Below are 284,305 nucleotides of genomic sequence, written 5' to 3'. Positions count from 1 at the left end.
TCACAAATTTATGTTTACGGAATTGAAATGAAGCATGTCCATAGTTGACGCATTTGACGCTTCCTTATTAATTGCCTGTCAGCAGCTCGTCTCAAAGCTTTGACTGCTCAATTATGTGCAGCTTTTTCAGATGCAAATCGCGGCTCATTTCATATGCTCGTCATGCAGCCAACTATGTACCTGCTGCTGCTGCTGCTGCTGCTGCTGGGGCTTTCTTCAAACATGGCCTGACATCTCCCCCAACAGCTGCACGGGCTAATTACGGATCGACTTGAAGAGCTGATGCCAGTCACAGTCGCCTCATTACCAACGACCTTCAGCAAATATAGTTGAGCTACTTCAGCTACTCGAAATCCGAAACAACAAAAAACAAAACAGACACCTAAGCGGAAGTCGCAGGTAATCGACTCAAAACGAAACGAAAACAAAGAGCAACACCAAAAAAAAAAAACAACAACAACAAATTGATTCAATAAGCACAATTCTGTCCAATTCCAATAAGCAATCAATAATCGCTTTTGGCATCAACAAAATCAAATATTTTGCATATCATTTTAATAGTTATAGAATAAAGTAGAAATGTATTATGCTAAGTCTTTGTATGTAACATATGTACCCAAATACATTTACATACGTTGATCTGGGAGAGAAATAAATTAGAACTCATGCATTTGAATTGAACAATGTGCATTACGCATACGCAGCGTGGCCCGCGCGCTTTGATATGCGACACCTTGACGCCGTACATTGTAGTTAATTGTTCTCGTTTTGTTTGCATTGCTTTGCTTCGCTTCGCTGCACACTCGCTGACGTTGGTTGATGAAGATGCAACTGTTATTGCAACCAAAAGCCGAAGCGTTTAAAAATTAATGACTTGCATGCTGGCATTGGCCATGTGTGAATTTGTGTGTTACGTCTGCCGTCTCTTTGGTAATTGCACTTACCAGTGCAACAACTCAGCAGCAGGCCAAACAACTTGTTCTCACTATAAAGCGCGTGTTCATGAGAAGCTTTTCGATTTGGCAAACTGGCTAAATGGGCAACAAACCAACTGCTTGCTTGCCTGTGTGTCTGATAGTTTGCTGGGGGCCTGGGACAGGCAAATTGTTGTTTGGATGTTGGCTTCTTTAGAATCGACAACCGGTTGACCTCATAACATATGCATGTTGTTTATTGATATAAACAAAAGTATTCTTATTGGTTGTTGAGAATTTTTCGTATTTTGTATTTTGTATAGTGTATGTTTCTTGCTCAGCTTCGTGCATGTATTTCAAGTCAATAACTTGTGCTGTGGCACGGTTCAATGTCAAGTTGGCAACCACAGCCGAAAGTAAAGATTAATCGAGAATGGAATTACAGGTGTGCTAGAGAGCTCAGGCTCGAGCCAACGATACGTTTTAATCTAATTTGCCAAACCCTTGACATTGAAATCTATTTCAACTTTGCATTAAATATACATACATTACTTATTCAAAATGCCGAAAATGCGCACATCGGATTCGGATCAATTAAAAACACACCACTTTGAATTACCTCCAACTTTGCCACAGACAAATTCAATTGAGTCTAATTAATGAGTCCAATAAATAAATCGCACAGCCCAAATAACAATTGCATAAGTAACAGAAGTTATGCTAATTACGTGAAAGAGAAATTAAAAACAAAATAGTTAGACTAGCTGCGGATTAAAGTCCCCCCCAACATATGCTAAAATAATTCTGGGTGTTGCCATTGCCACGCGCTTGATCGCATATATCAAACACGTTTCTCGTCAATCGAAAATTTAATGCCAATCGTCAAGTTCAAGTCAAGTTATCTGCGATGAGACATAATATGGTAAGCAATCATCCTTAGCAGAAAGAACCCAATCGGTGTATTAGCATAGTTAAGTAACAGACAAAAACTGAATAGAAATAACAAATTATGCATAGAACTGCTTTTGCTAAGAATCTTAAAATACATATAGACGAAATCTTTTCAGATACTCGTCTATGCTGTGAAATCAAGGTTCTTTTGAATGGCAACAAGTTTTGATCAGCTAGCCACCTGAAAGCTGAAGGTTGCCATCAACCTTTTGCCAGAGGTTTTTGGCAGCAAAGTTGGGGCTTTAAAAGTTGGGGTTTTTTTGGGCTGATGCGATGGCGTTGGAAGCGATGGCCACGATGAAGATTCGACTCTGATCGGTGCCCGGCAACCAAGCACGTCACAGACCGCGACGAACCGAATGAATATAATAATAACAATAAATCTAATGAGTGCGAGAGTGTCTCTTTCTATCGGTGTGCTGAAGCAGTAAATGTGTCTAAGCTGGACACATATCTACATTCACATTCACATTCACATTCTCGTCCATTGATCGATTCGCAAAGCGCACGCAGCCAACGACACTGGCCGCATAATAAAAATCTGACTCGAACTGGGAGTGGAACGTGACTTTGGAGGGATTTCACAAGCACATACACACTTCAACTATATTCTTGATAGGTAGGAACTGATTTGAGTAGGCGGAGCATATGAATAGTGCGTGGCATCAATATTCATTTAATTTCGTACTCATCGCATTCATAATTACGAAGCGCGCGCAAAAGAAATTCAATTCAATTGAATTCGAATTCGAATCAACGCATAGAACAATGGAGAACATACATAGATAAGTATATTCGGCCATATAAAGATATGAGGCACCACCTCAACTTTGATATCAAAAGCCAGGCGCTAATCTGCATATTATATGACTTTATGCGATTCCTCGCATATCGATGTAGTCAGTTGTGCTGCTTTTTAAGGCTAGCATAATTATTTTCTTTATTATTATCTGTACGTGATCAGACATCGATTTTGTAGAGGATAGTCGATAGGAGTAATCACCGCTCCATAGTGCTCTCTGATTTTTGATTTCCTCTTTTTTGGTGATTCACAACTATTGTGGTTAGCTATTGACGTTTGCAGTTCGATCGATTGAGGCAATCGTGTTTATTTAAATTTGTTTTTTTTTTCTGTTTTATTGCTAACAATGGTTCAAAATTTACGACAGATTCTTGACGCAGCTTCGGCTCTTTTGACTTCCGCAAAATGAAATGTATGATGTGCGATCAAAGACAACCATTCAAGTGGTTACGAGTATCTCGCATATTAATAACGAACTACAATATCAACAATTCATGAAATTAATCTTTAAGGAAGTGTTGACCAACTATTTATGACTACAGATTTCATATTCTGTTGCTTCGCGTTAATCATGATTTTCAGTTTTGATAACCAAAAAAAAACTTAAATCCATTTTGTTGTTCTCACCTTAATTATTTGCTCAACTTGAGTTTAAGGATTATGGATAAACTTTATTTGCCGCACACTTGAAACTTCCTTTGTTGTTTATTTCTCAAAAGTTCTTTCGATTTTGCTGACACTTTTTTTGGAAGTCTGTCAGTTATATTTATCACTTTTCACTACACGCAAGAGTTCGTATTGCATCCGTTTAAGGATGGTCGGTTTTGAGGTTTTTTGGATTCCTTGAGTTATGATCACAGCACGGCACATCCACGATTTGCGAAGAATGCACGGCGTATGGAGATACGGAACGAGTTGCAGAGCTTTTTAAGCGGCTAAGTTTCAAAAAAATATTCGCTGAGACCCGAACGGAAACGAACTCTGAGCTGAGAGCTCGGCTTTTGTGCTCTTGATTTTGAGTCTGAGCAGTGCCTCAAATGTTTATCATCGTCGAAATTTCAAGACGATTTTCTGTGAGCCGATTCGGCAATTCCGTTGTCGGCTTTTCGCTCGCTTCGTTTGGCGATTCTTGAGCTGTGACGATGTCAGCTTGGGGTCGATTTCATACGAAACCGGAGTGATTTCACTAAAGGGGCGAGAGGTGGAGGCTAAAGCAGAGACTGAGGCTGAGGCTGAGACTGAAGCTAGGGCTGCGTTTATGTTTATTTTTCTTTCGCTTAATTTATTTATGTATTTCGTTGTTTAAATGTGTGGCGCGTGGCTGCTCTGATTTTTGTCTTTTAACCAACAAAATACTTGAAGCTTAAATGTTTCGTGAAAATTGGTAGGGGAAAAACGTTTCTTAAATTAGCATTACATGTCTAGTTGACACAACTCACGTAGGCCGGCGAATCGGCTCTCACGGAAAACTTGATCCACAGCATTTTGAATACTTATGTATTGTATGTTGCGCTTCTTATCGTCGCCTCGGTGACTTTGGCTTACTCAACAGAGGGCCGCAGCCGCAGGTCATGCAGCTTCAACTATCGGTCAAGTTGAGCATGTCTTCTGCCATTATCGAAAACTAGTTGATGGCTCTGTCTTCGGTCTTTATGAAATGAGCTCAGTTCAAGTTATGTAGTTGTGCTTAACAGTTTACTGACTATTTTCCCAAACTCAATTCGGTTCTAAACATCTCAAAGAAAAAAAGTGTCTTTTCAAGAGCAAAACTTAATTGCTGTTTAATCAGCGTCAATATTTGGGTCCAAAAGCAACATAATGTGAAGAGGCCTCAGTTCTCTAGTTAAATATGAGAGCAGTTTTTTGTCATTATCTATTGTATCAGTTGCGACTGCGCCTTTGTTCAATAATTATGTATTTGTACATCAAGTATTTCTTGTGGCTGTTTACAGTTTTTTTGTTCGTTTTTTTCGTTTTTTGGTCATATGTTTATTGTTTTTCGCACGGAGCGCAAAAGTTGAAATGAGTTGTGTCTAATTTTGTTTAGTGACGAACACTAAAATTGTTTACTATCCAGACACAGGCAGACACAGGCAGAGTGAGAGCGGGTCTCCAGTCGCTATGCAAGTGTCAAAAACCTCCGCTCTGGGCTTGCAGTATGTTTTCATTTTGCAACACACACACACACATACGCCTGAAGGTCAAACTGTGGCAGAGTTGCATCTTACGCACAGTGGAGCAAACGCAACAGTCGAACTAAGGGGGAGTGACAAAGCTTAACCGGTTTGAAATTGGGTCCGACAAACAACTACATACAATAAGCATTTATGGCGAGACAATTTACAAGTTCACGCATGTGCGAATTTAATAGTGTAATCAACGTTATAATAGCAACATTATTGTAGCACGTGCTCACGTGAATACGACACACGATAATTCAATGATAATCAAGGAACAGAGACTCGACCCGTTTTGTTTTCTGCATTTACTGAATGAGCGCGAAATACTCACGTTGCTCAACATTTTTAAACATGAATAATCAGAAGGCATAAAAAGTAATTACAGTTGATATTCAGAATATTTTATTTTATTTCGTATTTCGCACCACAGTGCATAAGTATACTTATTTTTTATGGTTTATAGTACTTATAATAAAGTAAATGGATGAGGATATTTAAACATTTAAGTGCTTTCTGTCTAGTAATTAGCAATTGATGTGAAGAATAATACTTAGCGCCATTTTTGCCCTACTGAGCATTAACATTATTTTTGTTTTTAATTTTTCCGCACAATTAAAAAATTGACACAAAGAATCATAAGTGTGCAAATAACACAATTAAACTGACAGTTTTGTGCCAAAAATAATATTTTTATATATTATATATAAATTTGTCAAATGTAGCTCTGACTCAAACAGGGAAATTCTAATAAAAAATATCCATAAAAATATTCAAGTTGTTTTCGGTGATAGTTGTTGCATTTGCATAGTTCTTGCGCCACTGTACGTAGCAATTATTATGTATACGAGTAGTGTGCAGAGTCAAGTATGTAACCCCTCACATAGTATCTTTTAGCCTTCCTGAGCAATTGAAAGGCAACAGCAGCGACAGCAGCGACAAGCAGTTAACAGCTAATGGCAGTCTTGCTGCCAAAACACATAATGACTTGCAACACTACTCGAATACGCTAACAAAAACAACAACGATAAAAGCAAGCAAAAAAAAAAAGAACTTCGAGATGCACAAAGAATTGTGTTGAAGGCAAATTCAAGAACATTTTGCAAGTTCTTGAACAAAGTCAATTACCCAAAAACAATTATGAAAAATTCGCTATCGGCTGATCTCGCACAATGCATTATTAGTTGTGCCGAAGTCGAAGAGATCACAAGTTAAATTTAATTTACCGAAACCATGTGCACAACCTTTTGGATGACACCAATTTCACTTGTTTGCTTTAGAGTTGATATGCGAGTGCTCGGGTTATGCAACGCTTGAACCATTTTAAAGTAAAGTTAATTGAAATGCGACTCGCGAGAGTTGCAAAAGTCAAACTGAAAACAACAACAAATTCATAGATCAATGAGACAAGGCCTAAAAGGCTGCGTTTTCAAGTCCAAAGTGCGTGAAAACCTAATTAAGCTGATCAACAACACAAAAATGAAAAGGCATTCAGTGCAATGATGATACAATGCGATACAATCCGAGATTGCTTTAACCAACTTATTATGTAAATGCGAAATGAGCGAAACGCAGCCACAGGAAGAACGCAATGTCACACGTCTGTCAACATGACTGCAAACTGAAAATGGCAAGTGGAAAACAAACAGCAAACAGCACTTGCTGCAACATGCTCAAGGAATCCCACTGCTAATCTCCAAGTATCAACGAACCCATAACAAAAAACACAAATTGATTGAAATCTCAATATTCTGTTGGCCAGTGTGGCAACATTTACGAGTATGTGTGTGCCATTTATCTAGCAAACGATCCGCTGTTAACACTCGCTTTTACGATCGTCAAAAGTGCTGGTGCTTGCTACAAATAAAATCCATTAGAGCTTAAAGTACCCCATGTATGTACATAGAGAAGAAGTGTTTCTCAAGAAACAAAACGAGAGGGGAATACCCAGAGCAAAGGTTATGCTAGAAGTCTCTTGTCTCATCAAAAATGTATATATTGTATTGTATTATTCATACAAAAGTTATTAAAGCATTTGTTCTGCATACTTATGGCTCGCGTATTTATGACGACAATTCATTGAGTTCTTTTTTATGAATTCAATAAAACAAAGCTGGCCAAAGTCTTGAATGCAAAATCATTGATATGCTATGAACAAAAAATGGAGTAGCTTCGCAAAAGTAAATTAACAAAATCGATCACGTGCCAATAAACTCGCCACATTTAACTTTTTTGCTTTCCATTATCTTTTTTTTTTGTGTTTTCTTCACTCTTTTTGCGTGGTTTCCGCGTTCTTTGCGCCTGCACTCCGTCTTTGGCCTGTTTACTGGGGTGCTTGCTGTATCCCAGAACTTGTTGCCAGATACTTCACTATTTTCATTAACAACATGATCATGATCAGCATCGATAAGACGAAAAAGCCGTATTCCACTTATTAGAATTCATGAGTACGTTCCAACGACGACGACAAAACCGCAAACCTGATTCGTGTTTTAAATATTCTCTGAGCCTGCGCGCCTAGTATGAGAGCGAGAAGCAAAAAAAAAAGGCATGCGGCGGTACCACTTGGTTTTTATTTTCGGGGTTTCTATTATTAAATTCTTTTATAGCTTGTTAGCTAAAATATGCATGGGACACACTCATACATACAGAACATTGGATGGGATGGATGGGTCGAGTTCAATAATAAAAAAAAAAAATAAGTTTTCAGAATCAAAAACAGAATGATTAATATGCGACAGTCCGGTTAGGGCATCGACAATTAACATCTGCAGTTCATCAGATCACACGAGATAATGTCTGGAATATTCATAAAAACGTTTTAAGCAGACAGCACATCACGGACTCAGACAGGTCTATTGTAACCATACATAACTAAGTAGGAAGAAACTCTCTTCTATTTTTCTTGAATTTTTTTTTATTTATCTATTTTTGATTAATCTCCCAACATTTCGGAATTCTTTTGATTGGAACAAGTTTTGCTAGAATTCTTAAAACCTTGACTGAAATGTTGTTTAAATTTTGAACTCTTGACTCTTTTGCTTCATGGTTTTGAACCCGTAATGTGTTGAATTATGATTCAGAATATTATAAGAAAACGATAAATTCTGACAATTTAAATAAATAAATATGCCTAAAGTCAATGGGTGCCATTGATAAAAGCGTATTTACATGCCGAGAACAAGAAATACAGCTTCTCCAAAGTTTTGTAATTAAGCGCCTGAAGAAGACATTACTTCCGCTCTGTTTGTCTTCCGCATTTGCCGATATACAAAAATGTAACTGTAAAGCATTGGAAATAGACTTGTATAAGGACAAAGTTGAAACGGCAATATCACATTGTGGATAAACAATAATTAAAATATGTAAATCGAAAACATATACATATGATAGTAGTAGTCTTCGCCGATGGGGGCCAAAGTCGCGCAAAATCGAAGTTCACCTCGACGAGTCATGCGGCGTTTTTTCTCTTCGGGGTCGGTGTTGAGGGGAGCCCCAGCGGAGGAGCGCTGTCCGATAGGCGAAGAGTGGATCAACGCGTCGCAGCAGACAATAAAGAAACATTAAAATCGAAATCATCAATTCGGTTGGCTGCTGTCTGATTAAATAGCAGGAAATATAAAATGCAAAGCAGCCAAAGCAAATTGTAACAGGGCACAATAGCAACAAAAATGTTGCCGAAAAGCAGCCCAAAAAGAAAACGAGAAAATAAAACGAGTTCCCAGGCCAAAGGCAAACGCAATAGCAAAACGGTGTTGATAAGCCAAGCCAAGCCAAGTCAAAACTCGTTCGAGTTAGACCGTTGCACGAGAAGCGCGTAAACAAAGACAGTCTGTCAGTCAGCCAATTCTACTAATAGAAAAAGAAAAACAATTTCGAATGGTTGTGTTTCGATAATTAATGCGTCGTCGTTGCTGCTGCTGCTGCTGCTGCTGTTGCTGCTGCTGCTGCTGCTGCTGATGCCGCGGTGTCTTCGACATTCGCATTTGAATTGACATTGACTTTGACCGAGAAATCGAAATTGAAATCGAAGCCAAAGCGGCGTATACTTGCTATGCATGCACACCATGAACTACAGACACACGACTACATCGCTGTAAGCGTGTCTTGCATCGCCGAAACAGCTGATTGCTGCTGGCTACCCACGAAACATGTCCATCGCAATGACAAAAAGCAATTACTTATACACTATAAGTACGAACAATGCACTTGTACCCTTTGATTGATTCACACATTTTCTACAAGTCGGAACTAGCTATTAAAATGCTAATAAATGCCAAGTTTTTTTTTCACTGTTCAAAAACTGACTGCAAATGTGTATGACGTTTTCCATGGGCCAATGGACGCAAAGTATCAAGGACTTTTTGTTCATAAACTGACCATGAGAAATTCATTCATCGTCGTGGGGTCGCACCATTAAGAAGCGGCCACCCACCGAATGTTAATATGTATATTGCCGTTGCTGCCGCACCGCAGTCATTGGGTCAAGTTTAATAAGAAAAATATTAAAAAGAAACAACAAATAAACAGCATGCTAGAAATATTACTTAAAGACTAGATCAAAAAACGACATTGACCGTCTTGCCTAGGCCAACCATGGATCAGCGCATTATGCGAATGGTAGAAGAGGTAGCTAAAAGAGTGCCGTAAACAAAAGTCACTGGGTTATTTGCACTTTTTAGCATAGCATAGGGTCGAACTTCTGCCAAATCTAATGGCTATGCTAATAATATACCTGATCATGCCAGTGCGCTACGAATGTTGCCGACGTCGACGCCGACGCCGGCGATGCGACATCGTTTATTGTTATTTTCTTCATTTCCTGGTTTGTTGGTTGCGTTGTCGGTTGAGAGTTATAATCAATAATTTGTTGCGTATCAATGGCTCAGCTAACATTGGCCTCCATATCACACATTAATGTTTTATCCACATTCTTATACAATATTTTACTAACAAATTAATTACAATTTCAAATTTAATACGCCTGCCGTGTAGTTCACCTCTTTAAGTTATAGGAAACTATAAATTGTTCAATTAATATTTATTGCTATTTAACTTAATTTGTAGGTTGTATATTTCCCCAAATAAAGATAAATTAAATCTATAACCGATTATTATAAGTTGGCTTATTTATTTCTGGAAATAATCTAAGCAATATAATGTACTACTAACAATTCAATTTGAAACTTCATAAATTAGAATAACACCCGACGAGGTCAAAATCACTGTCTAAAATGGATATTATCCATAACTTTACTTTCGCTGACGGGGCTTAAGAAATTCTTACAAATTGTATGATTAATTGTGAATAACATAGCCTAATGTATTTGTAAGTAATTCATTAAAAGAATATTATGTGTCTAATTATAACTGGAAAATGTAAGAATTTCGTAAAAATTATATTTTGAGGTATGACAAAACTGTCGATTTAAAATGCTTTCCCTTCCAGGTTGGAACATCAATAGCTAAACGTTAGGGAAATCCTAAAGACTCAATTTAATACTTAACTCGGCCATGTGAAAGGCAATTATGATTTTAAGATGGTTTGTCTATAGGAATTTTCATTTTATATCCAAAGGCCGAAAATTAATTTTACAAAGTACTTTATCTTAAGGAGAAGACTATATATATATATCAGCCATACCCCATGTGTTCCTGATGAGTCCTGAGGCTAACAAGTTCGAGCCCCAACGATTAACGACATCGTTATGTTATATTATCATTATGTTAAAAATATTTCTTGTATGCATAAAATACGTCAATATTCATAAAAATGATTGAAAATAAATAATAATTGTTTTATCCATTTTAGTTGTATATGTTTCTTTTTAAAACTTTCTGAAATGTAGCCATTTTCTTTGCGAAGCAACCTCACATAGAATTAGTGTAGCATTTAAATTCTGTTTACTTTGTCATTTTTATTTAAATCAAGTTTTAAATTAAGTGTTGTTTATTGTTTAATATTTAATGTATTACTTGTAAAGCCGTTGAAAGTGGTCCGAAAACCTGTTTGCTGAATAAGTACATAAAATTAAAAATATTAATTTAATGCCTAAAGGTGTGCTTCACTTTTTGAAACAGCGATATTTTAGTTATGGAAGGTAATTGATATTTACTGCATGCCCATTGTGCATTTATATAAATAACTAGCAAATATAAATTATAGTACGCCTGATAATAGTGAAAAAGATGAGAGTCTTCTTAATTTCATATTAATTTTGGGATATGAAAAGGAAGTTTAATGCTTAAGCTATTCAAAAAGTTGCGCCATGTCGCAAGTGTAATTTTCGTAAATGCAGTATATTTCTGGTAATAAAATAGTATATTACCAAATTTCATTTGGGGGTACGCTGACGCTAACACAAGTCGGTCACACTTTCATCTTATCTCAGAAATGTTGACAAATTTAATCATTGTTTTGTAAACCACTCATTCTTTCTATATATACGCATATATAAGTCGTACATATACTCGTTTGGTTTTTATACGCAACAGAGAGCGCGAAATATGATTGCAATTATATTTAGTGTACGAGCAGCAACAAAGCAATGACAGTGCGCGGCATAGAAGCCATCAATTTATACATGCCGACGTCAAAGGCTGATGCAGCTACAGCGATCAAAACCGACGTACGCGAGGAAACAGGACGAACAATTGAACCTGTTGTAATTGGTGGCGACATAATGACATCTGTGGAGCGATATAAGCAAGAGTGGAGCCAGTTGTTGGCTGATTTGGACGAGAATCCAGAAAAATTGCGACTTGCTGCATTCAATGGCCAGCTGAAAATGTCGAAATTTCGCAGCATCCATTGGGCACTTTTGCTGCGTGTTTTAAACGTTGATCATCGCAGCTGGCATATTCAGCGCGGCCAACAAAGAAGCAGGTAAACTACTCTAATGTTATTTATGTACTCCTCTCATAATGCAACCAATTCTTTATGCAGATATGACAAGTTTCGTCTGGATTATGTTCGCAATCCTCACGAGCTGGCTGCAAACGACGACGATGATCCATTGTCGCAGTCCACGCAAAGCGCATGGAATCAGTATTTTAGCGATCAGGAATTGTTTGCGGTCATACGCCAAGATGTCGTGCGCACCTTTCCAGGTGTCGAGTTTTTTCGCAAGGAGCTTATCCAGAATGCCATGACAAACATTTTATTCTATTATGCTCGGGAGCATCCTTATATGTGCTATCGTCAGGGCATGCACGAGATTTTGGCACCCATAATCTTTGTGCTTTACAGCGATCACCAGTCGCTGCTGCACTTCAGCGAAATTGCCAAGACTGACGATATAAACGAGACGCTACTGAATGTGCTGGATACGGCGTATTTGGAAGCGGACACCTAGTGAGTTAACTGCTATTGAGATTTTAAATACTAATAGTAACATGACTCGATTGTAGCTCCATTTTCTCGCGACTCATGGCTTCCGTGGAGTCCTATTATCGCGTCTCAAATCTGGTGTCCACATCAAGCGGCTATATTGAAACGCAAACCTTAAATGAGGTAAAATGCCCTCACTCTTTAAATGAATTCTTCCTATAATAATTACTGAATTTACAGTCTTCAGGCAACGGAGACAATGAGCCCCAATCGGAGGTTGAGGTTATCAGTCAATTGAATTTCATACGTGATCAAATTCTTGCCAAGCAGGATCAGCATCTGCATCATTATCTGCTTAAAATGGAAATTCCATTGCACATATTTGGCATGTGAGTTCTGGAAGCGTAATTAATATCTCAGCTATCATCATTGCTATTTCACTTTTTAGTCGTTGGCTGCGCCTTTTGTTTGGCCGTGAGTTTATGCTTTTGGATCTGTTGCTGCTGTGGGATGCCATCTTTGCGGACAGCGATCGCTTTGATCTGCCCAACTATATCTTGGTGGCCATGCTGGTGCACATTCGAGATAAGCGTGAGTTAAGCCCGCTTTATTGCGGCGTAGCACATCGATTAATTATCGCCATTTATACTTGCAGTGCTCTTGAGCGATTACACAACATCGTTGACTTATCTCATGCGTTACCCAAGCTATGTGGACGTCAATTTGGTACTGCGCCATGCATTACATATGCAGAATCCCAAACAATTCGAATACCCCACGAATGCCTTTAATTGTGTCTCCTTCACAAGCAACAGCAATTCAACGCCACCCGCATCTGAGTCACAAACTTTCAAATTACGACAGCGCACCAATTCAGAAACCTCAACTATTGGCAGTGGAATACAAATTGATCGCCACATCGCATTCTTGCAAGCGCAAAATGCAGCCAATTCCTCGGCATTGGCCAAGCTCTCCGATACACATGGTGCGGCAATGGATGGCTATTTAGAAGACGTAAGCAGGAGCTACAAATTGAACTATATTTGTGTTTACCTTTCGTATGATTTTTGTAGAGTCCTGAGCTACTGCGTCTGGAGCTAAAGAACGCCCAGACTGTCATTAAAATAGCGCGTAGCAAGCTGGCTAACTATCTGACTACAGTTCGTCAGCATATGGGCAAGCAGAGCAACGAGGAATTAAGTCGAACCCTTGATGGGATCGAGGAGCTCTGCAGCTTTCTAGATGTCAAATTCATATTTCCATTACACGCTCGTTCCGCTCCCATCGACAAGGCAGACGAGGCCAACGAACGGAAGCAATTGAATAGTGCCAGGAAAAGCATAAGAGCAGCCAGCACACCAAACATCACATCAAAACTTGTGGCCATTCAATCGCCAGCTGCGGTTGCTGCTGCTCCTAGTGGGTATGAGGTGCCTGAGAATGCATTCATGCACAACTCAACACGTCGATTGCTTGGCAATCGGCGTGAAATAGAATTATCAACGATCACAAGCGATGAAAGACCAGAAACTATGGTGCTGCAGAATGGTCTGCCAGCGGCTGAGCCGCAACAGCGACCGCAATGAAGCATTGCCAGCAATAATGGTGACTAAATTTAGTACACGTATCCGTATCGACTGAATAAGCTACAATTATAGGGCGTTTATTGATTAAGAGAATATTGTGAAAATGTGTGCATAATCCTAATGAAACGCTTTTTATTTAAACTTATGAGAAAAGAATAAATTTATCCATTCTTGAAAGTGCAAAAATATGTATTTAATAAGTTCAGTTATTATGCATAAATTTATATATTGGGGAAACTTAAATCTTAACCAAAAGAAAAAAAAAGATGCAATGATTTCATCAAACATTTATCGTATAAATCTTAACATTCGAAAGCGCAGTAACATTAACTTAACAATTAATAGATATACATATGTAATTTATAATGTTCAGATGTAAAGGCAATACTGCTATTGATCTTACGATTGTGATGGCTTTTGAATAGGTGTATGACGCAACGGCGGCCGATGGGCAGTAAGCGCACGTAGTTGAGCCTTCGCTTGAAGCTGAACGTTGCTCTGATTCTGGATATGGCTTTGGCCAGTGGTCTGCAGCAAACTTGTATTGCTCATTGTGGTGATAGTGAAACGTGCCGAGTTAGCTTGTTGCTGAAGTTGTTTGTTAAACTGCTGTTGATGCTGTAACTGCTTCTCGGGCGGTGATTGTTGCTGCTCTTGTGCGGTTTGTTGAGGCCTTTGGTAAGCTACGATCTTCGTGCCGACCCCATTGCTTAAATGAATCTTACGAAATACAGTTGTGCTGTTCATACCATTGGTCATCTCCGAATAGATTTTGGAACTCGAACTGCATGGCGGGGTGGCGACAGTAGGAGTACGATTCACCTGTTGCTTCTGTGGCTTACTACTCGCTGGGTTTGCACTGTTGCGAGCATTGTTCTGATTTTGATTTGACACTGGATTTTTCAGCTTGTCCATGGGCACCACGCGGACTTTGTCAAGCTGCTCTAGCTTGGATGCAACCTGCACAGTGGATGGCAATATTCGACGAATATTAACCGGCACTTCCTTCGACCGACCGTTGGAAGCAGCTGATGTTGCTGCTGCTGTGGCTGATGTTGATGAGCTGGGAGTGTTTGAATTTGGTGGACTTTGATCGAGACTCTTTCTGTTGCGTGGGGCCACCACTGTGGTCACTGTTAGCTCAGGTAAATGAGATGTTGCGTCAGTACTATTTTTTCGTTGCAGCTGCAAGTGTGCCGGGGTCTCATAGAACTGCTCGTCCAGTATTACAGAAGATGTCTCCGAATCGCCCGAGTCGGGAATGGTTTCAACTGCATCATTATACGCTACTGGCTCATCATTTAAGTTTTCGCTTGTTGCTGTCTGAGTCGTTTCCATTACCACAACGTCCGGTTGTGTGGTTGTTGTTATCGCTACTGCTGTCGATCCTACTGCCGTCGATGGTACTGCCGCCGATGCTACTGCAATCGATGCTTCTGCTGTTGATGCTGGTGACTTTGCGCGCTGCATGCAGCGCAATTCCAAATTACATACGACCTGCATGATATTCATCTTGCCCTCGGCAACGAGATCTGGAGGCAAGCTCTTCATAGTCTGTGATATGCTATCAAGGAACAAATCAATAGTATCTCGAGTCGGTGGTGCTACCGTTGTCTGTGCAACACGCTGCTGTCGCACTGGCAACACAGGCAGCGCCTCTGCCTCACGTTCTAGTGTACGCAAACGTTGCACGATATCGAAGGCCATATCAATTTGATTACGCTCGTCGTTGCGCTTTCCGACCGAGTCACGCAAGGCACGCAAAACACGTCGCATCTCAGTTGAACGTCGTGATCGCTTCGATCCCAGCTGCTCCACGGTGCTGCCTTCCGACCTAAGAGAAAAAGGACTTTATTGAATGCGTAGCAAAAAGAGTTACGGTTTCGCTATAATTTACTTAACGCTCAACGCCCCATCGCTGTCCTGATCCACTTCCATGACGGCTTCCTGCGGCGGCTCAACAGTTTCAGTCGTTGCCGCAGCAACTTGGCTGCTGGTCTTAAGCCGTTCCATATGCTCCATGTGCTTCCGCGAGCCATCATGTTGACGTAGATAGAATACTTTGATAGGCAGGCGCGCGTCACAGATTTTGCAATGACAGTGATTCTCATCGGTGGCATCCGCTTCCAACCAATTGTATTTGGCCTGCAACTCGGCCATGGCTGCCTTATGCTTTGACTCACCCGTGGCCAATGCTGCTGCAGTTGCGGTGGCCAACGATGTGCCGCTTACTGCGGCTTGTTCCGCTCGCCGTTTGCGCTCGATACGCAAGCGTACATGTCGTGTACTGCGTTGATGCTTCGAGGCAAACTTGAAGCTAGGAATGAACACAGAGATTTCGCACAACTTGCACCAGCCATAATTGGAACGCTGCTCGGCGCGTTTATAAGAGAGCCAGGGAAAGCGATCCTTCCATACCATGACTTTGCCTTGCATCGAAACAGGAACACGATTTAATGCTGCTTTTTTACTTGTCGGCTTTGTTGCAACTTGCGTTGTAGATTTTGCTTCGGCAGCGACTTTCTCCACCACAGCGAACGCAGCAGAATCACTGTTACTTTCTTCTTCGTCGTTATCCTTTTGATTGCGCTGCGTTTCCTGTTCCTTGCGACGTGTCGCTTGTCGTTCCTTAAATTTCTGCATCAGTTTCTTGTGATGAGCACTCTGATCGTGTCGCAATTTGCTCGACTCGTTTTGGAAACGTACGCGACAGTATTTGCACAGCTGGACTTTGCGATCTTTAGAGTAACGCAGCCAGGAATAATGACGCACCACATGCTTTGGCTTACGAGGCGCGTTACCCGACTCCTTGTTTCTGCAAAATTAAACTGAATCAGACAATTTCCAAACAAACAAAATATTCGTTATGCTTACTTAACAGGACTCAATTTCACTGTCGAGAGTCGATCATCTGCCACCACATAGTCTTCATCACTGGCCATGCTCTCGGTTTCGCTAGGTGCCGAAGAATGTTCAGGTGCGCTTTGCTCCACGGTATCCCCAGTCGGCAGCTCCCCAACTACAGCAACTGCAGCGACCGCTGCTGCTGCTGCTACTGCTGCCTGATGTTTCTCTGAATTCTCGTGGTTCTTCCGTTTGATTTCCGAGTGGCCGTACATGAAGCGTCGACAACAGACATGACAAAAAGCCAAGGTGGGATCGTTGGGATCGGCAACGAGCCACGGATGTTTGTCTGCGTATTTTGCCCAAACGCCGCGATCCAAGCTCAAACTACAAATAATAAATAATTGATTTAATAGAGACATAGTATCAATGTAGCGTATTCAAGTTCCATACTGTGAGTTGCGCTTTTGGTTCGTCAGATTGCTGATGTGGACCTTAGTCTTCAGATGTCGCATAAAGCTGCTTATGGCCATGCGACAATCACAGAGCGTGCAGCGACATTGCTGCGGTGTTGTGTCCGGCAACAGCTCGCACCAGTCACTGGGATCGGGAGTTTCCAAGCCAGAATCCACCAAACTTACAACAACTGTCTCCTCAGACGGCTTTTTGGCGCTATTACTGTTCCGTTCCCATTCGTTTTCCGTGGATTTGTCAACGGGGCTCGGGCTTCGTTTGCGTTTACGCGTCGAGTTGCTTTCGTGCTGTCTCCAGGCTTCGCGATGTCCCTTGCTGACTTCGTGTCGTTTGCGTAAGTAAAAAAATTCCACATTCATGCGTATATTACAACATTTACATAAACCAATTGTTCCACTCGACTGAAAACGTTCCAGCCACGAATGCCACTTAAGCCAGCGTTCCCAATTAAAATTGTTCAACGTTTCCACTTCGTCATCACGCCTTTTCTTCATGGACACGATGTACTCATTGCTGCCAATCTCGTATTTAATTTCATTGTCCCTGTGAAGCAACATATGTAAGATGTGAAAGTTAATATTTAATATGGAATATATTACTCTGGCTTACGCATTGGCTGCTTTTTGCTTCTCGCTGTTTTTAAATGCTACGTAGTTGTTCTCGCGCTCCTGATGATACAGCGACAAGTTGTGCTGTTGCACATACGACTGATGTCGGTTCACATTGATGCCAACATTGCAGTAGAGGCAAAAGGCCAGATCGCCATCCGACTCCTCGTGCAGAAGCCATGGCCAACGCCTCATCCACGATTGCCAGCGCTCGGCATCGTTGCCACTATACGATATACTGCTGCTAGTGCCATCGCCATCCCCATCACCATAGGTATCTACATCCGTCTCCTCACCATTATCGTTGTCGTCATTATTGCAATCAATACGCCGCAGCAGGCTCATTGGTCCACTATAAGAGTTAATGCTTTCCACATCGCTGATAGCTTCGGGCTTGGTGTTCGACAGGATTGACTCCTGCAGCGCATCTGCTGGCATCTCTACGTTATTGTTATTAGTGGCAGCAGCATCAAGCATTGTCTCTAGTTCACCGACTTTGGGCCCATTGTCCACATCGATGTCGTCATCGTTAAGCTCAATTGGTTCATCTATTGCGCCCTCGACTTCCATAATCTTTAGCTCATGTTCAACCCGTTTTTGCTGCCTTTTTGATGTTGAAGACGGAGACGCCATTTTGTCATTACCGGCCTCATTACTATGATTTGGGTTGAACTCATCTAAAGACTTGCGATTGCTCGTATCCATTTTTCAATGGACACTTCTTAACCTTTGTGTAATATATCCACAATTTATGAAACTCACTCTTTTTCGCATTAAAAGAAACGGCAAGCTATCTCAAAAATGTGTTTGAAATTGCACAAAGGCCTAACACAAGCATAGAGATGGGTGAACCACGTTGTATCGATATTTTGCAATTTTTGCAATAAACGATTAGTGTTGCATGCATACCGATGTTTGTTGCAGCCAATATACATTTTTAATTAATAAAAGTTTTTTTTCATATCTTAATATTTAAATGAGAACGATATTAATCCACATTCTTTAACCGACTTTGTAAAATATTAAATTTAGTAAAGGATTATCAATAAGAGTTAATGTGACCAATTCAAAAATGTATCGGTCGTCTAGGTTCTAAGGGCGACCACATACTAATTACAATTTAAATATATAAAAAGAAAAATCAATTTGAAATAAATGAGTATATAAAATATGTTTAATGTCAAGGTGTTTACTTTTGTATATAAATAAAATCCAAACACCTCTATTAAATGCAACATCCATTTATCGATAACGATATTTGAGAATGGTCACTCTGTCCCAGCGTTTGTTATTTTTCACTGAATTGTTGTGAATTTTTGGTTTTTTGTATTTGCAACGTTTTTAACAAAATGACAATATATAATCTTTATATATTTGACAAGATGGGCACGCTAATGCATTACGCCGAATGGAATCGTACAAAGAAATCAGGCATTACACGCGAGGAGGTTTGTAACTCTGCATATTTAGAATTCCAAACGTAAATAAAATAGTAATTTACACAATTCTGTATATTCCTTAGGAAGCCAAACTAACGTATGGCATGCTTTTTTCCATTAAATCGTTTGTCAGCAAGATATCTCCGCACGATCCACGTGAAGGGTTTCTCTACTACAAAACCAATCGCTACGCTCTGCATTATCTGGAAACGCCCTCAGGATTAAAGTGAGAAACATTATGACTGGATTTAATATTTCACATAATCAATTATCAATTGTCAACTCTTTCAGATTTGTGCTTAATACCGATACGGCTGCCATCAATGTGAAAGAGCTGCTACAGCAGCTCTACGCCAAAGTCTGGGTGGAGTACGTGGTTCGTGATCCACTGTGGACGCCCGGCACTGTGGTTACCTCAGAGTTGTTCCAAAACAAACTGGATGAGTTTGTCAAGCAATCCCCTATCTTTGGCATAAGAAATATTTAAACATAGCTTACAGCATAGTTAATAGATAGTGAAAAACAACCGCCCAAATGATGTGTCATAAGTGTCTCAATCGCAAATTGCAGTTGTTTTTTTTTCCAGCAGCCAGAGATCTGTGATTATGCACGTTACTTAAATACAGAAATGTTTCAATGTGTGAGTGAGTGTGAGCAGCGGAAACGGCGAAATGTCGCACGACAACAGCATTTGAAAGGTGCCGCAGTCACTTGCGCAAGGGCAAAGCATCCAAATTGCATATGTGTGTACACTTATGCAGATACGCCAACGTATAAGTGTGAGCATAAGTATACGCATACGTATACGTGTACTTATACGCTTTTTAGCGTGAAATTCGCCAACAGTCATTCGCATATGACATCAAATTACTGTTGTTGTTGCAAGTGGCGCACGCGATTTAATCTGAGCAAGACTCGCCCCCATCACCAGTTACTTTTATGCTAGCTCGCAACTCGCATCACGGCGTTTGCGCAACTCTCGTAACTATGGAAAATGATTTGCAAAATGCCACAAAGTGCGCCCAGCTAGAAAGACCTTTGAGCGAGCGGGCAGAAGATGTCAGCCCAAACAGCAACCACGTGCAGGCGAGAAAAGGACAGCATGAGTAGCTAGCTCTGCACGCTTTGGTTTCAACTTCGGCTTAGCAGTACAGTAATGCATCTATAAATGTTACACCAGCCGAGCTTACAGCTTCAGTTTAATTTTAGGGCTTAAGTTACCAAATTTAAATTTCAAGTTTAACAACATAATTAAATTTAACTTTAACTTAATATTTATCAAATTAAGATTTTGGATTCTTATATTATATTATATTTTATTTATTTGCCTTTTTCTTAAAGGCTGCCCTCAAATTTGTCATTGTTACATTGACTTTCTGGTTCCATATTATTTCTACAGTATAGCTTCTAAAGTTTTAAAAAAATTACTCGTGTATGATGAAATGAATCAAATCATTCAAATCGTTTTAACAACGTTTATTTAGGCCAGGACCCGTTTCTCTGCCGTACAAAAGCTGTTCATCACTTGACATCAGTTGAGTTTTTACTGTATTGTCAAAACCTGTCCGTGCTGTACCGTTACCAGCAATTTGGGAATGCGTGTAAGTGTGTGTGTCCACATACAAATTTATGCAAACACATGCATGTCCGCATGTCTGTATATATATGTACTCTTGTACATACATATAATATCTGCTTGTTGATTTGTTTGTTTTTTATTTTTTTTTTTTTTTTTTGTGTTTACGATGTCTCACTTATTCAAAAATCATGCAAGTCATCTGCAGTTTTTGGTCTAAATATCTTTTATCTTTTCTTTTTCGGTTTTTGTTTTTGTCATTTGTTGTCGCTTGCGACAAATTTTAAACCCGGTTTCAACAATCTGTTGCTGTTGCTGTTGCAAAAGCTGCAAACACAATGAGAATCTAAGCAGATGGCGTATTCAATTTGTTGTCTTGCGAATTTTTTAAGGCACGCGCCCAAAAATAGCAAATAATAATATATACTCGAATAAAATGTGATTTAAATTTAGAAAAAAAAGTATCATATGTTAATACATAGAAAAACCCAAAACTCCCTTTCATCATCTACATTCATAATTGCTTGCAGATGTAGGAGTAAAAAAAACTCCATATAATTTAATAGCTATTCCAATTTTGGGATATTAAATACAGGTTCAAATCAGAGTGAATGCGGTAACTTTTTCCTTGTTCGGCATTCAATTTGCTTGTTTCGGCACATTCAACGTTTGTTTTTGCCTCTGTTTATCGATGACACGATCACGATTATCAGTGCTCCCCATGCGGCAGCTTCAGCTACAGCTTCAGCCAATTAGCCAACGGGGTCGAGTCGAAGATTTTTGGAGTCCAATATTTGGACACTGGACCTATCTCGATGTTATGGTCTTGTGCATTTCGTTTTGATTGAAATTTCTGTCTTCTTGTCTCTTTTCGTAGGGGGGAGATGCAAATGTTACGCAAATTACTGTGGACAAGTCAATAATTTTCAGTCACTCGACAAGGTTATTAACAGATAGTTAAGGGGCTTCGAAACGGGGAAAAATTGAAATGAAAACATGGAAAATAGTCATCTGCAATATGCGGTACACTGAATACTCTACAATCGGGTTTTTATTCATTTTTACCTGTTAAGTTTGTTATGTAATTCGATGTTGCATAAATAAAACCAATAAAAATCAAACCAATTTAACTAATATTTTTTTGATATTTAATTTTGTCGTCAAATATAATCATCACGATCTGGAATTTATTTTGTTTATCATCAATTTAAAGTTGCAGCGTTATTAATGCGAAAACTTTTTAAAAATTAACAAAGGGTGCGACGAAAACTTTTTGTTTAATGTCTGGGAATTGATGCTTAAAACAATTGTCAACTTTCGTGAACAATTGTTGTACAGTTTTTCACTTAAAGTCAATTATAAGTGAAAGAAAAGCGACATTGTTTAACTTAAAAGCTTGGCAACAAGTTATAAATCTCAGTTGAGATACGATCTATCTTTTAAGCCCACCTACGCCGAAAGGTGAAGGGCTTTGAATAATCATTTGATTATAGCTCTTACTAAATTTCGATGCTGGGCCCACCAAATGATGTCAACTTTTGTTTATTATGCAAATGCGTCTTATACGAGTAGTTGGGCCTAAAAATAGTAGAGATATGTTAAGGAAAGTTCAAAATGTTCGACTCAAAAATAACCTGTAGTTATTCGAATATATGTATTTACCATTTAATTTGGAAGATTTTAACAAAATTACTTATTCGTATTACTGATGTATACTTAATATCCGAATAATTTGTTTTTTCCTTATATTTCATCAAAATGACAAACAAAAAATTTTAGATTTTATATCCAGCACTTGCCATTGATATAATCGTATGATTTTTAGTTCAGCTCAAAGTTTGAATGTCTGACTAACCTTATTTAGAACAAACTCCTACGTTTCGATCTTGACTTCAACATCATTTACATTTTTGATACAATAAATTTCACGTGGTTTACGTATATAGTATATTTTTGCTCAACAAGAACTCGTTTAAAGAGTTTTATCGTGTTTTATTTTTAAAGCAAAATACTACAAGAACACCCCAAAATGCTCGTCGTGAAAGTGGATTAATGTAATATCATTAATTTGTCAGCTAACCGTTAAAGAATTTGTAAGAATTTGTACAAATAAAATACTTACAGCGAGCCATGGTACAGAGTCATGATTTTTAGCACAGTTCAAATTCCAATGTTTGACTAACCTTATTTAGAAATAAGCTCCTACGCTCGACCTTAGCATTTACATATTCTACGCAAAAAAAAAGAAGATTTTTATATATTTTAAATGGTTTCTTATTCCTAACAAGAACTTGTTTTGATTGTATTTCAAGTCAAATTATGAATTGGGATTTTATGGAAAGACTAAAAGAACAGCCTTTTGCAATAAATCTACTATCTCTTTCAAGCACTGTATACTGGTATATCTACTTTCTTCTTCGTTTTGTTTTACAGTTTGTATAAAATTTTTAAAGATTCATTGTGACTACGGCGTCGACTGTTTACTTTATTAGTATATAAATCTATCTGTATTCGTTGCAAAATTAATGGGCTTGTGGCTGATTTAGGATTTGATGTATGGCATGGTGCTGATCTATAATTATTGCGGAAATAATCTATTTGATTAGATTTAAAGCCTTAAAGGAATTGCCGAAACACGTTGCGCCTGAGCCTAATAAAATTGTTATAAAATAATTTAAATGTCAAGAGTAATGTTCACGGTTTTGACATTTTACGATCATACTGGACTTTTTATTAAAGTTAACTGGGTTGTCACTAATGATGATATAGTGAACGCAGTGAAAAGTAAAGCAAGATCTGTAATAAGGTGACATTATGTGTTAATGAGACGAAGACTTGCGACAGTTTTACATTGTTTTCAGACAAAACAGTTCGTCAGACAAATATTGATATTGGCCATTGCTTATGACCTTTTTTTTTCTTTGCGCTCAGAGACCGCAAACTTTACAATCTGTAATTATTCCCAGGGGCTGGACGGGGACGTTCCGCATAAATTGTGAAAAAAAAAAATGCATAAAAATTAACGAGCCATGAGCTTGGCTGATGAATCGTGCCTCTTGTGCGGCAAGTAGGCGGTGGCAGAATCAAAGAGGCTGGTCGACTCGTCGGCTGGTCGGCTTGGTGTCTCTACACAATAGGTGCGTAAGGAATTCCCCTCGACTTGGCATCCGTGAGACAGGCACAGAACCTTTTCAAGGTTCTTTTTGCTGTGGCCTACGTGCCAACTGCACGTACACCAAGTTTTGTTGGCGATACCCAACTTCGATTAAGGAGCAATTATCTAGCTGGCTCCTTCTTTATATAGTATAGAGTACTTGCAACAACTGTACTGAGGCAAAAACAAGAATTTGTTGTTTCTCTGTACTGAGGCAAACGCAAGAGTTTGTTGTGTCCTTGGTCACGTAGGCCAATAGGCCAACTAACAAAACCAGTTAACTGGTTTATCAGTTTTGGCGCTGTTAGCCAGTAAAGCGGATGTTCCGCAACGCAATGCACTCAAAATGTGACGCATTCAATCATTAGCATTTTTCTCAGTTTAACCGAAGCAAACAATTGCGCCATATGCAGCTTTAGAGAGTAGAAAATGTCACGCGTTTTAAATAATCGTGCATTTAGTTTGAATTATATTAAGGGTCAGTGGGTGTTTATCGCTCTCAGAGTTGCACAGTGAGAGCTGCATTCACAATATTACGTATACGTAGACGTAGACGTGGTATTCAACTCTCTCAGCATGGGAACTTTTTCTAAACGATTCCATAAAGACTGAAACTTTCCTCTTGTCTGACGGCAACTAACGTGACTTTCCACATGCAAACTGTCTGTTCGAGTTATGATCTGTATAATTTCAGCGTTAAGTAATTGAAGGTACTGTGAGTAATTAGTAACTGTAGTTTTTTTTTATATAGACATATTCCTTTATATTCCCATAACTATCCAAATTAAGAGTAAATTACTTGGGAAATTTTACAATTGTTCCTTTCAGTGAGTAGATCTATCAATTCTTCGTTTCGCAATGACATCTTCATCATTTTATCGAATTTGTACTCTCAAATTCAACATTGATTTTGAATTCTCAGCTGCCAAGAAATGTTGGCAATATGGTATATTTTGTTTGCTATGGCATATTTTCTATTCCATGGTATATTTGAATTCAGTACCACATACATACATATTTAGTCAATTATTTGGTATATTATTTTTGTATATTTTAACGCAATGGTTTTACTTTTCGTCTTCCTTTCCTACTTAATTTTAACTATCCCCAAATATTCGCGAAATAAGTAAAAAGTTCATAGTTTATTTTACACTTTTTTTTGTAGTTTATTTAATTACATTCACAATTCGCTTTAATTTCAATGTGTGTTTGTGTTTAATTTGTAATTTGTAAATTGTGATAATGTGTTTGTTTTTTTCTTAAATTATTACGTACCAAACTAGAAAACCTAAACCTACACAAATGAATATATGGAGTGTATAGATATCGATATGGATGTGGGGAGAGCATATAGAAGTTATATGTGTATGTAGTTGTTGTGTGTGTGAGTGTGAGTGTGAGTATGTGGTCTTTGTTTAGTAGATAAACGAAAGAGACAAAGATAGAAGGATAGCGTGAGATAGCAAATAAGATAATATAAGAATAATAACAATTAGAATAAAAATATTAATCATTAATATATATAGTAGTATATATTTATATATATAGATATATAAAATTATTGACCATGACCCGCCCCACGCCCAAGACGCACAAGATGCGGATGCTTAGATACACACATATCCTGTATACAGACATACATATAAATATATTTATATACACATTCATATATATATATATATATATTGAGAGAACAGCCAGATGTGGCCTGCTCCTTGTATGACAAGACCACGCATTTAATATAAGACGACGAGTTAAGTGTTAGGATTAGATGTACATCAATCATGTTGTATTCTTCTTTTGTTTTTTGAGTTGCATTAGTGTTTTGTGCTTTCCGCTTCCTGCTTAGATAGCCAGCTTCTTCTTCTTCTGCCGCTCGCTTTCGTTCTCGTTCTCATCCAGCTTGGCGCTCTCAGTGCTGCTCGATTCGGCATCGTATTCCAGCTCAGGATCCGGCACCTCGGCATAATGGATGTGTCCGCACATTTGAGTGTTGGCATTCTCAGAGGCAGCTTTGCTAACGCCAACCAGCGACTTGTGGGTTCCATCGCCGTACTTCTCGAAAGTGCGACGCACCAGCTCATTGGACGGCTGCTTCATGCCCCAGGCCCAGCCCAAGCGGGAGAAGGCATCGATAACCATGGTGGTGAAGTTGACCTTGTAGTCGCCGAGCTCAGCTGCTTTGTAGTCCCAGGGGAAGACATGGTGATAGTTGTGCCAGCCCTCGCCCATGGAGATGATCGAGACATAGACGTTCTCACTGGGCATGATGCGTCTGAAAGAGATGGTGTATTATGTTAGCTACTACTTCTATATATCTTACAGAATCTTTAATGCCTTACTTGTCGTATGGCCGAGAGCCCCACAGGTGAGCTGCACTGTTCACCGACCAGGTGAAGTTCAAGCTGCACACATAGCGGAACAGACACTGCTGCATAAAGGCCTGGGACCATTCCTCGCCCCAGCAATAGACGGGTATGATGGTGGGCAGCACGAAACAGAACATGACCTTTAGCAGAATGAAGTACTTCTGATGGAACTGCACCACAGGATCGGCCACAATGTCAGTCATATCGATCTGTCTGCCCCGACGCAACACATCCGGATGCTTCAGCATCATCAGCCAGCCAACGTGCGAGAAGAAGAAGCCACGATTGGCATTGTGAGGATCGGCATCCGTTTCGGAGAACTTATGATGCACACGATGATCGCGCACCCAATCGTACAACGTGTTCTGCAACAAGTTGAATATATATAGTATATTATATATATAGATAATTGCTAGTAAATATCGGTATTTATGGTCATTAAATCTGACAAATGTAACTGTCGGATACATCCATGAAGTTGGCATCTATTGTAATTGACATTGCGCCTTTTCTCCATTTAAGTTTACGGTGTTTTTTTGGCGGCTCAAGTCGAGCAGCAGCAGCAGCAGCAACAAAGCGGCATAAAAAAGCATTAAGTTGTCGCACTTAATGATGCAATTATTGTTAATTTCATGACAACAAATTTATTTTGCAGCTCGACACAGCAAACTCAAAAAAGGGAAACGAGCTCAACACGACCTGCAGATACTCAGCATTGAAGTGTGTAAGAAATGTAGTTGAGATCTCAGTTCCTTATGTTCTACACAGAATTATAAACTATGTTAGATTGTATATACCCTTCTTGCACGTTAAATGCTTGCAGGGTATTCATAACGCAACTTGCGCCGCAGGTGACAGACATAAGTACCGAGAGAGAAACATAAATTAAATGAGTTGGCTGAAAAGCCGAAACTGTATTGCGAAATAGAGTCTGCTAAATAAATGATTGTCAAGTGGAAAACGTTGGAAAATGACAGGAAACGGTTTGAAAATGAGTTTTGGCCGGTGTACAACACAGTACTGTTTATTTCTAAGCCTCACCTGTCCAGCCACTGAGTAACTGATCATCAGTAAACTACGGAGCAGAGTGTTTGCCTTATAGCTGCGATGTGTCCAGAAACGATGTGCTCCGGCTGTGACTCCAAAGCCAGCGACGCCGCCCATAAACAGAGCTGTAAGCAAGATGAAATAAAATTATATAGACTTAAGCATACACAAATATTTGTATCGTTGTTTGACAAAACTAAACACAATCCAAAAAAAATAAAAACCCCCAACAATGTCGTGCTAATTAAATAAGAAAAAAAAAAGAAATAAAGTGTGATAGAGGTAAAAATACCGAATTACATTTTGCGGAAATAGAGCCATTTGTGTTAGAGTGCTAATTTGTTAGCCAAATGGAAGTGTTGAAGTTGAAGTTGAAGACCCAGTGTCATGAGCACAAGGCTGAAGCTATGGGAAATTTGAGTAACAGATGCGATTGGTATCTGTGAGATACTTGCAGCTAATTGCAAGCACGTCTCAATGGAAGATCGTGATGGTAAATCAAGCATAATGACTGCAATTGTACAAGTGTACAATTGCTATAGAATAGTCATTCTATTTGCATACATAACACCCACATTCCTGTCGGGATTCCCAATCGATAACTCGTTTAATTAATAAATAAGTAAATTACGCAAATCTATCGAACTGCTAAGTTCAATTAACATCAAGTTAGTACATGTGTAATTGCAAATTATTCATTAAGAGAGATAGATTAAAGATGAAGATTGAGTCTGAGTACTTTTCCGCAACAGCAGCGTCTAATGACAATGACAAAAATTGAAAATTGAAGCGGTGACAATTGCAATAGCCAGAAACAACATCGATTATAAAATAAAACAATAACTTGCAACAATGGCGCAAAGACGCAAACGAAATATTTGAATAGATTGATATTTCGTTTCACAATTTCAGTGATGAGAAATTAACGATTTCTGCCCCTTGGATTCCCCCTCTCCCAACCATCGTTGTCGTCGCTGTCTCAAAGGTGTTACACACACACACACACTCATTCCGGCCAAATGAAAGATTAACCTTCAAAAAACGTTGGTTGTTGCGACAAAAAAAAGCAAACCAGTTTCCAGACAAATAGCCAGAAATGGTCATAAAACTAATATTGCTTCAAATTGATTGCCATACCCAAAAAAAAAGAAGAAAAAACCTATCTGTGCATTTGATCGTCTATCATACACGTACCATCATCCAATATCCAATTAAAATAACGATATAGTATATTTAATTACAAGAAAAAAGGAATAGACTGTAAATTATGCAAATAGCTTTATGGCTAAACCCAACCCAGGGGTTAATTAGTACATCAAATGTTTTGAAATGAGCTTCAAGAATGGCGCAAGAACTTCCGCAATGCATTATTCAATTGCAGAGTCAAGATGTAAATCGATTGCATTTGCCAAACTCTACGAGTTCAGCGTCATCAACCTATCGAATATGTTGAATTAGTATTCCAAATGTGGGACTAACATACGATCGATGGATGGGGGTTAACAGCTCCAATCAAGGTTTTCGCCGTGGTTAATGAGATGCCATATCACATATCACATATCCCATATCACACCTTCACAATGGTCAAACTCTGCCGACCGGTATGATTTCTGAACTGTGCCCACAACACTTTTCTGCAGTTTTCATTAGCATCTTTAATACCACGCAGCGATTGCCAAATCTCTGAGGAACTACAACTAACTTAACATACTATAAGATATCTCCCCGATTTTGAGTTTTCTAGGTAGCTTCATTAGCGACGTGCGCTATTATTAAAACGTGGCTAGTGATGCGAACCAAGTTAATTAATATCATTACACTTGCCACATCGTGTTAAACACGACCACAAAAAAAATATATATATACCATATATGCTGCTAAGTAGAGCTTAAACGACTCGGAAATACCCTGCATCAAGGTCTAAAGTTCATTAACCAAGCAGCGAAGACTTATCAGACACTAAAACCATAAATGATTGCATTTTGTAATGCTCATTTATAGGGTATACAATAAAAATTAAAGACCATCGTCAAGTATGGTCATTGAGTAAACGCTGCACGTCAGACTGCAATTTGCCAAAATATTTACGAGCTCAACGCCGCCCTAAAAAGGGACTTGCAACGTCTAGAAGAGGAGCCCGTCAACGGAAGGGAACGAGCACTTGCTATATTCGAAGTAATAAATTAAAAAAAAATACAGAAAAAATTACAATACTTGAGCATTTTTTTCTTCCAACTTTATGGGGAACTTTAATTTACAATGTGGACACTGACAACGTCCTGGAAATTCCAATGATGAAAACGAAATCTGAAGATGCCCCCAGAAATCTCAATGTCAAACCTCATCGATGTGGTCGCTGTAGTCTGTTGATTTTGGTTTTTCGCATGTGTGTGGAATAGTCATAAATCGTGCGTATTGAGCCGCGACCATGGCAAAGAGTTGTGTAGGGAGCGAGGGGAGACACGATGATGATGAAGAAGAAGAAGAAGCTGGTAGCGACCGCGACTTGGTGAGCTCAAGTGGAAGACGATTTTTCTGTTTATTTTGTGTAGAGCGAGCATTGTGTATTTGTATTGGCTACGATGGAACCTTGAGTGGGTTCAGAATTTTCTAGCTACAGTCGATTCATGGGTTTTACAGCAGCCTTGGCGTACGATACGAATATAATATTTCGATTGTAGAGCCCCCAATTAAATATGTGTCAACCGAAATTTTAGTCTTTTGCTTTTGTTCGCTTCGTTTTCATAGTTCACCTGTGTCAGTCAAATTTTTATGCTGAAATTGCAAAGCCACCAAATTTTAATGAAAATACGAGTACAATAACCAACAAATTGAAAACCCACAAAACGAAAAACAACAAATACAACAAAACCCTAAAAATCCGAAGCCATATGAAATTTCAACATGGCGAAGGCAAAAGTTAACGCCAACAACAGCGACGTCGACGTCTCATGCTGATGCCGATGCCGATGTCGATGTCGTTGCCGATGACGATGACGATTCGTCGATGCTATTATCGATGCCGACGGCAAATGCAGAGCAGCACGAACGCAGTCGAATGGGAGTAAAATCATGTTAAGTAGCAATTAATTAAATTCAATAATAAGGTCGATCGGCAACGCAATGTAACTGTGAAATGTAAGCAAAATTATGAAATACTCGAAATGCCAGAAAATAAAACACCGCTCGATGCGTTGTTGTCTGTAAAACGTTTTCTTCTCTCTCTCCCTCTCTTTCTACTACGCTTTGCATGCGACCGCGTTAAATTGCAAATAATGACCGTAGGTGTAGAGTGTGTGAGTGCGAGTGAGAGGGCTAGCACAAATGGGAGATGCGAAGGTAGATAAAAGAGTCAGTCACAATGTAACATACAACCACACACACGCACCAACTCATCAGCGATTTCCGAATTGTTGTGGATGCTGTGTGGATGTTGCTGTTGTTGTTGTTGTGGCTGGTATTGATGTAACATTGTCGGCATGAAAGAAAGAAAGGGAGGGACAACACATGGGCGACTCTTTTCGTCTTTTCGACACCTTTCTCAATTCGAAATGATTTTATGTAAGCAAAGCCAACTTTATTTTTTTTGGGTTTTGATTTTTTGATTCATACTTACACCAGATAACTGTAATGGCCCTCAGTCTAGCCAGCGGATACGTCAACAAATAGAACAAGGCAACGAAGTGCAGAAGCGATATCTGAATTACTTTATCCCACTTGAGCGGCGCCTTAAACTGCCAGCCGAGGATATTGTCGCCCTTAAAGTTGCGCGTATATTTTTCCATATCGATCTTATCCTTGGGTATATATTCGATCAGATGATTTGGAATATTCCTTGGTGCTGGCGGCGCCATTATCGGCTTGCTGGCCGCATGCGAGGCGAGCAGCGTCTGTTGTTGCTTGGGACGCGGCATGGACTCGGGTGACGAGTCCTCGCTGCGGCGACCCTGCGACTCGCTGCCGCTGCTGTTGGCGCTAAGCTTGGCGCGACGTGCCACATGTGACGGACTGGAGTCGCCTGTGCTGGGCATCGGTGTCGTGTTGCACACACGCTCCGGTGCGGTAAGATGACCCATTTCTGTTTGTCTCTTTGAATTTAGGATCTGTTTGGATTCGGACTCGGTTTCGATTTCGTTTTCTTTTCACTTCATACACACACAACACTGGCGGAAGAAACAAACGTTTCGTAATTGCCACTCCGAACTTTCTTCACAGATTTACACACGACAACAACAACAAAATTTAATTGCAGCGGTGTAAGTACTTTTTACTTTTTTTCTCGGCTTTTTGTCGCCTATTTTTCGTTCGCTTTTCTTTTGCCGCTCGCACTCAACACTCAACTTGGCTCTTGGACACGGCCCTTTCGGCCCTCTGTGCTCTATATATACAGTACAACTGTACAATCTCTGATGTGTGTGTTTACTTTGCGCTTAAATGTTTTTCTTGTATTATACTTATTTTTTTGCGCTGCGACCATCTAACGAACTCTACGCGACGGCGATCCGTAGACAAATGATCGTAGCCAAAAGTAAAAATTCATACCCTATGCCGGCGTCAACGTTGCTGTTGTCGTTGCAGTCGACGTCGCTGCTGCTGCTGGGCTGACACGCCAAAAAAAAGCAAGTGACTGATTGACCGACTGACTCTGTCCCATTGTTGTTGTTGTTGCTTTTGCTGCTTGCTTTTGCTTTTGCAGTTGTAGTTGTTTTTGTTTTTGTTTTTGTTGTTTCTGCAGCGCTGTGCTGTGCTGTGCGCACTGTGGACTCGGAAAAGGTAAAGCAAAGGCAAAGACAAAGAAATACAAAACTAAGGCCAAGATTATGCCACCACACTCACACACATACACACACAACTGCACGCACTTACACAAACAGACTGTTAGGTGGCACCTGTAATAACGAGAGTCTTCGGCTTTGGCTCTCGGCTCAGCGACATCTTCGGCTTCGGCTTAGTGTTCGTTTTCACGACGTGCTGCTGCTCAGCAGCATCACATTAGCGGGTGCTTTTTCGCCAGCGTAGTTGTTGGTGTTGCTGCTGCTGATCTTTGCAGTCTTGTTGTTGCTGCTGTACAAAAACAGTCGCAAAGACAAACGTCAAGAAGTCTGCTGCTTTTGGAGCAACACGATTACTCATCGGTGTCACTGTTATCGATTTACTTGTCCAAATTTGCTTGGACGAGTTCTAGAATATGTCGCAAGAGAGAACTTATTTGGATTTTGCTAAATTGCCGTTGTTGCCAGCTGCCCGAAAGTAAACAGAATATCGAATAGTGTCAGCGAGATAAATATATAAAACACTCCACATTTACATATATGCGTTTTATGCAAATTATTGTAAAGATCAGGCCGATTTCTTTTTGAAATTGGCGCTGATGAAATACAAAAAAAAGTGCAAAAGTTTAAACATTTCATAAAAACAGCCCAGCGACTGATTCTGCCCTATTGATTGTATTTGCATAATATGTATGTAGAAATTTCTCAATCAATCTCTCCTATAAAATCTCAAAATCGCAGCAAACACACACACACAATGGGATGTGCGTGTGTGTGTGTGTATTTAAAATTGGGTTCCCCTCGCAGTAGCAGCAGCAAAAACAACAACAAATACAACAACGAGTCGCTGCTCGCTTCGTTTTGTGGCCTTCTCCAGTTTTTGGCTTTTTTGTTGACCAAAGTCAAAAACCGTTCGATGATCATGAAGTTCAACAACAACAATAACAACAGCGACTGCGTTGCTTTCTCTTTACGTAACGACAAAAGACAAAAACCAAACTTAATTAAAAGGCAACAAAGCCAAAAGCAAAAAAAAACCAAAAACAAAAACTAAAAAAACGGCGAACTAAAATAAAAAGCGAGCATTAAAAGGAATCTCCCGCCTCGTAAACGAAACACCGAAAATACTTGCGACTATTCAGAGCTCTGTCTGTCATCGTCTCAGTCTCAGTCTTTCAACTCAACTATTACATTTTCCTTCCTCCCCCCTCTTCACCTCCCACAAGCACTTTAAAGACACCCAAACATTCGGTTGGTTATGTTGCAAGCTTCACACATTAGCAAATTGTGCTCAGCATCAGCTTGAAATTGTCAAAAAAAAATCAACAAAAAAACAAAAAAAAACGAAAAACGAACACAAAATGAAATAAAATAGTGCATAAACTAAAGACAATGTACACCTTAAGTGAGTGACTGAATGGAGATTAGCATAGGAGTGTGCACTGCAAGAAAAGCTAGAGTTCATAGTGCTGCGAATGAAATTCAATTTACGTCAATTGAAATGTTAAATTCCTTAATATATTCTGTGCCTAGCGTCGCAATGCAATCGTAACTACAATTTATCGACAAAGGAGGAAGCCAAATTTTAGAATTATATTAACCAAATACCAACATGACGTATACTTACTTTTAAACTGGTGCGATGTTCATATTAAGCTGAATAATGTATATTAAGGAAGCTTTCAGTTCTTGTATTCAATATTCTATCTAATTATTCAAATGCATAATTGAATTTCATAAATTCAGTATTGTAAATCCAAATTTTGACACGCTCTTGTTTGATGTCCAAATTAAATTGAATAATGTATTAAAATAATTCTTATATTTAATATTCTTTCAAATTATTTAATTCATTAAAAAGTAAAAAGAATTCCAAGCTCCAAATTATATTATCTTATTTTTAACACTTCGAACTTAAAAATATATTATATTGTAAATTCTCTAAATTATTCGTTCTATTTAAATAGTAAATTTACTAAAAATAAAACAATTTATTTAGCTTAAAATTAAGAAAAATAGCAACCATTTCTAGCATTTAACATGCGAGCAACTATTTAATCGTAAATGGAAATTTATATAAAATAGAAAAACAAATCTAATCGCAGAACACGTCGTATATTTATTTTTAATTTACTTTCTACTCTATGAATTATATAATATGAATTCCCAAATTATTCGCTCAATTAAAAATGTAAATTTATTAAAAAAAAGGAAAAAAAAACAATCTCGGATATATATATTATAAATTAAGCTTACTAATGCATTCAAATAAGGAAAAACAACTCTCGCCTTTTGGTAAATGAATATTTTCAAAGTTAAATATAAATTTGCCTCACTTAAAAATAAACCTAAAAAAAATCCCCGAATTCTATATAAGAGTAAAATTCAAAACAATGATATTTGCATGCTTATTTTTAGATTATAACATAATAAATTAATTTATTTATATAAGCAAAAGTAGCTTCCAGCTTTGCAGTGAATATTCTAATAGTTAATGTGTGAATGATTTTACAAAATTGTTAAGGAAAAGATATAAGTAAAATTAAGAACACGTATGAATATTTATTTTGAAATGCCAATTAAATAATGCATTTAAATAAGGAGAAACTGCTTTCAACTAATTGCAAAATTAAATGAAATTATATACAAGCAAAGTTATAAATAGAAATTTATACTTTCAATTATTTATAATAAATAAATGTGAAATTTAAATAAGGAAAAACAGCATGTAGGATTTTGTATAAAATATTTAAAAAAAAATAAGAACATGACGTATACTTTATATTTTAAAAGTCACTAGCTTAGCTGCAAAATTTTCGACAAATGCTGAAATCAGTTTCTAACAAATAACCAAGTATGTATGTCACTTGCTTAAATTAGTATATTATTTTGTAGATTGTGTAAATTCTTCAAGTTCTTTAGTGGAAGAGAAGACCTTGAAAGTTTTTAAAGAGAGGGTGGCAATAAAGAATTGACAATTTATTTTATTTGCTTACACGCTGTCTCAAACAGTAGACAATTCGCTGAGTGTTGATTTGTATTCGCTGTTTAAAACACTCGTATTCGTACTTTAACACTCATACACACTCATTCTGGCACTCAAAATCAGTCAAAAGCGACTTGTGATTTATTGCGCAGCTTCACTTAGCCAACTTTACGCAGCGTCAGCGTTTATTATGAGCCCAAAAAGAATTCTTGGCGAATATGTGTATGTATGAACAATGCTGTTAACTATTATATAGTAAAATCAGTGACTAAACAAAGCAAAGGTAAGTACACTATTCGAAATACTATTCGCTAAATATCGAGAACTAATGATTTCCCGCTTTTTTGGGCCATGCCCACCACAATCAAAAGCCATTCATTGAAGCCATTCAATAAACAATTTGTCGACGATTAGTTTGCTCGGCTTTGCTTTGCTTTTGGCCAAGACTGAATGCTGCTCAGGGTTATTTATGAGTACTCACTACGAAATGCGAGCTGCGAGCATATTCGAAGCAGCATCCATTCGGTTGCGTTTCTTTTCGTTCCGGTACCAAAATGCTCTGCATTAGCCATAGGCATTACTTGTAAATAGTTAATAAACATTACACAATTTGTTGTTAAAGCAGTCAACAATAAATTGCGTATCTCTGCAACCTTCAACTGTCGCTCAGCTCAGTTCAGCTCGGCTCACTGACTGTGTCTCTCTTCTCTCTCCCTCCGAAAAAACTAAAACTAAAAAAAATAGAAAACCAAAACATACACGATACTAAAAACAGCTTACAAAAAAAAGGTAAATTAACATAACAAAACGCAAAAGCAGGCATAACGCAAGTGCAATTTGCAACAAACTCAATGCTTAAGCGAGGCGTGAACAAAAAACTATCCACAAAAACACACTCATATTATTCATTCGCATACATACCTATGTTTGTATCCATTGATGTATGGATGTGTCTTTATTTATGCCTGCCACAGACAGAGTCAGAGTCACAGTCACAATCACAGACGCAGCGCCGTTTCGGCTTTTAGCTGGCAAATTCATTAGTAATCACTTCACAGCCATTAGGATTTGGTACAAGTGCCTCACCTCAACTCAGTTCAACTCAACTCAACTCAACTCAGCAAGTGTAATACCCACAATTGTACGGATTTTATAGGTCTTTCAAATCAAATGGATGCATAGAAGTTTTAGGCTTAGGCACACACAATGTACGTTTACTCATGTGCGAAGGTGTAAAATATGAGTAGCGGCACTTTGAGTGTCCAAACTTCTTAGGCAAACATTTGAAGTTATTTTTGTATTCGATATATATACTCTAATAGATATAATTCTTATAATAACTACATATATAGAAAGTTAGTTTTAGTAATTATATAAGATATGTGCTATGAATAAATCTTGTAAAATATGAGTAGCGGCACTTTGAGTATCCAAACTTCTTAGGCAGACATTTGAAGTTATCTTTGCATTCGATATATGTACTTTAATAGATATAATTCTGATAATAACTATATAGAAAGTTGGTTTTAGTAATTATATAAGATATGTGCTATGAATACATCTTGTAAAATATGAGTAGCGGAAATTTAAGTGTTCAAACTTCTTAAGCAAACATTTGAAGTTATCTTTATATTCGATATATACTCTAATAGATATAATTCTGATAAAAACTATATAGAAAGTTGGTTTTAGTAATTTAGTTAGCTATTTGCAAAGTAGAAATCTTATAAAATTTAGAGAAGAAATCCACACCCGTAGGGAATGTATGCAACAGACAGAAGCACTCATCTCCAATCCTATAAAGTACACATATTGCAGATTATGTCCGTCTGTCCATCTGTCTGTCTGTAAGAAACACTGGATCTATAATTTTTTCGACAGCACTTGTAACTTTTGAACACAAATTGTTTCACTTCAGAACCTGCAAATCGAATGAATCGAATAGCAACCGTAATTTTGAGGCACCTAAAATAATAATTAGAGTACTTATGATTGTAGAAGATATTTACTGTCTTAGTATCTTTGACTGACAAACTTGTATATTTTGTATTCTAAATATACTATTTAGTGTGTAGTTGAACACACTCGACTATATCTTTTTTATTGGTTTTAATTCTATATATAAATTAAATAATTTATAAGTAAACAAAAGACAAAATAAAATGCTGCTGGGAAATAAATCAATATGAATAAAATAAATAAAATATGAAAGAAAACAGACAGTTTATTATGTGCTCATAGCAATATTATTTTATGCACATAAATCAAAATTATATTTCAAAGTTTGTATCTAACTAAAGAGATAATCTGCAAAATATGGTATCAATAAAACAGCGAAGAAAAAATCAAATTTCTTCAAACAAAAATTAGAAATCAATTGGGGTACAGCTGCTAAAAATATAAATGTGGAACCAATGAAATATTATTTTCGATTTAAACCAGAATAATTGTAGTTTGTTATAAATTTGTAAGCTAACCAAAGCATTGTTTTTAAACATCTAAAATAGGTTTGTAATCTTTCACTGTCAGCAACTTGGAAAAGATTCTACGTTCACTTATTAAGTTATTAAATCTGCCAAATTTTTCCATAGTTTTAAGAGCCATTCATATAGCATTATTTGACAGCAATGGATCTGGAATTGACCGCGCCCAGCTTGATTAGGCGTAACTCAAGCGCAAACTTAGCCCAAAGAGTGTTTAATTAGTCAATATTTGAGTCAACTGACTGACTGACTAACTGACTGATTGGATGGCTGGCTGCCTGCTGGGGATATATAGAATAGCGATTTTATGCTGCCTGGCTTTTAGTCGATCCTAAAGTACTTTGCTATAGTACTCGCTGGCAGCTAGGCCAAATGTGAAAAACAGGCTTCTGTGCGGGCTTCGAGTGCTCAAATATTGACGCATCAATCAAGCGCTGGACAAACATTGCGTATTAGTGATAATTTATTGAGTGCGACTCATTTAATTTGTTTAAAGTGCCTGCACAAAGCAATGACCGACCCAACCAAACATTTATCCCCAATATCAACGCAACGATCTATCTATCGACTATGCTCGACAAAAAAAAAAAAAAAAACCTGATGCGACGTCAAAGTTATCCGAATGAACCTGATACGATGGACAGAAGATAGACTTGGGAAAGCCTTTGTCGGAGTGAATCTACTCTATGCGTATTGCCAAATCGAATGGCATTTTGTGGTCGGTAATTATGTTGATTTGTGAGCGTGTTTAGGGCCAAGTTAAAGCCAGTGGAGTGTGGGTTTTAACTCGATGGTCTTTGGTTTTTGGTCTTATCGTGCGCATTGGGAAATCCATCGAGCTGCACCTTTGTTCAAGACTTGAAGCGGTTTTCTTTTAGCTACACCAATAATTAGTGTTAACTGCTTTTGCCTTTCGGCTATAAATCTGCGGTTTTATTTGTATGCTATTTTAGTTTATTTAATGCTTAAAGACATACTATGTTAGATAGCCAAAAGTGAACTTCCTCTCTCTCTCTCTCTCTACGCCTCACATGAACTTTTCACGATTGAGAAAGTGATTTTCCGGCAACTTCTCCAGCTTCACCTGCTCCTCAATGCACTCGACTATCGGCCGCTTCGTCTCCACAGCCATGACCAAACCTTTGCGCACTGCCACCGAGGAAATGGTGCGCAGATCCTTGGCCAAATTGAGGGCAGCAAACACACGAATCATTGCGGTGCCCGTTCCCTTGGCATAGTCACCAAACTCGCCGCTCTGATAGTCGTTAGGCAGCAGATAATGGAACTGTGGCCAAAACGATTTCGTAATGAAGAAAATGCTATTCGAATCGGTGGGCTTAAAGTCCTTCTGAATGCGCCAGACAAAGTGCGATGAGTTGACCAAATCGCCCACATTTAACACTATCAAACTGCGCAGCCAGAAGCCAACGAACATGGCAACGCCAAAGGTTTCGCCAAAGTATTGGAAGGGAGTATTCAGGGGCAACAGCACATTGAGCACAATGTAGAGTAGCACATAAAAGCTGTGTAGGGGATTGAAGAGATGAAGAACTTCATCAATGAATTGAGGTTATTAAGATCTCCTACCGTTTCTGGAACATCACAATCTTGTCGCTTTCAATGTCAGACATGTCGATTTCGATCAGCAATTGTTCTTGCTGACGCGAATAACGAAACAGATTGCCATGCAGCTGAGCGTGCAGAAAACCCAATTTGCTGTAATACGGATCCTCATCCTGATGGAACTTAGCGTGATGTAAGCGATGCGCCTGAACGCGACTGTAGATCGAGCCCTGCAAACGGTAATTCATAATAACCACGTTAATAACCGCTTTCGGTGGTTGTCTGCGCTAAGCGAAGGTTTCGCTGCAGCTTTTGCTCGCCGCAACGCCACATAGATGGCGCCACTAACTCACCTGACCAGCCATCGTTTGGCAGAGCATGAGGAATAAACGCAGCGGTGCCGTGGCAGTGAAAGTGCGATGTGCCCACAGTCGATGCACGCCCACAGTGACGCCCAAAATGCCCAACAATGTGGTCAGTGCAGCTGTTAAGCCAAAATCAGGAAATGTAAGGAAATTGTCTAGCTAGACTTTGAACCCGTTGAACTTACTGAATAAAATTGTGGACCATGAGGCGCCTGTCCAGGCTATATAAATGCCCGTTGTACCCAGAATGTAGACATGGATGTAGAACAAGACCAACGGCCAGACGGCATCTCTTTTCTTGAAATCGGCCTCCGAAGACAAGATATCCTTGCTGGCTTTCGCTTGACTCGTGGATCCCATGTTGAAGTACTTGCTCAACTGTTGCACACGCTGTCTTAGGCGCTACTAAAACGCGGCGTAATTCATTCCTGGTTCAAGAGTACAAGAGTACCCTAAATGTGGCCCCTTGATCTCCCCACTTGCATATGCATGATCGAATAATTTGGGGCGTCGCGCGTGTCGTTTTCATTGTCGATGTTCGTCTTTAGCGAGGTTTGATTGTAAGCGATTTAATTAAAAGCGTTTGTTTGTTAAATAGAATAGTTTAATGCCCTGGGGTAAGTAACAATGTAGCAACGACATAAGGCGAACAGTGGTGCAGAGTTGCTTGGTACGTGCGATTAAATATAGTATACTATAACTTATGAGTCTACGTAAAACACAGGCTTTTGTTTAATACAACGATTAATACTAATTCTGCATCTTGGCCAGCTCGACAATATCCTCGCATGGCAGATCGCGATCCCCAAAGCCCCAGACCTGATTCTTGTGGGCATACTCATCGCTGAGGAAACGCGAGCCATCTCCACACTTGGCAGCACGACGCTTCACCATGTCAGGCGATACCGATTTGCCTAAAGAAATAAACGGGAATTAAAGTGTGATCACATAAACAAGGTTTAACGCTAAGCTTACGTCCACTGGCCAAGCCGAGGCGTGCACACAAGTCAATGAAGCCGGTGGTAATGTTCAGCGTGTAGTTGCCGAACTCGCCGGTCTTGTAGTCCCAGGGGAACACATGATGATAGTTGTGCCAGCCCTCGCCCATGGCGAGGAACGAAACAACTGGCACTTCGACGGATGAGATGTTTCTGCAAGGAGGAAATTACACATTATAGCAAAGACAATAGGGAAATATATTTCCTCACTTACTTGTCGTATGGTTTGTTGCCGTACATATGCGCCACGCTGTTCACAAAGAAAGCCACATTCAGAGTCCAGGTGAAGCGCATAGTGAAGTTGATCCAGAAAGACATCCAGAGATCCTCCTGCCAGAAATACCAGGGCACCACCACGGGCAAGATGATGGAGCAGAGCGCAAAGAGCGGTATATAATATTTGCGTTGGAACATGACAACCGCATCGGCCTCCAGATCGGACATATCGATCACCTTGCGCTTGGCAATCACCTTGGGATGCGGCGTGAGAAAGAGCCAGCCAACGTGGGCAAAGAAGAAGCCGCGATTCACGTTGTGCGGATCGGCATCCGTCTCGGAGAATTTGTGATGTATTCTATGATCCAGGGCCCAGGTATAAGCATCGCGCTGCAAAGTACATTTGAATCATTTAGCCAAGGCAAGTAATGGGAATAAGTGGCTTGCTCACCTGTCCCGCAATGGAGAACATGAAGGCCAAGACAATGCGCAGTGGCAGCGATGCATTGTAAGACTTGTGAGACCACAGACGATGTGCTCCAGCCGTAATGCCAATTCCCGAGACAAAAATTAACACAGCAGCTGCAAGGAAGAAGGGCGAAGGGAAGAGAGAAGCATTAACAACAACATTTCGATTAATTTGCCAGCATTTAGTATAATTTTTGGGGCGATCATTCATTGTGCGAACTTTGCTTCGCGCTTCATCGACTTTGCCGAGACTGATGACATAACATACTATATACTATGCTATATTATATAACAACATATTGTATGCCCCTATATTTGTGTGTGCTTTATGCGTCAGACCTCGGCCCATTTACCTAGAGAGTTTTCGCCTCTTGCATATGGAAATTGTGTCGTGTCGATCGACGAATGATTTTTATTTTCGACTGATGAGTGCCAATTGAAGCGTTCGTTAACTTTAATTACGAGCGATCAAAGTTCACTGACCCACATGACTTCCCCACATAGATGAAAATAGAGCATTACCTATGTCAAATCTGAATCAATGATCTGAACTAATTGTATTGCAAGTACTTCTATTACTTTTAAAGAATATATTGTATTCTATTAATACTCAAATTATAGTAGATCAAATTGAACCAACATTTTCAAACATTTTAATACAATTATCATCGGAATATTAACTAGGAAAGTTATCTCTTAAGTATTTTATTCATTTTAACAAATATTTAATCTAATCTGTTAATTGATATTATACATTATCAAACTATGTTTCATATTCGCTAAGCTCAATTTATCGACTAATTTGTATAGTAGGTTGATCATTATTAAAAACAAACATTATGTGGTGTTGACTTTTCCCACATTTAAATCCTAATTCAATAGAAATATTAAATAGGGAAATCACCTTCACCTATCACCTTGTCTATCAAATGGGACAAGTTAGAACTTTTTTAATTTATACGAATGCACTAATATAACAAGTTTCCTCAAACGATAAGAAATCTTTAAACTGAAATTTATTATCATACAACTCTTTCCTTATAAGCCAATCTATATATACTCGATGGGTATAGCACTTATAGAGCTGTCTCTAGGGTTTCTATATCAGCACAATTTATGTGTACGTACATATGTGTAATATGTATATTATTTGGCGGATAACTAGTAGATTTGCAAATTCTTGATAAGAAAAGCTATATTTATTATATATGAGCCGCTTGAATTTCATGAGTCATTTATTCAAAAAACCTATGGCATTTGTGAATCATTTAACTGTAACTATGCTCAGAATTTATATTTTCTTATAACTATAGTATAGGGAATACCGCATCACTATTTACAGCCAACATAAAACCACTGAAATATATATAATGGTTCCACAACCCACATAAAATTTCAATTTTGTTTCCCACAAATTTAAACCCAAAGCGGTCTTTACTTACCCCAAAGGAATGTGTAGAACTTGGCGTAGAACAGCAGATAGGCACCATAGAGGGCGCCAACGTGCAAAAAGGTTTGTGCCCCAAGATCGGGCCATCTGATCTGCGGATGGTATTCCTCTTCCACTTCTTCTTTCTGCTGTTCAGCCTCCTTGGCGATCTGGTGAGCCTTGTCGGCGTACTCTTTGTACACTGCGTTCTCCTCTTTGTAGCCCAAATTATCATCTGTATCGGCTTGTTCTTTGGTTTTGTTTTGTTTAGCATCTGTGGCATGGCTTCTGTGTTTCAGCTGAGTATCAGTTTGATCCGTGTTGTTATTATTATTGTTGTTGTTGCTGTTGTCATTATTGTTGTTGTTGTTGGTTGCATTGCTGCACATGGCTTCGGGAGTGAGGCAACAAGTGCCGTTGCTCTGTCCACTCTTTGGGGGCGTGGGCGTTGAAAGGCACATCGTGATCGTGATCTGCTGTAAGGATAGAATTTTCAACAGATGAGTAACCCAAATCACCATCGCCGATGTGCTAATTGAACTTTAGGCCTGCCATAATATCAACTATTTATATGCGACTTTTGAGCAAACACACAACCAGGCAGCAGCAGTTAAATATTTATACCCGTATGTAATGGGTGTGAAAATATTCAATGTGCCTCACATGTCTCCCCAGGTCTACTTTGATCATCCTCAAGCATTGAACTCGACAAGTTTGCCTTTGGCATTAGCATAGATCAAACTTGTTGCTAATGTTGTACATAGCCGATTTCTCTATTCCTTTTGTCTCTTATCGCAGTTTAGTTCAGTTTAGCTCAGCTCGTTTGCAGTTACGCAACTTTCTTAACTTATCTTATTAAGCACTGCTCGTTTGTAAATAAAAACCAATTGGTTTCGACATTGTCACTATTCCACAACACGATACAGAACTAATCTAGATAGCAATCGTAAACCAAAAAAAAAAAGTACCCACACTCATCTGATAACTTGGATGAATCTCGCAATTTTCGCAGAAGAAACTTTGCTTGTAATTCTGATAAGCAAGTTTGTTCACCTCGAATTGCTTTTCCAGAGCATTCTATTTTAATATGCAGCACTGAAATCGAAAGTCTCACTTCGATTTCATTTACCTATTTCTTTTGCTAAATAAAACTTAACTATGAATAGTCGAAAAAAGAACAAATTGTGGAATGTGATTAAGAAATGGAAATCAAATTGATAACTAAAAATAAAGCATACATATTTAAAAGACTGATTTATGATATAGCCTTCAAAAATAAACATTTGCTGTGAAAGCAGTGAAAAAGGATTTGTAAGTAAATTAAAATGTGTTTACCTCGCTTCATTAAATGATAAAATTGTCATCCAATAGAAAGGCAGTAAAAAATTCACGTTTGCCTTACGTGTGGCAATTTGTAATCTCATCACTTTGATTAAGAATAAATATGTCACAATACGGTGGCAAAAAAAAAAAGAAAACAAATCGCAGTGCCAAAGGGCAAAACAATAACGCAGACGACTCAGTGCTCAAATTTTGGGTAGTGAAAGATTAAAATAGCTGACAAATGGGTTGCAAAAGCAATGTCACGTTGCGTCGATGATTTTTCGGCAATAGGTAATACTCCCGAAGGTGTTATCAGTTGCAAAAATAAAGTAAAAGAAAGTATCAGACATAAATAGTTATCTATAAAAGCCATAAATTGCAAAGCAAAAGCCCAGCTGCGTATGTGTGTTAATGAGATATGGCCTAGTGATAAGCGGCTAACACCTGGCACACTCACATTAGGCAGGCAGAAAAAAAAACAAAAAACAAAATACGATCGTCTGGTAGTCAGAAGTTCATTCAAAATTTTTGTTTGCCAACTGATAACTGATGTTTAGAGGTTTAGGTGGCCACCTGGCAGGCCATAATATTTGTGATGATTTTGATCAATAATCAGGTAATTGGGATTGTGACTCACAAACAGGTGTCGAATGAGTCAACGGCAACTCCTTGGTTATGCAATTAAGTGCTCCGATGTTTCATGTTTCGCTATCAGGCTTAACGTAGAGTAGATATTGACCCTGAGACAGAGAGTGCTCGATGTGTGTCTGTGATTGGTTTTGTTACCAGATAAGATAAGCAGAAGAGAAGAGGCGAGAAGTATCTTTCAGCTCGTAAAGCTCGGCGTATGAATAATTTATTTTGCCGGCATTCATCATACGCCCCGTGTGCGACTGCTATTGATATTAATGACCAACAACGACGTCGATGTCCCCCGCGTGGTGACATCGAGTACACGCCCCGTTTTGCATTTGTGTCTTTTAATTAGAAAAAGACCACTGAACGCACAATATGCTAAACATGCTAATTTGATACAAACAAAAGAGTAGAAAAAAGAGCAATGGGAAATTAGAAGAGTATTGTGTGTTCGAGTCCAAGCTAAGCTTTCGAAGGGCAATTAAGGGAAGTGGAACCCAGTTGCCGGTTAACCCAGTTGGGAGCGTGTCACAGGAATTGATCAACATTTTCATTGGGCCAACACACGCGAACTTAGGAGCGTGGGCGGAGTTGGTTCGGGTGCGAGCATGCATAAATTATATTTAATATACACAATTCAGCAGCACTACTCGTGTATAGCTTCTCTTTTGGCTGGGCCCAACTTGGCAACGCAGCAACAGTGACAGGGACAACGGCAACGAAATCTATTACGCTTAATAATAAATAATAATAAACAATAAAAAGAGGCCAGCGCCATCAGTTTTATTGACGTTCGTTAGAGTAGACGCTTGATTCGCTTGGCGGAATAAACGAAGGCGGCCATGAATTTGACCGCCCGCCCATTGGCCGAGTTCTCAAAACATTTGCCAATTGCTGCCTGACAACGTCGAGGCGTCCCTATCAGCATAACAATAACAATAACAACACTGAGAGTTTGAGTAAGTGAAAGAAAATAAATAAAATTGAAAACTAATCGTAGTTCCAGTTCCCCTCCATCTTCTTTTGGGCCAATTTTCAATGACAATTTGATTGGAAATTTTCCATGTCGCTTATCGAAGAACAACTAACAGAACGAAACTAAAGTATTTTACTTTCAGTTCCAAGACAGACGCGGTGGCACTTTAATTTTGCAATCAGTCGAAAATGTATTAAATTATTAACGACCTGAACTGATTAAATATGGTTAACAGGGTGTACATATGTAACGAATTTCATTAGTTAAGCTGGCACCCATATTAAGTATACGCCTTGAGTGTATATTTAATGAGCAGGCGACACAATTACAGCTTGACTCTCTCAGCTGGCGCAGTTAATAGCAAACAATTATTTAATTGCCATCTGTGGTACATTTTGTGTACTCGTAATTGAAACACGGCTAACAGCGAATTATTTTTAATTTGTTTTAAAACCTAAAGCTGAGCTTGTAATTCAACTATCTCTCAATTGTTTCAGATGGGAACAAAACTGGACAAAACTACACGCAGATATTTTGCATCAGATTCATTAAACATCGAGTGAGCTCATCGCTCGCAGAGTTTATGCGAATATGAGACACCCTGTGTACTATACGATTGTATGATCTATAAACAAAAATATTTATTTTGTCATTCGATTAATTAATTGGAATAATTTTTTCATCTGAAAATTCGCAATTTCAGCCAAGAATTTCGATCGAAATATATGTATATTTATTTTTATATACAATTTAATTTATATGAATTCGAAACTAACGAAATTGCCAAAATTTCAACCTAATAAAATATACAAATTCTATTTCGAATTCAAAGTGAAAAACTTTTAATAACTTTAGCTTTTAGCAGAATTTGGAATTTCTTTTGATAGAGCTGCATAAAATGAAATTAATTTATAGAGCTTTTTTGAGAACACATCAAGTGTGAGGGACAAAAAAGTTTTCTTTGAGGAGGCCCACTTGAATTTATTAGTGGAAATGCGTGTGTATTCATAATAAACATGAGAACATGATTGCCCCCAAATAAAATTCGAGAATTTTATTTGGAATCAAGTCGGAAAAATAAACTGCTGACAATATTGCTTCGAATTTGAACTTCAAACGTGATCAATTATGGGGAAATTATTTCCCAAGAATTCGTTTTGGAAGCAAGTTCAAAATGATCAAATGCCAACAACTTTTCGAATCTCACATGTGTGTTTTTTTGTCGGAGGTTTCTTGATTTCATTGTGTGTTTTATGCATGAATTTTTAAATAATTCATCTGCTATTTTTAGTGGCAATCTTTAAACAAATAGTCGAGAGTTATATAAACTTGTTTTAGTTGACATATTACGCATATAATATGTGCAACAAACTAATTGCAAAACTCATTATGGTTAAAGTTGTGATTTGAAAGGGTTGCACTTTTAGCCAATGAATTCCTGACTATTTATTGTTGTTTCTTATTTTTATTGCAAACCGAATGCGCGCTCATGTCGCATCTAACACAGAATCTGACAAATTTGCTGACGTCAGATATTCTTGTTAAATGATATTTGATTTGATCTCAGCTTCGCTGTGCTTTACTGAAATCTCCGTTATTTTTCGGAATTATGAGGAAATAATTGTTGTGGTAAATACTTTGTAAGATATGCGGAACGCACATTTAATTGTTGTTGTTGTTGTCGGTTTGAGGTTCCTTTCGTGGTTGTTGGCGTACTTCGGAACTACCGCAAAAAATAATCTAAATTATTAGTTTTGGTTTTTTTTTCTTGTTTGGTGCGGTGCGGTGCGGTGCAGTTGCGTTCTCGCGACGTCGCCTATCGCGTTCTGTGTACTGTTTTGCTGTGTTCTGTATTGCTGTGTTCACCAACCGAACGAACTCAAATGACTAACAGCCAATGCTCAACTGGCCGACATTTACATCCACATCCACAAGAGCTAACGCGTCGGCGGCAGCGGCGTCAGCGGCGTCGACGTCGCTTTGGAGCATGGAGCGTGGAGCGTGTAGTGTGGAGCGTGTAGCAGCAATTGGCGCTAGCAACAGCGTCGCCAACGTCGCCAGCGTCGTCGCTGCGTCGCGTTTGCCTCTATTCAATTTTTATTTCACTTTTATTTGGCTGCTTGTTTAGTTGTTTTTTTTTTGTTCCGTTTGTTCTCACTTCGGGCCGCAACTCTACTATTATCTACCCGGTTCCCACTGTGCTGCCCCGCTGCCCACTATCGTTGTCTCCACTCGCTCGTTATTTACTATTTTCTGTTGTGCTCACACATTCCGTAAACATCAGAAACCCGCTTGACAGCGCGCCTAAGAAAATTGTAGTTCAAAGTCAATGCCTGAGCAAAAGCAGCAGCCAAGGCAGCAGCAGAAGCAGTTGGGTTCTCTCATTCGCTGATTGAGTAGGCGTTGGCGTTGGCGTCGTCGACAGAAACGGTTAAGCAGTGGGTTAGCGGGTTAGCGGGTAAACGGTTAGGGGTGAGCAACAGCCGCTGTGCTGTGTGTAGCCGGCATTTCGTCATCGCAACAGACTTTAAACAAAGCTCGTTAATATCGGCAAAGCCAACATTTGCCGTCGCTGATTAATGCTTGCGTTAACCCAGTTTTGTTTTAGGCCCCCTCAAGCACGCTTGTTGCTTGTTCTCACTCTCTCGCTCACGCTCACTCTGTCTCTCTTGCGCTCACTCTCACTCTCTCCACTCACGTCAATTTCCCTCTCCACCGCTCATTTATTTGTGTTTGTTTGTTGCTTAGTCAGTGTCATTATCGCATCGCCTTAGCGTGTTCAAAATTGGCCCCGTCTGGTCGGACTATGTTGCATGTCTGGGCTTTTGGTTTCCCATATCGAAAGGCGGGAACTCTATGCGGTTCAGGCACTTGCTGAGCGCGTGGTTATCTATCTATTTTTTTGTTGTTTTGTCTTTTTTTTCTGCTCTTTACCTACATATTTGATACGCGAAAACGAAAGAATTCAAAAGCGTTATCAATTGTTGATCTTGTTTGCAACATTTTAAATTCATGATTTCACTTATTTAATTTTTTCCCTTTTTTTTATTATTGCATTTATATTTGTTATTGATATGAGAACCCCCATTGGGAAATTACCGTATAATCATATTTTATGTGGGCGCTATTTTTCTTGTTTCTTTTGATTATGTATTTGTGACGATAATTTTTAATGGAAAAACCAATCTTTCATTAGTTACTCAGGGAACTTCTGGTAAAATAATATACGTCTATATATTCCTAAGTTTATGTTTGTTCATATGAAATTTGAAAAACGAATGTAGAATAAATGTACGATATATTCATTTTTTATTTAACTAGATGATGAGCAAGTAACCTTTGAACAATCTTCAATCAAAAACGTAATTGCCAGAATTATTATTATTGCACATGTGCCATAAGGGGTTGATATCGTTAATCTTCTTAAGGTGAAGTCACTTTCTGTCGAGGTCGCTCGTTTCTCCAACAGTTTTGTTTGTTTAACATAAAGTTTTGAAATTAAAATTGTACAATAACTGAAAGTTCAGCGGAAATCTAACATATGCACAAGTATGCTTTGCTTTGCTTTCGGCGAATGCTGATAAGCTGCTAAACAAATATTAGTTTTGCCAACTATTTCTGCCTGACCAACAAGCTCCATCTCGCTTGCTCTTTAATCTTTTTTGTTTTTATGTATTTTCTTTTAGCAGTGAAAAGCTAAAAGAGCGGGAGAAAAATAAGAGTGATGATGATGATGAGCGCCTTTTTCATATTTCTAATTTTTTTTTGTTGTTTTTCAAATATGCTGTCAGATTTTTTTCTAGTGGAACCGGTTTTTGGTCTCACGTGGGATTGGGGATTGGAGATGGGGGATGAGGGCGTGGGCCAACGCGGCGAATGATGATGCAATGGCAACGCGCTGATAAATATAGAAATATATAAACGCGATACATAATACCTATAAATATGTATGTTGTATGTGTGTGTGTGAGTATCAAGATGATGATCAATGATTCGTTTTGTTTTTGTTTCTTCATGCTTATCGCACTCAGCGAATCGGAGTGTTCTGCCTTTGGTTAACGGGAATCGGAATGTGCTGCTACACTTTTTTTTGATTATGAAAACACATTCCTAACAACGGCATATAGTATACTATATGATTGTACATATACCGGCGAAGGCACGTAGAACCCCCAGTGAGGGTCCCCCGACTACTCCCCAACTACTCCCCGACTACTTCACTCGCTGTTGTTGTTGACACAGCTGTGTGACACACAGCAAGTAAACACACAAATTGAAGGGACAATCGCATGTGGGTCCCATTGATAAGATGATAAGGCTTGTAAGTATGTGCAGACACATACATACATACAAGGTGGTTGCGATATTTGCTAACATTACAGGGTACAATTCGACCAGCAAGTATGGATTATTTACAATCCAAAGTGAAGTCGAACTCTACAGAACTGACTCATTGACAATACTCGCAACTTGTCGCAACTTGTGATGACATAATTTCAGCTTTACTCAATAATTTCCCATCCATCCGCGCGCAGGCTCGAGGAAAACTCAGCACTATAAACATTTTCCGCTAAGCACATGCCAAATAAAATTAACATACAAAGTGGCTGTAAATTCACAGAGCAATATTCTGTGGGTGGGAGAGTGAATAGAATTTTAATTAGATCAGCTGGATAGCGAGACGCGATACGCGTTACGCATACGCCCTGCTGACCAAATGGAAATGCAAGAAAAAGAAAAAAAATCAAATCAAACTGTAAATCCAGTCACAAGGACACCTGATAAACTGACCAACTACACAGACAATTAGGCTGCATAAATAATATATAGTCGTAGTTCCCGCTGGATCCATTTAGATGGAATTGCCCAAGATATCAATCGTCGCATTGTAATTGTTGTTTAGGGCCACAGTAATCGAATGTGCCAGGCAGACCCAACCATCAATCAAAACGAACTGCAACAACTACAACTGCACAGAGTTGGAATTGGAAGCTATTTGGTGGAAAGCGTGGACATTGCCCTGTCTACAAGGAGACTTTTTAATTGCGTGGGTCAAGCCGTGTTCCTAGACTAGACTAGACATTGTGCGGTGAGGGTTGGAGAGTTGTAGTATATTATTGTTTGCATTGTTCGAACATTTCTCCTCTGACATTCGCTGTAATACATTTTCGAAATTGTTGTATTGCGTGATTTCAATGTTGACTCAAATCGAATATCAAAATGGCAATCAACGTGGTTTGTTGTGGTCTCAGTTTTGGGCTTTGGTAGCCAGGTTAATTGGATAAGCTAAAAGCATAATAATAATTAATATTTGTAGAGCTGCGCAATAGTGATTACAAATTAGAGTACTTAAGAATATGAGTTTGACTCATCCTTGGATTATAGACAAAATTAATCAATTATCAGCAAAAGAATCTATCAAATATTTTCAAGTACCCAAGTCATGTTAAATTGAACCATTACGTCAATTATGAATAATAACAATAAATAATAAATATAAGACGCTCTTATACTTGTCTTCTTAACATGTTGAATGGTTGAAGACCCTGCTAAATTCAATCCAAGACACAATCCAATATGTTGAAATTTAATTGTGGTGAATATCCTAAATAAGTTTTAGCGCAGACAGAAACCAAATAGTTTGTATAACAATTTTAACACAATTACAATTTATAAGAAATTTAATATAAATTATAAACGGACATAAATATTGTAATAATAAACAAATATCAATTGGCGATTGATGAAAAAATGAGATTAATAGACTTATTGAACTGCTTTAAAGAAACTTTTTACACATTGGTAATTGTAGGGGTATCTACATATATTTGAATATATGTTAAGTGCTGAAATGTAAGTTTTAAAAATTTATCTAACTTTTCCAGTCTAGTACTAGTGAGTTTTATTACAGCTCTTTTTGTTATTAAATTATCTCAACATATCTATAAGATAATTTAATATAACAATTCAAAAAGCATTGTTGATTGCCATAAAAAATTTAAGTATGAAATTTGACGTTTTAACCTATAATTTAACTGAATTACTGAATAAATACCATTTCATTGATTCCGCCGAAGATTATAAATCAAATAAATCGTACAAAGAAGTTCCTGCTTTGTTCTCATGATATACAAAATCATTAATCCTTTTTGTGACAAGCCACCAACTCCTCCCTTTTAATTACACCCCATCCTCCAAAGGCATGGCACACGTGATTATTCAAAATATTTATTACCGATTCCCATATGCGTCGTAATTACAAGCAGGACATGTAAATGAGCCGAGTCGAGTGGAAAAATACACCCGCCAGCCACAGGATTAACCCCTTTTCGCACATGTGTGGCAAGGATTTTACGCTTCGCTACCACAAATGTTTGTTCTAAGCGTTAAAGGATGGTTGGGGGTGCTTGGGAACTCACAAAAAAGTTACAAAGTGAATCCAATAAATATGCGCCACGCACTTTTTAATTAAACGCCACATCTAAACTACGCATGGAACATGTCGCCTAGGGGAACACAATGTTATTCCACACATGGCGAAGTGTAAGATACATCATCAGGGTGTTTCGATGGTCCTTTTATGGTTGCACTTAATCAAAAGAAGTGCGTGTACATCAAAGACACTTCGCAGCGTGTGTTTAACGGCGACAAGGAATTAAAAAATTATTTCTTAGCGCTAGTGAAGATTAAATTACATCTAATGCAATCGAATTTCAAAAGACGTTGTTCACATACAATTTAAACCAATAGAATTTAATTTTTAAAAATGTTTACTGTTTATTTAGTTGACGCTACGTTCTTCAGTTCATCTTAAAAGAGCCATCTTCTGTACGACAGAATCTGTTGTTGAACTGAACCAAGCACGACGACTTTTCTAGCGGAACACTCTCTAGACATTCAGGTAGTTGTCTGGGAATTCGAAGGTAACATCGCGGCCAGTGAGCTTCTTGTAGACCGATGTGAAGGTGTCAACCTACAAATAAGAATGAAATATATAATTTAGTTTGTATTTTTATATTGTAAAATAATAATTAGATTGAATAATACAGTGTCAAACTGATGAACAATTTGTTGCAACTCAATTTATTGCCGCAAGTCTAAGTTCAACATGTTTGTTTAATTTTCCGCCGATGTAGGAAGTCCCAAGGCGCCACGAACAAAAAACGGCGCTCGGGAGGCAAATAGGCGGGGGTAATTAATTAACTGTATTTACTGCATGTGTTTAGATTGTAGAATATATGTGTGTAACCAGCGGGTTAGTATTGTAGCAGCCTTGGGTATTTGATAGGCTCAACAATGTGGAGTGATAAACTGGCTTGGGGATCAATATGCGTTCTTTCTGACAATCACTGAACGGTAATGCGAATTCAGCAAATAACACAAGAACGGTAAAGGTTTTTCTATAATGTGGATATATTCAAGGATATATGTTTGTAACCAGCGGGTTAGTATTGTAGCAGCCTTGGAAAAAAGAGGCTCAACAATGTGGAGTGATAAACTGGTTTGGGAGTCACTATGCGTTCTTTCTGACGATCACTGAACGATAATGCGAATTCAGCAAATAACACAAGAACGGTAAAGGATTCTATGATGGGGATTTCAGGCTAGGAATTTAACAACTAATATTTAGAATTTAAATCTGTAGTCAGCGCGTTAGTATTGCAGCAGCCTTGGTATTTTAATAGGCTCAACAATGTGGAGTGAAAAACTGTCTTGGAAGTCACTATGCGTTCTTTCTGACGATCACTGAACGAGAATGCGAATTCAGCAAATAACACAAGAACGGTAAAGGTTTCTATGATGGGAACAACCTATATGTAGAATATATGTCTGTAGTCAGCGCGTTAGTATTGCAGCAGCCTTGGTATTGAATAGGCTCAACAATGTGGAGTGAAAAACTGTCTTGGGATTCAGTTTGCGTTCTGTATGACAATCACTGATCGAAGAAGCGAATTCAGCAAACAACACAAGAACGAGAAAGTGTTCTGTTGAGGATATTTATATGTAACCAGCGGGTAAGTATTGTAGCAGCCTTGGCAATAATAGGCTCAACAATGTGGAGTGATAAACAGGTTTGGAAGTCACTATGCGTTCTTTTTGACAATCACTGAACGATGAGACTAGTTCAGCAAATAACACAAGAACGATAAAGGTTTCTGTTTCGATAATTTATAAAGGTGTCTATAGTTGTCGTCTGCTTAGGATACATGTAACCGGCGAGTTAGTATTGCAGCAACCTTGACTAATTGATAAGCTCAACAATGTGGAGTGATAAACTAGTTTGGGAGTCACTTTAGAGTACAGTTTGACAATCACTGAGCAATCACAGTGTTTTGATATCGATGGAAATGTAGCCAATATATGGAGATGGACGCCCGCAAAAATGCGTTTGATGGCGCACAATAACGAGTTATTGGCAATTAATATGCGTCTCCTTTGACAATCACGGCGCTTAAAGAACGCGCCGCAAATAACACGGAGACGAGGCACAATCCAATGCATCACTTGCAGTTAACTTAATTATACATGATGTGGAGAGAACGACACTCACTTTGTGTTCAATGGTGGTCTGCTGGTTCTTGTCCAAGTGCACCTTGACCAGCTGAGAACCGTCCAGCTTGACGCGGACGCGCTTGCCCACAATTTCAGCGGGGAAGACCAGATCCTCAAGAATGGCATCGTACACAGCGGTCAGAGTGCGCGAGCGTGGACGCTTCTGTTTCAATGGGTTGCGGGCCTTGCGCGTTGGCTTGGGCAGAATCTTGCGCTCGCCAATAACCACAACGTGCTTGCCGGAGAATTTCTTCTCCAACTCGCGGACCAGGATGATCTGGATCTTCTGGAAAATCTTCTGCTGTGGAATGGGCACGTAGATGATGACGGCCTGCATGCAAAATATGCGATAAGAAAGTGGAAAATTAGTGCGATCTAAGAGGAAACAAAGTGTAACAACAAACCTACCTTCTTGCTGCCGAACTCAATCTCGCGTGCACGAGTGATGTGCAAATCACGGAGGTAGGGCTTCAGGTCGCTGTTGGCCTCAAGCTCAACGAGCGCCTGGGCAATCGACTTCTCGAACTCATCGGGGTCTGAGCCGCCGGGCTTGATAATCTTGGAGCCGATAGCCATCTGCAAATGGAACGCACATTGAAATAAGCAAACACACTACCAGTAACAAGTATTGCGAAAAACAAATGCACAACACAGCAACGCCGCAAATTCATTCAAAGTTCGCCTTCATCTCATAAATCTATTTGTAATCGTTTCACATCGACGTTAATGGAATATTTTCCACACCGTATTTTGTGGCATTTTTATTGGTGGTATTCAATTGAGACCTTTTGCCATTCATTTTCAGCTTTGTGTTGCTTGTTGTGGTGGTTTTTCGACTTTTTCAAAACGTTCACAGAAAATTTACACCAACCTTTGTCGACTATTTTGACAGGAAAGGAAGTCAACGCCGTGACACTGAACTGTGCAAACGTCATCGGTACACAGGGTTGCTTTGAACGCGAAGTTGGCCGCGACAGCGCAATGTGAGCGCAAGCCGTTGTTTGGCGCAATATTTTGAATTTGCTTTTTTTTGCACTATTAAAAAGCAAATATGTAATATTTATATTTATATTTTTTTTTGAATACCATAATAGCAATTAAAAGTATTGAACGTAATACAAAAGCTTAAAAAAAAAATGTGAATAACAAACAATGTATTTTCCAGGGCTGCACAACAACTCCCGATCAGCTGTTGCCTGCTATAATGTGAATGACTAAAAACAGAACTGAAATTAAGTGAAATGTGTGTATGTGAAACATCTAATTTTGTAATTTAAATAAATAAAAAAATAAATAAAATTTACTTAATTGTAAAATAATAATAACTTAAGTTATTATTAATTACCTATTTATTATTTGCTTGGGCCATAAAAAATGTATTTGACTTTTATTTATATCTGATAATTATTTTTTATTGTTTAAATTCATTATAGTAATATTCCTAAGCTAACAATATTTAATAGTATTGTTAAATAAATTTGAATTGCAATGTAAAATTATATAGGCTACACTTTATTAGATATTAAATACATGTATGAAAAGTATTCCCCCTTTATTAATTTTATCACATTTTACTTTTATTTGAGAGACTCAATTTCAAAGTACTTTTTATTTAAAAAATCCCCTAGAAGCAAATTCTGCTCTACGCTTTAGTCCGTACGAAAGATGTGAGCAAATCTTATCAGTTTCATTGAAATTCTGGCTTAGTTACGGTATATAAGACCCATAAGTGCCAGTTTAGTCATCAGACGTCCAACATCAATCAAAGCTACTACAACAGTTCTATAGTTCTCCTGGAATATTTTGACCAACATCTCATCATGAACTTCTACAAGGTCTTTATCTTCGTTGCCCTCGTTCTGGCCATCAGCATGGGACAATCTGAGGCCGGATGGTTAAAGAAGATTGGGAAGAAAATTGAACGTGTTGGCCAGCACACTCGGGATGCGACAATCCAAGGATTGGGAATTGCTCAGCAAGCAGCTAATGTGGCAGCCACAGCCAGGGGTTAAACTATAAACCAGACAACTCATAATTAAACATTTTATTTATTACACCACAAAAATACATATTATTAAAGTAAAATAAAATCGATCATTTAAAAAAATCAATGTACATATGTATATAGAATTTAAAACAACAACCCATTAAAGCTACAATAAAAAATGATTAAAGTATACCAAATTATATTTGTTTAAAAAACAACTTTTCGGCTTCGGCTTCGAGTGTGTGTGTATGTGTGATTAAGTGATGAACCACAACAGATTTATGCTAATATGGTCCTTAAATGTCCAAAGATTATTGAAGAAAATAACAACTTTTAACTGATAAAATTGTTTATTATAACTTATGCTTTCTAAGTCTAACTTAATTTTCAGTCTCGTTTTACGAATATATTCAGCAGAGTAAAAAATATTTTTAGTAGAAATTAAAGATACTCTCTGTGCCTACAGAATGTCCAAATGTGCATTGGATGTTGTAAAGCAATAAGCATTAAAAAACATATGTATTCAAATACTTTTTTTTTAATATTGTCAATTATTTAAATATCTCTTAGAACTCAGAAAAAAAATCTGTATAAATGTGGTCATTTTTTTTAAATATTTTTTATTTATGCATATAAGTTCTTTCACTAATTAAATAAATACATATATTATAATAAATTCTAATTGTGATTCTATATTACAAAATGTATAGCATTATCCTTTTACTGTGGCAACCACAGTTGCAGCTTGTTGAGCAATTCCCAGAGTCTGGATAGTGGCATCCCGAGTGTGCTGGCCAATGCGTTCCTAAAAATCGATCGAACAAATAATAGTAAATTCATGTTAATTGAAAGAAATTCCAGAAACTTACAATTCTCTTGCCGAGTTTCTTGAGCCATCCAGCCTCAGATTGTCCGACACTGATGGCCATGATGAGGGCGACAAAGACGAAGATCTTGCAGAAGTTCATGTTGTGATTAAGTTTTAACTGAAGTGAAATGTCAACGAAAGACTTGAGCTGTAGTTATGGCAACTGATGCTGATTTACTGATGATGTGTTTATCCATTCCATACCTTTTATATCTATATACACAAAGATATAAGCCAGGGGATGGGGATTTTGTTTGGCCAAAAATCACCTAATCCAAGACTAAAAACCGAATTGATGCAAACAATTTTTTTGTGAATCATATTAATATTCCTGAGGTAATTAGTTGATTAGAAATTAGAGACCAGATTTTTCTTTTGTTTGTCAGGAAGGTATTTCCCAATTACCATCATATATGGAAGCTTCTCTTAAAGGTCAGCTTAATGAAATGCAGATTAAAAGTACTAATATGAAAAATGTTCAATTCCAGTTCTCAGTAATATGGCGTTCATTTAACTTGACGCACCTCTAATCTAGTCATCAAAAGTGGTTTTCTCGGGTAACTACTAATCACGATTGTTTTATTAGAGCGAGCAAAAACAACAACTGCTGGGTGCAATATAAACACTTACTATGAATCAAATTTATGAATGAGATGTGCATGGGGTTTTCTCGTTTGTAGTAACAATAACAAATCATTGAACACAGGCAGTTAGCTCTCATTTGTCTCTTTCTCTGATAATTACAAAAGTGATGTGTAATTGATATTTAAATAGTACGTTATAGATAGTACATTAATATATGGATATGGATATGAATGAGTTTGCTCTAGCTTTAAGTTTGTGGCGATAAATATACCTATATTCTGTCTAAGATGTATACAAGAGTTGCAGAGTTCTTAAACACTTCTCTCTTTAGCCTCTTTCTCACAAAGAACTCGAATGTCTTTACATATACATCATTGTCTTGAGATATGTATTATATATCCAAATAGTCAATTCGGCTGAAATTTGTTCATGTTTTTTTACATAATAACAATATATGATCACTTTTTCAAAACATTTTTGTTAATAATTATATAAAGGTTACATGATACTCTAAAAACGTGTACTGTTTTAATTCCAAGTTTTTGGAAAAACAACAATTAGTTCCATATACAGACATAAAAATGCAATAAAAACTTTACGTTTACCATATTCATACATCTACACCTATAAAATATTCCCCCACTTTATCAATTTGACCACTTTTTTTTACTTGTATTTGAGAAACTGATATTTACAGTGCTTTTTATTTAAAAAATCCCCTCGAAGCGACCGTTTTCATCCGTACGCTTGTTCGCATCTTATCAGTTCCATTCAGATGCTGGCTCGCTTGCGGTATATAAGCCCCATAATTGTCAGTCTAGTCATCAGTCATCCAGCTTCACTAAGAGCTTCAACAGTTCCAGAATCCTTCAGCGTACAAGGAATATTTCCATTAAAAACTCAACATGAACTTCTACAAGGTCTTCATCTTCGTTGCCCTCATTCTGGCCATCAGCATGGGACAATCTGAGGCCGGTTGGTTGAAGAAGATTGGCAAGAAAATTGAACGCATTGGTCAGCACACTCGGGATGCCACAATTCAAGGATTGGGAATTGCTCAGCAAGCAGCTAATGTGGCAGCTACAGCCAGGGGTTAAATAGAAACCATACAACTCATTATCAAACGATTATTTATTACATCATCATTATTGTAAATAATATTAATGAAAATTTGAAAAAGTAGATTACAAAAAACAAATTTATACTTTATTAATAAAGAAGTAACAAGTACAAATTCAAATACTGTGTAGTATTTAATTTAAAATTCTATTGTTTCAGAATATGGCAAAAATTGTCTAATTAAAAGAAATGTTATTAAAATTTCTTATTATTCAGACTACTTGGTACTTTCTTTGTAAATAATCTGTATGGATTGAGAGATACTCAGTCTGCTGTCAGGCTGCAAAGTCAGCACAAAGATTGTCTTCTCATAGGTAAGCGGACTAGTGTAATAAAAAACCTTTTTCGAAATCTTATGTGTGTACGTCTTTAGATTGTAACATTTATTGGACGGATTATCAACAGATGTAATAACCATGATATGTTAAACTTTTATTTTGAAGAAAATTTCTTAAAATTACATAATAGTGTATAAACCACCTTGTAATAGCTTATTATTAGAGCTCCATATACATGAGAACGGCGGACATTGAACGCGACCTCAAAGTAGCTGAAATTGGCGATAAAATTCATGCGATTGCACAAAAATACACGGAGAGGCTTAGAGGTCACCCAAACAGGCGCCTAACGCCAAGTGATCGCACTACGGTCAGGAGAAGCCTGAAACGCCATCATCCTCAAGACCTGCTGGCTGGGGTCTTAACCTAATGTTTACCAACAATTAATATATATATACTTAAATTTCTCGCATATCCTTGGTTCAATTTATATAATTTGTATAAAGTTTATATTTATTATGTGCTGCTGACATTAATTTTTCTGTTTTTTATTTTGATTTGCTTAAGTTACCCACTTAGGTAACGGTGCACCTATCTTTGTTACCATTTCGTAATTATTTCAAATAAAAAGAAGAAGAAATGTAATTGGTACATTTTGAAATTAATTTATTATATTATATTTATACATATTTCAGTTAATTAAATTAAATTATAAAATTTAATTATTTTCCTATTGCATTATCCATTAACTGTGGCAACTACAGTTGCCGCTTGTTGAGCAATTCCCAGAGTCTGGATGGTGGCATCCCGAGTGTGCTGGCCAATGCGTTCCTGTAACGATTAAAAAGTTTATATTTATTTCATATTAATAACTTGAATTACAGAAACTTACAATTCTCTTGCCGAGTTTCTTCAACCATCCAGCCTCAGATTGTCCGACACTGATAGCCAAGATGAGGGCGACGAAGACGAAGATCTTGTAAAAGTTCATGTTGAGATTGAGTTTTAATTGAAGTTAATACTAAATAGAAACTTGAGTTGCTATGATTTTAACAGATGTTGATAAACTGATGATTTGCTTATCCATTCCATACTCTTTATATGTGAATCTCTTCTTGCAGAGAAAGATAAATGCTTGGATGTAGGGGATTTTGTTTGGCCAAAAATCACACAACCAAAACGGATCGACACCGACATTTTTGATATTTCAGAGTTAATTAAAAATTGTTTAAAAGTTGATTAGAAATTATAGACATTCTGGTTTATTGCCTGTTCAGAAAGGTGTTCCCCAAATACACTTCTCATATAAAAGTTTCAAATATTTTACTTAAACGTCAGCTTAATAAAATGAGCTAATATATAAAACTGTTAGGTCAAGTTCTTGGTGATTAATTAATCAGCCGTGCCTCCAATCTTGACATCCAAAGTGGTTTTGTCGGGTAACCACCAAACATGTTTGAGCTGCTCAGCAAAAAAAATGAGTGAAACATTTACTACGAAACCAATTTATGAATGAAAACTTGTTTGGGTTTTTCTAAATTATAGAAGCAATAATGTGCCACTGAACTCGGAGTGAACAAAGAGCTGTTGCTGTCTCTCTCTCATGATCATTGCGATGACGATATGACGATGAGTGATCGACAGAGCTGTGCAGCGCGGCGAGCAAACACGTCATAAACAGCACACCTCAATAGCAGGTTTTAAATGCTATTGTTGTTGTTTTGTTTTTACTGTTGAATTATATTTGTGTTGCCATCGAGCTTTATCAGCGTTTCTTCCTAGTTATCAGCTCAATTCTGCGGTGTTTGCTCTGTTCTGCTCTGCTCTGTTCTGGACCTCTATACAAGTATGTCTTGCACTGTGAATCCCGGTCAACCAGATTGCAGGCGAATATAAAAAAATTCCCCGTGACATTGCTGATTACCAAGGTTTGGGCATGCTATACATTAAAGGGTGCATATAGGAAGAACTCAAATAAAAGTGAAGTACATATGTGCATGCAAAATTAATCACAAATTCATATGACATTGGGCGTTGAGGATGTTGACATGATATGAAGTAAGTTCTTTTGTAGATATATGCGCGAAATACTACAGATTATATAATTCTAATGTAGAATAGTATTATTGGGGTATTGCATCTAAGCTAAATCCTTTCCTTATTGCATGCTAGTACTTAGAAAAATGTAACCAGAATATTATTTTTTTGTTCTTCAACCAAATAACAATCTTTTTCTTAGTGACACCCAAGATTTTACCATATATAGTTAGCGTAACCTTTTTCTTTTGTCTATTCTAAATTCCTTTTATGCTACAAAGTTTTGTCAGTCGCCTTTCTTAGACACTTCCCTGCTGTGATATGCAAAATGCTGACAAAAACCAGTTGCATTTACTGTCTTAGTTACGCAACTCTGCGCGCTCAAAGTCTTTTAGCAGAATATGCCTCATTATAAGAGAGTAAAGATACAGCAGCTGCCAGCCCAGAATTTGGAGTCGGAGTCAGAGTCGGAGATGAAGTCACAGTTTTCTGTTGGTGCCTGGAATGTGGCAGTTATGATATGCGTGTTGTAGTCCTGGGAGGCTGTTGTTCGTTGTGCCTGTCACTCAGCGGTTAATTCGAGCGATTTTATTTACATTTTACCAAAAGCCCCGCAACAAAAACAGCAACAGAACCGGAAAGCAACGCACAGCAAACTTACTTCCATAGATGCGGCTGTCAACTGCTTCGGCGGGGGATGCGAGGGTAAAGGGGATTCCTACATAGTAGAGTCTAGAGTCTAGAGTCAAGACCCAGAGCCGCAAAGCGTTTTTACTTGTTAAGGAAATTAGTGGCGTATCCTGACAGTGCGCACATCCTTCTACCAGAAATCTTGTTGTGTTTTGCTTTTGTTGATTTAATTCATTTGTTGTCTTTGCTCTACGCATGTTAAATCCCTGGTTGATGCTACTCTTGTTGCTTTTTATTTTATAGCACAAATTAAAGTCACATTTTTGGTGGTTGATAGTGTGCGTGTGCTTGAGGGTGTGAGTGCAAGTTCGAGTGCGAGTGTGTGTGTGTGTGTGTGCGTGTGTGTGCCTCCTCACCCCATGCGCGTGCCACACAAAACGTGCAACATGGGCACGAGTACAGTTGTGTTTCTCTGCACTTGATAGTAATTCACACAGTCAATGTCAATATCATTTCATAATAGCAAGAATGATAGCAGCAAATATCTTCTCCTCATTCGCAGCTGGAACAACAAAAGCTTGTGGAATTCCCCATGAATTGTCTACTATTTATTTGCTTAAGGTTCATTCATTTAGATTAGCTGTTCATAATAAGGTTATTATAAAGAAAATTTGTCGAACGAATGATATCTTCTCGGCTGTTTCTATTCTAGGCAACAGCGTGGTAAAATCTGAAGACTGTTGATAATGGTACATCAATGTTGATCTCTGTTAACATTGCTACTAGAAAGCCAATAAAACTATCACAGCAGCGGCTGCCTCTGCGCTTAAATATTTTTAAATTAAAATATGTGAATTCATATATTTACTTTGTTGTTTAATTTAAACAGAGTGAGGGGAACTTCCTTGAATTATCGGGTATTTTTCTGTGGTCTGCGAACTCTCTTCTATCAACAGCAACATAATTATTAATAAATACAACTAAAGAATAATTAATTCATCTAGATTTTTAATGCAGATTCAAATATTCAAATTATAAAACTAATCAATAAATATAACACAGAAAAATTTAATGCTAAGATCGATGGCATTTCCGTTAGAGGAATAACCGTTCATCAATTCCTTCGTTGATTAATCTGACCATCATTTATGTGTACTTCACCCTTTTTTCAATTAGGTGATCCGATCGGTGCTGTAAATTGGCATAATATAGACTTAGACTAGCAGACTTTTGTTTCAAATGAATTTTGCGATCGTTGCTTTGCCTTTCTTTCATTTGTACTTTTTGTGTCAGACAAAATCCCCGGATTCCCCAATGCCTCGCTTTGTTTCAGTGGCCGATGGCTTATCAGCATCGTTGAGCTGTCGCGTTGAACGAATTGTGCTAGTATAAAAAGCGCTTCGTCGGGTCTCACAAATCATCAGTCACACAATTCCAGCTGCAATAACAACAGCTCAAGTCTCAACTTGCAACATTCCAAGGAATATAAAAAGCACAGAACTCAACATGAACTTCTACAAGGTCTTCATCTTTGTCGCTCTCATCCTGGCCATTAGCATGGGACAATCCGAAGCTGGCTGGCTAAAGAAGATTGGCAAGAAAATCGTAAGTTCTTTTTAATTGGCAAATTAAATAAGAATTATTCCTTACGTGCTGTTTGATCTTCACAGGAACGCATTGGTCAGCATACTCGGGATGCCACAATCCAGACACTGGGAATTGCCCAGCAGGCTGCAAATGTCGCTGCAACAGCTAGAGGCTGAGGAGAGAGAAATCTTACTATATAAACTATAATATCATTAATATATTATATATATATCAATAATATATTTATTTAAATTAGGCATTTTGGCACATTAAATACAATAATCATTAAGCTTATTAGTAAGAGTTAATTAGTAAAACAAAACAAATTCTTAAAAACAAAACAAAAATAAATATTTTGTTGATTTATTTTAAACAATCTAAATTTTCCTTTATTTTTATTATGTTGTTCAAATTTGACATTTTTTATTGTTGAATTAGTATTATCGTAAACAAGTAAGAGTGTGCATGACTGTGAAATACCCGATAAATTAATATACCGCAAAAATACTGAAATGTACCAATGTATTGTACAATGTATTTGGTATATTTATATAGTGTCATTCAAAATAAACTATAGAGTGCAAAATATTCCAGACTGTCAGCCAAAGCAACTCAGTCCCCTAGTAAGAAGGCGTTTCTCTGTACAAAAGTATTTCTTTAATAACTTCGACAATTTTTATTTAATCGAAACCAAATTTTCAGGAATTGTAAACACTATAGTTGTTATTGTATGTTCCAAAAATCGTTGTTATTCAATTTTGTCAATTTACGGTGACAAAAATTTGAAACGAACTTGATCTGCATGCAAACATAACAAGTGTTATATCTCTGTCTCTTAAATCAAGGTGTTTATGCAAACAGACGGACGTGGCTATATAGTCTCGGTTGTTGACGCTGATTAAGAATATATATGGGCAATTCTCAAAAAATGGTAAACCACGACCGAAAAAAAAATCTTCACATTCATCGTATTTTTTTGTATAATGTCATAAAGAAATATCCAAATTTTCATAATACAATGGATCCGTAGCATATCTCCGTTGTTTTTATAAAAAAATTTGCCTGCAAACTGAAAAAATGTAATTTTTCACTTCTAGCTCCTTTTGTATGCATTTTTATATTTTATTATTTCACAAAGAAAACATATGATATGTTTGCTCTTTTTCTACCAAATCTCTTAATAGCAATCCAATAATAAGATAAAAAATGCAAAGTGAGCGAAAAAATGTTCAATTAACTGTTTATTTTTATTTTGCTTCTTAACTATGTTCAAATCGTACGTTCGCGACCGGAACTTAATTAAATTAAAAATAAATAAATGGAGATATTTTCTTGGGAGTAGACTTTATAGAAAGCTACATGATTCTACTTTAAAAGTTAAGTTATTTCTTTAAAATATTCCGTCTCAATTCGCAGAGTTTTGCATTTTACTGTATTAAGCCAAAGTCGACTTCCATTTTGCGTACGTTCGCGACCGCATGTTTTTTGACAATATTATGAAAATTAAAAATCGATAAGCCCCATAATTTACACTAACCAAAGAGCTAAACAAATGCTATCGAAGAGTAAAAAAAAGTTTCAGGAAACGTTTGTTTTCGATTTTATTTTTCTAATTTATCTCGTACGAACGTACGTTCGCGACTTTGAGAAATGCCCATATACATTATAGGGTCGCAGATGCCGCTTTCTGCCTGTTACATAAATTTCATGGAGGCATAAAGTTATAATACCCTTCTACCTTATGGATAGCGAGTATAAAAATCTTATGGCCTTGAGTCAAGACAATTCAGTTTTGACACAGTTTCGACTAAAGACAGCACGTGTTTTTAATAAATTTAAAAATTTGCATATTTAGAATTTTTGAATAAGCGGAATGTATTCCAAACCTATAAACTATAATATTTAACCAGATGCATATGTCATCATGTGGATCAGCATTAATTGTGTAATCTTCAAAAGAATACTAGACTTAGAGTCCCAACATTTAAAATTGCTTTTATTAATTACATAACACTTTTATGCAAATTCTCAATCATTATCATCAGTCTGATCGTTTTATTTTGCAATTTTCTATTGTGTATTATTATACTTAGAAAATGCACCGCAAAGAAAAGTTAATTTTTTTAATAAAAATTAAAATATGTATATTTTGAAATATTATTTATGAATTAATTTGGCATACTTCAGCCGTAGTTCTTGTTTTTGCTTTAAAGAGAAAATATTTCTGGTCACAGGGTATTGTCAAGCTGTATCAGCAATAAGAACGATACACAATTAGAGGCAAGATATGCTGATATACAAATTATTTAAGTACAAACGTACTTGACTCTAAAATTTTTTACTAGTTTTGTTGTTTCGCGATACTCATTGGGTATTATAGGGTATTACAATTTAGAACAAGCCGAAAATGTATGAGACAGTATAAGTTTAGAATTCTCCTCAGCGTAAACAAAGCCAGTATTTTTGTTTGTATCTTATTTTTTTTTGCAATTGATATTATATATTATATTATTAACTAAATTTACTGCGATGTTAATACGGCAACATTTTTCGTAATCCAATAATTGAGTACTGGGTATCTGAGAGACGGTCAATCGACTGCACAGCTCTTACTTGTTTCAAACACAAACTGACGTACAAATATATAAGTAGTACATACTATAGACTGTTAATACTTATCGAGAATGGGGTGGAGATGATATCATCTGCAAGCACTCTAGATACTTTGAGTATCGAATTTTTTGGGTAACTTAATTGCGTGTCTTCTTATGACGTAAACAAATTAATATCTTTTTATTGTTAGGAGTAAACTTGTTTTACTATCTCTTTTTTTTATGGAGAAATACTTTCTAATTTTGCTGTCCATCCAATCAGATTTTAATGTCAGTTAAACGTCATTCTCGCTAATGAATGTGACGTATTAAATGGTTGTTGAGTCATATCTTTCTTTCTGATTTAAATATTTGCAATACTTAGTTGCCATTCTATTAAAAGTTGCTAATTTACTTTTATGAAACCTATCCTACTCACCTGGAAGGAAATTCCAATTATTCTCAATATCCCAACACAAGGTACATTTTATACCTATGTGATAGATAAAATCCCCTTAAATTTAAAATAATGCTTGGCGATGTTTGATATAAAAGCACCTTTACTTCAAAGTTCTACCAACAGTCTCGTGTTTACAGTCGAATCGGTTTCAAACAACATTATGAATTTCAATAAAATTTTTCTGTTTGTTGCACTGATATTGGCAATTAGTATGGTTCAAGCCAGGCCTGACATTTGGAAGGACCTCGTAAGTTGAATCACGACTTTAACAATTAATTACTTAAACAATAAATTTCTCTTTAAGGAACGCGTTGGTCAGCACATTAGGGATGCTACTTTACAGGTTTTAGATATTGGTCAAAAGGCAGCTAATGTGGTCGACACTTTTCGCGGCAAAGAAGAAAGAACCGAATGATATGTAAAAATAAAGATCCATAAATCATTAACACAGTTGAGCATCGTTTTTAGATAAATTTATCGTATATTAACTTGTAGAGCGCAGAGTCCAAAGAATGTTTGATTACAGTGCGTAGAAAGAAAGCTGAGAGAGAGGGAGAGAGAGAGAGACAAAAGCACTGAGAATCTTCTCTCTATATCGGCTACAAGTTTATGTGGTATATACAAATACTGTGTATTTGTTGCTTGTTTTCGTTTTTTACTTTTTTGATAGTTAAGAAGTGTATTGCACATTATAACGAGCTTGTTCCTCTTCATTTCTCTTTTTACGTCTGAAAAAGTCAACTATAGCTGTGAAAAAACGTCCGATTGCTTTGAAAAGATCACCAAGCCATTTCTGTGAAGAAGATAATTATTAATTTTAAATTAATTAATACCTAATGTATTACTTACTCCTCCGCCCTTGCCACTGTGCGATGAGGAGTGATGATGATAATGACCATGTGAGCCATGTGAGCGAGCATCAGTTACAGCTGCGCAAATTGCCAAAACGAGGATAAGTAACAAGAAAATCTTAAAGAAATTTATGTTAAAATTGCCGATTCGCATGTTTGAAAATTGAATATTTGTTCGCTGTTTGATCGTGAGTATATACCGCTGTTCTAAAAATGAAACGACTGAACTGGTTGAGGAGAGGCAATGGCCTATTTATACAAATTTCAAATTTTCATAAAAAAAAGCTACACTCGATTGACGTCTGACTGCGAAATACCCGCTAACATTTTTCTCAGAATACAAAAAGCTTTCGCTGAGTAATTTGAGTTGAGAAATTATAACCAAATATTAACAATTCGCCATTTATACGGTAGCACTAAGAAGCAATACCCTTTTATCTTACGAATAGCGGGTATAGAAATCAATGCCAAAAACATTTATTTAAAATGAAATTCTGATAAAAAACATACAAAAAAATGGCTACAGTGAAAGCTGCCTTTAGTACACAAACACATTGTTTTAAATAAATATTTATTTTTCATGGACTTAAGGAAGCTTTTTCACTGGTACTTTAGAATCAACAAGCATGCAAATTTTTATCAATAATTGAACTACCCGAAAAAGCTAAATGAAAACGCCATATTAGCACCAATTGAAACAATTCAATAAATTGGCAATGTTTTGAGCAAAGTTTTTCGGTTTGAGAAGCTTAGCTGAACTATGTATATGATATGGGTACATACATATGTACATAGATTCAATTAATTCCTCTCTCAAGAGAATGCTATAAGAGTGTTAAAGATATTATGCGTCGTGAATTCTATGTTGAAGACGAGTGTATTAATAATTTAATTTTACATGACATATTCTCTTTGCAAATATACATATATAAAAAAGTGTGTTTACTCGTAACATAATTGTAATTACAAATTGATATACGATTCTCATGTCGAAGAGGATATCAATCTAGTAGTCTGCTTCCATGTTGTTGTTGTTGTTCATGTTTCTGCGATTGTTTCTGCGAGCAATAAGTGAAGAAGCTACGACACCCGAAGTCTTGATTGTCTGGCCCAATAGTTTGCCCATGAGATCCTATTGAAGTAAATTAACAATATTCGTCAGGAATGATTTGTCGTCAATATTTTAAGTTTAGGTATACTCACATATTTTTTGTATCCCTTGTATTTCTTATACTTCTTAAATTTTTTGGCATCGGTCAGATCCATGCCAATGGCAAGTACAACGACAAAAAAGAAGAAAATCTTAAGGAAATTCATATTGAGCTCACTAGAAATCTAGACTTGTGCTGTTTGGTTTGGAACTATTTAACTGAATTTCAAATCACAAAGCCACTGCTTTTATTGCAATTATTGCAGTATTGAATCAAAGGAAACTGCGCATTCTACGTAATTTGATTTCTTGGAAACATAAATATTAATTAAAGATTAATAAATATTAATAATAATAAATACTACTATAATATTACGTGATGCGGGATGATTATCTTTACATGTACAGTGAAAACTGCTGTTAAAGTCTAACTACAATTATACTTTTGATGGTTGCACTAATATCCTTTTAAATACATGTAAATGAAAAACAAATTAAAATAATTTTAATATGATTTATTGATTTTTTAAAAATTAAATTAAATTTTATTAGAGCATATGATACACTGTATACACCATAGTTTCCACAAAACAAAATGGTTTCGAGGTTACTGTAGGACAGTGCTATGATTAAACAAGTAGAAAGCTATAGTCGAGTGTGCTCGACTATGAGATACGCTAACAAGTAATACAGTGCGGTATATTTCAAAATATATACTAAATTAATGTACCTAAAAAACACCAATACATACCGATGAATAAATTTATATACTATTAAATTCAAAATATTACATACGCGACAGCATTAGTCTTTTTCGCCATGCCTTTTTTGTCATCTATAGCGCCTCTGCTGTTGACGCTGATAAAGAATATACATACATATGGGGTCGAAGCTGCCTTCTTCTGTCTGTTACATATATGCATATACATATATATATTTATTATTGATTTCCTTAAAAATAATTATAGAAACAATTGATATTTTATAATGGGCTGCAGTCTATTTAATAGTTAAATGGAATTCATTATCATATCAGTATTACAGAGAAAGTCATTGGCACTGAAATATGTATGTACGTACATATGTACGTACAGTTGGTGTATGTTTTGTTCCCAGGGTTGTTGTCCAACATAGCATAGTTCTCACAGTTCATGTTAACCTTCCACCCATTGCACAAGTGTAAGAGCTCCCTTGGCAATAGACCCTTTGCCATTTGGCCCCTGGCCTGTGCCCAAAACACCAGCAGCAACTGTTGCTGGTCATTTTGGGTACAAAACGCGCTAAAATGTCAAAACACTTGTGTGAACCTCTGGGGTTCAGAGCTAGAGCTATATAAGGGTCTCATGTGTGTGTGTAATTTGCTTTGATTTACTTACTCGAGAGGACGACGACACGTGACCACAAAGTTTACATTAAATTATCATGTGAAAATATATAGTATATAGTTTACAGCAGGAATTTGAAGTGAGGGATAGAGGGAAGGGTAGTTCTTCTTTTCGGATTACTTTTTCGTGTTAAAAAGCGAGCAATCGAATTGAATTTGAATACGATTGGAATACAGACGCCTAATTACATGGCATCTCCATCGGCTTAGTGCAATTCGCCTGGGAAATCGACATCTTGAATGACAATCCGCATCCGCGCATCCTTGCGAGACTTTCTTTTTTTAATGTTCTAGCCGTCGGCAGAATCCGCGGCACATGGTCTGAATTATTGACAGCTTATGCCGCACAAGTGGCAGTCAATCATTATCATTTGAGCGCCGCAAATGCCCTGATTAGAGCGCCACTGTCAATGCATTTGAATAACAATAAAGATCAGGTTCCATCTGGCTCGTAATTCGTAATTTATGCATTGATTTCGTCCTGCTTCCCTCTGCGCGCTCTTCGCTTAAGTAATAATCATTTTTAAATTACAAAAAATAAATGAAAGAAAGCTGAAAAATGTAATTTAACAACTTCCTGACGCCCGCCCGCTGCGAGGATTGTAAAATTTCATAAAGCCGCCTTGCAAATCCAGTTGAATCATCAATAAGCTGTCCATGGGGCCATCAAACAACAAGCAACACTTGAAAATATGTTGAATATTGTGAATATGCGTCGCAGCATCTAAATAGATACGAGTATATGCGAATGTGCCTCAGTGTGTGGCACCCCATCAGGCAGCCCCCAAGCCAAGTTGCCTCTTCAACACGCATTTACAATCCATTGAGAAGCCGCCGATGTATCAATAATATTTGCCTGAAAAGGTGGTGAAAGTAATTTTAAAGTCTGCAGCAGAGGGGTGAAGCAGAGAGAGAGAGCGAAGTTCAGCTAAAAATAATGTTTTGACTTAATTTCTTTTATGGCTCAATATAACCATTATTTGCACTACTTGAGTCCGACCCAAGTGCTCGGAACGCCGAGATAATCAGCAAATTTAAATTCAATTCGCAACGATTTTAAAATGTTGTGCTCCATTAAAGGGCGTGGCGGTGTGTCAGAACCACTGCCAGCGAAACGTGCTGAAAATTTACGGACTTTCGCTGATGGGAAAATTCTGACACGCACTTTGATTGCGTAAGGTTAAAATTGTTTGGCATGCACATTTAACTGCATAATTTATCATATTTAAGAATCTATAATCCTTGTGCGATTATAATCCGTGATTTCCAAACTTTATGTTGCCTAGCTTTAATTCGAAGAGCTCTCAGAACATCAAGTCACCATTGTCCTAGTCTAAACGCGTTATAAATCACATAGGAAAACCTTTTATTCTATTATTTCAAATACATTTTCTTTTTTGGAGAAAATAGGAATAAAATGCGCTGGGCAACGACAAGAAAACAATGCAAAATAATTCAATTTATGAAATATTTTTGCTTTTCTTTCAACACCCTATAAAAAAGGTGAAAGAGGGTTGATATAAATGAAAAGTAAATCAACTGGGGACTGGAATTTCGTATAGAGAATAAAATCTGCGCCATGTACCAAGCATAGTGTTTAAGGGATATCTTCAAGTCGAGCATTATTACTTAAACAGAAACTTGTAGTTTTTTTATGATATCATTGAATGAATGGTTGACTGGGTGAATGAATGCAGGCGAGCATGAAAAATGCGACGGCGACGTCCTGCCTGAGGGCAAAGGACACGGCACGGGGACAGAGGAGATGCCGAGTACGTGTACATTTCATACGCAATTCAATTGCTCTCTGGGTTGTATGGAATTTTTGGTTGAGGTACTCACATGTCGCCTGCTCGTTTTGCCAGATTTATGGCCAGCTTGATGATGGCGCATTACATTGTCCAAATTAATAAAGGTGGCCCGACCCCTTGGCCTGGATGCCTCCGGATCCGGTCACGACCAGTAGATATGTCTGCTTGCTCCGGACTCGACCTCTCTCACCCCTTTCGAGCCGCGACATAACAATTTAATAAACACAACAACAACAACAACGACGACGACGACGACAACGAGAGGAAGACCAACAACAATGAGAATGACAAGAGGCGAGCTCTTTTGGGTGCATTTCAAGCACAAATGAAATTGTTTTGCCTGTGCGTTGTTTTGTGTATCTGTGAGATAGAAAACGTTTTATATCACAATACTCTACTACTACTATTCAGCCAAGGCATTGTGTTTAGGCATTGAACTGCGTGTTGGCCTTGCGACGTTTAATAAAAGGACATTTTTGAAATTCTGCCAATTTCCACACGAATGCCTCACAATGACAAGCCTTTTTTTTTTGGCGGATCTGATCAGATCGTGTGATGCAGATAAGCCCACGTTATGAATTGCTTAACATAAACAACTCAATCGGAAATATGCGCAATACAAACTCATAAAGCTAAAGTTATATTTCCATTGCTGAAAATTACAAACTTGAAGAACTTTGCAAAGTTGTTGCAGTAAAAGAAAAGCAACCGAACTTTATTAAACTTATTCACATATGTATATGCTAAAATTATACTTTATTTAAAAAAGTACTAATTTGTTATTGAACGATCAACCCTCGTACAATATTTTGACTGATTTTAAACTCAGAGAATTTTTGATGCTAGAATTTCATCAGAGCAATATAAAATGGAAAATGGATTACTCTTATAATCAGTCGAAGTGCATAATTATAAAAACAACAGCAGCAGTAATCAAGAGTTTAGTACAATTTCTGTATTTGCCGTGAAAGCATCATGAATCAGATTATATTATTTGTCATTTTGTTATGGCAAGTCATGTCAACAAACTGTCGGCAATGCACTTCGTCTGAATCGTGTGTATTATTATTGGATTGTCCGGAACTCATGTTAGGCACTAAAGCAATGCGAGAAAGCAGCGAATGCAATGAGCCTTTCAAATATTGCTGTCCAACCTTTGTGAAGACGCGGATAACAGAGTCAGCTGAGGAAGAAGACAAATTTCCAAAAGATTGTGGATCAACGCCTTGGTACGAATCCGACCGAGTAGTTGGTGGTCGAGTGATCGAGCCCGATGAATTTAGCTGGTTAGTTAGTTTGGAGTATGCTGATTATGAAGCCCCCGCTGGAGTCTGTGCTGGATCCATTGTCAACTCGCTTTACGTGGTGACGGCAGCGCATTGTGTGTCTGACAGAATGGTCGACTATTTTGGGGGTCTGTAAGTATATTTTATAAACAAGTGACTTTTATTTGCATTAACAATAAACTCACTTGTGTACAGGAAAGCAGTGCGTGTGGGCAACTTTACTAATGGGTTAAAATGTGATTTTGGTACTCCAGGTTGTCAGCAATATCAACGCATTGAAGTCGACGAGATTATTGTGCATCCGGATTACATCGTGAATAGCAGAGCAAGAATGCTGAATGACATTGCCTTGGTGCGACTGCAGAGAAAAATCGAGTTTACCAGCATGCTGAAGCCCATTTGTCTGCCATTTGGCAATAACCCCAACATACCTGAACCAAGTTCCACCAATCAATTAATGGTCAGCGGCTGGGGTCACACATCGTCCCGCCGCGACGACTTGGCAAAGCGTGCTGTCTCTGTGCCATTATGGACTAGAGAAAACTGTCTCCAAGATGTGCGTAGGGATGAGTCACAGATCTGCACAGGTGTCACCGGGAAGGGTGCATGCCATGGCGACTCTGGAGGTCCAGTCATGTATCAGTTTGAAAGCAGACGCTTTGTCCTCGAGGGCATCGTTTCGTATGGCGGTCGTGAATGCGCCACTCCAACGTTTCCCAGTGTTGCCACTCGAGTGCGCAGCTTCGGCAATTGGATTGAGAATAGAATGAGAATGAGTTAGACTTTATATACTATTATCTCATTACTATATCTATGACGTATTCTAATTAAATACTACTATTCTTAATTTCGTATTTTTCTTTTGTAATAATTCTTATTATTATAAATTTCATTATATATTATATTTTTACTTCATTCATTGCGTTTTAAGATTAACATGCTGTTCACGCGTTACGTTTATAATTGATAATCTTGTGACCCGCTGTATTTCATTGTATTTCCTGTGGAATTTATTGCAATAAAAACTTATTAATCCTATGTTAATGCATTTCCTGAAATTAATAAGAGAGGGATTATCAGTATTATTGTTGACGTTGCTTGATTTAAAAATAAGAAATAACGGATGTTGTCATAATTTTGGTAATTTGCTTGGATATGAACTAAACTAACTAAACGATAAAAATAACAATTGTATATGTATACAGAAAAAAACGTGCTACACTCTAGAATAAATTCTTGAACTACAATTATATGATGTCAAAATAAAACCCAGAAGGTAAATTCTTGAATCAAGATTAAAATTCTGCACATAATTATAGATTTACCATTCCTAAATTCGAAAAATATACTTTTATTGAAAGAATGCAAAAATTTTAAAAATCATAAATCAAGATTAAATTTTTTAAATTAAAATTGCTTAAAACAGAACCAAAAATAATTGATGTTTTCTGAATATTTTTTTGTGTTGCTTTTATGAACTTTTTAAAAACTTGGACACAATTCAAGAACTTAAGAGCATTTCAATCTTTAAAAAAGAACTTTTAATCTTAAGTCGAAGTTTGATGAACTAAATCAGTTTTTTAGGAAATATTCATCTGGAAATCATATTTTAAAAATTTTCTTTAAAAAAATCGGAGAGCAATCGCGCAACAATCAATATAAAAATTTTATTTTCTATTAATCTCATTCGTTAAAAAACTTCACTAATAATAATTTCAATAAGAAAAACATTTGTGTAAAAATTGATTGTTGAAGATTACAAATTATTTTGTTTGCTCTTTTAGATAAATCAATCTTTTTATAGATATACTGGCAATCCAATTAAAAGTTGCACCACGCACTTTTGACTTTCAATTAATAACAATTTAACGCTCCGTTGCCAGTTTGCGAGTTTTTCCGATTACGAAGATAAAAGAAAATGCGGCGGCCTATGACAGGCACACGTCAGTTTTTGGCCAGACGCAGATTAATCTCGATTCTTGGTTTGGCGTGGTCCAAAAAATAATTATTAATGAGGCGCATGTGTGAGTTGTGAGTGAGAAAAGTCTTAATCAGGGAAAAGTAAAAAAGAAATTCATCGAAAACAGCAACTTCAGCAAGAAGCGAGCGACCCTCATTAAGGGGAAATTAGTTTTGCCGAAGTGTTTGGTCTGATTTATCCAACTGGTGTCAAAACGAGACGAACAAAAGGCATTTTTTTGGGGGGTGATTAAAAGCGGAAATGAAGGGCCAGCGAGCAGTTTCCTTTTTCGCTTTTGTGACGTTGACACTTCTGCGATTAGCGCAAATCAAATCCAGTCAGAGAGGTGTCCAAATTGCAGAGGATTAACTCAACGTTGGGCAAAACTGGGCCAGTTACGAGTGCTCAGATTCCCCTGTCGCATTGTCATTTGGTTTTCCCAGGCATTTCGTATTATTTTTTTCTCGTTTTCGTTTTCCATGCGCATTTCATTTGAATTAATTTGCGGCACTCAAGTGGCACACATAAATCCTATGGTCCGTTGCATTGTCTCCTTAAGTCCTCTGTCTTGTCCCCTGCAGAACTGAAGTGGACGTTGCCTTTGAGTGCACTTAATTATGCGGAAATTGGAGTGTCAATGTATGCGTGCGTATGCGTGCGTGTGTGTGCGTGTTTGCGACCTCCTTTTGCCTCAATTTCTCAATAATTTTACACAAAAAGTGCGGCAATTATTTTCCATTTTGCGCCGTCTGTCGCTGATGAGCGTCATCTGCAGCCGGATGAAAACCTTTTCGGCTTGAAAGCCAAGTTGAAGCTCCGCACTTTGGTGTACAGTTGTGCACCTGGAACACGTACAATATTTTAGTCTAAAATTTCAATTACAAATCAAACAGTGAGTCAGTCAGGCAACCAGCATGTCTGCCTGTCAGTTGGTATTATTATTCTGCCTATGAACCGTGTTGTTTGTTCTTTGGTTTATTGATATGCTCGCAGCTCCCTCGGGAATATTGGGTACTCCAAGCTGCTTGTCATTTTGCGTTTGTTTTGTGCGGTGTTCTTGTTGTTCTTGATTGTTGTTGTTGCTCTCCATTGATGCCATGCCAATAATTTGTTTAATGGCAGCGTAAAAAATTAGACCATATTGAATGTCAATTGTTTGATTTTTTGATTAAGGGCCACAAGCCCCGAATCTGATGCCTGTTGCCCAGCTCTATTGTTGTTGTTGTTGCTGTTGTTGTTGGCTCTATCGTCTGATTAAATATTGTGAGAGTAAAGAGTATTGTAATATGAAGCCCAGTCGACCGCAGACTAGATCCTTTTTTTCTTTTTTTGTGTACACGTACGTGTAAGTGGAGAGCTTTTCATTCCACTGGCAAGCATGAACCTTTTTCATCATAATTTTTGGCTTATTTCAATTTGACTAATAAGTTACTGCAGCTGTTACGCTTTTTAGCATATTTATGATTTTTCTATTTTACGTTTTTTGTCCATCATTAATCAAAACTCTTTTTGGCAACAGGATATTAGCATAACGAGCTGTAGATGCCTCGTATCCTTGTATCCAGTTGCCAGCAAAAAGCAAAGCTATGTCAATTTACGCGTCAAAGAGTCAAAGAAGTCGAAAGAAAAAACCCTATTTTTTTTGCTAATCTTAAAAATTGGAAACGGATATAAAAAGTCAGTCAGGCAGTCAGTTGGAGACAGAGAGTGACACATGTGCGTCAGTTCCCAGGTTTTTCCAAGTTTTCGCGCTTTTCACAATGGCGACAACTATTTGCAAGCAAAACATCATTAATTTTGCGTAGTAAAAAACCGAAGGGTGGAGAGGAGGTTGGCAGGCGTGGCAACACGGATGTTGATGATGATGCTGTTGGCATTTCACTTTGAGAGCGACAACGCCCAAGTCGTCAGAACACTTTCACTTACCACCGTCACAGTCAACATCACCGTCAACGACATTCTCGTTGTTGCTGCTTTGCAATTTTTATAAATTTTGCAAAAGTTAACTGAAACATATGTCGTTGTCGTTATGTGCTCTTGCGTTACTTTTGACGTTCCACTGATTGGCGTCAGTCTCAAGGGGGGAAAACTGCGATTGACTCGCAAAGAGGTTGTGTGGGTGACGCCAGCTTCAGTTTGCTAAATGAATGCAAATTTCTATTTAAACATTACTGTAATGGCATTGAGCTGTCAATATGTTTGTCTCTTTATTGTTGAACCCAACAACAGCCGGCGAATGTCCTGATATCTTTAACATACAACATGGAGGTGGCTAGACATGTGGGCCTGTGTTTGTGTGATTGTTTCGTGAGTGTTGTTGACAGCTTGAAAAATGGCAAATGAGATATGAACTTGATGTTCTCGCAAGTGATTAAATTTGAATGAGCTATGCAATGCAGAAAGAATCATTCAACTGTTATAAAATTGTATATGAATTGTTAATCAACTGCCATCAAATTTTATTACGAACTGTTAATTAAATGATTGAAGAAACAATTATAAAATTAAAATCATCAGAATTTAATGAAATGAAATTAAATTAAATTAAATAATAAATACAATATAAATTAAATTGTACAACATTGTACAAAAATCATAAAATCATCATAATTTGACAAACAGATTTTTTATTTGTCATTGAAAGTCTGATAATAAAAATTAATTTCGAATTATTGTAGCAATGGATGCGCTTTAAAAATGGTACAATATTTTTGCAGGAGGTATTTTAAATAATATGTCGAACTGATTTTTTAATATCCATTGCAATTACGAGATTTAATATGAAATTAAAAATGTTCAGACAATAACAATTATCATTGTGTTTATAGAACTTAAAATCTTACAATCAACACAACTTTTCAAGCGCATTTAAATGCTTGAACTTTTCTTTTCGTGCTTAGAAGTAACCTATGATTTATTTAAGAATTCTCTAATATTTTTGTAGTATGTATTTGAATTTTACTATGTACTTTACAATTTATTATTGAAGCAAAGTATTTCACAATAACATACTTTTTTCAAGATTAGAAACACTTTTCATATTGAATGCGGCTGAGACATCCATAAAAATTATTAATGATCAAAATTCACTTACAAATAAATGAATAATTCCAGGCAATATCGTATTACGACAATTCGATTAAAAAGGAACTGAAACAGTTGTGGTTTTTGGATAGCGTGTGGGTCACAAATAAAAAAATAAGAAGAGTGAAATCATTTATCATCGAACTGTTGCAATTTCAATGGCTGTGGCTAAAATTAATTTTGTAGAAAAGTACAAAACGCCCCAGGCGACTTGGTTAACTTGGGAAGGGGAGCAGCAGAGTAGCAGCAACAGCCTCGGGGACCAAAACAACATTAAAAACTACTAAAAAGGCGCCACAGTCTCTGGCGTAGACAGAACGCATAGAAGGAGTCTGTGGCATGGAGAGAGAGAGAAGAGGGAGAGTGAGAGTAAAGGGAGGCACTGAGCCCTGTGTCTGACACATGCGGCGCTTCATTTTTTACGAGTACAGAAAAAAACTTTCACACATTGTTGTAAGGATGTGTAGCGAAAGCGCCGCGGGATATTTGTGACACAGCCAAAGACATCCCCTCCTTAACTTGGATTGCGGCGTGAAAACGCACACATTACGCTTCAACTTGAAATTTGGCAAGGACAATGAAGGGAGGGGGAGAAAGGGAACGAGAACTGCCACGACGATTGTTGTGTATTGTAAATAACGATTTGCGACGATTTGTGTCATGGGTGATGACGTCGCCGACACGGCATCATGCCATCGTCGATATCATTGATACTTTGTCAAACGTGTAAATTACATGGCGCATTCCGCTTTTTGCACTCCTCATTCCGAACTTCTCACTTACATTCCATTTTCACATGCAAATTTTGCTCAAAAGGCAAAAACCCGTCAAGCGACTGGCGTCGGGCGACATCATCATCATTATTCAAAGAGCTGGCAAATCCCAAAGGGTTCACTGCTGACGCGTGTTAGCGAATCCGCGAATCCTCCAGTCTCGGGTAGCGGCAAAACTACTTTAAAATTTCAACCAATTTCAAATGACTTCTTGTCACACATGTGGTGGATAAAATAGAGAGGACAAGGGCGAGAGAGAGGGCGAGGGCGGGAGAAGGTTGGCGTTGACTGAGGCGTTGCATCGTTAGTGCAAATCGCATCAACGGGCTTGTGCGTTTTTGATTGATGTCAGACGCTTGTAAGTCGCATCCCAATCCTCAACCTCATCCTCATCCTCATCCCCATGCCGAATTTCAACTCACTCCCCTGCGGTTTGACTGTAAGCATGCATTCATTACATTACCCCTTTTCCCAGGCGGCACTCGTCAACACGAACAGTTTTCCCGTGCGTTCATATTTCGTAATATTTCATAAGAATCTTACACATTTTTTGGCGTGATTTATGAAGGGTGAGCGCGCTTCGCTCCGACAGCTGTGACTTGTTTATAAGGGTTAAGCTGTTTCAATTTCACTTCAGTTATTAGGTTAGATAAAGATGATAATGATAAGGTTGTGACATCTTGGGGCGGGGTGCTTTCAATCTTATTTTCCGCCCCACAGTTTTGCAAATATGTATGTATGCAAGTGTGTGACTGTCAAACTGTACCACTGCGACACGTGTGCAACTGTCGAACTTGTGTGCAATGACGAGTGAACTCTGCTGCCACACCCCAAATACTTTCAAGTATGAATTTCTGTCCAGTGAGGCGCAACAATTGCCTAAACTTTACCAGTCACAGTCCAGCTATTTGTCAAATTTGACAGCTCGATGGTCAGTTAAAAAATACCAGCAGCTGCTCAACCTGTTTCAAGCTTGACAAATGTTTAGTTGAAAAGAAACAAATGCAGGTTATTTCCGCTCAATGACTTTCAATTAGTGCAGCAACAAACCTTTCTTCCCTTAGGTCAAGTTGCCATGTTGTTGCTGCTATGTTAATTGGCTAACACCCAAGGGTTAAGCACGTCCACTGCCAACTGACAACTGCCAACTGTCCATTGTCCACCCCAAGCAAATGTAAAAGCGTTGCTCATCATCCAATTGCCATCATGATGCTGCAAACTTCAAAACACATTTTCTGCTCGTTAAATTTTCAAATTTCGACAATCTCCAATGTCTAGACTAAAGCCAATTACATAATATTTATTTGCTGGTCATTTTGGGAATTTTCAGCTAATCAAGCATCGAAAGCATCGAACTATCAATCGGTAAGCGCGTATTCACTGTGAAAATAAATAAGATCACATTGGCTTTATTTCATTCACGCTTATATTTAGGAATCCTCGATATATTCCATATAAAAATGATAAGTAGCTTGTAACCTTCCATCGAATTTCATCTCGATAAGAAAGCAATAATCGCCAGTTGGCACAGGGAGTGGTATAGAGCTCGGTTTGAGATATAAGTCTTTCACCAAAATTGGTCCCTGTGAATATAATGATATTCTCATTCACAAATTAATTCCAAACCACATTTTGATGTTGCTTTCTTACCATGTAAGGACATGTGTGATTGATGTTCGAATTAGATCTAAAAATGCCGTAGACCATCTTTATGAATGGATGGTTATTTTTCCTTAAAAATGAGCATACATCAAAAGTAATGTCTATTAGCCATGGCTTATAACCATTTGCCTTTTTAAATAACTGGGTATGGATTTCTATATTATTCACTGGATGAAGAATAGTTGAATTGTAGTTAAAATCCACTCTTTTTCTATTTATTGCTTTCAATCGGCAATTGTGTACCAAAACCCATGAAAGGTTTTTCGAAACACACTTCACATTTGTAAATTTAATACTGATGGCATCCTAAATAAATTCGAATTATTAATTTAATATTATTATTATTATTATCATATACATATGCTAAAAATCACACTTACATTATAATCGATTTCATTAAATGTTATTTGGAAAAGAAGAGCAACAATTAAAATGTTCCACATATTGTTGATGGTCAGTGAAAACTGAACCAATTCATTTTATTTGCTATATGCCATGTGAAATTATAAATATCGATTACATCATTAATAGAGATGTTAAAAATAAATAATGGTTAGCTCATCCGGTTCATAGAACCTACTAATTGGAAATTTTACGAGTATTTAAACGAATTATATTATATATTGCAAATCAAATGAAGCAATAATTTTTCGACCATGGAAAACATAGATAATATTGCCTTTATTTTATTCATACAAATATTTAGTTATCCTCGATATATTCCATACAATATTTCGTAATAATTTGTATCCTTCTATCAAATTTCCATTCTAAAAGAAGGCAATAATCACCAGTTGGAAAAGGAAGTGGTATGGAATTCGGTGTAAGATATAAGTCTTTCACTATAATTGGGCCCTGTAAATATATAACATATATTATATATTTACGCATTGATTCCAAAAAGCAATTAATTTAGCTTTTTGCTTACCACGTAAGGACATGTGTGATTAATGTTTGACTTCGTTCTAAAAAGATCGTAGATCATCTTTACGACTGGATGGTTATTTTTTCGTAAAAATGCGCATCCATCAACTGTGTAATCTATTAGCCACGGCTTATAACCATTTTCCTTTTTTAGCACCTGACCATGGACATGCAAGATGTTCACTGGATGAAGAATAGTCGAATTAAAGTTAACATCCACTCGATTCCTATTTACTGCTTTCAGTCGACAAGTGTGTATAATAATCCATGATTGATTTTTTGACTCACATTCCAGGTTTGAAAATTTAATACTTATAGCATCCTAAATTATTTACAATTATTCACATAATTTAGTAGAATATGGTTCATGTAAAGATCATACTCACATTGTAATTTAATACACTAAAAGTTATTTGGAAAATAAAAGTAATACTTAATATGCTCCGCATAGTGTTGATAGTTAGAGAAAACTGAAAAAATGTATTTCGTTTGCTATTCACGAACTAGAACTCTAAAAATCAATCATTAATCACAAATAATTGGTTGCTCATCCGATTGATAAACGCAATTATAATTATTTCAATTGGTATGTTAACAATTTTAATATTACAAAAGAAATTAACTTAAATTGGTACAAACAAACAAGTAATAAACAAGTAAGAAAGTTACAGTCGAGTGTGCTCGACTGTGAGATACCCGCTACCCATTTTTAATAAAGGCAAAATATTGCGGTATCATTTTGAAAATATACCGAAAATACTTAAAAAATACTAAAAATATACCAAATGGTATGTTTGGCATATCAATATAGTACCGCATTCAAAATATACCATAGACGGCTCAATATACCAGATTGTCAGCCAAAGTAACTAATAAGTAGGCGTTTTTGCCCATACAAAAGTATTTCTTTTATAGCTTCGACAATTTTTATCTGATCGCAACCAAATTTTCAGGAATCATAACTACTATAGTTGTTATTATATGTACCAAAATTTGCAACTCTAGCTTTAAAATTACGCTTGTTATTCGATTTTTTGATTTGCGGGGGCGGAAGTGGGCGTGGCAAAAATTTGAAACAAACTTGATCTGCGTGCAAACATAACAAATGCTGTCGAAAAAAAATTATAGCTCTATCTCTCGTAGTCTCTGAGATCTAGGTGTTCATACGGACAGACGGACGGACACACAGACACACAGACACACAGACGGACAGACGGACATGGCTAGATCGTCTCGGCTGTTGACGCTGATCAAGAATATATATACTTTATAGGGTCGGAGATGCCTCCTTTTACCTGTTACATACATTTCCTGTCGGCACAAAGTTATAATACCCTTCTACCCTATGGGTAGCGGGTATAAAAAAAGTTGGGCGTGTTTGTGAATATGAGATTTCCTCTACCGAGTGTCAGTGAAGACAAGTAAAAACAAGTAAGAAAGCTACAGTCGAGTGTGCTCGACTGTGAGATACCCGCTACCCATTTTAAATAAAAGCAATATATTTTGCGGTATTATTCTCAAAATATACCAAATATACCGCAAAAATACTAAAAATATACCAAATGGTATATATGGTATATCGATATAGTACCGCATTCAAAATATACCATAGACGGCACAATATACCAGATTGTCAGCCAAAGCAACTAAGACCCCTAGTAAGTAGGCGTTTTTGCCCATACAAAAGTATTTCTTAAATAGCTTCCACAATTTTTTTCTGATCGCAACCAAATTTTCAGGGATCATAACTATTATAGTTATTACTGTATATACCAAAATTCGTAACTCTAGCTTTAAAATTACGCTTGTTATTCGATTTTTTTGATTTGCGGGGGCGGAAGTGGGCGTGGCAAAAATTTGAAACAAACTTGATCTGCGTGCAAACATAACAAATGCTGTCGAAAAAAAATTATAGCTCTATCTCTTATAGTCTCTGAGATCTAGGTGTTCATACGGACAGACGGACAGACGGACAGACGGACGGACGGACAGACGGACATGGCTATATCGTCTCGGCTGTTGACGCTGATCAAGAATATATATACTTTATAGGGTCGGAGATGCCTCCTTCTACCTGTTACATACATTTCCTGCCGGCACAAAGTTATAATACCCTTCTACCCTATGGGTAGCGGGTATAAAAAGGCGATCAAGTATTGTTGCCTTCAATTGAAATTTAACACATTTACATATATAAGAAAATCGTATACGTAATTAAATTTTTATTCTCATATGAGTCTAAAACAAGTAAGAAAGCTACAGTCGAGTGTACTCGACTGTGAGATACCCGCTACCCATTTTGAATGAAAGCAATATATTTTGCGGTATTATTCTCAAAATATACCAAATATACTGCAAAAATACTAAAAATATACCAAATGGTATATTTGGTATATTGATATAGTACCGCATTGAAAATATACCATAGACGGCACAATATACCAGATTGTCATCTAAAGCAACTAAGACCCCTAGTAAGTAGGCGTGTTTGCCCATACAAAAGTATTTCTTTAATAACTTCGACAATTTTTATCTGATCGCAACCAAATTTTCAGGAATTATAACTACTATAGTTATTATTATATATGCTAAAATTCGCAACTCTAGCTTTAAAACTACGCTTGTTATTCGATTTTTTTGATTTGCGGGGGCGGAAGTGGGCGTGGCAAAAATTTGAAACAAACTTGATCTGCGTGCAAACATAACAAATGCTGTCGAAAAAAAATTATAGCTCTATCTCTTATAGTCTCTGAGATCTAGGTGTTCATACGGACAGACGGACGGACACACAGACGGACAGACGGACAGACACACAGACGGACAGACGGACATGGCTAGATCGTCTCGGCTGTTGACGCTGATCAAGAATATATATACTTTATAGGGTCGGAGATGCCTCCTTCTGCCTGTTACATACATTTCCTGCCGGCACAAAGTTATAATACCCTTCTACCCTATGGGTAGCGGGTATAAATACTTTTTACTTATTCAAAACCACATTACTAAGATTGTATCTCAAAATATGAAAATGTGTGGTAAGTTATTTTTCATTAATATCTTCTAGACTCTTCAAAACTTTCACGAATAAAACTAAAGCAATTAAGCTGACTGTGACTGTATTTAATTCACGAATACTCGTACAATTATCGATCCTCGATATATTCTACAAAATATTTATTAGTTGCTTGTTTCCCTCTATCGAATTTCCATAATAATCGCCAGTTGGCATAGGGAGTGGTATAGAACTCGGCTTCAGATATAAGTCTTTCACCAAAATTGGTTCCTGTCAATATATTTTCATTATCATTCACAGATTAATTCGAAACCACATTTTGATGTTGCTTTCTGTTTACCATATAAGGACATGTGCGATTGATGTTTGAGTTAGATCCAAAAATTCCGTAAGCGATCTTTATGAGTAGACGGTTATTTTTCCTCAAAAGTGAACATACATCAAAAGTAACATCTATTTGCTACGGCTTCTAACCAATTGGCTTTTCAAATAACTGGATATGGATCTCTAAATTGTCCACTAGATGAAGAATAGTTGAATTGTAGTTAAAATCCACTCTTTTTCTATTTATTGCTTCCAATCGGCAATTGTGCACCAAAACCCATGAAAGGTTTTTCGAAACACATTTCACATTTGTAAATTTAATACTGATGGCATCGAAAATTAATTCGAATTATTAATTTAGTGAATGTAAAAATCACACTTACATTGTAATCGATTGCATTAAATGTTATTTGGAAAAGAAGAGCAACAATTAAAGTGTTCCACATATTGTTGATGGTCAGTCAAAACTGAACCAATTCATTTCATTTGCTATACGCCATGTGAATTTATAAATATCGATTACATCATTAATAGAGATGTTAAACAGTAATAATGGTTAGCTCATCCAGGTCATAGAACCAATTCTACTAAATGGAAATAGTATTCAAACAAATAATATATTGCAAATCAAATAAAGCAGTAATTTTTCGACCATGGAAAACATAGATGATATTGCCTTTATTTTATTCATACAAATATTTAGTTATCCTCGATATATTCCATACAATATTTCGTAATAATTTGTATCCTTCTATCAAATTTCCATTCTAAAAGAAGGCAATAATCACCAGTTGGAAAAGGAAGTGGTATGGAATTCGGTGTAAGATATAAGTCTTTCACTATAATTGGGCCCTGTAAATATATAACATATATTATATATTTACGCATTGATTCCAAAAAGCAATTGATTTAGCTCTTTGCTTACCACGTAAGGACATGTGTGATTAATGTTTGACTTTGATTTAAAAAGATCGTAGACTATCTTTACAAATGGATGGTTATTTTTTCGTAAAAATGCGCATCCATCAACTGTGTAATCTATTAGCCACGGCTTATAACCATTTGCCTTTTTTAGCACCTGACAATGGACATGCAAGATGTTCACTGGATGAAGAATAGTCGAATTAAAGTTAACATCAACTCGTTTCCTATTGATTGCTTTCAGTCGACAAGTGTGTACAATAATCCATGATTGATTTTTGGACTCACATTCCAGGTTTGAAAATTTAACACTTATAGCATCCTAAATTATTCACAATTATTCACATAATTTAGTAGAATATGGTTCATGTAAAGATCATACTCACATTGTAATTTAATACACTAAAAGTTATTTGTAAAATAAACGTAATACTTAATATGTTCCGCATAGTGTTAATAGTTAGAGAAAACTGTAAAAATTTATTTCATTGGCTATTAAACAAGTGGAATTCTAAAAACGATCGTTAAACATAAATAATAGGTTGCCTATCCGGTTGATAAACGCAATTATAATTATTTTAATTGGTATGACAACAATTTAAATATTACAAAAGAAATTAACTTAAATTCGAATTTATAAATCTAATTTTACCTTAAAGAAAGATACCAAAAAACCCATCTCAGAAAAACAAGTAATAAAAACAAAACAGTCTAGTGTGTTTACGATTATGAGTTGCCTCTATCTAGTGTCAGTGAAGACAAATATCAAAAAGGCGCTGAAGAATTTGTGCCTTTAATTGAAACATAAGACATATATGTATATAGGAAAATCGTATACGTAATTCAATTTTTATTCTCATATGTGGCTACAAATACTTTTTATTTAGTAATGTAATCCCCAAGGATCAAAGTGTGTTGTCAGTTATTTTCTTGAATAAATTTTAGACTCTTCTACACTTTCGGGTATAAAACTATGTTAAAACAATTCAGCTGACTGTGACTGTATTTAATTCACGCATACAATTATTGATCCTCGATATATTCCACAAAAAATTTATTAGTTGCTTGTATCCTTCTATCGAATTTCCATTCTACAAGAAGGTAATACTCGCCAGTGGGCGCAGGAAGTGGTATAGAACTCGATGTAAGATATAAATCTTTCACTATAATTGGGTCCTGTGAATATATTGGAATTATCTTTTACGCATTGATTACACACAAGAATTGATTTTGCTTTTTGCTTACCACATAAGGACATGTGTAATTAATGTTTGACTTTGGTTTAAAAATATTCTAGATTATCTTTAGGACTGGATGGTTATTTTTTCTTAGGAAGACGCACACATCATAGTTAAGATCTATTAGCAACGGTTATATCCATTTGCCTTTTTAAATATCTGAATATGGACTTCTAAATTGCGCACTGGATAAAGAATAGTTGAATTCAAGTTAAAATCCCCTATTTTTCTATTTATTGCTTTAATTTAGTAATATATTACGAATGTAAAAATTAGACTTACATTGAAATCGATTTCATTAAATCTTATTTGGAAAAGAAGAACAATAATTATAATGTTCCACATATTGTTGATGGTTAGTGAAAACTGATTCAATTCATTTCATTTCCTATACGCCATGTGAAATTATATATATCGATTACATCATTAATAGAGATGTTAAAAATAAATAATGGTTTGCTCATCCGGTTCATAGAATCTACTAATTGGAAATATTACGAGTCTTTAAACGAATTATATATTGCAAAACAAATGAAGCAATAATTTTTCGACCATGGAAAACATAAATGATATTGCCTTTATTTTATTCATAAAAATATTTAGTTATCCTCGATATATTCCATACAATATTTCGTAATAATTTGTATCTTTCTATCAAATTTCCATTCTAAAAGAAGGCAATAATCACTAGTTGGAAAAGGAAGTGGTATGTAATTCGGTGTAAGATATAAGTCTTTCACTATAATTGGGCCCTGTAAATATATACATTATATATTTACGAATTGATTCCAAAAAGGAATTGATGTAGCTTTTTGCTTACCACGTAAGGACATGTGTGATTAATGTTTGACTTTGATCTAAACAGATCGTAGATCATCTTTACGACTGGATGGTTATTTTTTCGTAAAAATGCGCATCCATCAACAGTGTAATCTATGAGCCACGGCTTATAACCATTTGCCTTTTTTAGCACCTGACCATGGACATGCAAGATGTTCACTGGATGAAGAATAGTCGAATTAAAGTTAACATCCACTCGATTCCTATTTACTGCTTTCAGTCGACAAGTGTGTATAATAATCCATGATTGATTTTTGGACTCACATTCCAGGTTTGAAAATTTAATACTTATAGCATCCTAAGTCATCCACAATTATTCACATAATTTAGTAGAATATGGTTCATTTAAAGATCATACTCACATTGTAATTTAATACACTACAAGTTATTTGAAAAATAAACGTAATTCTTAATATGCTCCGCATAGTGTTGATAGTTAGCGATAACTGAAAAAATTTATTTCGTTTGCTATTCACGAACTAGAACTCTAAAAATCAATCATTAATCACAAATAATTGGTTGCTCATCCGATTGATAAACGCAATTATAATTATTTCAATTGGTATGTCAGCAATTTTAATATTACAAAAGAAATTAACTTAAATTGGAACAATCAAACAAGTAATAAAAAAAATCGAGTGTGTTTGTGAATATGAGATTTCCTCTACCGAGTGTCGTAAAAATAACATGTAAGAAAAGGCGTTCAAGTATTGTTGCCTTCAATTGAAACTTAACACATTTAACATATATAAGAAAATCGTATACGTAATACAATTTTTATTCTCATATGAGTCTAAAAATAATTTTTACTTATTCAAAACCCATGGATCTGCAGATTAAAACATTACAAAGATTGTATTTAACTGTATTTAATTCACGAATACTCGTACAATTATCGATCCTCGATATATTCCACAAAATATTTCGTAATAGCTTGTATCCTATTATCGATTTTCCATTCAACAAGAAGGTGATAATCGCCAGTGGGCGCAGGAAGTGGTATCTTTATGACTGGATGGTTATTTTTTCTTAGGAAGGCACACACATCCAAGTTAAGATCTATTAGCCACGGTTTCCATCCATTTGCCTTTTTAAATATCTGAAAATGGACTTCTAAATTGTGCACTGGATAAAGAATAGTTGAATTAAAGTTAAAATCCACTCTTTTTCTATTTATTGCTTTTAATCGGCAATTATGGATAACAACCCATGATAGGTTCTTCGATTCACACTCCACATTTGTAAATTTGATACTCATGGCAGCCTAAATCATTCTCATTATTATTTTAGTAGAATAATATGAATGTAAAAATCACACTTACATTACAAATGATATCATTAAATGTTATTTGAAAAATAAGAGCAACAATCAAAATGTTCCACATATTGTTGAGACTGAGTAAAAACTAAACAAATTCATTTCATTTGCTCTACGCCATGTGGAATTATAAATATTGATTGCATCATTAATAGAGATAATGGTTGGCTCATCCGGTTCATTAAAGCAATTGTCACAATTGGAAATAGTATTTGAATTATTTAAATATTACGAGGCTATCAACCTACTCAGGTAACATTTAAGTAGTGGGCGAACCAAGAAAAATGAAAATGAAAAATCTACTTAAAAAAGAGAAAAACAAAATTATTATCGAATTTAAACCATATCCGTCGACACTAATAGCAATTATTTGTTTGCTGTTCACTTTTGTCATTCTCAGCTAATTAATTAACAAAAACTGTCAACAGATTTATGTTACATGTTCACTGTGAAAATAAATAAATTAAATAAGATTGACTTTAGGCATCCTCGACATATTCGAAGTAAAATTTATTTATAGCTTGTATCTTTCTGTCAAATTTCCACTCTATAAGAAGACAATAATAACCAGTTGGCAGAGGAAGTGGTATAGAAGTCGGTTTGAGGTATAAGTCATTCACTAAAATTGGACCCTGAGAATATAAATAAAATTACACATTAATCTAATACTCAAATTTGCTTCCAGCTTACCATATAAGGACACGTGTGATTGATATTCGAACTGGATCTAAAAATGCTGTAAACCATCTTGATAAATGCATGATTGTTTCTTTTTAAAAATGCGCATACATCAACACTGACATCTATTAGCCAGGGCTTATAACCATTTGCCTTTTTTAGTAACTTTGTATGAACACCCAAATTGTACACTGGATAGAGAATAGTTGAGTTAAAGTTAAAATCCACTCTTTTTCTATTTTTCGCCTTCAGTCGGCAATTGTGTATTAGCACCCATGATAGGTTTTTTGATTCGCACTCCACATTCGTAAATTTAATACTGATGGCATCCTAAATCAATCACATTATTTATTTATTTATATGTCTACATTTCGAGGAAAATCATACTTACATTATAAATGAATTCATCAAAAGTTATTTGGAAAATAAGAGCAATAATTAATAAGTTCCACATTCTTTTGATACTCTGTGAAAACTAGACTCCATTTCATTTGCGATTCACTATAAGCTATTATAAATTTCGATCGTTAAGCACAAATAATGGATAGCTCATCCGGTTGATAAAAGCAATTATAACAATTCGAACTGTCATTTGAACAACTTAAATATTACAGGTTACATTAAGTAAAGGCAAAATAAACACAACTATTTTTTGAGTTTCGACAATTGGTGTCTGGACAATTACCAATTAGATAGATCATATTTATTTGAGGGCATTTGGGAAATTTCTGGCTAATCAAGCAACAAAATCATTAATTTCTCAATAGGTTAACTTTTCGTGATCATTATAAGAATAGAAAACATGTGTAAATTAAAAGCCAGAGAACATTGTCATATTTAGGAATCTTCGAGATATTCAAAGAAGAATTTATTTATGGCTTGTATCTTTTTATCAAATTTCCATTTTACAATAAAGCAATATTCTCCAGATGGCATGGGAAGTGGTATCGAATTCGGTTTCAGATACAAATCCTTCATAATAATTGGGCCCTGTGAAAAAGCTTATAATGTACACAATCATTTCATATCAGAATTGAATTCTGCATACCACGTAAGGACATGTGTGATTGATATTCGAGCTGGGTCTAAAAATGTCGTAAACTATCTTTACAAATGGATGGTTATTTTTCTTTAAAAATGAGCATACATCGAAGTGGACGTCTATTAGCCACGGCTTATAACCATTTGCTTTCTTTAGCAACTGGGCATGAACTTCCATATTGTATACAGGATAAAGAATAGTTGAATATGCGTTCAAATCTACTCTTTTCCTATTTATTGCTTTCAAGCGACAACTGTGTATTATAACCCACGATAGATTTGTCGATTGACACTCCACATTTTTAAATTTAATACTGATGGCATCCTACAATATTCGAATTATTAATTGATGACGAATACTGTTTAAGTCATGAAAATACTTACACTATGAATGTATTTATTAAAAGGTATTTGAAGAATGAGCGTAACAATTAAAATGTTCCACATATTGTTGTTACTCGATGTGAACTGAATGAATTCATTTTGTTTGGTATTGTCCATTTTAAATTATGAATAGCGATTTAATGATTATTATAAATACAATCAAAGCATATTCGTACGATAAAAGCCATTCTGACGATTGAATGGTTATATCTGTTATCTGTTCATGTGAAATGGACGTGACATAATATACATATATAACATATAATTGGAATAGTAATTAGATCATTTAAAAAATGATATGACATGTTAAATACGAATTTATAGTCTACTTCACGCAGTCTCTATTTAAATAGTGAATAAGGTAAACAAACCGGACGAGTTATTATAGTTCTTTCATAAAAATGTAAAACGATTTCAGTAGTTTTAACATAGTATATACAAACTTCAATTTATATTCATCATTACATATTTTTATACCCGCTACCCATAGGGTAGAAGGGTATTATAACTTTGTGCCGGCAGGAAATGTATGTAACAGGTATAAGGAGGCATCTCCGACCCTATAAAGTATATATATTCTTGATCAGCGTCAACAGCCGAGACGATATAGCCATGTCCGTCTGTCCGTCCGTCCGTCTGTCCGTCTGTCCGGATGAACACCTAGATCTCAAAGACTATAAGATATAGAGCAAACAGCATTTGTTATGTTTGCACGCAGATCAAGTTTGTTTCAAATTTTTGCCACGCCCCCTTCCGCCTCCGCAAATAAAAAAAATGGAATAACAAGCGTAATTTTAAAGCTAGAGTTACGAATTATATATGGTATATACAATAATAACTATAGTAGTTATGATTCTGGAAAATTTGATTGCGATCAGATAAAAATTGTGGAAGTTATTAAAGAAATACTTTTGTATTCGCCTACTTACTAGGGCTCTTAGTTGCTTTGGCCGATAATTTGGTCCATTGTGCCGTCTATGGTATATTTTGAATGGTGTACTAAATTGATATACCAAACATACCATTTGGTATATTTTTAGTATTTATTAGTGTTTTCGGTATATTTTGAAAATAATACCGCAATATTTTGCCTTTATTAAAAATGGGTAGCGGGTATCTCACAGTCAAGCACACTCGACTGAAACTTTCTTACTTGTTATATATTGATATTTGAAAATCTATATCTATAAAAGAAAGTCTTGTTAATTACACTATTTATAACTCAAGAACGGCTTTACCGATTTGGCTGAAAATTGGTGAGGAGGTAGCTTAGAGCCAAGAGAAGGACATAGACTACCTCTTAAGTAGATATATTATTAAAACAGGGGTGCTCAAAATCGTCTTACGACAGAGCCCTTACTAACACAAATACAAGAAAGGGTGCACATATTCAGTGACGTTTTTGTGTTGGTTTGCAGCTGTGCACTGAGAGAAAGCAAAACTTTTTTTGCTAACGAATTCATAACACATTTTACTGATATATGTAACAAGCTGAAAAAACTGCTGCTGTCGGGTAATATCATAGATATACACATGTATATACCAAATATATTATTCTATACTTATTTTTGTTCGATATATTAAATCGGAATACTTTTTAGAATAATTTAGAATAAAAACTAAATATTTTTTATGTAACATATATTGCTGATTAGCACAACATACAAATAGATAAAATAGAATATATAGAACAAGTTTTTACAGTACAGTTAAAAATTAATAATAAATACAGAATATAATCGAAATAACAGTTTTTTTTTTTTTTTAATTATTAAAGATCTTCAATAAATTCAACATGGTAGTTTGTATACACTTTGGCTACCTTATTTATGGTCCAATTAACTATGATCGAATACTCGCCTGTTGGCATCGGTAGTGGCAGCCGCTCAGTTGTCAGATACGAATCTTTAATTATAATGGGACCCTAGTGAATAAAACTTTTATTAAAACGACAATCTTGCATATATTTTCTGCCTTACACTTACCATAAAAGGACATGTATAGTTAATATTGGAACGATCTTTAAACAAATTGTAAAACATTTTTATAACTGGATTGTTGTTCCTTTTGAAAAACTGACAGACATCAGTTTTTACATCGATTAACCAGGGCTTAAAACCATTGGCCTTCTTCTGCATTTGAACTCTTAATTTGACCTCGTTAGCAGGCCGAAGTAAACTCCCATTGAAGTTCAATACAGTTATATACCTCTTGATTGCCTTCAAACGACATTCATGAAGCACAAATATTTTATTGTCCGTCTCGCATATAGCATTTGTCCAACGGATAATAGTTGCTTCCTGAAAACACATCTTTCAGTAACACTTTTGAACTTACATAAATTTTGATAATTACACTGTTGAAAGGGGTAACAACTAAAAATATTGAAATTATGCGCGTGATATCCATATTGCAATAGAGTAAACAATAAACTTGATTTCGTGTAGCTTTTTCCTATTTGTAATACGAAAAATACTATTGTACATTCTATTAAATTGTAATTATAATGATTTTATAATTGATTTTAAAGTTGTTTATGATTTTGTAATTGTGTAGTAATCAATGAGCCAACAAAGTAATAACAATCCAATTTTGCATAATCAATTACATGAACAGTACTTTGTATTTCAAGGCTGAAAATACAATAGACTTTTAGAAAGCTGATACACAAAGTAAATATGCATCGGATAGTTTGCTCTACAGAATACAAATCATTCATTATTTTTATGGTATATTAATTTTGTATAATTCAAAATTAATACCGCACTATTTCGCTTTTATTCAAAATGGTGTGTATCTCATAAGGTGTGTAGTACCTCATAGTAAAGCACACTCGACTGTAACTTTCTTACTTGTTTAATGAAGTATTATATTATTATTAATGAATTAATTGATAATCTCTTTCATGTCGACTGCTATCACAAACCTATTAATGATAATTCGCTAAAACATTATTTTTATAAATAAACCACAAGTCTATTTATATAAATATTTTTGTATAAATAGAAATAAAAATAAAGTTAATGCATTTACAGTTTAAGCTGAGCACACATAAATAGTATTTATTTACAAAATTTTCAAAATATAGACATGAAAAAAAGTAGTGCAAATAATTAAAGAACTCACTTAGCCACTCTTTATTATAGATCCTCAATAAACTCAATATAAAAGTTTGTATACACTTTCGATATCTGATTAAAAGTCCAGTTTATGGCGATAGAATATTCACCTGTTGGCATCGGCAGCGGTATCCGCTCAGTTGTCAAATATAAGTCTTTAACTATTATTGGACCCTTGTAAATACAACCTTATTTGTAAGAGTTTTGGAATCTATTTATTTTATTTACTTACCACAAAGGGACATGTATGGTTAATATTTGAATGATCCTTGAACACATTATATATTAATTTAATAACGGGATTGTTATTCTTTTTAAGAAAAAGGCAGACGTCAGCTCTTATATCATATAGCCAAGGCTTAAACCCATTCTCTTTTTTTTTTAGTTGATATCTTATTTTCATATCGTTAACAGGATGAAGTAATGTGCCATTGAAGTTCATTACAGTTATGTATCTCTTTATTGCCTTCAAGCGACATTCATGCAGCACAAATATTTTATTGTCCGTCTCGCATATCACATTTGTAAATCGAATAATAGCTGCTTCCTGAAAACACATCTGTCAGTATCCATTTTAAACCTTAATTATTAAATTTACATTATAAAAAGCAAAGTGGAATGCACCAAACACTATATATATAACAAGTATTTGTGTGATATTCATCTTGTTATATAGTCAATACTAGAATTGATTGATTGCTGTTCTTTCGTTTTAAAATAGTTAAAATAAGTATAGTTTATTAAAATGCGAGACCACACTGTCAGCTGGTTTGTGCGGTCACATCTGCTACATCTGCCATCAACAGTAATAATAATGATTTTTTAATTGTTGTTAAAGTAATTTATAATTTTATGATTGGGTAAGCACACAAAAATACACAAAACACAATTTATATTATTTATACAGTACTTTGTATTTAAAGGTTAACAAATAAGAGCTAATAAATTGAACAACAGATGATAATTGGATTTTCTGTATACTTACAAATAAAATCGTGTGGTCTTTCATTGAAAAATTAATGGATATTAATTTTAATTCTTGATTTTATACCATATACATTAGTAGTAATGAATTTTTATACCCATAGGGTAGAAGGGTATTATAACTTTGTGCCGACAGGAAATGTATGTAACAGGTAGAAGGAGGCATCTCCGACCCAATAAAGTATATATATTCTTGATCGGCGTCAACAGCCGAGATGATCTAGCCATGTCCGTCTGTCCGTATGAACACCTAGATCTCAGAGACTATAAGAGATATAGCTATAATTTTTTTCCAACAGCATTTTGTTTGCACGCAGATCAAGTTTGTTTTAAATTTTTGCCACGCCCACTTTTGCCCCCGCCAAACAAAAAAATCGAATAACAAGCGTAATTTTAAAGCTAGAGTTGCGAATAGTAGTTATGATTCCTGAAAATTTGGTTGCGATCAGATAAAAATTGTCGAAGTTATTAAAGAAATACTTTTGTATGGGGAAAAACGCCCACTTATTAGGTGTCTTAGTTACTTTGGCTGACAATCTGGTATATTGTGCCATCTATGGTATATTTTGAATGCGGTACTATATCGATATACCAAATATACCATATTTGTAGTATTATTTAGTATTTTCGGTATATTTTGAAAATAATACCGCAATATTTTGCCTTTATTAAAAATGGGTAGCGGGTATCTCACAGTCGAGCACACTCGACTGTAACTTTCTTACTTGTTAATTATAGACAGATAGACAGACCAACATACTTTGTTTCGACTGTTGACGTTGATGAAGAATGAACACATATTATGGGGTCAAAATTAACTTTTGAAGTATTTATTGATCCTCTTTGTATTCGAAATATAAATTCAAATATGACGTCATTTTATTATCAAAGTTCCAAGTGGAGAGTAAGCCATATTCTCCTGTTGGCATCGGCACAGGAATTGATTGTGGCTTAAGATATAAGCCAGTTACAATAATAGACCCCTGTAGAATATTTTAATTAATCAAAATATTACGATTTAACGTGAGTTATACTTACCCGATAAGGACAACTATGATTAAGATTCGAAAAGTCTTTAAAAATGTTAAAAACTATTTTAATTATTGGATTATTGCGTTTTCTTTGAAATTCGCATGCATCAACAGTAACATTGTATAGCCATGGTTTGTAGCCATTGGCCTTTTTGACTATTTGAACATTGACTTTCACATCACATAGTTCGTATAGTATAGTAGCATCATAGTTGAAGATATACTTGTTCCTTTTCATTGCACGCAAACGACATATATTAACCACATATCTGCTTACATTACTTGATTTACAAAATACATTTGTAAACCTTACGGCAGCAGATTCCTGAAAAATATTGTAATCATTTTTTATTTCTTTTTTTTTTAATTATTTAACTTACTGTGCTAAAATATTCATTAGAAATGACCAGCAAAATAGCAACAAATAGAACAGTAAAGTGCATGTTGCTTATTCACAGCTTTAGTCGTATTTACCGCAGCATTTTTGTCAATATTATAAAAATAATTAATATAGTTTTATTTAATAGTTTCAAATAATATTTTTTTAATGATTTTAAAATTGTGGTTTGATTTAAGGAAATGGGATTTTGGATTTTTATTTACCTTTTGTATTCAAAATTCATGGTGTACAAATGTGATTTTAATTACATTTACAAATCGATTATAATGTGATCATTCAGACAATGGTATACACAGTTTGATTGTATGGACGTCAAATATTATACTCGCACAAAATATTGGCAATGGCCGAAAAGTGTGTTATGTTTCTTACTCCCGCTAAACATGGAGTACAACTTATTACTTTATGCCCACAGTAAATGTAAGTAACAGACAGAAGGAGGCACATTCGACCCTATAAAGTACATATATATATTCTTGATCAGCGTCGAGACAATATTGTCACGTCCATCTGTCAGCATGGCTGTCTGTCTGTGAGTTTTAGATATCAAAGACTATTATAAAGCTATATTTTTTACTTATTTAGGTTGCGCGCAGATCAAATATGTTATAGATATTTGCCACTTCGCACAGTGGGCGATTTGGTCTCGCTAGCGGCATTTAATTAATAACTTCTATACTAAAATAGATGTCTTCAGAAGGTTTTTTTTCACTAATCTGAGAAAAGTCATAGATTTTTTAAGTTAAAAATAAATTTTTTTTACATAATTTTTTTATTTTTTTTTTAATTTAAAAAAAAATTTGTTAAATATAAAATTTTGTTTTACTTTTATTTTTTTTAAACTTCTATTAACAAATTTCGTATATAAACTTTTTCTAAAAAATGATGGGATGATGGAAAAAAATGGGATAACTTCTGAGTGCAATATATAAAAAAGATCCCTTTTTGGTACTAACACTGTTCCTAAAAAGTACCATAGTTTGAAGGCTAGCAGATAATAGCAGTTCATATTACACATTTTGGACGCCACTGATTCACACTTTCGGCTAATAAAAGAGTTAGACTGAATCCACTTGAATCCAGTAAGTTCGACTTCACGAAAGACAGGTGTACGCTAATCCGGACTCGTTGTTAATACACTGAATTACCACTATGTTTTATGAGCTACACATTTATAGACCGGTCACAAACATTGATTTTTATTGTAATACATACCTTGAAGATAATAAAAAGCCAAACTTTTAAAAAATTCAATAAAAATTGTAAATTTCCGAGGAACTCAATATCAATAGAATTTTCTAGAGCTCTTTGCAAAATCATATGGTGAGTTTGACCGTTCACAGCTGATGATCAGTTGATCGTAGAGCTTTTAAAACGCTTTGATAAATCTAATCAAAGCATCTGTTGTCGACTTGTGAAAAAATATCAACGCTTTTTAAATTTCAAAATTTGAATTAAATGCCGCTAGCGAGACCAAATCTCCCACTGTGCTTCGCCCCCACATGAATCAGAAAAAAAAATATATATTGTAATTGTAAAGCTAGAGTTTTGATTTCTGAAAATTTGATTGCGATTAGATAAAAATGGTTGGAGTTATTTAAGTTGTAATTTATGTATGTACCAAAATACGCCGATGCTGTCGAGGTATAGTTACTTAGGCTGAAAAAGCTAGTTATATTCGAGCAATGAAGCTCACTTAGTTGTTTTAAACTCATTTGCAATATTATTATTTTCGTAAAATATTTTTTGTAATACAGATTTCCATAATAATTTAAATTGCATCTTCTTTGAATTCGAAATATAAATTCACAGTCGAAATAGTTTTGTTATCAAAATTCCATGTTGTAAGTAACCCATACTCGCCGGTGGGCAACGGAATGGGAATTAATTGTGGCTTAAGATATAAGCCATATAAATGTACAGAATCCTGTAGAATATTTAGAATTAATGATAGAATAACGATTGGATTTGAGTTATACTTACCCTATATGGGCAAGGGTGATTAAGGTTCGAATAGTTTTTAAAAATGTTAAATACCATTTTAATCATTGGATTGTTGCGTCGTCTTTGAAATTCGCAGGCGTCAACAGTAATATTGTATAGCCACGGTTTATAGCCATTTGCCCGTTTGACCATTTGAACATTAACCTTCACATTATATAATTCATACAGCAAAGTAGCATCATAGTTGAAGACGTACATATTCCTTTTTACTGCACGTATACGGCAAACATTAACCACAAATCTGCTCAGATTACTAGATTTACAATAAACATTTGTAAACCTTACGGCAACTGATTCCTAGAACACAATGTATTCATTTCATAATATATATTTTTAATAATTTTTGAACTTACTATGCCAATATATTGATTAAAAAATATCAGTATAATAGCAAATAATATCACACTAAAGTGCATGTTGTTTATTCACAGCTTTAAACGTATTAAACATGAACACAATTTCATTTCAAAAAGTCACTTTTTAAGTTTAATTGCGATGCCGTTAATGAAAATTGTTTTGTACTGTGTTTGCGTTTTATATATCTTCATAAGTAGTTTTAAATTTGCAATGTCAGTTTATAGTATAAATGTGATTTTAATTGCACTTGTAAATAGAAAATTAAATAGTTAACAGTTTGTTTTTTACGGACTTGAGATTCGATATTCGCATAAAATGGATAAAAATAGTAAGTTCTTGTTTACTTTTTGGGAGTGCTATGTACATATTTAAAAAAACTTATGAAAAATTCTTCATTCTCATAAATACCTGATAATTTTGATTGCAAAACTAAATCTTGTGATTCTGGTACAGTTGTGTGCATAAAAAACACATCTTTAATATATCCTTAATGGCATCAGAGATTGACATAGAGCATGCAAATGGCGTGCGTTTTTCTTTCATCCTATACGTTTCTTTTTTGCAGCCATCCATTGAAAGCAATTGAAGTAGAAATGCCTCAAATCATGTTCCACATGACAAACAGGACTAATGTGGTGGCCATCAGGATGCTATCGCTTGATATTCTGCTCCTATATGTGCTGCGTAGACTTGTGTGCTTGGCAAACTTCACGACATTTTTTCGCCAAGCAAATAAGCCCCAACCCCAACCCCGACTCCAACCCTTTAATGAAACACCAAACGGTTGACACGACAACCAACAGTGGCTGCAAAAAAATCTGCAAACTTTAAAGCAAACAACAGGCAGACACAACGCTACCCCCGGGGGCGACAATTCTCAAAATGCGTTTGACAAAATGACATCCACCCGACCCGTTGTGGCCCCTTGGTCACCCCCCGCTCCTAAGCCGAGCCCATTGATTGCCTGTTAGACGGGCAAAGAAAAGTTCTGGTTATGGTTAGCCTGCTGCTGGTGAATGGTGCCCTCAATCCTCTGTGTCCTCCGTCCTCTATTCTCTGCCCTCTACCCTCTGCCCTCTGTCGTGGTGCCTGATGTTTGGCGGTCGTCTGCGTGCTTCACGGTTTATTGGTTCCATTTCGCATGTGTGTTTCTCCGTCCACCATCAAGCTAATTTGCAAATAATATCAGTGTGTGCGAGTGTGTGTGTGTGTGCGTTGCTGGCATGTAAATTTCCCCTAGAAAGGGTTCCATCTCAGCCAGCCCTCTATTGACGTCGATGACGCAGCTCGGCTGTTTGTTCGGTTTGGCGGTTTGCTTTCAAATATTCTGAAATTAGATTTTAAAATCCTTTTTGCGTGCAGCTTTTTGTCCGTTTTATTTACTTTTGCAAATTAAGGTCACAATTGTGCGTTGGCTTTTAAGGCAATTGTTTGCCCCCAAATGGCCTTACCTTTGCTTTGCTTTGAAGATCTTCCTCGATGATGTCTTTCAGCTCACGTGTCTCAACTTGAGTCGCAGTGCAAATATGTAACAAATTTGCCGATGTTTTTGTTCGCAAATCTTTTGATTTTTCAAGCGGTTTAAGTTGGCATACTACGATGGACTATATATGAACTGTTACTATCTGCCTTTGATTGCTGCCACTCGTAGAACTTGCCACATGCCACGCACAGATACACAGATACGAAAGTAGAACGTTTTATGCAAATGACGCGCTGCCTTGTTGATAAGAAACGTTGCAGGTAAGAGAACAATTGATTATGATTATGATTGAGTGGCGCGCAAAAGTCAATAACAATAACAATAACATAATGTAGACACTGATACTACAGCTGCCAACAAAAGCCAAAGCCAACAATGGACTCAAGGGGAATGGGCAACGCAATCCCAGCTTCAATTCCGTGGCGGAAACTCAGCACAGCACTTAAAATTAATGGAAAAGTATAGCCAACAACAAACACACACAGCACAGCAGAGCATACACAACAAAATGAAACTTAAATAATAAATAAAAAGCATTGAAGCTCAAGTGAAACTCACAATGCTTAACTTGCTGCCCAGTCAAACTCAGACTTTCTCTCTTCGGCTTCGAGTTCCTTTTGCTCCTTCCGCGTCTCTGTCGAAGCGTAAAATATTATGTCATTATCAAGGCAACGCAATAAATTTCACTGGACGCGCTTTAGTCAAATTTCAATACAATAAAAAAAAACTGTTTGAATTTACAATTAGCTGGGGAATGAGACAGAAGTTTGAGTGGCGTTGTTGCTATGGAGTGTGTGAGTGTGTCAATTGATAAAGTGAATATTGCAGTGTCCTGTCGCGTTTCGCTTCTCTCATTTCTTTTTTTTCAGTTCACAGGGCACTGACGAGTGCCACTCAAGGCAAAAAAGGACCACCGCGGTGTTATTATCTTGGATTTGGCATGCGTTGCGCCTGGCATCTAATTACATTGACAGGACTTACCACACCGGAGCAGGAGCAGTGCAGGATATTCAAATGCGCGACGCTGTGAGTGACACCCGTTGCCTTGGCCCCACAAAACTGATGACGAAATGGCCCTGGAAACAGTTGCCATTTGGCGAGCTGCGGACGAGTGTTACAAGTCATTAAGCTGCTGTAATTGCCGGCCAGATAACTTCTATCTATCTGGCAGAAAACTGTCCCAATAACCATAAATATGAAGTTGGATTCAGCCGCACCCCCCGATGTTTTTATTGCTCTGGTGGGCTGCACCGACTTTCACTTGATTTGCCATTTCTTGGACACTCAATTCACATATGAATTGTTTATAGACTTCATCTACCATTCAAGTATGCCTTTCTCCTCTCCTACGCATATCCGACTTTCATAAAGGAAATGACATTTCTTTACGGCACTTTTCGCAACATTTCGCCGACTGACATACATATATCACCTTTTCCTTGACGCTTAACGTTCCACATTTCCGCTTTTGGTTTTTCCCCTTCACTGCTCCTTCAACTATGTTGTTTGGCTTGTGGTATAAGTCGATTATATGCGGAAATGAAAACCCATAAAAATCCTTTCCTACGGTGATTAGTTAACATATTTTTCGTCGCACTTTCGTCCCAAAAAAAAAAAAAAATGCTGTGTGTGGGGTTCCATATTTTGGGTTTCTGGACAAGGGAAACAATTATTTATGAGAAATATTATTTATTATTTATTATTGTTGGACTTTTGGGTATTCGTTTGTGCATGAACTTGAGACCAAAATTGTTGTAGCGTGTGGTTGAGGCCCATTAAACTTGTGAGTGGTCTGTCATTTATGAGTTATGCATATTAAAAGAGGGATGCTACGTAGACTCGTATGAATTACTTATTTGTTTACTTGTTAACTCTACAATTGACATTTAAAATTGGTATTTGAGGCGGTCAAAAAAAAAAAAAAATATTGAAGATAAACGATTTAAAATGAGCAAGCAATTGTGACTTAGTTCTCCAACTACAATTTGGCAAAACGGAAGAAACACTTTAATCAACAGTAAACAAGGAAGAAAGCTACAGTTGAGTGTGCTCGACTGTGATATACCCGCTACCCATTTTGAATAAAAGAAAAATATTGCGGTATCATTTTTAAAATATATTAATAATACTACAAAATATCGATATAGTACCACTTTCAAAATATACCATAGCCTGTACAATATACCAGTGTTTCATACGGACAGACAGACAGACAGACATGGCTAAATCGTCTCGGCTGTTGATGCTGATCAAGAATATATAGACTTTATAGAGCCGGAGAAGCCTCCTTCTATATGTTACATACATTACCTGCCGCCACAAAGTTATAATACCCTTCTACCCTATGTGTAGCGCGTATAAAAATGCTGCATGCGCCGTCAAAACGAATTCGCAGCGACAGCGGTGCGAATAAATCGCGGGGCGAATAAATCGCGATTGTGGTATCCAAAAAGTACTACAAATTATACCACATGGTATAGTATATCTATAAAGTACCACATTCATAATATACCATAGACGCCATAATGTACCAGATTGTCGGCCAAAGCAACTCAGACCTCTAGTAAGTTGGCGTTTTTGCACATACAGCAGAATTTCTTTAATAACTTCCACTTTTTATCTGATCGCAACCCAATTCAGGAATTATAAATACTATTGTTGTAGCTTTAAAATACACTTGTATTCGATTTTTTTTGATTTGTTTGGGAGTGGGCGCGGCAAAAATTTGAAACAAACTTGATCTGCGTGCAAACATAACAAATTATAGCTCTATCTCTTATAGTCTCTGAGATCCAGTGTTTCATACTGACGGACGGACAGATACACAGACAGACAGACGGACATCGTCTCGGCTATTGATGCTGATCAAGAATATATATACTTTATAGGGTTATGTTACATATTATACATAAGTTACATACATTTCCTGCCGGCACAAAGTTATAATACTCTTCTTCTTCTAGCGGGTATAAAAATACCATATATGTTACATTTAACCATTTTATAAAGAAGGTGCTAATAATTGTGGCTTATACTTAATCCAATTATATATTTGCTAGCATAGATAGAAAACCATAAAAAATTGTAAAATACTTATATAAATATATAAGCTCAATTTATATACCATTAAAATTAAGATCTTTTTTGTTTAGGCCTTCCATAATAATTTAAGATTTGCTAAAAAGTTAATGTATCAATAACTGAAATGTAAATACAGAGTATACAAAAATTAAAAATGTAAGAACTATTTTTATTTAAGCCTTCAATTTCAAATTTAAATTTACCTTAAATTTAATGAGCCGCAAGCTGTAACGACAACTCAATTTTGTATGGAATATTTTTCATTTTAACAATATCAATTACGTGTACCGACATATTTTGCATATTACGGCAACAAATTGTTTTATAATTTAGGTCAGATTCAGTGAGTTCATCCGTGAAACAAGCAAGTACCAAGCACAGTTGCAGCCGGCAAAGACAGCGTTGACAAATAATTGAAATCAATCAAATTGCTTAAGGACATCCCCTCAGCTTGAGGCTGGGAAAAAAGGTTGCCAACCAACTAATCAAAATTCAATTTGTGTCGCCAACGTAGCATAGATGACAACACGGCCGCTAAAATCATTAAAAATCAAAATTCGCAAATGATGCGCATAATGGACTCGGCAGCCGCTCAACATGAGTTTCCCATGCAATCAAGCGTCCAGGATCAGCTGCCTGAGCAGAAAGCGATGTTGTGTGCCACTTTTCGGTTGATGGGTTCATTCGGTGAAAATTGAAATATCGCTGGGCATTTGTTGCTGCCAGAAATGTTTGCAAACATGTAACCCGCGCTCACAGTTGTTATTGTGGCAACGAAGCGTATCAATAAATCCATTTAAAATTGCGTGCTGGCCGCGTGTGCTGCGAGTTGAGTCGAGTTGAGTCGAGTGTTTGTCATTTCAGGCCGCACACATAATGCAATGGGAATTATGGCTGCTTAGTAGTGAGTGCGCCGACAAAAATTGCAAATAAATTGGCAACGACAGCGAAACAATAGCGCCAAAAAGACATCAGCAACTGACATCGATATCGCGATATACTCCCGTCTACCTCCTGTGACAACCCTCGTCGGGGCTCATAGGTAAGTAAGCAAGTAAACTACTAATACCATTTGCCGCTGGCTGACTGAAACAGTCACAATATTTGTCAGCCAATAATCCGCAGCCAACAACCCTCCAGCAGCTCAATTTAAAATGCAAAATCAAAGTAAATCAATTTCATTTGCAAAAACACAGAGCTGAGCACGTACTGCATGATAAGACGTCCAATAAATCACATTTGCGAAATTTTTACTTTGATTTTCTTTTTTCTTGCCAGCCAAAAATTATGCGCATATGCGACAGGACACTAAGCGAAGGCGACAGACAGGAGGACACATGCGATGTCGCCTTGGATATTGTAATTTGTGCGAAATCCTCAAAAATCCAACGCATTTATCACAAATATGCGCCCATAAATCAGCATACATCCAGACCAAAGGCAAATACTATATCTTCTGGTGGGTGAATATGGAGAATTTCCTTTGAGGGTTGGGGAAACTTGCCACTTAAGTTGGCACAGTTTCCATCCAGCGTATCTTTGTTCATGGCCATAAAACGCGCATCGTCGCAACGGGCGCGTCTAATTTGCACATTTTCACTATTTTAATGTTTTGCCGCCGATTTTTTAATGTCGTTATTTATGCGGTCTGTTTATGATTTTATGCGCTTTCTATGCAAATCACACACGCACACTCAGTAGATCGTAAACTAAAGGTGACGTCATTTATCACACTCCAAATTTATGCAAAAGTTGCCACTTAAAGTTGGAGTATTTTTTAACAATGTATCTAATAGATACAGTAGCATGCGATTGTTCTTTGATGATGATATATGGTTTATTGCAATTAAAATTACTATTTAAATGATACAACAACTATTTATTTATTGCTAGGAATAAATTACACAATACAAAACATGCATAGTTTTAAAGTGTTTTCCTTTAGGGAATTAATGCTGTTATCTTCATCGACAGATTAAATAACTTAAATTATTTAAAGAAGTGAGTATGGAAACAATAAGTACACCTCAATTTTCTACTTTAACGATTTAATAATGGAACTAAAGAAAAACAATATTCATCATGTAAGAATTATTTAATAAATACAACAATGCAATGTAATTAATAATTAATATTTTATTTGAGCAAACGAATTTCTTTTAAAAATGCGAAATTAATTTTAATGCTCAATAAAGAGTACAATCCAATTACGAAACATATTACAAATAAAGCGAAGTAAGTAAATATAAAGATTTTTAATGCGTCATTATAATATTGAACTAAGAAACGAACTAGTTTTTAAATCCGTGAGCTTGTCTCAACTTGATACTTTAACTGAACTCATAGAATTGATTTTATAAATCGATTTGACATATTTCTAACTTAAGTTAAGATATTTAAGTATTATTTTCATTCATTTAATGGAAAAATTAACTTCAATATTCTTAATTCTGAATAATGTAATGTAGTATATAACAATGCACTTTTCTAAAAAACAACGAAATTGCACTTTACTGTCGTATAAATTCTTATAATAAATCCATCTCTAGAGAGCACACAATTTTGAGTAACTTTCAGCAAATGCTCTTTAAGTAGCTGTCAACGATTCACAGGGGACACGAAGGCGACAGTTCAATGGCCACTTTTGCATTCAACCCGTTTTTAGTGTCGTTAAGCAAATGCTTTTTAATAATTTAAGCGAGAGGGCATGCAAAGAGAGAGCCCAACTATCTACATATCGATGAGTATTTGTATTTACGACTCCCCCGTCATGTTGTCAATAACAATTTCGCAATGGCGACAACCCCTTCGCCAAGCACCAGCGACCAAAGACCAAAACCAAATCCAAATCCAAGTCCAAGTTCAGAACCAACTGTAGACGACGCAACAAATCGCTGCAAATTACATTCATAAAATTTTATCACCCAATATCGGAAATGGATTCGTTGTTGTTGCTGCTGCTGCTGTCGCTCTGACCCCAGACTAATGGACAACGTATGACCGCGCAACAGTCAACAAAGAGCTTGCCACATCTTGAGGCAGCTGTGTGCATGTCATTTGCAGTCATTCAAGCAGACCATCAAAGTAGTTGCAACAATTGCGAGTGAAATCACAAAAAATAATAATAATAATAGTAATAAAAATAAAAGGGTTGCAGCTTTAAGGCCATAAGCAGTCATAATTTCATTATCATGAAGTGTCAAATGCGTCCTGCAAAACGGATTCCATTATGGAAATGGCCTCTCAAATGGGCACTTTGTGTGCGCATTCTTTTTTTCGGGGGAATAAATTCGGATTAGGGATCATTGCGAACCCCACGGCAAAGTGACGTCAAGTCAAACGCGTTTAATTACTTTGAATTATTTGACTAATTTGGCTGCAATATTGCGTTGCCAGGGCGATGATTCATTTTGGGCCAGTTGGCCAAAAGCGCGGAGAACCAGTCAATCATGCCAACTGTTGCCATCAGTCAAGTTCAAATTCAATCCGTTTGTCGTCACCAAGCCAACCATCAGCAAACAGGACATCAGCAAATGGAAGGGTGCATTGGATTATATAGAAACCCTTGAGGGGGTGTAGAACAACGTCTCAAGTTGACGCAAAGTCTTGCTTACTTGGTCAGCGCCCAAAGGCAGTTGCGGTCAGTGAAGGGATAAGCAGCATTCTAACCGAAGCCCAATTGGACTTTGTGTAACCACAAAACGGCTTTTAGTCTTCGAGTGTGTTTATTTCCGCCCTGAAGGAAGAGATTTTCGATTAATCAGCCACTGAATTCAAATAAATGCTTACTGCATGTGGCACAACTCGACGATGGACACTCTGTGGATTTTCCATTTAATTGCAACACTCGAAGGGCTTCAACAAAATTACGACTTTCAATCAAAGCAATTTAAGTAACAAGAGAAAAAATATAAAAATACAAATCATAAAGACCATCAAAAGCATAACCAGCAAACACTTGAAGCACTTAACTGACCCCTCTGTATTTGCCACAACTTTTCCAACAATAAATTATCAAAATTTGTGGCATAAATCACATACGACCGTCGACGACTTTTCACTTTTCAATATTTGTTCAATGGGGGGGAAAACTCTCTGTGTGTGTGTGTTTGATTTGTTTGGCATATTGAAGTGGTCAAGCGTGCATCGAAGGCATCGAGGAGGCGGTTGTGACAAGCGTGCCATGTAAGTGGGCGTAACCCTGCCATCTTGTGGGCGTAAAGTTAATTGATTAACGACACGCAGAAGCAGTGCTTGAAAAGTGTGCCAACCCAAGCTGAAGGAAACCCCAAGAATGTGCGATTGTCAGCCGAAGTAACAAATTGAAGACGCACAATGTTTAGGCCTTGATTTAGCGACCATTGTCCAGACTTGGGTTCTAAATGATGACCATAACCGGGCTCTTTTGTTGTGAATTGATTGGAATTTTATGAGCGTTTACCTGCTGTGGCTTCCCTCACACTCCACTCTCTCTTCATTCCCTCTCTCTTGGGCAGCATGTGGAGCGAACTTTATGAGCACTTTGGCTGTGATATTTATGCGTTTAATAAGCAACATGACAGGCTGAAAATGTCATGAGTCGCCTGTCATTCAACAGTGTAACAACTGCCAGCCGCAGGATACTCGTATGATGAGCCGCCCTTCGCACAGGATGCGCTTGATTACTTGACATTTTGCATGGTGGATATGCCAGCGTATTAATGAACGAAATAAATTTAATTTTGGCAATTAATGTACTGAGCAAAGACGTCAGCAAGTTTCTGGCAACCTCCCCCGCAATCTGTAGCTTTATGTTTATCATTATTGACTCATGAGTACTCTCTGCACACACTCACACTCACTCACACTCACATTCACTTGTCGCTCATAATGAGGGGAGGCGGAAGTGTGGGTGTGTCCGGGGAGGAGGCGTGGTCCGGCTGCTGGCATTTCGTAATCAAATATCAAGGCAGCGCTTTCACTTTTACTTTCGCTTTTCGCAAATTGCAATAAAACGGACAACCAGAAAGACCAACTAGGCGCCCCCTTCAAAGTATCCTTATTTTGGGGGGTGAAAGCTACGTTCGACATTCGACATTCGACAGTTGCCAGATTCAGTTGCTTAGTCATCATCGAGGCGTCATTGTTTTGTGCCTCGAGGCGACTTATTGAGTGCTACTTGTACGCTCTTTATAAGAAAGTTTTATATCTTGTCCGAGTTGTTACTTTGTACTCGTTTCACACCTGAGCACAAAGAGCTGGGCACTTCAAAGCCACTCGACGCAATTAGCGAAATCAAAGCAACTACTCGCTAATAACTTGATTAAAGATTAAAACCGCTGTCTGTTAGGTAACGTGACTTAATTAAATGTAACCCACAAAAAATCGTGTGTGGAAGCCACACAAGAAGTCGCAGTTCATTTTCCCATCAACGTGTTTCGCGGTTTAGCCGCATTTTCGTTTCCCGGTTGCCTCAGTTAATCGTCGCTTTTCCATAGATACACATAAGTAGGGGGAAAGGATAATAGTACACGACAATGTCCTGACATATCACATGTATCCATTACACTCGACTGCCGCTGACCGAGGCGAGGGGTGAAGCCAAACTCCGAGCACGATTAGTGCAGTCAGCCGCGACCATGTCCATGTCGATGTCCATGTCCTTGTCCAGTCGTGCAGTCGCTCAGTCGTTCAGTCCATCAACGGCACATCAAACTGTCCGAGCAATGGGCTATACAATGGAACCATTCAATCAGCGAGCATAAAAACATAAAGAGATTTTAATTTTTTGATTATGTTGCCTTCCCCTAGACCAACGCACACATGAGACTCTCTCATGTGCGTGTCATGCTCCCGAGGGAACTTTTCCTTTTGGCCTTAGCTACAGCTTTAACTACAACTACTGCTGCTCCTTGCTACTGCGTCTTTTGTTGAATCGTTAATCAATGAAGTTCGTGTCTCTCCCTCCTCTTCCTTCTTCGATTATTGGACACGACCCTGGTCAGTTGTCCGACCCCTCGCTCAATTGCAAAGGGCAGCTCATTTGTGCGTTTAGCATAATAAAAAAATCAACGAGCAGTTGATTAAATTTCAATGTTAGTCGCTTGCATGTGGGAAAAGTCCGAGAAAACTTTGTGCTAATGCGTCGTAATTTCGATTTAAGTCATTTCCCGTAGTCCATTGCGGATAATTGCAGTTGATCAGGCGAACCGAAAACCAAGAGAGAAGCAAGTAAAATAGTTCCAACCAGCACCTGAGGTTTTTCCCATCCCCAAATCCCACTTTCCTCGTTCTGCTTTCGGCTTCCGCTCAATTAAACAATTGAATGCAATTTAAAGTCTCCGTCGCGGAACACAACAAAAGACAAATCATAGCTATTAATTCCGCACTCGTGGAATGTTTCATTACACGGCACCAGGAACCAGGAACTGCTGCTGCCTCTTTATCCTTTTGTACTACATGAGAATACATATGTGTGTGCTGCAAAGGATGCTGCCAGCTACCAGCTACCAGCTCACTTTTAATTTCCTTGCGACGCCTTATTACGTTCATTCATATGCAAATCGTTGGACTGGAACACACAAAAGACCCAAGTAAAAACCTGAAGTCAAGAAAAATGCGAACGAAAAAGAAAAACCATCTCGACATATAAAAGGTTTTCCTTCTTCTCTTTTTTGGCATTTGGCTTTGAGCGATTAAAAAATAGCAACTGCCTCGTTGGAGGGCATATGCTTAGCATATGAATGCGATAGCGATTCCCGTTGCCATCTTAAAGTGCCGTGTCGAGTCGAGTCGAGTTGAGTCGAGTGTGCCGCACAGGATTTTCACCTCATAACCCAGAATGCGGCGTCATGGTGGTGTTTCTGTCTTTTAACTACCCGCGAATGGACCGTCAAATGCTTTATGGGGTTGTTGTTGCTATTATCCTCGAGTTGTTGCCATCCAACATTTTGGGACTGTACTTTTCTACAACAGTATTATTATATTCGTTTTAAGCATCCCATATCAAATTTAAATGAATCGTTTTTCCTACTCTCCTTTCTCCAGGGACTTCATGTGGCGTTCGCCGTTTATAACATATCGTATAGTTCTATAGATTTAGGGTTACATTCCGAGCGGCTTATAATTTACATGAACATGACTACTGACTGCGATACGATTTGTGAATTGTATCATTTTGGTGAATAACAACAGTTCACATTTTCAATTTCCGCTGCGATTTTCCCTTATTATTGTTGTTTTCCCGTTGCCTTTGTTTGCCAAAACAATTAATGTTATTTGCATAGGAGTTGGGTTTGCCAGGGCACCGCACACAAAACGCAGCAAGTAGACCTGGACACATGTGGTCCTATTTGCTTAAAATAACCTGGTTACTGACTAGAAGTTACCCTATACACTAAGAGCATAAAATGAACTCTAAAGTATCAAGTGTAACTTCATTGGCATAATAGCTTAGAAGAAAAAGTACAGATAAAATAGAAACAATGTTTATACAAGTTAAATAAACATTTTCAAATTCAAAAAATATTTTATTCAACTGAAATTATGTATATTTTTAAATCAAGATTCTAAATGGTTCTATAATGGAAATTCTTAAAATGAAATTGTCCTCTTTTAATCCTTATTCAATAAAAACGCAAAGTGAACTTAAGATTATACTTCTAATAATTTTGTATAGGTTATTCTTAAAAAGATTGTATTCGTATTTCTTAAAGTAATTGTTTTAAGATCGAAAAGCTTTTAAACTCAAAAAGTACTTCATTTTCTTCGCTTCCAACTTTAGCTAAAAAAAAAATGTTTCTTTAGCTATCATTCCCAACTTCCTTCAGTTACCATTTACAGGGCATATACAATCTCTTGTTTGTAGTTGAGTTCAGCCCAAGGCGAGAAGGCGTTGGCTTTAGCATTCATCGCTTGTGTCTCAGCTTGCCATTAAATTGTATTTGACTTTGAAAATATTTCGGCAAATTCGTGTGGCAATTGGTCTGCATGAGGTGATTGTGTGTGAGTGTGTGTGGTAAGCATGTATCTTGCTGACAGCTGACAGCTTCGAGTGGTATAGTTTGGCGCATTATCAGGAGCACTTGAAGCAACTTCCGCTGCACATGCTCAAGTGTTGTTGTCGCTCTGCTAATGTGCAAAAAATGTTGCCGAACTTCGCTCCAGTGAAACATAGAGAAAGAGGCGACAAAATTGCAGACACTTGCCGCGAGTGCCACTTGAGTTTTTGGGAAAATATGCCAAAAGACGCAAGTGTTGCTTCACATACTCCAATGCGGGTTGCTTTAAGTTTTTCTGTCTGCTTATTTATTTATTTGTGTGACACGAATTTGTCATCTTGTTGTACAGTTTACGTTGCACCCCGCTGTTTAAAACATATATAACATACAATATACATATGTCGTTGTTTGCATAGCCACACCCACCTTATAACGCCCTACGCACAGCCTGCGGCATCATATTGTTTGCACAGCAGTTCCAAAAATTTCAATTAGTCCAAAAAGAGGACACCAAAAAAGGTGTGAGTTAAAGAAAATATTACAAAATGTTTATAATTAGTTTTTCATATGCAAATTTGTTGGTTTTCTTTTTTTCTTTGTGGCACTCCAAATTGAAATTAAATATTCTTTTATATACTCTTTATTATTAAGAGCAGCCTTTGCCCTGCGGCTTTGACCCACTGCCACAGAAGGCACAATTCACCTTCAGACAGTTCACCTACACTTTAACTTGAAGAGTCTATTTGCAAGCGATTTAAAATTAAATGAAAATTAACATTTCGATTTTCCCACACTCCATAATTATAACGTAAATAAAAAATTGCATAATTTGCGCAATTTTTATTTGCACCCTTCGGAGAAGCGCAAATGAGATAAACGGAAGGAAACTGTCGACGACTCGCGACGTGATGCCAACAGAGATTGAAAACTGCTTAACAACCACCGAACCATCAGCGAAATGTTTTCTATTCATTTGAACAACAGCTTGTTGCTAATTTTTAATAAATATTGAACAACTCTCGAGTGTTGAAAGTAAACGCTTCCCTATGCAATATGCAAATTTTCCTTTCGCACAATTTTCGCACAAAACTGAAAGTCATAATTTCTGGCATCACGTGCGCGATTATTGATGATTATTATCAACAAGGTTTCTTCCGCTTTCCCATTATGCTCATGTTGATTAAAAATCTAATGTCTATTGCTGTTTATATTTACTTCAGCAGATTTTGTTTACTTTGTGTTATTGCCACGTGCCGCCGCAGAGAGTTCAGTAAAGTCCACACAAAGAGCAAAGTAATCTTTGTACAAAATATAAATACAGATATTTTTGTGTTTCGAATGGATGTGAATATATTTTAAATATATGCATAAATTGACATTTTTAAAGAACACCAAAAATCTTTTTACTCAATTAAATCAAAGCACTATGAAAGTCAAATGATTATTCAATATCACTTAACATTCATTAATTGTAGAAAGTTTTTATTGCATACTTTTTGGCGCCCATTTATATTTATTCGCCTTGCGTTGATTTTTAATGTAGTATTTCCTTCGCTGCAGTCGCTTCTTTCGACTTTGTCGGTTTTTTTCTTTATCACTATTGTGCTACGTTTTGTTGTCACATTGTTTATGTTATTTACAGGTTTGCGAGGAAACAATCTTCGGCGACCAAAAAATGTATTTGCACCCAATACAAGCGCGCTAGGTGTATTCTGCGATATCTAAAAGCGACCTAGGTATATCACTATATCAATATGAAATTATGAATCATTAACTTACCTGTATATCTTCGATGCTCTGCTCACAATTGATGATCAGAAACGAGAGGCACAAGAGTAACAAGCACAGGCAGCTGCCACCCATCATGGTAAAGTACTTTTCGATGCGTCCACTTTGTACAACTTTCTCACACTGAATGATAATTCCTTTATTGTTTTGAACTGCCTGCAGTATGTCCCAGTTGATTGAGTGTCTTCAGAGATAATGTTACATATGTTGCTATGAACAATATTCTTGCAGTCCAGATATTCATGATACCCTTCACATTGACAATGGCTTGCTCCTACTTATTTGTTCCATATAGTCTACAAACTTTTAATTAGTAGTGTATTCATGTTTGTGTTGGGTTCATCCGGATGTCTCGTATCTTTGCAGCTACTACTTGAGCTTGTAGATTCAGATTATCGTTCATTCATGAAGTGCTTTAGAGCTATTCATTCAATAAAGTAAACTTTCTGCAAAGACTTTGAAGTGGCTGTTAATCACAAACTTATTTATTTGAGAATGACATATAAGTATTTTATTGATCTTTATTTTGGTTTTTGCTTTTTAGTAAATATACTTCACAAAACAAAAAATCAATTTCAAGCTGTAAACCCTTTTAAAATAAAGTGTTCTTGTAAATAATTATATAAACAACTCATGTTAACTATCTATAACATACTTAAATAAATATTTTACAGCACTTTTTAACTGTAACCAACATTATTTTCAAATACATCTTTTGCCTTAAGAAAAAATAATTTTTCCTGTTTACTGTTCACTTCTTCTGTTCGCACTTGATATTAATTCTGTTTTATTTACCCTCTAATTCAATTGCGATTCCATTAACTAATGAAAACGATTCACATTTATATATTGTGTGTGCTTTCCCCATGGCACGTTTTACTTTTTCGCATTCTAATTTCATTGAATTTCTACAACAATTTATCCCAAATGTGTTTGTTACCCTTGCCATTGGCTGTGGGAGGGTGCAAAGGACATTTTTGATGGCTATATCCTGTGTCGTCTTGCTTGTATCGTGACGCTGTGCAAATGGCATTTAATGGCATGTCAATGTCAACGTCTATCGTCGCATTTATTGATATGAGACGAACAATATTAACAACAACAACTCGATAAACTTTTATCGTTTTGCATTTGGGCTCAGCTGCAAATAAATAGCAAAGCAATTGCCAAGCGCACAAAACTCGTAAAAGTCCAAGTAAAAGAAATGAATTGAGAAAAACAATAACAAAAGCAAACTCGAACTCGAATTTAGTGGCGCAACTGTTCTGCACCTGTAGAACTCTTACATATCTGACATATGGCCAATTTCATAGTCCACATTCTAATTTTCCCATTTGGCCAAAGTTTGTTTTGTTGTTGTTGTGTTGCAACGAAAGCACAAAAGTCGCAACAACAAAACGTTACGAAACTCAATTATTAGCGAAAAGGGAGGTTGCTCGCTTCCCTAAACTGATTAGACGACCTTTTGTTGTGCTCAAATCGACTTTACAAAATTGCCTCTATAATTGCCATGCTGTGCTTCGCTGCGTGGGCGTGGCAGCTGCACTTTAAAATATCAGAGTAATCGCATTAGTTGTGGGCGCTTCATTCAAAAATATGAACATATTCAGCCTTTGAATGCATGCGAATATATGAGAGATTTTCATCGACCTCAATTTTAAATCTTACCCCACTTAACAAATTCTAGGCATAAAAATTCTATTTTTACATAATTTTAAATTTATCTGGAATTCGCTAATGCCAAGGTTGATTGAATTCTGGCGAAAACCACATTTATTTCTATATGATACATATATGTGCATTTAATTAATGCACAATAACTTTACTTTGCAACACAATTTAAAACAAGGCAAAAATAATAAGCGTTCATATTTAAGAAAAAATAACTATTTAATGTTTTAAAAGCTTAAATATAATGCCTTTGAAATTAAGGGAATGAAAGTGGAAAGCATAACTCAAAGCCTCAATTTACAATCTATAATCTTTCTCCCTTAAATTAAATTTACATTTTTCGCATGTATGTTAGTATATCTACATGGAAAAACTACATTTCATTATAGGCACATAGAAAACTCGGCCGCTGGTCAAATTAGTTACAGCTGCAAGCAACTTCTTTTGTTAGAGCGAGAAGTCTAATAAAGGCGAAGGATATTCTAGTTTAGGTAGAGCGTGAAATCTATAAAGGAGAAATCGTAATAAACAACTGCTTCTGCTAGAGTTCTGTTAAACCTTGGTTCTAGCAACTGCTTGCGCTAGACTTTGCTTTAGTGGAAAGAGTTGCTAGCAAATGCTTCCATAAGTCTTCACTAGTGTCAGAGCGAGAAGTCAATATAGGAGAAGAAGTAATAAGCAGCATTCCGTTACTCTGTTTATGTATGTCCTTTTACTAGCAACTTCTTCCGTTAGAGAAACTAGCAACTACTTCCACTAGACTTAGTCATAAAAGTGTTAGAGCGAGAAATCTATATAGGAAGAGTAACAAGCAGCAGTTTCTGTTGCTCTTTCTGTTACAGCTTTTTCCGTTAGAGTAACTAGCATCTGATTCTAGACTTTGTTAAGTGGAAAGAGTTGCTAGCAAATGCTTCCGCTAGACTTTGCTAAATTTGTGTTAGAGCGAGAAATCTATATATGTAGAAGAAGGAGTAACATGCAGCTGTTTCTCTTACTCCGCTAATTTTATCCTTCTACTAGCAACTTCCTCCGCTAGAGTAACTAGCAACTGTGTCCGTTAGACTTTGCTAAGTGGAAAGAGTTGCTAGCAAATATAGTACTTCTCACTGGTGTCAGAGCGAGAAGTCTAGGAGAAGGAGTAATAAGCAGCATTTCGTTACTCTGTTAATGTATGTCCTTTTACTAGCAACTTCTTCCGTTAGAGAAACTAGCAACTACTTCCACTAGACTTACATCGTGTAGAGCGAGAACTATATAGGCAGACTAACAAGCAGCAGTTTCCTTGCTCTTTTGCTTACAGCTTTCTCCGTTAGAGTAACTAGCATCTGATTCTAGACTTTGTTAAGTGAAAAGAGTTGCTAGCAAATGCTTCCGCTAGACTTTGCTAAAGTTGTGTTAGAGTGAGAAGCCTATATATGTAGAAGAAGGAGTAACATGCAGCTGTTTCTCTTACTCCGCTAATTTTATCCTTCTACTAGCAACTTCCTCCGCTAGAGTAACTAGCAACTGTGTCCGTTAGACTTTGCTAAGTGGAAAGAGTTGCTAGCATCTACTTCTGTGTAGAGCGAGAACGGCAATATATGTTAGGAGAAGGAGTAATAAGGAAGAAGGAATAACTTCTTCCTAGAGCAACTGCTTCTGGTAGTCATAAAAGTGTTAGAGCGAGCTATATAAGTAACAAAAGAGTTACTAAGCAACTGTGTTAAGTGAAAAGAGTTGCTAGCAAACTTTACTAAAGTTGTGTCAGAGCGAGAAGTCAATATATGAGGAGAAGGAGCACACTGCTTTCTCTTACTCCGCTAATTTTCTCCTTCTACTAGCAACTTCTTCCGTTATTAGAACTAATTAGCAACTGCTAAGTCCCTTAGACTTTGATTAAGTAGCTAAAAAGTTGATAGAAACGGTAAAATCCTGCTTCTGTTCTGCTTCTGTTATCTTTTGCTGAAGTGACAAGAAGTTACTAGTAACAAGAAGCTGTTTCGGTTACTCAGCTTATTTTGTCCTTCTACTAAAAGCTTACTAACAACGCTTTCCGTCAGACCTTACTTAAGTGGAAAGAGTTGCTAGCATCTACTTCTGTTATAGCGAACGGCAATAAGGGAGAAGGAATAACTAGCAACTGCTTCTGGTAGACTTAGCTTAAGTGATAAGAGTTGCTAACAACTGTGTATACTTTACTAAAGTAGTGTCAGAGCGAGAAGTCAATATATGAGGAGTAATACGCACACTGTTAATGTAGTCCTTCTACTAGCAACTTCTTCCGTTAGAGTAATTAGCAACTGCTTCCGTTAGACTTTGATTAAGTAGAAAAAGTTGATAGAAACGGCAAAATCCTTTGTTTCTGCTTCTGTGATCTTTTGCTGAAGTGAAAAGAGGTACTAGTAACTTTTTCTGTTAAGGCGACAAGTGCAATTTATTAACTAGCTTTTACTACTGTTAGATTTTGCTAATATGGAAACAGTAAAAGTAAGTAAGTAAGTAAGGCCCTTGAAATCTTAAGCGGAATATCAAAAATGTAAATCTAATATAAATGGATAATCATATCAATTTGTAAATTCATTATTATCTTATTAGTAATGTTTTTTATTTTAAATAAACTCTTGAACAAAGTTGTCTTATATTTGTATTGTATTTCTCTAATAACTTCCACAGCTGTAGCTTGAAAATTACGCTTGTTATTCGTTGTGCCGTCGGCACAAAGTTATTATACCCTTCTTCCCTATGGGTAGCGGGTATAAAAATAGAAAATTTCAAGACTTTATTTTATGAAAATGTCTATACAATTTTTCAAAAATAATAATTTTTATTATATTTAATAAATGCATACTTCTTTTAATTAAACAAATGAAATTATTAAATTTTTTTTATTTTACATATACTTGATTAATCAGAAATTTTAGATTACTTATTTGGAAACTATAGAATCTGTAGTACATATACATATCAAATTACTCACTGTATATGTTGACTAAACTATAAAGCGTGAAGTACTTATTAATGTACACAACAATCTCTTAGCTTTAAAGTACATTTATCGCAAAATTTGCTTCACAATTTGCAAGCATATTTCAATGTCAAAAATGTTTGCCAATTCGCCAACATTAATCATACGTTATATATGTATATATACACACGCATATCGATGTAGTTCAAGGTTAACGAAAAAATCGCCAAAGCTTCATAATGAGCAGAGCAAACAGGGCGATAATAACAACAATAGTAATAGCTGCAGCCAAAGCGTTGAAGCGCCAAGCTGTCTTCTGCCTGATAAACTTCATCATGAATATTAATGTGGCATATATCATAGGTGTATGTGTTTCTGTGTATACACATACTCACATATGAGCCATAACATTAACATTAACATTAACGCCAACATCAGCATCCAGATGAGCGCGTCAAAGAGTCAAGTTCACTTTCACTGCGCTGACGCACAGCTTGTCTTCGTCATGATGACAACGATGATAATGACAATCATGATCATCATTCAGCCAATTGGTCAGGCCAATTTTGGTCAGTGGCACAGTGTGAAGAACGATGGCCCAAAGCGCGGGTGAGTGGGGGAGTGTTGGAAAAGGGGGCCAAGCCAACTGGCAGCTAACTGTGCATACAAATGTTGTGCTTTGTTTTGCTGCTATTTTTGGCTATAAACCGCCTGCCTGCCTGATGGATGAATGACATCGATTTGAATTTTGGGCAGCAGTTGACTTCGACTGCGAGTTCGGCTGCGTCTTCGTCTTCGTTTTCGTCGTGGTCTTCGTCTTGTCCACCACTTCGCTGCTGACTCGTTGGCTGCATTGCATCATTGTCGCTTAAATTGGCCGAGTCGAAATGAGTCGCGACTGAGAGTCGAGCCGTGTCAGGTCTGGAGCTGATGATGTTCGACTGCTGCACGCGAATGGGCAGTGAAAGCAAAGTGTGGCAATCAATGACGACATCAAAAAACTGCAATATCAAGTTTAACCAGCTGCTGGAAAAGTAGTGAAACAGCTGACGGCTGACAACGACTGACGACTGACGACTGTCTCCCTGTTGGCCATTTTCTTTCAACTCTCGTCGATCACTCAAGGGCAATACTGTATATACTAAAACGTTTTGTTGTAATTTCGTTTTCCAACATGAATCATCATCATCAACAGCGACTTGGTCAACAGAAATCCATCTCCAGTTAGCAGCCATAAATCCAACTATCAAATCGCCAAGGCCGGTGCTGAAGATGGAGTCTCGAAACATTTCTGGCATTTGATTAATTGAAACCACAAGTGTGTGTAAATATTTTAATAGATTATTTAAATAGAAACATGTTTTTCAGACTTTTGTTAACACACACATACATACATATACATATACGTAGTCACTCACACTTACATACGCACAGCACACACACTATTTGTAAGGTGAAAAAAGTTAGATAATTAGCAAAATATGTACAAATATTTAGAGACACAAACAGTACAATGCCCTCGCTCCCTCCCCACCCACGTCAATCAGCCCCTCGTTCGCCTAGGCGCCCCTAATTGTTAAACGTTCTTTGAATAGCAAAACAAAAAACAAAAAGCACAAAAATAAAACAGCCCAAAGTCTAAATCTGACGTCAATCTTGACGTGCCAACATTCCATAAATTCGAAATTCTTAACTCTGCGCCTTTATGATGCTCTCGATCCAGCTCATGTAGCTCAAGACGGACGTATAAACTCCGGGTCCCGAGCCGCATTGTGTGAACCCGTAACTAACGATGCCATAGGCCACCCAGCGAGAGTGTGGACGATCAAAGTACATCAAAGGACCTCCACTATCGCCAGCACACGTGTCCTTTGACTTTTCACCTCCGGCGCAGAGTTGCTTCGGTCCCAAGCGAACGCCATATAAATCGAGAATCTTGCTGCAGTTCTCGTTGGAGACGTAGGGAATACGCAGCTTCAGCTTGATGGGACTGTGCGTGTTAATAAAGTAATTATTGACTAGAAAATAAAAATAAAAGTAATTAATATTTAACCATCATTGTTCATATGCTTTGCTTCTTACAGAGATCGGTGCGTCCCCAGCCGGAGACCGAGAACATTTGGCCCTCGACGAGCGGCGTCTGTGCGCTTTTGTTTGGCAGGCAAATGGGCATAATGAAGTGAGTGAATGAAACCGGATGCTTCAGTCGTATAATGGCAATATCGTTGTACTTGTAGTTCGAGTACTCCTTGTACTCCGGATGCACATGAATGTGCTCATAGGCAATATCCAGTGCAGCATCCGCACAACTCAAATAGTTCGGCTCCTCTATGCAGTCTGGCTCCGTCTTCACGTTAAATTCACCCAGACGCACGTGTTTGCTATTAACCACAAAAAAACACTATGTTAATAGACGAAGTATAATACAGAAGAACTTATTACTTACAGTCCACGTCGCTCTCGCACGCCTTCGCCTTGTACACAGTGGGCGGCTGTTAGTATATGACGATCATCGATCAGAGCTCCACTGCAGCCATAGTCATCTGTAGAAAAAAACATCGATTAGTTTTGATTTTTATTAGTTCGTTTAACGGCCACAAGTTGGAGTTATTAAAAAGGTCGTTCAACGAGATGAATTAGTTGAAGGTATAGATTTTTATTATGTTTTCTTTTTAAGATTAATTATTATTATTGTGTGGCGCCAAAGTGTGAAAATAGGGCCACTAAGTGAGTATTAATAGAAGACATTAACACGTTATTACAAAGTTATTATTTTTATATTTTTTGTCACTGAAACCTATCATTTTCTTTATTTCTTTTATTATTTTAGTGTGTTCGCTAAGCGAGGCAAATATGCCGCTAAGTGAGTTTTCAGTTTAGTGTGGCCTTTAAATGAAAACCCACTATAACTATTTTCTGTACTTTATTGGTTTCTTTTTTGTACGTAACTGCCAAGAGGAAACTGTATGTCGCAAAGTAAACTTTACTGATAGTTTGGCCACTAAATGAAAATTGGTTAACCCAAATAATAAATGGCTGTTATATTAACTTTTCTATTTTTTCTATATATAAAATATTCTATTCTATAAAATATTCCTTTAAGTTAATTCTTTATAATAGTCTGGCTATTAAACAAGAAAAAAGATAAACGTAGCGATTTTCGACTGCAACCCAACTCACTTGAATGATAGACCAACAGTGCCAGCCAGGGATACTCGTCCAGCTCGGCAATTTCGCCGCCATAGATGCGATTTGTCACCTGCTTGCCGCATTCGTTCAACAAATTGAAGCCCGTGCTCGGCTCCACCGTTTGTATGCGCCGCTTGAGCTTTTTGCGCTTGAATCGCGCCGTTACATCCAAAAAGCGACGATACTCGAACTTGGAGAACTGTATGACCGGATAGAGATAGTCCTGGCCATTGGCCGGACAGCAAACAAGTGGCTTGTAATCGGCATCACTTTTTTCTGCCTCTGTAGTGTCGCACTGAACCTTCTTCAGAAAATTGACGCGTTCCGAGCTCAAATTGGTCACATTGCGCACCTGTAAATAGGCGGCACATTCGTTCACCTGCACACAGATGCCGCGTTTCGTTTCGTTGGGTATATCGCAGTCGGGGGGCGGGACAAGTGGATCAACGGACTGCAGCGTGCAGGTGGCAAAGCCAAGGGCGAGCAATGCGCTGGTCGCCCACAATGCGCCGTTGTTGGGGTACAGGTACATCAGCAATTGATCGTGACACGAAGAGAGAAGACGCCAAAGTCGCGAAAGAAGAAGAAAACGTGGCACGAAGCAGCGTGATGCGACACGAATGACACGAGACGAGAGTGCAACGTAATGTGTAAACACTGCAGTGGGCAGACGCGGCGTATACGCAATCGCAAGCAAAGGCGACAAAAAGCAAAACGTAAATTCGATCGATACGGCAAAATCGTAATGCCCAACGCACACACAATGTGAATCCGCTCGCGTGAACGCTCCGCCGTGTATTGAAATTCAATTTGAATGCTGCAGACGCGCGAGACAGAGACTCCGACGGCAGAGACTCAACAACCGCTCAGAGACGTTCGCAGTCGCAGCAGCAACACAACAACAACAACAACAAGAGCAGCAGACGGCAACCAAAACCAAAACCGAAACCGAAACCTCAGTTTCGGAGTCGGAAGAGCCGAAGCTGAAAGTGCCAAAAATGAAATAAAAATAAACGATAACTCCCCCCCCTCTGCGTCTGCGTCTTCGTCTCCACACTAACAGCTGCTGCCGTGCCAAGCGCTTGTGACACCAAAACGAGCTCACACAAAACTGCAGTCGACGTCTACGAAACGGGAGCAACGGTCAAGCTTTTTCGTTGCGCCTCCACCCGCCCCGTCGCCCGCTAACCGGTCCCTGGGTCCGGTTATGCAATCAGACGCACGTCGCTCAACATTGAAACTTTTTCATTTATTTTTATTTTCAGTTTCGGTTTCACTTTCATTCGCTTCTCCAAAGATCATGCATTGCCTACTTTTCGGGCGAGCTTTTAAATCGTACTCCAAAGCTTTACTCACAGCTTTTAACGATAGTTGACATTAGTTCATTATTATTGTTATTATAATATAGTTGGTGGTAATCACTTTCAAATGTGAATGAGAAAACTAGAGCAACAGCGGTGCTCCCAAAGTTTTGCTTGCAATATTTTAACTATAAAATAATAATTGCTCAAAATCGAAGCACTGTGAATTTAGTTTGCTTTGATTTTGAAGCGGTTGTGATTTCTTTATAAAATTCTTTCATCTTATAAATTTCAGAAAGTTATAAAATTAAAGAACCTAAATTGCATTTAAAAAACTACTAGCATATCTAATGTCATAAAAATTGTATCTAATTTTCGATTTATCGTATATCACAATGAAAATGTTTTTCCACAACAATATTGACACGCACATTTTATTGTTTTGAAAAATATGTTACCCAAGGCAGGTGAAGCACATTTGGGAACTCCAAACTATTTTAACAATAGTATTACTCAACATGAAGTGTTACCAACATTTTAGGAATACGAAATTTCTTATTTCGGAACAATCAAGCAGATCCATTTATTGAATATTTTTCGCTCTGGGCTCGCAATGACGAATTAGCCTATTTACGATGCGTTTGCCGTTGATTCAATGATAATTCGATATTCAATGTTACGGGTTTGATGGACAATATTTTACAAAAGGATAAACAGCGATATCTACACCGAACAAAAACGTCCACACTGTCGTGTACTTATTTTAATTCATATCAGTAAAGAAAATTATTTGAAAGTGGTAAAATACACTACCATACTAATTTATCCAAAGAACAACTGCTCTTGAATCCCAAGTTATTCTCAACTTCAATGATTGCAATGCTTAGTAAGTTGCACAAGAAAAACCATTAAAACAACAAAAAACTAAAGGTTACCATCCCAATTAAATTGTTGCTCACTTTTACATATGGGTAATTCCATAGCGAAATTTGTCCCGTGCGAGACTCTTTACATTGAAAATAACATAAACTGAAACAAATTTGAAAATAAAAAAAGTTTATTTTTATAGCTCTAGATAAGTACTTAGAGCTAAGAATGGTTTTGGAATTTTCGTTCTGTTTTGTTTTCTGTTGTGATAATTGCAAAAATTAACCAATTCGTACACACAACCAAAAAATGAACGAATTTATATATTTTATCGTAAAACAGATGAAGTTCCTAAAATAAATCTTAGCTCTAAATATAGTGCTTATCTAAGGCTTTAAGAATAACATTCAATTATTTTTAAAATTGTAAAAGATATTCAAAATAGTTCTAACACATTATTTAAATTACCATAAATGATATATAAATTATATAAATTACTATTGTTTGTCATTTATAGAAAGGTTAAAAAAAAAATTCAAAAATAATTGTCAAAGATTATTCTGATTCACTTATTGTAAAATTTCCCCAAGGGAGACAGAACCAAAGTATGTTAAATGTTTCGCAACACAGCGTGTGAGTAATTGAAATAGTTTCAAATTCGCTGTCTCATTCAAAAGCAATGCACCATTTAAATTTGTAAATTATCGACATTCCTCACAGGCTAATCAATTTAATTATGAACAACTTAGCACCAACTGTTTAATTTTTGTAACCATGAAGTGGTCTATGAAAAGGTAAAAAGAAACTCTAGGCAGAAGATAGCAATTTCCATGCTGATATGTCTTAAATAAAACTCAAACGTAGTCGGCAATAAAACGCAACCGACGCCGTGGTTGGCCAAAGTCCAAGCAGCTGTTGACCGGAAGTTTTCTTGTGGTTTATGCTTATTGGCGGTGGCCAATTAAAGCGCGGTTGCAATGTCAATGGCTAGCGATTGTTTCGGCTGGAAAACCCAAACATTTTTTTCCCCCACTTTAGAAGCACACAGTTCATTCACATGTCTATTGGTTAATTGTTATTTTTTTTTTTTATTTATTTACTAAATACACGAGTAGCTAACACTTATGAATAAATATTTAATTGTGTGTTAAATGAATACATGAATAATTTGTGCGAATATGAGCGGCAAGATCACAATACGAGCTTTCGACTAAAACTAAAACTACTTAGTACTTAGCAACAACAAAAAGAAAAGACTCTCTCGCTTAGGCTCTGATATTCTGCTTAATCCAGATGTCGTAGGCAGCAACGCTTGTGTAGACACCCGGCCAATCCTTAAGACCACACTTGTAGCCAAAGGAAACGATGCCCTCCAGCACCCACGAGTTGTCGCGGAATCGCATCAGCGGACCACCAGAGTCACCATCGCAGCTGTCCTGCGAGAATTCGCCACCCGCACAGAGCTGAGTGGGCATAATGCTAATCTTGCGCTCAGCAAACTTGTTGCGGCACTGTGCCGGCTCCACGTAGCCAACGACCAGCTTCTGCTTGATGGGACTGCGTGCGGTCTTGAGAGTACGGCCAAAGCCAACTACGGTGTATTGCTGTCCGGCACGCTTCGTTTCCGGCGCCACCACAGAGGGCAGGCAGACAGGTTGAATGCTGTTCGAGTAGCGAACATCGCGTTCCAAACGCACCAGGCCAATGTCGTGCATTTGATTGGGGGTCGTCTCCTTGTACAACTCATGGACGCGCATCTCCTCGATGCCCAGACGTTGGGCAGCCGGTGAACAGGCGCCGCCACCGGGCGGACAATCGACAGCGGTGCGCGTATCGTGCTCGCCAAGACGCGCCGAGACACTGTGGGGAAGTGGATGTGGAAGTGTTTGTGTTAGTGTTAAAGGTGCTCATTAAGCAGGAAATCAGATATAGCTAATTGAATTTTAAAAGTGCGAACGTGCCAGCCAACCAGACTGGCAGTCAGGCACCCAAGCGAACCGGACCGGTCAAGTAAGTTAAGAGCGTAACGAATTGTTATCCACTTTGAACCCGTTACCCCCCGCCACCCTTCTCAGGTTGAGCAATGATTCATGCTAACAAGCAGCGCAAGCGTTTAAAATCTGGTTTCAGCGTTTAGCCAGCTAATTAATAATTCTTGAATTTAGAAAACAAAACAACAATAAATGAGCCAAAACAATATCCAATACTGTTTTTGTTTTGCTTTTGAAGGGGAGTGTTACATTTGGGAGCTCTGCACGCGTTGCGGGGATTCCTATTAAGCTAAATTGCCTTTGCTTGGAAAGCGTTGCTCAGTTCGAAGAACTCACTCACTCACAGCACAAGTGGCTCTCTAAATTATGATTAAGCATTTGGCTAGACTTTCGTTACGGATGTTAGAAATGCAAAACCAGTTCGCACCTTAAAGAATCCCCTTTTTATTTTTTTAATACTTACAGTGGTCCAATTTCGCGTACTATGCGTCCTGTGAGACAATGTGCTGCAGTCACAATATAACGTTGATTGATCAACGTTCCCGCACAGCTGGTAGAGAGTCCGTTGCCATTGAGGCGTCTGTATTCCAGCAGCACTGTCCAGGGAAACTCATTGAGATCGGCATCCTCGCCACCGTAAATTTTGTTGTCGATGGTCACGCCACCACAGGTTGGAGGTTGGGGCAACAAACTGGAGCCGTCGCCTTGTTGTTGTTGCTGCACCTGTGGCTGTTGCGTTTGAGAGCGACCAAAATCTCTATCGTTGCTCTGTTCGTTGCCAAAGCTCCAGGGACGCGTCTCCTGTCTGGGAAATAGCACAGTGCGTTGATCACTGGATGGCGCCTGATTCCAGCCATAGTCGAAGCTATTAAAGTTGTTATTAAAGCTCTCTCCAAAGTCGCCGTAGTCGGGAAAATTCGGCGTTATACGGCGACTGCGAGTGTAGCCTGTGTCCGCAGTGCAGCAGACAAAGGGACGATTATCGCTGCCCCGACCACAACCGGACTCTCGAACAAACTGTTTTTCATTGGGCGACAGATTCGGTTGCTGCAACACCGAATACAAGGTCTGGCACTCACTGATCTGCACACAGAGACCAGCTCGCTGATTGGGATTTATGCAGCGAGCATCTGCAAGAGAAGACAAACGATCAACAATCTGGTTCTTGGGGAATCACGCGGCTGCACACGCGACTTGGGACATTCTTGCGGTTGTCACTACAAAAAAATCAACAGTGTGTGGTTTGCTAGTTAGGAAAATTACCAAAAAATATTGACAAAATTTCAATTGATTCATAAATTGGTAATACCCCAAAGTACATTTGACACACGCGATGCAACTCTTTAAAATATCAATTGATTCATATATTGGTAATATCCCAAAGTGCATTTGACACACTCGATGCATCACTTTAAAGTTGCGCTTCCCCAAAGGGATTACGGGTTTTTTTCTCTTTTAATTTATAAGCCTAAGCACTGTTTGCACATTAAAATCACATTAATTGCTGTGGTCAACACTTACATCGACCATTTGTTAACTCCACTCCCCAAATGCACAGCAAAAATATAAACACTTTCATGATTGTGAACTTGTTAACACTCGAGTTTGGCATGCGATTTGTTTAAGCTCTGATTAAGCTCTGATTCCGTGTCCGAGACTAGAACTGCGACTGTGAACTGATGCAAGTGGACCGAGACCTTTTATAGCCGACAGCATGAGAGACAAGAACACAACCCGAGAGTCTCAGCTTGAGAGTTCGTATTATGAATACGACAACGAGAGTGTGTGAATATGGAGAACCGGTACTAAGAAGTCGCTCGCTCGTGCGCAAAGTTAATCAGCGGGTTGTGATCAACATCAATGAGACGCTTTTGTCTTGACCGAAAGGGGCTTAACTTGTGGTCAAGACAATTTCTAGCATTTAAAAGTTCCATCTTAGATAGCCGATATGCATGTCACTAGGTGACACTAAATAACCTCCGAAAACTATACTGACTTCGGGAAAAATCTGGTCATCAAGTGAAGAGTGCGTTGTGGGTGCAATGAACTGAGCCAAAGTCACAAAAAGTCGAAAAATCAAAAACCTCAAATCAATGACGTCTGCTCAGAATCCGTGTTCCGCTGCGTAACTTATTAGGTATGACGAAGTTTTTCATTCAATCGATTCTATATTGCGTATTCCTTGGAACGAGTTGGGTTACTCATCTCTTCACAGTTAATTGTGCTCTACCACAATTTCACATGTTAAGCTAATTCATTTGGCGTCAATTTGTCGTGCTGCCAACCAGGTTCAAAGAGTCAAATGTTCGCAATTATCTAATGTGCGAATTTTATGTGATTTACACAGAAAACGAGCTGGAGAAAGATTTGTCAATATATTGAATAATAAACCCGCATCCCGGGACTAACCTACCGCAGACCGTTAACTAGTTCTTAATGGTAAATGTTGACTTAATGGCTTCACATGTCATAAAATTTCCATAAACTGCGGCCGATCGCTGAGCTGAATCAACTGCATTGTACTATGTAACATATGAACTTCAAATATGATATATTAATGACTAACAGAATCCCAATGAACTAGGAATACGTCTAAACTAGTTATTAATCCGTATTCTATCTAAGTTAAGTTCACCACAACTTGATTAAACATTTAAATGAAGATGTTACCCATTCAAGTTGTTTACAATTTTTCCCATTATCAGCATGATTAATAAATATTACGTTTCAGATTAGATTAGCTTTTTGTACCAGGTGTTAGGTATTTTACACCTTATAATTTCGTCGCCTTTATTCCCTTTATTTATTAAGATAAGTTAATTTTGTATTATAATTAAGACACTTATAATACTGCCGTTTTACATCTTATTATTAAATTAACTTATCAAGTTGGCAGCTAAATAAATACAGAATACGAATCTTTTTTGTTTATCACGTCTAATTAAATTTAAACGCAGACAGGCTTTAATTTTTAAGCAAATTATATCGCAACCAAGCGACATCTTAGCTGAAGACTTGTTAACTAACACGACGTGATCTTGAAGCTGTGCTAGGCAGAATATAAACACCTGCACAACGTAGTCATTAGATTCATTAAATACATTTTTATATAGAAATCAGTCGAGTAGACATAAAGTGACACACATTTCATAGAAAACATTCTCGGATCTAAATATGGAACACTTTTAATGATTAACATGTTTATATTCTAGCAATTAGATCCTGATGTACTTTATGTACGTCAAGAAATAATCTGCGTCACGGGAAATCCGTTGCACAGTCATTCAAAATTCACTTTCAACTTTACTCCAAATAGTAGTGTAGGTAGCACATTTACATTTTGAATAATTAGAGCACAGAAGTTTGCGTTTCTTTGCTTAAGAATATCTTTGCCATTCGCTTACCTAATTATTATATTTGAGTGAAGTAGGTTATTCTGCAGTTACCACAGCGGTTGACTCATTCATTGTGTATTTCAAAGTTCGCCCCGCAGCGAGGACAGTTTCTAGTTGGATGTTGAAACCGCGAAATCCTTTAATTTCCTGTCATTTCCCTTTCATTTCGTTCTCAAATTGGACGGCCACTGCGGGTTACCAACAAGATCAACATGTTACCGCTAAAAGGAAAGTGTTCAAATAAATTCAAGTAAGGCCCACGCTGGAAATGTCAACGCCAGATAAACGTCTGTACCGGAAAATGGGCGTGCAGATGGTCCAATTAAGCGTAGAGAAGTCGCGGCTGCATGCAATAAAAGCACTTGCAACCACCAAAAATAAAAAAAATAAAGGTTAATTCCTCTCTGACAGCGGTGGGATTCGAACCCACGCCCTTTCGGACTGGTGCCTAAAACCAGCGCCTTAGACCGCTCGGCCACGCTGCCGTATGGCGCCGATTTGTTTCAAGACCCACAACTTACATGGGGCATTCTGATAGAACCGTTCTATTAGTAGAACTCATTATCCGTATTGTGTCTAATGCACGTGTAATGAATCATTGAACTTAAACATTAGTACAAAGTATTTGCTAAAATATGAAAGTGAAAGTCATTCACACAGGTTTTAAGATCTCCAGTCATTTGGCTCGCACTTATACGAGTATAACGAATTTAAACGAAATTCAATTAAAACGTAATTTATGTGATTTTTGATTTAATGGTTTCCCAATGCCAATAACCCATATTACATTTGTATGTTTTCAGTGTAAAAATATAAATTTCAACAAAAAAAAAATGTGATTCAAAAAACCATCTTGACAGCGGTGGGATTCGAACCCACGCCCTTTCGGACTGGTGCCTAAAACCAGCGCCTTAGACCGCTCGGCCACGCTGCCTTTGCTGCTCTCGTGTCAAATGCACATTTTGAAGCAACAGCAGTGCGAGCCTCATAATGTGAAAATTCTGGCCTAACTTTGGGGATGATTTACAAAAGTGTTGCCTAACTGCTTTTACAAAAAGTAGCAAAATGAAATAGTAGTAGACTTTTATTGTCAATACCAATTTGAATCGTAGTATGTGAATATTCTTCTCAAGGTTTTCATTACACGTTTTTGATATAAAAATAAATAAATAAAACAATAAATAAATAAATAATATATATTAAAAAAATAATAATAAACAAAAAATTAAAAAAATATATACAAATAAATGTAAATAAATAAAAAATCAAAGCTATTCTTTACAAATCTTAATTTTAATAAAAAGTAAAATATACAAAATCATTAAATACAAAATACTAATTATCAAAAACTATAATAGTATATATTAAATGAATATTACAATTTATTCAAGTTGTCTATCTGACAAAAGTCGAAGTCAGTTATCGAACAACAAACTTGCATATAATATTTCAACTCAACTGATACCCATAAACTATGTTTAGCTTTATTCAAAATATGTATATGTAAGCAATACCAAGAAAGCGATAGTAAAAAATCAACAATAGTGTCTTTAGCAATAACAATGTCAAATGCTTTACGAGTCATTGCCATCTGGGCGATTCTAATTCATTGGCAAACACATTTTGATTTTGCGATAATGAGCGGGACACAAAAGACTTCAGCGAAGCGGGAACTCAACGCAGAAGGGGGAAAGGGCAAGATGTAAACGCTTACACCTTTGGGTGCCTTTGCCCTTGTAGGTCGAGGAAGTCTTTTTTGCACACACCCCGTAGATTTTTTTACGATTTGTGCATTTCGCAAATTCGCAGTCGGCATAAAAAAGCATTTCCCTTTTACTTCAGACGGTAGCATATTTTATAGCATTTTTATAGCGGTATAGTTTAGTTTTCGTTTTTGTTTTCGGTGTTTTTTTGCGTTGCATTTTACGATCATTTTATAACTTGTTTACATTAGGCCAAAGTGTAACGGGTAACCCTGGGAAGCATTTTATGCAAAAATCTATTAAAACACTGGCGAGCTGCATAAAAATCACAATAAATGTTCATACGATTGAAATTGCGATTACGATTGCGGCGGTAAAGCCGCCACGGGATACGCGACCCTAACATTGACTCTGCCACACAAAACATTTAACACATTTCAGTGCTTGAAATTGAGTTTGAAGCGTCAAAGAGCGTTTCCAATGGGCCATGAAAGGCTTTGGAACACTCCACAATGAATCCCTTTGCACAGACAGCGTGCGATCATCCAGATGACAGAATGTCAACTTTGACATCGTCTAGCATTCTCTTAATTGTATTTATAATATTCAGTGTAGTTTATTCTTATAACTTGAATCGTTTTGAGAACGCTATGAATAATATGGCCAAAAGAATGAGAGAACATAGACAAATCACTCCCGAGGAAAGCAATCACATATTAGATGAATCAGTAAGTAACTATATATATTAAACATTTTAAAAGAAAGTTAGTAAATTAATCAATTCTAGATTCAATTTGGTAAACAAATTGCGAGGATGGCAAAAAAGAATGCAAATACAAAAGGGTTAAGCGGACCTGAAGGTACAACTTGGGGCATATACTTTGATTTTACACCAAATAAAAAACGAAGTCGGACATCGAATAACAAATTTCATTCATATCAATTTAACAACTGAAAAAAGGTAAATTTAAAATATAACTTTTCTAGTATAGAGCTACTTATTTTGAATTGTACTAAAGCAAAGAAAATTCAAATTTACTGCAACAAATCAATTTTCTAAATAAAGCTCCATTGTAAATATATCTGGAATGAAACTAGTGCAAACTGAAGTAGAATGTTTCAAATTGTACAGCTGATTATACTGCTGCTTAGTGTGGTATACGAGCTAAAAGCTCTCTCTCTTCACCATATGGAGAAGAAGATGGTAAGTCATTTTTTTGTTCTCTAAAATTAAAGCTAATGTAATATCGTATTTAACAGCTCCATTTGGAAAAAAAGTTTGTAAGTGGTTCATAAATTTTCTTAAAAATGATAGCGAATATAAAAACATATTCAACAGCTCAACTTTGAAGATATGTTCAAGGATAACCAAAGTAAAAATCAATTCAAAATAAGCGCAGCAGATAATGCCATTGTGCGTTTAAATTTTCTGAAGGCCAAAAACAATAATCGTGCCAATATATACAGCCATAATGGTAAAAACCAAATTCAATATTTCTTAAACTTTGATTTTAAGAATTACCGAAACCCTAAAGAACAGTTAATAACTAGTGACAAAGTTAAGCAAAGTCCAAGTCCCTTTAATGTTTTTCCTCTTAAAGGCGAAGATGTTTTTCCTTAAAAGTTGAAATGTGTGAAACAAATAATTATATTCATATTAATATGAGCGATTTCAAAAAAAGTGATTAAGTGATTCGAAAATATAAATTTACAACAAATTAGAATTTTAAGAATTTATTTTTATACAGGAGTTTTTTAGTTGAAAAGGTTGGCAATATTGTTGGCTGCGTTATCAGCTGCCTGGGCAACATTCCTTCCGAAGGCGGCGCCATCGTTGTAGATGGACTCTCCAGCGCTGGCTGCTTCCTGGGCGATTTTCTCGGCTGCCTGGGCAACGGTTTCGGCATCACTGTCCACGGATGCGGCCATGGCCAATTGGCAGACGACGGCCAAAACGAGGAATAGGTAGACTAGGAACTTCATGTTGTTACTTCTTGCGACTGATGATGGCTCTAAGAATTCGACTCGTATTTATATGGAAAGCCAATTACGATATAACTGTCAACATGATGGATCAGTTCTCCACGCGTAAGATATATATAGGTTAACAATAATCCACTTTGAGATATTACCGGACGTTGACAAAAAAAAATAATAATAAAAAAAAATTAAGGGTATTGCTTTAACACATTTATATCTGAAATGTGTCTGGCGATTGGGCAACCAGACGTAACAAAATAAACACGCATTAAAAAACTAATTTTGTTTACTGTACTTGAAGTTCGCAAAAAGAAAAAAGCACAATCAATATTTGCGGCACTCGAAAGTGGACTTTGCCCAATTGATTCATTATAATAAAGCTAGGGTAAATGGTGGTATATCAATTCTACATTATAAGTGCTAAAGTATTAAAATAATAAAGAAAAAATGAGTGTACTCTATTTAATATGAAAACTTAATTAAAATTAAATTTATACAGTTCTGTCTAAGACGATAATTATAGCTATCATTATTATTTAATTGCAGCGAACAGAACACGCAAAGCAATACATGGTATAAATTTCATATTCAAGTACATGAAGCAGATCGTTCATTCACATTCGTTCATTCATAATTTCACCGATAACTTTAGCAGCTTTGCCTGCGAAAGATAAGTGCGAAAATAATGTAATTTATCAATTGCTGTTGATGAGTTCAAAACAATCGATAGTACACGAACACGAGCCAAGGTTTGGCATTAAGGTATTAATCGATAAACAAATCTAAAAGTTACAGAACCAATTGCTGATAACGTTTTCTAAGTTTTTATTTTTGTTTTCTGTAATCTAAATTTATTAAGCAATTAAACAAGCAACATAACAACACATTGTAGGAAACGTATTGAACATCAATCTATTAATATAAGAATATAAATAACGTTCTTAAAGTTATTTCAACAATACAATTTCTTAAAAGAAAATAACAGATCCTATATAAATTTTATATTTTAAAATATATCATTAGGAAATTTCCTATTTGAATTTGACTAGGAACTTCATGTTGTTACTTCTTGCGACTGATGATGGCTCTAAGAATTCGACTCGTATTTATATGGAAAGCCAATTACGATATAACTGTCAACATGATGGATCAGTTCTCCACGCGTAAGATATATATAGGTTAACAATAATCCACTTTGAGATATTACCGGACGTTGACAAAAAAAATAATAATAATAAAAAAATTAAGGGTATTGCTCCAACACATTTATATCTGAAATGTGTCTGGCGATTGGGCAACCAGACGTAACAAAATAAACACGCATTAAAAAACTAATTTTGTTTACTGTACTTGAAGTTCGCAAAAAGAAAAAAGCACAATCAATGATTTGCGGCACTCGAAAGTGGACTTTGCCCAATTGATTCATTATAATAAAGCTAGGGTAAATGGTGGTATATCAATTCTACATTATAAGTGCTAAAGTATTAAAATAATAAAGAAAAAATGAGTGTACTCTATTTAATATGAAAACTTAATTAAAATTAAATTTATACAGTTCTGTCTAAGACGATAATTATAGCTATCATTATTATTTAATTGCAGCGAACAGAACACGCAAAGCAATACATGGTATAAATTTCATATTCAAGTACATGAAGCAGATCGTTCATTCACATTCGTTCATTCATAATTTCACCGATAACTTTAGCAGCTTTGCCTGCGAAAGATAAGTGCGAAAATAATGTAATTTATCAATTGCTGTTGATGAGTTCAAAACAATCGATAGTACACGAACACGAGCCAAGGTTTGGCATTAAGGTATTAATCGATAAACAAATCTAAAAGTTACAGAACCAATTGCTGATAACGTTTTCTAAGTTTTTATTTTTGTTTTCTGTAATCTAAATTTATTAAGCAATTAAACAAGCAACATAACAACACATTGTAGGAAACGTATTGAACATCAATCTATTAATATAAGAATATAAATAACGTTCTTAAAGTTATTTCAACAATACAATTTCTTAAAAGAAAATAACAGATCCTATATAAATTTTATATTTTAAAATATATCATTAGGAAATTTCCTATTTGAATTTTCCAATAAATCTTTGAAGTTGAATTTCACAAAAGTCGATAACAATAAATGGCAACCCCAATACCAAAAAATTTGCGCTCTTAGTAAACACAAACAGTCGTCATTAAATTATTTGTAAAAAAAAAAAAAAACCGAATCTGAAAGCGATTATAAGTGTTTCAGAGGTATTTGTGATGACGCACAAATTAACCAGCACAGACAGAGAGACAATTCCAATTGAGTCTGAAGATAAGCACGTTCCAGCTATTTTAAGAATATTAAGCTACTGGTAAGCAGCAATCGGGGGGAAGTTTTAAATGTAAATTTCACGGTATTAATAATGCTTATTTGATTATATTCTATAAAGTAAATAAAGTAGATATCGATATGACTTTCAAAAAACCCAGGGAAATAAAGTCGTCATAATCGATCGTTGTTATTTCCATAATATTTACAGTTCGCTCTATTTCGTGGTTTTATTTTTTTTACAGTACACAAATTTATTATGCTTAGAGCTCGAATTTTATAATCGCATTTTAAAGAGATTTGAATCTTTTAATAGGAATACTATTTAGATAGTGAGGGGGAAATAAAACAAATGTTGCCTATCATAAAGGCGCTGAATTTTAGAATTTATAAATTTTGGTTTTACTGCTTTTCACTAGTTGTAGATTATTAATCACTTAGACAAATGATAAATCTTCTAATGAAGTAGAAAGGTTTTGAGGTAGTACAAATCATATTTCTATTTAAAATTATATTACTTTTACAATATTTATTTGTTTCTGTAATAATTATTATTCAAATGTCAATCTCAATTATAAACTAAATATAAAGTTAATAATTTCTTAGAAACAGTTTTTTGATTACGTTTATGGAGAAAGATACGTTTTTTAATATTCATACTTTTTTAATTGAAAATTGTTCAAATATGGAGTGCTTGCAATTTGATTCAAATCAAAACAATTCGATTTGTATACAATTACAAAAGTATATCAATCGAAATTCTACAACATGGAAACAATTACGATAGGTAATTGAAATTGGGTATATTTTATGCGTAATTGTATAGACGACAATACGTCTTGCTATAGATAAACCTTAGATATACTTAAGCACTACCCGAAAATTCCCTAGATAGCTGGCGCTACATAAAATTGTTAATGATAACAATATCGTAATTTATCGAATGCTACTTCACTATAAATGCGGGTGCGAATCGCGAAAATTGTCAGTTAAAATTATAATTTGTATAAAGAAAGTTTCAACATGAAATTTATTGCCAGCCTTGTGTTGGCTTTGGCCCTTGTGGCACATAATGCAAGTGCACGAAGCTTGTTGGGAGAGCTCGGTCAAGATTTTGTATGTGATTGTGATCTATAAATACTCAAAGATATATATTCTTCATAAAGTGTATTTGTAGGGCAACTTTGGCAATCAAATTGGACAGGCGGCTTCACAATTTGGCAATGATATCGGACAAGCAGCCAACAGCCTTGGCAATGAACTTTCCAACGATGGTGTAAGTTTTATTCTTAAATATTTAAACCGAACTACTTTTAATGGAAAATATATTTCAGGATGACATTGGATCAGCTGCCGCTGATGCTGGAGAGAGTGTTGCCTCCGATGCCACCAAAGCTGCAGACACCATAGCTTCAAATGCCACTAAAGTTTACCACGATGTGGGTTCAGCTGCCACCAAGGCTGGACAAAGTATCGCTTCGTCTGCTGTGAGTGCTGCCAACAATGTTGCTTCGTCTGCTGTGAGTGCAGCCAACAATGTTGCTTCCGATGCCACCAATGTGTATCACGATGTGGGCTCAGCTGCCACCAAGGCTGGCGAGAGTGTTGCCTCATCTGCCGTCAGTGCTGCCGATAACGTTGCCTCATCTGCCGTGAATGTGTATCACGATGTTGCCTCATCTGCCACCAAGGATGCGGATACCATTGCAGCAAATGCCACCAAAGTGTACCACGATGTTGCCTCGGCTGCCACCAGTGCTGGCGAGAGCATTGCTTCGTCTGCTGTGAGTGCTGCCAATAATATCGCCAATGCTGCCACCAACATTTGGAACTCGATAGCCAACGATGCTACCAATGCTGCTGATAATGTTGCTTCGGATGCTACCAATGTTTACAACAATGTTGCCTCGGCTGCCGTGAGTGCTGCGGATACAATTGCTGCAAATGCCACCAAAGTTTACAACAATGTTGCTTCCGCTGCCACCAATGCTGGTGAAACAGTCGCCTCTGATGCCACCAATGCTGCCGATAACATCGCCTCTGCTGCTGTTAGTGATGCAGATAAGATTGCATCAGATGCTACCAATGTTTACCACGCTGTGGGTTCGGCTGCCACCAATGCTGGTGAGAGTATTGCCTCATCTGCCGTCAGTGCTGCCGATAATGTTGCCTCGGCTTCTGTGAGTGCTGCCGATAATGTTGCCTCAGCAGCCGTCAGTGATGCCAACAACGTGGCTTCATCGGCCGTCAGTGCTGCCGACAACGTTGCCTCTTCCTCCGTCAGTGCTGCCGATAAGGTTGCTTCTGCCTCCGTCAGTGCTGCCGATAAGGTTGCTTCTGCCTCCGTCAGTGCTGCCGATAAGGTTGCCTCCTCTGCCGTCAGTGCTGCCGATAAGGTTGCTTCTGCCTCCGTCAGTGCTGCCAATAAAGTTGCATCGTCCGCTGTGAGTGCTGCCAACAATGTTGCCTCTTCTGCCGTCAGTGCTGCCAACAACGTTGCTTCAGCTGCGGCTTCTGATGCCTCCTCCGATGCTTCGAGTGTTGCCAGCAGTGTTGACTCGGCTGCCGCCAATGTTGCCAGCAGCGTTGACTCTGCTGCCTCCAGTGTGGACAAAGCAGTTGCTTCGGATGCCTCCAGTGTGGCTAGCACTGTGGCCAAGGATGCAACAACTGCAGCTGGCGGTATTGTCGTCGATGCTGGACACATTGCCACCGATGCAGCTGGTGCTGCCATTGGCATTGCTGGTGCTGCAACAAATGTTGCTGCTGGCGTTGTTGGTGGTGCACTCAATATTACCAGCAACATACTTGGTGGCATTGCCAACCTACTTTAAAGTTAAAAATATATACAAAACTATATATGTACATAACACTATCGAAAACAAAAAAAGATAATAACATACACACTTTATATAAACATAATCAGTCTAACGATTAAATGATTATTATTGCATTGCAACTTTTTGTGGTTATTTTAAGAATCGTTCGATAGGATTTCCCAGGGGGCACTTTCTTAGATTATATAATTGCGTAGTAATTGTTATTCGTATCGAAAAACTGGGGAAATCTTCAATCAGTTAACCAGCTGTACAGTCTAGCCGACTCCGCGATAAGAAAATCATACATCAATCAGTGCATAGCGCCGACAGCCAACCAATGACTTATTGGCCACTTGAGAAGCGCAAGAAGCGCGATTTTAGGGCATTCAATTACGTTTTTATTGCGATCTAAAACTAATGGCACAAAGTATATAAATCAAGTTGGTAAGTAACGAACTCAAACAGTTCAGTTCCAAACACTCAACATGCAAGTTAAAATTTTTACTCTATTGGCCATCGTTTTGGTGGCTCAACAATGTGAATCTGCCAGCATTTCATTTGGCGATCTGATGGGAGATATTTCCAAGATTGCTGTCGCCGGTGAAAAGCTAAGACACCAAATAGAAAACCAGCTAGGATCAGCTGCTCAAAGCGCACAAATTGATACTGTCAAGCCTGAGCCTTACAATATTCTTGGCGATGCTTTGGGAGCAATGGGCAATGCTCTTGGTGACTTGGCTGTAAGTTAAAGCAGTTTCATAGCTAAATGATATCTAAAGAAGATATTCTTTCTAGAACACCATTACTAGCCTAAGTGTTGAGGTTAAGATGGAGCCTGAAGCTCGCAGTGTATCCGTAAGTTTCCAACATTTATCTAGCTTATAAAATACTAAGTAAATTTCAATGCTCCTTTAGACTTCAGGTGCTGCCATCATCGGTGAACTTGGCGTAAGTATAAATATCTCAATATAATTCAAATGATTAAGTAATTCAATTTACAGGCCGTTAGCGCCAAGACAATTGCCGCTGCCGCCGATGCTGCTGCTCCCTATATCAAGAAACTGAATGAAGCCTTGGGAGATCTCGCTGTAAGTTGAACAAGTTTATAACTAAATGTAGTCTAAGAAAATCCTTTATTCTAGAACACCATTACTAGCCTTCGTGTGCAAGACACTGTTCAACCCGAGTCCTATAATTTGCTTGGCGATGCTTTGGGATCAATGGGCACAGCTCTGGGTGATTTGGCTGTAAGTTAAGCGAGATTTCTAACTTAATGTAAACTAAGAAAATTGCTCTTTCTAGAACACCATTACTAGCCTAAGTGTTGAGGTCAAGATGGAGCCAGAAGCTCGCAGTGTCTCGGTAAGTTTCCCTAAAAATGTTGCTTAAAATATTAAATTAAATTAATTGTATATTGTTCTTTAGACTTCAGGTGCTGCCATCATCGGTGAACTTGGTGTAAGTAGAAATATTTCAATTTTTAAATAAAATTCGTATTATCAACTAATGTATTTCCAATTTACAGTCCGTTAGCGCCAAGACAATTGCCGCTGCCGCTGATGCTGCTTCTCCTTATGTGAGCAAACTTAATGATGCCCTTGGAGATCTGGCTGTAAGTTAAGCAATTTTCTAACTAAATCCAAACTAATAAAATCCTTTTTTTAGAACACCATTACTAGCCTGAATATGCAGGTAGATACTGTCGAACCTGAGTCATATAATCTGCTTGGCGATGCTCTGGGATCAATGGGCACAGCTCTAGGTGATTTGGCTGTAAGTTAAGAAGGATTTCTAACTTAATGTAAACTAAGAAGATTCTATTTTCTAGAACACCATTACTAGCCTAAGTGTGCAGACTAAGATGCAGCCAGAAGCTCGCAGTGTTTCAGTAAGTTTTGAAAATAAATTATAATACCAAAATTATTAAATTTAATTATATTTCCCCTTAGACTTCTGGTGCCATATAAATAAAATTTCATTTATTAACTAATTTTTCCACAATTTGCAGTCCGTCAGCGCCAAGGATATTGCCGCTGCCGCCGATGCCGCTTCTCCCTATGTGAACAAGCTGAATGATGCCCTCGGAGATCTGGCTGTAAGTTGCATGCAAGAATAATCTTTCAAATGCTTTGCTAATTGAGTGATTCTATTACAGAACACCATCACCAATCTGTCGGTGAACTAATGAAATGTTTTCATAAATAAATGCATATACTTCAATTCGCATTCGTATTTTATCAATCAGTTTATAAGCTAAGCACTGAGGGCTGCTTCTTTATTCGTTTTTATTTCCATTTTTTTTTTTGTTCATTTTCAATTAAGTGAGTTTATCAACAAGTTTAACATCAATTAGTGGAACGGACCTTGTGCTTGTGCTCTTGTTTTGAAACCCAAGAACTGTAAACAAGGTCACTCGAGGGAGATGCGTGTACGCTCAAGTTCCAAGTTAAAATTTCATACAGCTGGCATTTGCCTGTTCTCAGTTCCTGTTCTCTGTTCTCAGTTCTCTGTTCAGCAGGTCTTCATCTTCATGTTGTGTTGATCTAAAAACTAGCAATGAAATGGGGTCAAATGATACGTGAATCAAAATCGAAACACGTGATTCCCTACAATATTAGGGGATCAAATTACCCGAACAATAAACAACCCAGCCCCATCATCAGCCACCAGCATACAAAATCTCTGCTGCACATTTTCAAGTGTATACACTATCGAAGAGTATTTGAGAAATCAATTATAATTCTAAAACACATATTAGCTATTTTATTTATCCCAGCGAAGAGACTAAAAGTATTAAGAAATAATCAAAATCTTAAAGTAAAATAAAATTAAATATTTTATTTGTTAAATTAAGCAGATTGAAAATAGGTAAATTGGAATATGATATATACATTCGTACATATATATATACATATATACATTCATACATTCGTGAGAAAAACTTAAGGTTATAAAAAAGGCATTTCCCTGAAATTGTACATTTTCTAATAAAAAATAAATAACAAAACTGTTTTAAATATTGAGAAACCATTCTTTAAATGAACGACTAATAAATTGAAGTTTAACTATACAAAGATTATTATATATTCACTATTGAAACTATATCAGAATATTAGTTCACAATTAAAACTTATACAGAGTAACAGGTTATTGTCATAAAGAGTGTGAAGTCGTTAAATTGTATTATTTACAGATTATCAGTTCATTATAATATAGTGTATGCATTTTTCGACTTTCCTTTATAAACAGCTGTTTATTTCTTCTTTTTTTAATATTTTTCTTACTACAAGTAGTTGCTGAGGCTTTTGCTTTTGACAGTTGCTCAGTTGTCGGTTCTTTCAGATGCTTTCGTGCATCTGAAACTGGGTCATATCGAGGGGTGAGTCCATCGCCACTGCCGTCGTCGTCATAAGAATCTAGACGACAAGCGGAAGACAAACCATTCCATCCATTCCATACTCATACCATGCATACTCACATGCATATGTCGGTGCTGTTTATACCCGCTACCCATAGGGTAGAAGGGTATTATAACTTTGTGCCGGCAGGAAATGTATGTAACAGGTAGAAGGAGGCATCTCCGACCCTATAAAGTATATATATTCTTGATCAGCGTCAACAGCCGAGACGATATAGCCATGTCCGTCTGTCCGTCTGTCCGTCCGTCCGTCCGTCCGTATGAACACCTAGATCTCAGAGACTATAAGAGATAGAGCTATAATTTTTTTTCGACAGCATTTGTTATGTTTGCACGCAGATCAAGTTTGTTTCAAATTTTTGCCACGCCTACTTCCGCCCCCGCAAATCAAAAAAATTGAATAACAAGTGTAATTTTAAAGCTAGAGCTACAAATTTTGGTACATACAAAAATTACTGTAGTAGTTATGATTCCTGAAAATTTGGTTGCGATCAGATAAAAATTGTGGAAGTTATTAAAGAAATACTTTTGTATGGGCAAAAACGCCTACTTACTAGGGGTCTGAGTTGCTTTGGCCGACAATCTGGTACATTGTGCCGTCTATGGCATATTTTGAATGGTGAACTATATCGATATACCAAATATACCATTTGGTATATTTTTAGTATTTTTTAAGTATTTTCGGTATATTTTGAAAATGATACCGCAATATTTTGCCTTTATTAAAAATGGGTAGCGGGTATCTCACAGTCGAGCACACTCGACTGTAACTTTCTTACTTGTTTTATTGCTGAAGTTCTTTTTTGTTGGCGTTGTTGTTGTTGTTGTTTTTGTTATTATTGCCTGCTATTAAGTCGCTTTATTGAGCGGCAAATTTCGATTGTTTGGCAACAGGAAAACCTACAACTTATACGCACGACTTTCCACAAATCGTGCAGGCCATAAAACCGAACTGAGCTGTAATTATGAACCCGAAACAAAAAATTTACAAGCATTTTGTTAATTAATTTCGGCACCCAAGAAAAACGATATAAGGGAACCCTTTCAGTGCAGCACGCCCCCTCAAGTCAAAGTCGAATATATTTATGCATTCAAATATACGCATATTATTTTATATCAATTAAAATTCAAAAGCCATAGGCAAACGAACACCTAAGCACGACTCGCAGTGCGTGTAACTGAAAAATTATGACAAGTTTTTTGGTTCATAAAAGGTGAGGGAAGGCGAGAGTAGGATGGAAGATACCCTGTAATCGGATGTGATTTACCACATGAATTGTTATTATTTTGCGCAAAAATTCATTACTCTCATTTTTGTATTAAACATCTTTACTGACTGCCTTTTAAAGGTCTTACAGTTCAAGTATTCAACTGCTAAGAAGTGGCAATAAATATAACTATGAATGAATCTTCGGGTTCTGAATGATCAATTGGGTATTTTAATATATTCCACAATAAATAAACTTAACAGAAATTTCACTAAATATGGCATGTTTATAGTTCAGAATTATCAAATTGGAATAATAATCTATAACACAAATTCCCAAATAACTAAATGCAAATAAATTCGCTAAGCATTAATGTTTTAAAATTTCGATCTTAGTTCATTTTTCATACAGCTAATTCTATTAAAAATATTTGCTGCTGACATTTACAGGGTATACAATTCAAGTATGCCACTCTGTCAGCAACAAGTCAACCCGTCGCATCGCGTCGGCGTGTTAAAGGCCCATTTATTGGTCCGGTTGACAGCTCAAGACCTCAAAACGGAATTAGCTTTGAATGTATACAAAAATACGAAACCCGTTTGCGGGTGTAATTTAATAATTAAATTACCTTCTGGCTGTTCGACTCGGTCAACTATTTGCCTTCAAAAGGATAGTGTATTTGTGTATAAAAAAAGCAGAATAAAATAATGGCAACAAGCGTTGGGAGTTGGCATCGGAATTGAGAGTTGAGAACCGGTTCGCAGACGTTTCTATGTTAGTGGTCAAGGTCTAAGGAGCAGCAGACAATGGGACACCCGGACAAGCGGACAGCGGACAGTGGACAACGGACAAACAGAACGCAGTCAAAAGCAGAATAAACAATAACATCATCGCAAACAGAGAGAGAGAGAAAGAGAGAGCAGCTGAAGCAATTCAGAAAAAATACTCGCAAATGCAAAAAGTAGAATCAAAAAAGAAGCGACGAGAATTGCATAAACATTGAAGTTGTTCTCTGTATTATATACACTTTGTATATATATATGTATATGTATTATACCCATACATACATACTACATATGCAGGCATATAAGAATGTACATAAGTAGAATGTACAAAGCTTGCGAATGCTGAGCTAAAAATAGACCGACAACCAAATTAGGGTGATTCACTGCAGCAATTGCAATTTACTTGACTGAAGCTCAACTTGAAAGTGAAATTGGGTGTGACGCTTAAGAATTTAGCGCTTATTGACGATATTTCGCTTTTGAAAATATATATTTCAAGAGAAATTTCACTAAATAAAAACATTTCAAATATGAAACATTTTACCTGGTTTCGAATTATAAAACTGACATGGTAATCTTATGAATTCTAAATACTAAAATAAGTAAGCTTTTTTTATTTGATTTATTTATTAAGTAATTAAACATTTTGACAACACATTTTGTAAAAACTTATTCAAGTTAAATCTCATACTCATATATTTAGAACGTAAAATTAATTAACCAAAATTATATTTGTTTTCTCAATTATATTTGTTTTAAATTTTAGAGTATAGAATTCTAATTTGTAATCTCATACTCATATATTGAGTACCTATTGGATTCGAGAATAAATATATTTTTATAAAGTTTAGTCTATAATCATTTTAAATTATAAGACCATTTCAAGAAGAATACTTTTTTAAAATAGATTTGTGAGTTATTTTTAAAATTGTGAAAGTTAAAAAAAAAATTATGGTATTAATTCGTAATGATAAAAGATAATTGTTAACTTTAAATGTACTCAATATTTAAAAACACGCCACCCTCCTAGCGACTGCACTTCTTTCTTTTTTTTTTTTTTTTTTTTGAGTAACCCTAATGCGCGCATGCATCATGCAACAGCAACGTGATTGCACTGCCGCCGAAAGTTGCATGCAATGGTGAGAGTATGTGTAAGTGTGTTTAAGGGACAATTTGACTGTGTTTGTGTGCCAAAAGGGTTGCCAAACCACTTGCCTTATATACAAAATGGCATATACACACACACAGACATACATACAATGCATGCCCAAAAAAAAAAAAAAAACGAAAACAACAACAAAAGCGGGCTGAAAAATCCCTATAATGAAATTTTTAGCAATGCGAATACATACTACAACAAAAAATGCGCCTGCTGCTCACAAAGTTGGAAGTGAAAACTGGTTTTTATTGATTCGTCGTCGTCGTCGTTGTTGTTGTTGTTGCACTCCCCTTAAGGGCCCTAAAGCAGATGCCAAAGGTTGCCTTATCTTATCGACCACGACCACGATGTGGCCAACTTCTTGGAACGGACACTTGACCAAAACTCAACAAAAAAAAAAAGGCAGACAAAGAGTAAAAAGCAAGCCAGGCGAATCTTTCATTCAAATCGAAAATAAACTGCAGTGCCAAGTATTAATCGTCACAATTTTCAGCTGTCAACTGTCAACTCAAAATGGGTCTGCAATAAAACTTTCGTGTGTCTAAGCGACACTTCACACGCAACAACTATAACAACAACAACAACAAGCTTCAACATGCCGGCGACAAGGACCATAGTGGCGACGATAGGTGTCAAAGGGGGTCGTCATCATTAGGCGCATATCAGTTCGGCTCAAAGGTTTCCATTTTTTTTCTTCTTTTTTGTTGGGCAACCGAAAAAATATTCACAAATTAAATTAAATGAAGTGAGTGTGAAAATGTGCGGGGTGTGAGTTGAACAACAACGAAAAGCCGCACAACAAACATTAAACATTAAACAGCCAAAACAGTCAGACGGGGCTGGGCCGAAAAGGAAATACGCTCAAGTGATTTTCATACCAAGTCGTGTCGCCTGTCAACTTGTTGTTGTGTTGTTGTTGTTGGTGTTTGGTCTGTGTTGATGTAAAAATCAAGATAAGCAAATTGTTGCCGAAAAATGTTGGCAGCACAAAGGAAGCGATTTGGACGTTTTAATGATGATAGAGCATGACACAGAATAAATGAAAAATACAAAATCCATTTAAATTGTAGTATATCAAAGTACGTATAAATTCTAAAAAGGGGGAGAAGAAAAAAACAAAGTGTGTTTTTCCCAACAAAACAAGCATTTGAATACCTTTGTGTTGAAGTGTCGATTGCACTATTTGTCAAAGAAATTTGATGACAAATCTTTCAAAAAAGAATAAAGAAAATTGAATTGCTTGGAAGATATAAAATGATCAATTTGAAGGTTAGAGAACTCGAACGATAAACGAAAACATTTGTTTTCATATCGAAAATCTTAAATTATATAACATAATGTTAAAATTATTCAAAGAAATATAAATATATTTTTACGACTATTACAAAGAAACAATTTTCTATAAAATATCTACTATAAGAAAAATATCGCATAAAATATTTCCGGCATTTGTAGAATGTGTAAATATTAAAACAAAATTTCAGTTTTAAAATAAAACGTCACAAAAAGAAAAATACCTTTTGATCCATTATATCGCATGAATATAATTTTATTTCAAATAGCATATTACCCTATAAAAAATAATATATGAAAGTCCATATAAAAAAGGAAAAAAAACTAAAAATTTGCAAATACGAAATACAATTTTCTTTATCTTTGACATATTAAAGATATAAATATTGCTGACTTGTTCATAATATTCAAAATATCACATACATACCACAATTTATTTTAAAATATGAGTCGAAGGCCCCATCAGCCAGTACAATCTTCTCTATTAAATACTATAAATATTTAATATAATAAAATAAAATAAAAATTTAAAATATTACGCAATAAAGCTTAAATTTGTTTTTTTACCACTGTAAAAGGGAAATTAAAAAAAAAAACTAATAAGTTGCCAAATACGAAATAAAGTTTCCCTTTTCGTTAAAAGTTTGTCCTTGAATTTGAACATGCTATAAATGGAATACACACATACTTGCTACATTACCAAACCGAATATATGTATTTGCGGATGAATATGTATAAATAAACATATGCCCAATTTGAAGTAGTAGCAGGCTGAATGCAGCACATGCCACTGATGATGTTTGCCTGACATTAACAAAAGTTTCGATAATTATAATAATACATTTTTCATGCGCGGTTTGTCTGTCGCCATTGCCTGTCAAATTGTCGTTGTCATAAAAATGAAATGACCAAAAAAAACATGCACAACAACAACGTCAAGTGTGTGCAAATGATGATGTGTGTGTGTATGAGTATCTGTATCTGCATCTGTGTTTGTAGCCTTAGCTATAGCTCTTAGCGCAACCTGTTTCACATGTGCAGCAGAGCAACTCCTGCCCCTACCCAAAAAAATAAAAAGACACATATATAAAAAAAAAAAAGAGCAGCAACTGAAGGCGACAGCCAGTTGATTATTATAATTTTGGTGGCTTTTAGCGTTTTGTGCTCCTTTTTCGGGTCTCTTGGGCAAGGTGTGAGCGTGTCTGTGTGTCCTTTTTGCGCAACAAGTGCAAAACTTTTGGCCCAGACATCAGATCTGTGTTTTGATTTCATTTGAATGGCAGTGATTGGGAACCGGTCCTCAAAACTGGTTACTCAAAAAAAATTGAGAAAAAACAACACAAAAATTTCAAGTTCAAAAGTGAAATAAGTGAAACAAGTTGCTCCATTTAAATCGAGACCGAGAAACTACCCGCAATATTTTTTGGGGGAGCAGACAACTACTTAAATGCTGGACACCCCTATGAAGGTCTTGCTGTCAACTGATAAAGAGATAATGCGGCTGCAAAAATTAAACAATAGTACGACAAGACAAGACAAAAGACACGTCGAAGATTTGATACTCTCAGAGAAGTGAAGTTTATTCCATAACAATCCATATAATGTTTTATAGAGAAAGAAGGTTTTATGTGTTTTATTTTACAACTTTCCGAATTGAACGATTAGTTGTAAGACTTCAAGCATTGCATATATACATATACATGCATATATATAGTTTATGGGATCGTGACTAAATTAAAATACCCTTTGCAAAGGGTATTAAAAAGGCCCAGACTGCTGTCTGTCCGTCCGTTTGTCGGGCTAGCTGTGCAGTCAGCCCGCACATATAAGGCATTGGCAATGATATCATCACCACAGACAAACTCACAGATACACACGCAAAAAGAGTAAAAGAGAGAGAGAGAGAGAGAGAGGGAGACTGAAACCGCAGATACTTAAGTATCTGGCGAGGCAGAGGCATTATTTTTGTATTTCACTCTTTCCACTGCAAATGTTGATAATTTGAAGCATGAAATGCAGAAATACCGCACACACAAACACACACACACACATACAAGTTCAAGTTTGACATACAGGATCCCATTCAAGGCCCCAACAACAGCAACACAGCAATAAAAACACAAAACGAGAGAGGCAAAAATCGCAAACAAGTTTCGCTTTTATTTAGTGCCTCGAGCAGCGCCAAGTTGCAGATTCCACATGCAGTTGTATGTGTGTGGAGGTATAACCATGCCCATATACATATACATATATATTATGTTATATACATACATCAGCGTCCCATCGACGTCGTCGTCGTTACGTGCCACAGCATAAAAATGGAACAACTTATGTACGTGTGGACCGCGAGTCCAAAACGATAGCAAAACGGGCCTGCGACTTCGTCTCCGTCTCTGTCTCCATCTCCGTCTGTGTCTCTGTCGCTGTCTCTGGAGTAGACGGCGCACTTAATGCTCCACTGATTGCACAACGATCGGCGCTGCTGCGCAAACGCAAACAGCAAACACAAACAGCACCATAAAAGGGCGCTGAAGCATACGCAGCCACAGAATTGCAGCGCTCAGATACAATTGTATCTGCACGTTAAAGGGAGGCGGAGTATGAAGAGAAAGAGAGAGACTCCTCTCAGTGGCAGGGCCAGTCGGTGTCAGTAGGTAGACTCCACATGCATCTATCTATGTGTGTCAGGCCAAGGAGTTGGGAATTAAAGTAAGGCAGGAGGTTTCTTGTGCCAACCATATGTTTTAGGTCGCATGTTGTATCTGCCAGATACAGCGTTTTGTTTGCTGCTGCTCTTTTGTCGCTAGCTTAGCGCACCGCGCACACACAATGGCCATTTAATTATTTGTTGTACTGCCACAGAAGTTGTCAGCGAGAACTGGGCATGGCCCTCTGTCCTCTCTCTATCTCTCACTCTTCCATGACAAGACTGGAATTGCAACATTGTTGCACTGGGCCAAGCAGGGGGCACACGTTGATTAAAACCGATTTCCCAAGCAACAGCAAACCAGAAGGATGTATCGCTCTCAGTTGTTGCACTGCGCTTGATTAATCGCAAATCGTGCGCACACTATCGTCCAGCGATCACGTTTCCACTGCCCAGGCTCTTTAAAAATAGTCGGCACGCTCGATTGCCCTGTCTCAGATACACTCAGATATCGCTCACAGCTCACAGCTTACACAGCTTACACAGCCCTGTGGTAAGCTCGGCAACATATTCATCATCAAGGGAAATGGCTTCCCGAGTCGAACTAATCACTGGAATTCAGCTCATCTTATTTACTATTTATTAATTTTCTAAAAATTGCTAGAATGAATTACCGCCTCTTGCAATATTTTTAAAGTAAGAGAAAGCACCTTTTTAATTGAATTAAATTATCTTTGCAATGAAGATTCAATATGTTGCAACATCGAAAAATTTTTTTGAATTATTGCCATATTTTTCAGGTGAATATTTTAAGTCTTCAAACATCATGAATGCATTCTGCACATTTTTATAACCGCTACTTATAGGGTAGAAGAGAAATAAAACTTTTTGACTCGAGGAAAAGTATGTAACAGGCAAAAAGAGGCATCTATAATATATAATTCTTTTCGACAGCATTTAAATCAATATCAATATAGAATACTATCTCAATATAGCAAATATAGTCTTTAGCATATTTCTGTGTTTTTTTTTTGGTACATTAATGAATGAAATTATATATTGGAATTGAACATTTTAAGTGTTCCGACATCATCAATGTGCTATGTCCACAAATAAAAAAAGAAAAGAAAAAATCGTTTTTAAATATTTGATCTTAATGAAATACGCACATTTTCGATTAGGAGAAAACAACTTTTTTGATAAACTTAATGTAAAAATATATTATTTAAAAAAAAAATCTTTTTAATAAGAGTGTTTTATTATTTTGGAATTATCGTTTGAAGTGCTTCAACATTATCAATTTATTTTGCACATTTTTAATAACATGTATACTATATATTTGAGCAAGTATTCCAAAGTCATCAATGCAATATACACACTTTAAAATAAATGAAAAGTAAATTTAACTTTTAGTGTTTCAACATAAGCAATGCATAATACAGATTAAAAAAAAAATAACAATTTTTATAAATAATAATAGTGCTGTATTCCTGAATTGAATACGAAGTTCTCAATCGTTAATGCATATTTGATATTTTAAAATAAATGAAAAATATTTTTTTAAAAAATGCATATAGTATATCTGAATTGAAAATTTTAAGTGCTCCAATATCTCTCAACTTATTGTTCATCAATGCATTAATTTCAGATATCAATAACTCAAAAGCCACAAAAATGTTATCAATTTAATTGTTATACGCACTTTAGATCACAAAAGATATTTACATTGGAGACACATTTCCAATGAACTCAAAATTCCTTTAATGCGAACTAGTTACAGACACATGATTTATTACTGATACGCAATATCTCAACCCTATCTCATTCCATTTGGAATGTGATGCTAGATGACTCCAAGAAAGAATTCTAAGCAACAGCATATGTTTTATATTTCAACAGCAGTGGAAATTTTGGAAGTTTTGGAGTCCAATTTCGAATGTCATGTTCATGTTGATGTTGTTTTGGTTATCAGCGAGTTTTGCGGTTCATTTGGCAAGCGCCATAAATTACAGAATAATTTTCAAAATACACATATTTAAACGCGTAATTGTAAGCAAATAAAGAAGACAGACAAGACAAGATTTTTGCTGAATGAAACGAAGTGTTTGTTTAGCAGCTGAATCATGTGTGCGTGTGCACATGACCATAAAAGGCTCAATTCAGCATGCTAATTGCGTCTTAGGGCAGCACTGATAACAAAAGATCGAGGATGGAGCGACAGAAGTCAGCGACAGCCTGAAGTCAAGGTTCGTTCCGTCATAAATCAAAACATATAAGTAATTATAAATCCAAACTAATGGCATCGCCCCGCTGACAGCGTCAACCTTTTAACCCTTTTGCCACCAGAACTCGGCAACATTTTCTGTTGACTTTCTAATTATTCGACAAAGAAAACTCTGTGCGCACTGGAAAAATACGAAATAAATTATCAGAAAAAAATTGAGAAGCCCGCGAACTGCGGCGTGATGTACGACGCCCTGGGGAACGTTTTGTAACCCCATCCAGAAGGTGGACAAATTGCTTACAGCATAAAATGCAAATCAAAATGACAAAAGCAATTAAATTTAACCCATTTCCAATACGACAAAAAAATTTATATATATTTTTTGCGTAAAAATTTCACTTTTTGTGGTTATTTCATGTGGAAAATGTACTGCATCATGTCGCAAAGGGTCAAACGGTTGCCAACAGTTGCAGCGCAACAACAACTTACAAGTAAGCAGGGGAGAGATGAGTGTAGTCGACTGAGAAGATACTCATTACTTATACAATAAAAAATTTACATCTTTCAGCTTTATTTTAATATGTGAATTAAGGAAATTCTTAAACTTAATTCTAGAAAAAAATGTTATTAAGACTAAAGCTTTAAGGATAAAGGAAGCAGGTGACAAATGAGTGTATTCGACTAGCAAGATACCTATTAAAATACAACTTTATTTCGAATATCTTTTAAGATTAATTTAATACATAAACTATGAACATTTTGATATTTATATCTAATCAAAAAGTATTTAAAATATAGGTATAATGTATTAATCTATGAATAACTTAAAAATATGATATAATTTTGATATAATTTTTCTTTACCCAGCGTATGTACAAAAAAGAGATACATATTTAATGCATTTATTCTTTATTTTTGCAAAATTGTTGAAATTTTAATTATAAATGCAGAAAACAATAATAAAATGTTTAAATAATTATCTTAAATACAGAAATATTTAATTACAATCATTTACATTTAATACATTTTTTATATAAAAATATATTATATATTTTAAAATAATATTATACATAATTATAAATTATTGATAAAGAAAAATATCTATTTCTTTGGGGTAAAATGTTTAAATGTTAATCTTAAGTACAAAACATTTTTTCAATATTTTTTTTTAGTTTCGTTAAATTTTTTCAATTTTTCAACAGACTTCAAAATAAAACATCGACAATAAAAATAAAAATGTTAAAATATTAAAATTGAAAAAAGAAAACTATAGATACAGTATTTTAATAATCATTGTAAATCATATAAGCACATGCAACTCTGCTTATCCCACTTTACAGGGTATACGAAAAGGATAAGGGGCGCTTTTAATTATTGGCGCTTGCATGTGTCTCAATTTAAATTAGCTGCCAGTGTCTGGGCCAACCAAACACAAAATTAAAATTCAATTTAAAAATGCCACGAAAAATAGCAAAAAAAAAAAAAAGTGGAAGACAACAAAAATAGAATACAAAGCGCCAGGCCAGCCTACAAACAAAAAATCGTACAACAAAAGTCGACTAATTTACTTTGGGCCCCGAGGGTGGCAAAAAAAAAAAACAAAACACTTCAAAGGGTTGCCCACTGTTGCCAGTTACGGAAATTAGTTTTAGAATTTATTATATGCGAGCAGAAAAATGTACAAAAAATAGGAATAAATAATAAAAATAAAGCCAGCGACGTCGCATTTAACGCGCTTTTCAATTGCCATAAATATGATTTATGATCATCGCATTTAATAAGCATAATTATTTGAGTTTCTTTCAGACTACAGTTCTTTTGACAATTTGCTACTAGACACAGCATCTGCAACTGCTTTTGCTGCTGCTGCTGCTTGCATCTGTCGCTTCACAATTAACACATGATGCTGCCCATGGTTGTTGCATGCAACACCCCAGAAGAAGTTTTTGGAGTCGGTCGCGATCCTCAGTGACATTGAAATGTGCAATTGGCATGCCGAGAACGAGAGCGAGAACGAGACTAAGATCGAGAACGAAAGCTGACGTCTGCCCCCGCTTGTTGAAACCTTGAAACGTTTGCTGACTGACTGAATGACTGACTGCAAAACACAGAGAAGAGAAGCGAGTGGGGGCAAGTTGACTGTCCCGGTCGCGGGATCAACATAAAAGCGGCAAAAGTAAACAGCAGAACGAGCTGAAGATGGAAGAGAATTGGAGATGTGAAGATGTGGAAATGTGGAGTTGGGGCTGCAGTTGGGATGGATGTTGGATGGATGTTGCTAGCCAGAACAAACATTGTTAGTGCTAAATGCGCCTCAACAACGTTTTCGTTTCGTTTTCTGCCATGCCACGGCCATGGCCACAAAGCCTGAAACAATATTTACACGTCGTGCACGAAGTTGCAACTTGAATGTGGCAATGCCTTTTGGCTTTCGCTGTTGCCGTTGTGCTGTTGCCGTTTTGCTGTCTTGCCATTTGGTGTCGACAGATATGCGAAGGCATTAAAGTATAAAAATAAGAAGCATGCCCCAGCCGTGAGAGAGCTGCAACAACCGGCACAACCGCAAACACTCGTTGTGTTGCACTTGCCTGGCCTTGAAACTCCCTCATGCCACATCGCACAGCGCACGTTGTGGGAATGAGCCAACTTTGGGCATTAACTGCCCAACATTTTTGGCAACACACACACAAACACACACACAGACTGCATTTCATTAGATTTTGTGCTGGCCACAAAACGAGTCTCAGACTTTGGCCATTATTTATTAATGTTTATGCCACAGCGAGACAATGCAACAGCATTCGAACTTGCGTTGCCATGTCAAGTTCAAGGGTTCAGACAATGGGTTGCAAGAGAACCTGCCAAAGATTGTTGGCAACATTTGATTTACCACTCGCTGCGGCAAGCATGAAAAGCAGAGAAAAAGAGAGGAGGAGAGGAAGAGAACTGTAGCTTAGTTTAGTTTTCGTAATCTCCATTGTCGGCTTTACATTGCTCGCTGATACGTGTGACCTTAATCTGTATTGACATGTCTCAGAAATTAGATAATAAAGTTGTTGTCCAACTACTAAACCGAAAATCACAAAAAACTGAACCCAACCCAAGCCAGGCCCGCGCAATTGATGGGCTTGCCTTACATATTATTTTTTTTGTTTTTTTTTTTACAAGCGGGACACTCTGAAGCTGCTGCTGCTTTAGCTGCTCCTATGACAACAATAACAAGAGAGCCGAGCACATCTCATAGATAACTCGTTTACATTGAAACAAGCCAGCCAAGCATAATTTAATCCAATTAACCTATAGATTTATGAACCAGTACTCAACTCGTCTCACAACTGATACTGATGCCTCTCAGCTCTCATCTCTCATCTGCCATAAACCCTTTTTATGGCCAGTGCGTGCAGCGACTGTAATATGGGAAACTACTCGAAGAATTCTCTTCTTTTTTGTTTTTTTTCTTTTAATCATCAAATTTACGGCAAATAATCAACAGCTTAAAGCTGACAGTAACAGCAACTGCAACTGCAAGTTGCAGAAAATGCATTTCAAGTGCACTTCACTTGATGACAAATGTCATGAAGGTAAAGCAGAAACAAAACGAAGCGAAATGCAATGAAAAGAAATGAAAGATAAACCACAAACGACACAAGTTATTACATAGTATAAAATGTGTGTACACACACCCGTATAATAATACCACACAGACACATCCAGGCAGATACTTATAATGTACATACAATATATTCATATCTATATACGAGTGCAAATAGGCGCAGCAAGAGCCTAACCAAGAGACCGAATGAGTTGACCAGGTTCATGCGTGTACACATAACAAGATATTGCAAATAAAAAGACTGATTAAATGTAGTGGTAACATATACATATATACATGTTTGTCCATTTTTAAAGATCGAAAAAAATGCGGGAGTTTAATTACGTTTGATATATCATAGAAATATAGGACAAGAGTACTTTGGACTGCAATGGTATAAAAAAAAATGGAAGATGAGTATATGCAGATACAAAATTAGGAATTATTTAAGTAAATGACATAAATTTTGAAATTTTCATAAAAAATTGTTCCCAAAGAATGTGGATTATATTTAAGAATATGACAAATAAATTGAAATTTTCATTCAAATGAATGTGGAATACAAATACATAATACACTTTTATGATATCGAAATAACTAATTTGTGATTACAATGCAATATTTTAATAATTAAGAAAAATAAAAAATACAAAGTATGTAATATGCGTGAGTTAAGATCCGTAATGTGGAAATGTTAAAATACCCAGCCTTATTGCACCATAAAATAACGTAAACTATTTAAGCTTGCAAACTTTTATCGTTCCGATTTGACGTTGAAACTTCAAGCAATAAATACTAAATCAAACAATTAAAACTAAAACAATTATAGATTTGGAATAAATAATAAATCAGACAATTGAAACCATCAAATGTACTTATAGATTTTTATAATATATATGTAAAATACAATTGAATTATATATTTCTATTGCAAAGATATATGTTTTGAAAAAGCCAATTGCATATTTTGAAGAATAATATTTGAACAAATAAAACAAAGTACGTAAAAATATTAGAGACAAGTAATTGTAGTATTTTCTGGAGTCTTTATTTAAATTATATTTATCAATTGAAATTGTTGCCTAAATTATAGATACAATATGTTGTCCAACCCAATTTGGGAAAAATAACTAAGAGTTTTGTAGGCTCTATTCAATTATTTACAGAACTAATCGAAATCAAATCTTTCTTAATGTAGAAACGTAATCGTAACTAAATTTGATGTAATGCATCCTTGTGTCTTATCGCCATTCGTGCACGCATAAACGTTGCACACACACAGACATAGAGTGTTGCACATGTATGCATAATTAGCAAGAACGGCACAGAATTGATAGCTTTGCGGGTTGCGGGCTGAACGCAGACTGTGGGGCGGCTGCACAATTTAACGAGCTGCGACTGCAACAGCAATAGCAACAACGACAGCGGCTGCAACAGCGGCGACGCTCATGTCAAAGGCTTTCAACGCAACATGCCCCCATGCAGCCCCGAGGAAGAGGAGGCACTAAGAAGAAGAAGAGTCGAGCAGCAGCAGGGCAAAGCAGGCAAACAGCCAACAGCCCAGAAACCCCACACACGCATTTGAAGAATTATGAGGCGTCGGCAACGCACATTTCACTGAAGGAGCTGCCGCTGACGACTTCGACTGCGACTGCAACTTCGACGATGACTGCGGCACCTCAACGGCCTCTTCGGCCTCCTCGGACCGAGTGAAGGCCCCCGCTTGGACTCTTAAGCAGACGCAGCGCATGCAACGTAGCGTTTCAATTTATGCGAAGTGATTCGTCATGCGGTTAACTTTAGAATCTGCACACAAGCACACACACATCTACTTATATGTATGTATGTGTTGGTGCCACGTTTCAGTCTGTTGCAGCTGTGTGGCAGCATTTGCATTTGCATATAACGCCTAGCGGGCGCAAGAACTGGTGAGGAGGGGGGAAAAAGCATTGAAACCTAGACAACGTCGTCGTCGACAACTTCACAGTCAGAGTCAAGTCCAAGGCGATGTGCTTGGGCCTTTGGGGCCTGCCATTGAATGAGGCAGACGAGCAGCGAACAGAGAACTGAGAACTGAGAACTGAGTAAAGAGTAAAGAGTTTCCTCAATTGACAAGCAACGTTGAGAGTTGACACAGCCATTTCTTTGAACACGATGTTGGGCTTGGCTCTCGCTTTTTTGTTGCAACAATTGCAGCAATTACAAAAGCCAACCAGCGCTTGGCCATGAAAAAGTTTAAACACCTAATGCCAACCGGGCTGGGCAATGTGTGTGACTGATTGATTAGGCCAGGCCTAAACAGACAAAGGGACAGTCCGGCAGACAGACAGACAGACAAGGGATGGATAGACAGGTTTCAGGCGTTGACATACGCACAATTTGTCAAACTGCCTTTGGCTAGATAAATTGTTGTTGCCACTTGCGCATTGCAGTCCGGCTTTTAGCCTGGCCTAATGAAGTAGTCATACTCATTGTTTTGGCTGTTTTCAATTAGCGATTATGGCCAATTCCATCGGGAGCTGCTTGTTATCAAATTCATAGCAGCATTTTAGGAGGATGTTGATTATGAGTGTTTCACAATTATTCTGGGAATTATGAGTTCATGTTTTCGCTTGCTAATTCTATAAATAAATAGCAACAAAAATAATGCAGAATTATTGGAAATTGATTAATTTACCTAAAGTATAGCACAATAATAAACTTGGTTGTGGAACATTCAAGTTATGACTCTAAAAATAATCTGCAAATGAATTAAATGCAAAAAGTTTTAGAGCAAAAATAATCTGGCTTCTAGAACAATTGAGTGTTGAGCTTAAAATAAATGGCTTCAAGAAAACAATTCTTATTTTTATTATTAGATAACCTTTCTTAAAAAAAAGAATTTTAAATAAAACAATTATTGAAAAAAAGGCAAACACTTAGAGCAAAAATAATGTGGTTCTAGAACAATTCAGTTTTGAGTTTAAGATAACATTTCTTAAATCAAAAGAAGTTGAAATAAATCAAAACCTTTAGAACAAATTATAAAAACAACCCAAAAAAAAACTTCACATTAATTGCAAACCCATATCGCAGCAAAAACAATCTAGAACAATGGGGTTTTGTGTGCTGAGTCTAAAAATAACCAAGAAAAACTGAGAATGGATCAATTTGAAACAATTTTTAAAGCAAAAATAATATTGGTTCTAGAAAATTTCTAAAGCAACAAAAATAAAATTAAAAACTTCAGCACTTTGGTTCTAGAACATTTGAATTTTTAATTGAAAATAATAATAATTATTATTAGATAAACCTTTTTTTCAAAATGTTAAAAACGAAAAATAACTCAACACGTTGACTATCGAAATTAACAATTTCATTGCAATACCAAATTCAATTTCATTCATTAAATTTACACACGTGGCTGAGCAACTGTTTTCGTTACAAAGTTTCTCATAAAAATATTAATTCCTTTTAATGCTTACAAAACGTTGATCGTTAAAAACGTGAAATTGTCATAATCTGAGGATTAGTCATACACGAAAACCAGTAAAGTTTTGTGGTCCAGATTTATTACTTAATAATTCGTTACATTTTTACTTTCACAATAATAACTACAGCTGACTTAAGCAGAGCAGATGGCGAGCTGTTCCTCAAAATAATAGTTCAAAGTAAAAAAAGGTCGATCACGCAAAAAAAGATCAAGCTACGCACAAATTGATATTTGTTGGCGGCACTTTGATTCTTCTCTTTTATTTTTTTTTTTTTTTGTAAGCTTCACAAAATCTACGACTATAAAAAATTAATAAATTCACATAAAATGCCCACAAAATAGGCTCAGCACATAAGATTTCCGATAGAGATGATGATGGGAGAGAGACGAAGATGCAGAAGATGAAGAAGAAGTGATCTCAGTCGGAGGCTTGACTCCCAAAGCGGTCCGTTTTAATTTGTTAATTTACCACAATGTATGCCCCGTTGATTCGCCTAGTTTTTAATAGGCAGGCAGCTGGGCAGCTGAGCAGCAAAAGCAGCAGCAAAAGTCTCAGCGCCTTCTGCTCTCCATCTCTTCAGCTTCAATAAAAAAGCAGAATTTTCTCATGCTTAATGCCCCCAGCAAAAAGTGTATACGACGCTTGTGACGCTTTCTTCGGCGGATTTTGATTTCGATTGTGTTTTATTGTTATTTCCAAGCACACTTCAAGCAGCGGGTATATGCGTTTAAATAAGTGTAATGTAATGAAAATATATGGGTAATTCCAAAACGGAATTTGTCCCGTGCGAGACTCTTTGCATTGAAAATAACATAAACTGAAACAATTTGGAAAATAAGAAAAGTTTATTTTTATAGCTCTAGATAAGTACTTTAATTAGAGCTAAGAATGGTTTTGGAATCTTCTTTCTGTTTTGTTTCCTGTTTTGATAATTGCAAAAATTAACCAATTCGTACGCAAAACCAAAAAATGAACGAAACTATATATTTTATCGGAAAACAGATCAAGTTCCTAAAATCAATCTTAGCTCTAAATATAGTGCTTATCTAGAGCTTTAAGAATAACATTCACTTATTTTAAAAATTGTTTCAGTTTATGTTATTTTCACTGCAGTGCACTGTAAAAGTCTCGCACGGGACAAAATTTCGCCATGGAATTACCCATATGCAAATAAATGAAAATATAACAATAAATGTCCATAATTTAAATTTATATTCAAATTAAATGTAAATCATTTTAATATAAATCACTTAAGTGTAAATAGTTTTAATATAAATACATTTAGAATAATATATTATATTATTTTATATTAAAAAGTTATATTTAATTATAATGATCGCTGCTATATTGATTTAAGATACAATTTAACTTTTACACAAGACTATGAAATACAAAAGAAATATACATGCATATTGGTTTATTTTATGTACATACATTTTGTATATATTATATATTAGTAGAGATATATTATAATGTAGTATATATATTATTTGTAGTGATATATATTTAAAGTATTGATTTATAAATGTATTCTATAAAGCTAGGAAATGAAAAATATCTACAGTAGATGCTGGCAATGTAAAGGTTAATGTTGTTTTAAGTTTAAAAAAAATTAAAATATCTAGAAATAAAAGAAAATTGTCTTAAAAAATAAGAATTTTTTGAAGTATTTATTTTCAAAAGAAAAGCAATCTATATCAAGTAAACTACGGCATTATATGTAACTTACATTTTTCAACCATATTTTTTTATTATTTTATTTGTAATGTATTTCTTTTTATTTATCTTTCAATATAATTTTCACTCCATTTACTTCAACTTAATTTATTTTTCAACATAGAGATTGATTGGAGTTAAAAACTTGATTTCTAATTTGTAGAAGAGACAAATTTTTAAACTTTTACTGAAAATTCATTTCAAAGAAATAATATTGATAAATTCTTTATGTGAATAATATAATGCAGAGTATAACTGAGTCATGATTGTACTATTAAATGTTAGCTATTGCAGCTTCATGTGCCGTTTAGCATGTGGAATGATTTATGCCCAAATATTCGTTTCGTTTGTTTTGTGTTGCTCGTACTTCAAAATGAATGCCAAATGCGTAGTTACGCATATATTGAGCGATGATCCACACACGCACACACACTTCACACACACACACACACACATGTGAATACCCTGTAGCGCCTGTCAATACAAAGATTCAATCGTAGACTGCCATTGGTTGTTGGTTTTGGTGGGAGACACAGTCAGCGAGATGCCTCGAAAGACGAGCGACAACAGCTTTTTATTTATTTTTAATGAATAACAATGTTGTTTCGACTCCACTCTAATGAAATAGACAGAGAGCTGGCTCTTGTTGTTGTTGTTGCTACTGGGCGGTTCCTGGAATTTGAGCGGATGTGTTGATTTATGTTTATTTGTGGGTCACACGAGGAGGCGGAGAAGGCAGAGATGATCGGCGTAGGATGGGCAAGATGTGCCCATTGCGTAAGAATCTGCCGTCACATTGTGCGCTTATTGTTATGAAATCCAGAATTAAAGCAAATTAATCTAATTGGTTCGCCAAAAACACGCAAGAGAAAAAGGGGTAAAAATTGCACAATCCTGTGGGAAACTTACAGTCCCATGACAGGTCTCACTTATTGTACTTGTCTAGAAGAGTGTGCTAGCTTAGTGGCGAAGTAATGCAAAATCTGTCTGTCCGCCAGTTTAAACATCAATATCTCAGCATAAATTATAGTTTGAGCTACCAAACTTGATAACAAAATTCATCACTAGTTTATGCAACCTATGTTTGCAGTTTAGAATGATCACATAATTAGCATAGATAGTAAAGTCAAGTATGACTATCTGTCTGACCGCAAGTTTAGGCATTATTATCTCAGCTATTATAATAATAAGAGCTACCAAATTTGATGACAACACTCTAAGCAAGTATTCGAAGGGAATGTTTAATGTATGGAATTATCATAGTTAATAAAACTAAATCTGTCTGTCTGTCTGTCCGCCAGTTTAAACATCAATATCTCAGCAACTATTATAGTTTGAGCTACCAAACTTGATAACAAAACTTTTCACTAATCTATGCAACCTATGTTTGCAGTTTAGAATGATCACATAATTAATAAAATATTAAAGTCAAGTCTGACTATCTGTTTGATTGCAAGTTTAGGCATTATTATCTCAGCTATTATAATAAAAGGAGCTACCAAATTTGATGACAACACTCTATGCAAGTATTCGAAGGAAATGTTTAAGGTATGCAATTATTATAGTTAATAAAACTAAATCTGCCTGTCCGTCCGCCTGTTTAGCCATCAATATCTTAGTTAATAGAAAAGTGAGATCTAAGAAAATTTTAGACAACTTTCTTAACAAGTATACGAGTCTTGTGTTTAGAGTTCAGGATTGTCACAAGCAATAAAGCCATCTTATGATTAGAGCTTAGAATTATCACTTGCAATAAAGCCTTATCCGTCTGTCCGTCTGAACGTCAGTTGAAAGAAGAATACCTCAGCTACTATAATAATTGGAGCTACGAAATTTGAGCAGAACACGCTTAGCAGGTAAACGCAGCTAATTCTTGAAATTTAGAACTTTCAAGAAATGAACACATGCGATAAAAGCAAATCCGTCTGTCTGTCTGACCGACGTAAATATCTTAGCTTCGATAATATTTAGTGCCTCCACTAAGCACCTTTGTTTCTTTTATAGAAATTGTGCCACTCCTCCACAGTATTTAGATGTCGAGCTCGCTCCGCTGTCGCTTTCCAATTTGCCTCCACCTCTTTTATTTTCTTGCACAGTGGCACCTAGCAGTCATGGTCTAATTGCAGTTGGCCCTGCGCATGCAACAAGGGTTAAATGGACATGGAAAATTTGATGAGCAGCCGCTGCCCCACGGCAACATCGCGACGTCTTCTGCAAAACTCGGCCAATGGGCAATGGGAAGTGTTCAGAGTTGGGAAGTGTCCAGAGTTGGGGAGTTGAAGCTGAAGCCAACGAGGCGCATTAATCCAATTCCAGCGGATGTAACGGTCCATGGTTGACAAACAATTGCAATGTTGCATGTAGTTGTAGTCGATTTTTGTTGTTCTTTTCTTTTTTTTTTTTGTGGCAAGCAGTCGCACAAAAATTGCATGACAATGTGAACAGTTTTTTGTTTCGTTTTTTTTTTGCATGCCAATTGGAAGATCGGGAATTGGGAACAACGCAGTGTATAAATTCAGGGAGAAAGAGTGAAAAAGTTATATCAAGTTGGAAATTGTGGTCGAGAGCCAGGCAATTAATCTGTTAAGCCGCTGTGACGCCGCATAGTCCGATATATTGTATATTGTATAGTGAATGCGAATTCCCATTAATATCTACATAATAATGGCGTACAGCATTTTCAATTGAAATGAAAATTGGCAAAGAATAAACGACCGCAGATGCGATGTGGACATGTGGCTGCCTCACACGATGGGTGGAGCTCCCAAAAATTGTATATATATAGTCGTTATTATATAGTGTATATCATCCGGTGTCTATGTGGGGGTTGCCACAATATCGTACATAAGAGGCGCTTGTGTGCGAAGCACTTTCCTTTTCATTTGCCGCAAAAACAAAGGAATTGCGAACGAAAAGCGACTGACGTGACACAAAGTAGATTAGATAAAACACAGACATAGATAGAGAGAGAGACAAGGAAACATGAAGAACAAAGTGAGTTACTTATTTACAGCTATTCGATATGTGGCATGATATTATTTTACAAAGCATTAGATACTTGCTTTAATGTGCGGGCAATAAATTGAATAAATAAACACTTGAAGTTATCAATAATATTAAAAAGATACAGATTATAACTGAAATCAGTAAACATTCAGTTAAAAATTAAAAATTTTTAGATACTCTATACTACGAAAATAAGCAAATTAAACTTCTCTGAACTCTAGATGTGTATTACTTATTACAAATATTATTATTAAATAAATTCATCAAATTAAAAAAAACAATATAAGGAATATATGAATATTATTTACATGAAAATATTATAAATAAAAACATTATAAATTAATTTTTAAAAATATGAATGAATTAATATTATATCTTGAGCTTATGGCAGTATTTCATGCAAGTGTTAATGATAAATAGTAAATATACTACGATTAAAGGAAACTTAATAAAAATGAACTAACACAAAAGAAACATTCACAAAATAATATTAATAAAGAAATAATTTATTGTCTTTATATGTTTATCATCTTACGAAGCTTCTTCATTTCAGATACTATTGATTATTGATTTCATTTCAAACAAGAAAATTACAGTCGAGTGTCCTCGACTTTGAGATATCCGCTACATATTTTCAAAGAAAACATAATCCACAAACATATCAAAAATATACCTTAAATATAAAAAAAATATGCCAAAGGCTATATTTGGTATATCGATATTGCACTACATTCAAAATATACCACATAGCACAAAATATACCAGATTATCAGCCAAAGCAATTAATACCCGATTGCAGTAGGTATAAACAAATATGCATTTAATGCATTCAAAGTAAAACTGAAATAATTGTTAAATAGCAAATAAACTATAAATAAATGTAGATAATAATTATATGGAAGCTATATATATTTAAAGATATATAAAGAAGAACTATTCAAAATGATATTTGTGTACCTAAACTTGTCTCAAAAATGTAAGTCATGGCAGCAAACCACATACGCAGTGTATTTAGTTCATTCGTCATATTCGTAAAGTCGTGCCCAAAAAGTAATACTCATTATAGGAAACCACATACGCAGTTCCAAACTGAATTCGTTCCACATATAATTGAAATAATTGCAGTCCATTGTTGCACATTATTGAGCCCTTTAAACGTTCGATTCTCCATCTCCATCTCACCCCCGCCACTCTTGTCTACCAAGCAATGAATCATCTGCATTATTCCGATTCCGATGCGGTGGCCACAACTAGATTAAGACGACTCAGCGAGCGACCGCAAAATAACCAATTTTATTTCTATTGACCAAGCCAATAAAACTGGCAAAGAACTTTGCAAGAAACTTTGATGACTCAACCGAAGGCGGCCGCAAAATAAATAGATGTAGATACAAAATGTATCTACGCATAGAAGATTCTATACTAAGCTTTTCTTTTTGCGCAGTAAGAACAAATAGCAGGCAGAATCACAATTGCGAATGTAATTTCGTTTTTCCTTTTGGCACGGAAAAGCGAAAACCCGATATGGCTATAGGAAAAACCGCACAGGGCCATTAACAACATGAAACACCTTGTCCCACACATAAAACACACACAACGAGATATGGCAACGCGACCTCGGCCAAAGTCTTGGCCAGAAGAAGTTGCGGGGGGAGAGAGAAGAGAAGAGAGGCGTAACTCCGCGACGAAGCCAAATAACTGGCAGGAAATCCAAAGCAGCGGAAAATAACAACGAACGAGAGAGGCAGGCCAAAAGAACTGCCAAAGAAAAACGACAGCAAAATGTTTTTCCATGCCAACACAAACACACACACACACACATACACAGTGGAGTATCTGCTGCTTTGTATCTGTATCTATAGCCAGGCAGTTTGCAGAGTGAAGTGACATTAAAACTCCGCCGCAGTGGAGACGAGTTTCCCTTTTACTTTGACTTTGTGGCACTGACGTAATGCGGCAACTCCAACTGCCAACGTGCCCCTTTCCCCCCTTCCCACCCACTTTCGCCCCTCTGTTACTCCCTTTATTATGCTGTGTTTCGTTTCGGTTTGTTTTTTCTCTTTTTGCTGTTCAAGGTTTCAAGGCCCAGTAGCATAGAAAATTCACGATCAAGAACGTTGGAAAGTTCTTGTTGTTGGTGTTGCAGCATGTGGCAAGCACAACTGCAGCCCCCAAGCAATATTCGGTCGAGAGAGCGACACGCGTATTGCGAATTTTGTGTGTGGCACACACAGCGAGGGGCATGCAACGTGTGCAGGCGGTGACCATGGTCGAGTCGAGGCGGAGTTGTCAGTCAGAGTCAGCAGCATTTTGGTGGTGGATTCCACCAAAAAAACAGCAAAACATAAAAAGAAATACAACAGCACACATTAAATAAAAGAGCCACTGCGTCGGCGCTGTGAGAGAAGCGAGCAGCGAGCACCTCCCGCTTGTTGCCACAAAAGGGGGCAGGCTGGCAGCCCTTTGTGTGGCAAGTAGTAGAGTAGAGTATGTTTTATGTTTTATGCGCACAACGTTCTCGATTGTCGGTTGGCTTTGGGTTTGGGCTTGGGTTTTTGGGCTTAACTCTGACTCTGACTTTAGGTTTGAGTTTGAGTTTGAAGTTGGGTTCTGGTTTGGGGTTTGGAGTTGGTTGAAGTTCCTGTTTAACTTTTTGTTGTGTTGCTGCTGCTGCCGCTTCTCTTCTTCTCGGCTGCTGTGTGGGCTGAGTTTGTGTGAGGTGTAGACCGAGAGACCGGGTGTTTGTTGCCTGGCCACTGCGACCGTTTTGCCGATTGAGGTTTATTTATGGCCCACGGCTTTTTGGGTACAAATTTTCGATACCACGTGTTTACTGGCAACTGCCTGCGTATTTGGTATCTGGCATTTTTGGGAGCTGCGGAAACCATTGGCATAGATAATGCCATAAAACAGGATCGAGGAGTTTGGGGTGATGCTACCAAACAAAAGCATCAACAAAACAACAATTGAATTGTAAATAAAACCATTTGGTGGAGTCTGCTTAAAAAAGAAGAAAACTTGCCAAGTTTTAACATTTTGGGGAGCTTGAAGCAGCACAAAGCTTAATATGCATATTATTTTTATGGAATCTACATAGATTTTGGATTTTTGTAGATCTTATAAGCAATGCGTCTATCCTTATGAGATGATAAGAAGCTTGGTGCGTTAAATTACAAAATATTTCATATGTATTGTTAACAAACTAAACAAAAGTCATAAGTTTAATCGTTTTAGGAATCCCTTATTAATAAAAATAAATAAAATTACTATAATTTCCTCGACTTGGTACAATCTTAAATGTTAAAAAAATATTCTATTGAAATATAATAATAATAATTTAAAAAAAATATTATGTTTCCTCTATAATCATATAATCATATAAATATATAATTATACAAATCTATTATGAAATGCTAAAACTAGAAAATTACTAATTGTATTTACATACATAGATACTATAAAAAGAAAATACATTGTTATATATGTACATACATACATTGTTATATGATATTGAAATACTTTTTATTGATCTAAATAAAATACAAAAATTATAAGGTTAAATTAAATAAGGTAATTATTGTATATGAAAATATATTTTTTATTGCATTATGATAAAGTCAAAAGTCAATACGAAAACATTTAAAAGATATAAAATTTCAAAGATACATTTATTACCCGAAAATATACAAATGATAATTTCAGTCATTGAATGTTTGTGGATGTTGGTAGATAGCGAAAATAATAAAAAATGAAATTTGGTTTCATTCAATTTCTGTATCCGTTCGTACATAGAAATGTGTTGTCACAAAGCCCGAAGCTCAGAACACGTTTTTGGCATTACATAAGAAGCAGAAGCAGAAACAGAAGAAGGCACGGGACAGGATTATGGGTCGAAAACAGGAAAGCAGACAAAACAAAAACCGGAAGAACAGGAAAAAGTGGGCGAAATGTCAAAAACGTGGACAGAAGAGCGAAGAGAGCGAGTCTAAAAGGTAAAAGAAGAGGCAGCATTAGCAGCACAGCCAGTTCTACGACGCCGCTGCCCACTCAATAACAACAGCAGCAACAAAAAAAAGGAGAGAAAAAAAGAACAGCAGCATTATTCGTTTTCCTTCTCCATACATCACACACACAGACACTGCCTCCCTCACTCACTCACTCGCTGCAGAGCCATAGAAATGGCAATAAAACAGAAAATGTGCAAACTAATACAAATGCAGCGCCATCGTAATAGAGAGTGCAAGTATGCAAGTGTATGCGAGTGAGTGTCTGTGTTTATACATATATACAGTGGTGGTAGTGAGAGTATATACAACATGCGAAAACGAACAGCACACGAAGTGGCTTTCAAGGTCTGGAGAGCAGCAGCAGCCAGCAGGTTCTGGAAGGCAGCAGCAGCAGCGACGTCGCTGTCGACGTCAAACGACACAACGCCAACGCAGCAGCGTCGCTGCCGCTGCTGTCGTCGCATTCCATTCCTGTTGCAGTTGCCCTTGGACTTGCACTTGAAAAACGTCTGACGCCGACAACAGCGGCAGCGCAGCTAACAGCGAAGTTGGTTGGAGTTGGAATTATGTTGCATGCCAAGTCCTAACATTTGCAATGCGCGCGCGCATGCCTCAAACCCAACTGCAGCACTCACACACACACAAACACAACCACAACAGTGAAGCAGCGACGCAGCAGAAGCGCTGCGCTCAAACTTCGTTCAATTTTCAGCATGCTGCAAATTTCGTTTTCATGCAGCAATTTCAATTTCATGTTATAAAATCGCAAACACACACACACACGCCTACTGATTACATATGTATGTGTGTGTGAAGCAGACATACAACAATATGTTTGTGTGTGTGTGTGTGTGTATGTGTTCTTATGTACTTTTAGCTGTTGCCACACTTCTTTTTTTCGGCGTTTGCCTCTTTTCCGCTTTGCTTCGCTTTTGGCTCTAACCCTGACGGCAAAATTATGTTGAAGGTCAGCATGTTAGTGAAAATTGCATTATTATTACACACATATAAAGCATGTAAGTATGTACATATGTACATGTTACATAATACCTATATGTAAGTATTACTCATCCACTCTCACTCTCTCTCCTTTACTTTATCCACTTTTGGCTGCTGTGACACGATAAAAGCGTTTATGCTTATCCCTTTTCATTCAGTTGACAATAACATAATGCTGCCTTGATATTGAAAATCCCTTGTGAATATCATATTTTATTTCTATTCCCAACGTTGCCAATAGTCCAACAATGCTCAGTAATTTAAAGATATATTTTCCTATAGAAATATTATATCAACTTAAGTGTATATATACATATGTATATATATTTAATAAGAAAATATCTTAATTTTTAAAATAAACGCCTGCACAGTCTTGAAATTTTGAGATTTTTAAAATACAGAGTTCTCTAAATAATATATTAACAAATCTATAATACATTATTATGTAGATTATTCCAATTCACCTTGATTCTTTCTGAAAGAATTTTCATTCTATATACAGTGGATCACAGCTTATTTCAACCACCACCAACCGACAACTTTGAGTTAGTATACTGGCCAAACTAAAAGAGGTATTAACTTTATTTAAACGCAGGATTGTAGTTTAATGTCTTCACATAAAAGATATTTTTTCATTTATCCTCTAATTTTTTGTTTACTATATAAAATTATTAAAAAACAAAAAAAATGCCAAAAAAAAGTACCACAGCTTATTTCAACCAGCTAAAAATAACTAAATATAAATATGTTAAACTGTGTATTTAGAATTTCGTATGACCTCCTTCTTGGTTAATAGCTCCTTCCAGACAGTTTGGAATAGATTCCACCAATTTTTATGTGATATAGGGGCTAATTTTGTCCCATTCTTCCACTAAAGCTGTTTTAAGGTTATATTTGTTGGAAATTGGCCTTTTTCCGATGTTCTGGTCCAAAATGGCCCAAAAATTTTTTACAACATTTATGTCAGGTTACTGAGCTGATGGTTTCATGACATGACGACAGTTGCACATTAGCCAATCTTGCCCAATTCCTGCCTTAAGCCTAGGGTCATTGTCTTGGTAGAAGCGGAAATCATCCTTAATGCCCAGTTTATCTGCACTTTGGATCAAATTGACATTCAGTACCTCTAGGTATTGAGTCTAGTCAATGGTCGCGTCAATAAAATTGAGTTTTCCGACTACGGCTGTGGACATACAGGCCCAAACCACGACGCTACCACCGTAATGCGTGACTGTAGGCTTTAAATTTATGTTTTGAAGCCCGGAATTTGGATTCTGACCGACATATGGAGCTCCAACCAAGCCAAAAATGTTGATTTTGGACTCGTCCACAAATATGATTAAGCTCCAAAAGTTTTTATCCTTTCCCACATGCTCCTTGACAAATTTCAAAGGAGCCTTTTGATTCGCGCGCCTTATAAACGGTTTCTTGCGCCTTATACTGTCATTAAAGTTACTTTCCCGCAGTACTCTCGAATTGATTCTGGGTGGCACGCCTTACTCAATTCCTCCTCTATAACACTGGCCAATTTTGGTGGCGAAAATTTTGGATTTTCCCGATTTTCCGGACAATATAACACACGTCGGTCTCATTAAAAAATGCATTGGGTACATTTTTGCCCTTCTCATGCACTATACATTCCCGAAAAAAACGATGAAATGATTATTTGCACAGTCGAAACACTCAGATGCAGCAATTCATAAATTTTTGGACGGGAAAATCCATTCTTTAAAGGAGTTATGACGTCATTTTCCTTCTCAATTGTGGTTAACGGACCCATTTTGTAAAATACGCGTGTATTTCGAGATCTAAAGCTTAAAATGTCGAAAATCGAACTTCTATGTATTGAAAATACTATACACAAAGCAATAGATCCATAAAGACCAGTTATTTTCCTAGGAAACTGATCTTCGCACAGCTGCAAAGTTGCTGGTTGAAATAAGCTGTGGTACTTTTTTTTGACATTTTTTTGTTTTTCAATAATTGTATATATTAAACAAAAAATTAGAGGATAAATGAAATAGTATCTTGTATGTTAAAACATTAAACTACAATCCTGCATTTAAATAAAGTTAATACCTCTTTTAGTTTGGCCAGTATACTAACTCAAAGTTGTCGGTTGGTGGTGGTTGAAATAAGCTGTGATCCACTGTACATTTTCTTTACTTTCAATAATCGTTTATCAAATATGAATGCTAAACAATTAAGCAAATTGAGTCGCCTACTTGGCAGAGAAATAAAAAAAAAGTGGAAAGAAAAAACTCTATAATTATAGATTAATTATTCAGTCAACGACTCTAGCAATGTGTTTCTACCGACAAAAATGTCTCTAATTGATTGAAATATGCATATTCATCCAAATCGATAAGCATATCTACGATATCAACATATAATAACACACAATCTACAAACATATTTAAACTGAAATGGTTTTACCAATGATAAAACTATTCAGTACAATATAATTTATAGGTTTTAACATATTATAGATAATAAAATAATATTGACAGCTATAATGAGTAGACAACTTTTTAAATAAAAATGTTCATAGATGATGTACATATGATATTGTAACGCCATTTTCTTTTGGATCAATGGAAAATCTTTACCTGATGATTTGCTGTATCTGATTTTCGTCTCGTTTGCTACCTGCGTCCACTGTCCAAGTCCAGCAAGACATGTGGGCGGGGTTATTTATAAAGATATGGTATGATATATTCGATTCTATAATTTCTAATTTAGACTTATTTATTTGTCTTTTGGGACACCCTGTTTATTGTATGTATGCCTAACCTTGTGTAAATATGTATATATGTACATATTTTCATGGCAATAAAAAAAATACCCCCGAAAAAGTGCGTGCGCCTCGAAATCTTTGTGCTCGCCTTCGCCTGCATCTCATTCTACGTTTGTTTGACTCTCGCTCTCGCTCTCTTTCCCTCAACTCGATGTCGATGGAGGCGCAAAGGACAAATGAAATTTCAGCTCAAAGTTTGCCATCTCTTTCACTTTCACTTTGTCCTATTCACATGCCCTGAGTACATACTCGTTTATTCATTTATGTACTTACAAAGCAAGGAATAGAAATACATATAATACGTTTAGATGGGAATGTTTATAGATACAGTCATCTTCCGTTTTAGTAAAGAAATATGACAGGTTGTTATTGAACTTTTTCCAATTAGTTCAACAAAAATAACATACAAAAAGTAATACAACAACAAGTAAAACTGACCTTCAATAAATTGGTAATCAGGAGACTGTAAAAATAAAAAATTGCAAATCATACAACAAAATCAATGGAATTTTTTCCACAATTAAATATGCAATACTCTCTAATCACATATAGTTCAAAGTACAAGACCCACAATTAAAAAGTTTATAAAGTTCTTTTTCTTAATCTGAGAAGCTATAAATAACAGCATTTCGTTTAGAAAAAATTCAGTTTATATATTTTTATCAAGCCAACAGCAAAGAAAAAGAATTTCTAAAATGGAGCTCAGCAATGAAAGAAAAGAAGAAAAAGTTGTAGAATTTTTGGGATCTCAATTAGCTTACAAGTATGTGGAATTCGGATTAGCAATAATGGGACTTCGACCGCTGCCGGATCAAAATCCAAACTATCGAATGTTATTCGATCTTTGGAGCTTCACGGTGCTGACAGTTCTAGAAGTCTATCTACCGATTGCATTCGTTGTGGCCTTTTTGAAGAACATCGATAACATAACGCCCGATGAACTTCTCGCAACTCTCGCAATATTTTTCAATCTTCCCACATGTGGAATAAAAGTTATAATACTTTTAATGAATCGATGGCGTTTCGATAAAGCCAAGGATATGCTCGAGATAATGTATAAACGATGCACAAAATACGAAGAGCGTGTGCAGATAAATAAATTGGTTCAACGCTGTGATACTTTTACTATTTTATATACTGTGGCGTATCTAATGACGCCGACATTGTTGTTAATTAGCTCGGTATTATCAGGTCGAGCTCCATTTAATATTTACATTCCGAATCTGGATTGGCGAGAGAGTAAACGAAATTTATGGATCGCTTCCTTTATTGAGTTTGTCCTTCTCTCAATTGCTATATCCTGTTGTATTTTGGTTGATTGTTTGCCCTCGATATTTGGTTTAACTGTGCGAGGACATATGAAATTGTTGATTGAGCGAGTTGAAACTCTAAGAAACGATCCGACAAGCAACGATGACGATAACTATGAGGCGCTTGTGCTCTGCATTATTGATCACCGCCTAATCATCGAGTAAGTATAAAACAAGTAAGAAAGCTACAGTCGAGTGTGCTCGACTGTGAGATACCCGCTACTAATTTTGAATAAAAGCAAAATATTACGGTATTAATCTCAAAATATACCACAAAATACTATAAAAAAAATATAGCAAATGGTCTATTTAGTATTTTAATATGGTACTGTGTACTAGATTGTCAGCCAAAGCAACTAAGAATCCTAGTAAGTATGCATTTATGTCTATACAAAGTATTTCTTTAATAACTTCGGCAAATTTTATCTGATTGCAAATTTTCAGGAATCAATTTGTGGGGGCGGGCGTGGCAAGAATTTGAAACAAACTTGATATGCCTGCAAGCATAAGAAATCCTGCCCATCAAAATGTATACATACACTTATAGTCTCTGAGATGTTCATTCGAACGGACGGACAGACAGACAGGCGGACATGGGAAGATCGTCTCGGCTGTTGACGCTGATCAAGAATATATATACTTTATAGGGTCGGAGATTCCTCGTTCTACCTGTTACATACATTTCCTGCTGGCACAAAGTTATAATTTCCTTCTACTCTATGGGTAGCGGATATAAAAAACTATTAAATAATTAGGATAATACTAATTTCTTTTAGATACTGCGCCAACATGCGACCAATTATTTCCCGTTCGCTCTTTGTGCAATTCACTGCAATGGGATTGGTTTTGGCCTGCACTTTAATTCAAATTCTATTCTTTGCCAACTTTCTGACGGCACTTTCGGCCATATGGTACTTGGCCGCTGCTGCTCTGCAATCCTTTCCCATTTGCTTCACCTGCGATCATATTCTGGCGGATTGCCAAAAACTCTCGATGGCCATATTCCATTCAAATTGGATCGGTGCCGATCATCGATATACTTCGGCCCTCAGGCATTTCATGCACAATGCTCAGCAACCAATTCGTTTTATGGGCGGCGGAGTTTTGCCCATCTGCCTAGCGACCTACAGCCAAGTGAGTTGAGTCTTTAATCCTGGAAGATTACATTAATTAATTAAATTATCTTTTTTTAGATGGTGAAAATGGCGTTCTCTCTTATCACTTTTATAAACCAAATGAATATATTTGATTTAGATTGAACATACAAATATTTTATTTAAAATCACACAATTTAAAATATATTTAGGCACCAAGCACTTAAGATTTTGAGAAATACAAATTTCAATAAAATTAAAATATTAATTTAATCAAAAAAAATACAAATATTAAAAAAAAAAATTTTATGTTTTTGAATCATATTAAAATATTTTAAAACAAGTAAGAAAGCTACAGTCGAGTGTACTCGACAGTGAGATACCCGCTACCCATTTTGAATAAAAGAAATATACTTTGCGGTATTTTTCTCAAAATATACTAAATATACTGATAAAATACTAAAAATATACCAAATGGTATGTTTGGTATATCGATATAGTACCGCATTCAAAATATACCATAGACGGCACAATATACCAGATTGTCAGCCAAGGCAAATAAGACCCCTAGTAAGTAGGCGTTTTTGCCCATACAAAAGTATTTCATTAATAACGACAATTTTTATCTGATCGCAACCAAATTTTCAGGAATCATAACTACTATAGTAATTATTGTATATACCAAAATTCGTAACTCTAGCTTTAAAATTACGCTTGTTATTCGATTTTTTTTTATTTTCAGGGGCGGAAGTGGGCGTGGCAAAAATTTGAAACAAACTTGATCTGCGTGCAAACATAACAAATGCTGTCGAAAACAAATTATAGCTCTATCTCTCGTAGTCTCTGAGATCTAGGTGTTCATACGGACAGACGGACATGGCTATATCGTCTCGGCTGTTGATGCTGATCAAGAATATATATACTTTATAGGGTCGAAGATGCCTCCTTCTACCTGTTACATACATTTCCTGTTGGCACAAAGTTATAATACCCTTCTACCCTATGGGTAGCGGGTATAAAAAATAATACAAGTAAGATATAGAAAATGAAAAAATATATTAGGAAAAACTTTATAACTGACCTTCAATAAACTGACATGTTGCAATCCCGAGACTGTAAAAAGAATAAATTGCAAATCATACAACAAAATCAATGGAATTTTTTCCACAATGAAATATGCAATACTCTCTAATCACATATAGTTCAAAGAACAAGACCTACAATTAAAAAGTTTATAAAGTTCTTTTTCTTAATCTGAGAAGCTATAAATAACAGCATTTCGTTTAGAAAAAATTCAGTTTATATATTTTTATCAAACCAACAGCAAAAAAAAAAGAATTTCTAAAATGGAGCTCAGCAATGAAAGAAAAGAAGAAAAAGTTGTAGAATTTTTGGGATCTCAATTAGCTTACAAGTATGTGGAATTCGGATTAGCAATAATGGGACTTCGACCGCTGCCGGATCAAAATCCAAACTATCGAATGTTATTCGATCTTTGGAGCTTCACGGTGCTGACAGTTCTAGAAGTCTATCTACCGATTGCATTCGTTGTGGCCTTTTTGAAGAACATCGATAACATAACGCCCGATGAACTTCTCGCAACTCTCGCAATATTTTTCAATCTTCCCACATGTGGAATAAAAGTTATAATACTTTTAATGAATCGATGGCGTTTCGATAAAGCCAAGGATATGCTCGAGATAATGTATAAACGATGCACAAAATACGAAGAGCGTGTGCAGATAAATAAATTGGTTCAACGCTGTGATACTTTTACTATTTTATATACTGTGGCGTATCTAATGACGCCGACATTGTTGTTAATTAGCTCGGTATTATCAGGTCGAGCTCCATTTAATATTTACATTCCGAATCTGGATTGGCGAGAGAGTAAACGAAATTTATGGATCGCTTCCTTTATTGAGTTTGTCCTCCTCTCAATTGGTATATCCTGTTGTATTTTGGTCGATTGTTTGCCCTCGATATTTGGTTTAACTGTGCGAGGACATATGAAATTGTTGATTGAACGAGTCGAAACTCTGAGAAACGATCCGACAAGCAACGAGGACGACAACTATGAGGAGCTTGTGCTCTGCATTATTGACCACCGTTTAATTATCGAGTAAGTATAAAAAAAGTAAGAAAATCGAGTGTGCTGACTATGAGATACCCGCTACCCATTTTGAGTAACAGCAAAATATTGAGGTATTATTCTCAAAATATACCAAAATAATATACCACAAAAATACTAAAAACAAGTAAGAAAGCTACAGTATGCTCGACTGTAAGGTACCCGCTACCCATTTTGAATAAAAGCAAATATTGTAGAATTATTCTCAAAATATACTAAAATAATATACCACAAAAATACTAAAGACAAGTAAGAAAGCTACAGTGGAGTATGCTAGACTGTGAGACACCCGCAACACATTTTAAAGAAAAGCTAAATATTGCGGAATTTTTCTCAAAATATACTAAAATAATATAATAAAAAATAATAAAAACAAGTAAGAAAGTTACAGTCGAGCGTGCCTTAACTAAGTAGGCGTTTTTGCCCATACAAAAGTATTTCTTGAAGAACTTCGACAATTTTTATCTGATCGCAACCAAATCATGGGACATGGCTAGATCGTCTCGACTGATGATCAAGAATATATATACTTTATAGGGTCGGAGATGCCTCCTTATGCCAGTTACATATATTTCCTGCTAGTACAAAGTTACAATACCCTTCTTTAAAAAAGTCTTAAATAATTTGGAGAATATTAATTTCTTTTAGATACTGCGCCAACATGCGACCAATTATTTCCCGTTCGCTCTTTGTGCAATTCACTGCAATGGGATTTGTTTTGGCCTGCACTTTAATTCACATTCTATTCTTTGCCAACTTTCTGACGGCTCTTTCGGCCATATGGTACTTAGCCACTTGTGTCCTGCAATCCTTTCCCATTTGCTTCACCTGCGATCATATTCTGGCGGATTGCCAATAGCTTTCGATGGCCATATTCCATTCAAATTGGATCGGTGCCGATCATCGATATACTTCAGCCCTCAGGCATTTTATGCACAATGCTCAGCAACCAATTCGATTTATGGGCGGCGGAGTTTTGCCCATTTGTCAAGCGACCTACAGCCAAGTGAGTTGAGTCTTTAATCCTGGAAGATTACATTTATTAATTAAATTCTCTTTTTTTAGATGGTGAAAATGGCGTTCTCTCTTATCACTTTCATAAATCAAATGAATATATTTGATTTAGATTAAATATACAAATATTTTATTTTAAATCACACAATTTAAAATATATTTAGCACCAAGCACTTAAGTAGAAAATGAAATATTTAATAAAAATATAAAGATTTTGAGAAATACAAATTTCAGTAAAATTAAAATATTAATTTAATCAAGAAAAATACAATTATTTAAAAAAATTTTTTATGTATTTGAATCATATTAAAATATTTTAAAATCACCTTATCTTAATCAAGAAAAAATTAATCTTATATAATATTTTTGGATAAGCGTTTTGCCCCATTTATCTCAGAATAAAATATTTTAGAATTTTGTGTTTAAAATTTTAAAAAGAATACATTTTATTTTTGTACTAAAAAATTGCTATATTAAATGGAAATTCGACTGTAAAATAAATGTTTTAGAATTGATATCAAATAGATTGTATGTATAAAATAGTGATAGAATACTTAATGATTGAATGATACATTTTAAAGCCAAGTCTTTGACTAGTTCTCGTCTGGAATGTGACGCATGCAAATAGGAATTCGATTATACACTGCGGATCTACTCCATATGTTAGTATATAGGCCATAAACTCAATGCGAGTGCTGACTTCATTTCACTTATGTACATATATAAAATACTCGAATTCGTTAGACTGACATTGAGAGATAGCGAAAACAGACGCTATTGTTGCCATTGGTGGGATGAGAGGGGGACAGGACAAAAGGTCCCCAAACCAAAAACATCAAATAAAACCCTAGAACTCATCCATATTCCATTTGGTCAAAATGAAGTTTGAGTTGAAGTTATATATTTGGCAACGAAATTACGACACCCTTGGGTCTCTCAGCTGTGCCACAAAGACCCGCATACACACGCTTATGTAAGAATATACAAGTATTATCCCTATATATAAAGAACATACATATATATATGCTATATAAATGACAGTATGGGAACCGTTATATGGCAGTGGTTGTCATGCCAGCATGAAAATTTCAAACCCTATTTTGGGTTTCAAAGTTGCTTCCGATTGGATAAACGTAGGAGTATGGGTAATTACAAATAATACCCCGACTCTCGCTCTCTGGGATGCGTGGTGAATTCCACATCGAATTTTTCGACAGGGGTAGGGAAGGGTATGAGCAAGAGGTGGCATCGCATCTGTTGTTAGTGAGTGTGTACCACTGACACACCCTCAGGAGCTGAGCAAAAGCTTTTGCTAGGCATATTTCGCTGCAGTGACTCAATTTCTCTAAGCCCAAAAAAGTTATACAGTATAATGTCGATAATTGCACACACACAGCTTTTGCACGAAAAATGATGCCATTATCTGCAAACTACGATGTGTATGGATTTCAAGGTACATATCATACATATATTTTAAATTGAACTGAACTTGTTTCACATAAAAAACTGATGGGTTTAAAACTATGCACTTAACCAAAATATGCTACTATGTGCAATGCACTTAAATTAAAAGATTTAGAGCAAATTATTATTAAAAATTTTGAATAAACTAGAATATTTTTAATAAAAATAAATTAATCTGATGATTTCAAAATGATGTAGTAATCCGAAATATACATTTATATCTTAAAAAATGATGCAATTATCTGCAATGTATAAATAAAATGTTAATTTAAAATCAAAAAAAATATATACTTCATAAATTATATTATTATGCGGAATATGCATTTACTTTAAAAGATATAGTGTAAATAACTATTTCAAAATTACGTTTAAAAATGTTAAATGCTTAAAAAATGATGCAGTAATTTGAAATGTGCACTTAAATGTACACATTTCAGTTTTAAAAAATGAGCAAAAATGTATATTAACTAGTAATTTTCTTTGACAAATCAAATATTCTAATGCTTTAAAAATATAAATAATTTTATGCATAAGTAAATATCATTTAGTAAGTCAATTTATCGACATCATACTGTACTCAAATTTTAAATGTTCCTTATGTTTGCCAAACTTAGAATATCTGTCTTTGGAGATCTTTGCGATTTCCTTAAGGTGCAGGACAAAAAGATAAACACATTTAGTGGCCACGCTTTCGCACGCAAAACAGGAAGTCTTCGGGGTTTTTGGTTTTTGGGTGCCACATGCCCCATGACGTGTCAAACTGACTGTTTGTGGCACATGTTTTTCTTTTTTTTTTTTTTGTTTTACTTTTAGTCCAGTCCACAAAATCTCGACGTTTATTTATGGCAAGCAACTCTCCCCGTTGCCACCGCGGGCCATCTACAGCCTTTGCTTGCCATTAATTATGAAAATTAAAGTTGATGCGTGTCGTCGTCGTCGCTAAAATATGGCAACATGCCCCAGGGCCGCAAAACGTTGCGTCTTCCCCTTTTGCGACTTCAGCAACCATTTTTTTCATACTTATTTCTTTCTTCTTGCACTGCTTCTTCTTCAATTTCTTTGGTCATTAAAATTAGGTCAGTGCAAAGCACACAATGCAAGCAGAAAAAAAAACTAAGTAAAAGAAGAAGAGTTCCCTCTGCAAACTAGTCGCAATTCCTTTTCTTCTCATCCCGCTGACGCTTCTTTGTTCGCTCTTTCTTTCATTGCGATCCTTTCAACTAGCAAAACAACAAAACACATACACATGCAAAGACAGCAAGCACACGCTCACTGACACATTTACACGGATGTCGAGAGAACCTATTACGCAATGGCTGAACGATCTGCCTACCTGACTTAATTATTATATCAGAACACAGCGTCTTCCTTCACCTTCCCCTCGACTGCTTTCGATCGCAGGTAGAACAACAACAAAAGGTGGCCACAAACTACGCAGTTTGACTTTGCCAGTTGGACCTTGACTTTCTGCCGAGTCCTTCGCCATGGAGTCCTATAAGAAATACACACACACATACAAACATGCTTACCTGTGTTAAGAATGTGAAGTAACAAAAACAACGAAATCACACAATGCGCCTTATACATTGGGCTTCTTTCTTTTCGCACTCTCGTTTGTGCCACACGCATTTTATATACAAAATGTATACATATGTATGTATGTAATATATGCATAACAATTGAACTTAATATTTATCAGCCACTATTATTCTATTCAAATAATATATGTATTTAAATAAAGCTAAAGCCAGAGCGAATTTAGCGAAAACACCGCAGAGTAAACACAACGATATCCATTCGCATGCTTTTCGCCCACATTAGCACTATCGATATTTGCAAAGTCGCATTGTAATAATCGATATGTTTTTAACTGCAAAAACGTCACTATGCATACATATGTACATATGTATTTGTGTAAGTGCAAAAACGTATTGCATGTGTACATTTATATTTTTACATACATATGTATGTATGTATATATGTATGTACAAATATGTTTATATGCATGTGATTGCATACATAAAAATTACAATAGACACATACATATGTATGTATGTACATGTTAACGCCATCCAACACGTGCCCTTATTTTGGCATTTTCTGTTTGCATTTGCATGTTCATTGTTTTTTTTTGCAACACGATTTTAATACAGAACTCTCCCATCAGAGAAACAGCATCAACACACTTGCTTACATATGAACATACATACATACATATGGTTGTATGTATGTATGTGCATACGGGTGTCACATACATAGAAGCACATGTACATAGATACATATATATGTATGTATATTTGAAAATAAAAATATATGTATGTACATATGTACATATGTACATACGTACATACATAAACGCATAAGAACAGTCGATGATGCGAAGAGTAGAACAGAGAGAACAACGATAACAATAACAACACCAAAAGCAGTGCTAACTTGTCCTTTTTGAAAACAGATCTGTTTTTAGCTGCTATTAGAAAAATAAAAGTAATATTAGCAAAGAAAATCTGATAATAATATTTTCATTGGTAATTATCATTATACATATGTATTTATTAAGGCAATCATCAGCACTTAAAAAAAATACTGAAAGAAAACAAGAAAACTCGTATTAAAATTCGATTAATTTTTTGTGCGCATATTTTTTCAATGTATCAATATCTCAATGTCTCAGTTGTTTGCGTCTTTTTTGCAGTTCGTGTGCCATTGTGTTTGACTGCCTGCATACATACACATACATATGTATGTACGTAAGATATGTATGTGTGCACACCTACACAAATATGAATGTAGACATGTACATACATATGTATGTATGTAGATCTATCGATACACCATTTTCAAGTGCACAAGTATTTGTGAAGAAGCAGTAAACGAGATGTCGATTATCAAACAGAAAAATTGGAATAAATAACTTTATATACATATGTATTTATGTACATACCAGAAATTGTATGTGTATTTGCCTAACACAAAAATGTAGTGCATCTTTAGTGTATGTACATATGTATTGTGTGTTATGTATTGGTTACTGTTGTTTTGTACGACTCGACAACCCTGCTTAGCGTGCTCTGTTGATTGTTTTGCCGGCTTTTTTGCCGCACACATGCACACCAGAGGCACACACAAACAACCCGCTCACACTCGTTGTCATGCAAGTTGTCTACGAAGCGCTGTCGAACTTCTCTGTGCCCAAACGCAGCACAACATGTTGGAGGGGAAATGACATCGACTGCGTTTTGTGTTTGAACCGCATCGAAAGTGAATTTGCTAGAATATTTGCTGTCGCTTGCTATTGCCGCTGCTTCGTTCTCTCTCCTTCTCACACATTTTCTTTTAGCTGTGGTGTCTGCTCCACCAAACCAACCCCCAAACCAAACACCATTTTCACCCTTCTTCCTGACGCAAAGGAGTTTTTAGCGCCAAAAACCCAACCAACGAATTTTCCTCAAATGAAAAACAAGCATTTTCCGTCGTGTACTGCTGGTGGTGGTGGTGGAAAGTGAAATCCAGCCAACCAAACCACCCCAACACCCACCCACCCTTAATAATGCGCAACAACAACAAAGAAAAATCCAAACGAAAAACTTCCAACTTCGCTGTCGGCAGCAAAGTTTTTGCTTCGCTGTCAAACGCGGCTCGACAGCGAACATCTGCCGACAGCAGTAGCAGAGGGCAGCACAACATGATTCCATCCACCCACAACAACAACAACAACAACTGTATGACTGTATGTTCGCTCTGCCGGCGGCAGCGTGTGTGCATGTATGCGCGTGTGTATGTGTGTGTGTTTTGAGTTTCAGTTTCAGTTGGCGTTCTGTTCGTCGTCGTGTGTACCGTTTGTTCGTTCGTCCATTCGCTCATTCGCTCGTAGCGTTTAGTTGGAATTTCGCTTTTGATCTGGTTGGTTGTGTTTTTGCATCGCTCTTCGCCCGATTGCAAAGCGAACGAAACATGCAAAAGAAGCGCAGAACATAGAAAAAAAAAACGCAATCGCCGCTAAACGTTTTACATACAATTCAGCAAATACAAACAAAAAAAACAAAAATATTCCTGCTCAACAAAAATACAAAACCAAACAAATTTTTCGCTCATTTACGAGTGTGTGTGAGTGACAGTGTCTGTGTGTGTCAAGATGTAAAAAAATTAACTTGATGACAATTTTTTTTATTGATACTAGAAACGTGCGTTGTAAACTCAGCTCAGGTACTAAAATTTAGTAATATCAAATCAAAAAAAAAAAAAACAAAAAAAAGAACAATCAATATACAAACAGATAAATAAATAGACTGCAATTTTATACAACAATTTTATACAAACGCAAAATGCAAGTCACGTGTGTGTGAGTGAGATAGCAACAACAAAAAATACACTGCTAGGAAAAAAGCGCACGTGCAACAAAAAATAAAAACATATTTTTTATGGCGCCGCGTCGCAATCCGCAGCAGCAACAAAAATCAGACTTTACATCAGCGGTAACTGGAAGTGCAACAAACATGGCGCCCATGCAACAAATGTTGAACGTGGGCGTGCAACTCACACGCTGCTGTTATCCCAACGGTGAATGTGGCAAATTGGATGCGCTGATCGCACTGGACGAACAAGGGCTTTCGGAATGTGTCCGCGTGCTGTGCAACAATGAGAATTGCAACGTGGGGCAGTATATGCATCGGGATTGCTTCGATTTGTGGGAGGCGGGCGTGTTGCAACAACTGAAGAGCAGCGGCAGAGCGCGCAGCTGGTCGGAGCGTCAACGCGTGCAACAGCTGTGGACAAAGAAGGGCTACGAGTTGGTCGCTAAGAGTTGCAACTGCAAGTGTGGCAGGGGGCAGCTGCGCAAGGATCTCGACTGGCTGCCACACGGTGGCAACAACAACAACAACAGTGGCAACAGTGGCTGCTTCATCAGCGAGGACGATGACAAGAAAAAGGCCAAAAAGAAGCGCAATCGCAACAGCAACAACAACAACAATAGTGGCAACAACAACAACACCAATGGAGGCAGTGGCAAGTCTGTTGTGGCATCTGTGGTTGGTGGCAACTTGACGCCCAATCCCAATGTGGGCGTCATTGGCTCCGGCTTGCCCCACAACAACAACAACAACAACTCTAATAATAATATCGGTGGCAACAACAACAACAACATTTTGCAGCCCAGCGTCGTGGCCACTTTGAGCAACATTCTCATGAGCAGCAACAACTGCAACACCAACAACAACAACATCAACAATCACAACAATGTTTTGGGCCTCGATTTGAGGAATCGCGCTGGAAGTTTGTCTTCCAGCGGTTCCAGCTCCCCATCGGCCTCGCAATCCAGCGCTGACATTTCGCTGTCGCCCGTGCAACAGCAGCAGCAACAACAGCAGCATCAGCAGCAACAGTTGCACTTGCAACAACAGCAATTGCAGCTGCCTGCAACCATCAATAACAACAACAGCTTTCCCAGCTTGTTGCTTCAACACAACGGCTTGAACCTGGCCAAGAGCATCTTGCCACAACAACAGCAACAGCAGCAACAACAACCGCAACAGTTGCCACAGCTGCCCGCTTTGGCCAACATCAGCAACTTTAAGCCTCTGGCCAGCTACGATCAACAGCAGCTTCTACAGCAGCAGAAGAACAAAGAAGTCGAACTCTATTCGGAGCGTGTTCGGTAAGTTGAAGTCTCCATTATATTTCGACTTTAAAAAGTGTTTACTAAGTTCCTCAGACTGTTCACTTTGATACGAAAGTGAAAAAAGTGCCTAAATTAATATTATATGTATATATTAAAGTATACAAGTAAATTATTTAATAGTAAACTAGAGTTATGACATAAAACTTAATATCAATTTACAAGTAAAATTATTCTTGATTATTTATTATCTTAAGTGGGGAAACGAAAATAATGATGCCTCACTCTCTCCATTATATTTTCGACCCTTTACTTCAAAAAGGGTTTACTAAGTTCCTCAGACTGTTCACACTGATATGAAAGTGAAAAAGCGTCTAAATTAAAAAAGGCAACCTATATGAAATTTACAAGTAATAATAGTAAACTATAGTTATTACATAAAACTTAAAATCAATTTACAAGAAAAATTATTCTTGATTATTTATGATCTTAACTCTCTCCATTATATTTTCGACCCTTTACTTCAAAAAGGGTTTGCAAAGTTCCTCAGACTGTTTACTTTGAAACAAATATAAAAAAACGCGTGTTTTAGATTAAATTACTTACAACCTATAATAAATTTACAAGTGAGTTTACAGTACTATATATTATAGTTCACTATAACCTTAAACTTAATATAAATTTACAAAAATCACTTGAATTTGTGACAGCAAATATATTTGATTATTTATCATCTTAAGCGGGAATCAAAAATATTGATTACTTTATTTTATTTATTTTTTATTGTAAGTCACGCACTTCAAATGTAGATTCTATATATACTTTTTTTTTTAATTACAATCTAACTGTTTATAATGAATATCAAAAGATTCTATATAATTTCATACGTTCTCCCGCAATGAGAATGAATTTGTTTCATTGTTGAAAAAAACTATTGAAAATCAAAATCAAAATATGATAATTACTTTGTAATTTTTATAATACATAAATTTTGATTAATAAATGATTAAAGTCCTTAGTTTCAAGTTTTATCTAGATATTATACATTAAAAATTTCTCCGCTGAAAAAAGAGCGTTCAAATTGGATTCCTTTTGGTTTCACACTTTAAATAATCTCTATCGCTCTCTATCAATATATCTCTCTCAATCAGCGTGTTGAATATATGTCGTTTTTAGATTTGTCTGTCGGAGGCTGTCTGTGAAATTTCCCAACATCTGGCCAAAGTCAATAATTCAATATTTGCACATTTATTAAAAAAAAAAACGACACTTTCGTTTACACTATACAACAAATATTAGCAATATCTACAAAAAAAGAAACAAATTGTTTTCTTTTGGGAAATTCAAATCGAAACTAACGAGTAAAAAAAAAAAAAATTGTTAGCTAAAATTTAAATTCATTTCAAGAAAATTAAATCCATGAATTGTAATTTATATTCCAATAACTGATTTTTATATCTTACACAAATTGTTATTTGTTCTTTATTTAAAAAAAAGAATGCTTATATATATATATATATTGTATTTTCTCCTTTGTTGATCATTGAAAATTTAAATAGATGAATCAAATACATTTCAATTAAAATTCCAACATTTTTTCATTTCATTATCTGATTTGATTGTCAAAAATTCCAAATGATGTTTTATATTTTCGTATTTGTTTGTTTTTCTTATGTTCTCATTTTTTTTTGTTGCTTAGTGTTACTTAAACAATTGTTTGTTGTTGACTTTACGCCATCTCACTTCGCTTATATAACCTTGATATTTCCTTTATGCCCAAAAAATAAACGACAACACGATTCTTTCCATCTCGCTTGCTCTTTCTCCGGCTGAACAGCTGCAAAAATTAAATACTGATAAATTAATTCAATATTTGCGAGTGTATTATTCACATTTCGCTTGTAAATAATATATATGTGTGCATACATGTGTGTTTATTTTTAGTATGTATTAATACAAATTAAGATTTTTGTTTTGCGGGTGTTTAAATTTATATTTTAAGGAAGTTCAATTGCATTATGCAAATGAACCAGACGAGCTGACTCCAAGCACAACGCGTGCTTTCTCGTTCTTGCTGTCGCTCATTCGCTCTCTCGCTCGCTCTTGCTCGTTCGCTATCTTTTGGCGATCTTTCGATGCAGCGACTTCCAACGTTGACGCTGACGTCGCTGCCGCATTCATTCTGCTCGCGTTTATTTTTTTGCCATTCTGCTTGTTATTTCCTTTTTGGTCGCACATTTATTATTTAGTACATGTGTGTGTGTGTTTGTACTTGTATTACGAGTTTCACTTTTATCGAATTCAGTTTTTTTTTCATTACTTTTTGCTCTCTTTCGTTTTGCTTGCTTAATCTGCTGTTGTGTGTTTTTATCCACGACTTTGGGTCAAGGTTCCTCTGCTCCTTCTCCTGTCCTCCGCCCCGTTGCAATTTTGCAGGCGAAGATTGAAGATTTGCTCTGACACATGGGCAGCTTTCTTTCTCTTTTTCATTACGCTGACGCATAAGAAGTGATCAACACATGTACAGCAAGTACATGAATGTATACGAATATATTTTTTTTGTTATGCCCAATTTTAATATTTCCGTTTCCAAAGCAAACGCGCGTCGTCGAGCACATTAAAATTTATTCCAGCTCGATAAAAACACACACACACACACTCACACATACTTACAATCGACAAGCAACGAGATGTGGAAGAAGAAGCAGCGGCAATAACAGCAAAGCAACAAAAAGCAGAGAAGCAAAAAAAAAAAAGAAGGAAAAAAACAACAACAGAATTAGATCGTGTTTGTATTTTTGGTTGTGGCCCGCTTTGCTTTTATTTCTTGTTGATTTCTATTGCTTCTCCCATTTGCTTTTTTGCAAGATCTGCCGGGTTTGCCTCTTTTTCCCCTCTCCTCTTTTGAACTTGAGCCTGTGCCGAATATTTAGCCGAGATTACGTTTTCCTTTCTTTTCATTCCTGCTGCTTTCAAGTGTTTTTTTTTTTTTTTGTACGCGCAGCAACCCTCGATAAATATGAAGAACAAGAAGAACAACAGCAAACTTCTAATTCCTTCTAAGACTGCTTCGGCTTCTCTTTTTGCGTGTGTGTTTTGTGCTTTTGCTTTTGTCCAGTTTTTCAAGGCCGTGATATTTGTTTTTATTTTGTGCTCGCATTTGTTGTTGTTCAGCTTTGGTGCGTTTCTTCTCTCTGCTCTTCTTTCTCACATCTGATTTGATCTGTGAGCAAACAATTTGCTTGTACTCTCGCTCTCTCTCTCTCTCTCTACCTTGCATATTCGCTTATTGTGCATTCTCTTATCATAAATAAAAAAAAAAAAGAATAAACCGGCTGATTTGTGTTTTATTTTCGTGTTACGTTTTTAATTCATAAACGAAATTTTTATCTCGTTTTATGTGCGTTGTTTGTTGTTATTTTTATTTTTTGCTTTGCTATTTTTAGCGCCACACGCGGCCGAAATTCTTGTTTTGTGCTTTTGCTTTTACTTTTTCTTTTCTTGTTTTGTTTTGATGATAAACAAACGTTATTTTCTTTTGTTTGTTTTTAAAGCATTTCTCCAATCTCACTTTCAATTTAATATTTATTAAATTCGGTGCAAAATGCCTAAGCGCCTCACACCACACACACACGCACGCACATTCAATATCCCCTTCTCTCTTGCACACACATGTAACATGTTTGCCGGCATTTTCTTTATGTATTCATCGTTCAATGTCAAGGTTAAGACTCATTTTGTGTATGTGTGTGTGTATTTATTTTTGTTGGGCATTGTTTGGGCGTTTGTTTTTATGATTTTTATTTTACGCTGCTCTTTCGCTGCTGCTGCTGCCTAAAGCAAAACTTTTTTGCAGAAAGCTCTTCCTGTTTGGAGTACATCAGAAACCAAAACAACAACAGTGCGGCGTTAAGATTTCTCTCTCTCGTGCTGTTTTTGTTTTGTCTGCAAATGATTTATGCCCCCCACTGTCGTGATTAGTCATGCTCTGTGTGTTCGTTGTCCCCTCTCCCTCTAACATCCCTTTGGCGTAACAAATCACTCCAAAACGAATGAAATGCAAATGACAGTCCATCTTGCTCACACCCACGTGTTTTGCCGCCATCTTCTAACCCGTTATCGCGCTCTCTCTGTCTTTCGTTCTATCTTCTATCCTGGCCAAAGCGAAAAATATTCGATGGCGCATTTCATTTGCGAACTTTGGCGATTGCTAAAAGGAAGCAATAACAAAAATAATCAAAATAAAAGGAAGACGCGCACAACTGCAAATAAATTGTGTAAGGCACGCAGTCGAGAATAGCTGCATTTTTAGCAAGCAACAATAACAACAACAACACAATTAAAAGTAGCAACAAAATGCGAATTAGAAAAAACAATTACGATGTGTCTACGGTTTTGTTTTTATCGTTGCCTTTGGTGTGAAAATCGAGACCGAGCGCAAGTGTGTGAACACTGGCTAGTAAAGATGGCGCGACTGCAATATACCACGTGTTATCGATAGTTCGATAGATGCATAAATCTTAACATATGAATCGTGCTGTTTTGAAGATTGATTTTAATTTGTATTTCTTTTCTTAAATTTCCAAATTTTAATACGATAAATGTTGATGATTTTGTTTGTTATTGTTTTTTCTATTTAAGAGTTTCTTTTAAGAATTTTATATTTAATACTGAACTTAAGCAGAATATACCCTTTAGCCTAAACTTGTTTACTGGCAATTTCGCACAATTTTACAGCACTCGCACGACTTTTGTTGTTGTGCTGTCGAGTTGTTGTTATATGTTATGGAGGCTGCTGAGGCGTGCTGTCGACATATTAGACTCGCCAAATCCAGCCATGAACGCCACAAGTTTGTAGAATTCATTTAGTATTAATAATGTGTAGTAAAAATTATGAAATATTGCCGCGAGTCGTCGCATCACATCGCACATCGCGTCATTCGCAAAACAAAAACACCAGATGTCATTCGAAATTTCTTGGGGGTGTTATTCAAATACAAATGGACTCGTATATTCACATAGCATTCACTAATTGAGCACGTACCAATAGTGTCGCCTCGTCTAGACGTCAAGCATAAAATCTGCAATGTATGTACGTTAAATGTATAATTTTTTATTAGGGCGGAAGCAAATTGCCATTACATCAGTTGCTTTGGCTTTTTTATTATTATTAATAATATTTCTATGCTGGTGGGAGTTATTTTAAGTGTGAAGAATTGAAATCGGTTCTATGTTGAATGTGTCATAAATATTTTATGTAAGGTTAGAGTTTTCCATGAAAAAAAAACAATAAAAATATGTATGCGAGTCCAAAAGGGGCCAAAAGATCAGCGAAGCATGAACAACAAAAAAACCGGGTAAACACACATCTAGGGGCGGTCAAAAGGTTATATAGGGGATCGAGGTTCAAGTAATGTGATTAACAAACCTTGCATCTAAATTGAGGAAACATTAAACACAAAAATTTGTATGTATTTAGTCAAGTGGGCTTCTCTTTCTCTTCAGCATTTCATCCTCTGGATAAAGTGTTAACCTTCTAATACTCACGAGCCATTTGCAAATTATACCATGAACTCATGCACACACACTTATGAGTACTCCTTGAGTGGTGCAGATTCAAAAATGAAGAAGAATGAAAGAAGAAGTTGCAACTGCATGTCTGCGAAGTGGGGAAGTGGGAGAGTCTTTTGTTCTATAGCGGAATCAAGTATGCATTGCATTGAGGTGCAGGGCTTGCTCTTCTTCTTCTTGCACCCTCCTGCCCACACCTGACCGCAAAAGCTATTAATGAAATCTTTGCCAAAAACACACGCACAACAAACACATGCAAATGCAGTGAAGCCCACACACTCGTGTGTGCAAATACATTTACTCTTATGGATAACATAAAGTACCCAATCGGAATGGTCCAAGCAAAAGTTATTAGAGTAAAACAGTTATATAAAAATAGCAATAAAAAAATTGTAGTACAGTTATAGAAGCAAACTTTTCGAAAAATTTAAATGTATATTTTTGTCGTACACATTTAATTTATTTTATAAATTAAAAAACAATCTTTTCCCATATTAATTTTAAAAATTTTGCTGAATTTGTTGTTTAAAATTGAAATGTAATTTGAAAAAAAACATTAAATATTTTTAATATTGCATTTAAATGTAAACATCATATATGAATAAATGCACCTACATGGAAGAAATTTTCATGAGAACAGTTTTATAAAAATATGAATAACAAAATTAAAATCCAAGTAAACAATTTTCTAGATAATATATTTATATTTTTGTAGTACACACTTAATTAACTTTATAAAATGTTGCCAGAAAACATTCTTTTCCGACTGCAAATATGTTTAAATTCTACAGAATTTGTTTTTGTTATAAATTTAAATTTAATTTTGTACGGACAGACGGACAGACGGACAGACACACAGACACACAGACACACAGACGGACAAAAAAATTGTAACTAATTGATTTTATAAAAAAAAAAACATTTAATTTTCTTAATATTGCATTGAAATGTAAACATCATACATTCATAAATGCACCCACATGGAAAATATCACTGCCTATGGAAAGGAACCTTTCATGTGCTACACGTTTGCAGAACTCCTGCTGGGTGCTTATCAGCATATCTCTATCTGACTGTCTGCGTGTTAACTTTGCCTGCGCCTACGTCACACTCACATATGCACACGCTACATACATACATCAGTGCAGAGCCTATCGAACGGCGCATGTCTGACGTCGTCGTCGACGTCAGTTGCCTGCTGCCCCAACTACAGCTCGCTTCATCTCCCTCACTCTCAACGTGCACTAGTCGCATTTTCATTGCCAACAGACAATGCCAGGGCAAACTTCAATACACACACACACACACAAACACACGTGACACCTACACCCACCAGCAGCTGCATCAACATACACCACACACACATACACACATATGTGTGTGTATGTGTGAATGCAGGCTTTGGCAACTTGAAAGGCTTCACTTGGCTCAGCATTTTGTGCTTCCTGCCTGCCCCAGCATGATGTTGTGTGTTGGCCATAAGCCAGCGCGTCTCCTTTGCTCTGTGGTGGGTGTGTGTGAGTGTGTGTTGTATGTTTATCTGTCTGCTCATTGTGTGAGCATGTGTGTGTGTGTGTGTGCTTTTAGGCTTTTGTGCGAGCCAAACGAGGCGAGGCCCCAGACCCAGACTCGAACCCGGGACAGAATCAGGCTCGCAGTCGACCTCTGTTGTCGCAGTCGTCGCCGCTGCTGCAAGCTGAAATTGCAATCAATATTGCGGCCCCATTGTTGTTGTTGTTGTTGTTGTCGAGCAGCTGCCAGACACAAAAACGCAACGTGAAATAAAAAAAAAAAAGTACAGAAAAAAAACCTGGCAACAGTAAAAACCAGGCTCGTAAATGAAAGCAACGTTGGCTCCGAGAAAGAATGAAAAATGCCATATATACTACTCCACATGTATTGCCACTCACATATATGCACATATGTATGTGTGTATTCGTATGCATCGCATTCGCTTTTTTGTGCAGAGAGAATAAACTCATGGCTGCAACATTGCCCCTTGCGGCCACCCAACAATATCACAATGCAACGTTGCTGCCTCCTCTCTGAATACATCATGCCAAAAATCCCTCACTTTTAGTTTGCGTTGTGTTTGTTTGTGCCCTATTTGATATCCATTAAAACGATTCAGTTTGCCACTTTCCCAGCCTGCAACTGCAATGCAATCTCAATGCATATGCCACATATGTGTGTGTGTATGTGTGTGTATCTGTGTCTATTGCTGTGCATTTGATTTGCAATTTGTGTCGCTTTTTGTCCTTTTTTTCCAAGCATCATTCTATGTGCGTCCATTCCTCGTATTTGTTTATTAGTTTGGCCACAGTTGCAATTTTCATTTACCAAATGCCAAAATATGTGCAGTGTGAGTTGGGGAAATCCTTTCAGTATTGGAAGCTTAAGTACACTACACACTCATAAATCAGTTGAATGGCTAACTGGCATTTTGGCTAATTAAGATCAACCGAGCCGAACTAAAAGTGGTAATCGCAATCAATGGGTTGCAAATTCCTAAGCTGCAAGTTTCAAATGCTTTAAATTCTTTAGTAAGATTGTAGCAGAATAAGTTTTATTATAGTTTTTAAAATATATGAATATATAGAGCTGTAAAACTTACTGACTGATCTATTTACTGAACTATTAAAGAACAATACAAATGCTAAAAGTTAAAAGGCTGCAAATTTATAAAATCTTATGACTTCAAAATTTGAAATCTCTAAAGAACTAGTTATTATTAAATATTAATGCAAGATTACCATTCAATACAAGAAAAATAGTAAGAGTAGGGACGTTTTACTTTATCATGCAATAAGGATGGGTTTTTTTGTAATATAAAGTCTCTTAAGGAACTATTTGTCATTAAATATTAATTTGTAAAGCAAGATTACAATACAGTACAATTGGAATGAGTGAGGACGCTTTAATTTTATCAGATCATAAGTCTGAATTTTCAAAATTTCGTCTTTAATCGACTTTAAGAGTGAGTAACTGTAAAAACAAAATAGAAATGGAAATTATAAGACTGAAAATTTAAAAGATTTTGACTAGAAATCCAATAATTCAATTTCTGAACAACATTTCTATTATAAATATGAAAAGTAGATTTCCTAAGTTTTAATAAAGATGAACAAGAAAACATATTTTGAATATCCCTCAAACAGCAGTGAACTTTTCGCTGTAAGATCAACAGGAAAGCAAATTGGCAAATTTGTGGAGAAAAGGGATTGCAATTGTTTAATTAGCTTTTCTTATTTGCACACAGACAGCACATTTCACTCGTCGGCACATTTGCTTAATAATACCGCAATTGATGTGCAGTTGTAATTGTTGTAATTCTTGGATGCAGTCGTAAAAACATAAACATGCTTTATTTTTTCGTACGCTTTCAGGCGATTAACAAATTTGGTAGCCTTTCGCCTTTCCCCTTGGCCGTCATCATCATTATCATTCGTTGGATGATCAACGGCAAACACAAACACACACACAACTGACTGACTGTCTGACACGCCCTTTGCCGCCGTTTTTAGGGGGCAGACATTAAAATGCGTTTGGCGTTGCAACAACAGAAACGCAACTGCAACGGAAACATGAATGTATTTATTTATTTTGCTGCTTCATCGTAAAAATAATTTGCTTTTATTGCCATAAAAACTGAGCTCTCCTCGTTCAAGCTGCAGTCATTGTTATGCCTGCTAATGTTGCATGCAACCAAAAAAAAAAAAAATGGACAAAAAAAGTACAGATGAAACGAAAACAACTTCAACTGAAACTGGGCAATCGCAATGCATTTTATGTCGTCGTCATGCTGTTTTTGGGGTCTGACTTTAATTTAGGGTCCGCAGCAAATTCGCAAATCAACGCGCCACATGCTCGATTTTCGGATTCCCAACGCCAAAAAAACCAAAAAAAAAAACGCGACTCGACGCGCCAAACTCATTAACCAAAAGAAATGAAAATTGGCGCTGCAACACGCCTGAAGTCACAGAGTCACAAGCTCCTTTCTTTTAGCAAATGTGCAATGCCATTGACATTTACTTTCCTCTCTCTGTTTTTGGCTTTTTTTTGTGTTTGGTTTGCGCGCTTGGCACTTATTCAATTAAACAAGAGAAGCATATGTCCCTCTGTCTACTCGATCAAAATCATGAAGCGTCAAATTGTTATGAGCAGCAAAGAAAGAAGAAGTGGAATGTGGCAAGATACAAATGGCAACGGTTATCGCACAAGAAGCGCAATCAGTCGTGACAACAGCAAACAACGAACAAGAGACAAACAAGCAGCAAACAGCAATCTAAGCACTTGCTGACTGCAACTAAATAGATATTATATAAGCATAAAGAATATGTTTGCCGCCAGCTACAAAAGCAGAGAGAAGACAGACTGAGAGAGAGAACTAAACAAGCTAATAATCATAAAACCAAATGACTTTGAACGCGTCGAAACTGTTTGTTGTCTGTCCGTTTGTGCCACAAGCAACAGGACACGCGCAATGTGGCATCCTTCAAGCAATGGGCGACAAAAAAATCATCAACATTATCATCATCATCATCATCTTGGTGTCGAGAGTGTCGATTAAAATTTAAGCTTCATTTGCTCTTTGTTGTGGGCGTGTGATTCGTGCTTGGCTTTTGTGGGTGTGGCAGTAGTATGCTTCATTGACTGAATGGCTGACTGAGTGAGTGAAGCAACTCGCTCAAGCGGCGCAGCAGCTCTCTGATTGAGTAGGTGTCAATAATCGTAGGGGTTTCACTGTCACAAACAAAAGAAATGAGATTGTTATGAAGTGTTAAGGGCAATAAAAGTAGCAAATGTTGAACTTATCATTTATTTTATTTGATAATCATTTTTTATTTTGTTGTTTATACATATAACAATAGGGTAACTTTGTGTATATATAAATTCTTGATCTGCGTCAATGGGCAAGAATATATATCCATGTGCGTGTATCAGTTTGAATACCTAGATCTCAGAGACTTCAAATTTGTCACGCCTTCGGCTGCTGAAGTCGGTTGTTAGTTGCTTTGATTGGCAGTTTGGTATATTTTGTACGCTATGGTATATTTTTAATATAATAATATATACCACATAAAAACATTCGGTATATTTTTGTTAGTTGTTAGCTGATTTAATTATCAATTTGGTATATTTTGTTAATAGTATTGTTTATAGTATATACCATAAATTTTGTTGTTAGTTCTTAGTTGCTTTGATCGACAGTTTAGTATATTTTAAACTCAATGGTAGATTTTAAACATATTAGTATATACCATATGAAGCATACGGTATATTTTTGGTGGTTGTTAGTTGCTTTGATTGCCAGTTTGGTATATTTTGAATATGCTAGTATATACCAGATGCAGTATTTGGTATATTTTTATATTTTCGGTATACTAATTTGGTATATTTTAATAATAATACCACACTTTTTTGCTTTTATTGAAAATAGGTGCGGGTATCTCAAAAGTTTTACTTGCTACTAAATTTTTCCAACTTACGATAAACTCTTATCGTTTGCTTATCAATTAAACTTCTAATTCAACTAATTTTGTTTACTTTTCTTTAATGATAAACATTTAAATGATATTGAACTGTTTGTTATCAATATCGTAACTAAAACTAAGTTGTGCCCTTTGTTGAACCCTTTTGAAACAGCAAGTTCAAGTCTCAATTAAGTGCAAAGAGTGCTCAATCAACTCCTACAAAAAAAAGCAAACTGAGAGGAAAAAAGCGACTTTCTCACGCCATAATTTGCTACATAGTAGTTGCTACAACCCAATCACCGATATAATTAATAATAATAACAACAACTACAATAAAAGTCAGGCCAATGAGCTCTGGCAATGATCGTTTGCTTTTGCTGCTTCGTTGGCTTCGATGTTGTTGAATGCCTGGCGGCGTTGTTGAAAGGCGGCGTTGAAATAAAATTGCAACGTATCTATTGCAACTGCAACAACAACAACAATAACAACAATTGCAACTGCAAACAGTAACAGTTGCAAGATAGCTGTTACAAAAACAAATAACGCTTCGCCAAGTTTATTGAACTTGTGTGTGAGGCAGGCGCCAGCAACAATTAAAAATAAATGTAAAATGCTTAAAAAATTTGAACGCCGCGAGAAGCGCAACAGCTTCAGAGTTGGCCCCTCACTAAATTGTCAGTTGATTCAATTAAAAAAAAAAAACTGAAAAAAAAAACTATCACACAGCCCAGCGACGACAAAGTTAATGAAAGATATGAGCAGATTTTTAGTCGATCGGGGCAACCCCCCAACCCCATATAAGACACGTACATATGTTTCTGTTTTCTGTTTTTGAAAAGGCAACTTTCACTTTCGGGCTTTCGAGTCGTCGTCGTCATCGTTGCTTCTTGTTGCCTCCTTGCCCCATCGAACCGATGACAACAGGCACCTCAAAAACTAAACAGACAAAAAAAAAAAAAACAGCGTACAAAAAATGATAATAAAAATGCAACATTTATTGCGATCGTTCAGCTTCGCTTCGACTTGGAGTTGAGCTACACTTTCGTTTTTGGAACGTCGATAAAGTTTTATTTTATTTAACAGCAGCCGGAGCAAGCGAGGAGCGAAAAAAAGGCGCATAAAAATTGCATTTGCCTGAGATTTAAATCAATGGAACATAAATTGAGAAATGGCTAAAGTGAAAGAAAGTCCCAATAAAATCAACTTTTAACAAAATCAGAATGCTCTAGGCGAACACTGAACGACTTTGCGATACTCTAAAATGTGTGTTCAAAAGCAGTAATTAAGATTTTCACTTTGTCAAAAAAGATGTTGACTGACTGATAAATATTTATGTTTTATTTATAGCACAATTTCAGTGACCTGAAATTGAGGCAGCCGCCAGTTGTAATTGTTGTTTGCCTGTAATAATTGCTGTGCCAATGAGAATGACGACAAAAATTGCTTTGCATAAATGTTGAAAAGCGGCCGCGTAAATAAATAAAAAGTTTTGCCTTTTGGCCATTTTGGCAAATGTCCTGCAATAATTTTTACAGCCGCTGACAGCAGCAGCAACAACAATAACAACAACAAGAATGACATTCAGCGAGTTGAACAAAAAAACGAAACGAAACGAAATGATGTTGCACATGGCCATGTTGCATGACTTTGTAAACTTGAAAGTCAGTTCGAAGTTCGGTGCAAGTCGTTTTTTTGTTTCTGTCCGCTCGTCCGCATCTTGTTTATGCACGCGATAAAATTGCTGTTAACAAAAAGAAAAATTCACTCTGTAAAAATAACAACAACAACAACAACGAGAAAAAAAGCCTTGAAAAGCCGTTGCCACGTTTGCGGTCGCCGTTGTTGGCATTGTAACTGGGCCTTAATCTTAAGGTAGCATCTGCTGACGGCTGACGCTATTTTTTCCCCTTTGCTCCCATGTCACTGTTGCTGCTGCTGCTGTTGCTGTCCAGCAGCTTCTTCAATGGCATCTCATTGTGCATCGTCTTGGCCCTGCCCCAAAACGGGGGCGGGGGATGCAGAGTCTTATCAGCTTATAAGTAGCAAAAGGCCTAGGCCATAAATATTGCAAGCAAAAGAATAAGCAGCAAGTATTATGAATGATATAGGGACAACATTTATAAAAATTACTCCAACCAACAGCAGATTATAATGCTGGGCAGCCAAAAGAATTAAAAGACAAAGGCTGAAGAGAAAAGAAAAGTTGAACAAATGTTTATTCTTTATGTGTAAAGTTAAATGACCAAAGATTGGAATAAATTTTGGGGAATAAAATTGAAGTCTCAACGGCTAAGTTCGACTTCAAATTATAATAATAAATAATTTTAATTGCAATTCATTGAACTTAAACTCAACTCTAGTCTAAATAAGCTAAAGTATTATAAATGATATAAGTAAATAAAAAGTTGAAGAGGTCTTTACTATTTATTGTTTATCATTAGAATTGTTCATTATGAATTAAATAAAAAATGCTAAAAAAATCGAAATGAAATAATGAAACGACAAACTAAGTTAAAAATTATTCAGATTTATGCATGAATTATATTGAAGAAATTACCTTGAACTGTGTTATTATAATTGAACTTAAACAGGTCTAAATATATAAAAGTATTCTGTATTAAATAGGCACATCATTTATATAATTAACTAAAAAGGAAAGTGAATAAAATGTTCATTCTTTCGATGTAAAATTAAATGACTAATGGAATTTAAAATTATTTATATTCAAGACATTTTAGATAAATATAAAAATTAGTCTTTATTTGTAGCCTAAGCTTTATTTTATTGCAATTAATTGAACCTAACCTAAGCTGTACCCGCATAAAGTCGAGCAAACATATTTATCTTAGGAAAAGCGCAGCTACTTTTACAAATCCATCTAAATATATTTTCTCACCTTTCTTCTCATTGCAGGTAAGTCAAGTGGCTGCTAAAGCGTCTCAAGTGCGATGAGGGAGGCAATAAATCGCAGCAAATGGCGTTGGAAACTTTTGCTTTATGTGTGTGAGTCTTAGTGAGAAAATAGAGGGGAGAATTGTGGGCGGGGGGGGGGGAATGACTGAAGATGATCTCAGTACGATTTGTTGACGCTTTAAGTTAAACGCTCCCCGCGGCATCATAAAGCAGGCAGCTAGCTAGCTGGCTGGCTGGCTAGCAAGGAGGAGCACTGAACATTTAAGCGCAATTTAATGGTTCAATGACATAATGAATATGCAACATGCTGCTGCAACAAGCACACCAGACAAAGAGGAAAGACAGAAGAGAGAGAGAGAGTGAGTTGCTGCTAATTAGCTGCATTCATAATTTTTGTGCACATTATTTACATGCTAAGTAGAGGCAGCTGTAAGGACACTGCGAGCACGCAGACATTGAGAGAATGGGGCAGGAAAACCGCAAAAAAGACGGAGAACACGACAACGTTGCTTCTACTTCTGCTTCAGCTCCTCAATTTTTGTATTGTCGTTGTCATGGCATTGGCTCCTTTTGCAACAAAAGGCTGAGCCGCGTCTCGCGGCAACCTTATTTACAGTTATGCGCCGCATTTGCAAGCTGTAAGTTGGAACTCTTACAAGTTGCCACAAAAAAAAAGAAAAAGAAAACACAACGGGGGAAGACAAAAAGTGCAACACAAAAGAGTTGAGAAACAAATGCAAAGTCGACTTTGCGAATACACTTCTTCCAACTAAATTAACACTATTTTGAAACTAAGCAAAAGTACCGAAAAGTTAGTGTATTCAGCAGCAGAAGAAAAAGTCAAAGTCTCGAGGCAATGCAAGTGAAAAGTTTTTAATTGAAAAATTTAAAGTTTATTTTTAGTTTTTTGTTATTGAACAGCGGCAGCAAATGGAGCAAGTTGCAGTGGCAGCAACAAAGTTGCCACCAAGTTTTTTTTGGCATCTTTAAGCTTGAGGTTAGGTTAAGTGGCGACCCCGAAAAAGTTGAACGAGAGCTTAAAAATTGCTACAGAAATTATGCGACGCGACGCGACGGCAGCGCAGCGGGTTGCAGCTCGTTTGTTGCAACAACTAGCCTCCGCTCTGTTGCTGCCACTTTACTTAAGCGGCTTAGCATGCGCCAAAAGATTGTGAAGCTCTGGCAGGCAGGCAGGCTCGTAAATAATGAAGCGTTGGCTTCCACTCCTTGAAGAAGAAACACTTTGAAACTATGTGTAAGTCTTTACCTGGTTAAGTTTTCGCTGTGACTTACAATGATGTTCTTTGCACAGAGGGCTTAAAGCGGGGACGCAGTCGAGTAATAAAATTCGCACATTAAATCGATAAAATATTTAAACGTTGCTCCGCCGCGGCGCTATCAATTTTCATTTTCATGTTTGTTATCCTGGCGCCAGACAGACGAGAACCGAACTGAGTATTGAGTGGCCCCTAGACATCATACTGTTTGTGATTTATAGATAGACGACTCCCTCCAAAACAGCTGATGACTGCCTTGGGGGAGGCTTGTTCTTTGGGGTCAGACGCGCTAATTACGCGATCAACTCTCCGCCTTCAAACATGACAATGACTAGACATTTTCATTCATTCAGCATTTCATTCAACTTTATGGCTGTCTGGCTATAATATGTTACTTTTATTTTTCAATTCCTCAACTCGTTTGCGTCCTTCATCCTTTTTGCTCTATCTCATCGTCTAGTTATTTCTCTCTCTTCGTTTTTTATGGTTTGTTTTGTCAACTTTTAGCTCGCATTGTTTGGCCAACGTCTGACCGAGCTCTGACATAATCCAGACTGTAGGGAGAGGGGAAAAGAGAAACTCGCTTTTTACGAATATTTCAAAGTTTTTCCTTTTTTCATTTTTGTGTGTTGTTGTGTCCGTGTCCGTGTCCTGCAGCGAGGAGCAAGCTGCCTTTGCAATTAAGCATCCTAACTGCAATTTGCATAATTGCTCAAGCTGCAGCTTGCAACTAATTTTTAGAGTCTGGTCTGTGTGGGGAATGCTTTATGTGGAATGCTTTTTATGAGCAAGCACATTTTTTATTAATCTACAAAATTGTATCTTTAATCAATACATTTTAAAGGTATTAAATAGTAGTTGGAAGATTATTATAGTAGTAAAGAGAGAATGAGAGAAATGGGAAGAACAAAGTGTAAGAATAATTCGAGTGTGACCATCTTTCAGTAGGTAATTGTTGCCAAATAAGAATCTCAATAATAATGAATATTGAATAGGATAACTATTTGCTAATCTTTATGACTATTATTCTATAAAGTTTATTATGAGCGTCTATTTCATCTTGTTACCAATATCATAAGAACGAAAGAGAGAAAATTAATGTGTGACCATCTTTCAGTTGGTAATTGTTGCCACATAAGAATCTTACTAATACTGATTATGATAACTATTTGCTTTAATAGCTAATCTTTATGATTATTATTCTTAAAGATTTTTATGCGCGTATATTTCATCTTGTTGCGAATACAATAAGAAAGAGGTAGAAAATTAAAGTGTGACCATCTTTTAGTTGGTAATTGTTGCCAAATAAGAATCTTACTAATACTGATTATGATAACTTTTTACTTTATTTTATAAATATTATTATACGCACCTATTTCATCTAGTTGCGGCGATGAAAAGCAAGAGAGAGATAATTTAAGTGTGACCATCTTTCAGTTTGTAATTGTTCCCAAAATAGGTATCTTAATAATAATAATGAATCGGATAACTATTTGCTTTAATAGCTTATATTTCTGATTATTATTTTAAAGCGTGGCATCAGGTTTGTCATGCGATATTGTCAAAATCGATTATTGACAGGCTTTGGCAAAATGTGTCTCATTGTTTATTGTTTAATAATAATATTCAAAATGAAGTTTTGTTAGTCACAATGCGCGACAGTCGCCAACGAAAATATGAGACATACGCAAACACACGCACATATATATTATATATATATATATTTACAGCGCATTTGATTGTGGCCATAAAAAGCATTGTTTGCCAGTTGTCAATTGCCATTTTGCCAAATGGTTTTTCTCTCGCATTTATTTTTTTTTAAATTTGATTCATTTTTTGTTCGTATTTTGATTTTAACTGCCGTTCATTATGTTGTCTGTGCGCTGTCTCACTGTCAAATTAACTTTTGAGTTGAAGTTACCAAATTTGTAAATGCGCCGCGAGACAAGCTTTTAGAGGGACTTTAGCTGCATGTGCCACACCATGAGATGGCAAATTTAATTTGAGTTTTGAATATGATACTTTTATTTTTCCTTAATAGAGGTTTATGTGAGTTTAATTGCCGTGCACAAAAAGGTTTTTATTATATTTTAATTGCCTGTCAGCACACGCCCGCTGCACACACAAAACGGGAGCAGCTTTAAGTAAATAATATATGATTATAGTTTATCAAACTGGTTGTGCAATTTTTCTATTCTATATATTACTCATACGCCTCATTCTCCGAACTCAACTCTCAACTTGGTCAAAAAACGAGACAAGTCGCTTAACAATTTTTCTGTGTGCGGCGGCTGCTGCAACAAACTATTGCACAAAAAAACGTGCCACGCATGGCAGTCACAACAACACAGCACACAGACAGAGCCGCAGACATTCGAACGCCCATTTGATTATACACGCCACACGTCGTCGTTTGTTGCACTTTAAGGTAAATGCACTTTGCGTTGCATTCGCATTCGAATTGCGTTATGTCTTTTGCCTCAGCTTCAGACGCTGCCAAACAGTTGGGCAAACAAATTGTTAGCCCCAGCTGCCGGGCAAAAGTTTTATTTGAAATATTTTCGCATTATGCGACTAAATTTATGACTTTTAATTAACCATCCAAGCACAACTTTCAATTTTGTGTTAATATTTGCATATTGATTAAAGTTATGATTGTGAATCAATAGCAAAAGCAACATCAAAAGAGTCGGCAAAAATACTCTGCAATTATAGAAAAAAAAAATAATTGCAGACAGTCAGTGGTCTATTCAACTGTCAATTTCTAGCTGGCTGAAAAAAATTTAAAAAAATATTTGAAAAATAAATAATAGATAAGAAAAAGCAAAGGCTACAAAAGCAAAAAAAAAAAAAAAAATTAAATGAGACACACACGGATGGAAAAAGCGAAGCCTTGAAGTGCACACAGAACGTGCCTGGCATTTCATGGGCCGCATGAATGAAAACAAAGCATTGATGTATATAGCTCCCTTCCTCCATCTCTCTCACTCCCTTTATGACACCCCCTACCTACCTATGGCATATGGCAAATATTTAAAAATTAAAAACCAAATGCAGACACGAACGCAAAGTGGAGCTTTTGCCCCTGACAATCAGACAGCCAGTTGGTTTCTTCTCTGTCCCTCTGTCTGTCTGACAGCTTGTCTATCTGTCTGTGTGTTGGCATTTCCTAGAGTTCTTAAGCCCCCCTCGCTTACCGTTGTTGTTGCTGTTGTTGGTGTAACCTTGTGCTTTGTTTCAGCGGCCATTAAACCACACATACATATAATAGTACTTGTGTGTTTGCTGAACATATAAAGCTGCCCTCCCCAATGCTTCTACGATTTCACTGTCAATATTGCGCATACGCCATGTATTCAGTTGTATTTTTGTTTTATTATATTTATATTTATATTATTTTTGTAAGCAGCCGTTGGCGTTGATTTTCGCAGCCACATGCAACGCAATGCAGCTCTCAGTTACAGATACTGAATAAACGCATAGAACGAGGGTGGTTCAAGGAGTAGAGTGAAGAGTTGAAATGTGGTTTGAAAAGTAGACTCATAATATAGTTGATGTATAGAAATGACAACTGTTATTTAAGACAAAAGTATTACGAATTTATATTAAAGATTCTATTTTGTGTTTGCTGAAATAGTAAAATAATTTCCAACTCTTCTTCTACATACGTTAATATAAATTGGTTTTTGACTATTGAATAAGTTCCTAAGTAAAATCTTCAAATCTGTAAATAAACTATGAAATTGTTGGGTTACTAAATTGACAGTTCTATGTATTTGATTAATATATTTGTTAAATTTTTTTTAGAACTTATAACTTTACAATGTTTAAGAACTGTGAAAGAGTTATATATATATTTTTTTTTATATTTATTTCGAATATAATGATTTAATTTCTTCTACAAACTCTATGAGCAACATTCGCTGAGTGCATCTAAACTCACAAGCCTATTCATACTCGTACTCATACTCAAACACAAACTCAGTCTAGTCGCACACACAGTTGTGTGGCACTATTCAATGAATCTGTCCTTGGCAAAGTGCATTGTCGGCGCGTCGTTCATTCGCCTGCTGACGTCGAAGTCGCAGTCGCAGTCGAAGTCGACAGTTGTTGCCTTAGTAGTATATAGTAGTTGCTGGCAAGCTTTTAGTTGAAGTTTTATTTTTAAGTTTTCGTTGTTTTTTTCCCTCGGTTTTTTGCGTAATTTATTGACTTGGAGCGGTTATTTATTGACTGGGCGGCTGTTTAACTAAAAAAAAAAAAACTTCAATTGCACACGCACTTTCTAAAAAAACAACAGACGCAACAAGAAAAAAAAGTTCAGCACAAATTAAAAAAAAAAAAAAATACGAATAAATATGAAGTAAGAAAAAAAAAAACGTTTAGCAAATATTGACGAAACACAAATTTAAACAAAGCAGCGCGAAACAAGACACATGCATTGTGTTGTTCCAGGGCTGTGAAAACGAAAGTGTTGTTGTTGTTATTGCTGTGGCTGATACGCAAACACGCGCCAAGTGGGTCACTTGAGAAGATCAGCTGTCAGAGCGTTGCATATATACAATATATATGTATACATATTCATCTGTCTCTGTTGTTGAGAAGCACTGCAAATTTCAGGCTCAAGGCTTTCCATGATTTAAACGCCTTCAATTTTTCATATTTCCTTCTTTCGTTTTTTATCAGCAAACATGCAGCTGCAATTGTGAACATGGGAAGTGGGGGAAGAATAGCACTTGAGTAAATAAAAAAAAAAAAAAAGAGTCACATTCGTGTCTTATCACAAGTCTCAACTTTGCCTCACTCATTTACATGGGTTTTGAAAAGAAAGACGCGCCTTTCATTCGCTCGCTTGGCCCCCTGACATATGCGTAGTTATTGTTCTCTGTAAATCGTAATCGCCACTTATAGTAATATGGACAATCTATCAATGACATTATGCGATTTGAGTTCGGTATCAATGCCTTTGCTTTGTTGTTAACAAATTACGAGAGAGGCCTTCGCCAATTGACATTTGCAAATTGAATGAATGTAATTTGAAATCGCATATCTTATTCGAATACGATACTAAGTGCCTCAGAGAGACTAGACTAAATAATGTTGTGACTAGTTGATCGCGGTCTAACTTAAACAAGTTTTGCTTCTTTTGCAATTTCCAATTTAATCTTATCGCCAACTAAAGTGATAATTGTTTCAGTTGTGTACAAATCGTTTTGTAAATTTCATTTGCTTTCAAGTGTTGATAAATTTCTTTTAAAGCCATTTTTCCACGTAATCTTATCTGCCAGAGAATGATATTACGATATTAATAGCACTTAAAACATTAAACTACTTTTGTTTTTAAGCTAAATGACTTTTTTGGCGCCAAGCTGTAACTTGCTAAGCTTTAATGAGCTTTTCTTTTGCATATTGAAGTGACATATTTGAATTTTATTTCATTTGTTACACTCAATCTTATATGAAAGCGAATATGAGTATGAGGTCGATTTGCTTTTGAATTGATTTTTTATTCGCCACACTTTAACCAACAACTTTCTAAGCTTTAATGAGCTTTTGCAGCTTTTAGTTTGCATATTCATCTCGTTTGCAAATATTAACTAAATTGAAGTGACATTTTTAGCTTAAGTTATATGCACATTTAATTAGTTACGTTTAGCTGAGCTTAGTGAATGCCAAATCGTTTTTTTTTATATTTTGGCGCTTAATCTGCAAAAAGGTTTTCGCAATAAGCTTGGAAAAGATTAGATCGCCGCACCTGCTGCTGTCTGCTTTTTGCTTGCAATTTGAATGACGTTTATTTATATATTTAATTTTTCTGCTGATAACTTTTGCTGCCACGCCCAGCTATGTTTAACCTTTAGTGGCCACCCACTGGCCACAACTAAGAAAAAAGAAAAACAACAACAAAGCGCCAAATTTCACATGATTTATAAAAAAGGGAAAAAAATGAGCAAACATTTTTTAATTATTATTCTCACGGCGCAAGTTTTTTGTTTTGTTTTTTTTTGTGCTGCTTTTGTGCATTTGTTTTTGCAATTTCAGTTTCGTTTTCGATTGCAATTTGTTTGGTTTCCTACTTTGGGCGACGTTTTTTTGTTCGTTTCATTCGTCTTTATATTATTTTGTTTGCTTTTTGTTGTTTATTGTTTTGCCGTCGTCCGACGATTTTTGTCAGTTGATCTTTGACACATTTTGGGGTGCGGCACACGTTCGTCTCTCCCTGCCCCAAAATGTTGCTGTGTGCTACAGTAGGTGACTTTTTAGCTGTCGCTTCACAGTTGTTGCTGTCGCTTTTGATCGCTTATCGCCAACACAAACACTGAGACACAGAGACAGTGCGACAGAGACTCAGACACATTTTGCCTTCTGCTGCGACATGTGCACGTAGAGCGAAAATGTTGCTTGATATTGACGGCATGTTCCTTGTTGTGCCCGATTAATTGCATATTAATTTTCGGTACCGATCTTGGCACGTTTCTTACGCCAATTGGGTGAAACGTTAACCAAAAAAAAAAACAGCAGAGAAGAAAAAAAAAAAAACAAACAGCAAGAAAAAAACTTAAACCTCAAATAATCATAACAATAAAGCGTATTTAAAATTGTGTGCGCGTGTTTCGCCTTTGACGTGGCTGTTTTTTATAATCATTTGCCTACATACACACACACGCATACATTTATATATTTCTCTATATATATATCTATGTTAATCGCACCATATTGTAGCGTGAGAACAAACTTCGCCTCGGGGCGCACTTGCAATGTGCAAAGTGGATAGTTTTTTTTTCTTCTTCTCTTGTTGTTTTTTCAATTTTTATTTATTTTTTTAATTAATCTCTAAAGCACCTGGCAGCAACAAATTGCTCAACTGTTTGAAAAGGAAAGCGACGTTGCGATCCAAGCGATGCGTCGCTTTCAGTTTCAAATGTGTGCAACACGCTCTAAAGGCTGCACGTTTTCGTGCCACGCCCACTGGCACAACGACAACGACCGCTTCAAAAGGAGGCAGCAGCCAAATGGTTTGTGCAACATCATCTTCATTAGCCGCGCGCTTCCCTTTCTCCCTCTTTCTCTCGCGCACTCATTGTTGCCACCGTCGTGATCGTCGTCGTCGTCAGCAACATGTTGCTGCTGGCTGCTGGCTGTGGCGCCCCATTTCGCCTTGCCGCATTTTGTTGCCAACGGCGGCAGCCGTCGCACGTCTTAACAAATTTTCAACGTTGCAAATAAATTTATTTTTGCTACTGTTACAAGTTACTTAAACACTTGTTGTTGTTGCTGTTGCTTTTGCACAATTTGCGTTTGTTGAACCTTTTGTTGTTGCAGAAATTAACTTGTAATGTATTGTAGAAAGCGCACTGAACCACTGAACAAGTGGGCAAGTGGGCGTGTCGCGCCTCCAACTTTTGCTACATTTTCTGTTAAAGTTGCCGTTGCTGAATTGTTTTTGTTGTTGTTGTTGCTGCTGATGTTGCTACTTTTCTTGAGTTCAATTTGTGTAATTATATTCAAATTTAAAACTATGTAAATTTCTTACAAAATTATTTGCATTTAAATTGCGCTAGTTACAACAAAAGAGACAGCAACAACAACAATAACAATTATTGTAGATTACTTGGCAGAAAAATTTAGCTTGAGCTTTTTGTTGTTCTGTTGTTGTTGCTGTGGGGGAGGGCGCTTGAAAAAGCTTGAAATGAAATGAAATTGAACTTGTTGCCCACACTCGACACCCCAACACCCACACACACATACACATTTATTCACACACACACTCAGATGGCAATCGAAAGCGCCAGGCAAAGTGGAATTGGAATTGTTGACATCATACATTTATTGTTGTTTATGGCTTGGCAATGCATTTAGCATTTAGCTAGAATTTCAATGCACTTTTAAGTCAACTTGTTAACAGTAAAAAGCCACAACGACAACAAACTACAATTAAATAAGCTTGTATTTGCATTTGTTTAGCACATTTGTCTCTTAAATTGTTTGCTTTGACTGATGATTCATTTACAATTTCATTTCGTTTTTCTTGTAACTTAAATATCAATAAAGAAATTAATGAATTTATATATTGATCACTAGTTTTTCAATCGTCTGAGCTGCACCTAGATACATGTAAATTTCAAGCATTTTAATATATTTATGATACATTTGCATAATGGAATTGCAAAAGATTATTATTAACTTTATAATAATGCATTAGCGTTGATCGATGATGTAGATCTGACGATTTGTATAGAGGAAATGCCAGCGATTCTCAACGGAATAGAAATAAATATAAACGATTTTTTATTATACTTTTTGTGTTATCAACTTCCGCTTCTATATATTATTTACATACTTTGATTGTTTACTTTTTCGTTCAAGAATTAGTCATGTTAACACTCAATGTGTTGCTTTTCTAACTTTTATACTATTATTTCTATTTCAATCGCACAACATTTATTTTCTTGTTTCTACAAACGCGCCCTTGTTGTTGGAGTCTCTCGACTCTATAATATTTTATCTTATTTCAGTTAGCTTTGCTTTCCAACAACGACAACAGCAATGACTGCTGCCTTATCGTTCGATACATTTTTGTTCTACATAATATATTTTTTTATAAAAGCGTACAAATCTTAATTAAATGCGCCTTGTTGTACAGCAACACAGAGCGAGAGAGAAAGAGACAGAGAGAGAGAGAGAGAAAGCAAGTCAGCAGCGATTCGTCGAGTTCTTTTCTTATGTCATGATGACGACAATTCCGATACCGATTCCGATTTCGAGCTTCAAGACTTGTTGAGTGCACATTATTGAACTCTGCCATAAATACAGCTGAACCTAGTTAAGAAGAGAAAGGTTTTCTACAGAGAAAAAGCATGTTTAATGCGGTTCGTCGTAGTCAGTTTTTACTGTGCTGCTGGCGTAATTAGTACTTAGTTCATATCTCGAGAAATGACCATAAGAAATTTTCGCTTGAATATGAGGGGCAGCTGTTTTCACTCAATTTTCGTTGTTTGCGGATTTTTTAAGTGCTGCGACTACAAGTTACTTGTAAAACAAGAAGATTTTAACACTTGAATACCCTGGAAATTTAGGAGTGAGGGGTATAATAGAAGTAGTGAAGTGTGACCGATTTCAAAACAAATTAAAACAACTTTATTTAACAAAAATAAAACTATATAACACAAATATAAATACAATGCTACAATGCTTAGAATAACATTTTAAAAAATGTATTATACATATAAATATAAATAATTATGAAAAGTCACAAAAATAAATATAATGAAAATAACAAACAGCAATGTTTTTAATGAAGAAATTTGTATAATGCAAAAATAATTATGCTCATAATTCTGAAAAGCAAAAATATAAATATAATGATCAAAATATAATCCTAATTAAATGACTAATTTGATAATATAAATATAAATCTCTTAGTAAAACATTTAGCTAAGGTCGTCCAATAGTTAAAAAATATAAGTAATCTATTCTACATGCTAGCAAAATTCTAAAAAGCAAAACTATATTTAAAATACTAATAATAACAAATTTAAAATTATGTTGTCTTACAAAAGTAATTCTGAAAAGCAGAAGTTTGAAAATAATGCGTATCTCATTTACATAATGGGTATTCTTTAGTCTAGTCTTTACATTTATTTTAATTTAGCCCTTTCCTGTTTCTAGTTGTTTTTTTTTCTATGAGGGTCTGGAATTAATTGTGCCGCTTATCTGCGTTGCTGTTGCCACATGAAAAATGCCCTTTACTGTCATAATTTTAACAACAATTACCTGCAACTGAAGCAACAACTTGAGCTTGGCTAACTGGCCAACTGGCTTCTGGCTGGCTGGCTACCTGCGGCGTTGTATCTTTTCGTCGGTATCTTAATAAGAAATCTCTCGGTAGCATATAAATATCGCTTAACATGTTGTTTGCCACTAGGGCTAGGGCTGGGGTTAGGGAATAGGGCTAGGGCTTTGTCCCAATCCCAGCACTTGCCACATTTTCATATGAATTTAATTTATTTTTTTTCTCTCGACTTCTACTTGATTGTTGTTGCCTATCTCATTTGCATGTTTTTCACTTAACAAACGCGCGTTTTCACTCCAATTCACAAGCAGCAAACCGCAACTGCGGGTGGCCCCAAAATGTGTGGCGCCCAATCTGAGTTTCAGTTTTATATTTTTTGTCGACCAGTCTTTTTCGCCTGGCCCTGGCATTTGATATGACCAAAAAAAAAAGTGTTGGCGGCGCTTGACATTTGATGTGTTTTTGTTGCTGCTGCTGCTGAGGGTGCAACTACAACAAACTGGCGACAACTTCAGTTGGTCTTGCGTGGGCAAAAGAGTCAACCAGCTAGTCAGAGCCAGCATATGTTTGTGTTGTGTTGTGTTGTGCTTTGAGCTGGTTTTGGTCTAATTATGCTGACGTGCTGCTGGTCAGACGGTTGCTCGATTGAATGACTTGTTGTATTTCGTAGTCGTCGTCGTCGGCCTAATGAATATGAATTGCCACCTGAGAGAGCAACGCACACAGATCGCCTTTGCCTTATCAAAATGCATATGTTTTGTCGGCCATGCTAATTTATGGAATTCTTGCAAACGTTGCTCTCTTCTTGCACTGCTCAGTCAGCGTTCACTAATTTCCCCCCCCCCATCCCATCTCTCTAAAGAATTTTCACGCCAACGCCCCATTATAGCCATTGACAGTGTTGTGAGTCAGCCAAAAAACGTTTCGGGGTGTTTGCTTTTGTGGCTTGACTTTTGTTTTATTGTCTAATTTGCAGCTCAACTGTGCGTTGACTGACTGACTGACTGAAAATTACACAATTATTATTGGGCAAGGCGAGGCAGCAACAGCAGCTTCGACAATTGCGCTAACTGCTGCTCGAAGTTCGACGAGCGTGCCATAAAAGCCTTGAATTAATTAAAAATCTAAGCCTATGCCGACGGTCATAAATAACTAGACAGCAGCAAAAGCAACAGCAGCAGTACCTAAAAATAATATTATTAAATTAAAGAAAACAAATCAAAATAATAAGCGTGTCAAATTGACACACGCAATACCCTATAAAAGACGAGAAGAAAAAACTTGAAAATTAAATTAAATATAACAATCTAACAGTCATTTAAATTTATTAAATATAGCTATATTTTGATATATATTTGAATTATATTCCAACATTAAAATGTATTTAATATAACTTGCTATTCAAAAAAATGTATTAAATACTTCATTGAATTTCGTACTGCAGTTGACTTTTAATTTATTAAAATTTAATTTTATTGTAACACTCAAATTGAATTTAATATATGAACTTGTCTTTCAAATAAATATATTAAATTTGTACTGCAATTGACTTTTGCCTAATTCAATTTTAATTTATTTCTCCATTTATTAAATATAGAGTTAAATTTTTACTGCAGGTGACTTTGAACCAATTTAACTTTAAATTTATTTCCTCATTAAAATCAATTTAATATTAAGTCAAATATTTACTGCAGTTGACTTTTGGCTAATTCAATTTTAATTTCATTTCCGAAATGATTTAAATTTATTTAATATTGAGTCAATTTTTTACTGCACTTGACTTTTAAGTAATTCAGTCTTAGTTTTAATTCCCTACTAATTTAAATTCATTCTTTACTACAGTTGACTTTTAAGTAATTTCATTTTAACTTTATGCCATTATGAAATATGGTTTGTGCTGCACTTTCGACCTTCTGCTAATTAAATTTCAATTCAAAATGCATTCAATATACCCCACATAAAAGTATTTCATTGCTGGGTGCGCTTGTAATGAACACAACTAGACATGTTTTGTGTGCGCTGAAATGATTGCAATTAAAATTTCAGTTTGCTATATCTATTTATCTATCTATCAATGTATCTATGTATCTTTTGGCGCTGTGTAGTCCAATGACACGTCTTGAAAGATATTTGGTTGCTTGGTTGGAGGCAAATGAAAAATGTTTCATCGAGTTCTTGCTCTATGTTGTTGTTGTTGCTATTTGCTCTGCAGTTTGCTCTGTTGTGGCGGCGGTGGCGGCAAGTTTAATTGAATATATAAATCACGCGTGTTCTGTGCTGTGCTGTGTGTGTGTGTGCATTCATAGACAGATCACAGACAGTTTTGCCGAAGTTACCCCAGCAGAGCGAGTTGCCGATAGATTTCTGCGGCATGCTTCGAAAACTTTTTTTTGGGCCTGTCATGTCATGTGTCAGTTGTTAGTTGGGGGCGACTAAAATGCGAGAGAGAAGAGAGAGAGAGCGCGGTGAGCGCCTTTGTTTAGCATCTCAAATAAATTGCTACAAAAATATTGGCAATTGGAATTAATGGCCAAGAAAAAACTGTACTCAAGTTTTGTTGCCTAATTATCATCTCGGTTTGCTTTTTTTGGGCCAACGCCCAGCCAGCGGCAAATCTGTATTGAGTTGAGTTTACTTGTTTCTTGGTCAAAAAGAAAAAGAGTGCCGCACACTGACAGCTCAATTTGTTATGTCATAATAGATACAGATACAAAGATACAATTGCGCATCTTTGACTTGACTCTTTGCCTTCAAAATGTTTTTGCTTTTCGCTGTTTGCTCACACAGATCGTGCAAGATCTTTTTGGTTAAAGATGCTGCTGCCTGGTTTACGCATGAGAGTTGCGTTCATGTCGGGTTAGACTAAGTACTTAATTTGTGAGTTGTTGGCCTGTTTAAATATTTAACGGCAATTCGACGAAATGCTTTTGAACTTCGCCTAAACAGGCTGAAGAGAGAGAGAGAGAGTGAGTGGAGAAGGAATAAACTAATTAAATGTGAGCTCAGCTTTGGCAACATGTTTGGCATTAATTAAATCAAAATCAAACGATTAGATGTCTGTCTGTGTGTCTGGGCCTCGACTAACACGTGTAAATGAGCGTCTGTCTGGCCATCGATATGTGTGTGTGCTTGGGTTCGGAGTTTGTGTTGTGCCAACAAACAAAACTGGCGGCAAACACAAGCCAGACAAACAAAACACAACAAAACAGAAACAGGCAAAAGTCGTTAAGCTCTTTGCACTGCAATCGCAAATATTTGCGCAAATCTTTGCAGCTCCCACAGGGACACAAAACGAGCTATCAATAATTTAACGCACACACACACACATGTAAGGCAGTAAAAATATTAATTAAAAAAATATGTAAAACTGCAGCATTTTAATTGCAGTGCGTGTGGCATGAGAAATGAAGAAAAAGGGATCAAGTCGCCAAAGTTGTGGCAATAGACAAGTCTGTTTGGCATATGTCTCTCGTTTCTTCGTATCTATGACGCTGTCTCATTTCTGTTATGCCTGAACTTGCAACCGCAACACGCGAGCTGCGGTTTTTGTGGCAACTTTGGCAGTCGCTGCGTTGTGTTGTGTCTATAACAACATAACACTACTAACATCAAATTGCATATTTGTCCAAACTAATGAGACTTTTCACAGCTTGGCGCGCCAGTTTCTTCGCCACTCTGTCTGTGTGTCTTCTGTCTGCTTTCGGGGGGCAACACAGCGTGAAGTTGTCCACAGACACCGAGAGTTGCATACACGAGTCTAGTAGAATGCATTATGGGAATTTTGTGGCATTTTCATTAACAAGTTTTTGTGTGTGTGTGTGCTCCACACTGTTGTGTCTCAGTTTTTGTTTTTATTTTTTTTTTTTGCGGCAATTTTAATTTGTTTGCGATTAACACGCAAAGCGTACTAAATTTCAAGGCATATGTCTCACACATGACTCACACAGATCTCTGACGATGAGAGTTCGTTTGTGTGTTGCTACTATTATTATGTGGCAACTTATCGCGCGATTGTATCATATTACTTGAGTTAGTTAAATAGCTGCTAATCTCTTTGGTTTTTTATGACAATTACTTGCGTTTAAAGTGCGCGCCAATTACGATCGATCCAAATGGGAAAGCGATCGAATTGAGTTGACATTGACATTATAATTGAAAGTTAAAAATAATGTGCGAACAGCTTGGGGTAGAGATAAGCAAAATGGGGTTTGGTTCGGAGTAAAGATAGAGATATGGTATAACGATTGCTGATAAGTAATATGAAGATATAAATATAGAACTGCATAAAAAGTTATTTAACACATTTTTCTAATTATAAATTAATGTGATTTTAATCTTATATATAAATATACCATATATAATATAAGTATTTAGTGCAAAGAATTAAAATATTAGAAATAGATTGTATTAAAAAAAAAAAAAACAAGTATGAAATCGAATGAGCTCGATAACCGATACATATTTTTAATAAAATTCATCTGCAAAGTTAAAATATACCAAAATAAAATTCCAAAATATACCAAATTCTGTATTTTTTATATCGATGTACTATTATTTATGTATGGAGTACAAAATATACCAGATAATTCTCTTCAAATAATTGAATATTAGATAAAGTAATATGATTTTAAAGCAATAAAAATACACAAAATTTAATATGAGAAAATATTCATATATGAATTAGCCTCGGAACTTAATTTAATATCAAATAAACTTCAACAATTATAAACTATGATAAATTTAACTAATTTAATAATAGAGAATATTAGAATTGATGACAAAAAGTAGCTAAAGAGCTAATAAAGTTTAATATACAGCTGACTAGACAATGTTATAGATACGCACACAATATTATTGCAGACTTTAGCCTTTTTTGCATCTCTTCGGCAAGTTTTTGTGTGCACTTTTTTGTGTTTTCTTGGGAATGTCTATGGCTAGCAGCTGACGCAGAAATTTATTTTATCGCTTCAGTCATGGGCGAAGCGAAGAATAAAGTAAATCCAAATGAATTTGTTGGTATTAAATACAATGCGCTGAGAGTGCCCCGCCTGGGTGCTTTGCAATTAATTAACGGCAATGAGAGATGTGTTTGTGTTTGTGCTGTGTCCATTGCTTTGCTTTTGTAGCTAGCCTTTATGGCACAACTAATGTGAGTGTTGCTTTTGTTTCTTTATGTTGCAGCTGAGCAGCAGTAGAAGCAGCCGCTGCTGTCTCGACTGGCCAATGTCTGGGCTAATTTTCTATTTATTTGACCACACAAAACACAGAACGTGTGTGTGTGGATGCGTCTTGGGCTCAGCTCGCGTCTGACACAATCGCCTTAATTTATGAGTTTCTTGCACTTTTTGCAGCAACACTGAAACTGAAAATGAAATTGAGCGCAAACTGAAGCCAGACTCTGACTCTTTAAACGTAAGTTAAAGTTTGAATTCGTGTGTTGCAAACCGCACCCAGAACTAGTTTAAATTGACTTCGCTCATCAACTTGGAATTGACTCTAATGACATTCACGTTTCTGTTTCTGTTGCACATTTCGAATGCCAATTGCCTGAGGCACACGCCTCAGTTTAGCTACTGGGCTTAAGCGAAAAAAGAAACAAAAAAGAACTCCTTGAATGCATTATTTATGGGCAACTTCTTGTGCGTGTTTTAACAACAACTACAAAGAGCTGTTGAACTGATCTCATCTGGTGGCTTGTGCCCTGGCCTTTTGTGTAATGACTATTTTGCTATGATTTATGTGTCTCTATTGTGCTGCAAGTGCAAGTCTATTACTTTGTGTTGTTTACTCGATTGAATTTTACTTTAAATACACTCATTTGATTGTGGGTCGCAGTGCAGTCATTGTTGTTGGCTGTCAGCGCATTTTAATTAGCTCGTGCTCCATAAAAAAATGCACTATTATTATTATTGCTATTATCATATGTTAATACTAATTAATCAATCTGGCTTTGTACTTGAAGCAAGACACGATTGCGGCAAGGTTTAAGACTTATTTTCATATCTATCTATCTATTTTCCGCCACATTTCTCTGGTTTTACAAAACCAGACACTTCTACGTAAATCACAGACTGTGTTGGCACAATTTACACAATTTGCGCAATTAATTGCGCTTAAATTATGAAATGACCACAAATTTTCGTTGGCTTAGCTTAGTTGCAATGCAATTTGATATCAGCTGAAGATTGCACCGCTCAGATATGGCTAAAACCTGGTTGCCGTTTGTTGTCTTGTCTATATTGGGGCACGGCAACAAACTACAGCAACAACCATTAATAAGCGTAGATCAGCAGCAGCACATTTTGGTTTCACATTACAACTAACAACTTGTTGTTGTTGGTGCGCTGCCGGGTGAAAATTGTTTAAAACATTTAATGCCATTAATCAATTTGCAGTCGACAAACGCGACGCGCAACGTTTTCGTGCTCGATGCGCTGAACTCAACTGAGCTGAGCTGCGATGCCATTTTTGCGGTCAGTTTGTGGGAGCAACACTCGGCCAAAAAAGTGGTTGACCAAGCCAGTAAAGACTCGCTAAAGTGAACTGCATGAAATGACAAGAATATAATGTAAGAGAAATGTGTAAAAATTCTATGAACACTTTACAAATCAATGTGAATTCATTATATAGTACATGCAAATTATACTTTAAATTTAAATAGAAATAAAATATAATTAAATTTTAGGGAAACTTTATTCTACAATATTATTTTTGTCAATTCCCTATATTATTATTTATTATTAAGTTCAAATTATACTCCAAGCAATCGAATCATAATTATCATAGTATTCATTTGGTTTCTATGCAAGAATTTGATGTAAATGAATGCTTAAATCCATCCGTTGAACTTACTATTAATTGCGTAACTTTAACAAGTCATCACTGTACTTGCCTATGCAATAAATCTCATCAATTTTATTTGCCACAGCTGTTGTCTCTGAAATGCAATAGTTGAATGTGAGGGAAATTTATAAATATTTATTATATTTTGCTATTTATTTCTGTATATTATTTCACAAATTTATTTACTTTATTTCGAACTATTCTGTTTTCAATTTTCACATTATTTTCATTTGCTCTCTCTCTAAAATGCAAGAATTTAATGTATGGGAAATGTATCAACATTCTCTTTCGAATTTTATATTTATTTCATTCATTCTCAATATTTTTACTTCGTTTTAAAGTGTCTTTAGCAACAAGTCATCACTGTACTATGCATATATCACATTTCCCATCAATTTTATTTGCCTGAAATGTTGTCTCTAAAATAAAAGAACTGAATGTGATGGAAATTTATAAATATATATTATATTTTGCTATTTATTTGTGTATTTCATTTCACAAATTTATTTACTTTATTTCAAACTGTTTTGTTTTCACTTTTCACATTATTTAAATGCAATAATTTAATGTATGGGAAATTCATCAACATTCTTTTGTCAAGCTTACATTTATTTCCTTATTTATTCACAACATTTTTACTTCGTTTAAAAGTATCCTCATCAACAAGTCTTCACTGTGCTTTGGCTGTGCAATCGAATTACATTTCCATCATTTTTATTTGCCCAAGCATTTGCGCTCTAAAAGCCGCTCCCCTCAACTCAACAGCGACGATAGACGACGACAAAACACAAATTCGATTTAGTTGTAATAAATAAACTACACTTGAAATTCGTAACTTGCTGCGCTCATAAATAAATTACTCACAATTTGAATATCATTTCCTCAACCTCAACAACGCCCCCTTCCTCCCGTCTTTGCAAACTGAAATGAAAGTGAAAAGTAAAGTAGTAGTTTTTTATTTGTTATGAAGGGAAATGCATAATATTTGGTGTTTGTGGCTTCAACTTTGGCATTTGCGAGTGCGCAATTGTGAATACTCCTTTCCCTCCACTTTGTTGTTTCCTTGTCGTCGTCTACTGTTTTCAAATTTGCAATGATTCATATTTGTTTGTGTGTGTGTTGTGTTGGTTTATCTAGCGGCACTTGAGGCAACTTGGCAACTTGCAATTGGCAGGTAGCCGTGGCCTGTGTTCGTTTGGGTTTATAGGCCGACGTCGTCGTTGTTGTCCTACTGTGTGTTGTGTATATCATTTGAAAAGTTCACGCCCGAGGCTTTGACTCTGCTTAAGAGGGGGGCGTGGCGACGGCTGTCTGGTGGTAGCCCAAGTGCCAAATTTAATCAATAACTAGCAATGGAAATGGAATTGCAATTGCAAACAACAGTCATCTAACAATCGCAGCGTCGTCTCTTTTTCATTTTTTTCTATTTTTTTGGTGCTCGTAAACAATTGAAAATTGAAAATTGCTGCTGCTGCTGCTGCTGCGACCACCAGACACACAAAATTGATGTGAAAAACGTGAGGTGCACAGAGTAAAGCACACTCTGAGAGAGCACGAAAATTGTGTACGTCTATTTTGGTATTTCGATATTTATTTTATATGTATTTCAAATTTATTGCAAGGTGTGGTCAACCATAGCAAAAACAACAACAACGAAACTCGACTGCAACAACGATTGCAATTAAATTATCAAAAATTCAAATCTTATGGCCAATTTTGAAGCACTGAGCGTTGCAAATATAAATCAGCAAATGGCATTTGTCGCCTTTAGTTATTATCCGTATTCGCATATCATTTGACATTTAATGGAACTCGAATTGGACAAATCATTAATTGCTGTGATCTATTGGCCCACGGAAGAGGCATACAAATTGTGCGAAAAACAAAAAAAAAACAGAAACTCAGCATAGAAACGCAATTTAAATCACGATTTGTGTGTGGTGGCGCTCTTGGCAACAACAAATGTGGAATAAATATGCACAAAAGTTTATTTTTAAATATGCTTATGTTAATGCAAAACTTGTTTCGTCAGCTGACAACGGCTTGACTTTGACTTGACGACGATTGAAATTGAGTCCAAAAAGATCCATAAAATGCGGAATCAAAGTTCGTTCGCATTTTTAGCTACAATTTAAAGCTTTTTATTTTATTTTCGATTCACATATTAATAAACATATTTTAACTCGTTTTGTCGCACGTTTGTTGCATAAATTGATGTGTTATTGATCACAAGGGAAACAAAAAGACACATTTTGTCAACACATTTCATACGCCCCGTTGTACGAGTCTTTTCTGCAGCTGTGCAGCAGCTGCTTCTTTTTCAATTTTTTGCTTGCATTGTGTTGTGTTGTAATCGCAGTGCTTGCACCAAATTGAAGCATTTCACATTTTTAATTTGTACGTGATAGGGCAAATACGCTTGCACTAGTTGCTGCCAACTCGATTTCATCGTCTGGGGGTCGAGTTCCATTTTCGCTTCATCGTCGTCGTTGCTTTGTTTGTGCACACAGAAATTATGCTGCAGCAATTGCCATTGCTTGTTTTTGTGCTGTTGTGCTGTGTGCCCCTTCATGTTGCATGCTAACGTTGGCAGACAAATCGTCTCTATTTTCTGTCTGTCTGTCTGTCTGCCAGCACTTAGCACGTGATTGAAAATTGCATCGGAATGAAGTGATTTGCAGCCGAAGCAGCAGCAAACCAATGGATAAAACATCGCAGCAACAGCAACTGCTCTTGTTCTTATTCTTCTGCAATTCATTTGGCATTATTTTTAGCTCAGCTTTGCATTTAATTTGATTGAGAGAGTTGCCTGCCAACACAAAAACAAAAACGAGAAAAAAAATCCCAGTTATTTTGTAGCAGTTACTCTTTGTCTTTGGCATTAAAAGCAAATTTACAAATTAGTGTGAAATTATGGCCAAAAGTACACACAATAAGAAACAACAGCAATTTGGGCAACAAGCAAACTCACTGGAAATAAAAGCCGCTAAAAAATAATATGCAAAGACAACACAGAGATGCGCGAAACAACGACTTTAAATTACACTTGAAAGAATTTAGAAACCGACTTTTGCTATTGCTCATAATCAAGTGACTTTTCCCAAAGACATTGCCGGCGAAACAAATAGACAACAAGCCAAAAATAAGAACTGAAAACTATAATGAAAAGAAGTTGAGATAAGTTTAATATTTAGTAAATTAAATTGAGGCTCACCAAGACCTACAGATGAAACGCACAGTTGATAGAAACAATAATCGCATTTGATAATCCAAACTATAATATAAATCGCGGCAAAAATAATGTGCAACAAGTTTGTGATCAGATAGAAAAGTAAAAGATTTGTTATTTTCTGCAAAGAGAATTCTTACTGATTATTTCGTGATTGAAGATATCTTTTCAAGCTTACAAAAATGTTGCCAACGAGCAGCATTACGCTGCCAATGAGATGCAGCATGAAGCCTAGTCTTAAGAGCAACCAACACCAATTTGTGGGACTTGCTGCAAAGTTGTATATTGCTTATGGATCAAGAATATATATCGAAGCTCAACTTTACCTTGTCCCAAGCACATTCCAAGAAAGGTAAATAAGATTTCAACTATGAAAATGAAAACACAGGCGAGACGCAGCGGAATAAAGCAGCAGCAATGTGTAACAAATCGGTTGATGAACAACATCTTGTTGTGTGTATCGATTCGAAAACTAATGCAAAACTCATAGCCAAGTTGTGATGCCTCGAGCTCGAAAAAGCTAGAGTGTATGTGTTAAGTACACACAGACTCAAACCCAAACACACATAGGCACAACAAATTGTTGTGGCAAACGCAAGGTCAAAGTCAGCTGCTCGGAACCGTCAAAACCAAACAAAACAGAAAAAAAAGGCCAGAAAAGCCTTGTATATTGTGTGTTATATGTTTAATATTCTAATTCAGCTTTTGTTCTCAGAAGTTGTGTGTGAGCACAGCAGACTAGGTAGAGTGAGGGAGGGGGAGGCAGGAGGGGAAGTAGGCAACTCCAATTTGACAAGACGAAGAGTTACCGCCTATAAATTACATACGAGCTCAGCTGGAGCTAACTCACTGCTTTTTGCGGGTGCTTGGCATTTAAATGGAGTAGACCGGAGTATGAGTATTGTGAGTCTTCTCCATATCTCTTGAATAAAATAACCATTCAAACAGCTTTTAATTAGCAGTCGCACAGCCAGCCAGCCCGCACAGAGTCGTCGAGTAAATGAGAATCGACAGACGACAACTCAGTAGTCGTTGGCAATCGGCAACGCACGTGTTTTGGAAGGTCCCCAAAAAATATATATAATCTGAGAAAAGACATTAAAATTCATTAGCCGTATTCTGCATATAATTCTCATTTCATTAATAATCAATAATAAACATTATCGAACACATACAATTTTACTTATTAGACCAGCTGCAAATAAACAAGACTATAAAACAATTATTTTCAAATATCAAAAAGTCATAAAACCTTTGCTACAGTTTCACACGCTCTCCACACAAAAATAAAAAAATGAGGCGTGTTTTGTCCTATTGACCCGGCCAACAAATAAGGGCATTAAAGATCAGTTTGCTTTGGGCCAAGTTTTGTTCTCAAATGCCAAACTGAAATCAGTTTATATTGTTCAATTTGTTGACCTTAAAGAACATCTCTCGGCATTACTTAATTGTGAAATTGCTTAATAATAAATATAAATTTGCCTGATAACTGAAATCGTATGACTAATGTGAAGGGAGGGAGATAGGCAGAAAGAAAGAGAGAGCAAAAGGGGTGAAGGTGGTGGCAGGCACGTAGACATACGGTCTGCTGTTTATTTCATACTTGCTATATATTTTTGCACGCTTTTGTTTTTGTTATATAATCGGGGTAAATAAAAATGCAATACATATTATAACATTTTGAGTCACTCGCACAAAAGAGTCAACAAAAGTTGCAAATATTTGTTTGGGAAAGCTGCTAGACTTGCAGTTACCCTGCTTGGAAAACTTAAAAAAATTCTAAGTAAATGGAAAAGAATGTTTCTTAGAAATCATAGAATTTTTCATATACTTTATCAGCAAATCGATAAAGATTGTATAGCAAGTGATTCTTTAACACTAAAGTAGTGAAGTTACAATATAGCATATCATATGTAATACTTTTTGGTATATTTTGAAAGTAATAGTATAAACATATTTTGTACTTTGTTGGTATATTTTGAATATACTAATAGTATTCACATATTTTATACTTGTTTGGTATATTTTTAACGTAACAGTATACATATATTTTATTCTTTTATGTATATTTTAAATGTGATAGTATATGAATATACCAAAAATAACATTCGGTATAATTTTCTTTCTTTTTTGCTATTCTAAGAATAATACCTCACTACTTTGTTTTGATCTTGTTAATATTTAAAGGTTGTCTAATGTCAAGCTAAACTAACTTTCGCTGACTAAGAAAGTGATCAGAAGTTTATGGATATTTCTATTATTGTTAGCAGCACTTAAAGTTCAGTTGGCTGTTTAAAAATAGGCGCTGCTTTTAGTGTGGTGTACTTAAATTTGGTGTTATTGCGCTAATTTATTCGATAAGCGGTCAGTGGGAGGCGTAGCATGCCACTTGAAGTCTTTCTCTCTCTTTCACTCTTTCACTTTCGAAGCTCAGCTTGTGGCAAACTGAAGAGATAACACATGTAGTTGTTGCTGTTTAAACAATTAAAGCAAGCGAAAAAAAGCAATAACTTTTAATCTATTCAATGTCAAGGTCAGATGAGACACCAACAAAAAAATAAAAGCAAAAAAATGAATAAAATAAAATGCCAACAAAAAATTCGTTTGTTTTGCTGTCGACGTTTCTTTTTCTTTCTTATTTTTTTTTTGTTGTTACTGTTCCTCTCTCTTTTCTTCACGCTCTGCGTTGTATTTGTTTTATATTGAGAATTGTTGATAACTTTATTTGCTTTGGCATTATATACAGCAAAAAAAAAAAATGACAACAACGAAATTCTTCAACAGCCCGTGACAAAGCACAAAGACAGAGACAGAGAAAAAAAACCAGCTTTAAGTATTATATTTTTGCTTTTATTTGTTTTAATTTTACATTTATGTTACCCCCACTTTTAGCGCGGTTTTGTTTGTTTTTATTTTGCTTGAGATTATTTAATTTCTTTCTTTTGGGGTAAATATAAAAGTAAAACATTCCAAATGACGTCAGTGGAACATTGCTTAAGCGTTGGTAATCTAGTGTGAAATTCTGATAAGTATTTCCCTTGGATTAGGTCATTATTTCGCTCTCCCACTCTCTCTCTCTCTTTCTCTCAAACCTTAAGTCAAATGTCACGTAATATTGACAGCAATTGCAGAGTATATATTCGATGATAAGTATATACGAGCAGTGCCATTGGTTTTAGTCAACTACGTGTGCTTTTGTGGCAAAAAAGGAAATCTTTATCTGGCCGAGACGTCACTTTGTGTGTGTGTGCAACATTCAACGTTCAACGCTGGCAACAACGTGCAATGCAATTTCCGCTCAGCTGTCAGTCGATATGAAAAATTCTATGGCAGGAAAAATGCTGTCATAATAAATGCAATACATATTTATTTATACTGTATCAGAAGCATATTTTGCATACACTCACACAGGACGTGATGTTTGGCTATGAATTTCTATTGATAGTGAATATTAAAGTGAAGAGAGTCTGTCAGTCAATCTCGAAGCGTCAGAGAGGATATTATATGCACACAAAATAATCAGCTTTTTATACATTTTTGCAACTATTTTTCACATTTTTCAAATTGCCATTTCTTCTTATCTACTTACAGCTCGACATCTGGTTGCAATGGCATCTTCTCACGTCGCCTGGATTTCTCATCATTCAATTTGCTGCCAAAGACGCGTTTGAATTCTTATCAAGTTAAGGTGAGTTATGTGACTTTCAAATTACATTTATCATACGTCGACGTCTCTTGTAATTGAGTAGAAGTAGTTAACTTTATGAGGGCTATTTTCATTAATCAGCAAAACAACACAGAAAACGAATGCTGACTTTTGCTATTTTATAGTACAACAATCTGCTGCTCATTCATTTGCTATTCATTTTTAATACTCGTACTCATACTCGTATCCGTGAGTGCAGCATTCATTCACAAAATGAGTTCTCGGTAAACTCGGCGAAAGAAAAAGAAACTGCCTGCCTAGGCAACTTGGCAATTGGATACGCTCTTGGGGCAGGGCATGTACTCTTGACTTGTCTATTACAAGAGGAGGGAGGGGGGGGGAAATAAGAAGTAGAGGAAATTGTTGATGTTGTTTTTCTAGCAGCATTGTTTGCATAGCGCAACAGTTCAGATTATTTCCAGCTGTTGTTGTTGGTGCCCAAGAAAATGGCAATATTCCTAGAAAAAAACAACTTAGAAACAACCTATGCAAGAAAATTGTTAGCAACGCTAGCAAAAAAATTATTATTTATAATTTGTGTACTGCTTAGGTGACAACTTTTTATGGATGGTGGGGGGAAGTACAAACGGTTTTATAGACTCGTTTGTGAAGGGGATTTTCGTAAACAATAAAAGTAAAGTTCAGTTTCGAGAGTATTTGAAGTTCGTTGCGGTTTCTCGCTCGATGTCTTGAATTACTGTTTATGTGACTTATGCAAATGTCAACAATTTTCGTAAAGCTGCGCATTTGTTTTCTGATACTTGTGCTGCTATTGAACTGTACTGATCTCTCAGATATATATAAAGAGAGACCACACACAAGTTTGCACAAGTGGCAATTAGCTGAGAGAGAGAAAACATAAATGACAAAAAGACAAAACTCATGCATGCAGATAGAATACAGAAGAAGCCCTTGGAGTTTACTTTGAATATTTCATGTGGCACAACAATAACAGCAATTGCATTTCAGATAAAGCCGACAGATGAAGATGGAGTAGGGAGGAGGGGGAAATAGGGAGCTTCGCATAACAATAGCAAAATATTTGTGGCTACCTGTCGCACTGAACTGAACTGAACTGTATCTGTATCTTGCAGTTGTATCTGCATCTTTTGGCTGGCTTTCGAATCCCTGGCCAACTTATGTGTTGTCTGCACGCATCTCTCAGCTCTCAGCTTGAAGCTCCCAGCTGCTTTTGTCTGGATGCTTTTAAAAACTTTACAATTCAATTTTTGTTTCGTTCTCTCTCGATTTTGGCAGTCTGCCCTGCTGCTGCTGCTTGCTGCTCTTGGCATGCATTTCGAATTGCATTTTGTATTGAATTTATAAATATTTAATGCCATTCAAAATGCCATGCAATCGCCCAGACCAGACCGAACTCAACCGAAGCGTTGGCGTATTAAATTTGTAATGACTAACTGTCTAGGATTTAACCCAAAAGAATAAGCACTAAAGGCGTTGGCTTGGCAACAACAACTTACTAAAGCGAGCGTACCATGTTTAGTTTTCTTTTCATCTGCAATTTCAAGGGCTTTAAAAGTTTCCTTTTTTGCTGCAGAGCACACCCAATCCAAAGTTTTTGGCCCAAACTTAAGCTAGACGACAAGTTGGTTTAGAGCAGGAAAAATACCCATTCAACTTTTATGAAAAACTTTTGAAATAACACAAAAAATGAGCAAAAAGCAAATTGATTGCACTGATTGCAATAGCATATCCTTAGCCCTTAGCCTTAACCCTTGTTTGCCCAAAGGATTAGCCATAATCAAACCGGTTCGACTGGCTCCGACTCATAATAATAATTAACACAAGTCAACTTGTTAATCATTGAACGATTCCCAAAAGGGTTGCTCTTCCGTTAAGCCGCATCACTGATTTTTTTAATCAGACCATATCATTGACTGTCTCGACAGTTGAGGAAAAACCCCTCTCAGCTTTTCCATCAGCTGTCAACATTTCATTCAGTATTTTTTTTTTAGAACCCAACTGCTGCGCGAGTTTTAATCAGCTATAATTATAATTAACAAAGCGTTAGCAATTGCCCACAGGAACAGAAAATTCTTGTTTCTGTACATTTTCGGGTAGTTTTTCTGTGTGTTTTCATTGCGACTTAAGTCAACTTGTTTCATCATTTATTACGCGTCGCCTTTTGATGCCACATCTGCTAATTGTTAACGGACTGCGAAATACTTTATTATTATTTCCCCCTTTTTATTCGGGGTGTTGTCCTGAGTAAAGATGATTCAGTTTGTAAATTCGTTTAGCCAGTTAATAATAAAATTGTGTGCTCAACGATATTTATTAATAATTAGCATACGATTAAAACAGTTTTTCAAATACATTTTCTTTACTAGATCTGTTTTATATAGCATTTTATAGTCGCAAACTGTTTGTTCTGACTCATTTCGCAAATTGTGCTCAGTATGCCAATCAATCTTTGTCTTTTGCAAAAGAAAAAAACGAGAACTTTAAATAAGAAAATAAGTTTTATAAATGATTGATGAGCAGAGCGTTCATCTGACTGTGGCGCACATGTGTCGTGAATTGGAGCTAAAATTTCGCATATATAACATGAATATATATCAGATACACGATTCACAAACATTTCCACAAACATTCGCTGGTCATTTAATCAATTATTATTTCCCATTTTCCACACAATATATATTTTTTTTCGAAATTTATTTGTTTTGCTTTAAAAATAACTTTTTAAAAAGACTTTCGAAAAAAGTTTTTGGCCTTGTGCAGATGTTGCAATTCCTGAGCAGATTTCCGGCAACTCAGCAGACATCAGAGAATGGGCGTGGCTGTGGAAAAGGGGCTGAACAGTTATTTTTTTTTGTTCGGATGATCTTTTGGACAGTGGGCGACGTTGTCAGTGTATTTTGCACACGTTAGTTGACACTCTCTCTCTTGGAGTGCTGACACTTTAGAGATTGATTGTGCCCAAATGTCAGCGGCAGCAAAATGTGGCAAGTCGAGTATATACCGAGTGTGTGTGTGTGTGGCACACACACATGAAATGCGTCTCGTAGGCGCCAGTCCGAGAATAATTTATGCAATTTTGAGTCTCGAAAAGGCAACGAAAAATTGCAGAGCCAAAGATATTTATGCATGCTCTTGCATATGTGATAGATGTGGCAATGTGTGTGTGTGTGTGTTTTGATATAAGTGTGTGTGTGTGTGCGTGCTTGGTGTGTGTGATACTTCAGCTGCAGTTTTGCAGTTGCACGTTATTCTTTATGACCATATCATTCATTTGCAACTTTTTGGGCTGACATTTGGCTACGCTTCGCTGATTTGAATGTTGTGCCGTGCCGCATGTCAAATATTCGGCGACTTGTCGCTGCCACATGTTGTGAGGTGTCAACGGTGCCTTTTTTTCGTGGCAGCCTTAAAGTCGGTCTTTGTAAAAGGGTTTTATTATAATTTAGTTTGCATTTAAAATGGGCGTATTCAACAAATTGTGTGAGCTAAACATGGCATTAAACATTCTTTTTAAATGACATTAAAATTGTTGAATTTGGTTTTTAATTTGTTTTGAAATTACAATAATAGATTACATTTTAACTAAAGACTTTTTATAGAAAGATTATAAAAGGAGTTAAGTATGGGAGCAAATTGGGCTAAAATTGGAAGGAGAAACTATTCGACTGAATCCCTGAGATTTTCTAAAATAGTTTTCATTTGATGTTAAATGTATTTGTGGTACAGAAATCTTATTTGATTTGATACTGAAAGTTCAAATGTATAAATACGTTCAAATTGTATAAATAATCTATAATATATTGTATGTAATAATATTGTACTTTCAATATTTTTTCTTGCTTACTTTAACACTATTTAAAGGAAAATAAAGTTAAATTCATTCCTAAATCGTGCTGAAATTCAGATGACAAATTATGTGACAATATGTTCAATGGTTTCTCATTTTATTTCATCAGCTTCAATTACAATAATGTGGTTGAAATGTAACATAAAAATCTGAGCTTATCAAAGACAATTTTCCTGCCAGCAAGGTAATAAAATCATTACAAAAATAAAGCCAGATTTCATCGCCAAATCAGGCTGAAATACGAATGTGAAACCCGCATTAATTATGGCAATAGCTTAAACCGAATTTAAAGTGCAATAGTTTATGCAAAAGTTCTAGAGACGCCCACGCAGCAGACAGACTTGGAGACAGGCAGACAGACAGACTGAGTGATAGCCAGATAGGTTGGTAGACAGGTAAATGGCTGTGGGCCATGTTTGCCAGTTAGTGTTGAGTCTGTTGAGTGGCATCTGGAGTCTAGAGAGATGGAGAGAGTGGAGTAAAAAGACAGAGTCTCTGTGCTCTGCTTTTGGTCTGGCAGCTGGAAATGATGTGCGTCTGGTTGGCTCGACTGCCTTTAACATGACATTTATTGTAACTGTCGTTTTTGCGTCTCCGCGCGTTTCCCCTTCGATTGCCCCACACACAAAAGCAGCAACATTGTCACACGTTGAATGTTGTATAGTAGCTTCAGTTGTTGTTGTTGCTGTTTGCTGTTGTCATTTAAGCATTTGATGTGCATTGTGGTAGACATGCCCTGCAGCAGACGGGCGCCGCCATCAGCATTGATATAGAACTTGCTTGCAGTCATTGTCATGGCAACATGTTGCCAACATCATTTGCCGACAGCAGACAGACAGACACAACAAACATACACACTCAGCTCAGCTCTTTCTTGCTCTCTTATCATTGTCATTTATTTCAATTTTTGCATCTTTCGCCTTTCCGGGCGCAAATTGCTGGCAATCATACAAGCCAGAAATTTGCTCAAGTGCGCTTGCAAAATGAATAATTATGCGTGTGTTTGTAAAGTTAACTCACCCACACCCACACGTCTCTCCCTCCCCTGGCAGCTCAGACTTTGAATCTTGTTTCTTGCGCGCTTAATTAAAATTAGCCCAAAGCGAAACACACACTCAAAGCATTTGTTTGTTGGGTCAATGCACGGCTTATGTCCTTTTGGGGCAAGCCAACAATTTTGAATGGCATTTTGAGGCAAAAATTTCATTTCAATCTTTGGCCCTCGCTCGCATCACAAAATGTTTTCCCATCGTTAGGCGCTTGGGATAATGTCAGAAATTTCATGATGATAACACGAGAGTGAGAGTGTAGGACTTTGAGATTAGATGCGAAACGAGCGACATTGAAATGTTGTTGAACTCGTCCGCTTCGCATCCTCTCACAAAATGTTAAATTATTAGCCACAGGCTGCTGCCTGCATTTCATATGGGATATTGACAGTCGAAGTTGCGAGTTTTTGCATCGCTAATTGTAACCACAAATGCGCTTTGCTCTCTTGTGTTGTGTTGTGCGCATTAAACAAATTAAAAATGCATTGACTTTTAATGTTAACGAGTACTCAATACACTCATTCGCACACACTCGCACTCACACACACACAACGGGTACTTGTTTAACCTAAAAAACAAGCAAGCGAAATAAAATAAATCGAAACAATAACAAGAATAAATACACTTGAAAGTCAACCCACACACTAAGCGTGAAGCGCAATTTGCATTGCCAGCATCAACAATTAAGCATTTGTTTACAATCCTCAACAGTAAAAACAACAACGAAAACGAAACCGAAACCGAGCAATAAAATCAACGCGAATTTATTGTTTTTATTATATTTTTTTTTTTTTTTACATTTTTTTTTAATACCTTGCAATTTCTAATCAATTTAAAAGGGGTGACATAATAAATGCAGTTAATACATGTTATAATTTTTTTTGTTATAATTAATCTTTAATTTTTTTTAGATTTATTTATTAAATTTTTTTTTTAATTAAAATTTGTATTGCTTTATTTTATTATTTAAATTTGTTTTATTTTATTTTATTTAAATTTATTTTTTTTTTTATGTTATTTAAATTTATTTTATTTTTTTTATTTTTATGTTATTTAAATTTTTTTTTTGTTTAATAAATTTTTTTTTTAATTTTATTTAAATTTTTCTTAAGCACATTTTTTTTACTGTACATTTACTGCATTTTACTGCATATTATTTTTTATTATGCCTTATTTAATATTTTATATTACTTTATTTTATTTTCGTAATACTTTGCACATTAAAATAAATAATAAATAAAATAAGTAGCATACTCATAGAATTTACACATTTATTTTTTAATTTTAATATGCAGTTCACAGGAATAAAATGCTTTACAGGGTGTTTGCGTAGTCGTGCATAACTGTTTTGTACTTTATTTAATTGCCGTTGTTGCTGTTGTGTGCCTTCTCAATGGCAACTGATCTGTCTAGAGCTGGGCACGTAAACTCGTCGAATCCACACCCACAAACAATACATAAATTTAAAGCCTCGTCTGGCAATTTTTATGATTTAATTTCAATTTAATGTCTACAAGTGCGAGAGCTAGCTGAGCACAATATGTGTTCCCTCAATATGTGTGGTAATAATGCTCGCCTAAAAAACAAACGCGAGGCTTTGTTAAACTTTGCTGATTTCGTCTAAAAATAAAATGTATAAAAAAATGCAATAAAGATTAAAAGCAATTGCCATTTGAAGATTGTTCTTATAAAAGAAATTACTTGTTGCTTGTAATTAAACAAAACTGAAAGTAAAACAATTTAAAAGTATTTGCAAAAAGAAAGGGCTATAATGTTTATTTTTATTAAAATCGTTGCATTGTGCGAATATTTCTTCCAATTTTATAAATTTCACTGTTCGCAAAAGTTAATTGAAAAATGTTTAAGGTTCGGCCTGACAGACATATTTATGTTGCATTGTTGTTGCTGTTGTGGCATGCAACGGCAGCTGCTGCTTGCTTGTTTTGTTGTGCATCGCAGTGAACCGCAACGGTTTGCAATTTTTCAAGTTAACGCTTCATTTGGTTGCAAGTGAAATTGCCTTCGCTGTTGTTCGCTGCGTGACGCACTGAGAGAGTGAGTGAGTAGCAAAAGGGTGAAAATGATGGAACTTATTTTCGCAATTGTTTAACACATTTTTAACATATATAATACATAAATTTTTAAAATAAATATTCCATTTATTTGCTGGCAACTCAAGCGACGACAAGTCAACAAACTTTTGTGCAACAAACAATTGTTTTACTCGGCTGCTGCAATTGAAGCTCATCTCAGACTCAGACTCAGACTGAGTCTGAGACTCAGTTTTGTATGACAGCTGACTGACATAATGTTCGCTCATGTTGAGGATGCCCCGCTTCAAGTGTCAACTGTTTGACAGCGCTCCCCAGTGCTCAAGACGATGATGATGATGACGATGATGATGATCAGCTTGTCAGTTGTTGTGCTGCTAATGACCCAGAGTTTGTAGTTGTAGATTCTTTATTTGAGAGTTTCGTTTGCATTATTTATTGAATATTATAAGTTTAATTGTTTGCCATAATTCTGTAATGACAGCTTTGAGATTTATGTGTGATTGCAACTTGAGTTTGTCGAACATTTTAATTAAAACATTTGCCGCTGACGACGACAACGATGACGATGACATAATCTCTGTGCAGTCATTAGCCACCCTCAAAAACTCGACTCAAGAGACACCTAAAGACAACAACATTGTTGTTGTTGTTGCTCGCCATTGTCTCGCCCCCAGAGAAACTACTCTTGAGATACGCACACACACATATACACACATGTATCTCATAGATACTGTATCTATGTGTAGTAGTCGTCGAGTAAGTATTTAGGCTGGCGCTGCGGACAATAAATCTGATTAATGCGCAAATAATTTTCGATTCAAGGCAAGTTTCATTCGCTGTGGCACATTTAAGTAGCACATTCTAGTTTTATGTTGCTGCTGTTGCTGTTCACTTGACTTTGATTTATTTCCAGCTTGCAACATTTTCTTTTTCTTTAGTTTTTATTTTTAATTATATGTATGTACTTTGCGCGTACATATGTTGACAACATCTGGCCATCGATTGTAAATTTTCATATTTTATTATCATACATTTTTTCGCATATTCTTATGTTGTTTATTGTTTGACTCGGAGACACGCTCGAAATCATTTCTTAATGAAAATTAATTGCTTAATTTGTAGAGTTTACATAAAATTGTAAGAGTCTATACATTATTTTTGGTGAACTCTTTTATAATAAGGCCACTTTGTGTGCATAAACAAAACTATGAAAATATTTTTTAGAGCGTGTTGTGTGAGTGCAACATAGACTCGTAAAAATGGCAGACTACATTGCGAGTCCTTAGCGACGGCAGCTGTGTGTAACGGCAATGAATATCGTATACTATATATATACGATATATGTAGGTACAACGCAATTTTCCAATTTATTTTTTGTAGTTTTCTTTTGGAGCTCATTTCCAGCTGCCACTGCTGCTGTTGCTGTTTTGTGGTTGTTGCCACAGGAAGTCCAAGTTGTTGTCCGCCAGTCATCCACTCAGTCAGAGGCACTCGGCAAAGTCATTCAGCCGGCAGGAAGAAGTCTTCCAGGCACTGCCTGCCAGTCATTGAAAACTGCGCCAAACGCCTGCTGCACATTATTAACTTTGCTCAGTTTCTGTTTCTGTTGTTGTTGCTGTTGCTGTTAGCTCTGAGGTCATTGAGCTGCAGACAGCCAAAGCAGCAGCAGGACTCTGTATGTTATATGGCCAAAAAGCCGCAGAATGAGCCACTTTAATTACGGCCAATCATTTATCATAAAAGCGAAAATGCCATTTGCAAAATGTGAGAGTCATAAATATGCAGCAAGGATGTGAGAGACAGCTTGCAAAAACACTGCTGCAAGAACGAAATTCAAAGTCAAGTGCTTACTTCAAAGATGCTAAAGACTGCAGTTGGTCTTAGTTGAAAATATATTTAATACATACTGAAAGTCAAAGTACAAAGTTGATAACATATTTAACAGAAATTCCTAGTCGAATCCTTTAATGATTTTTAGCTGGGAAAATATATAAGAAGAATTCTAAGTCAAGTATTTACTTTGATAAAAAGATTCTTCACTAAAATTATATTTAATTGAAAATCCAAGTCAAGTGTTAACTTAACTGCAAAAAATCTAAAAACTATTTGTATAGAAATGCAAACAAATGAAAATTCAAATCATGCGATAATTTTACTGCAAACATTATATAGACTGGAGTTGCTCTTAGCTTAAAATATATAAAATAATTCAGTCAAGTATTTACTTTGCTGCATGTTCAACACTGCAGTTTCTCTTAGCTGAAAATAAGTCTTAACAACATTCAAAGTCAAGTATTTACTCTATAACATAAAAATATATTCAATAGAAATTCAAAGTTCGACTTTCCATGCTTTGCTCAAGTTTCCCTTTCAAGCTCTTGAGCTCAATACTCTTTATGTATTTGTTAGAAATTAAAAGTCAAGCATATTGAAAGCTGCTCGTTATCCTGCTTCCAGTCTGTTTCACTAATTTTATATGTTGCTGCCACTCAAGTCTAGCATATGGATGGAAAGAGGGGAAAACGCATGCTGATTTAATGGCAAAAGGTAGCCATAAAAATCAATAGTTATTTGATGTGTCTGTCGACACGTCTGACTATTAAGTTTGGCTTGTAATAAGCTCATATTGTTAACGTTATTTTAATGCTACACAAGTAACTCGCTGTCGAGGCAAAACTCAACTTGTTTATTCAAGTGCATTCTCTTCTCTCTAGCAGCAAACACACACAATGTGCATCTAATGGACTGTAGCAGAGCTTCTAATCAACACGAGCCATCATCATCATCCCGATCAACTTTTGGCTTCGTGTCTTCCTTATGTGTCGCATAATCCAACGATAATAGAAAACTGCTTTGATCCAATGCAATGTCTTTTATGGACAATTTGTATGCGTCGTCCTCTTGGCCCGCTTCTCTTGTTCTCGTCTCTCATTTCTTTTTCTCGTCCTGTCTGGCATCGATGCACGAAATTACCAATTTCTGGCCATAAAATGAAAGAGCGAACAAGTTGGGCGCCATTATCCTCGAGAAAACTCTAACGCTTTAAGCTTATTTTATTAGCAACATTATGAGGTTTGAGCTTAAGCTGCTGAAACTACTTCTTGCTGCTCCTTACTGTTTGCATACTTGATTCAGTTTTCAATTTTCAATTTAGTGAAAAATGTTGCGTGTATTTTCGCTGCCTTTTTGACCGTCTACAAAGTTGCCAATTAGGCGCAAAAGTTTTGCATAAATGTTTAACGATTCCAACTTCTTTTTGACCACTTTGGTCAGCCAGTGACCTCTGTAAACAAATCGATTTAGATGCTGCTGCTGCTACTGCACCTGCCACAAAATGAAAACAAAAGTAAATGTACATACAAAACAAAAAAAGAAAGCCAATCAATTTGATGACAAAAGTCAAAAAGAAGCAAAAAAAGGGCCACATTGAAATTCTGTTTAGAGAAATTTAAATAAAAAATTGTCGGAGGAAAAACAAATATTGTTTGGGAGCAGCAAATGAAACGTGCGACTTTTATTGCAGGCGGCAGGCAGGCAGCTATTTTATTGTTGTTGCAGCAAGTTCAGACACCTTTATATTAAATTGTGTCTGTGCAAACGAAATGCCATAAAATGGCAATTTAAAGCTCAACGACGATGTCAGCACCCAAAAAAACGAAAACGAACGCAGAGCCCAAGGATTCCCAAACGCTTTTTTCCCACGCTTAAGCGAAGAAGAAGAAACGTTTGTCCTTCGTTTAAATAATATATAAATGCGTCAGACTTGGGGCCAAAGTCTGCGTGCCGCACATTTGCCAAATGCCTCCCGGCGGAGAGACACCAACCGAGGGGCAGAGTCAGAGAGAGAGCGAGGTGGCAAGGTCAAAGCACCCGACAAATACTCGAGCAAAGACGAATAGGCTGCTTCAGCTTCCCCAGTTTATTAACATTTTACGCAACCCAAAAAATGTCCCAACGCAGCAGCAACAGCAAACATAAACATAAAAGAGGAGTCAAAGTCAATGCCAAGCGACGAGCATCGTCGTTTCATATCGTTTCCCAGGGCCTACGCAAAAGGCCAAGTGCAAGGACAGCGGCGGCGCCTACTCGATGAGTGGATGATGAGGATGTGGGTGTGGGTGTGGATGAGGAGGAGTCTCTCTAGTGTCTCGTGTGTTGTGGCCATGGCCGTGACAATGAGCAGAGACATGGCCATGGCCATGGCCATGAGAAAGCCGGCTGGCAAAAAGAGCTTTTTCTGCGCCTATCTATCCCTACAGCCAGCGCCTGCGCAGAGTCCTTGCTCTCTCTCTCTCTCGGTGTGGTCGGCTCGGGTTTAATGTCCTTTGCAGCCGCAACGTGTTATAGATACATTTTTGCTGCATTGAAGTTTTCGCTTTTTCCACGTGCTTCGCTTCGCCTTGCTTCGGTATCGAGAAAGTTGTCGACATCAAAATTTCTGCTCCTACTCTTCGCATGACTAATGTGGCAGGCTAATGACGTGCCACTGCCACTGCCGCTTGCCGCCTTCGTCGCTTCCCCTTGAGTCTGTCTGCCTGTCTCTGTGTCTTGATCCTGTCTATTTCTGTAAACTTTTGCCTTTTATATAGCATACTTTATGGCGCTTAACATGTGTTTACGCTACGTTCAAAAGAGTGAGTGTTGTTGATGTGTGTGTGTGTGTGGAGGAAATACCCATGCGTTGGCTCTGACTGTGGGACTTTTGGCTGACGCTGTTTGCTGCTTTGCTTTGCCTGTTAATTTACATGGGGGTCATTATCTAGCATTTGTCTTGCCGCATTGTGTTGCAACAACGCTTTGCGCTGCATCAGCAGCGAACAAATGGCGAGCACACTTTTTACACACACACGCCGCCCACTCTTCCGACCACGCCTCCCACCTCTGTTTTTTTTACCGCGCTTCATTCGTGGCTTTGTCTGCGCTTGTAATGATTAATGTCAAGTCTTTTTCTGTTTTTTGTTGTTGTTCCTCTGCTCTGCTAGTTTTTTGCTGCTGCAGTTTTTTCTTTCGCTTTTGCGCGTCGCGTCATCAGCATTTTAATTTTGTTTAATGAAAAATTGCGAGCTGCGTTTTTCCTTTTATTTACATATATGTGCGCATATTTTTTATCGTCTTTTGCATCGAAATTAAAAGCGAGCTTTACTCGACCCCGAGAGTCATTTAATTGCCATAAGGAAAGTGAGAGTTTATGCTGCTGATGATGATGATGGAGTTGGGGATGCAGTTGCATAGATACCCTACCATTTCTCCCTTCCATTTCCTTCATTTGCAAAATGATTAATGATTCAGTGACGTCATGTGGAATACGCTTGTGGCATGTAAAAGCGAAAAAAGAAAAAACTTTTGTGTTTTGTCGCGCTTTTCCACGAAAAATTAATGAACAAACAACAACTGACGGCAGTCCAATTTTATTTACCATTTCCATTAGCATTTTATGCATTTAAAAATTTGCCAAAAAAAAATGAGAGAAAGATAAAAGAAATTTTGTTATAAATTGACTCATTTTCATTATTAATAACATAAAAGCAAACGAAAAAAATGTATTTTAATGCGCATTGTTAGCGCTTTGTTCGAAATGTTAATGATGTTGTTAATAATTTTGATGGTGACTTTTATGGTCATTAATTCAAATGAAGCCAGCGTCGCCGCCTGCAACAGGTCAACGCAGGGGGGCAGCTGTAAATATCAGCTGTGGACGACGTCAATTAATCATTTGGTCAGTTTATATGCGATTTACATGCATTTTCTTCTTCAGCTTTTGCCTGATGTGTCTTTAATGATAGATGGTTTGCTTGTGTTGTTGAGTGAAGGAAGGAAGGAAGAAAGAGAGAGGGGGGAAAAAGCTGCGTCAAACGCTTTATTTACGCTTCAGCACTTCCTCAGCTGCGGCATCCGGATCCTCAACTTGACAGTGTCTTCCACTTGAGCGACGTCGTCGTCAGCGTCGTCGTCTGGGATGCTTTGATGCATTAATTTCTTACCTTGTCTGCTTGTTGCAAACGCATTCATCATGAATGAAAAGCAACCGAAAAGGCGTCAGACTGTAAACTATGAAATGCAGTCGAACCAGCTAAGCACAGCACAGATACAGCAAACAGTTAGCTGGCAAACACAACAATGCCACAATGTTGTTGCCTGACAGTGAGTGCAAATTATTTGCCCGCAAAGTATTTGGCTGCCCTTTGGCAGTTGTGTATATTTTTTTATCCTTGATGTGCTAGCACAACAACACTCGACAGTCACTTAAATTGCCATTTCAACAGCTCATTTCGCATGCCAAATGCTTGAAAGTATTGTTGTTGTTGTCTGCCTGCTTGCCACACCCACCGCCCACAGCTCATCAAAGCTTTCACTGAGTTTGCCTTGCGGGTTCGTTGTCTGCTTACAAGCTTCTTGTGTGTGTGTGTGTATATTCCGCACGTGCAAATCCAAAAGGTAGTTCAACTGCCATTTATCATACGCACCGTTGTACCGAAGTGTGTGAGCCAACACAAAAAAAATTTGAGTTGAAGCGTTTGCTGCACATGTTAAATGCGACTGATCAAAATGCACAACAGGCCACACATTCAACGCTTCTGCTTCGTCGGCCAATGACGTCAAAAGTAGAATGAGGGGCAAGTATAGAGAGAGAGGGAAAAGAGACTGAAGAGTTGCGACCACATGCTGTCTGTGTGTTGTTGTTGTTGTTGCTGCCTGCCACTCTTATCTGCAACAATTTAGTGGCACTTCCTTGCGCCATGTCGCCGGTCAGCAAAACGTCAAGAGCGGCAAAGAACAACTTGCAACAGCAACTCGCAACTCGCAACTGCTGCTCGTTGTAGGTTCATTGCTCGTTAAGTTATTGTCACCTTTATGGCCGTTGAGACCGGAGTCCAAAAGTGTCTGCACAGGACATGGCAGTAGACTTTGGCTTCTAAGTGGTTTCTTTATGGTCCTTGCTTGCCAACTTGTTAGTTTTCTTCTTTCCTTTTTTTTTTGCGCTCTCACACAAAATTTGCACCTCACTCACTAAATTGTCCAAGACAAGGCTTCTATTGTATATCTTCTTTTTTTTTGTTGGGGGCGTCTCGACATCTCTTGAGTTGTGTGTTTGCTGTGCTTCGTGTTGCAGATGTCGCGACGTTGATAACAATTGCTTCGATTTGCGGCAGCAACAAAAAAAAAAAGAGTATAAGAAGAGTTTCGTTTGTTGTCACTTCCGCTCAATGATTTATTTAGAGAAAATACAAAATATAAACGAGCACTTAACTTGCTGGCTTAATAAAGCATTAAATCAGTCGCTGCTTAAACAAAACTTAACTCAATTTTGTGGCAAGTTTAGAGGACGCAACTTTGTCTAATTAACTTATTTACTTTGTCTAATTAAAGTTTGCTTAAGTTGCACCCGATTTTCCACTGCTTTTTTCTGTCTCTAAAATATTTTCAGCTTATTCTCTTCCTCTCTAAGATAAGTTCTGCTTTTTATTCACTTTTCTCTCTTTAGTATATTTGCTGCTTTACTTTTGCTATTTATTATGCTGCTGCTCAACCGTAGAATCAATTTCAATACATCGATTTATGTGTGCACTAATAATTTGTTGCATTTGCAACGCACGGCGCGGCACGTACCACAAGTGCTTCAATAATAAATGGTTCTCTCTGTCTCGCTGGCTTTGTTCGGATTACCATTTGAGGCATGCCACTTGAGCTGATCCTGCTGCTGCTTAATAAATTGCACCTGTGCATGTCGTGATGCATGATGAAGTGGCAGCAGCAACTTCAGCGTTGTCGTCAAATTAATTAAAGTAGTAGTTGCACTTTAAGGATGCCCTCAGCTTTCGCTTTTTTCGTCTTTTTTTTTTTGCTTACTCCTTTGAACTTGTTAAGGCGCCTGTCTGCCTTGCTTGCCACTTGGGGGCAGGAAGCTGGCTGGCTGGCGTCGTGCCACACACACACATTCACACACAACATTTCCGATTGCCAGACATGCATTTTTATGCGCCGTTTGCGCCCGAAGCTTTGCTTCTCATACACATGTCTATGGCATTTTTTATGTTGAACTTTTTATTTGCACCTCATAAAACGCGCAAATGCGATGCGCCGCCGCGTTGTATGCAGCACTAAACACAATGTCTGACGGGGCATGTGTGTCTGCCACAAATGTGATATTTATGACGCCGGTGGCTCGGACAAAAGAACTGTGTATCCGTGTTCTGTAATGGAAAAATGCTGCTCTTCTCATTTATATATTTTTTTTGCTCGATTTTCGCTTGACTTTCACTGCAGCTGCTCCAATTTATGTGCAGCTGACCTGAGACTTGAGTGTAATTAAAATTTAATTTCTATATACAATTTAATTGAAATTAATTTCATGGATTTCATTCTTTCGTTGCAGGTATGTTTTGACAATGCCACATAAATCTACGTTTACCTTTGGGTCTGGGTGAGTTGCAAAGAGCGCAAAACTTTAACGATAAACTGACTGAGAGAAACTAAAACTAAAAAACTTTATAGACACCGGTGCACTAAACACAAGTTTGGTGGCAAAAGTTTTTCCTGCTTTTGCTGGCCACACATAAACATCTTCTGATTAAAAGTTTTAAATTAATTACTTGGAAGGATTATTTCAACAAAAAATATTATGAATTTATAAATAATAAATGCAGTTTGGCAGAGTTGGCTATAAGAAATAAATTTAATAAAATTAGCAGACAAAAGGATCATAAATTTAGGAGACTAATTTGGCATTTTGGCTATGTAAAAGGATTTTAGCTCGATTTAATGTCTCTGGAATGACTTGATTTCCTTAGGGAGTTATTTTTTAGCTGCACTTCTTGTGGCACGTCGTGAACATTGAAATATTTTATAGACCAAATTGTGTCACTGCTGCGGGCATTTTATTTACAACGCATAAATGCGCTTAATAAACGCGCGTTGCGCGTTGCACGTTGCAAGTTGTGCGTTGCACGTTGTGTTGCACCTTCCATGGAGTTGTAAAAAGTCGAAATAGTTTCGGCCAAAGTTCCGCTGCATTAAACAGCTGCCCCAAAGCAACAGCGAACAGCAACTTTATTAGTTTGCGACCTTAACGAATTTCTCAGCACATTGCACATACGACGCGTTGGCTGCAACAACACCAAGCGTCGAGTTGAGTTGAGTTCAGTTCGTTCGTGTGCTCGTCACAGTTTATGGCCACACATTTTATTAGGAAAGCAACACCAACAGTAAAAACAACAAAAATGGCTAAATTTGTATTTTTTTGTTTTTTTATTGCACATATTTTTTATTGCCGCTTTTATGCGCACTCTCAATTGAGTTGCCGCTTGAGGTGGCAGCTTCAAAACTTCCCTCTTCTGAAGCGCACACTGCCAAAGGTGAACAAACTGCGATTCTCTTGCGCTGATTGTGATCAATTGACGGCTCCGTGTCGACATCTATTTTGCGTCTCTATTTGATGGAATTGAGTTCTTTCTTGTGTTCTTCGTTCGCTCTATTGTTCGACTTATCTGCGGTTGTCTCGCAGCACGACTTTTTCTCGAGTCCTTTATTCAAATGTCACATCACATCTGCGCAAAATGATCCTTGAAGGAGCTACTGCGCATTTCCCAATTTCGTATTACGCCGCAGTTGGCAACTGCGCAGGGTTCCATCGCTTGATTGCCCAATCATCCAACCTTTAAGGCTTGGCAATTAATTGCCACATGGCATCGTCGCCATTCGGCAAGTCAACGCAAAAGTCACGTCAAAACGGCTGTCAACAGACAAAAGCGGAGCACAATCAAAATGCAAAACGAAGTCCTTTCCATTTGCTTAACCCCTTTGTGTCCAGGGACAGGCCCGGGAATGTTGTTGTCAAGCAGGATTCGAGTTCTAAAACTTGTTGAAATTTTATGAGCAACACGAGCGCGCCTCAAGTGACGCAACAGTGACAAGACTGCGGGCTAAAGATATTATAAAAACAAACAGGGAAATGTTGACGAAAAAACTAGTTCGAAATATTGTAAGAACTCTAAACAATAGATGAAATCTTGGCGAAGACCTAATCGTAAAAGAAAATTATATCAAAGTGAAGCGCACTGATGAAAACTTGGTAGAGACTTGATCTTAAAAGAAAAATTATCAAATAAAGTGAAGCGCATTGCTTTTCCAGTCTAGAGAATTTCAATGCAAAAATTCCGCTTAGACATTCCGATTTATTTGTATTAAATTGGTGTCGATTAAAGTTGTTCAAAAGGCTTCACTTGTATTATATTAATTTCATTACTTTGTTCAACTTCTTTTTATTAAATTTAATATTACTGCTAGAGAAATGCACAAAAATAACTCAATTTATTGTTTGATTTCCTTATTTTTATCTCTTTTTAAATTAACATTCAATTCCTTGCTGCCAGAGAAATATGCTCAAAATATGTCGAATTTATTTTTCTTGTTTTCATCTCTTTGTTTCAGTTATTTTCACATTTTTTTTTAATTTAAAATGCAATTTTTTCATTGCTGCCATGCACAAAAATCCCAAAAAAAAAAAAAACAAATATGCCGAATTTATTTGTGTTATTTTCATGTTGCATGTTGCACAGAGCTTAAGGGTTGTGCAAGTGGCTGCTGCCAAGGATGTCTGCGAGTCACGTGCAACCCTTGATGCGGCTGTGGATGCTGCTGTTGATGTTGCTGATGTGGCAAGTGCAAGTTGCAGTTGGTTGCACGCGCTATGTGTGTGTGTGTCTGCTAATTTATGCAACACATTTTAATTGCCTCTCAATGCAGAATGTGCAGCACGCCGTTGCATAATTGCATACGCTATTATTTTGTTTTCTGTTTTCTCTGTTGTTTTCTTTTTTTCTGGCGCATGTCCTTGCAACTAAATTGGAAATACATTCATACTATATAAGTCTATGCAATTACTTGCATAATCCGCATTTTTAGTTACAGACGTTGCAGCGTCGCTCTGGGATTAGACACTGTGTTGCATGCTCCCTTTTTGTGCCTGACTACACACACGCACAGTCTGGACTTGGCAATTTAAATAAATTCAACGACAGTTTACGAAAATTATGAATTGAAACGAAAATGTCTTGGAAAATGTTTTCATTTTCCACACAAAAATTTCTCGACAGCTCTCTTTGTTGTGTCCCTTGACAGAAGTTACTTTCTCTGCCACAAAAATGACCTTTTGGCTCCTGAAGAGTCCTTCAGATGCCGCTGATAAAGTGCATTTGGTGCTTTTGATGCAAATGACTCGAGTCTCTGGAATGTGGCCAAAAAGAAGAGAAGAAGCTTTAAAATATGTTCAGCTCAAAGGGCTGACGGTGACTTACGCGTAATTGCTCGACGCTAAAAAATACAATTAAAAACATATTACACACATTGCAGGACACTCGTTTGTTGCCTCTTTTTATGTGTCCTGCATATTAAGTGGTGCTTCAGCTTAACGCTGCAGACATTCTGTGACTTTAATTATGCACAAATTATTTTGGCTTAAAGCATACCAAAACAAACGAGAGAGAGTTACAGACGGGTGTGCTCGACTATGTGATACTTGTTAATAATAAATAAAACTCAATAGAACTTTGTCCTAAATGTATTCCAAGTAAATGTATAGCAAAAATACTAAAACATACCGAATGGTATGTATGGTATTTTAGTTCTATCTCTTGCAGTGTTTTATACAAGTGAGAGAGTTACAAACGGGTGTGCTCGACTATGGGATACCAAATATATGTATACCAAAAATACTAAAATATACCGAATAGTATATATGGTATTTTAGCTCTATCTCTTGCAGTGTTTCATACGAACACACAGAGTTTATAGGGTCGAAGATGCTTCCTTCTGCCGCAAACTTATAATACCATTTTAACCTACTTGTAGCGGGTATCAAAATTTGCGTCAATTATGCATTTAATATGCAGCGAACGCATTTGCTTTTGCCATCTATAAAAGCGATTTATGCGCCAAAAAGGATACAATTTCAATTAATTTTAAGCTCTCCCACCTTCAAGTTATTTTTCCTTTCTTTCAGTCTGTGCGTCTGCTGGAAATTTGATTTCATTTGGCACGCGCAGCTCCAAAAAAAAGGGTTGCGACTGAGATATGGCGCCATTAAGGCTCATAACTTGTGTTTATGCCCGCTTTAAACTGTATTGTGTGGGCCATATAAATCGGATTAAGTCCATTAGGTGGTTTGGGGGCAAAGCAACTGAAGTCACAGCTGAGACTCTGTGAAAGTCCACTTCAGAAATTGGTCGCGCAGAAAGTCACTTGAGAACTCACTCAATTGAGTGAAGACTAAAAGAAAAAGTATTGAGAAACAAATGCGAAGTGCAAGTTGATGTTATTAAGATATTATTTTTGCAGTGAAGTAGTCGTAAAGCTGTTTAAGAGATTATATTTTTTAAAATTTCGGATAAGAGGATAACGTTTAAATTATTTGATTACTCTTACGTTTTTCTTTTTTTTATAATTTAAGTTCTCATTAGGAACATCAATTGTCTTGAGAATGTACAAAAATCAATCAAGTTTTTCCCTTTTTTTTTAAATTTCTCCAATTTCGAATGAGAATAATGCTAAAAATAATTTTGTCTTTCTTAATTTTGTGTTTTTCTTCAAGATAAATCTGATTATATACTTCTTTTATATAAATGCTTTCCTCTAAGCGATCCTTAAGAAAATAGAATTGTCTCGATATTAAGATATTAATGAGATGCAATTTATTTTCTTTAAAAAAAAAAACGCATACCATTTAAAATATTTGTTTATGCCTAAACAATTTTTAGTTTATTTCTTATCAAAAATTGCATTAAAAGCTCGTATTATATAAATGATATTCTTGAGCTCACTCATTTGTCCTGAGAATTTACAAAGTTCCCTTAATAATTTTACCTCGATGAGACGCTATTTAAATTCCTTAAAATATCAAAAGAGCCTATGAGGATGCTTAAGATTTAAAAGTTAATCAATAATTCTGTGTTTTTCATTTGAAATTAGAAGTTCATGTTATATAATTCTGTCACCCTCATTAGTAAAATAAATAGTCTCAAAGTTTGACTAATATTTTCCCTTTAATGAGACACGATCTTAATCTTGGGGAATGTCAGATGCCAATCGCATATCAATTTAATTAATAATCATTAAGAATTTGTGCCTTATATACTATACAACATTTAATTACAGCAGTGCTTCAATCTTTTCTGTCTTTTACCTGCTCAGCGTCTTAAGTTTCCAGTGCGAGGAGCAGCTTCTGAGATTTCAGTTCAGTTCAGTTGCTGCTTCTTCCTTCTTGTTCTTGCTGCTTATTATTTTTTGTATTTTTGAGAAATTCTTTTCAATGAAACCTAACAAAAGCGAAAAACCTTATCGCTACCGAATTATAAAAATTATTTCTGGCTGCCTGAAAAAGAGACAACACAAAAAAGAATTGCCGCATCGCAAGTTTTTTTTTTTTTTTTTTTGACTGAGCTACCTGAAAGGGCGAAATTAGAACCTGAAAAAATATATGGAAAAGAAGAAGAAGAAAACCAGAATATTCAGAACGTTCATTGTTAAGGCTTGAGGATCGATCCTGGCTGCCAGGCACTTTGAAGAGGGTCGACTCTCTGTGTGCGTGTGTGTGTGTGTGTGTGTGTGTGTGTTGCAGTGGCACGTTGACGTTGCGGCTGCGCATTGTCGTTGTCTCAGCTTACTGAACAACCACGAAACAACAACAACCAGAGCATTGACAATGACAATAAGAGGCGACCGCAGTTCGCTTATCAGATTACATAATGTGACATAATTAATTTCGAAACGCGTCGCCTGCGGCTTTCTCCCAGACTCCTCTCCACAACAACAATAAAAAAATGTTAAAATAACTCTGTCTATGTTTTTTAAGGGCTTAAAAGGGCCATGTTCGCAGCTAGTTCATCAAATTTGGGTCATCATTCACCTCACCACGCGTGTTCAACGCGTTTTCCAGCTAAAAACAAATCTCTTGAGCCACCTTTAAGCCACGTCTATTTAAATGTTTTCTGTTTGTGTGTGGCTATCGCAACGCTGGAAATCGAAATCAAGAGAAAAAAGGGCTTCTCGCTAAATACGTTGAAATCCAATTTTCAACAAACATATATTTTATATGCGTACGCAAAGAATTTGTGTAAATATACAATATATTTTTTTCGGTTGTTGTTTTTCTTTTTTTTTTTTTTTGGTATCAGTCCGCACATAAATCAAGCAATTGCCTGCATAAATATTTCGTCTCTTTCTCACAGAGTCTGTTCACAATATGTTCTTTTTGGCTTGTTGTAATAATTTTATTTATCACAGAAATTGTATCGTCTGCTCAGTTTTCTGTTTTCTCTGTTTTTGTTGTCGCGCTGTCACGCATAAGACAATGAGACATTAACCCAAAAACAAGAATTCGGGCAGTGTAATTTGTTAAAATGTTTCAAGAGAGACACAATGTAAGAATGCGCTAGTTGAGCGGAGAGACTATTATCGATACCCTGTAAAAACATGATATCATCAAGGGAATAAATAAAAATTATATCTTCCCCTCCATAAATGGTTAACAAACCCAATTTGGTCAGATCAAGCGATGATAAAGCAATTGCTTCAACTTACACAACTTAATTACACCTTGCTACTAGCCGGTTACAGGGTATGCATTAAAACAAACTGCGCTATTTGCAAAAATGTGGCATGCGAGCGACGCATTAGGGAAATGCATACTGCGAAGTTGTTGTTGCTTTTGTTTCAGTAGAAATTTACATGCAAATTTGTAGAGCGCTTTTGTTGTTATTTTTTATTGTTTTTACGATTGGACGACGGCATCCGTTGCAAAAAATACAAATTATATACACACAAGTATATCAGCGGCGATTTGCATAAAATTATTGAATAAAAATAAATGACATTACGTCATAACTTTGCAACAACAACAACAACTAACAAAATTCGCATTTATAGTATTTCTTTCCCTTTTGTTTATAATCAATTTCACAATTGCTGCTTTTTATATCAACTCAATTAAAAAATGAAAATTGCAAAATGTTGCCCCTTTGGGAGGGTGGGAATCGCTGATAAAACACACACACTCACAGATAGCATTACAAATACAAACACAAACATGAGCAATCAGAGCCATTGTTTCAAGGATTTCGACACCATAAAAAGCCATACAATATTTAAGTCATAAAAATGCGAAAAAATCGTTATTTTTTAAGCGCAAGTTAATCAGCTGAGGCAGAGTGGGAAGGAGAGAGAGAGAGAGGGGGAGCAGAGCACGATAAGAGCATTTGTGTACATTAGACACACAATATTTATTACTGACAGAGGCAAATGCCATGTAATGCCTTCCTCCATATATCGTATAAACAAATATATATACACATATAGTAAGTAAATCGTATGTAAAGCGAAAATTGTTGTTGCCTCATAGTCTCATTTCTATGCTACAGGACGTGACTTATGCGATATATATTTATTTCTTTAGTGGACGAGACGTCGTAGTTGGTCGTCAGGTTTTCAGTTCAGAAAACAAGTCCATAAACCTTGTCTGGGTCGCATATATTTCCCCCCTCCCCCCACACATATGAATGAAAACTGAAACCGTAATAAACATTTAGTTTCGCATTTTATGCATTTTTCATGCGCATTTTTTCAGTTGCTTTTAATACTTGACACGCAAATAGTTGAGAAAGAGTCGAGTAATGTGACGATAAAATTTCGAGAATTTTTATTTATTATATTTATATGAATTTTTAACTAATATTTATGTATTACACATTTCAAAAGCTCATAAATTTAGTCAGAAATAAGTAACAAAGTTTAGAGCAATTTTATTTATTATTTTTATAATAATTTGTCACTAATCCTCAGATCTAAGAAACCTTAAGAGCTGCAGTTATTAAATTTGGTGACAACATTCTTCTCGAATTTTCGCGTTATATGGTGTTCCATAGTTGAGTATTTTACTCTTTTTTTACGAAGTATTATTACAAAACATATGAGTGACAGACTGCTGCCACATACTGCGTCGCCACTAGTTGCCACAAACTTTTGTTAATTGAATCGTAAAAATGCTCAGCATAATTATTGTCGCTTCCATTGTAAAAAGTTATTGTTATTGTTTAACGGCCGTCGTAACATCCACTTAAATAATTGCATTCCTCTAATATTATTATTATTATTATATATTCCGATATGCGTTGGCATTTCCATTTTCTCCTCCCAAGCAAATCCCAAGTAAACAAAAGCCAAAATGCAAACAACCGAGCGAAGCCGCCTCCAGCTCCTCCTCCTCCCCAAAGTCAAGAGGGCAAATGTGTGTGGAGGAGGTGGAAGGCCGCTTGAGTTCATCGCTCCAAATCAATGCTACCTATCTAGGTAATACCTATGTCAGTGGCCATTGGCCATATGCCACCACAGCAACAACAACAGCAACAACAACAACTGCAGCAGCAGCAACCGTTGCACGCATCTTGTCAACAATTTTTGCGCAATTTTGGACGCAATGCAAATTGTAAAATGCTAAATAAAATTGTGCACACGAGGGCGGTATGAGAAAAATTGTTACGACCACCGACTAAAAATAAACTCGCATATAACGCTAATTGGACGTAAAAAATAAAGATTAAAGACACTGCAGCAGCATGAATGATGGCCACCAATTTAACACTATAATAACTTGTTATTGGGCACTTAATTTTGGTTTATGTTTTGTGGACATAAAGTGTACAAAGTGGGGGGAGCAATAAAGCAACGAGTAGTCAAGGTAAAAGCGAGTGTTATTAAATGGTAATGATATGTGTCATATAGAAAGTATAAAATAAATTCAAATAAAAATATGTTTCAATTTGTTGAATTATTAAATATGATTTAAATAATAAAAGCAAAAATAAAAGGAGAAATTTATATTTATCAAAGTAACTTTTTTTAAGATTTATTAAATTAAATTTAGAAATTATAAAGCAACATTATAATATATATAAAAATATAATTTTTTTCTGTTTCTCAATTTCCATAAATAAGAATGGTTTTCTCAACTATTTTAGGGTTTGCTTTTTGTCAAACTCAATTTTATTATCAGCACTCTCTGTTGCAAACTGTTTGAGCTACCCTCGTTGCCTGCTGCTGTTAGTTTGTTTGGCATGCAGCTGATGATGATGAGGAGGGCAGCAGCAGCTATTGACACTTGGCCGTATTGCCATGAAGCGCATTCCGAGTGCATTCACTCCGCTGTGTGTTGTACGCACTGATCTTTGCCATTCACACGACGACGCGCGACGTCATCATTTGCACAACAGTGCTGTCCCTTTACATAGGGCAACCTTGTTTGTGTTTGTGTATCATCGCAGTACTACTAGCCATGATTTACTTAATTGAATACGTGTCAATCACACATTATTACAAATCAAGCAAATGTGATTAATGATTGACAATAAATATTCCAATTTTTGTTGCCCCTCTCTCTGTATTTGCATCATCTGTGTGCCGGCTTAAATGAATGACTTTGATCATTTGAATGGCATTGTTAATGCTAAGAGCATCATCGATCCATATGCAAAACAGGTTTTGGCACAAAAACAAATCATTGCATTAATTATGTCAGTTTAATGTGCAAACTCGTTTACGCGCGCTGTGATGCGATAATGAGAGACACACACACACACAGGTCATTAATTAGTCTAAATACAGTTCATTAACATAAGCTGTTGGATAATCTATAGAATAACTATTACACTATGATACTTAGGCAACTGCATTGAAGTAAATAAAATAATACACGACTGATGTATTAATTTGTATACGTTTTCAATTAGAAAATATGACTATCATTATTTATTTAAATAACAATTCAATGAATTTCTGCTACTAGTGAATTAAATATCATTATATTTCTAAATACCGTTCTAAATGTTTCTAATCTTGTGGACTCGAGTGCATTGCTTTCTTTCTCATTTCCAATACTGCAGCTGGGTGCTGTCTCTATCTGTGTGTAAGTGTGTGTGTGTGTGTGCGTGTGCCAGATTCTCGATTCGCAATCTTTTCAATCACACTCTCGAAAACGATGCCAAACATCCGCCGTGTTAAGCAAAAATAAATGCGTTTAACTTTTTTCTTTCTTTTCCGTTTTTTATTTATGCTTGTTTGGCTTTTGTTGTTCTTAGTGTGCTGTACATTATTTAAGCAAATTAAAACAATGTAAATTAATGTCAACATGCGACATTTAACATTAGAAGTCAAGCAGCTGCATGTTGCACATCACATTGCAACAAAAAACATAAACAGCAATAGGCAACAAGTGCAACTATCAGCTAAAAACATCAAAAGCATTGCACATGCAACAAAAAAAGAGACTTGTTGCAATTAGTCAAATTTGCCTGCAAGCAACAAAAGCAACAGCAACAGCAATACAGGAGCAATAGCAACAACAACAACAACGAATGATGAATTTCATTATGTGATTTGCTAATGTGACGCTGCAGCCGCTGCTGTAACGGCCAAGAGCGCAGCGGCAACGCTCTGCCAACGTCGTTTAAATGAGGGCCGCCCACGTTAGCGACGTCGACGTCGAACATTGAGCAACGCGAGTGCAATGCACGACGTCGCTGTCGCTGCTGCTGCTACTGCTGCTGCCAACAACTAAAAACTGCAAACAAAATGTGCAGTGCAATGCAAGAGACAGACAAAAAAAAAAAGAAACAACAAATGTGTGCGCTGGCAATTGTAGTTTTTGTAAAACAAAATGAAATTGTTACGCGCATTACATGACTGCGCTGTCGACGTTGTTGCTGTCGCGACTTTGCTGTTTGATAATAGCAAAAAACAACAAAAAGCCGGCGACGTCGCTGTCGCTGTCGACGTTGTCGTTGTCGCTGTCGAACAACGCCACGGCCCAATGACAAAAAGTGTGCGATAGGTCGGTGTTGTACTTTTTTTCTGTTTTTCGTTTTGTACTTTTTGTTTTGTGTCGTTTTGTTTTCGTCTACGTTTTAGCATAAAAGAGTAATGTAAAAGGCTTTTGGGTAAACTGTCGATAAACATATGATATCGATGAGGTAAAGCTGCTATGTACAAGGCGATAAATTTGTAAGCGATATCGATAAAGTAGAATTTCTATGCACAATGCGAAAAATTTGTAATCGCAATTGAGCTTTTATCGATACTCAGTTCTTATTTGCATAGAGTATTTACAGTTTCGTTGTCGTTTGCTTTGTTTCAACTGCTGCTAATTGTTTTGCTGTTGCAGTTGCAGTTGCAGCTTGCAATTTGCATGTGTCGCGAGTTTATTGACCGCGGCGTGGGCAGCAGCAAAACTATTTATAGATAAGAAAATGTGGCAAGAGTGCCAAGAAACGTTGCGCAAGCGGCGAGCGCGTGACGGATGGAATACTCAAATTGCCAAACAGAGATGGCAACGAAAAGAAAGAGAAAGAGTGAAACGTAACTATCAAGATGGCATTTCTTTAATACTACAATATTGTTGTTGACCGGCAACAAGTTGTGGCAGATGCTTGTTGCTATGCCAAAGCCGCCACCGGATGTTGCGCTTGCCCCTTGCTTGCAATCATAGCGCAAATGAAGCAAACATTTTTGCTGTTAACAACTTAATGCGCTCCGCTCGATGGCGTCGTCGTCGTTGCCCCGCTGATTATGCGCCTCAATCAACAGCAGAAACATAGCAAAGGCAACAACACCAGCAACAACACCAACAACAACGTCGTCGACTGCACTTCATAATTTTTGCTATCTGAGCTGCTGTCGCGCTCGCTTTTTATTTCACTTTTAATGCAATTAACTTGGCACTTGTCTGACAATCTATCTAACTGCTTGACTCTCTGTCTGACTGTCTGCCTGTCCCTCTCTCTCCTTCTCTGTCTGCATCAGTGTGGCTCTCGCCAGACATTGCCGTCTTTGTCATTGTCGCCGTTGGCTCGTTTTTAACCTGTAAAGAGCGTTGTGGGTTTTGTTTGCTTTATGGCCAGCTAATGCTGTTTTTATCTGTTTTTCTTGGCCAAGATTTATTTTATTGTTATTGGAAAAGCCGCACAGCAAATACACACTCGGAAAGTTTCAATAAAAGTTGCCAGTAAAACTTACATATGACTGTCTATTGTTGTCTCTCTCTTTCTCTCCATCTCTGTTTCTCCCTCTCGCTCTCGTCTCTGCTCTTATTAATACACCATTAAAGCGTGATTAATGTTGTTTATTTCGCTTGAAGTTATTAGCTAAATGTGTTAATTATGAGTGGCCGATTAGTTGGCTGCCAAAGATGAGAAAGAAAAGAAGCTAAACTCGTTGTTGAAGAATGAATTAAGTGCTCTATAATTGAGCCACGTTTACTGATTGAATTAGATTCTAAAGAGCACTATAATTGTGCTTCTACAATGTTATTTATTACAACTTGCAAGCAATTGAGTCACTCCTCCACTATTAATGCATAAAATACACACAGTGTCCTTCAATTTTTTTGTTGTTATTTGCATAAATATTGCAAATTGTTTTAACGATTTTCCAAGCGATATTTCACACCAAACATTAAGCAAAAAAAAACAAAAAAAACGCTAAAATCAATTAAAAATGTGTTTGCCAATAGTCTGAAGTGGGCGGGAGGAGTGGCACACTGTGACTCGGTGGGAGTGCGAAGGGTAAAGTGCTGGATTGGCTCATGGTAATGACCGCGCCAGCTACGTAGCCTGGTGTCCATGACAAAAATGCATAAATAACATAAACGACAAAAAGCACAAACAAGTCGACGGCGAGACGACTTCAAACAAACAAAACGACTTTGAGCAAACAAACGAGCGAACGACGAGCGCCCAAAAAACGTGTCAAAAAATCATTTAAAATAACTAATTTTATATGCAAAAATAAACAGCAAAAAAAGTAGATGCAACAATGCGAAAACTGAAAACTATAATTGAAAAACTTTTATGTTTGCGCTTTAAATATGCATTTTTGATATTAGAAATTGTTTATTTATTTATGATTTGCTAATGCACACAAAAGTTGAAAGGTATTTTGCTAATCAAATTAATTTGAGCTGTTCATTAGCCTACGGTCATACTATAAATATTTTAAAAATTCAAATTCAAACAATACTTTGTATTGTTTTAAATGTTAAAAATATGGTTTAGCAAATTGATATTTTTAAAGTTCAAATGAAAAGTATTGTTTTAAATTTAAAAAAATGCTATTTTATTAACTAAGTTTAACAAATGTTTAGTTTAATGGCAACTGGAAAAGATAATTATGAGATCTTAGGTAGTTTTAGAATAGAAATTTTGAGAAACACAAGAAACCAGAGCATATTTCTTATAGTAGCTTGTGTAAAAAGTGCAGCCTTCTAGGTCTTACCGTTTTAGGCTGTAAGTTGATAGTTACGTCTAAGATCGATCTGAGACGGTTATTTACTTTTAAGAAAAGCAAAACAAAAGTACGCTTAAATTCAACGTTGTTTAAAACTTGCAGCCTCCTAGCTCTTACCGCTTGAATTATGCATTGATAGTTCCGTCAATATGTAAGTATCTAAGACAATCAGGACATTAGTATTCAGAAATATATCCCAAAATAAAAATTGCAGCCTCCTAGCTCTTACCGCATTAATAGTTCCTTTATTAACTTTCTATACTTAACTCAATCAGGACACACACTTTAGTATGCAGAAATATATCCCAAAATAAAAATTGCAGCCTCCTAGCTCTTACCGCATTAATAGTTCCTTTGTTAACTTCCTATACTTAACTCAATCAGGACACACACTTTAGTATGCAGAAATATATCCCAGACTAAAAATTGCAGCCCTCTAGCTCTTATCGCATTGATAGTTCCTTTATCAATCAGGAATAAAAATTGCAGCCTCCTAGCTCTTACCATTTGCCAAGTCAGTCAGACAGTTTTCTATACATCTCATTCTGATTTGCTTTTTTTTTATTTCACTCGCATTTAATTGCTTTAAAGTGAAAGTTGAATTTTCTTGCAGTGTAACGTTTAGAGTGGAAAGCGAAACTATTAAATTGTATTTGAATGGAATTGCATAGCTAACAAATTCCAAGTGATATCACGACTATCTGAACAACATGTGTGTGTGACAACACCTAGAAGTTCAAGTCAACGTCATGAGCCAGGGCAAGTAACGATTGCCTTCGGCGTGCTGTTCTTGAAAACTTGCAAATGTCAGGTTGAAAATAATTGCTTAACTATTTGCTCGATATGTGAAGGGGTAGAGAAGAAGGGGGCGGTTAGGGGGAATTGTGGCAACATCTATTAGTGCTGCATAATTACAGGCGCTGTGCAAAATGACGACGATGACAAATGACAAACAACGTCAAGTTTTCGGTTCGTAATTCGACCTTAATGAGGCGCCTTTAATTTAATTTAATTACCACCTGTCTAGCTGTGTTTCTCCTTCTATCTGTATTCAATTAACACCTCTCTGACAGTGTGTGTGTGTGCAGGTAAATAAATGCAAGCTTCGGCTGCTGTCGAGTCTCATTTTGCTGTGTTTTATGTCTTTTGTTGTGTTGTGCATAATTTGTTTGCCACTCGCGTCACGCACATAAATTAGTAACTGCTCAGTTGACCCTCGCACCCACAACAACAGCTCTGAAGAGAGTGAGAAGCAGTGGGTCAATGTCGACAAATGTCGCTCATCGCTGATTTAGACATTCCGCCATTTATGTGATGCCAATAAACGTGTTTCACTCTGTTGCAACTTTATTAGCCAAGCAGCCACAAGTTGTTGGTGTTGTTGTTGTTGCTGTTGCCCCCAGACTAGAACACACAATTGGCCCCATAGCTTAACTCAATCTATTAGCCAGATCACAACCAGTCGAACTTCAGGCCAGCTGCTGGCGAACTGTCTTTGCAGTTTTGTGGCTATCTTCTGCACCATCGAGCATCGCATCGAGTAACGACCGTTTTGGCCATGTTGCGATGTGTGTTGTGTTGTGTGTGCTGTGGCCAATATAAGCTTTAAGCATTTGTCAAATTGATTGCGAAATAAATTGTTGTTTCATTCGCCTGTGACTGTTGCAATTGCGCCTCGTTGGCCAAATTAAAGACGTCGCCCCATTGTGTTGCATTCATTGTCTGTCCGTCCAGAAAGATGATGCATGCACCTTCCGTCTTGCGCTCGCGCTTATCTGCATATAATTTAATACTAAATTATAGACTCTACTCCCATGAAAGGAGAGTTTCTCCATTTGCATTTGTGTGTGTTGTACGTGGCACAGGCGATAGGCATCTCTATGTCATTATAAATAATCGCTTAATTTGTTGCAAGCGATTTACGCGGTATTTTCGTTGTGTATCTTTAACTTTTATTCGCTTAATTTGAGGCTTTTCATTTGAAGTTTAATGTATACAAATTTAAGCATTAAATCTTAATGCTTATTATTATTGGTTTTAGATGGGAATTCAAATGAAGATAGATTGATATATCGTTATAATAAAGTTAATAATAGAAAAAACTTAATGGGGAAATGTAATATACGATTTTGTAGAGAAACAGAAATATATTAACTTGTAATTAAGTTAATATTGGAGCCGAATTTTATAGAATAAAGATTAGATTCTTATAGAAAAGATAGTGTAGTATAAGTATATACAACCATATTTCATTTTACTTAAGTGAATATTCATCAAGCAAGAATTTGAATGATTAATACATTTCACAATGAAGATTAGATAGAGAAAGATAGTTTTTTTAGGTACTTCAGTTCAAGTCAATGCTCACATTTAATGCGCTTAATTGAGCTTTCACTCGAGCAATAAATCAATTAACTAATCGGAATTGTGTCTACCTTTTATTTTTATTGCAGGTATGTAGACCCTGTACAGTTTCCTCGTACTCACTCCATAGTTGAGCTTGTGAATGACTCATTAACCGCAAACGAATGGCAATCGTGAGTACTCGACGCGCACAAAACCGCAAATGCTATCAAAACTTTAATATATGTGCGACTATATGTATATGTATATATCTATCTCTACATATATGTATTACCTTGATATATTCATAGCTCGTTGCTGTTTCTGTTGTTGTTGTTACCCCCACATTGACTTTTGTCTTGTGTCTGGCATCGCATCGCATCTGTGGCAATTTGCATAATAAGCGCACAGCTGTTAATTAATAACGGTAACGGGTCAGCTGGCCAATAATAAACAGCAGCAAAACAGAGACAACAAAACAACAACAACAACAATCGAACTACACCTTCGGCACAAGATCAAAAGCTGCTGAATATAAACGAGCAATAATTCGAACATATCAAGATGCCAAAAAGCGTATCACAAATTTAAGGCTTACAACTACTTTTATTTTTTATGATAGCTACGAAGCGATATATATTGGGGAACCTAGGTAGGTGGAGCGTTGCACGTATGAGTATGTATGTGTGTGTGTGTGTGAATGATCAATTTGTTGAACGATCTTTTTGAAGTAGGCGTTTGCTTTACATACATTTGTAAGTGTATTAGCTGAGCCGAGAGCATTTCCGCTATTCTGTTTGCAGCATTTTACATAACATTGGGATCACTCGCTACCCCAAAAGGGTCGAAGAGTTTTATGGCAGACCAAGTGTACTATAAATCTGTCCGTCCAGCCAAAGAAATCTGTGTAAGTCAAAGACTAAGCAAGCTAGAGCTATGAAGTTTTGGAAATGTATTCAGTTACCTTTATTTTGGTAGAAGAGTTTTATAGCTAAGCGCTATAAACTTTTCCGGATTTCTGTCTGTCCTCTCAAATAAAACGCTGTAACTCAGAGGTTAAACAAGTTAGAGCTATATAATTTATTGTCAATATTCAGCTAGTGATACTCAGACTTTGGTTATTGTGGCGCCACCCTAAAAAGTGCAAAATCAATTAAAAATCGTTTATAGCACCTTTTATTTTTGTTCGTCATATAATCGATGCAGTATTTAACTGTCGAGCACTCTCACTAAACATTTGTAGCTTGCTTGCCTGAAGGCACTGTTAAATCAATTAAGAAATCATAGACACGGTCACGCCCCTCGCCCCCGCCGCCTAGCTGCGTCAATTGACGACGCCGACGTTGCAATTTTCGAGTTTGCGGCGCCACCAACGCTCAGCCGGAGAGCGAGTTGCAACCGAAAAAAAAAAAAATACAAAAACAACTTTGTATTTTGCAATTGCACGCTGCACTTACAGACAATACAAGCAACAATACATGCAACATTTGGTTGCAACTTGCACTCGTATCTCTCGTATTGTTGTGTTGTGTGTTGTAAGTATGTATAAAGTAGTCTGCAGCTCGCAATGCGATGGGGAGTGCCAGCTGTTGTTGTTATTGTTGTTGCAGCAGCAGCTTTAGCTGGTAAAATTGATTTGTTGTGGCAATAAAAGCGAACGTTCAATCAAGCATGCCACAATCTGTCTAACAGATCTACAAGCTGCACACACTCTCTCTCTCTCTCTCTTTCTCGCTCTCTTTCACTGGCTGCCAGTCAAACGAGATGCTGCACGTAGATAAGAAAAGCAGGCAGCAAAAATCTGTTGCCCAACATTGTTGCAACAGGATTTTGCACTTAAAATTCTACATAAACAAATTTTTTGCCCAAAAAGCTAATAAATAGTTAAAGAAAATTTTTCGCTGTTGCTGGCTGCCACATAACATATTTATGCTTGTGCATTAATGCGAGAAAAAAGTGCATCCAAATTGAAGGCGTGTGTCATAGCTGGTAGCCATCTCGCTCGCTCTTTAGTACGTGCCAAACGGCACAGCAAACGTCGCCAACTAAATGAGCGCCATTTGCTGCCTCTGCTGCAGTTGCAGTCGCAGTCAGCGTCGTGGTCGCAGTCGCAGTTGACGTCGGCTGTTGTCGTTTGGCCGCCATCGCAATCTAATGTCAGATAGTTTTGCGGTCGCTAACCCGCCGCGCTGCTGCGTCTATTTCATGTGTGTGCGTGTGTGAATGTGTGTAGAAAATGTGAAAAATAGAAATAGCACAACGCAACACACTCACACACACACATGCACAAACATTTTGCAATTAGTTTGTGCGCTGTTGATGAATGCAAATTAAGAAAACGAAATGAAAGAAAGATCGAGAAGAGCAGCGAGTAACGAATTGCAAATGCACTTCAGGCATTTAAGCAATTGCATTTCAAGGAAAAGTAAAACAAATTATTGAATTCAAGAAAAGTAATAAACTTTTAATTAAATTCAGAATTAACGGAATTATAAAACTGATTACTTTAAATAGCCAAGCGACTTTTGCTGGTAGAGAATAGATAAGCTTTCAGTAAAGCATAAAAAAAGAAGCCGCGTAATCTAGCATTTTCCGCCAAGTCGCAACCTGAAGATTGTGGCAAGAATGTTGCCCATGTAAGTGCGAGTGTATGTGTGTGTGTGTGTGTGTGTGTGGATCGTAAAACGCCAACAATTGTTGACATCTGCCACACGCTGTCCAGCTGCTGCTACTTTTGTAGCTGCTGTTGCTGTTGTTTCCTCTGCTTTGACTGTCAATCAAACTTCAGCGTCGTCGTCCACAATTATCCATTCTAATGACAACGCAATGTGCAATGTTTGTTTATAAGCAGCAACAGCAACAACAACAACGAAAAGATGGCTGCCACATGTTTTAGTTTGACAGAATGCCAACAAAATTGCGTGGCAACCAACAACAACATATGTATGTCTGTATGCAGAAGTCTCCAAAGACAGGCTAAAGCACTTAAATACATACTGCATACTAAAAATGTGATTCCAAAAAAAATAAGACGAAAAATACTAGAAAAAAAAATACAACAGCCCAAAAAGATGTCAGGCCACAAATTTTGTGATTGCCTAATGTGCTTGGGCTAGTTGCTGTTGTTATCGTTGTTGTTGTTGTTGTTGTTGTTGTTACTTGGTAATTATTACGACTGCGGGCGAGTTGGCATTCTACAAAAGCTCTGCATATGTGTGTCTGTGCTAGTGTGTGTGTGGGCTACAATGTTGCTGTGAAAATACTTAAAATGCCAACAGAGCGCCATAAAAATGGCAACAGCAAAAACAGTGCACAACAAAAGCAACCAAAGCAACAACAACAACAACGAGCAGAACAACTGTTGTTGCTTGAAACACTTTCAGTTTCTCAGCAGCTCTAAATTTTTATTACTTTCGTTGTTGTTGTCGTCGTCGTGCTGCGTTGAATTCTCTCTCTGCCTACACTAACCTATGACAATAATTAGCAAAGCAAACAGCAAAACAGCAACAACAATCCAAAGCAAGCAAAACGAAAACAACTAAGAAAGTTGCAGTCGACTATGAAATACCCGCTAACAAACTATAGGGAGAGCAGATAAAGATTCTTAAAAGTAGTATTTAACTGGTTTTTAACAAATTAGAAATATTTAAGCATATCAAATATTAATTTATGTTGATACTTAACTTAATTAAATGAAAGTGTAGTTAGAAAAAGTATTCAACATATTAAATTTGTATTAAAATAATAACAAACTTAATAGACTCTTTTTCACTTTATTTTTAAGTGTATTTTATGAATTCGAATTTATAATTTCGATGGATTTTTATTGACATTTGCCGCAAGATTTATTGAATAATGCAAATTTAGTATTTAGTTTCTATAAATTTAAGCATTTTTAAAAAGCATTTGCAAATAAAATATGACAAAAAGTATGAAATAAAAAAAGAAATTACATAGAAATTGAAATACAATACAATACGAGGACTTTTGGCCGCTCTTTGGTATTTAGTCAAGTTTACTTGGCATACATGGTACGCAGTAAAGCAAAGAATTTGTAGGACAATTGCAGCAGCTGTAAAAGCTCTTTATAATAACTATACACAGTTCAGTAAAAACTTAGAACTTACCTCAGTCATTGTGCCCCTGGTAATCTGCATGAAAACAGTTGCTTTGAGAAAAGCTGGTTTTTGGGAGCGAGCAATGATAAAGACCAAAGTCTTGCGATATCTGACATCAGCGAAGCTCCAATCTTGTTTATAGGCAGCCAAAGCAATGCCAGAACTCTAAAAGAATTCAAATGGAATAAACAAAGTATATTAATAATAGCTTTTAAACTTACTGCATCGGCAATCAGTTGTCCGTGATGGCAAATCAAATACACTTGACACAGCGAGGAGACCAAGAACAAGAGCAATTTGATCATTAGATCGGGCGGCACTCCGATTGTCATTTGAAAGCCCACAAAGCAGATGACAAACGACGAGATGAGAAAGTTGAGCAAGAGCGGCACACCAAAGATTTCATTTAGTTCCGCTGACAAGCTCAAAAGACGCTCATGATATTGTACAACTTGTGCCAAGAAACGCGAATCCTGCGACCAATCTCCAGTGAGCTGCTTAAACTCTATAATCCTGCCCAGATAATCGTAGTGCATGATGATCAAAGTGGCCACAGCACAGAGCAAGAGATCCGTTGAAACTTGTCCCGCTGCCGAAGTATAGCCAGCAAAGTTCTGCGAGAACAGCAGCAGATAATAGGACCAATTTCCTTCCCAGTGCCAAGGGATATACATCATATAGGGAAGAGTGAGTCCGACGATGCGTGTCTTAAGCCACAATTCGTAGACCAAGTATTGCGCAATGTTGAACAGATTGTAGGTCCAGATGAGCACAGAGTAGAGCAGCGAGAAGGTCAAACTCAGGCGAGAGCAACTCTCCAGATATCTATCCAATTGATACTCTGACTGAGTCTCCTTCGTACGTGGAAAGAGTTCCTCCAGTTGATGCATGATGCCACTCAGCGATTCTTTCTTCCACCAGACAAATGCCATTTTGTTCATCCCGACGAGCACGAAGCCAATGTAGGACATCACCATGATGGCCTCCACGATGTGTTCGCCAGTGGCAAAGGAAATCAGCACATAGACAGTCTCACCCAGAAGAACCAAACTTAGATTTATAATGTTGGACCAAAACACAAAACTAATCCATATGCTAGGCGCACTTTTGCGTGAAACTCTTGTATAAGGTTCAATTCCAACTGCCGTGTAGAAGAAGTTGGCGTACTTTAGGAAACTATCCATTTTGGCCATCGGCATTGCGCGTCCTTTGTTTTGTTAATACTTTTTGAAGTTCAAACGCGCTTTACACGCACTTTATATAGCCACACACGATTTTGGTCGCAAATTTAAATGCAGAGTTGACTGCTTACACAATCGTTTAATAACTGTTTTTAGTCTAATTATTGGTTCTTACTGATAATTATTGTTTACATTGTGGTTGCGTTCATTTTAAATTGATTTAAAAGGTCAATCAATAATAACACGTAGGCTGAAAAATCCCGGGCCTTACACATAGGTGGCGCTAGTTTTATTGCAGTCACCTCTTTTTCAGTTAATACAATCCTTCAGAAGACAGCTGCTAAAATTTCATGATATTCTATTCATTAGTTTGTAAGTTATTGAGCTAAGAGTGACACTACTTTTGATATTTTCAAAACAATGGATCAAAAGCAATTTCGTGTTCTAATCTTACACTGCTTCTTGATGGGGAAAAATACCGCTTTGGCTTGAAAAGTGTTATGGGGACTCCTCTCCATCAAAAACAACAATTAAACGTTGGTTTGCTGACTTCAAACGTGGTCGTAGAGACACCGATGATGCAGACCCCAGTGGACGTCCAAATAGGGAGGTCACACCAGAAAACATCAAAAAAATCCACAAAATCGTTTTGAATGATCGAAAATTAAATTTGCGTGAGTTAACTAACATCGTAAAGATATCAAAAGAACATGTTGGCTTAATATTCCATGAACATTTGACTATGAGAAAGCTCTCTTCAAAGTGGCTGCCGCGTTTGCTCACTTTTGACCAACAACAAGAATGTGTTCACGATTCAATGACAGTGACAAAACTACATGAATTTAACTTTGAATTGCTCCCACATCCACCGTATTCGCCAGATTAGGCTCTCAGCGACTTCTGTAGGTTCGGAGTCCTGAAAAAATATTCGCCGGTAAAAAATTTCGTACGAATGAAGAGGTTATCACTGAAATTGAAGCCTATTTTGAAAATATAAAATATATATAAATCGTTCTAAAAAATTTATATTGAAATGTTACAGCGGCTCTTGAGTGATTGCGATGCTGTTGATAAAGATTAAATTGATGAACAACGCCAATTTTGATCCAAAAAAAGTGTGTTTTTTTGTTAGTCCCGGGACTTTTCAGCCCATGTGTTAAGTCTCTTTTTTTATTTAGTAAATTTTCCATTTGTAACACCCTTTTAAGCTTTGTCTACCGGGTATGAAATTTGTTATCTGCTGTTGCTGTTGTTGCTAACGAATCGAATGCGACGCAATTAGCGCAAAGCCTTTGCACCTCTCCCTCTCTTACATTAGTTTTACCTCTCTCTTTCTATCTCTTTGTCCCTCTTTCTCACTCTCGCTTTCGTTTGAACGTATTTCAAGGGCAGCCAAAAAGTAGACAATACTTTTGCCAACATTTCACAAATTACATTGAAATTAATTAGGCATAATTTGCATTTTTGTATTAAGTATCTCAATTAAGTGATTTAACTGACCTAAAAACAATTTTATTGTAGACCCTTCACTATACAAAAAATTAAAGAAGTCTATTCAGTTTTGGATTTAAACTATTGATTTCTCCTAAGAACATTTTGTTATTTCATGTTTTTACACAATTTTGTGATTTCATTGAACCATTCACCGTTAAAAAACATTTTGTAAAAGAATTTATTACATTGGTTTATTATGTTCGAATATTTAAATTTCTTATATTACATAGTTTCAAAATTTGTACATTAATTGATTTAATGTTTAATTTTCATTCTTTGATAATTTTGCAATTTGAATTTATTCGATTATTCCACATCATATATGTATATATTCAATTATTAAATGTTATATTTGAGATAATTTTGTGAATTCATTTAATTTGCATTTGTATTAAATTTTTTATTATTGAATTTCATTTTAGATAATTTTGTGATTTCGTTTAATTTCAATCAAAAATGGTTTAATTTAAAATATGAGATTTTAAAGTAAATTAAATTGACTATCAAAATTGTTGCACTTTTTATGCGCCTAACCAAAAATTAATGCGATTGTTAAGCTAAATGTGAATGGCATTTATTGAATTGCCCAAAGTGTGTTAGTGTTCATTGACTTGTTAGCCAAGCCAAAGCTGCCAGTTGGCAACATTTGCACGTTGGCTGTGTAAACGGTTTGTTTGACTTAACAATGCAGAGGCAAATTTGCTCACACTCACACACACACAGCTAACAGCTTACTTTTATAGCTGCCAATTGGCTAGACAATTTCTATTAAAGGCAGTCGATCAAATTGTTGCCCCCTGCCACCAGAGTTTGGTGGTGCAGCTATCTTCGTCACGGGTTGTGCAACTGGCCCCCGGGGGGTCAACACCAGCCAATTGTGGCAAGTAAAATGCTGCATAACACCCACAACACATATTATGGCCAATAACTTTGCGGTTCACTTTTAAGGCTGTTAACGTTTCGTATGCGTAATATTTTCAGTTTTTTTTTTTTGTGTTCGTTTTGGAGCCCACATGTTGCGCCAATTAATAATTGTGCAGCTATCAGATAAGCGAGCGAGCGCGCTTATTGCAGCTGCTTATCGCGCGTGCCACTGTGCCGCATTCTGTTGCACGCCCCAAACAAACGTGGCATTAACAATGCGGCTACAACTCAATTAAATGCTGCAACTCCAAATGCAACTGCAACTGCAACTGTTGCTGCTGGTCATGATCGTGTTTTTATCGATTGCTGCCAATCGTCGCCCATTTCCTTGACTCTCGAAAAGTTGCCAACAAATTTGTCACGCTTCCTCAGACTTTGCTTCCCCCTCTCTCTTTCCCTTTGGGGCATCGCCCACCACGCGACTCCATTGATGGCGATGTGGCATGCCACAAACTGCAGTTTGCAAATTTCGTTTTCATTATTTTTCTCTGGCTCTGGCTGCTGTTTTTGCTGTTGCTGCCTGTTTCACTTGGCTCATAAAAAAGTGCCTAAAAATAACATTCGCACAACTTGGCAAGACAGCAGCGAGGCAACAACAGAAAAACCCGCGCAGTCTGCTGCAAAACTTCCACTTCAACCGTCTTGTGATTGAGAGTGTGAGGAGTGAGTGCCCAGTGATTGAGTGAGCTGAGTGTGTGTGAGTATGTTCGTGTTCATGTTTGCTGCCTTTGATTCATTCATAAGCGAATGTCGCCATACCCAGCACATTGGCATACCCAAAAATGGGGTATGATTAGTCAGTTGTTGAGTGCAATAAAATCAATTAATAGTAGCATAAAGTTAATAAGTTCAATCTATTTATATATATATAAATATTTTAGCAATATTTTAAATGCATTAAGTATTTACAAAATTTAATTTTATTACCATTCATATTAGAGTTTTTTAATGGTAAGCATTAATTTGAAGTATTTTATAAAAATTTACATTAAGTTGTAAAATAAAAGCACATGGGAAGCTTTTTTGAGCTTCCTTTTTTCATTTAGCAAAATAATATCTATAGCTGAAAATGCTTATTGATACCTCATAAATTTTTGTTTGAATACAATTGTCATAAATGTGTTTTTATTAAGGGGTTTACCTCTTCAGATTCGTTAGCTATAAAATATGCTTTTTTATGAAGTTGCAAAATAAAAGCACATTAATCAAAAGCTCTACTTTTATTTCGAAAACCAAACGATTCTCTAAAAAACTTATGAAATGGGTAAATGTATCATACTTAATATATTTGAAAATAAAATCTTAATGAGTATATCTCACGCACATCATGCTCTCCCTAGCTCCTTTAGATGCTGCTGCTGTTGATGATGACGTTGGCTGGGGGCAAAAGGGGCTTCGACTTCGTTGCGCCAACTGACGGACGAAGCTCATTTCTGGCAACGATTATGCTGATATTTGAAGTGCCTTTGATGCGCATTTCGCTTTTTGGCCATTACAAAAATGTATTTTAAAACTGAGAACCCCGAACTCGAACTGCCATCGTCCGACGCCCGCCTATTGATTTTTACGAGGCAAAGGTAAAGTTCGTTGAACTCGCAGCCAAAAAAAAACTGCAGAGAGAACCCTTGGACAACTTACCTGACAGGCAGAGGCAAAGGCAAAAAAGGCAGTGCAAATTTGTGTGACCATTAATTTTGGGCAGAAACGACAGCTTCAAGTTAACACCAATTAGTCGCATCCTCTTGACTGTTTTATGCGAGCAAACACACAAACATTTGCATTTCATGACTGCCATTTATTTGATTTGCCTGCGTTTTTTTTTTTTCACTTTTCTTTCGTTTGGAAATCAATGCAACTAACTTGCAAAAGGCAACGACGAGCAAAGTCATTGACCAGCAAATGAAATTAAAGCTTGACCTGTGTCTTGTCAATTGTGTGTGTGTATTGACGTTTTCCTAGCTGCTTAACTTATTTGACATGGGTCAATTGTGCCACAACTCAGCTGAGTCGAAAGAAATGGAAATGGAAAACAATTTCTCCCAACTTCGTGTCTGGCATGTCTTCTTTTGCTGTTTTGCTGTTGTCCTGGGGGCCAGTCCATTATGCTGGCTTTTTTGTTTTAATATTCGCTGCTCGTCAGCTAGTTTTTGGCCACGTTCTTTGCATATCCCTCGCGGCTGGCTGCGAGAGCGAGCTTATCGTTAACAGCACATTAAAGGATTTCAGCTTGTAGCCGACGGCTCTTTCGAGCATTTGGCTTATTGACTTTTGTTGTTATAGTTGCCATTGTCATTGTCATTGTCATTTGACGCCTTATCGTGCCCATTGTCGTCTACACAGCTTTGCTTTAAGACTGGTTAGCCAGGCGTACACGAAAACCCATTCAAATGACAGTATATTTATATACTGTATATACACTTGGTATACGCATATTTCCTGCTCTGTCTGTGTCACTTAGTCACGTGCATTTTCACGGCCTTTTCACACTTCCTGCCACAAATTTCATGTGTTGTCTGTTGCTGTCTCAAGGCCAACAAAATCGATGATGAGAGACTTGACTTTAATGTGTCTTGTTTGTCTGTTGTCTGTTTCGTTTTTTGGGCAATATTTTCTATGTCTGCCTGTTTGATTAAACCAATCCATCAACTTGACAGTCGCCTTCGCAATTCAATCAAAATTTGCCAAGGCATGCACAAAAACAATTGAGGCAAGAGCGATGCTACCTTTTGCCACTTGAGTGCAGCAGCATCTCCACTCACTTCACACGCTGTCGGTCTGTCCTGGACACGCCCCAATTGTGTTTTTGGCATTGTCTAACGCATTGTCGCTGACAGCATCAGCATCTCAACGGTGCCAGGACGTTGTCGATGTCGATGTCGACGTCGACACTTGTCTCGTCCTAGAATATTTTAATGTGCTCCTCGAGCGAGCGTCGTTTGTGTTAATGTCACTTGGTAAACTTGGCAAACTTTCGTCGTTGCTGCAGCGCCATCCTTGAATATCCTTGCCTGCCTGCCTGCCTTGCCAGTCGTTGTCCTGCTCGTTATCTAGCGACGGCAAACGGCAACGACAGGCGGCGGCAGCATTGATTTAATGACGTTGACGCGACTCCTTTGACTCCTCTTCTCTCTTTCGCTCTTGCTTTATGCTTTATTTATTGATTTAAGTTTGCAATTTCTTTGCCATATCCCTTCGCTTTTTTCTCTCTGCACTTAACATTTTGCTGCGTCGCATCGCTTTCTCTGTTTTATTTGTGCAGCGCTTGCAAAATTTATGCGCTGCCTTTGCTATCAGCCTCTGACTCTTCTCCATCTCTGCGGCTTTGTCTAAGCATCTTTTAAATAAATAACCAAAAAGGAACAAAAAAAAAAAAAAAAAGAAATACAAAGGGGAAAAAATCAAATAAAGCGCCTCGCGAATGGTGCAATGAACCTGACAAAACATCTTCAACTCCCTCGTTGCATTTTTTTTCGGTCATGCGTTACTTTTATTGTATTGCTTTTTATTGGTTTTTGATTTGTTTCTTTTTCTCATTTTTACCTTTTTATACTCTAGCAGCGGATATGTTAATGTAGTCATTAAATTTGTAACGAGACGACGCTGCTCATCAAGTATTTATGACGAATTGTCCGCATAAATCCAACTGCAATGCAAATTAAGTTATCCAAGTTGAATGATACAAATATTAAGTATACGTTTTTAAATTTCGATTGCAGATTTATCAGATTTTTATTATGGGTTTGATAGTCCAGAAAATCTAAATAACTTTCTCTTTATTGAAAATGTAAATTTGATTTTATTTAATTATTTACTGCTTAGAGTATTGAGACTTCGTCTTGTTGTCGAGTTTCTTTCTTTGCTTTTTTCTGCTGCTTTTTTCCTTTTGTTGATGTCTTCTACATTACCAATAAGGCGCTTAGGTTGAAATGTAATGCGAGCGCAGATCCTTGATGGCAAAATTAATTATCGACGAGTGTCTCGCTTTCCCTTCCCTCTACACTCCCTCTCGTTCTCTCTCTCTCTCTCGCATTCAACTTTAGCCATCTGAACATTTTCTTGTGTGTTGTTGGCAAAAGTTCAGCAAAATCGCAGTCATGTTACGCCCTTTGCTTGTTGCTCGTTGTCTGCTGCTTGCTTTGAAGTTTTCGCATTTTATTTGTTTCTTACGGCTGCATTCTACGTGTGTGTGTGCGTGCGTGTGTATAATGAAATTATCTACAATGATAACTCAGGCAGAGCAATAAGCAACATGCAGGTTTTGCGCTTTGCTTTCGCTTCGCTTTCCACAGCCACACTTGAGAAGGTTCAAAATTCGTCCTTCAACAGTTTGTGGCTGAGCAGCCACAAGTTGTCTGTCTGTGTGTGTGTGTGTGGTACCCACGAACTGCAATTTAATTACTCCTGTGGCTGCCTCTTTCGGTATGTTTGTGTATGTGAAAGTGCTTACCTAACCCACAACAACAACCAGCGACAACAAGAACAACAATCAAATTTGGCCATTTACCCAGAACAAGCTGCATTACAATTCGCCAGGGCAAACAAAATACCTGTGTGTACAGTGCAGCTTCACTAAACGAAACTATAAATACTCACAGATATTTTCAGCTGTTTAATGTCAGTTTTCAAATGCAGAGTTAAATCATATTTTTCTTATTTATTTGTTTTTATTTAATGTATATTTTTTACTTTTTTAAATGTATCATTCATTATTTTTGTATTATATTTCAAGTAATTAAAAATGTATTAATCAGAGTCTTCACTGTAGTCCTTTGTGCATATGTGTAGCATTCCAAGTCTGGTCTGGTCATGCTGACCTTTCAGACGCCGCCTTGTCTACATATAACATGTAATATTCATTAGTTTGATTACCTTTCACTTACTCTTCCTCTCTCTCTTTCTCTCCACTCGAACTTTACCTAAGTGAAATGATGAATTTCAATTTTATTACTGTTTTTTTTTTGGGTTTCACTTAAAGTGCTGTTTGTTGAACTTTAAACTGCATAAAAGAAAACAAGAGGCAAACTTTACTTGACCAGATAAAACAACGGAGCGAAAAAGTTGTCAACAAAAGAACCAAGCTGAACTCAACGGAGGTCCTGGGGCGCTGGCCTCGAGCGTTTCCATGTGCTTTAAATCATTTTCATTTTTAGCAGCAGCAGCTGTTATCCTTGGTCATTGTCCTGGCGCGCTGATTGCGCTGGCTGGACACTTATCGCACCTTGTTTAGTCAGTTAAACTGTCAGCTCACTGCGAACTTTCTACTTGCCTCAACCCAACGGAGACTTGATTAATTGCAATTTGTATGGCAGTTGCTGAAAGTTGCAAGAGTGTCGCTAATTATTAATGTAAATGTTTTCACTTTAAATGGACCTTCACGCGGCGGTGGGCGTGGCTGTCTGGACACGCTTTTGAATAGTCGCTAAACATGCGGTTAATAAGAAACAGCAAAACACAAACAGAAAAGAAAAAAAAGCTGAATAAATATCCTACATACAAGAGAAGGGAGGCGTGGTTGTCTGGCAACTGTCATTATACGGCGACTCATATGAAATCCTTAATTAGAAATGCTAATAAGGACTGGCACACGGCAAAGCTACTTAACCACATTGCGTATACGCCACCGCGAGCGTCTGACACCTTTAAGCTGCAGCAGAGCATTGTGCGATTAGTGGCCTCGATGAGTGCTTCTCACATGTGAAGAGCTCGCTTTCTTGGTATGTGTATGTGTATGTGTTTGTGTATGTGCTTATAGCTAGTTAGCTGAGAGCAGCGCTGCTTTGACTTTTATTGGCCTTTAAAATGTCTTGGAGTGCACTGGCTTCGCTTTTTGTGTGTTTGCCTTTGCCAGGGGAGAGCTTTTTTAATGTCGTGTTTATTTTGACATTTTCATTATGTGCGTTCTTCTGTTGTCTGTATCTGTGTCTGTGTCTGCGTCTAGATTTGCCCGCATCTTTTGCACCCATTGTTCTATGCTTTTAATTATACATTTTTCACCCCTTCGCTCAAAATGATATTGTGGCTTGTGTGCAAAAAGTTAGCATACTGCCGAAAATTGTTTAAATGCAATTCGCATTCACAATTTCCAGGCAAAAGTTGAACTTGCTGCTTGAACTTTTCTTCTGCGTTCTCTCTGCTTTCCCTTCTGAAAGTTGGCTTTCCTTAATCAAAGTTTTGCCATGAAGTTGCAAGTTTGCTTGCTCAAGTGCAACTCTCAATGCCCATTTCGGAATGGACTATTGTTATGCTTCGAGGTTAGAATTTTCACAGCATTTTCCCTTTTTTTTTTTGAGTGTTCTGTTGTGGCACTGTAATTAAAATGCAGACAGCCATTTGCCGTTTTGCCATTTTGAGTTTTGCTTTGCTTTCCGCTTGGCTTTTTGCAATTATAAAGATATGCTCAAACTGAGTCCTGAGTCGTCGAGCTGATAACGCCAAAGTATGAGAGCGTGGAAGCAGGAAAAAAATGTAATTTGGTTCAACTGCTGAGGACCCAAGGGACTGGCCGACGGGCAAAGCGCAACGCGAGACCAATTAGTTTGACTTGAAAGAAAGCAAAACGAAGTGCAACATTTGCAGTTGCACTCGAATGCCTTTGGCTGCCCTTATCGCAACAGGCTTGGAAAAGCGCGAGTGATAAAAGCAAATAAAGAGTGCAGCGCCTATTACTGACTGTGTTTTATCAGCTGCTTATTAGTTGGTGTGTGGTGTAAAGTTCATTGATCCGCAACGGCGATAAGCGACCAGAGCAGAGCAGAGCACAGGCCCCTATATAAAAATAGACTAGTTTATCACGCATACGCACCGTTCGCCCATTCGCAGCTGATAAGCGAGCAAGCAGCAGGCAGCAAGAACAATAATACTTCGTTGTCTCAATATGCTATGCGAGTGCATATGTACACATATGTATGTCCAATAGCTAAATCGACTGGGGTCTTAACTTAAGTGGACGAAATTACACACAAGGCGAAGTTTGCACTGCCTTGTCTCTCTGTCTGTCTATCAGCCAAATGGCTTACAGTTCGTTTATGCCAGGGCTTAAGCTCCAATCAAGGCAATGTACTGTGACTTCATAAAATGCATGCCACACGCTTTCGTGCGGAATGCGAAAAGAGCATGAAAATAAAAATGGTAAAAATCGTTGCCAAAATGTCGCTCGACAAATAGAAAAATAATTAAACAATTAACTTTTATAGTCGCCAAGCAATTTGCACCGCTTTTTCTCTGTCTCAGCTGCTGCAGCATGGCGAAATTGGCCATAATAAAACTATTAGTGCCGCCAAATGCATTTAAATTGCTTGCTTAACTCAGGGGGCGTGGCACACACACACACGCTCTCTTTTTTCGAGCATGTATTTTGCATCTGCTTTTTTTTTTGGTAGAATAATAATTGCCAAAGGGAATATAAGTTGGGTTTTTTTAAAAATACAAAATGGTTGCCCGTTGGGGCATCGTGCAGTTCAATAAACTTAAAGCACATTTTCGTAGCATACTTACGGGCGCAAGCGAAAAATATATTTCCAGAGAAAGATTGCATTTGTTGTATTTGGCTGTTGGCGGCGGCAGCGGCAGCGGCTTTTAGCCATTGCCAATAAAAGGCCATTATGCTATAGAACATTGAACGCAACGATAAATAAGCAGACTGTCCCAGCTCCTCTACATCTTGAAAGGGCAAATACAATTTATTTGCAAATTGATATTTAAGGGTCAGGCGAAAGCAAAGTCAAAGCCAAAGGCAAGCAGCAAGCAGCTTAGCTAATGGCAAATGCAAAAATGCCATTGAAAATTGAATGAAGAGAGTATCTAGCAACAACAACAACAAGAAAAAGCGAATTAAAATTGACTCGACTGAAAGTGAAGGTTTTTGTGGATGCCAAAGCCAATGCCAATGCCAGACATGGCCAGAAAAGGACACTTCAAAAAAAGGGAAGAGAGATCAATGTTCAATTCTACATTTAACTGGCCAAACATCTTTCAAGCGATGTTTGTTAACTGAAGCATGTAATAATATTTCGTGCATAGAATTTGCCGCAAGTTCAGTGAACGATGTCGTAGCACGTGGCAACACAGAATTCGCTAATGAAGTTATAACGAACGCGTATCGCAGACGTAAAAAATGGAAAATATGCACGAATTTGTGTGTTGGCTGATTTTCATTTTTCGCATATTTTATTTCGTTCTCTTCTGTTGTCGTGTTTAGTTTAGTTTTCCTTTGGCAATTGTGTCGCGCATTTGAATTAAGTGCAAATGACACGAGATTGCCAAAATGCAGGTGGGGCACAACATGCTAGAACAAAACGACAAAACGACACGCTTTTAAGCCACTTTCGAGTAGCGCTTAACCTTCTTCCTCTCCTCCCCTTTCTCTCTATCTCTTGTCTTTAGAGAGCTCTGTCTGTCTGTCTGTTCGTCTGTCTGGCATTGGTCTGGTATCTGTTTTGGCTCGTTGGTTCGTTGGTTGCTTTTGGCTTGGCACTCCTTTTGCGTGTTTTTCATTGTCTGGCTGCTGGTTTTTTTGAATTTATTGAAATGTTTGTTTGTCTGCAGCGCTATTGCATTGTTGTTTAGCTCCACACCGTCGTCACAGCTGCGTCCTCTGTGTGTATGCAGCCCTTTTCTCTTGCCCCTCTCCGCGCTTCCTTTGTATCATTCTATTGTACTTACTGCTGGCAAAAGCAGCGCTCCTGCTGCGTTTGTTGTCGCAAAATATTATTACTCCATTTCATTTATAAGAGTGCGCTCCGCCCACACGCCCCACGCCCATATTGAAGAGTCTCACTCCCCCTCAAAGTGCTCAGCTCCATGTTATTTGTACAAGCTACCGACTATGCTTCATTCCGCTTTAATACTCAGCACATAACATTTGTCCAATGTGAGTATATTACTTTTGAGCTACTGTGTGAAAGTCTTACTAATAGAAATATTATGGGAAATCGAGTTATCAAATATTTCACGTTTTTCTTAATATAAAATCATATTTATGTTGTACTTTCAATTTAAGTTGCATTTCCTATTCATGTCGTATACAAAATTTATTTTATTTTCGATACTTTTTATCGTGGATAATTACGTTTAATTTATACTTCTTCGGGAATGTTTTCTGAAGTATGTTTGAATGCAAATTATATTATTTACCAAGATCCTATTTATTTTGTATGCACATTCTTTGTTTTTGACACATATTTTCTCACAGATATTATACTTCATTTCTTCTTATTATTACTTTTAAAAATGTCTTCCGGGGAAAGTTTTGTTAAATTTTTTGTGGTTCAGTAAACTGTAAAGTACTTTAAAATTTTTGAAAGATTTTTCACACAGAATTTATATTTCGTTACTTTCAAGGAAATCGAAGCTCTGAAGTTGTACTGTTCTTTTAATTTATTTGGTGCTTTATATTAGTTCACATTTTCAATTTACATAATTACCATTTCTAAATTCGTTGCTTCTTTATTTTATTTTACATTTTATAGTTAGCTAGAACCTTTCATTTTTTTCTTCATATCTTTGTTTTAAATGAGGAATTTCATACCCATTTTCTACAGGGTGTTTATCGATTGAGTATTTACACAGTTGAGTTCTTAGTTATGCTCTTGTATTTCATTTTAACTGTTGGCTTTAGTTCTAACTCCTCAACTCCTCCTCTGGCTGTTGTTGTTTTGCGGGCTTAGGTTGATTTTAAAGCTTATTGTTGTGCTGCAGTTAGCGCTGTCCCAGGCTTGAGGGGATTCTCCAGTGCAGTCACAACCAGCAGCAGCAGCCAGAGCAGAAGTGGACGCTAAGGCGTCGCCTTGGCTGGACTGAAGTTGTGGCTATGCTGTGCTGTGTTGGCATGTTTGCAATGCCATTTCATTGTCAGTGTCATATGCCGCCGTCCGCTTGTTCTTGCGCTTGTCATTGGCTTTGGATGCTGCCAGTTAATCTGCCTCTGCCACTGCCACACGGAGACAGTGGCACGTCTTGGATGCCACCGCGCACAGCTGGCTAAAAGTTGTTGGCAAACTCTTGCTTCGCTGCACGTTATGCTCAACTGCCGCCTGGTTGTGCCACAGCATTAAAAGTCATTTGATGTGGCTCTCGCTGCCACCACACACTTGGGCGAATTAAGCAGCCAGGCCACGCCCCCAAAAACTACGACAACATAATAAGCAGCAAAGCAAGCCCACCTCGAGTGGCAGTTTGTAATTCATTTTGTTGCAAACTTTCTTCTTTATTGTCTTTATTGTCACCCACTCAAAACTCCTTTGCAGCTCCGCCTCCTACTCAGTTTTTGTTTTTGTTTTTCGTTTTTTTCTGCTGCCAGTTGGCAATAAAATTTTTCAATTTCCACAAATGACAATCGTCAATTGAGGCTGATAGTTTTAGTTTTTCCGGGTTTCACATTGAAGGAGGAGGCGACTTTTGGCAGGCTTAATAAAATCGTTTGACATCAAATGGCTTCAAAGCGAAAAGCGATCGCAAAAGACGCCCACAGTGAAAAGTCGCTAAAAAGAAATAACGTGAAAAACATCGCCGTAGGCTTCAACTTCCATTTCAATTGTGGATTAATGAGGCGTTACAACAACAACAACAGTCAGTCGCATAAATTATGGCACACAGCACAACTTAAATATTTAATAACAGCTAGTGAAATGTTGTACACCTAACATCAAGCAAGCAAGCTGAAAGGGAGTCTCGCATGTTTGTTCACTGTCTGCACAAACACAAATAAAACACGCACACACACGCAGATACTTGGATATATGTATCTGATGGATAAGCATGAGTGTGTGTGTGTGTACGCAAAGTTCAGAGTCGTTTCTTTTGAGCTGACGCAAATAAGTTAAAAAGCACAAAAAACACGACTTATTGCTTTTTAATAATACGCAAAGAAAGTCAAGGAAAAGGATAGAAAAAGACAATGAAATTAAATAACAAAAGCTAATTAAATACGAATATTGCAAATCGATTTAAAACCCGAATTCATCCGTCATAATTACAGAGAATGTAATAAACTAAAAGTAAAAACCAACTTATAATACAAATAAAATTTAAATTAAAATTTCATAAAATGCAACAAAGTCTCAAAGTAAAATATTTTAACTCAAAATTCATAAAAATATAATTCATAAACTAATTAGTAGATTCGAAATTTCGTAAATAAATAAAAGAAATTTAATTTCAAAACTGTTGCACATATCAAAAATCCAATTAATTTTGTAAATGCTTTTGAGTTTCAATTTGATGCAGCGCATTATTAATTACGCTAAACACACATTGAACAACTGCCTAAAAATTCAAATAAATTTCTATGAGCAAATATAAATATTCATCATGAGTGCTATTCACATAGAGAACGAATCTATTCACATTTAGTCTGAATTGAGGCGGCGCCAGCGAGGAAATGCTCGACTTGAGTTCAAGAATATTTATGGCCATCAAATGGTCACAACAGCAACAGTTTTAATGGATTCACGCAACTTTTGAGACACTTCCTCCTCCCTTTCCTTTGAGGCGTCTCCCCCTCTCCGATTCCATGCCATTGAAATGCAATTTAATTTAATGTGTTTATGAAAATCGTAGCACTTGGAATCGAATTGAATTGCTTCTCAATCGTCCATTGTCTTGCTTATAGTGAGAGGGATGCTTACAGCTAAGCACAACTAGCTGATACTCTAAGCTCATTTTCATAGTATTGTGCTACCCTTTAATAACACTTGCTAACTACAGGGTATATGGTCATGCCTCGCCTTTGATTTGTGCCCGGATTACGAGTGGTTTTTGACTTTTTCTGCTTCTTGTGGCCAACAACTCCCTGGCTTTACCACACTGAGACTCTTAATAGCGTGTTGATATTTATGGTCAAAGGGAAATGCTGACAATGCTGATTTATGCGCTCAATGCTGCTTTGGGCCAAGGAAATGACAACTGAATGGCTTCATTAGCGCCAGTTGTTGTTGCCGAATAACTTTTTCGAGTTAATGCAAGAGTTTATTGCACTTCGACTTTTGACTTTTTGCCAGCGCTGAAAACAAAAAGTTTCTTGCACTTGACACAAACACAGCGCATTGAAAGCCAAAGTCAAAAATTCCACAAGCTGTTTTTCGTCAAAACAACAAGCGACATTCATAAATTATGTTGTGGCATTTGCTTGTGGCAGGTTATGTTGCAAGCAAAGCGATGCCGCGTGCGGTGGCACGTTCAATGACCGTTGGTCAGGCAAATTAGCAAATTGTCACGTAGCAAAACAAAAAAAGGCTAAAGAAATGTATAATTATTTTTTTTTATTGTTGTCCCCGTTGTCAGTTGTCAGCTGCCACCAGTTGTTGCATGCCCCAGTGCTGGTAACCCGAGACACGCTTAGGCAACACAATCAACTCGATTGCCACTAAAACGCTTTCGTTTCTCTTTCTTTTGTTTAATGAGAATGAGAAGAATATCGTTTACTTACCAAGCACTTTTCTCTCTCGCCCCTCTGCTAAAGCAAACATTGATTAATCGAGTTTAATGGCAACTCGACACAGTTGATTTTATTGTTGCCAAAAGATTTATGAGACAACCAACCTATGTAGCCATCGAGAGGTGGAATTTTCGGGGGTTGAGAGTTTGCTGTTACCCCATAGCAAATATTAATTTGTTGATTGTTTTGTTTGGCCAAAAGTTCTGGGCAAATGTTTGCACAGCATTAGAACAATAAGATTTTCGGCACATTATGCAAAATGTAGCAAAACTCTTGAGTTGAGAGACTCTTCTGCTTGGCCTAAGGGTGCTCTAACATCTCAACTGCTTAGCGACTTATTAAAAGTGCATTAAACTCTGTCTCAAGCAGACAGAGCTGAAAGCGTTTTGTCATGTTGAAGTCCCATTGCAGCAATTGATTACAACTACGTGTCCTTTCGCATTTCTCGTTATCATTATTACTAAATAATGCAGCATGTCTGTGTCGTTATTTGTTCTTATCCATCTTCCCATCGAAGTACTCTCTCTCTCTTTCTTTTTCACTGTGCGGTCAGCAGGGCAAACGGCAATTACCTGTGCAAGCTTTGATTAGTGTCTGCTTGCCATATTTTGTGCATCCTTCAACACCTTTTGGCAGCTTTTTGGCTATTGACTTTGAGACCACACAGCTCTTGACGGCTTTATTAGAAGCCGCGGCTCGCCATATTGATTATCGATTGGGGAATTCTAGCAACGTTTCTCACTCATCTCTCTCTCTCTTTTCGCTCGTTGTGGCTTTCAATTTGGCCAACGCTGTTGGCCATTTGGCTTGCCAATCGAGCACAACTCAAACACAGCGTCTGGTTGACTGGCTGCTCTGGCTCTGAGCACGTTTGGATTTTATGGTTCATTTGTTGGCGCTTAGACGCCGTCCTGCCACACACACTGCTCACTTACCTTGCCACATGCAACATATTGAATATTTAGCCCTCCCAGCTCTGGGCCATTGTTATAGTTTCAGCTTAGAGACAGACACACACACACACACGAAATTTGATTATATTTTAGCTTTAAACAGCAAGCATATGTATCTAATTTTCTTTTATTTTGCTATTCCTTTGCAGATTGAGGACGAGGGCAATCATGGCAACGACGAAACACGCCTCTTCATACTCTCCTCGCTGGCCCAGTCGCAGATGAGTCGCGTTGCATGCATTTTGTGCGAGGAGCCGTTGCTTGTATTCGATCGCTATCCGCTGGTCGATGGCTCCTTCTTTCTCAGTCCCAAGCAGCATTCCAGCGGCTGCATTGAGGTAAGTCTCTCTCTTCACTCACTCGTAGTTCATCATTAATAAACGTCAACTGACACCCACGTGCAACAGGCAACGAGGCAACAAGACAGCGGCTGCTTTCACTCCGCCCACTCAGAACTTTCGAGCCTGCAATTAGCCAAGATGTTGGCCCCAAAAAAAGAAGAGTGCAACGGGCGAAAGAGAGCCAAAGAGAGAGAGAGAGGCATAAGTCACAGTTTGCACAAATTATGGCAACAGTTGTGGTGGCATGTCAAGGCGCACCTCTAAGTCGCCTTTGTAGCATTTGCAATTTATGACCCATTTAAGTCAGCATAATTACGGCAGCGCCTAATAAACTGCCACAGAGCCCCAAAGGTGCAACAGCAGTTGCAGCAATGCGCTCTGCCTCTGCCACAAAGACCCACGTGCAATGCAGCAACCTACGCTTCAACCAAGAGTCAGCCAGCTGGCATTTCCATTCCCTGTTGTGTGTAAGCCTGTCATGCCTGGTCGAGTCGACTCGACTCGAGTTGCTCTCTGTCCTGGGCTCTGGCTCTGATGTGGTCTGGCGCCTTCTCTCGCCCCTTTCGCTTGTTTGCGCTTTAATTTAAACCTGGATTTATAATTCATTGCCAACTGCAAATGCTGCTGCTGTGTGTCTGGAACTTGGGTCTCTCTCCCTTTCCCTCTCTCTCTGTCATGGGCCATGGCCATTGCCATTGCCACTGTCTCGTGGGCGTTTGCTATGCATTTTGCATTTTATTTGAAATTATTATGTCGCGTCGCAAAGCCCTTTTTATGCCAAAAGAACGACAGAGAGGAGTTCAGTTCGAATGCAGAGAAAGAGGAAAGCAACAGCAGCAGGCAAAACGATATGCGAATGCGAGTAGAAAGTTGCTTCAAATCATTTTTCATTGTTGTGACAATGAATTATGTGACTGCCCTGCCTGGTTTACCAACTGACTGCCTGAATGCCTTCCTCCCATATTTCCTCTTTATACATACATATATTTAATGCAAGTCTCGCTCTCCACCATTTTGTTACTCCATTGCAGGTCAAATACGAGGGACGCATGCTCTACTTGACCTGTGTGTGCATGAGTTGCCTCGACGGCACCTCCAGCAGTCGTGTCATCAGCTGCCGGTAAGTGTCTTCCTCTTCCACACACCAGAAGCACTCTTTTCATGGCTTCCACGTCGTCATCCCTTGGCAATATTTTAACAATTTTGCATTTGCTCTCTCACACACAGATTCTGCAGCGAGCCCTGGGATGGCTCCAGCCTGGTGCTGGGCACCATGTACGCCTATGACATCTTTGCAGCCATGCCCTGCTGTGCCGATCGTTTCAAGGTGAGTGTCATTTAAAGAGAGCTTTAAAGCACATTAAAAGCATTGCATATAAAATGGAAAAAATCATGGGTATTGAAATTATTTCCAACATTCAACCACAATGCTTAGCTTAATCACCTAATCATGTAATTTATACATGAAAACTTAACAAGAGTTAACAATTATTGAAGAGCTTTTAAGCACATTAAAAGCGTTACTATATGCCAACAATGTCACGTAGGTGTATTAAAGTAGTGTGCAGAAACCATTCAATAATAAAATTTAGTTCGCAAGTATCTAATAATTAAAAAGCTTTTAAAGCACATTAAAGGCTGCATAGCAAATACAAGGCTTCAGATGCACAGTAAAGCTCAGCAAAATAAAAAAGAAAAGGCAGATTTCAATAGTTATCTAAATCTTAAACTTGTTGAAAGCTTATTTCAAAATATTTACTATGTGATTAAATTAACAATTGTCAAGTGAATAGAAACACATTTAGTTAATATTTGTTTGGTATGTAAAAATAATACTAAATACAAGACTTAAAGAATTAATATTGCTTTGCCTAGTTCACCTCGTTACAGCTGTAACTTATATATTTCTTTTGGTTCTCGTTGCAGTGCAATAACTGCTTCAAGATGCTGATGCATCCACAGAAGCGTCTGAGCTTCTACAGCGATTACTCGCACGGCGTCACCTGCCCCTATTGCAACACACAGGACACACACTTTGTGAAGCCGCTGAACTTCTGCTACACCAAGAGCAATGCGACGCGGTTGCAGGCGATCGCATAACATGAGGCCCCGTTGGAGTCTCCAACGGTGCAAGGCGCAACAGCAACCACAGCAAATGCCGCCAGTGCCAATGGTGCTTCAACGGACCCCAAGCAGCCGCTCTACAATGCGGCCATCGATTATTCGGCCCCGCTACAGCAGCAAATCAATCCCGATCTTATTGGCGCCCATCCACATGCCCAGCAACATCAGCAGGTAAGGCAGCAGCAGCAGCCACCACAACAGCCGCAGCAGCAACAGCAACCAACAACACAGCAACAACCAGCTATTGCTGCTGTCAATCAACCAGCAACAGCAGCAGCCACAGTTGCAGCAACCACGCAACGTGCAAATGAGGCTGCTTATTTGGTGTCAGCAGCAGCTGCACGTGCTGCCAGCTACCAGCAACAACAGCAGCAGCAACAACAACAACAGAAGCTGACCTTCACAAACAGCCTAATGGCCATGGCGGATGTAATGAGCAAGTTTCAACAGCAACAGCAGCATCACCAACAACAACAGCAGCAACAACAGCAGCAACAGCAACAGCCACACAAACCATTGGGCCACTTGAATCTTGGCCATGATGCCAACGGCCTTTTATTGACCAACATGAACGGCAACAACAACAACAGCAACAACGGTGTTAGCAGCAGTATTAGTAACTTATTAATTAGCAATAATTCACACAACAACAGCAAAGTGAGCAACGCCTGGTCACAGCCCATGGCCCAGGCGGAGGCCATCTCGGCCTTGTGGGGCTGTGCCAGCAATGCCTCGACAACCGGCTCGACCAGCGGCTGTTCATCGGGCAGCGGCTCGCAGCCATCGCTGAGTCCGACGAGCAGCCACAGCAAGGAGTTGCTCTGGGCCCAGACGTCGCCCAATTGCGCCCAACTCAGGGAGAATTTCTATGCGGCCAAAGAGCTGTTGCCGCATGCTGCATCGCCCACCGCATCGTTGACCAGCTCATCGGGCGCCTCCTCCACAGGCGGTTGGGGCACCTCCTCGAATGTTGCTGTTAATGCCCATTATGCCAAGCTGAGTGCTGCCCAAAATATATGGGAGTTGCCGCCAGCCAACAGCAACCACAACAGTCACAATGCAGCTCAACTCGCACCCGATATGTTCAGCGATCTCTTGTGCAATCTGCACATCGGCCAGGATGGCAATCAGCACAGCAACAACATCAACAACATTAGCAGCAACAACATCAACAACATGAAAGCTGATGCTAACTCTGATGTTAGCTCCAACTCATCCTCCTCGGCTGGCGAGCTGGAGGTGGCCAACATTTGGCGCCACAGCGCAGCACACAATGTGCGCCAAGTATTGTTCGAGGAGCCAACTGGAGTTGCGCCCTGCATGCAGCTCTTTAATGATTATCTAAACATGAACTAAGCGAAACACACACACACACAAAAACACAACAGATGAAAACAAAAAGCGAATGTTACTCTAGCAAAATTTAACAGAGAATAGTAACAACTTACCGTAACAGTAGCAGTAACATTAACACTAGCAGTAACAGTAACAGTAATAGAAGCTGTTAAATTAACAGGTAGAAGCAACCGCCAGCAGGCACAGGCGTCTTGCTGAATTTCCAACTATGTACTTTTAGAAATTTACACAAAAAACAAAACGAGAGACGAGAAAAATGAAAAGCTCGCCTGTGTGTGTATTTTTATTTAATACAATGAAAAAGCGATTTTACACAAACGAGGTAAAAGCAAAATGATACAAACACTTCATCTAAAAACAATTTTCTTGTTACTTTTGTTGAGTTTAATCATTTTTACATTTACATATTACACTAAAAATCATATTAAAAAACAAAAAAATCAAACAAAAAAAGAAAAAAACCCTAAATGAAAGCAATTTTTTAGTTTTATTTTATAAATGCAAATTTTTATATAAGGACCAACCAAAAAAGAAAAAAAGGAAAAACAAAACCAACACAGGAAAAAAAAATGCGATTCACATCACGCGCATTAATCTTCGCATAGTTTTTGAGGGGTTTCTTTTTTAAATATTATATAATTTAGCAAAGAGAAAAACTAATTGCAAGCAAAGCATTTTATGTTCGTTGAATGAAATGAAAATTGCTGTGCTGCTCAATAACAACTACAACAACAACCACAAAAAATATTAATAATAATGATATAGAAATATACGCATGAATACACGTGCGTATACTTAAACGATATACGAGTATAATAATCGAATGAACGGGAAGAAAATGAAAAACAAAATTTTGCTACATTTTATAAAACATAAATTTACATACGAAATTAATCGATAAGTTTGCACATCTTTACCTAAACAATTGGTAATTATTTCTAGTTTTTAGTAAGCGAATTGGAAAAACAAAACACGCCCCCACTCCCCCAACTCCCCCTAAGAAAAACATCAACAACAACGACAACAACAAAATCACTTTCTCAAAGCCCTTTCCAAAGTAAAAACAAAACGAGTTCGATATAAAATTTCATACATATTCAGAACGATAACAATTATCGATGACAATTAGCGGTACATGCAAAAAAATATATAATATGTAACAGTTCCCAGCGTCCACCCGTCAGCCATTGCAAAGGTATTTTAAAATACATCCATTGCCCGCCCATCCTATGATATAAGTTTTAACCAAACAACAAACAGCTTCAGCAACAACAACAACAACAAAAATTTTCGGCGCAGCGTGATCATTAATTAGTAAGTTTTTTAAGTAAGATAGTGAACCCAAATTATAGGAGTGTTCTAGTTCGTAGGCATTTCATTTTCTATTGGCTAGGTTATTGAATCATTTCCCTTGTACTATGTACGAGTAATATTTAGGTCTCCCTCTATCCCCACACCCCATCTCCCCCTACCCCTACCCCTATCTCTGTCTATGTGTATCTATCTTTAAACTAACTATGTGTCTATATATCTATTGTAGTATTGTAGTAAGGCAAGGCAACTTAGCAGAACAGCCGTATGTGATGGATCTCTGTAAAGTGTTTTGATTTGTGTGCTTTGCACTCACTCACTCACGACGCTATCGATAGGTTTAATAGGATTAAGCAAGTTTTCTAAATTTTATATACGAGTATTTACGAGGTATGCAAACATCCCACGATTTAAAGAGCGGTTCAATGTTTCCTGTTTTGTCTTTATTTTTTGTGCATCAAAAAAGTCACCAATTTCCCTCCCCCATTTTCCCTGCCCCCCAAACACATCATTATTATGTATAAGTTTTATTATCCCTCCCATTGATTCACTTTGTTCTCAACTCAAAATTGTGTAAAATTACTTAAAGATTAAAATCTTTACTTTTAATGCAATTAAAAGAAAAACCAAATTTGATATATGACCCAACTGTGACAGAAAGTTTTCACCGACCAAAACTTGTAAAACTATGGAGCAGCAGACACTGTGTTTAATTTCTCTGTGCATAACGTTCGCAACGAACAGATCTTGAGATCAACTATCTGTGAACTTCGGAACAGTGAAAACTGTCCCTACTTTCTGTGCATAGCGTTTGAAACAAACAGATCTTAAGATCATCTAACTATCTGTGAAATTCGGTACAACAGAAACTGTGTTTAAGATTTTATGTCTGTGCATAACGTTCGCAACGAACAGATCTTGAGATCAACCATCTGTGAATTTCGAAACAGCAGAAACTGTGTTTAAGCTCATATGTCTGTGCATAGCGTTCGCAACGAACCGATCCTAAGATCAACTATTTCCATAAGTTTCGTCAAACTGTCTGTGAAATGCGACGCTTTCCTACGATTCCATTTGAGAATCCCCAAAGTAGGCTGAAGCGTTGCACTCCCCTAAAATTTCAACTGTGAGTGTTTAACATAAACAAAAATTTTTCAAAAATTTAAAAATCAATCCCCTCTCTCGACCCTGTGTTAAACATTTTGAGAAAATGTCTAAACTGACCCCCAAAAATCCCTCAAACCAAAATTGCCTCGATAAAAACAGCCAAAACTGTGAAAAACTAAAATCCCCTTGATAAAAATATGTGTTAAACATTTCAAATGCATTGTCAATTTGTGAGTTGCCGTTCGTCAGGAACGAAATTTTTCTAAAAAATTCAAAACCCAACCTACAAATAACTGTGAATGCGTTTAGGATAAGTAAGTTTTCCGTTTGTTCATTTCGAATATCCTTTTTTTCTGTAATGTGATACAATTTTGATATTTCTCCCCCAACTTGTGAAACCTACGCAGCGTAAATAATTTTGAAAAAATTACAAAACATTTAAGAGCAGTGTGATAAAGTTGATATTATATATAAAGTACCCCGTTGAATAATCCCCCCTATCCCCCTCCCCATTGGTGACTTTTGGCATGGTTGATCTTGAAATACCTTTAAAGTTGATTCAGCTGGCGTCTGGGATTAGGCTACTAATAAATTACATTGCATGTGCCGCGTTTTCCAATACTTGAAATATAGGCATCTAGATTTGCCGCCATTTAACATACCAAATAATACAAGTAATTATACGATGAAGCGTACATTTTCAGAAAAGTAGAAAGCAGAATGATGATGATGATGTAAGTCGGAATGGGAAAATCGAAGTGATAGTAACTTTTATATTCACGATTTCAACGAGAGAAGCTCGTTTGCATACTTACCTATATAGAATTATGCTTAAGTTACAAGTAAAACAAAAACAAAACATACAATCTATACCCTAAACCTATTTCTAAAGAAAAAAACCCAAACCCCATCAACAAAACTTTTTGGCATTTAATTGAGAGAGTCGTATATGAGGCAAAACTCTGCTTTTGTATATGATTTTCGTCTAAATTTAAGATTTCAATTACGTATATAGTTCATACAAGAAAAACACAATTATATCTAGAAATTAATGAAGATTATTTATAGGCAAACAACAACACACATACATACACCTACACACCAACACACACACATATACCTATAACTACTACATACATAGTTGTTTCGATATTTAATTGGCATTATAGAACGATGCAACAACCCTATATGCAAGGTCGAAGGCAGCAGCGCACCACCAACTACCGTTTAAGTCAGCCCGTGTTTTTAGTTTAGACGCCCAATTTTTATTTAGTTTTGAATTTTATTTTTGTTTTAGTTAAATGTGCAAGTAAAAGTAAAAGTGTTAAACTATATAACTCTTAACTCTAATTGACATCTTGTTAAACGTATGCATTGAGTGCAAAAGTTGAAACAGTTGGACAGTTGAAACAAACATACATACATCAAACTAATGCCCACCTCAGCCACCAAGAAAACGTAAATTAAAATACACTAAACGAATTAAACGAAATAATAATAATAAACCCAAACTAAACGAAAACTCTTAATTAAACTAAAATAATAGTCAGACTTTCAGTTCTACCCAACGCAAAATAGCAATACATAAACAATTTAACTAACTAAATGAAAACATTTAAATGTAATTTATATTACCTCCTTAGCAAAAATCAATAACAAATGTTTTAATAATTAACAATAACAGTATAATACGTAAATTTAATAACCATAATAATAAACACAAAAGAATACTTAAAACTTAAATGCAAAACAAATGAAGACAGTTTCTGTTTAGTGTTATTTAAAAAATTTAAAAAACATTTATAAAACCCAAAATATAACTACATAAATGAAAGCAGATATACTTTTATTATTATTATTATTTTATTTCGAAACATGAAAACAAAAGAAAAAAAAAAACAAATTATTTGCACGCTCTTCCCAGTCAAATTCTCATCTTCAATATTTCGATTTCAATATTCTAAATCGTGTGAATGGATCCAACAGCAAAATGCTTAAACTTACACCAAAATTCTTTAAAATCAATTTTTGAAAGCTCCCAACGCTTGCACTAGATCAAGTTTCAATCATTTTGAGGACTTTCATCGTAGCATCCACGAGCTCTCTCAGATCATCTGATGACGAAATGTACAAATTGGTAAAGTTTAGGCACTTTGAACTGGATGGAAGAAAAACCATCACAAACTTTCTTTAATCAAGGAAAAGCGTAGCAAATGTTTGTTTTTATTTTTTAACACTTATCTGAATGCACACCTCATTAAAATCAAACTTTAGTATGATTTCCTAAAAAAAAACATATAAATGCACATGCCCAAGAATCATCTTTGAAATACAAAATTTAGCACACTTTTTTGGTTTAAGCATTATTTGTTTAATGTGTAATATAATACTTTGTACCTTTTTCTTCTCTTTTCTTTTAAATCTTTATCTTTATGCAATTTGCAAAATGAAAAGAAAATCAGCACCACACGCCCCTCTTTTTTATTTGTGTTACTTCATCCAACGCGCCCACAAATTTCCCATCTTATCTACTTTTTAATGTAATTTAGTTGAATATTTTAGTTGATTTTTTTATTATTATTATTACTATATATCAATGAAAACTAAATAAATTTAATTATACTTGAATTAAAAATAAACATACATATATAAAAATAAACAACAACAAAATCACAAAAACAATTATACTACATAACTTTTTGCTATTATTATTACAATTAATAAATATACAATTTTTGTTGATTTTTCAAATGATTAAAATATTTGTTTGTATTATTTCAAAGTTTGGTTATTCAATTTGAGTTCTTTGGTTTGTATTCAATCTTCATTTTTCTTTATTGTTATTTAGTTGGAAACTGCATATAACGAAGTATAAATCGTATAACAAAATGAAATCGTCGGACGATAAACTGCCGAGTTTAGCATACTTGCGTCATTTACTTTACCGAAATGTATTGCTTTTAGCATTTATAGTAGTAGAAAGTCCCTCTGCCAGACGCGTTTACCTCAGTTAGTCGCATCATTAGATACAAACATACATACATAGTAATTTGTACAACGTAGGAACATGTTAATCGCCGCATAAATACATAACTAAATAGTTTAGTAATTGCATTCGCGCCCCCAAGCGTATGCAACAGATTATTTTCACAGATACAACCACATTCATGAGACGATGATGTGTGTGGCATACTTGATGGAACTTATCGTTTTTTGTCTTTATTTTTTAGCAAAACTTGCTTACTGAGTTACCTGTGTACACCCCCGCCTAGTATCCTACCTCCCCCCTCCCCCAAAATGCTCCCAAATGCACTAAATCAATTTCTTAGTTGAATTTTGAGTTGAACGCGTCGAGCGTCATCTTTGTCTTTGTCAATGTTGTAGTCGAATTTTTGTTCACGTTTGTTCTCGTTATGTTGAAAATTTCTTGCCAAAGTACAAAACACAAAAAAAAAAAAAAAACAAATACTAAAAAAAAAATCGATAATTAACAACTAAATCAATTCCTTGTAATTCCTAATTGAAGATGTGTACGTACCCTTTGAGTTACCTGAGCATTGATGGTAAAGTTGCCCTCGATTCGAAGCGAGTTCGTATTATTTCGGTTTCAGTTTGAGATTTAATAATTTTGATTTTGAAAAGCTACAAGTACATTAATTAATTAATTAATTAGCGATATATATGCTTATAGTTGTGTGTACTTTTAAATGGGCTGCACTTCTTAGCGTTTAAGATAGAATCGTGTGTAAATGAAAGACGAAAGACAAGAAGATGCATATGATATTTAACGAAAATAAATAAAACCCATTTGAGTTGCCATATTCACGTAGGCGTCTCCCAAATGTGGCGCAAAAGGTTTTGCTAGAAACGAATTATTTTGTTCGATTATGAATTATTATGATTATGGTGAAGGTATCGTAAAAATACACATTCAATTTTGTATTAAGCATATATGTATTTATATTTACACTACATTAGGAACTCAAAACACACATCGGCTAACTTTAAGCACTTCAAACTACAACCGATAGCTGGTCAGCATGGGTAGAAGAACCGCTGGTAAAGTGGACCAACAATCGGTTAAACATGCATGAAAAATCATAAACCAAAACAAAACAAAAGAATCACATTATACATAGAACATTATACATTATATAGGCGCATATATACTAGACTCTACTCGACTCGACTCGTGTGTAGTATTTATGTTATTAGCATAGGCTTGATACAGCTGCAAAAAGCAAGCAAGTAAAAGCAAATGAAAATGAAAGTGTTGAGCAAGCAATACGAGCGAGGGCCCAAAGGCCCCTGGAGTCGTGGCCTGGTCTCGCCGAAACGTAAAACATAAAAAATCCCTTGATTTAGCCTAGCCCATAACGCATAAGGAACTTACTCGTATCGTATACTTACAATTACACATACATACGTACTCGTAATTATCATTTAAAAAGCGCGGCGCTTTCAAGTGCTGCATATGAATCTGAATATGAATTGTCGAACAATCGTTGCCATTTATTTCTCTCTATAAGTCTTACTGTAGAAGTGTGTCTATGTGTTGTACTTAGGTTTACTTAGCAATACCCTATGTTTATTATTATTATTATGCTTTACGCTTGACTCTACTCATCTACTCAATAATCTCGTGTGTAGTCGTAAAGTCAACGATTTTTCAATAACAATCCCCACAAAGAAACAAACTCCTCGATGTTGTGTTTTTGTTCTACAATTAATTATATAGTACGATGCATAGTCGTTAGTGATTTAAGCCAGCATTTAATCAATCCAATCCAAGTTAGTATTAGGTTGCAATCAGCATAAGAATTAAGCTAACGTATAGGACTGATGGTCAGCAACAACAACTTTCGATTCGATTATTCGATTGTGTGTGTCTGTGTGTAACGAATTTGTGATGTGCGCCGCAAAGTATGCAACATAAAATGATGGTAAACGGTGTAGGAGTAACGAACTATGTTAGAGATCTGTAGATCGGTAAACAGTGTATGCTAAAAAAGACTGAATGACTGAAAAGTATAATCACTCGAATAACGTAAGCAAGCAGCCAAGGTGATGATTGATTTATAGAACATACAAAACAATAAGTGTATCTATATAATCGATTTATGAAATGAAAAACAAAAGCAAAAACAAAAAACAAAACATCCAAGCAATTCAGGTATTTGAACTACAAAAGCAAAACGATTTAATTCAATGGACTTCCAAGTATTTAAGCAAAACAAAACATAAACAAAAGCAAAATAGAGACTAATAAGACACGAAAGTCAAGTAACGTACTGCAAATAAAAAATTTCTACCTCATTGTTAATAACTAATTTAAAGAAAAACAAAAAAACAAAGAAACAAAAAATGTTGCAG

The 284,305-nt window shown here is 36.7% G+C and overlaps 26 protein-coding genes, 4 long non-coding RNA genes and 8 other non-coding genes across 50 annotated transcripts in view; 13 read left to right on the top strand and 25 right to left on the bottom strand.

The window, feature by feature from the left end:
• The window catches only part of LOC117575243 (acyl-CoA Delta-9 desaturase), a 5,853-nt gene extending 2,273 nt beyond the window's left edge, over positions 1-3,580 (bottom strand). Inside the window, exon 1 of the mRNA XM_052006788.1 lies at positions 3,295-3,580. The gene's annotated coding sequence lies outside the window, so the exon portion shown is untranslated. The remainder of the gene's footprint in view (positions 1-3,294) is intronic.
• A 7,634-nt stretch (positions 3,581-11,214) lies between these two features.
• LOC117576587 (TBC1 domain family member 5) lies at positions 11,215-13,950 on the top strand. Its single transcript, XM_034261474.2, has 7 exons — positions 11,215-11,730; positions 11,791-12,198; positions 12,255-12,357; positions 12,415-12,563; positions 12,623-12,765; positions 12,830-13,188; positions 13,248-13,950. Exons 1-7 carry the CDS (start codon positions 11,393-11,395, stop codon positions 13,758-13,760), a joined length of 2,013 nt encoding a protein of 670 aa, XP_034117365.2. The 5' UTR covers positions 11,215-11,392; the 3' UTR covers positions 13,761-13,950.
• Positions 13,951-14,018: 68 nt separating this feature from the next.
• Positions 14,019-31,800, bottom strand: LOC117573360 (protein suppressor of variegation 3-7-like). The gene is made up of 9 exons (XM_052006841.1): positions 30,888-31,800; positions 27,266-27,396; positions 26,198-26,589; positions 25,706-26,130; positions 17,688-18,393; positions 17,058-17,621; positions 16,635-16,991; positions 15,658-16,575; positions 14,019-15,594 (listed from the first exon to the last, which is right to left on the bottom strand). The coding sequence occupies exons 1-9, from the start codon at positions 31,345-31,347 to the stop codon at positions 14,160-14,162; spliced, it is 5,388 nt and encodes a 1,795-aa protein (XP_051862801.1). The 5' UTR covers positions 31,348-31,800; the 3' UTR covers positions 14,019-14,159.
• On the top strand, positions 18,951-19,651 carry LOC117576586 (trafficking protein particle complex subunit 1). Its single transcript, XM_034261473.2, has 3 exons — positions 18,951-19,134; positions 19,209-19,351; positions 19,417-19,651. The coding sequence occupies exons 1-3, from the start codon at positions 19,036-19,038 to the stop codon at positions 19,610-19,612; spliced, it is 438 nt and encodes a 145-aa protein (XP_034117364.2). The 5' UTR covers positions 18,951-19,035; the 3' UTR covers positions 19,613-19,651.
• Positions 21,476-22,537, bottom strand: LOC127566133 (uncharacterized). 2 transcript variants are annotated; one of them, XR_007955426.1, is made up of 3 exons: positions 22,336-22,537; positions 21,767-22,279; positions 21,476-21,606 (listed from the first exon to the last, which is right to left on the bottom strand). It is a non-coding gene; the product is annotated as an uncharacterized LOC127566133 (long non-coding RNA). The 2 variants fall into 2 exon arrangements; XR_007955425.1 differs by having other exon boundaries at positions 21,478-21,606; positions 22,364-22,534.
• Positions 31,801-38,413: 6,613 nt separating the features above from the next.
• Positions 38,414-39,853, bottom strand: LOC117574599 (acyl-CoA Delta-9 desaturase). The gene is made up of 4 exons (XM_034258486.2): positions 39,626-39,853; positions 39,429-39,559; positions 39,100-39,305; positions 38,414-39,035 (listed from the first exon to the last, which is right to left on the bottom strand). Exons 1-4 carry the CDS (start codon positions 39,798-39,800, stop codon positions 38,540-38,542), a joined length of 1,008 nt encoding a protein of 335 aa, XP_034114377.2. The 5' UTR covers positions 39,801-39,853; the 3' UTR covers positions 38,414-38,539.
• Positions 39,854-40,021: 168 nt separating this feature from the next.
• On the bottom strand, positions 40,022-47,378 carry LOC117574597 (acyl-CoA Delta-9 desaturase). Of its 3 annotated transcripts, none has more exons than XM_034258484.2 (6): positions 47,147-47,378; positions 42,565-43,027; positions 41,106-41,236; positions 40,653-41,044; positions 40,416-40,591; positions 40,022-40,354 (listed from the first exon to the last, which is right to left on the bottom strand). In XM_034258484.2, the coding sequence occupies exons 2-6, from the start codon at positions 43,010-43,012 to the stop codon at positions 40,191-40,193; spliced, it is 1,311 nt and encodes a 436-aa protein (XP_034114375.2). In that variant the 5' UTR covers positions 43,013-43,027; positions 47,147-47,378; the 3' UTR covers positions 40,022-40,190. The 3 variants fall into 3 exon arrangements, with proteins under 3 accessions (XP_034114375.2, XP_034114374.2, XP_034114373.2); XM_034258483.2 differs by having other exon boundaries at positions 42,565-43,024; XM_034258482.2 differs by lacking the exon at positions 47,147-47,378 and having other exon boundaries at positions 42,565-43,187.
• A 4,860-nt stretch (positions 47,379-52,238) lies between these two features.
• On the bottom strand, positions 52,239-55,045 carry LOC117575184 (40S ribosomal protein S7). Its single transcript, XM_034259294.2, has 4 exons — positions 54,911-55,045; positions 54,448-54,615; positions 54,038-54,370; positions 52,239-52,459 (listed from the first exon to the last, which is right to left on the bottom strand). Exons 2-4 carry the CDS (start codon positions 54,613-54,615, stop codon positions 52,376-52,378), a joined length of 585 nt encoding a protein of 194 aa, XP_034115185.1. The 5' UTR covers positions 54,911-55,045; the 3' UTR covers positions 52,239-52,375.
• Positions 52,727-52,875, bottom strand: LOC117577002 (small nucleolar RNA psi18S-1377). Its single transcript, XR_004572997.1, has one exon. It is a non-coding gene; the product is annotated as a small nucleolar RNA psi18S-1377 (small nucleolar RNA).
• On the bottom strand, positions 52,916-53,062 carry LOC117577001 (small nucleolar RNA psi18S-1377). The gene has a single exon (XR_004572996.2). It is a non-coding gene; the product is annotated as a small nucleolar RNA psi18S-1377 (small nucleolar RNA).
• On the bottom strand, positions 53,124-53,272 carry LOC117577004 (small nucleolar RNA psi18S-1377). The gene has a single exon (XR_004572999.2). It is a non-coding gene; the product is annotated as a small nucleolar RNA psi18S-1377 (small nucleolar RNA).
• LOC117577003 (small nucleolar RNA psi18S-1377) lies at positions 53,315-53,462 on the bottom strand. Its single transcript, XR_004572998.2, has one exon. It is a non-coding gene; the product is annotated as a small nucleolar RNA psi18S-1377 (small nucleolar RNA).
• On the bottom strand, positions 53,487-53,633 carry LOC117576999 (small nucleolar RNA psi18S-1377). Its single transcript, XR_004572995.1, has one exon. It is a non-coding gene; the product is annotated as a small nucleolar RNA psi18S-1377 (small nucleolar RNA).
• LOC117577005 (small nucleolar RNA psi18S-1377) lies at positions 53,833-53,971 on the bottom strand. Its single transcript, XR_004573000.1, has one exon. It is a non-coding gene; the product is annotated as a small nucleolar RNA psi18S-1377 (small nucleolar RNA).
• A 742-nt stretch (positions 55,046-55,787) lies between the features above and the next one.
• LOC117574682 (cecropin-2) lies at positions 55,788-56,084 on the top strand. Its single transcript, XM_034258588.2, has one exon. It carries the CDS (start codon positions 55,860-55,862, stop codon positions 56,049-56,051), a length of 192 nt encoding a protein of 63 aa, XP_034114479.2. The 5' UTR covers positions 55,788-55,859; the 3' UTR covers positions 56,052-56,084.
• A 600-nt stretch (positions 56,085-56,684) lies between these two features.
• Positions 56,685-57,066, bottom strand: LOC117575960 (cecropin-C-like). Its single transcript, XM_034260439.2, has 2 exons — positions 56,896-57,066; positions 56,685-56,831 (listed from the first exon to the last, which is right to left on the bottom strand). The coding sequence occupies exons 1-2, from the start codon at positions 56,992-56,994 to the stop codon at positions 56,739-56,741; spliced, it is 192 nt and encodes a 63-aa protein (XP_034116330.1). The 5' UTR covers positions 56,995-57,066; the 3' UTR covers positions 56,685-56,738.
• Positions 57,067-58,290: 1,224 nt separating this feature from the next.
• On the top strand, positions 58,291-58,649 carry LOC117575963 (cecropin-1/3). Its single transcript, XM_034260441.2, has one exon. The coding sequence runs from the start codon at positions 58,385-58,387 to the stop codon at positions 58,574-58,576; it is 192 nt and encodes a 63-aa protein (XP_034116332.1). The 5' UTR covers positions 58,291-58,384; the 3' UTR covers positions 58,577-58,649.
• A 957-nt stretch (positions 58,650-59,606) lies between these two features.
• LOC117575962 (cecropin-C-like) lies at positions 59,607-59,911 on the bottom strand. Its single transcript, XM_034260440.2, has 2 exons — positions 59,769-59,911; positions 59,607-59,707 (listed from the first exon to the last, which is right to left on the bottom strand). The coding sequence occupies exons 1-2, from the start codon at positions 59,865-59,867 to the stop codon at positions 59,615-59,617; spliced, it is 192 nt and encodes a 63-aa protein (XP_034116331.1). The 5' UTR covers positions 59,868-59,911; the 3' UTR covers positions 59,607-59,614.
• A 3,040-nt stretch (positions 59,912-62,951) lies between these two features.
• LOC117574528 (cecropin-1/3-like) lies at positions 62,952-63,718 on the top strand. Its single transcript, XM_034258390.2, has 2 exons — positions 62,952-63,148; positions 63,214-63,718. Exons 1-2 carry the CDS (start codon positions 63,050-63,052, stop codon positions 63,304-63,306), a joined length of 192 nt encoding a protein of 63 aa, XP_034114281.1. The 5' UTR covers positions 62,952-63,049; the 3' UTR covers positions 63,307-63,718.
• A 2,436-nt stretch (positions 63,719-66,154) lies between these two features.
• Positions 66,155-66,616, top strand: LOC117574889 (cecropin-B-like). Its single transcript, XM_034258926.2, has 2 exons — positions 66,155-66,428; positions 66,486-66,616. The coding sequence occupies exons 1-2, from the start codon at positions 66,261-66,263 to the stop codon at positions 66,594-66,596; spliced, it is 279 nt and encodes a 92-aa protein (XP_034114817.2). The 5' UTR covers positions 66,155-66,260; the 3' UTR covers positions 66,597-66,616.
• Positions 66,617-66,642: 26 nt separating this feature from the next.
• LOC127565841 (uncharacterized) lies at positions 66,643-67,320 on the bottom strand. Its single transcript, XR_007955237.1, has 2 exons — positions 67,031-67,320; positions 66,643-66,974 (listed from the first exon to the last, which is right to left on the bottom strand). It is a non-coding gene; the product is annotated as an uncharacterized LOC127565841 (long non-coding RNA).
• A 4,798-nt stretch (positions 67,321-72,118) lies between these two features.
• Positions 72,119-73,185, bottom strand: LOC127566020 (uncharacterized). The gene is made up of 3 exons (XR_007955357.1): positions 73,095-73,185; positions 72,849-73,021; positions 72,119-72,793 (listed from the first exon to the last, which is right to left on the bottom strand). It is a non-coding gene; the product is annotated as an uncharacterized LOC127566020 (long non-coding RNA).
• On the top strand, positions 72,353-73,444 carry LOC117576133 (phenoloxidase-activating factor 1-like). Its single transcript, XM_034260694.2, has 2 exons — positions 72,353-72,795; positions 72,859-73,444. The coding sequence occupies exons 1-2, from the start codon at positions 72,353-72,355 to the stop codon at positions 73,442-73,444; spliced, it is 1,029 nt and encodes a 342-aa protein (XP_034116585.2).
• An 11,658-nt stretch (positions 73,445-85,102) lies between these two features.
• On the bottom strand, positions 85,103-87,439 carry LOC127565915 (uncharacterized). The gene is made up of 3 exons (XM_052006840.1): positions 87,383-87,439; positions 85,332-85,646; positions 85,103-85,255 (listed from the first exon to the last, which is right to left on the bottom strand). Exons 1-3 carry the CDS (start codon positions 87,437-87,439, stop codon positions 85,103-85,105), a joined length of 525 nt encoding a protein of 174 aa, XP_051862800.1.
• A 6,590-nt stretch (positions 87,440-94,029) lies between these two features.
• LOC127565839 (uncharacterized) lies at positions 94,030-94,987 on the bottom strand. Its single transcript, XR_007955234.1, has 3 exons — positions 94,928-94,987; positions 94,175-94,489; positions 94,030-94,116 (listed from the first exon to the last, which is right to left on the bottom strand). It is a non-coding gene; the product is annotated as an uncharacterized LOC127565839 (long non-coding RNA).
• Positions 94,988-98,096: 3,109 nt separating this feature from the next.
• Positions 98,097-98,756, bottom strand: LOC127565835 (uncharacterized). 2 transcript variants are annotated; one of them, XR_007955229.1, is made up of 3 exons: positions 98,715-98,756; positions 98,341-98,658; positions 98,097-98,284 (listed from the first exon to the last, which is right to left on the bottom strand). XR_007955229.1 is itself a non-coding variant. In XM_052006505.1 (2 exons), exons 1-2 carry the CDS (start codon positions 98,557-98,559, stop codon positions 98,129-98,131), a joined length of 375 nt encoding a protein of 124 aa, XP_051862465.1. In that variant the 5' UTR covers positions 98,560-98,675; the 3' UTR covers positions 98,102-98,128. The 2 variants fall into 2 exon arrangements, 1 of the variants encoding a protein (XP_051862465.1); XM_052006505.1 differs by lacking the exon at positions 98,715-98,756 and having other exon boundaries at positions 98,102-98,284; positions 98,341-98,675.
• Positions 98,757-118,756: 20,000 nt separating this feature from the next.
• On the bottom strand, positions 118,757-121,701 carry LOC117575732 (CLIP domain-containing serine protease B8). Its single transcript, XM_034260077.2, has 4 exons — positions 120,845-121,701; positions 120,111-120,207; positions 119,747-120,045; positions 118,757-119,682 (listed from the first exon to the last, which is right to left on the bottom strand). The coding sequence occupies exons 1-4, from the start codon at positions 121,383-121,385 to the stop codon at positions 119,354-119,356; spliced, it is 1,266 nt and encodes a 421-aa protein (XP_034115968.2). The 5' UTR covers positions 121,386-121,701; the 3' UTR covers positions 118,757-119,353.
• A 2,385-nt stretch (positions 121,702-124,086) lies between these two features.
• LOC117575731 (serine protease 7) lies at positions 124,087-126,696 on the bottom strand. The gene is made up of 3 exons (XM_034260075.2): positions 126,534-126,696; positions 125,476-126,142; positions 124,087-124,881 (listed from the first exon to the last, which is right to left on the bottom strand). The coding sequence occupies exons 1-3, from the start codon at positions 126,622-126,624 to the stop codon at positions 124,287-124,289; spliced, it is 1,353 nt and encodes a 450-aa protein (XP_034115966.2). The 5' UTR covers positions 126,625-126,696; the 3' UTR covers positions 124,087-124,286.
• Positions 126,697-128,812: 2,116 nt separating this feature from the next.
• Positions 128,813-128,892, bottom strand: Trnal-uag (transfer RNA leucine (anticodon UAG)). The gene has a single exon. It is a non-coding gene; the product is annotated as a tRNA-Leu (tRNA).
• A 369-nt stretch (positions 128,893-129,261) lies between these two features.
• Trnal-uag (transfer RNA leucine (anticodon UAG)) lies at positions 129,262-129,341 on the bottom strand. The gene has a single exon. It is a non-coding gene; the product is annotated as a tRNA-Leu (tRNA).
• A 1,873-nt stretch (positions 129,342-131,214) lies between these two features.
• On the top strand, positions 131,215-131,801 carry LOC117575328 (uncharacterized). The gene is made up of 3 exons (XM_034259485.2): positions 131,215-131,314; positions 131,371-131,391; positions 131,450-131,801. The coding sequence occupies exons 1-3, from the start codon at positions 131,225-131,227 to the stop codon at positions 131,729-131,731; spliced, it is 393 nt and encodes a 130-aa protein (XP_034115376.2). The 5' UTR covers positions 131,215-131,224; the 3' UTR covers positions 131,732-131,801.
• A 3,612-nt stretch (positions 131,802-135,413) lies between these two features.
• On the top strand, positions 135,414-137,372 carry LOC117573355 (uncharacterized). Of its 3 annotated transcripts, none has more exons than XM_052006497.1 (4): positions 135,414-135,529; positions 135,591-135,689; positions 135,748-136,677; positions 136,744-137,372. In XM_052006497.1, the coding sequence occupies exons 1-4, from the start codon at positions 135,437-135,439 to the stop codon at positions 137,245-137,247; spliced, it is 1,626 nt and encodes a 541-aa protein (XP_051862457.1). In that variant the 5' UTR covers positions 135,414-135,436; the 3' UTR covers positions 137,248-137,372. The 3 variants fall into 3 exon arrangements, with proteins under 3 accessions (XP_051862457.1, XP_051862456.1, XP_051862455.1); XM_052006496.1 differs by having other exon boundaries at positions 135,748-136,710; positions 136,777-137,372; XM_052006495.1 differs by having other exon boundaries at positions 135,748-136,710.
• Positions 137,373-137,677: 305 nt separating this feature from the next.
• Positions 137,678-137,987, top strand: LOC127565836 (uncharacterized). Its single transcript, XM_052006506.1, has one exon. It carries the CDS (start codon positions 137,718-137,720, stop codon positions 137,979-137,981), a length of 264 nt encoding a protein of 87 aa, XP_051862466.1. The 5' UTR covers positions 137,678-137,717; the 3' UTR covers positions 137,982-137,987.
• Positions 137,988-138,037: 50 nt separating this feature from the next.
• LOC117574496 (uncharacterized) lies at positions 138,038-139,199 on the top strand. The gene is made up of 10 exons (XM_034258334.2): positions 138,038-138,087; positions 138,148-138,180; positions 138,234-138,320; positions 138,375-138,479; positions 138,535-138,594; positions 138,658-138,690; positions 138,758-138,844; positions 138,898-139,005; positions 139,061-139,120; positions 139,182-139,199. Exons 1-10 carry the CDS (start codon positions 138,061-138,063, stop codon positions 139,197-139,199), a joined length of 618 nt encoding a protein of 205 aa, XP_034114225.2. The 5' UTR covers positions 138,038-138,060.
• Positions 139,200-146,312: 7,113 nt separating this feature from the next.
• LOC117573354 (odorant receptor 98a-like) lies at positions 146,313-175,293 on the top strand. Its single transcript, XM_052006839.1, has 4 exons — positions 146,313-146,667; positions 171,642-171,999; positions 175,156-175,169; positions 175,269-175,293. The coding sequence occupies exons 1-4, from the start codon at positions 146,543-146,545 to the stop codon at positions 175,291-175,293; spliced, it is 522 nt and encodes a 173-aa protein (XP_051862799.1). The 5' UTR covers positions 146,313-146,542.
• Positions 175,294-180,445: 5,152 nt separating this feature from the next.
• Positions 180,446-281,279, top strand: LOC117576832 (headcase protein). Of its 4 annotated transcripts, XM_034261906.2 has the most exons (6): positions 180,447-182,224; positions 220,877-220,973; positions 272,843-273,031; positions 274,066-274,154; positions 274,262-274,361; positions 274,961-281,279. In XM_034261906.2, exons 1-6 carry the CDS (start codon positions 180,990-180,992, stop codon positions 275,132-275,134), a joined length of 1,884 nt encoding a protein of 627 aa, XP_034117797.2. In that variant the 5' UTR covers positions 180,447-180,989; the 3' UTR covers positions 275,135-281,279. The 4 variants fall into 4 exon arrangements, with proteins under 4 accessions (XP_034117799.2, XP_051862454.1, XP_034117800.2 ...); XM_034261908.2 differs by lacking the exons at positions 272,843-273,031; positions 274,066-274,154; positions 274,262-274,361; positions 274,961-281,279 and adding exons at positions 236,298-236,345; positions 251,701-251,710 and having other exon boundaries at positions 180,446-182,224; XM_052006494.1 differs by lacking the exons at positions 272,843-273,031; positions 274,066-274,154; positions 274,262-274,361; positions 274,961-281,279 and adding an exon at positions 251,701-251,760 and having other exon boundaries at positions 180,446-182,224.
• On the bottom strand, positions 216,036-217,800 carry LOC127565834 (uncharacterized). Of its 4 annotated transcripts, XM_052006503.1 has the most exons (5): positions 217,612-217,800; positions 217,464-217,555; positions 217,281-217,406; positions 217,121-217,212; positions 216,748-216,865 (listed from the first exon to the last, which is right to left on the bottom strand). In XM_052006503.1, exons 1-5 carry the CDS (start codon positions 217,730-217,732, stop codon positions 216,844-216,846), a joined length of 453 nt encoding a protein of 150 aa, XP_051862463.1. In that variant the 5' UTR covers positions 217,733-217,800; the 3' UTR covers positions 216,748-216,843. The 4 variants fall into 4 exon arrangements, with proteins under 4 accessions (XP_051862461.1, XP_051862463.1, XP_051862464.1 ...); XM_052006501.1 differs by lacking the exon at positions 217,121-217,212 and having other exon boundaries at positions 216,036-216,865; positions 217,271-217,406; XM_052006504.1 differs by lacking the exon at positions 216,748-216,865 and having other exon boundaries at positions 216,888-217,212; positions 217,271-217,406.
• On the bottom strand, positions 255,719-256,988 carry LOC117576833 (odorant receptor 85c-like). Its single transcript, XM_034261910.2, is given in 3 exon segments — positions 255,719-255,742; positions 255,745-255,873; positions 255,930-256,988. Coding segments are annotated over 3 exon segments (1,131 nt in total). The 5' UTR covers positions 256,908-256,988.
• Positions 281,280-284,305: the final 3,026 nt, after the last annotated feature.

This window comes from Drosophila albomicans, chromosome 2R, assembly GCF_009650485.2.
Source record: "Drosophila albomicans strain 15112-1751.03 chromosome 2R, ASM965048v2, whole genome shotgun sequence".
NCBI classification, from domain to species: Eukaryota; Metazoa; Arthropoda; class Insecta; order Diptera; family Drosophilidae; genus Drosophila; species Drosophila albomicans.
This window is presented reverse-complemented; position numbering and strand designations above follow the sequence as displayed.

What these genes read in the sequence shown, in the direction of transcription:
- LOC117574597 (XM_034258482.2), bottom strand. Translation starts at nt 43,072, where the DNA reads ATGGTGATTTGGGTTACTCATCTGTTGAAAATTCTATCCTTACAGCAG. An exon ending in GTTCTACACATTCCTTTGGG is followed by an intron (nt 41,237 to 42,564) that starts GTAAGTAAAGAC and finishes TCTTCCTTGCAG; the next exon opens with CTGCTGTGTTAATTTTTGTC. An exon ending in TGTTCTCCATTGCGGGACAG is followed by an intron (nt 41,045 to 41,105) that starts GTGAGCAAGCCA and finishes TGTACTTTGCAG; the next exon opens with CGCGATGCTTATACCTGGGC.
- LOC117575963 (XM_034260441.2), top strand. Translation starts at nt 58,385, where the DNA reads ATGAACTTCTACAAGGTCTTCATCTTCGTTGCCCTCATTCTGGCCATC.
- LOC117573354 (XM_052006839.1), top strand. Translation starts at nt 146,543, where the DNA reads ATGCTGGACACCCCTATGAAGGTCTTGCTGTCAACTGATAAAGAGATA. An exon ending in GATTTGATACTCTCAGAGAA is followed by an intron (nt 146,668 to 171,641) that starts GTGAAGTTTATT and finishes AATTTCTTTTAG; the next exon opens with ATACTGCGCCAACATGCGAC.
- LOC127565834 (XM_052006501.1), bottom strand. Translation starts at nt 217,732, where the DNA reads ATGTTGTTCATCAACCGATTTGTTACACATTGCTGCTGCTTTATTCCG. An exon ending in TGGAATGTGCTTGGGACAAG is followed by an intron (nt 217,556 to 217,611) that starts GTAAAGTTGAGC and finishes ACAACTTTGCAG; the next exon opens with CAAGTCCCACAAATTGGTGT. An exon ending in TGCTCGTTGGCAACATTTTT is followed by an intron (nt 217,407 to 217,463) that starts GTAAGCTTGAAA and finishes TTCTCTTTGCAG; the next exon opens with AAAATAACAAATCTTTTACT.
- LOC117575184 (XM_034259294.2), bottom strand. Translation starts at nt 54,615, where the DNA reads ATGGCTATCGGCTCCAAGATTATCAAGCCCGGCGGCTCAGACCCCGAT. An exon ending in TTGAGTTCGGCAGCAAGAAG is followed by an intron (nt 54,371 to 54,447) that starts GTAGGTTTGTTG and finishes TTTTGCATGCAG; the next exon opens with GCCGTCATCATCTACGTGCC. An exon ending in AGACCACCATTGAACACAAA is followed by an intron (nt 52,460 to 54,037) that starts GTGAGTGTCGTT and finishes TCTTATTTGTAG; the next exon opens with GTTGACACCTTCACATCGGT.
- LOC117574889 (XM_034258926.2), top strand. Translation starts at nt 66,261, where the DNA reads ATGTTTGATATAAAAGCACCTTTACTTCAAAGTTCTACCAACAGTCTC. An exon ending in CTGACATTTGGAAGGACCTC is followed by an intron (nt 66,429 to 66,485) that starts GTAAGTTGAATC and finishes TTTCTCTTTAAG; the next exon opens with GAACGCGTTGGTCAGCACAT.
- LOC117575962 (XM_034260440.2), bottom strand. Translation starts at nt 59,867, where the DNA reads ATGAACTTTTACAAGATCTTCGTCTTCGTCGCCCTCATCTTGGCTATC. An exon ending in AGAAACTCGGCAAGAGAATT is followed by an intron (nt 59,708 to 59,768) that starts GTAAGTTTCTGT and finishes TAATCGTTACAG; the next exon opens with GAACGCATTGGCCAGCACAC.
- LOC117575960 (XM_034260439.2), bottom strand. Translation starts at nt 56,994, where the DNA reads ATGAACTTCTGCAAGATCTTCGTCTTTGTCGCCCTCATCATGGCCATC. An exon ending in AGAAACTCGGCAAGAGAATT is followed by an intron (nt 56,832 to 56,895) that starts GTAAGTTTCTGG and finishes ATCGATTTTTAG; the next exon opens with GAACGCATTGGCCAGCACAC.
- LOC127565836 (XM_052006506.1), top strand. Translation starts at nt 137,718, where the DNA reads ATGCAAGTTAAAATTTTTACTCTATTGGCCATCGTTTTGGTGGCTCAA.
- LOC117576587 (XM_034261474.2), top strand. Translation starts at nt 11,393, where the DNA reads ATGACAGTGCGCGGCATAGAAGCCATCAATTTATACATGCCGACGTCA. An exon ending in TATTTGGAAGCGGACACCTA is followed by an intron (nt 12,199 to 12,254) that starts GTGAGTTAACTG and finishes ACTCGATTGTAG; the next exon opens with CTCCATTTTCTCGCGACTCA. An exon ending in CCATTGCACATATTTGGCAT is followed by an intron (nt 12,564 to 12,622) that starts GTGAGTTCTGGA and finishes TTCACTTTTTAG; the next exon opens with TCGTTGGCTGCGCCTTTTGT.
- LOC117573355 (XM_052006495.1), top strand. Translation starts at nt 135,437, where the DNA reads ATGAAATTTATTGCCAGCCTTGTGTTGGCTTTGGCCCTTGTGGCACAT. An exon ending in GAGAGCTCGGTCAAGATTTT is followed by an intron (nt 135,530 to 135,590) that starts GTATGTGATTGT and finishes GTGTATTTGTAG; the next exon opens with GGCAACTTTGGCAATCAAAT. An exon ending in ATGAACTTTCCAACGATGGT is followed by an intron (nt 135,690 to 135,747) that starts GTAAGTTTTATT and finishes AATATATTTCAG; the next exon opens with GATGACATTGGATCAGCTGC.
- LOC117574496 (XM_034258334.2), top strand. Translation starts at nt 138,061, where the DNA reads ATGGAGCCTGAAGCTCGCAGTGTATCC. An exon ending in CTGAAGCTCGCAGTGTATCC is followed by an intron (nt 138,088 to 138,147) that starts GTAAGTTTCCAA and finishes ATGCTCCTTTAG; the next exon opens with ACTTCAGGTGCTGCCATCAT. An exon ending in CCATCATCGGTGAACTTGGT is followed by an intron (nt 138,691 to 138,757) that starts GTAAGTAGAAAT and finishes TCCAATTTACAG; the next exon opens with TCCGTTAGCGCCAAGACAAT.
- LOC117574528 (XM_034258390.2), top strand. Translation starts at nt 63,050, where the DNA reads ATGAACTTCTACAAGGTCTTCATCTTTGTCGCTCTCATCCTGGCCATT. An exon ending in AGAAGATTGGCAAGAAAATC is followed by an intron (nt 63,149 to 63,213) that starts GTAAGTTCTTTT and finishes TGATCTTCACAG; the next exon opens with GAACGCATTGGTCAGCATAC.
- LOC127565915 (XM_052006840.1), bottom strand. Translation starts at nt 87,439, where the DNA reads ATGATCTACGATCTGTTTAGATCAAAGTCAAACATTAATCACACATGT. An exon ending in ATCACACATGTCCTTACGTG is followed by an intron (nt 85,647 to 87,382) that starts GTAAGCAAAAAG and finishes TGAATAATTTAG; the next exon opens with GATGCTATAAGTGTTAAATT. An exon ending in TTAATCACACATGTCCTTAC is followed by an intron (nt 85,256 to 85,331) that starts GTGGTAAGCAAA and finishes ATATATTTACAG; the next exon opens with GGCCCAATTATAGTGAAAGA.
- LOC127565835 (XM_052006505.1), bottom strand. Translation starts at nt 98,559, where the DNA reads ATGTACGTCTTCAACTATGATGCTACTTTGCTGTATGAATTATATAAT. An exon ending in ATCACCCTTGCCCATATAGG is followed by an intron (nt 98,285 to 98,340) that starts GTAAGTATAACT and finishes AATATTCTACAG; the next exon opens with GATTCTGTACATTTATATGG.
- LOC117576586 (XM_034261473.2), top strand. Translation starts at nt 19,036, where the DNA reads ATGACAATATATAATCTTTATATATTTGACAAGATGGGCACGCTAATG. An exon ending in CAGGCATTACACGCGAGGAG is followed by an intron (nt 19,135 to 19,208) that starts GTTTGTAACTCT and finishes TATATTCCTTAG; the next exon opens with GAAGCCAAACTAACGTATGG. An exon ending in GAAACGCCCTCAGGATTAAA is followed by an intron (nt 19,352 to 19,416) that starts GTGAGAAACATT and finishes CAACTCTTTCAG; the next exon opens with ATTTGTGCTTAATACCGATA.
- LOC117576133 (XM_034260694.2), top strand. Translation starts at nt 72,353, where the DNA reads ATGAATCAGATTATATTATTTGTCATTTTGTTATGGCAAGTCATGTCA. An exon ending in GTCGACTATTTTGGGGGTCT is followed by an intron (nt 72,796 to 72,858) that starts GTAAGTATATTT and finishes ACTTGTGTACAG; the next exon opens with GAAAGCAGTGCGTGTGGGCA.
- LOC117573360 (XM_052006841.1), bottom strand. Translation starts at nt 31,347, where the DNA reads ATGGGTCATCTTACCGCACCGGAGCGTGTGTGCAACACGACACCGATG. An exon ending in GTTACTCAGTGGCTGGACAG is followed by an intron (nt 26,590 to 27,265) that starts GTGAGGCTTAGA and finishes AACTTGTTGCAG; the next exon opens with AACACGTTGTACGATTGGGT. An exon ending in GTGAAATTGAGTCCTGTTAA is followed by an intron (nt 16,576 to 16,634) that starts GTAAGCATAACG and finishes TTAATTTTGCAG; the next exon opens with AAACAAGGAGTCGGGTAACG.
- LOC117575732 (XM_034260077.2), bottom strand. Translation starts at nt 121,385, where the DNA reads ATGTACCTGTACCCCAACAACGGCGCATTGTGGGCGACCAGCGCATTG. An exon ending in GTGCGAGAGCGACGTGGACT is followed by an intron (nt 120,046 to 120,110) that starts GTAAGTAATAAG and finishes TGTGGTTAATAG; the next exon opens with CAAACACGTGCGTCTGGGTG. An exon ending in CTGGGGACGCACCGATCTCT is followed by an intron (nt 119,683 to 119,746) that starts GTAAGAAGCAAA and finishes TTTATTTTCTAG; the next exon opens with TCAATAATTACTTTATTAAC.
- LOC117575731 (XM_034260075.2), bottom strand. Translation starts at nt 126,624, where the DNA reads ATGCCAAACTCGAGTGTTAACAAGTTCACAATCATGAAAGTGTTTATA. An exon ending in GGAGTTAACAAATGGTCGAT is followed by an intron (nt 126,143 to 126,533) that starts GTAAGTGTTGAC and finishes CTTCTCTTGCAG; the next exon opens with ATGCTCGCTGCATAAATCCC. An exon ending in GTACGCGAAATTGGACCACT is followed by an intron (nt 124,882 to 125,475) that starts GTAAGTATTAAA and finishes ACTTCCCCACAG; the next exon opens with TGTCTCGGCGCGTCTTGGCG.
- LOC117574682 (XM_034258588.2), top strand. Translation starts at nt 55,860, where the DNA reads ATGAACTTCTACAAGGTCTTTATCTTCGTTGCCCTCGTTCTGGCCATC.
- LOC117574599 (XM_034258486.2), bottom strand. Translation starts at nt 39,800, where the DNA reads ATGGGATCCACGAGTCAAGCGAAAGCCAGCAAGGATATCTTGTCTTCG. An exon ending in ATGGTCCACAATTTTATTCA is followed by an intron (nt 39,560 to 39,625) that starts GTAAGTTCAACG and finishes TTGGCTTAACAG; the next exon opens with CTGCACTGACCACATTGTTG. An exon ending in ATTGTGATGTTCCAGAAACG is followed by an intron (nt 39,036 to 39,099) that starts GTAGGAGATCTT and finishes TCCCCTACACAG; the next exon opens with CTTTTATGTGCTACTCTACA.
- LOC117576832 (XM_034261906.2), top strand. Translation starts at nt 180,990, where the DNA reads ATGGCGCCGCGTCGCAATCCGCAGCAGCAACAAAAATCAGACTTTACA. An exon ending in CTCTATTCGGAGCGTGTTCG is followed by an intron (nt 182,225 to 220,876) that starts GTAAGTTGAAGT and finishes ATCTACTTACAG; the next exon opens with CTCGACATCTGGTTGCAATG. An exon ending in GCTGTGCCGATCGTTTCAAG is followed by an intron (nt 274,362 to 274,960) that starts GTGAGTGTCATT and finishes TTCTCGTTGCAG; the next exon opens with TGCAATAACTGCTTCAAGAT.
- LOC117575328 (XM_034259485.2), top strand. Translation starts at nt 131,225, where the DNA reads ATGTTTCAAATTGTACAGCTGATTATACTGCTGCTTAGTGTGGTATAC. An exon ending in ACCATATGGAGAAGAAGATG is followed by an intron (nt 131,315 to 131,370) that starts GTAAGTCATTTT and finishes CGTATTTAACAG; the next exon opens with CTCCATTTGGAAAAAAAGTT. An exon ending in TCCATTTGGAAAAAAAGTTT is followed by an intron (nt 131,392 to 131,449) that starts GTAAGTGGTTCA and finishes CATATTCAACAG; the next exon opens with CTCAACTTTGAAGATATGTT.